The sequence below is a fragment of the Colias croceus genome, chromosome 23, assembly GCF_905220415.1.
Source record: "Colias croceus chromosome 23, ilColCroc2.1".
Classification (NCBI taxonomy): Eukaryota; Metazoa; Arthropoda; class Insecta; order Lepidoptera; family Pieridae; genus Colias; species Colias croceus.
Window position 1 is genome coordinate 2034529 of NC_059559.1, and position 236401 is coordinate 2270929.

Sequence of the window (236401 nt, forward strand, 5' to 3'; positions counted from 1 at the left end):
TAGAAATGCATGCTAGCCCATGCTAGAAATGCATTCATGCTAGAAATGCATGCATGCTAGCCCATGCTAGAAATGCATTCATGCTAGAAATGCATGCTAGCCCATGCTAGAAATGCATTCATGCTAGAAATAACCCATGCTAGAAATGCATTCATGCTAGAAATGCATTCATGCTAGAAATGCATTCATGCTAGAAATGCATTCATGCTAGAAATGCATTCATGCTAGAAATGCATTCATGCTAGAAATGCATTCATGCTAGAAATGCATTCATGCTAGAAATGCATGCTAGCCCATGCTAGAAATGCATTCATGCTAGAAATGCATGCATGCTAGCCCATGCTAGAAATGCATTCATGCTAGAAATGCATGCATGCTAGCCCATGCTAGAAATGCATTCATGCTAGAAATGCATGCTAGCCCATGCTAGAAATGCATTCATGCTAGAAATGCCCCATGCTAGAAATGCATGCATGCTAGCCCATGCTAGAAATGCATTTATTCTAGAAATGCAGTCATGCTAGAAATGCATTCATGCTAGAAATGCAGTCATGCTAGAAATGCATTCATGCTAGAAATGCATGCTAGCCCATGCTAGAAATGCATTCATGCTAGAAATGCATGCTAGCTCATGCTAGAAATGCATTCATGCTAGAAATGCCCCATGCTAGAAATGCATTCATGCTAGAAATGCATGCATGCTAGCCCATGCTAGAAATGAATTTATTCTATAAATGCAGTCATGCTAGAAATGCATTCATGCTAGAAATGCAGTCATGCTAGAAATGCATTCATGCTAGAAATGCAGTCATGCTAGAAATGTATTCATGCTAGAAATGCATGCAAGCCCATGCTAGAAATGCATGCTAGCTCATGCTAGAAATGCATTCATACTTGAAATGCCCCGTGCTAGAAATACATTAATGCTAAAAATGCATGCATGCTAGCCCATGCTAGAAATGCATTTACTCTAGAAATGCAGTCATGCTAGAAATGCAGTCATGCTAGAAATGCCTTCATGCTAGAAATGCATTCATGCTAGAATTGCATGCATGCTAGCCCATGCTAGAAATGCATTCATGCTAGAAATGCATGCTAGCCCATGCTAGAAATGCATTCATACTAGAAATGCATGCATGCTAGCCCATGCTAGAAATGCATGCATGCTAGCCCATGCTAGAAATGCATTTATTCTAGAAATGCAGTCATGCTAGAAATGCATGCTAGCCCATGCTAGAAATGCATTCATGCTAGAAATGCATGCTAGCCCATGCTAGAAATGCATGCTAGCCCATGCTAGAAATGCATTTATTCTAGAAATGCAGTCATGCTAGAAATGCAGTCATGCTAGAAATGCATTCATGCTAGAAATGCATGCATGCTAGCCCATGCTAGAAATGCATTCATGCTAGAAATGCATTCATGCTAGAAATGCATTCATGCTAGAAATGCATGCATGCTAGCCCATGCTAGAAATGCATTCATGCTAGAAATGCAGTCATGCTAGAAATGCATTCATGCTAGAAATGCATGCTAGCCCATGCTAGAAATGCATGCTAGCTCATGCTAGAAATGCATTCATGCTAGAAATGCCCCATGCTAGAAATGCATTCATGCTAGAAATGCATGCATGCTAGCCCATGCTAGAAATGCATTTATTCTAGAAATGCAGTCATGCTAGAAATGTATTCATGCTAGAAATGCAGTCATGCTAGAAATGCATTCATGCTAGAAATGCATGCATGCTAGCCCATGCTAGAAATGCATTTATTCTAGAAATGCAATCATGCTAGAAATGCATTCATGCTAGAAATGCAGTCATGCTAGAAATGCATGCTAGCCCATGCTAGAAATGCATTCATGCTAGAAATGCATGCTAGTAGCATTACTGAGATATTACCACAGATAATGCTACTAATAATATTATAAATGCCAAAGTTTGTGAGGATGTGTGTATAGTGTACAAACACACACGTGTTTGTTACTCTTTCACGCAAATTCTACTGAACCGATTACAATGAAATTTAGTACACATAGCATGGGCTAGCATGCATGCATTTCTAGCATGACTGCATTTCTAGAATAAATGCATTTCTAGCATGGACTAGCATGCATGCATTTCTAGCATGAATGCATTTCTAGCATGGGGCATTTCTAGCATGAATGCATTTCTAGCATGGGCTAGCATGCATTTCTAGCATGAATGCATTTCTAGCATGAATGCATTTCTAGAATAAATGCATTTCTAGCATGACTGCATTTCTAGCATGACTGCATTTCTAGAATAAATGCATTTCTAGCATGGGCTAGCATGCATTTCTAGCATGAATGCATTTCTAGCATGGGCTAGCATGCATTTCTAGCATGACTGCATTTCTAGAATAAATGCATTTCTAGCATGGGCTAGCATGCATGCATTTCTAGCATGAATGCATTTCTAGCATGGGCTAGCATGCATGCATTTCTAGCATGAATGTATTTCTAGCATGGGCTAGCATGCATTTCTAGCATGAATGCATTTCTAGCATGGGCTAGCATGCATGCATTTCTAGCATGAATGCATTTCTAGCATGACTGCATTTCTAGCATGCATACATTTCTAGAATAAATGCATTTCTAGCATGACTGCATTTCTAGAATAAATGCATTTCTAGCATGGGCTAGCATGCATGCATTTCTAGCATGGGGCATTTCTAGCATGAATGCATTTCTAGCATGGGCTAGCATGCATTTCTAGCATGAATGCATTTCTAGCATGAATGCATTTCTAGCATGGGCTAGCATGCTTGAATTTCTAGCATGAATGCATTTCTAGCATGGAGCATTCATGCTAGAAATGCATTCATGCTAGAAATGCAGTCATGCTAGAAATGCATTCATGCTAGAAATGCATGCATGCTAGCCCATGCTAGAAATGCATTTATTCTAGAAATGCATTCATGCTAGAAATGCATTCATGCTAGAAATGCATGCATGCTAGCCCATGCTAGAAATGCATTTATTCTAGAAATGCAGTCATGCTAGAAATGCATGCATGCTAGCCCATGCTAGAAATGCATTTATTCTAGAAATGCAGTCATGCTAGAAATGCATTCATGCTAGCCCATGCTAGAAATGCATTTATTCTAGAAATGCAGTCATGCTAGAAATGCATTCATGCTAGAAATGCATGCTAGCCCATGCTAGAAATGCATTCATGCTAGAAATGCATGCATGCTAGAAATCCATTCATGCTAGAAATGCATGCATGCTAGCCCATGCTAGAAATGCATTCATGCTAGAAATGCATGCATGCTAGCCCATGCTAGAAATGCGTTCATGCTAGAAATGCATGCTAGCCCATGCTAGAAATGCATTCATGCTAAAAATGCATGCATGCATGCTAGCCCATTCTAGAAATGCATGCTAGCCCATGCTAGAAATGCATTTATTCTAGAAATGCATTCATGCTAGAAATGCAGTCATAATAGAAATGCATTCATGCTAGAAATGCATTCATGCTAGAAATGCAGTCATAATAGAAATGCATGCATGCTAGCCTATGCTAGAAATGCATTCATGCTAGAAATGCATGCATGCTAGAAATGCAGTCATGCTAGAAATGCATTCATGCTAGAAATGCATGCATGCTAGCCCATGCTAGAAATGCATTCATGCTAGAAATGCATGCATGCTAGCCCATGCTAGAAATGCATTCATGCTAGAAATGCATGCATGCTAGCCCATGCTAGAAATGCATTCATGCTAGAAATGCCCCATGCTAGAAATGCCCCATGCTAGAAATGCATTCATGCTAGAAATGCCCCATGCTAGAAATGCATTCATGCTAGAAATTCATGCATGCTAGCCCATGCTAGAAATGCATTCATGCTAGAAATGCATGCTAGCCCATGCTAGAAATGCATTCATGCTAGAAATGCCCCATGCTAGAAATGCATGCATGCTAGCCCATGCTAGAAATGAATTTATTCTAGAAATGCAGTCATGCTAGAAATGCATTCATGCTAGAAATGCAGTCATGCTAGAAATGCATGCTAGCCCATGCTAGAAATGCATTCATGCTAGAAATGCATGCTAGCTCATGCTAGAAATGCATTCATGCTAGAAATGCATTCATGCTAGAATTGCAGTCATGCTAGAAATGCATTCATGCTAGAAATGCATGCATGCTAGCCCATGCTAGAAATGCATTCATGCTAGAAATGCATGCTAGCCCATGCTAGAAATGCATTCATGCTAGAAATGCATGCATGCTAGTCCATGCTAGAAATGCATTCATGCTAGAAATGCATTCATGCTAGAAATGCATTCATGCTAGAAATGCAGTCATAATAGAAATGTATTCATGCTAGAAATGCATGCATGCTAGAAATGCATTCATGCTAGAAATGCATGCATGCTAGCCCATGCTAGAAATGCATTCATGCTAGAAATGCATGCTAGCCCATGCTAGAAATGCATTCATGCTAGAAATGCATGCATGCTAGAAATGCATTCATGCTATAAATGCATTCATGCTATAAATGCATTCATGCTAGAAATGCATGCTAGCCCATGCTAGAAATGCATTCATGCTAGAAATGCATGCATGTTAGCCCATGCTAGAAATGCATTCATGCTAGAAATACATTCATGCTAGAAATGCAGTCATGCTAGAAATGCATGCTAGCTCATGCCAGAAATGCATTCATGCTAGAAATGCATTCATGCTAGAAATGCCCCATGCTAGAAATGCATTCATGCTAGAAATTCATGCATGCTAGCCCATGCTAGAAATGCATTCATGCTAGAAATGCATTCATGCTAGAAATGCATGCTAGCCCATGCTAGAAATGCATTCATGCTAGAAATGCCCCATGCTAGAAATGCATGCATGCTAGCCCATGCTAGAAATGCAGTCATGCTAGAAATGCATTCATGCTAGAAATGCATGCATGCTAGCCCATGCTAGAAATGCATTCATGCTAGAAATGCATGCATGCTAGCCCATGCTAGAAATGCATTCATGCTAGAAATGCATGCATGCTAGCCCATGCTAGAAATGCATTCATGCTAGAAATGCCCCATGCTAGAAATGCATTCATGCTAGAAATGCCCCATGCTAGAAATGCATTCATGCTAGAAATTCATGCATGCTAGCCCATGCTAGAAATGCATTCATGCTAGAAATGCATTCATGCTAGAAATGCATGCTAGCCCATGCTAGAAATGCATTCATGCTAGAAATGCCCCATGCTAGAAATGCATGCATGCTAGAAATGCAGTCATGCTAGAAATGCATGCTAGCCCATGCTAGAAATGCATTCATGCTAGAAATGCATGCTAGCTCATGCTAGAAATGCATTCATGCTAGAAATGCATTCATGCTAGAAATGCATTCATGCTAGAAATGCAGTCATGCTAGAAATGCATTCATGCTAGAAATGCATGCTAGCCCATGCTAGAAATGCATTCATGCTAGAAATGCATGCATGCTAGCCCATGCTAGAAATGCATTCATGCTAGAAATGCACTCATGCTAGAAATGCATTCATGCTAGAAATGCAGTCATAATAGAAATGCATTCATGCTAGAAATGCATGCATGCTAGAAATGCATTCATGCTAGAAATGCATGCATGCTAGCCCATGCTAGAAATGCATTCATGCTAGAAATGCATGCTAGCCCATGCTAGAAATGCATTCATGCTAGAAATGCATGCATGCTAGAAATGCATTCATGCTATAAATGCATTCATGCTATAAATGCATTCATGCTATAAATGCATTCATGCTAGAAATGCATGCTAGCCCATGCTAGAAATGCATTCATGCTAGAAATGCATGCATGCTAGCCCATGCTAGAAATGCATTCATGCTAGAAATGCATTCATGCTAGAAATGCAGTCATGCTAGAAATGCATGCTAGCTCATGCCAGAAATGCATTCATGCTAGAAATGCATGCATGCTAGCCCATGCTAGAAATGCATTCATGCTAGAAATGCATGCTAGCTCATGCCAGAAATGCATTCATGCTAGAAATGCATGCATGCTAGCCCATGCTAGAAATGCATTCATGCTAGAAATGCATTCATGCTAGAAATGCATGCATGCTAGCCCATGCTAGAAATGCATTTATTCTAGAAATGCAGTCATGCTAGAAATGCATTCATGCTAGAAATGCATTCATGCTAGAAATGCATGCTAGCCCATGCTAGAAATGCATGCTAGCTCATGCTAGAAATGCATTCATGCTAGAAATGCCCCATGCTAGAAATGCATTCATGCTAGAAATGCATGCATGCTAGCCCATGCTAGAAATGCATTTATTCTAGAAATGCAGTCATGCTAGAAATGTATTCATGCTAGAAATGCAGTCATGCTAGAAATGCATTCATGCTAGAAATGCATGCATGCTAGCCCATGCTAGAAATGCATTTATTCTAGAAATGCAGTCATGCTAGAAATGCATTCATGCTAGAAATGCAGTCATGCTAGAAATGCATGCTAGCCCATGCTAGAAATGCATTCATGCTAGAAATGCATGCTAGTAGCATTACTGAGATATTACCACAGATAATGCTACTAATAATATTATAAATGCCAAAGTTTGTGAGGATGTGTGTATAGTGTACAAACACACACGTGTTTGTTACTCTTTCACGCAAATTCTACTGAACCGATTACAATGAAATTTAGTACACATATAGAGGGTGACTTGAATAAACACATAGAATAGGTTATATCCCGAAAATCCCACGGGAACAGGAACTTTGCGGGTTTTCCTTTGAAAACGCGGGCGAAGCCGCTGGCGGATATCTAGTAAAAACATATTTTATTATTATTCTAGAGATTATTTTGATACGAATAAAGAAAAAAATTAGACAATTATATATTTATACTACTTATGCCATAGATATATAATAAATAATATAATAAATAATAATATATTTAACACACAAACAAACAAACTAGCTTAGTATACAAAAACACGATCGGAATTTAACCTTACCTTATTTCTAGAACTGCAGCGATACCAATAATAAACAATTAAATATATAGATACTAGCTTTCCACCCGCGGCATCGACCGCGCAGTCAAAGAAAAACCCGCATAGTTCCCGTTCCCGTGGGATTTCCGGGATAAAACCTATCCTATGTCCATTCTCGGGTATCAAAATATCTCTACATATACCAAATTTCATGCAAATTGGTTCAGTAGTTAAGGCGTGATTGAGTAACAGACAGACAGACAGACAGAGTTACTTTCGCATTTATAATATTAGTATGGATATATAACTACCTAGCTGGTCCCTGCAGTTTCACCCGCATTGCTCCGCTCCTGTTGGTCTTAGCGTGATGATATATAACCTATAGCCTTCCTCGATAAATGGGCTATTTAACACCGAAAGAATTTTTCAAATCGGACCAGTAGTTCCTGAGATTAGCGCGTCCAAACAAACTCTTCAGCTTTATAATATTTGTATAGATTTTCTTGCCGGTTCTTCTCAATAGTTGTTATGATGATTCAAAAGTGCTTCTAGAAGAAGTCTAATTGAATAAATAAATGTTTGAGTTTTAGTTTACCCATATTTCTGTCCGAGAGTGAAACCGCGCGGCAGAGCTACTTCAAAAATTATTATCTATTGGAATATGGAAGCTATAGTAGTATATATTGAGTTGATATTACCTTTTCAGTTGGTTTCTAGAAAGCTTTACAAATTATGTACATTGTACTAAAACCTTCCTCAAGAACAACTCTATCTATTAAAAAAAACTATATCAAAATCTGTTGTGTAGTTTTAAAGATTTAAGCATACAAACAGCGACAGCGACTTTGTCTTATACTATGTAGTCAAAAAATATCATAATGACGTCATATCGCATTCATATCACTATCACTACTATAAAACAAAGTCGCTTTCTTTGTCCCTATGTCCCTTTGTATCTCTTTGTATGCTTAAATCTTTAAAACTACGCAACGGATATTGATGCGGTTTTTTTTAATAGATAGAGTGATTCAAGAGGAAGGTCTTAGTATATAATTTATTAGGTTTTAGACAAAGCGGGCGAAGCCGCGGGTGGAAAGCTAGTCAATATTATGTACATAAAATAGATACTTTTAGCAAACTACAAGTAAATCAACATTAATTAAAGTCGGTTAAATCACGAACAACAATTAAAGTAAGACTCTCTTATTTATTTCAAAACTACGAAATTGGCTCGAGCTTCAACCCATGTTTAGAATCATAGATTATTTAATAGATACGCCATTTTGTTTTTTAAACAAATTAATAAATAATATAGTCTATGGTGCTCAGGAATAATGCTGCTTTTTAGTTATGAAATATAAAAAAACGTTCAAGCAGTTCTTGAGATTATTAGGTACAAACTACAAATAAACTTAAAACAAAAATTACACCTCAATATTTTTTTTTGCCTTATACAGTTAAAATTGTAATACTATTGTGCCAACGATTATCATGTGGATGTTTGTTAGTTTGTCACTCAAAATTAGTTGCAAATTGATCGTAATGATATATTTTAGAACAATGATAGTGACTACAATATTAGGATATTAGAAATTGTTCGTTCGGGTGAAACCGCGCGGCACAGCTAGTACTTACAAAATAATTTATTTTCTGTACATTTACCCTTAAAATCAATATGTTATTGTTGTTATTGATAATCTTTTCTACTAATTAATATATCTATTATGTTATCTGTATTATTCTTTGATAAGGCCTTGAATACACTTGGGTCTTAGGATAAGCGTACACATAACTTAACAATTTTTTATGAATTCATTTAAAGAAATGAAATAAATTCATTAAAATAACTTGATATCGAAAGACTGTTATAGAAATGTTCGTTTTACTTTATTTTTCTTTAGGAACTGTGATTTAAAGTAATCTTGTGCGATAACATGAATAATATAAGTACTTTGAAATTACTTCTTTTCCTATTGGTGCATTTTTCTGTTCCGTAATCTGCATAAGTTATAGTCACAAAATATTGACGGTTAAATAGTTTGATCTCATTAAGTTTTTAATGAATACCTAATAATTTGATTCTATAACAAAACTGCATAAAAAATAATTGTGAACTGACTTCGAAAAAGGAGGTTTTACACTGTTTAGGTAGGTAATATTGTTTTTATTAGTGTAAAAAATTGTCAAAGCATTTATGAAACTGGTTTGCCATTGTTGACGTTTTTTATGAGATAGTAGTGAAGATTTATCCAAAATGATTCAATTGTTTAAAATATATAACCATGTTTTATAAGGATACTTTATACATTCATAATTCATATATCTTTCATTTCGATGTTGATTTATTATAGAGATAATAAAATGGAATCTAAATAATTATTTAGGTAAGACTTACAAATATTAATATTAAATGAATGTTATTAACAAAACATAATTCAATGTACGCTCACCCTTACGTCTGCTAATAATAATGCGAACATACCTTGCTCCCTAACCACTAGGGGTGGGTGTGTGTCGATAAAAAATATCGATTTATCGATAAACTACATTGTAACACAAAGTCAGCTTTATAAATGCCTTAGGGAAATTGAAAGTAATTTTTGAACTTGGTGGTTATATTAAGTACTTACATTGTAGATTTTTCGTTACTTTCAACAGTGAATAAGTATTTTCTTGCTATTATTACACTTTTATCGAGCGTAAATAAACGTTAAAACAACAATCTACATAATGCTATACTCATGTTGCATTTCTTTAATAGCTGAGGTAGAGCAACTTTCGTTTCTTACCAAATATTTTAATTCGTAAATATAACAGGGAAGTTTTTGTCCTAAATTCAAAGTCTATTTATAAAAGTTACACTTTTATTTTCATAAGTAAACTAAATAATCATAAAATAGCGCATAATATACCGTGTTATTTTTAACTATCTACAACAGACTAATAATATCACGATTGTTAAAAAAGACATCGATAAATAATATTCCACATCCCACAACCCTATTGACCGTATCCATTTAGTTTGACAAGCATTCGGTTTCATATATCCGTTGTTTGTGTGTGCGCGTGTGTGTGTACGCGTGCAACTGTGTGCGTTCAGGGCTGCTAAACAATAATTAATGTTAATTTGCTTAACCGACTTCGTAGAAATGGTGGTAATGGTTTTTGAAAATATATGATCGAATTTAAAATTTTAGAATAGGTTGTGATAGCGCGTTATGTATTACATATATATATGTTTTTACTTTGTAATAAAAACTTTATTAATTACTAGCATCCGCCCGCGACTCCGTCCGCGCGGATGTCGGTCTTCGCGTGGATGGTTTATTTCTCCATTTTGAGTAACTCTAACAATGATATCTTATAAATATCTATTGGACCCAAATACGGCTAGGCCTATAATAATATGCAACGTGTGTTCGCAGTTCTACAGAACAACGTCTATGGATAAAACTGAAAAATTAAGATTAATTTTTTTCTACGTATTTTTCCAGGATAAAAAATATCCTATTTTACGCCCAGGATAATAAGGTATAATTATACCAAGTTTCATCGAAATCGAACCGTTAGTTTTCACGTGATGCCTTCACATACAGACAGACAGACAGACAAAATTTTTTTTAATCACATATTTGGGTTTGGTATCGATCCAGTAACACTCCCTGGTATTTATTTTTTCTATATTTTCAATGTACAGAATTGACCCTTCTACAGATTTATTATATGTATAGATTTGTACTTATTTCATGTGTGAAGTCTTTATTTGAACATATTTTCATTAATATTAAAGCAGCTTTTGAAACTAGATAACTAATAGATACAAATAACACAATCATTTCAATCTATACTAATATTATAAAGCTGAAGAGTTTGTTTGTTTGTTTGTTTGAACGCGCAAATCTCGGGAACTACTAGTCCGATTTGAAAAATTCTTTCGGTGTTAGATAGCCCATTTATCGAGGAAGGTTATAGGCTATATATCATCGCGCTACGACCAACAGGGGTGGAGCCACGGGGGTGAAACCGCGCGGAGCAGCTAGTAATTAATAAAATAAGAAAATTATTTATTGAGTTCTACATTACTACGAACGTCCAGATTATTTTCATCAAATAATAAATTATCTTAAGATAGGTACACAAAGATAGTAGTTTTTTGATAATAATATTATTAAGATGCTTATTATTTATTATATATCCGATGTAATTATATTACTAAAATCAAAAGAATACAATGTTATTCTTAGCTTTAAACTATCTACCTACAAAGTTTCATCAAAATTGGTTTAGCAATTTTTGCTTGAACGTACGTTGTTTATATTATACTGATTTTTACATATAATTTACTGAAATGATTGTATTTAAAAATAGAAAACCACGTAATGTTAATAACAGTATAGATGAACATCTAACCTTGAGGTCAGTTAGATCTTATGTCAATTAAAACTCATGTCAAAGAAAATCTTCAATTATTTATACTTCTTCTTATGAAACATTTTTTATGAACTATCAAGTTTTTTTAGACAATAATTTTATATGTTTTGTTTAATAATTTGAAAGGTCTTTTTTATTTTATACTTTAAAGTTAATTCGAAAATTTTAAGCAAAAACAGCATTTAGAAATTACAGATTTTAACGGATATTAAACGCAATTTATTCATTATATTATTATTATACAGTCAGAATTATTTTTTATCTGTGTTCAAACACAAATAGTCACATAATCTGTAGGTACTTCCTTTGGACTATCTCAAGACTATCTTAATTACAATGACGTATTATTTTACTCACTAGCAATCTGTTTATTTATTAATCGCAATCAAATTTATACTATTTATCTTTAAAAACCATATTATGTATGTATGTGTAGGTATTAATACATAATATATCTATTTGATGAATAGTAGATATTTTTACGTATGTATGCAGTATGATGCAATTCTAGCTTTACGCAACATCAACATCTTCGTAAATCTTATTACTTATAATCATCCTAAATTGCCTGGTAGAGATCGCTGTTAGCGATAAGGCCGTTTTTTTATTTTGGCCAAATTTAAATTTGGAACGTGGCGTTCCATTCCGATTTCAAAATTCGAAATTTTCCAAACGCCAACCCTGTTCTCGTAAACGGCGCCTATGTGTGTGTGAATGATAATAATATAGGCAAATAAATTTTTTCTCTAAACCAACTGCGTCGAGGGAAAGAGGTGTAATGATTTAATACAAATTTGTTATTTTTAGGGAAATATTTATTATTATTTGATTTACTTCATAACGTTTATATGCGTATATCGCAAGTTTTTACTTGGTAGGTGAGAAAAATAGGGTAGGTAAATTTCGTATAAAAGCAGAAAACTTTGGAAAACTTTTTTTATCATGCAAAATGGTATAACTTTTGAATATTGTTATGGTATAACAAGTTTCTCACACGGCTTTACACGCTTCAAGTCCAATATTAGTACCTAGTACCTACTTACCTAGATACTGATTTTATTAAGAAGATAGCTGCGCTCCGCGGTTTTACCCGCGTGACTCCGCTTCTGTTAATCTTAGCGTGATATACCTATAAGTTATAACTTTATAGCCTTCTTCGATAAATGGGCTATCTAACACCGAAATAATTTTTCAAATCGGACCAGTAGTTCCCGAGATTAGCGAGTTCAAACAAACAAACAAACTCTTCAGCTTTATAATATTAGTATAGATGTGTATATTTTATACACAAAAGTGTATTATGTCTTTAAAAGTTTACTTAGACGGGGTTTGTTTTGTTTCTTCTTCCTATTGTATTTGTAAAATTAAATTTTGTTACTGTCAGTTTTAGATAATACACAGACAGTAAAATGAAGAATTAGATTAACACCTTTATTAACACATAATTTGTGTATCCAATTGACGACTCGTAATTAATAACGTATACTATGTAATGTAATAAGTGATTACCTATGAAAGTTTTTTTTAAATATTTTTTTAAATATTTGTATTTTGTAATATACTTAGATAAGAAACCTGTTTAAATATCGGATATGTACCTAGTACCTACCTCTACCTATATTTTTACTGCTCTATCGATACATTTTATCATTTAAAAACTGCAATTGAAACAAAAAGGATCTAATCTTGAAGTAAAATATGGATATTTTCGGCTTCCGAAGGCAGACAGACAACCTTTTATGGATAAAAGTTTGTCTGTCTGCCTTCGGAAGCCTGATCCTCATATTATTTTACTTATAAGTCTGTTATAACCATTGAACCGATTTTGATAATATTTGCCACAAATAGCAACAATCAACCAATAAGAAGAAACAATAGCACATCTAGAAATTCGTAAGACCTACTTACATTGTCAAAACATTCTACATTCAAATTAATAAAACGCAAGCAAAACCACACACGCAAAGCTAACTCACAATCTGTGACGTCACTGCATTGTTTATTTTTTGTCAAATTTCGTTTAAAATGACAAAAAAGCGGGAAAATTTGATTTATTCAATTCCTCTAGCGCCCAAATAGATCCGACCCTAATTCCCGCGCGCGTGTGTGTGTATTTATAGATAACGTGTGTGTGTTGATTTTGTTAGGGCTGGCACTATGTTTAGAATTTAATATGTTGAAATGTATTTATTTATATTTCATACTAGGTTTCCGCCCGCGGCTTCGCCCGCGCAGTCAAAGAAAAACCCGCATAGTTCCCGCTCCCGTGGGATTTCCGGAATTGCGTCAGTTTCCCGGGATAAAAAGTAGCCTATGTCCTTTATCGGGTATCAAAATATCTCCATACCAAATTTCATGAAAATTGGTTCAGTAGTTTAGGCGTGATTGAGTTGCAGACAGACAGACAGAGTTACTTTGTAACATCGTTTATAATCGCATTTATAATATTAGTATGGATTATAAGCATTGTTTTTATTGTACCTATTATACGTTATGAATGCAGAGCATGAAAATGTTTAAATAATCAAATATTCGTATGCAGAAGAATTCTACATACGTTTTATATCAATGTTTAGAATAATGACTATTTTCTTGAACAAATTGAACGAAATCTACATACTGCTTGATGTACAGGATGGAAATTTTCTATGAGCCCTGGAGGGGAATTACTTGATATACATAATATTGTAAATAAGTAGCAAATTTTGCCTTAAGGAAAGACTGCCTTATTTTTAAAAAGAAATAGAACTGCATTTTTTTAATATTTATGAAAATCCTTCCCCATTTAACTCCCATGAAACTAAAAGTTGTTCTTCAAATATTTAAATAATGTTTAATTTATTCATTTCATATTAAAAACGTTAATAATAAAACACAATATAGTGCCAACCCTAGCAGCAGTTTGCTTTCCGTCCGACACGCATGCCACATTGAGTACAATATAGACAGAATATTATGGACATACCTTGTGTAAGTAAAATAGTAAGTACTCATTTATTTATTAAAAAACATTTTTTTTAATAAATTTTTTTTTCGTTTGTTTTCTTTGAATAAAAGCAATTGCATAAAACGATACGTACTTAATTTTATTGCTTGTAAGTTTTAACTATTTGTTTCAGGCAATAAAGGGCTGTTAGACTATAGTCTATGTATGTTCAATTTTATTTTTAAATATTTACTTACTCTTTAAAATAATATTTTATAACGTAGTCTATTATATCTTTCTCTATTTTAAGAAAGGCGATCAATCTAATCAAATTAAGCGAATTCAATCAATTTCTATGAAATGAGTATAATTAAAAAGAAAATTGAACATAATATCATAATGAATTAAAGCAATAAAAATAAAACACGCCGTATTATTATTTATCCTAAACTATGTAAATATTGCAAAATCCACCCATCTATACTAATATTATAAAGCTGAAGAGTTTGTTTGTTTGTTTGAACGCGCTAATCTCGGGAACTACTGGTCCGATTTGAAAAATTCTTTCGGTGTTAGATAGCTCATTTATCGAGGAAGGCTATAGGCTATATCACGCTACGACCAACAGGAGAGGAGCCACGGGGGTGAAACCGCGCGGAGCGGCTAGTTAAATAATAAAATCTTATCCACAACAGTCTATCTTACATATAGTTATACAAAAACACAACACATGCATTATGTAAGTACACACATTGACACACACACATACAAATATGTTTTTAAGTTGTACAAATCTCCGTAGTCATTTGATTTCTTTAAATTTTTATTAAAATGTTATTATTGCTTTTCCTATTGCGTTTCATGTTTTATTTAAATCTATACTAATATAATAAAGTTGAAGAGTTTGTTTGTTTGTTTGTACGTTCTAATATCATTTTTAATTCGATTTGAAAAATTATTTCACTGTTAGTCTATATGGTCCGTTTATCGAGGAAGGGCCTTCCTCGATAAACGGACCTTCCTGGAAGGCTATAACATACAATATGATAACGCTAAGACTAATAGGAGAGGAACAATGCGGGTAAAACCGCGAAACACAGCTAGTTACACGATACCATTAGGGCATGCAGAACCGAGTCCGGTTCCAAGTTTCTGAAACCCGGTTCCAAATTGAGCTCAGAACCGGGTAGAACCGGGTTACCCGGTTCTTTTATATACCTCGGAAAAAAAACGAAATTAAACAAAAGTTACTGTAAAAGTACCTGATGGGCCTTTTATTTTACGCGGCTTGTGTCGGGATCATACGCACTATGCGGGTAGCCGCGTTGCGGGTAGCCGTCCGGCTGACCGCAAGCACAATTATGTACGTAATATTCATTTCTATGCGCACTGCGATGCGGCTACCCGCAGACCGCTCCGGTTGCTCGGAGAGCTGCGGCCCGAGTGACGGCCAGCCGGACGGTTGCTATACGCACTGTGCGGTTCAGTCTGCGGCTGCCCGCCATTGAGTGAGTGTGTGCACGTGGTTGCAAAATGCTTGCTCTCATCTCGTGTTTGCAAATAAGGATGCACCCAGTACTTCTTTCTTTGCTTTTCTTCTATACGTAACGTGTGTAAATGTAGTAAATAGCTGCAACTTCTTCCATTTCCATCTTTGAAATGGATCGACATGACCGCAAATCGCAACGGTTCTTCAACCGCACTATGCGGGTAGCCGCATTGCGGGTAGCCGTCCGGCTGGCCGCATTCGCAACAGCATCCTGCGGTCAGCCGGACGGCTACCCGCAATGCGGCTACCCGCATAGTGCGTATGAACCCTTATTTTATTAAATTAATAAAGAAACAAAATTTCAATACTTCTCTTTATTTATCAGTCTTATAAAAGTACCTTGTTATCATAATATCACCTATAAACTTAAACCTTATTCATTAACTGTAAACATGGGCGTAGCCACGGTGGGGCAGGGTGGGGCGCTTGCCCCACCCAGGCTTTGACCTGGAAGGTACCTAACTAAATCTAAAAATTGAATTATCCAGGTACTAACTACTAAGCTTAATATCCGTAAGAAAATTCACACTCGATTCTCGAAAGTCGACAGTCGACACAGAAAATGAGATCAAAACATTAGTATTATTTACCTCTACAATGACTGATTAACAAATAATTGTCATACGCCCAGCGACCAAACGGCTGAAGATAGGGACACATTTTGGATCTATTTCGTGATGTGGTAGGTGAACAATAAGGTGTTTTGAATAAGAATAATTCGAATAACGAATTACACACGAAAAAAGAAAATAGCTGAGGCTTCTATGTTAAATAAGCTGTAAGAAAAATGAGTGTAGTACAGTTAGTTACCCCACTATTTTATCCAATTTCAATTTTGTTTTAAGTTTCACGTTCTAAAGAACGTGTCACGTGAGTTACAACTCAAAAAAATATGGGCCTTAGAAAAAAAAACTTTCAGAAAATATTACACAGAATAAAGAGAGTGTTATAAAAAAGTTTTCAAGGTAAAGAAGATGCCATCGCAAATGCTATCGCAAATGCGTTCGCAAGCGCGTTCGCAAGCGCGTTCGCAAGCGCGTTCGCAAGAGCGTTCGCATGCGCGTTCGCAGGCGCGTTCGCAAGCGCGTTCGCAAGCGCGTTCGCAAGCGCGTTCGCAAGCGCGTTCGCAGGCGCGTTCGCAGGCGCGTTCGCAGGCGCGTTCGCAGGCGCGTTCGCAGGCGCGTTCGCAGGCGCGTTCGCAGGCGCGTTCGCAGGCGCGTTCGCAGGCGCGTTCGCAGGCGCGTTCGCAGGCGCGTTCGCAAGCACGTTCGCAAGCGCGTTCGCGCAGGCGCGTTCGCAGGCGCGTTCGCAGGCGCGTTCGCAGGCGCGTTCGCAGGCGCGTTCGCAGGCGCGTTCGCAGGCGCGTTCGCAGGCGCGTTCGCAGGCGCGTTCGCAGGCGCGTTCGCAGGCGCGTTCGCAGGCGCGTTCGCAGGCGCGTTCGCAGGCGCGTTCGCAGGCGCGTTCGCAGGCGCGTTCGCAGGCGCGTTCGCAGGCGCGTTCGCAGGCGCGTTCGCAAGCGCGTTCGCAAGCGCGTTCGCAGGCGCGTTCGCAAGCGCGTTCGCAAGCGCGTTCGCGCAGGCGCGTTCGCAGGCGCGTTCGCAAGCGCGTTCGCAAGCGCGTTCGCGCAGGCGCGTTCGCAGGCGCGTTCGCAGGCGCGTTCGCAGGCGCGTTCGCAGGCGCGTTCGCAGGCGCGTTCGCAGGCGCGTTCGCAGGCGCGTTCGCAGGCGCGTTCGCAGGCGCGTTCGCAGGCGCGTTCACAGGCGCGTTCGCAGGCGCGTTCGCAGGCGCGTTCGCAGGCGCGTTCGCAGGCGCGTTCGCAGGCGCGTTCGCAGGCGCGTTCGCAGGCGCGTTCGCAGGCGCGTTCGCAAGCGCGTTCGCAAGCGCGTTCGCAGGCGCGTTCGCAAGCGCGTTCGCAAGCGCGTTCGCGCAGGCGCGTTCGCAGGCGCGTTCGCAGGCGCGTTCGCAGGCGCGTTCGCAGGCGCGTTCGCAGGCGCGTTCGCAGGCGCGTTCGCAGGCGCGTTCGCAGGCGCGTTCGCAGGCGCGTTCGCAGGCGCGTTCGCAGGCGCGTTCGCAGGCGCGTTCGCAGGCGCGTTCGCAGGCGCGTTCGCAGGCGCGTTCGCAGGCGCGTTCGCAGGCGCGTTCGCAGGCGCGTTCGCAGGCGCGTTCGCAAGCGCGTTCGCAAGCGCGTTCGCGCAGGCGCGTTCGCAGGCGCGTTCGCAGGCGCGTTCGCAGGCGCGTTCGCAGGCGCGTTCGCAGGCGCGTTCGCAGGCGCGTTCGCAGGCGCGTTCGCAGGCGCGTTCGCAGGCGCGTTCGCAGGCGCGTTCGCAGGCGCGTTCGCAGGCGCGTTCGCAGGCGCGTTCGCAGGCGCGTTCGCAGGCGCGTTCGCAGGCGCGTTCGCAGGCGCGTTCGCAGGCGCGTTCGCAGGCGCGTTCGCAGGCGCGTTCGCAGGCGCGTTCGCAGGCGCGTTCGCAGGCGCGTTCGCAGGCGCGTTCGCAGGCGCGTTCGCAGGCGCGTTCGCAGGCGCGTTCGCAGGCGCGTTCGCAGGCGCGTTCGCAGGCGCGTTCGCAGGCGCGTTCGCAGGCGCGTTCGCAGGCGCGTTCGCAGGCGCGTTCGCAGGCGCGTTCGCAGGCGCGTTCGCAGGCGCGTTCGCAGGCGCGTTCGCAGGCGCGTTCGCAGGCGCGTTCGCAGGCGCGTTCGCAGGCGCGTTCGCAGGCGCGTTCGCAGGCGCGTTCGCAGGCGCGTTCGCAGGCGCGTTCGCAGGCGCGTTCGCAGGCGCGTTCGCAGGCGCGTTCGCAGGCGCGTTCGCAGGCGCGTTCGCAAGCGCGTTCGCAAGCGCGTACGCAAGCGCGTTCGCAAGCGCGTTCGCAAATGCCTTCGCAAATGCCTTCGCAAATGCCTTCGCAAATGCCTTCGCAAATGCCTTCGCAAATGCCTTCGCAAATGCCTTCGCAAATGCCTTCGCAAATGCCTTCGCAAATGCCTTCGCAAATGCCTTCGCAAATGCCTTCGCAAATGCCGGCGGCGCAGCCGCCGGCCGTGCCACCGGCATTTGAGGTTCGAAGACCTGGATGTGACTTTGGGTACATACAGTTGCTAGTTACATATTATTTTTTTATTGTTGCCCCACCTTGAGCCCATGGCTAGCTACGCCCATGACTGTAAACTGTAAAGCAAAAAACCGGCCAAGTGCGAGTCGGACTCGCGCTATTTTTTATATTGTTGTAACTTTGAAAATATATGTTTCTAGCAATTTTTTATTTATCTGTGTTATAAGACGTTACTTTTACCAAATTTAGAGGCTCTGTGTTCATGAGAAGTACCCTGTAGGTTTAGAGTCCCATGCGAATGTCGAAATTTTCGAAAATTTACAGCATTTACGTCTGTATCTTTTGATGCGTTGGCTTGTGAGTTTGACTTTTTTACAGCATCAAGGGACCGAAGACTTGAGTATTCGATATAAATTTCAGCTTGATACCAAAAACAAAAACATGACAGGATCAATATATTATGAAACCTTAGATCATTAAGTAATGAAATAGCATTTCAAATTCACGACAAATCGAATGAAAATATTTCAGTAGCCTATTTTTTGTCATTTTTGAAGCCTAATTTTTTTTGGTAATACATCCGTAGGAAACTTATAGCATCTAAGGTTAGACAACCAATCAGAGCCACGCTTGAGGCGTGGCACGAAAATTCGCGATGCACGTGAGTCTGACGTTGCAGCAAAATATAAATAATACTTTATATTTTAATATTTTGGTCGGAACCGGGAGAACCGGGTTTCAAGCTATTCAGACCCGGTTCTCAAGATCTTCAAAAAACCCGGGTTTATCCGGGTTTTTCGGAACCGGGTAAACCCGGGTGCATGCCCTAGATACCATAGATACCTAATATAAAACTAGATGATACTAGTTATGACATTTATATATAAATTATGTACTTTATAATAATAATTATCATCATGACCTTGGTAATACAATAAGTATTAAACCTGTTAAATTGCAACATAGGTACATACCTAAGTATAGGTATTGTTTTTACGCTGAAACAAAACGACTGTAGAAATAAATATGAGATTTTTAAAAGTAGGGAAACGAATTATTCTTTGTGACAATTTTGTTTGTTTGACTCTTAATACCTCTTGAAATACTAAACCATATAAAAAAAATATCTTGTAGCACATGATTTGGTTTAAATTATGGTTAAATTCTGATAGGGTACGTATATGATGTATATTCATTTAAAAATTTACTTAGGTAGGTACTTGTTTTGTACTTAAATCTATTATTCTGTCAAGTTTTATTAATTTCATATTTCGTAATAATATGTACTACGTAAGTATATGCAATAATTTCTTAACATAAGTCTAAAGTCATACAAACAAAGAAATATTTAGGCTTCTAAACTGCCATAAATATTTAGTAAAATACATAATTACCGTTTCATTCTGTACAAAAAAACCTAATATGTAAATTTAAAAAAAAGCGTCGAAATTGCCACATACAAAAAATTACATGTACATTTTCACTACAAAAAACTATTAAAAAAAAGTTTCAAAACTCCATTGCATAAATTGAACAGTATTCTAAAAAAAGTATATATTCCTTCATATTAGCACACACACATACAACGCTTATCTGTCGTCGAGTGTGACATGTTTTGTGTGTGTGAGAATTACTCACGTTACGGCTAGTAATTGGGGGCATAATGAAAACTGTCTGGGTGTATTTATTAAAACAAATCATTTTAACTTTATGTAAGTATCGTATTGGAATAACTTTTGTATCAAATATTTATATTTTATATAATCACTTTATCGCTACATGCTCTTATACTAATATTATACAGGAAAGTTTTCTTTTGTTTTTTTTGTTACTATTCAACTTAAAAACTGCTCGACCCATTTTGAAGTATATTTTGCCATAATAAGACAGCTGACTTTTTTATAATATTTCACAAGAACTAACAAAAATATTATATTTCGTATATTTAACGTCTCAATAAGAGTATAATATTGTAATTTGTAATTAATATTAATAGATACATAATAGACCCCATTATAAATTTAAAAATTACTTTATTTATTATGCAAGCGGAAAAATAGGTAACCGACTAAGTAGATAAATGTAATTGAGACACTTTAGGGCTATTCAAAATAAAATCTGTCTCATATTACGCTTAATGTTTCAATTTATTTTCTACACATGGTTTTTTATTATTCTGTCATATATTCAATGTTTACCTACAACTAAAGCAATATATACAACAATGATATAGTACTTGACGCTATTTCTGTTTATGTATTCGGCTTTGGTTTAACGTGGGCTTACATGGAAATTATACTACACTAGGAGAATACCATGTCTTTGGTTTGACTGTTATTCACTCAAAAATATTAATAGATGAAAATAAAAAGAATGAATTTAAAGATAATGTTAATACTCAGTCATTGTGTTTTAAATTTTTTTTCTGTATTTTTTAACTTGAAATCTGACTTATAGTAATTGAATAATGATATAGAGATCATGCCTGTTCAGCCTGGGATATCATTTTATAAATTTACAAATATTTATCAGTATTTTTTTAAACCCGTATACAACTACCGTAATGTATCCAATTTGGTGCATTCGCGTCGTTTGAAAGTTACTCGCGTACTTGAAACATATTTAAGCAAAATTAGATAAAAACTTTCTGCTGCTAACACAAATTTAAAAGCTTCATAATGAAAGATTAGAAATGTTTCGGTTGGGCAGCCAATGTTTTACCTAAAATGTTGAACATTCTAATATATTTTATTAATTTATGTGGAACATGTATATGAAATGCTCTATCAATGCCCAAATCTGTCGTTGCCCAAACCTAATGAAAAGTGTGTACCAGTGCAGTGTGCAGTGTAGGTACTGTAAGCTAAGTATAGTGGCTCGCTTCACTCGCCCTGTTTAATATTTATTGATGTACACTAATAGTTTATATTTTAGCGCCATGTAAGGGCATCCTAAAGAAGCAATACCTTGATAAACTCGACGTTGGACGATAGCGTGTAGCGATTCAAATGGAATCAATAAGTGTAATAATATTTATGGATGCGATTTAAATACGACGCAAATAACTATTTTATATGCTATTTATTCAGAATTTAAGCTTACACAGATAAAAGAAAAGATGTACTTGTATGTTCCATTGTATAATGTGCCGAATAATGTTTGAATAAATAAATTACCTATATACACCTTTGTTTTTAGTACCTATGTAATGGCTCCTATTAATTAATTCATACATAGTCATAAGACTTATCATATTATATTATATTGTTCTATAGTTTGTATATAGGTATTTACTGTGTATATTATATCTAAGAATATAATATCAATAAATATGTGGCTATTAGCGCTATCTATAACTAATAACAGTAAATGACAACTTTAAAACTACTTCAATACCATAAAGATGGCGCGAATCTGAATTTACTGTTAAATTATTAAATGAAAAGTATCCACATAATTATGTAATTACGGTTGTTAATCGATAATATATATTATCATTAACCAACTTCCTACTATAACAATAATAGTACTCAACTTAAATTTTCCAAGTCTGTAACTTTCTGAAAGAAAATCACCTAAAATGGAACGTCGCCATTTGACATGAAAATTGAAAATTGACAGATGAATGCAGAAATGAGAAATTTCTGTAAAATGACGCATTTAATCGTTTCGTATGTTTTTGCATAATTCGGCAAAGCGTTAAATATATTTATTCAAATAATACGCATATTTAGTTGTTCGTTAGTGTCCAATTATTTCTAAATCGTGTAAATATTAGTTATAACCGTGGATCCCAACATCAGTGGTATGTTTGTTTGTTATTTGCAAAATTGTGTCGTATTGCCGGTTTTTGTTTACCTAGTTAATATTTTATTTAGAAGCCTTGTACTTTGCGCAAATTCATACTTTTATTAACATATAAATAAGGCATAACGTTCTTTACTCCCATGTTGATCGTCACTATCTTATTTTCTGAGAAAATGAATTATTTTTTATTGTTCATATCTACCTATACATAAATTGGATCGAACGATCTAAAGTATCTTCCTCGTGATAATCTTATTGTGTATATGGCTTTTTATTTTATCAAATTTAGCATAAAAGTTATATAAATTATATAGGTAGGTATTATGTAATTTTACCTGATGCAAATGCAGTACCTATTTTTATTGAGTTCAAAAGTGTATTTTTTTTTAAACAAATTAACTTATTATTTAATTATAATATGATAAGTACAACATATTGCTTTAATGATGCTAAAATCTTTCTTTGATTTATGTAAATAATTAATTTAAGATAATGACTAGTTGTGCCCTGCAGTTTTATCTGAATTGCAAATTTTGTAGTAAATCCATGCATTTGTCTTTCCTCTAATTTTCTTATATGTATAGATTATTTTTCTTGATGTAATAAAAAAATGCATGTGTTTTAAATTTGAAATGGTGGAGGTAGGATGAACATATAAAAATAAAATATAAATTAATTTTTAATATGTTTATTACATATATATATAAAATAAAGTCATTTTACACTACTTATACAAGAACAGCTAAATGGATTTAATCGCACATAGCTGAGAATCAGTGGAAACAATTACATAGTTTCCTACCATAGCCATTCAATTTTCGTAGTATAGCTGCATATAGGCCGGGAGATACTGACAGATAATATTGGGTCAGTTGTACCAGTATGGCGGACAAAAAGAAAAATGGTCAGAGAAAAATTACACAACACTCATTAGTGATCAACGAGTTCGACTAACGACCATGTGACTGGGCCGCCAGTACCAGTGCGGTACCATCATTTTTCTTCATATATTCATTTTTCAAAAGTACCCTAAAATGTAAATTTCGTTTTCAGTGGAGCTATGCACGGGCGAGGGGTGGCGTGGCGTGGGCGTAGCCCGCTCCCCCTCGCACGAGTCGGTCACAACCGACCTGTCGTTATTCAGCGTGTCTTCCGCTGCGTCTGACGCGAGAGTGTTGAAGTTATTGGCTTCTAGGGTAAGCTCTCTCCCAGTAGACCTTTTTTTTTGTTAACGGGGAGGATATCCTCCAAAGATACTCGTCTTTCGAGGGGAAAGCAGAGTGTGTGGGATTCTTACCCACTGAAACCTCCTCGGAGGCTAGACCGACATAGTAACAGGGTCTCTAACAGGGATTTATAATAGAACACAACAGAGCCCCAAGTGATGTGTGTTGTTTGTTAGATTGTCTCTCCCAGTGGAGCTGTGCCGACATGATGCTGGTCAGCGTGTCTGACGCGAGAGTGTTGAAGCTGCTGGCTTCCAGGGTGTGTTATAATATTATATTTTTCTTAGTTATTTTGTAACTTCCAGCTTTAACAGCGCCTTCACATTAGAGCGACTTAGCAGCGCGACTATACCATGGCTGTAGTGCTGTCAAAATTTCTTAGTATAATCAGAAGCGCAGATTAATCTAATCAGAAGTGTGGCCTCTGCATACTGTCAATCCCGCGATGAACCAGTGTTGCAAGCACGCGCAAATATAATTGTTCTCCAAAATAAGCGAATTCTATATGGAGCTATTTATTTTGAAAATTCATGAGCGTAGTTGAGGGTCTCAAGATAAGACAACTACAACAACAGAACCCTAAAAAGACTGGAAAGAATTATATGCATTGCTTATTCCTGCTTTGTTGTTGAAGTATTTTCCCGTTGAAACCAATTTTTGAAATTAAGTGCGTCACACTTCAAAACTGCACCGTGGCTGTTCTTATAATGTGAAGGGATATGCTTCTGACACGTATAGTAATAAACAAAACAACTATTCCTTTAATTGTTTAAACAGCAAATATTAAATATTTCAGGCCGGCCAGGGTCCAGATCCTTCTCTGAGGGTGGCCAGTCCAAATCCTGAAGGGAAATCTATAAGGTATGGCATATGGTAGTTTCTTTATCTCCTTGCAACATGTTTTTAACTGTCTGTTCTCTAATTTAAGAAAGAATAACTAAAAATAGATAATAGGAAATCTATGTAATTTTGAACCCAATTGTTACAATGATAGTAAAAATAAGTTCATTTTTTTAGTACTAATATTAAGAAACAATCTCTCTGCGAGCGTTTAATGTAACATTTTTGGATATTTCTCCTTTTATTTTAAAAAATGTATTCTGGCCGCTTTACTCATTAGGTTAAGTACTTTCGATATCAGTTTAAAGTTTTTTGATATCTGCAATAGTTACGGAATAATCGCCTGTGCACACTTAACGATTACACCCTGTATATAGTTTGACCCACTATTACTTGATAAGACATTGACCACACTTTATTTAACAACCTATATAGATGTTATCCAAAAATCTTCTACCCCTACTTCCTACCATCTCTCCCATGGCAATTTTTTATCGAAAAAGACGGATTTTTTCAAATTTACCAACCTACAAAGCTTCCACCACGGTATTCCCGCACTCCTGTACCTATTATTCTTATATATTTGTTAATTTGGGAACCAATATAGATACTTTTCTTCAAAATGTTTTTTTTTGGTGATTTTTTGTTATTTTTGTCATATTCATCTTTCATTTTTTTTCATCCTTCAGCCTCCGTAGGGGCTCCCCCGCGCTTCCCCTACAAGGAGACGCGTGTCGAGACCTGCTCGCAGGGTGCGCCGCCCTCTGCGCTCAGCTCGGGCTCCGCAGGTCGTTCAGCGCGGGGGACGTGTCGGCCTCCGCCCCCGCTGCGCCTGTTAGATGGTAAGTAATATATTTAATATTGTCATATTGTAGTAAAAAGGTGGTTTGGAGCTTGGTTTGGAGCACAGAACATATAAAAGAGGTTAGAATGGCAATAATTCGCCGTTCCTATAAGAACCGGTGTCGCCTGTGGGTGTGGCCAAGTCCGCGCAAGTCCGCTTACGCCCATATTTGCAATTTCAAATCTAGCCAATCATAGCGCCGCGCGATCACGTGATTTAAAATGGAACGAATCATACGCATGATGATGATGTGAGCAGTGCTCATATCCTTGGCGCGTCTACCCCGCCTACAATGCCTTTCCAACCTGTTTTATATGTTCTGTGGTTTGGAGTGATAATTTTCTTGTAGTGATTATTTTAAATTGAGATTTTACTAATTTGATAATCAGATTAATTATATCAAATAAAAATTCATTCATTGACTTGTTATTGTGTGTGTTTTTATATTATGGTACTAACAGTCTCAAAAATACAAAAATCCTACTTATATTATAAATGCGAAATTTTGTGAGGATGGATGTTTGTTCGTCTTTCACGCAAATACTACTGAACCGATTACAATGAAATTTGGTATGTAGGTAGCTGAAGACCCAGAATAAGACGTAGGCTACTTTTTATCCCGGAAATCCCACTGGAACGGGAACTATGCGGGTTTTTCTTTGAAAATGCGGGCGAAGCCGCTGGTAGCTAGTACTACTGGTAAATACTTGTACATTTATCTCAAGAATAATTCTTGATTCGTCACCAATTATTGGTGACATACATCAGACAGACATACAATAATTTATTGAGTTTATTTTATTCAAGCACTAGCTGTGCCCGCGACTTCGTCCGCGTGGAATAGCGACTGCATAGTAGTTACTACTTTACATACAATTATTTAGTAAACACGTACTACCATAGACAATTCATAGATTTTCCGGGGATATCCGGAAAATGTCTGTAAAATATCTGGAAAATCCCCCGGAAAATGTGTGAAAATGTCCGGGAAATACCCGGAAAATATCCGGAAAATGCGTGAAAATGTTCGGAAAAAGCGTGGAAAATGCCTGGAAAATCTCCGGAAAATGCCAGGGAAATGTCTGGAAAATATCCGGGAAAAGCGTGGAAAATGCCTGGAAAATCCCCGGAAAATGTCTGAGAGATGCCCAGAAAATGCCCGGAAAATATTCAAAAAATGCGTGAAAATGTCCGGAAAAGGCGTGGAAAATGCCTGGAAAATCCCGGGAAAATGCGTGAAAATGTCCGGAAAAAGCGTGGAAAATGCCTGGAAATCCCCGGAAAAATGTCAGGGAATGTCCGGAAAATGCTTGGGAAATGCCTGGAAAATGCCTGGGAAATATCTGGAAAATATCCGGAAAAATCGTGGAAAATGGCACTTCAAATTTGCGAAGTAATTAAAGCAGACAATCAAAAAAAGAAAAAGAAAGCTAAAACCTTTCATATTAAATGTATATGGGATATTCATATTTCATATTATGTACTTAATGTATGGGAGGGTTTAAAGATGTTTTTTTTTTATATTTCTCGATTTATTTAAAAAAAATGATTACGGCCATTATTAGGTTAAGTACTTTCGATATCAGTTTAAAGTTTTTTGTTATCTGTAATACTTACAAAAAAAAAAATCGCCTGTGCACACTGAACGATTACACCTTGTACATGAATGAGCAAATGTTCGCCGTGATTATTTAAATGATCATAATTTTTTTTATTAATGAACCAATTGACATGAATTAAACACTAAATGACAAAAAAAAATTAACTAAGTACAGTTTTGAGTTCGGGATCAATTTAATAATTACACCTGCTAATATTTTTTTACATATTTTCATTGTATAAAATCGTAACATAATTTCCTTTATGTATTGTTCTAATAACACATAGAGATCTTCCCAAGGTACTAAATTTTAATAAAAAAGTTGTTTTTGTTATTTATATCTAAAAAAGAGTATTTATATTAGACAGAAATAAACATAAAATTTTTATAAGTTTTATGAAAGCTGAATGTAATGCAAATGGGCAAATATAAAAGTAAAATTAGGTATTTAAAATAAATAAATGAAACAACAGCTACCAATTACAGAAAAACTTCTTTTTCGGTTGAAAATTGCTGGATCATGAGTATAATTCTTTATCTCTTACCTTGGGCAGTCTGGAAGAGATCGCTAGTAAGCGATAAGACCGCCTTATGTACATACCGTGTTAATCCATTTGGTATGATTGTAAATATTTTACTTGGTGTGGTACGTATATTACCACACCAATTGATAAATAATAATATGTACTCTGATCCCAGTACGATCTGTACCGCGATAGCCATAATGATAATAAAACAATCAGATGACAGTAAAGCACGATTAAAAATCATACTTGTACAGTAGTTGTGAGTGCAATATTTACGTTTCAAAATAACATTTTTTTTGGTACTAAAACGTAGGTAGATTCTCACGCACGCACGCTGATACGTGGTTGGCTGCCCCTTTTCTCATTCCCGAAAAATATCCTTTTAAAATTACCCAAGATTCTTCCAATGATTGTACCATACGTTGGAAATTAACTTTAGTCAACAATTGACCACGCGCCAGGATACTTATTTCTACTACATCCTCATGCAAATCGTTAATTTTTATGAACATTGAATCTGTAAATAAAAAAAATGAAAAGATTACTTTACCTAATTTTATTAAAAAGCTACTAACAAATAAAATTCTATCAAGAACTAAAGTGACCTTCTTTGGGCGTTTAATATAGTCTTGTAAAAGTTATACATAAAAATAAAATTTCATCATTTTCTTATTTTGTCGTAACTTCAATTCTAATTAAAAACTCTAACTAAATAATTAATTAATAATTATTTAGTTAGAGTTTTTAATTAGAATTGAATGTCTAACTATATTAGAATTAGAATTGAATGTCTAACTATATAATTAATTAATAAAGAATAAATATAAAAGCTACAACTTACCTTTTGTGGGAACGCAAGAAGGATTTTTTTAAATGTCACAATTAACTGTTAATAGTGTCTTGTTTGACATCAAATAATAAACATCTACCCTCACTTGTAAAATTTTATTTAGTATATTTACATAAAATATAAGCACCTGAAGTGGACTCTGGGAAGACATGGGTTAAAAAGTTAAATAAATAAGTACAATTAAAAACCCCACCAACATCATATTATTTAATTTTTAATTATAAATTTGCAAGAAGCGTTAAACATATAAATTGATTTGATTTTAATGAAGTCTCATAGATGGCGCTGTTTCAAATTTGTCTTTATACTACTAAGATTCATTAAACTGTTTCTCTGCCAAAATTACGTAAATGACGTAGTTTTTATAGTGTAAAGCTAGATAATAGCGTGGCTTACCCAAAAACAACATTTAAACATGAGTCTTTAGATTGTAAGCTGTGTAATACACGGAATACGTTAGAAAAATAAAGGTTCACAGGGGCCTTAGACAAACGTACGTAACGCCATGGAATAGAAACTGCTAACGCTAATTATTGACATAAGCTCATGACATTTTGGTAATGGTTCGATCACACTACCAACGACGCAGACGACCACGACCAAAGTTCCAATCTTGCCGAAATTTGTTCAAAATCAATATTAAAATCTCCCGTCATTCTGGTACTCAGGAATAAAAAAATTCGAGGTCAATTAATAAAAAGAAATAGGGTTTTTTGCGATTTTCGCCGAGACGGTAAGTTTATCATACAATCACCTGAACCAAAATTGTATATAATCTAATTATCTATAAAAAAGGTTCAATACATTTTTTTCTAGGAGCCACCGTTTCTATGAAAAAGCTGTTTGTTTATCCATTGATCTCAAAATTTTTTTTTTCCAAACACCAATACGACAGGATATTCTTAAATTTCATTTTTAATTGTGTTTTGCGCAATTTTATTTAATTGCGACTGGATGAAAATTTTGTTCGTAGTCGTCGTTGTCGTTGGTAGGGTGACCGAATCCTTATGCAAAACATCATACGCTTATGTCAATTTCTATCGATAGCGTATTCTATTCCTTGGCGTTTTGCCGTTTGGCTAAGGCCCCAGCTCCTCCCCCGGAGGTGATAGCATGATAATGTGTATATAAAAGCCTCACCCGACCTGTTAGTAATATTCATGCAAAATTTGAAGTCAATCTATGCGGTACTTTTCGAGATTAGCTCGGACAAATATACAGACAAACAGACAAACAGACAAACCGACAAACAGACAAACAGACAAACAGACAAAAATTCTAAAAACTATGTTTTTGGCTTCTATATCGATTATAGATCATGGATTATGTATTCTTTTAAAAAAATATTCAATGTACAGTTTTGACTTTCCTACGATTTTATTATATGTATAGATGATTTGTATTTTCATGTGTTTGATATTATGCGAGTACATATTATACATTAATTAGAAATTAGAAATGAAAGGTCTTTAAAAGATTTAAATTTTAAAATGAAATATTTAAAAAGCGTTAAAAACTCTAATTTCTATACATATTTATTACTAGCTTCCGCCCGCGATTCCGTCCGCGCGGTTGTCGGTCTTGGCGTGGATGGTTTATTTCTCCATTTTGAGTAACTCTGACAATCATCATCATCATCATCATCATCAGCCCATATACGTTCCCACTGCTGGGACACGGGCCTCCTATGAGGGTACAGGCCATAATCCACCACGCTGGCCAAGTGCGGGTTGGCGGATGACACATGTCGTCGAACTTTTTAATTCTTCGACATGTCGGTTTCCTCACGATGTTTTCCTTCACCGTTCGAGCAGTGGTGATGTTACAACATGCGCAGATAAATTGAAAAATCAATTTATTTCCTGCGCGCTCGCCTGGTCTCGAACCACGGACTTATCGATTCGAAGTCCGAGGTCTCACCACTGAGCCACCACTGCTCTTATTCATCTTATAATTAATATCTATTGGACCCAAATACGGCTAGGCCTATAATATTATACGCAACGTGTGTTCGCGGTACCTACTACAGAACAACGTCTATGGATAAAACTGAAAAATTAAGATTTTTTTTTTCTACGTATTTTTCCAGGATAAAAAGTATCCTATTTTACGCCTAGGATAATAAGGTATAATTATACCAAGTTTCATTGAAATCGAACAGTTAGTTTTCACGTGATGCCTTCACATACAGACAGACAGACAGACAAAAATTTTTTAAATCACATATTTGGGTTTGGTATCGATCCAGTAACACCCCCTGGTATTTATTTTTTCAATATTTTCAATGTACAGAATTGACCCTTCTACAGATTTATTATATTATATGTATATTTATTATTAATTAATTTTTTATTTAATAATTTCAGTGCGACTTCAGAAGTCGGTTTGTGCGCGGCGCTGGAAGCTCTCACTTTGAACGCAGCGTCACGATCCTGTAGCACATGGGTGGCCGGTGAGATTTAGCTACCTTTTTGAACGAAATCCTATCAGTTTGGGAGTAGGAATAAAAAATCCCGTTTTTGTGATGGAAAATAGGATTAAATTTTTTTTTGTAATAATTATTATTATCTATACTACTATTATAAACCTGAAGAGTTTGTTTGTTTGTTTCAACGCGCTAATCTCGGGAACTACTGGTCCGATTTAAAAATTCTTTCGGCGTTAGATAGCCCATTTATCAAGGAAGGCTATAGGCTATATATCATCACGCTAAGACCAACAAGAGCGGAGCAATGCGGGTGAAACCGCGGGGAACAGCTAGTTACTTATAGTTATCAAACTTTATCATTTTTTTTGTTCTTTCTGTCTTAAATATATAAGCCGAATCGGTCGAGCCGTTTTTGAGTTTTGCACATTAAGTGATGAAATAATAAAGTTTGTGATTTTTTATTTATCCATACTTACTTTATAAATGCGAAAGTAACTCTGTCTGTCTGTCTGTTACTCAATCACGCCTAAACTACGGAACCAATTTGCATGAAATTTGGTATGGAGATATTTTGATATCCGAGAAAGGACATAGGCTACCTTTTATTGCGAAATATGTACCACGGGCGAAGCCGGGGCGGACCGCTAGTATTTTATAAAGATTTTTTTTTTTTTATAAAAAACATAGAAACTAACCATAAGACGTCGGCCATTAGAAATAGAAAGATTTAATAATAATATAATAAACTAGTTTTAAAGGATATAAACTATTGACTTTAGTAGGTGGGTCTCAACTGCCGTCGCCGCAACGCGCTCATCCAATAACTTCGGTGCAAAAAACATTACCGACGGACAATAAAAAGGTAAACGTATAATATTTTTATTTATTTTTATTTTTATTTTATTACACTTTATTGTACATACATAATATAAGAAAAGAAACAAAACGATACAATAATTGTGATACAGTTATTATTAAGCTATGGCATAGCTTCTATCGCGGGCCTTGAGCGCGGGGACCGAATCGAGAAATTCCGTAACGAAAAAACCTCACGCTCCCCACTCCGACGGGCGGAGGTGTGGCTTGAAGGCATAGCATGCAATAGCTTTACCGCGGCAGTCCCCGAGTGACACACGTCTTTTTATTTTTTTAATTGAATTTACTCGTACCTTAATTATGTATACAATAATGTTAAAAAAATGTCCGAAACAAAACTCTGCCTATGAATGTATTGGGCAGAGTTTTATAATGAACGGCAATTGACTTTTAACGTTATTGCCACTAAATAAAGTGTTTATTCCAATTAAGGTTTTTTTATGACGATCTTTTAATAAGCGAGTTTATGTCTATTTGATTATACTCCCTTTTTATGAATTCAGAAATAAGTATTTTAGCAAATATTTTTTTATTCGTTCACTAGCTGAGCCCCGCGGTTTCACCCGCGTGGCTCAGCTCCTGTTGGTCTTAGCGTGATGATATATAGCCTATAGCCTTCCTCGATAAATGAACTTTCTAACACCGAAAGAATTTTTCAAATCGGACCAGTAGTTCCCGTGATTAGCGCGTTCAAACAAACAAACAAACTCTTCAGCTTTATAATATTAGTGTAGATTTAAAATCTGACGTCTAATATTTCTTCACGTAATCAATTAATATCACCAAATTCCGACAAGACTCGGGTTTATATCCGAAATCGATTTATTTTCAATTATTTTAATATTTTTTTTAGATATTCATCAACTATATGAAACTAGCTTACCGCCCGTGGCTTCGCCCCCTTTGTCTAAAACCTAATAAACTGTATACTGAGACTTTCCTCTTGAATCACTCTATCTATTAAAAAAAACGGCATCAAAATCCGCTGCGTAGTTTTAAAGATTTAAGCATACAAAGGGACATAGGGACAGAGAAAGCGACTTTGTTTTATACTATGTAGTGATGCTTAAAATAATTATTTTTTCTTCAGGTTCGTCAAAGTTACATAAAACGTCGTTTGCTGACCACATACCGAGCACTGGAGAGAGTTTCTCAGTCGGAATTCAATTTGGACAAACTTGAGGTATGTTTGTATGTATGTCTGTTTCGAACTCTTAACTCAATTTTTTTTTCATAGTCGCAATAGAAAAAAAAACAAAAAAGAAGCCTTGTACACGTGTCAGAAGTGAAACTTCTTCGACAAGATTCAACGATACCAAAATCGTCGTACTGCATGACGTGACGGTATCGCCATGACGCGATCTTGAAATTTTACTCTCAACGCGCCTAAAGAAGTTTCACTTCAAAATAGCAGTCGTAATCATTAAAGTTCAAACGATTTTCTGTTAAATTTACTAACGCCATAACAAAAATTTTCAGTAATGTGGGTATACATTTTTTACAAGTACCCGCATTTCACTTTTGCTCTTGTATTTTACCTTTTTTTTTAACCTACAAGGTAAATAGCGATTTTTTATTATTTTAGTGTGTGTGAAGCTTTTACTTTTAGCCTCTAAAAAAACCAATTATCAATATAATTTTTTATTTTTACCACTAAAAAGTAACACAAAATGAAAAATACGGGTATACATTTTTTACAAGTACCCTCATTTCACAATTTCTTCTTTTTCATACTAATAAATATTAATTATTATTCTTCCAGGCGGCTGCCGTAAGCGCAGTGAGCGCTGTGTCCGGCCCGGGACCTACCACACTGACCGTGCCGAACAAACACACGAACTACGTGCATCCCGGTATGTTTAATATGTACACTAGCTACGCTCCGCGGTTTCACCCGCGTGGCTCCGCTCCTGTTGGTCTTAGCGTGATGATATAATAGCCTATAGCCTTCCTCGATAAATGGCCTATCTAACACCGAAAGAATTTTTCAAATCGGACCAGTAGTTCCTGAGATAAGCGCGTTCAAACAAACAAACAAATTTATTTATAGCAAACTATATATACAAACATGTAAGTTCCCGTGGGATTTTCTGGGATAAAATCTATACTATGTCTTTTATTAGGTCTCAAGCTATTGCTGGTTAAAATTTCATCGAAACGGTTCAGTAGTTGAGGCGTTAAGAAGAGACATACAGACGGACGATTGAGTCACTTTCGCATTGACAATATTATACTAGCTTTCCGCTCGAGGCTTCGCCCACTTTGTCTAAAACTTTAATTATATACTTTCCCTTCCCCTTAAATCGCTCTCTATAAAAAATCCCACCAAAATCTGTTGCGTTATTCTAAAGATCTAAGCGTACAGACACACAGGCGGCGGGAAGCGACTATTTTTTATACTATGTAGTGAAATAAGGATTTATAGATAACAAGATTCAGCTTCGACCGCGTTTTCAAAGAAAAACCCGCATAGTTCCCCTTCCTGTAGGATTGACGAGAATATAAAAATTAGTCTATCTCTTATTCTGGATCTTCAGCTACATACCAAATTTCATTGTAATCGGTTCAGTAGTATTTGCGTGAAATAGTAACAAACATCCATCCATCCTCACAAACTTTCGCATTAATAAAAAAACTTCGAGATAAATAAAAAACACATTTATATAATATAAACAATATAATTTTCAGAAGCAGCACACTTGGCTCTCACCGCCGCTGATCTAGAGAGAGAAAGGGGGCGTCCATTGTCCAAATACGAGCGGAACATGATGATATTCAATTGGTTGCACACTCTTGACGAAGCGGCGCCGTTTTAATTCTGATTCTGAATGGTATATTTCATTCTGGAATGTATTCTGGACTGTATACTTGATTCTGGAATTTATTCTGGTCCGTATACTTCATTCTAGAATGTATTCTAGTGAGTATACTAGATGCTGGAATGTATCCTAGCGGGTTAATTCATAATCATCCGAAATATATTCCACATGGTTTACTCGATGCAAGAGTTTATTCTGGAGTGTATTCTACGCGTAGTTTACACCATATAGAAAGTTATTTTGAGTGTTTTGAAGGAATACATGCCGGTATTCTGATTTAAGTTATTATTTTATTTTTATATTGTGTTTAAGCAGTATTCTGGTTGTAATATTTGATTTTATAATACAGTATTCTAGATTATGAATATCGTGTTCTGTAAAAAAGCGTCTAGTTTTATAATAGTCTTCTTATGTTCGTTTATAAAATAGTATCTCAAATGTATTTTTAGTTATAAATTTATAAATATTATATAAAAGCACATAACTCTACTGTATTGGATTGTGTTCAATGATTGATTAACACATAGAAAGTTCTTTTGAGTGTTTTGAAGGAATACATGCTTTTATATTGTGTTTAAGCAGTATTCTGGTTGTAATATTTGATTTTATAATACATAACAGTATTCTAGATTATGAATATCGTGTTCTGTAAAAAAGCGCCTAGTTTTATTTATTTATTTATTTATTTATTTATTTATTATTATAGAATTTCCAACAAAGGACACAGTTCACGTTTATTACATCTTATTAAAATACATAATCTACTGTACCTTTAATTACAGGAAATTACAGCGTTCAATGTTCATTACAATTCAACTACAATTTGTCATTTTATTAAAAAATATAATAGTCTTCTTATGTTCGTTTATAAAATAGTATCTCAAATGTATTTTTAATTATAAATTTATAAATATTGTATAAAAGCACATAACTCTACTGTGTTGGATTGTGTCCAATGTTTGATTATAGTATGCATTTGATTCTAGAATGTATTATGACAGATTCTCGACAGTATTCTTAATTCTGAATATTGTTTTTAATTTATTAAGTATGTTGAATGTTTTTTTTTTTTGAACTAAACATAAAATATTTGATAGTACGATTTGATTCTGACAAGATATTATTTTCTATATTTTAAGTTTAATTTAACTTTTTATTTATATTTCATAGATTTTGTAATTTGACTTTGTTGTGAATTTGCTTTGCGCACATATTTTTCCTATTTATCTGTGATTATTTAATAATTATTTTAATGTTAGACTTAAAATGATACGTCTCGCTTCGAAAGATAGGTTGTGTGAAATTGCTTAGTTTTATTTCTATATATTTATTATGTGAAAGCTATTTAAGATTAATTTAACGAAATGTCGTTTTTACGTTAAAAAAATATCCGAATTGGTTGAGCCGTTCTAGAGTTATGGCAACACATTTAGCGATTCACTTTATTAATTTAGCTAAGCTGAAAGTAAGCCTATAATAATTTTATCTACTAGTGGTCCACCCCGGCTTCGCCCGTGGTACATATTTACGTTTTCTCTCCATAAGATCCATCCTCGTTCTTCAAGGAATATTATAAAAAATATTAACGAAATCGGTTCAGCCGTTCTCGAGTTATGCGATCAAAAACACATTTAGCGATTCATTTTTATTATAAAGATAATATTTATTGATTATAACTAGCCTTTGATCAGACTCATGTATGTATTATATATGGTAGGTTTGATCCATCTCTGCGTGTCCGTTTGCCAGTTGGCAAAGGCCTCCTCCAATCTCTTCCATTCGGGCCTTTCTATGGCCACTCTACCCCAAGTTGTACATGAGTCTGATCAAAGGCTAATAATAAATATATAACTAGCTGTCCGCCTGCGGCCTCGCCCGCGTTTTCAAAGAAAAATCCGCATAGTTCCCGTTCCCATGGGATTTCCGGGATAAAACCTATCCTATGTCCTTTCTCGGGTATCAAAATATCTCTATACCAAATTTCATGCAAATTGGTTCAGTAGTTAAGGCGTGATTGAGTAACAGACAGAGTTACTTTCGCATTTATAATACATATTAATATAGATTATTATAAACAGAAAAAACTGAACTTTTTAAAATATTAATAGCTTTTTATACGCATTTTTAGCTTTTGTAAAACATTTTTTTTTACAATTATCATATTAAGTATAGTGTTGAACGTCCGCCATTTTTAACGAAATCCCAAATAATAGGTATATATTATACACTAGCGGTCCGCCCCGGCTTCGCCCGCCCTATCTATTTATTATGTGAAAGCTATTTAAGATTAATTTAAGTGAAATATCGTTTTTACGTTAATATCCGAATTGGTTGAGCCGTTCTTGAGTTATAGCAACACATTTGGCGATTCAATTTATTAATTTATCCAAGTTTAAGTTTAGTTTTTAAAATTATATACTAGCGGTCCGCCCCGGCTTCGCCCGTGGTACATGTTTACGTTTTCTCTACATAAGATCCATCCTCGTACTTCAAGAAATGTAATAAAAAAAGAATTATCGAAATCGGTTCAGCCGTTCTCGGGTTATGCGCTTACCAACACATTTTGCGATTCATTTTTATATATAAAGATATGTATAACTCGTAGATTATATTTTTATTCATTCAATAAACAATTTTAATTCTACAAAATACCACTTTTCATATGTTTAAATTCCTTATATGCATGTTCACATGCTTTATAGGTGGAAAATATGTTAAAAAACCAAAGATTATTGGAATCGGTCCAGCCGTTCTTTAGTTAAAAAAGCATCCTTTTTTTATGTTAAAATTTTTCCCTAAAATTTTATATGTTTATTTATTCGTAATTGTATGCTTTTTTATTTCCTTTTATTGTATTTAACGATACATATTGTAGTTCCTATTAATTTATTTCAATGCATTTTCTTTTCAAATTAAATTATAAATATAAATAATTATTAAGTAATTACCATTATTTCTATTCCAATCGCGTATTTGGTGCAAAATGCATATATTTATTTGAAGAAAAAAATAGACAATTTTTTTTATTGACTACAAAAATGTGATGATAATAATGACATACACATACAAATTATATTTTATGTCTGTGTGTGTATTTATTATTTTTTTCTTGTTTTCAACATTTTTTTGCAAATATATTTGCTCCGTTCTTATACGTCCCGCGCTAATTGTTCTAACATATCTAGATATTCTATAGAAAAATATATAAAATTAGATTTATTGTGTGATACAGAAAGGAACATAATATGCGTAGTTTCAAAACACGAGTTTTTCCTGAAAAAAGGCCTTTATTGTAGTTTAACAAAATACCATATTCAATAAATCTACATTGACTGTATTGATCTCATAAGATGAATTCGAATTGTCCAATGAACAATATTATACCTCTAGTTAAATAATAAGTAATTGCTTAAAAATGATGGATTTAATAATATGTATGTTTTTAAAGAAATATTCGATGGCTATGGTTGGATTGGGTAATGAAAAATAATATGTATTATTAAAACAATAAAATTATCAAGAAAATATGCCAATTTACTGTTTACTGTCAAACTGCTTATATTAAAGGTCCATTGAAAAACAGTTATTTCTTTTTTAGTATAAGTGAAGTAAAATTGCTTTTTACGCCGTTACGCCGTTAGTACACCGACGCATTCGTGAGCGGCAGCGAAACAACGAAAAATCTGTCAGTAGTATGGCAGGTTTTCGCATATGATATGTCTCACTCTAGCACATAGATAGATGAAATAGTTGCGTCCTTGTCAGTATTGTTTCGCAAGGAACTGCGAAATGGCCATTACACAGACGCATTGCGAAAAAGTTGCGAAAACATTGCTGTTTACTAACGTTCCGCAGATATTTCGCTACGCTGTAGTTTCGCAGCGATTCGCTGCCGCATGCGAATGCGTCGGTGTACTAACGGCGTTAGTACATAAACGTAACCCTCAAATTATTTGAATAGTTGTAACTTGGACACTAACTTTTTCGTGTTAAGTGACCAATTATATTTGAACATATTACATATATTGTAAATCGCGCCAATAAAGTATCTAATCAAAATATCGTTGTATATTCTTATTATTTATCCTCATAAAACATTTTTAATTCAGGGACATCTTTTTACTAATTTCTAGAGGCAAATTATTTATATTATAAATGAAAATGGTAGAAATTTAGCGTATCAAACCTTAGACACATTTTAATAATAAGGAAACCAAATAATTTGATTAAATAATTTATTGGCGCGTTGGATTTATCATATTAATAAATTATTATCAATTAATAATGAAACGTAGTCAAATATACCCTATCCATGTGTGTATAAGAATGAAGGTATATTATCTATGTGTAGTAACGTAAGGACGTTACAAAGTAGCTATTTAAAAAACGAGCGTGTGTGCCGTGAGTTGTGACACGTGTCAGAAGTGAAACTTTGGCAAAATTCAAAGATTCAAATATCGTAAGTACGATTTTGGTCCTTATTAATTACGATTAAGGACCTTACTCCATGACGTAACGGTATTGCCATTTGCCATGACACGACTTTGAAATTTTACTCTCAACGTGCCTAAAGAAGTTTCACTTCAAAAATTATTTGTCTGCATTGCATTTATTATCTTATTTATTTGTTAAATACTTATAGATGGTTTTCTTAATAAAATACAATGAATTTAGTTTAATGCATGAATACATTTTTATTTTATTTTGAAGACAAAAAAGCCAATGCCTTCATTCCAAAGCACAAATAATGTGTTGTGATTCTCGGTTGATGTGTTTTGTATGTAAAAATGTTATAATAAATTATTTTATGTCAATTGTGTTTTATTTTTACATCTTATATAATAAAACTAAGAATAAAACTATTGATATACCAGGAGAATTGAATAAATTTCCTATTTTAATTAATGGGAGACAGGGTTGTTAAATTTTTCCCTCTACTCACCAACAGATGGCGTAATAATAAATTTAAGAGACCATTTCTGAAAATCACCTGAAAATGTGCCTGAAAATAAAATCTATAGTATAACCACAGACTAATAATTATATATGTTATTTATGTTGCCAGAATTATAACTAAAATTTCGAAAACCTTTTAACTGTCGGATAATATAAAAAATGGATAGCCAAATGCAGATGTTACTAGAAAAAATTCAGGAGCAAATGAAACAACAAACCATAAGTATAACAGAAGCAGTCACACAGAATATAGTAAAACAAATCGATGAACGTTTTAAAAAATTGGACGAGGAAAATAAGCTACTGAAAAAGGAAGTTGAGGAGTTGAAACAGAAAACGAGGGGATTAGAAATGGCTAAAAAGAAAAACAACATAATCCTTTTTGGGATTAAAGAAGATAAACAAGATGAGTCAAAACTAGTACAAACGATAATTAATAAAATAAACAGTTTCCTGGGCTTAAGTATAAAAGAACACGAAATTACGAACGCCTACAGAATAGGAAAACCAAGGAGTACCCCGCGACCTATTCTGATCTCGTTAGTGTCATTCTGGAGAAAAATGGAAATCATGAAATCTAAAAAGAATTTCCCCCATGGCATATATGTGAAGGAAGACTACACAAAGGAAATATTAGAGACGCGCAAGGCACTACAACCAAAGCTAGAGGAAGAGCGAAAGAAAGGACATATAGCTTACCTCAAAGTGGATAAACTTATAGTCAAGAACAAAACAGACCCTAATCGAGAAAAAAGAAAACGAGACCCATCCACCTCGCCCAACCTCAGCGCCCCTCAATCAGAAAAACCAATACAAATTGCCTCAAAAAAAGCAAATACCACCAATGCATATGAATACATGGCACGGGCGCGTTCCAACTCATTGAGAGAAAAGTCCAATTCGTAGCAACTAACGGACACCCGAAACCAGAAGAACAACCAAAATATAACAAACATACAACCAACCAACACTAAAGAGACTCCCCCAAGCCGGCTGGTCCCCGTGGGGGAATACGACCAAAACCCTCCAACGCTCATTAAAAAATGTCAAAATTCTTTACAAATTGGAACACTAAACGTAAGATCTTTAGCATCCACAAGTAGGTATTTAGAACTTATCCATTCATTAGAAAAAATAAAAATAGATATATTAGGCTTATCCGAAGTAAGGCGTATGGGCTGCGCGATAGAAGAACATAATGATTTTATTTTTTGCTTCAAAGGAGAAACACCTGGCCTATACGGGGTTGGATTTTTAATAAAAAGAGCTCATAAAAATAATATTTTAAACTTTTCGGGCCTATCCGAACGAGTAGCACTGCTTCAACTGACACTAAATAAAAAAGTTATATCAATAATACAAGTGTATGCTCCAACTGAAAAAGCTGCTGCAGAAGATATTGATAAATTTTATGAAACACTACAAGAAGCTAAAACGCAGGCAGGAGACAATGTGCTGATTATCGGCGATTTCAATGCCAAAGTAGGCCAAGCTAAAGCAAATGAAGAGATGATTCTAGGAAAATACGGATACGGAATAAGAAACGAACGTGGAGAAAAACTTGTAGAATTTGCTTTCGAGCACAAACTATCGATAATGAATTCGTATTTCAAAAAGAGAAATGATCGGAAATGGACATGGATCTCACCAAATGAAAAAACAAAAAACGAAATAGACTATATCCTATCAAATCGACCTAGAAGTATACAAAATATTGAAGTACTGCACGGTTTAAATTTTAGTTCTGATCACAGACTGGTCAGAGCTACTTATTCACTACAACAAATAAAGAAATGTAGGAAGGCATTCAAAACATTTCCAAACAATTTAAAAACAGAAGAAGAAATAAAGAGATACAATCAAGCATTAGAAATAAATATGAAGAAATTGGAGATCACAGACTATGATGAAGATGTACAGACCCTGTATAACAAAATAGAAAATATAATTAAAACAAGCACGTCAACAAACTCGATCAGAGAAGACACAAAAACAAACAAAATCTTTTCTAAATCTACAGTAGAGCTGATGACTAGACGCTCAGAACTATTGAAAACAAAACATAAAACGAAAGAAATGAAGGAAGAGTTACGCACACTTTTCAAAAAAACAAATAAGGCTATCAGACATGACTACGGTGATTATAGAAAGCGCGTTATAGAAGCGAATGTTAAAAACTACAGGAGCGCAAAAAGAGCTTACAAACAATTGAGTACACATAAAACATGGATTCAAAACTTAAACACAAAAAAAACAAAAACGAATACGAGGAAAGAAATTTTAGAGACCGCTACAGAATTTTACAAAAACCTTTATAGTGAAAACAAAAGAAAACCTGATAATTCTGAAGATTGCAATAAGAACTATAGCGACCTACAGGACGAGCCAGAAGAAGTAGATGAAAAAGAAGTAAAAAGGCATATTAATAAACTAAAACCCGAAAAAAGTCCAGGACCAGATGGTATACTAAACGAAGCATTAAAAATTGGGATCGCTTCACTATCACGGCCACTATCGCGCCTATTTAACAAAATTCTAAGCACAGGACAAATACCTGAACAATGGAAAAAATCAGATATAACACTGATATACAAGAAAGGTGATCCTCAGGATATTGGCAACTATCGTCCAATAAGCCTGCTCCCTAGTACCTATAAACTTTTTGCGTCAATTGTGCTAAATAGAATAAATTCCAAGATCGAAAACCAACAAACAATAGAACAAGCAGGATTCCGCTCAGGGTTTTCAACCATAGACCACATTCATGTTATGCAACAAATTATAGAGAAATACAAGGAGTTTAATAGACCATTATATATAGCCTTCATCGACTACGCAAAAGCATTCGATACGATATCACACGACGCAATATGGGAAACACTGAACAAATGTGGAATCCATCAAAAATACCAGGACATTCTTAAAAATATTTATAATGGTAGTAGTAGCTGTGTGAAATTAGAAAAACGAGGACTAGACATACCAATCCTAAGAGGAGTGAAGCAGGGCGACCCTATGTCTCCTAAGATCTTTATAGCAGTTCTACAAAACATCTTTGACGATTTAAAATGGGAAAACGAAGGAGTTAAAATCGGTAACCGGTTTCTGAGTCACCTAAGATTTGCGGACGATATTGTCCTATTTGCTGAAAGTAGTAGTAAAATAAATAAAATGCTTAAACAACTAGGAGAAAGGAGCGAAAAAGTAGGGCTGCAAATGAATAAAGAAAAAACAAAATTAATGACAAATAGCTACAAACATACAATTATACTAGAAGGAAAAACAATTGAGTACGTAGATAAGTATATATACCTAGGAAGAGTAGTATCATTCGAGGATAGAAGCGAAGAAGAAGAGGTAGAACGTCGAATAAATACAAGCTGGAAAAAATACTGGGCAATGAAAGAGATTATGAAATGTAACTATCCACTCAACTTAAAGAAAACAGTAATAGATACATGCATCTTACCAACTCTCACCTATGGATGTCAACTCTGGACCTATAATACTAAAATAAAAACAAAAATTACTAACTGCCAAAAAGCTATGGAAAGGAGCATCCTAAAAATTAGAAAACTAGATAAAGTAAGGAGCGGGTATATAAGAAAAAAGACAAAGCTAATTGATGCTCTACACTTCAGTCTAAGACTTAAATGGAAATGGGCGGGTCATGTGGCAAGGTACAAAGACAAACGATGGACAGCAGAAGTAACAAGGTGGCAAGGACCACAAGGAAAACGACGGAAAGGACGACCCACGAAACGATGGACTGATGACATCATAAACATAGCAGGAAATGAGTGGATCCAATACGCTAGGGATAGGAACGAATGGTGCAGGTTGGAGGAGGCCTTTACCCAGACAGGGGTTCCTGTTCAGGAGGAATGAGTAGTTCTCCAGACTTAGTTTTATAATCATAATGTTGTAATTTTTTATGGGAAATAAAAGGCTTTATTTATTTATTTATTTAATAATTATATACTTACTACGTATATGCAACACAGACAGGTATTATACAAGTACATAACTAAAGATAGTATAACACTACTGTCGAATCTAAGAATTCCCAAATTATGATTAAAAATAGGTCTGTGTTAAAATCATAGAACACTACCAAAGTACAAACAAATATTAGCAGCTATACCTTGCAAGTTTACACATTTGATTTTCGATGCCGATTTAAACTGACTATTGACATTGAATTGAGCTATTTTTTAAGGATTTTGTTTGTATAATAAGTATGATTCCACGATTCATTTTTTATCAAATGTTATAAAGCTCTTCAGCTACTGATAAAGTTAACCGTTAATCCGTAAACACATTTAATTTGCTATCCTGTCGTCATGAAAATTATAAGAACTGTTGGTCTGTTGGTGTAAGATCTAAGTAGTAGTTCACAGGCTAATAACAAAAACAAGGTGTATAATTGAAATGTGTAATTTAACATCTAGCATAATATCAGTATTTATTTTCATAAACATTAGTTTAAAGTTGTCGTCTTAAAGCGAGGCTTTTCGGGGTTAAAATATATTTTCCCGTGAACAACAGACTTTCAACTGCAGCGTTTGAGGGAATAGCACAGAGCACTATTATATTTTTAGTAATTACAGTTTTTAAAAATCTGTCTCCAAGAAAAGCTGCATAACGATGCAACTGAGAGAGTGCTCTCAACGGAGAGAGTCGATTGATCTCATGCAAAGACATATTTTGACGAGATTTTGAGCTTTCCTTTTTAAAGATCTGTGTTTTTCTTTAGACTGAGAGATAGACAGACAGACAAAAAAAGTCTTCTTCCTCATCATCGCCGTTGTTAGGTACTCGCGTTGCTGTTTCCACCACCTAAATTGTCTCTGTCGTACTGGATTAACGATTATCGGACTAAGGAGTTAGGGTAAATTAACGGAAGTTAAGCAGTCCGTTAACATTTTTTGAAATTAACTTAAAAGTTAATCGGATAATCTAAGGCTAAGCGCGCACCACGATTTTAATTTTTACGACACGATTTCAAAATCGCGCTGTAGAAAATCGCAGAGAGTACGGTGCGCGCACAGCGATAATTTAATAGTGATCCTTACTCACTTTCATCATGGATTTCGTACAAGTTGCTTGTCTTTATACTCTACTTCGGAGGATAAGAAAAAAAAAAAAAGAAAATTCGTCTATATTGGACTCATTCTTTTACAGCAGATATAATTGTCAAAAGTTTCTTTTATCCATACTAATATTATAAATGCGAAAGTAACTCTGTCTGTCTGTAAATTTGGTATGGAGATATTTTGATACCCGAGAAAGGACATAGGATCGGTTTTATCCCGGAAATCGGGAACTATGCGGGTTTTTCTTTGACTGCGCGGGTGATGCCGCGGGTGGAAAGCTAGTCAGAAATACAATAAACTTCGGATGTATCCCAAAAAATTCTTTAGCTATTATAGAATGAAAATTCCGCCAAAAGGCCGCCCTTTGTGCTTTTTTATTTTTTTTATTATTGTAACCTTTATGTATATTTTGTTTCTTGTACAATAAAGTGTTAAATAAATAAATAAATTCAAACCTTTGACAGATTACTGAATTTATGTTTACCAAACAGTACCTACCTATACCACTACGATGTTTACTGTTGGACAGACGAAACACAAGTGAAGTGCCGGCCGGGCCCGAGTGTGCGATTTTATTATCGCAGTGCGCGCGGTACCATACAATTTCATATTCTGCATTTCATTTTCGCGACAATCGCGTCGCGAGCAGTCGCAGCAAAATGTGACAAATCACAATTTTAAAATCGCTGCGATTATTTAATCGCATGTGCGCGCATTGTCATAGTAACTCATACGTTGTATTTCTGCGATAAAATAATCACGCTGCATAAAATCGTGGTGCGCGCTTAGCCTAAATGTTAACTTCGTTAAGGTACTATGATTATTGATTTTTCTCTGTATCATCGATATACAAAATTGCTTATAAAATATTTTTTTGAATAATAGGGATGCTTTGTTTTTGAAATCCTGACGCCTTTTTTTTTTTTTTTTTTTTTTTTTTGAGTGGGGAAATCTTGCATAGATACCCACGGCCTCCGGGGGAAAGGGCCGCGGGTTATGTCGGATTCTTACCGACCAAAACCCCACTGTGTTCCGTCAAGCCACATAAACGACGGGGCCACGGGTATAGGTAGAATTCGTCCGTGACCCCATCAGCAGCTGCCCGTCTCCAGGCCAACACAAACTATGAGCCCGCCAGCTCTAACCTCATGGGGCGGCGTGAGCGGAACACGTCTCACGCTGCCTCATCTCACCGGACGATGGACTCAATCCCCGCTCCATCGCCCGGCGCCCTTCGTTAGGGAGGCTGGTTGCGGCCGCGTAAATCAGCCGCAACGCGACGACGACGCCCAATAGGACGTCGGCGCCGGATCGGGTCTGCGTGAGGATCCCTCTCGCGAACCCGCTCCGCCTCCTCTTTCCGCGAGATCACGTCCTCGGAGAACGTGATCACCGCGCGCCAGGATCTGTCGCTACCCACCATTGCGCGAACAATGGAGGGCAGAGGAAATCCTGACGCCTAATAGTGAGCTATCGAGAGGTATGGAGGTCTAACAATGGCACAACGCCATCTAGTGTCAAATAGACATAAGTTTTCTATATTTTTATCTTTTTGTGAAGTCAGTTTCTTTTTTTAATTTACCCGAATGAATGTATTTGTCCACTATTTGTCGAAGGCAAATTGTATTATTTAAACGCTCGGAATTTTGTAATATGTCGAAAATTCGTTATGTGATTTTTTTTAATTAGGGGGTGGTTTAGGTGATACTCGTCGTATTTTTAACTAACATGTTTCCCCCGGGGCTACTAGTTATTATTCTGTGCCTGGGAGCAAAATCAAGCATATTTATAGGTGTGTCATTCTAAAATCTAATGTAAAACCTATATTACTGTAGTTTCATCGAAATCCGTCCAGTAGTTTTTTTTTTTGAGAGTAATAAACATCCATACATTCTAATATATTTTCACGATTTTAAAATTGTGAGAATTTTAAAACAGTTTTATTATCACTAGCTGGCATAAAATACAGAAGGGTTCAAATAAAACACAAACATAGGAAATCAGATTTTTATTAAAGTTTTACATTTTTTATATTTGATCACACACATTATTCTAATCAAACCTTCAGAAAAACGTATTTCTTTCTTAAATTAAAAGTGTGATCAAATAGAACACAAATTTAACAAAACTTAAACCAAAAGTTACAGAAACATTTATTTTTATTACAGAGTAAAAATGGTTGACACATTAAAAACATGGTATTGCATAAAAAAAAAACGTTTTTTCAAAGATTCTGAATAATCTATCAGTACAATTTGTTGATCATGGATCTCCAAATACAATACAATAAATGTGTTTCTGTTATTATTACGAACAATTTTCAAGTTATACAAATCAGAGCATTTTGTGTCAACTTTTGATGTACATATTTTGATAATGTTTACAATACGAGACAAACAACTTAAATATCAATTTATCTTAAAAACATACATAAGTAAAGAAACTCAAAAGTTTGCATTTTTTTAAATAATAAATTTATAAGGGCTTACAGAAAAAAATATCGCATACATTCATAGCCAAAATAAACATTTTTTAGCCCTAACAAAAAATTTTACAATTACAAATGCACTCTATTGTGGAAACATTGTTGAAAAAAAAATGATTTTTTTTTTCAAAAAACAAACAGATTACTCAATAATAAAAATAAATGTGTTTAAATTACAATTTGATCTACAGTTACAGACATTTAACTGTAGAAAGAGTAAGCAATCAGAAAAACATATTTTACGAGAGAAAAATTCGTAAAACTTAAATATTTTGAATTCAATTTACACTTACAACCAAAAAATGTACAATTTTGAATTACAAGTTAAATAAATTCGTGGTATGTACACGTGGGAATGAATCTTGTGTATTTTTTATGATACTTAAAAAATTTTGTAACAAATAAAAAATGTTTTTGGGAGTTTCTTTAAAAAAACATAGAACAAAAAAGTCGCGATATACTGTAAATGCGACAGCAAATGGTTTAAAAAACTCCCTTCATAAAAAAGAAAACAAAAAAAATCTACTGTAATCGATTTTTGATACAATTGTGTACCCTGACAATCGTTTAGGAATAAAAAAAGTTTGAGGCATTCTTTTTGGACGAATGCCGTAGAAAAAGGGGGGATAATTTTGCAATTTTTCTGTGTTAGTTGTTTTAAAACAACTTTAGTGATTCATTCATTGGGTGCGGATGTTGTGACAAACGGATTGAAGTCGATTTTGCGTTGACATAAATGCTACGCGTGCCCCCCGCGCGCCGTGTGTGCTTATTCATATAAAATATCACAAAAATTGTAATAAATAACATTTGTATATGGGCTATTGAGACTGCCGCAGTAGAATGCTCTGTTTTTACAGACATTTCAACGTTCAAGCTACCAAAAAACTGAAGTAAGGTAACATTTTTTGTAAAAAAATTGAAAAACATCACTTTTTATTACAGATCGCTAAAAATACCGATTCGTAACTTGAACAACATTGAAATATATGAAAAACACAACACTCTAGTCCGGCAGGCTTGAACTATTGTAACTGTGGAGGATAAAGGGGGGTAGGGGGTGTATATGTGTATAAATATATCATCTATTGCTGTGTGGCACGTCGCGCGGGAAACTTGTAACCAAGGCACCGGCCGCTTCAGTCTTATAAACGGTCGTGTGAAGCTATTCCACTGTGAATGTGGGTAGTTTGATCGTAGTACTACAACCAATAGGAGTTGAGTAAAAATATCCTATTGCTTGCAAACACTTAACACTTTTTGGATGAGCATTTGGACAGATATTGTACAGAGTTGTTTCGTTGTCGATAGTCCGTTGCCAATCTCTAATAAATAACTGTATTTACCATTAAAGACACGGTAAAATTGTCAATTTGCATTATTTAAAGCTGACAGACGGTAAATTTATCAAAAAACCACAGCCAAAATACAAAAAAATGACCAATCAAACACACCACACAGTGCGGCGAACCAATAGGTACCACCGTATAGCTTCACAGACCACAAGGTCGCAACATAATCGACTCCACCCCGTTTCTTGGTGCGCAGAGCGCGGTACCGGACACCGTGCGGGCGTTAGCAACGCACGGCCACTGTAAGACGGGCTTATATACTAGTTGACGTTACAAAACTACAGAAACAGCTTTTTTTTATTAATTGTGTGAGTATAAATATCTGTGTGTATAGTATAAATGGTGAAGGGTTTCCTGTGTGTAGAATGGTATTGAATTAATAAATATATATGAATGTTAGTATGTCTTATATAAAACCGTAAACTATGCATTTGATCATAATGATCACCAGGAAAGTGTTTGGAGTCAAATCCTAAGTTGGTACAACCAATCTTCAAAAATGTACAACACGCAAAGCTGGGATGTACAGATGGTATATATTGTATACATCAATTGCTGTTCTTTTGTTTCACTGAAACTCAAGAATGGCTAAGCTGATTTATGGGCTTAGCTTATTTTGGTGATGTTTGTTGTAGTGCAGGGATGGTTTAAATGGTGAGAAATGTATGTATAAAAAAAATAATTATGGAATATTAAGTCTCTGGATCATATAATTATGAATAAATCATATTGAACCTGTTACATTGCCTAATTGAGCAGATAATGATATGATAAATATATTGGTATCTTCACTTTGTGAGGTTAATTTTAATATCTGGTTAATTTTTAACATTTTGTTATAATATGTGTGGTACAGAAGGGAATGACAGATATTTTTCATCTGACAGACTTTTCTGTAAATATACAGCACACATCAAAACAGCATTTTCGTGATTTGAAAGAAAATTACCCAATTTTTAAAGTTTGGTATAAACACCTAAGATATTGAGATTTCATGTATATTTAAAATCTTTTTCATGTCTAAAACATTATCAATACTATAGAATAAGGTATTATGTTAAAAGTATAACCTTGTTCTTATTTAAAAGCTCTTTTAGGGGAAGAACTTTTCATAAAAGTTTTTAAACTGTTTCATGTAGTTTTGCAACCAATTTACAATTTTTAATTACAGCTATGACATTTTATTTTTTATTATTTTTCATTTGTTTTGTGATATCATTAGATTAGATATCCAAAATATATTGTAGGTATGGGATATCTAAAATAAGGTTTCACACAAACTTAAATAATTTTGTAAGATATGAATATATAATAGTGTATGAAAATAATATTTAAAATTAACTTTTGTCCAAAATAAATTGTCAAATTGTATAATAGAAATATTCGAAACAAAAAATATATTAAGAAATTGCATTCTTTTAATAAAAGAAAATATTAAATTATTTATTTTTTCTTCTTATAAGAAATTGTACTTTCTGAATAGATGCTTAGTTATTATATTAATTGTAAATTATAGTTTTGTAAATATACCACAGCTGTAACTAAAAATATGTTTGAATACAAAATGGAAAACATGTATAACACTTAATACTAACACTTTAAAGCTTGTCCCTTTCTAGAACCTGATTTATTGGACAAAAGACTGTTACATTGCAAATTGCAATTTTAATATCAAACTGCTTTGTAATATTCAAGTTCAAGTTCAAATGGGGGTTTAATCCAATTGTATTCCATCAAAATAAGAACAGGTTTAACCAGCTATCGGGACAAGCTTTAAAACTATCACATAGCATGTAAAAACGACCCTGGAGGTCAGAGGTTGTGCGATACCGTTACGCCACAAAATCCAAGGGCCTGTTGAAGCCACCTTTCCTATTCATATACTGCCTGTACTTACGTTTTAAGACGACGTGCACCTCACCTTCAACGTTACCATCTACTTTTTTGCCTTTCGTAGTGTCGAAGCCGCAGAAACCCATTACCTTTAGCATTTCCTGTTCTTCCGGCGTTTTTCCCTCCAAATCCGCCGGCGTGACTATGGGCCGTTCGACGTAACTTTTCTTTCCTTTAGGTACGAAGGAAGTCGTTGGTGTAGGAGATATTGAGCGGGATCGACGCCGCCGTGGCGATGGTGACCGCCGTCTTTCCCGTTCTGGTGACCGTCTGCGGCGTTCTAGTGACCGCGATCGTGACCGTGTGCGCGGTCTGCGCCTGTCGCGATCACGACGGTCCCGTCTTTCGTCACGGTCACGCCGACGGGGACTAGGCGACCGGCCCATTATAACTGAAACACACAATTCCTAATAAATAACAAATTCGAATGTAAAAATTGATTAATAATTAAGCAATACTCACCTAGTTTTAGTCAACAGTGTGTAAACTTTGTAAAATAAAAACTAAAAATTAAAACAACAGTAACACACAACCTACGCGTACGCCATTTTTGGAATGAATGACGTTTTGAATGACTGAGAAATTTGAATGTCCAAATGATGCGTTCCATTACACATCTTGGTTGTTGCTTCTGATCTGATTTTATATAATATAATATATATATAAGAAATAAATGCAATTGGGCTAAAAATTAATCAAAGAAAAAATTATCTTGGAGATTTTATTTTTAATAATAATATGTTTTATTCTACAGCAAGAACATTTTATTTTTATTTATATTTAAAAACCTGCGTAAAATGATTTTCGAATATTTCAGTGTTGCTATGCTAAAAATATTTATCTTTTATTTTTTAAGATAATGAACACCGGAAAACTTACATAATTTAACTTTAATTTAAAATTAAAATAAGTTTTATAATAAACTCGTAATAATAATAAGGTCTCCTTCAAATTACGGGTCTTGATAAATATATTCGCCCTATGTGATAAATTTTATAACATGATGAAATTATAAATTTATATATTATAATTATGTAAATTTAATTGATAATAATTATTTGTAATTTGTTTTGATGAATCCAAGAAGGATGGCAACATTTGTTAGTGACATCTAGTGGCCAATATTATCAACTTTTTAATCACTGCGACACCAGCGCCGCACTGCCGTCCTCGGTGAAAAAAAGAAACAGATGCCGACATCGATCTTTGGAAGCGGCACGGGCAGGCCTCTTTTTTATGTATGAAAAAGAAATAACGCGCTCACGCGTAATGTCGGTGGTGCTAGTGCATTAAAACATACAAGAAAACGATCTGTGCGTGTATCGTTTGCAATATTATGTCGTTTGTGTGCTTAGTGTAAGTTACTCAGCTACTCAATAAGTGAAGTGATTTTGTGCTGTGACAATAATTTATCGACTTATCGCTTCTTGGACTAAGCTGCCGGTGAGTATCGGCATAATATTCGTTTAATTATTCAAATTATAACAGAATCTTATAGGATGTGATGATGAAGATTGTTTAAAACACGAAATCATGGGTGTGGTTTCATGAACCGTAAATTAAAATGGGTCGTTTTTTTTAGCCTCGACCGCTGCATAATGACTAAGACGCTATATTTCGGGATGTTTGTCGCTTGCTGCGGTAATCGACGTATTTCCTTTTTCTTTCCGACATATTTACCTGTAGTGTGTATTGTAAGTCTATAAACGGTCAACGGTACCGTAACTACGTGTTCTATTCACGGTTTATGTTATTCATTACGTTTTTTATACCTATATACTGGGTGTGACACTTGAATTGCTTGTTATCTACTTCAATAGAGGTGATGTCATACCTAGGGCGCGGGCTGGTGATGCAACCCGACTGATTTGCAGTGACCACTCTTTGTACATTCCTTTGTCCATAGCAACGCGCATTCAATTTGGTCGGTTAATCCGTAATCGACCTAGTAACTTGGTCGATCTTATAAATTATTGTACTTACAATCTAGAAATAAGATTGGAACAGGGTTAATAGTAAAATTGCTTGATCACTGCAGAGGTTTCTAATTTGCTGAGCATTTAAATCTAGTATTGTACAATCAATGTATTTATTTCGGTCTTGTTATCTCAATATCTTGGTGCAAAACAATTTATACAGATAAGATAGACTATATTTTTCTTTTTTGTGTAGATAAACTTAAAATTTATTTAATATTCAAATTTGGTTTGGATTTAACATAGATATTTTTATTTAAAATTTTTCAAAACAGAATAGGTGTACCTGCATATCGTCATTAAAGAAAAGGAACCATGTTATTTTGTATGTACCAGTATGAATGAACATGACGTAATCTAGGTTTATAGGAATAAAATGCAAATAACATAATATAACAAACTATGAATTATGAATATTCACCAATAATAACTATAAATTAATAATATAAATGCTTGGTTGTGAATAGATTGAGGAAGGAAAAGTTCATTGAATTTGGTAAATTAATTAATTTTGCATATTATCATATACCTATATGGAATAATTTACTTTAAGTTGGCAAATCTATACTAATATTATAAAGCTGATGAGTTTGTTTGTTTGAACGCGCTAATCTCGGGAACTACTTGTCCGATTCGAAAAATTCTTTAGTGTTAGATAGCTCATTTATCGATGAAGGCTATAGAATATATATCATCACGCTAACACCAACAGGAGTGGAGCCGCGGGGGTGAAACCGCGCGGAGCAGCTAGTATAGAATATATTATATGTGAAGTCCCATATCCCCTTGTGGGGTATGGGGCATTGCAATGGATTTAATGCAGTTTTTTAGTGAATTAATATGTATTTTTACACAAATATCATTTTAATTTATAGGTATAACAAAAGAGGATGAAGCATCTTTTTTCTAGACCCTTTTCACCTTAGCTTTTCACCCTAGAAATAGAAATTTCTATTTTAATTCCTGTACCATAAACTGACCTTTTTAATCTTTATAAAATTTTATTATTAACTTACCTAGGGATGATAATGTCTATAAATATAGTGTTATTACAAATTTACAGTGTATAAATTACGACGCAGTAATTTTTAAGTGAGCCATATTGACATATTTTATTATTGTAAGATAGAGGTACAATATAATTTTTAACTTCTTCTTATATCTAAACTAGGTGCGCCCCGCGGTTTTACCCACATGGCTCTGCAGCTATTTTTGCAGTTCAGTTTGAGAGTGATGATAAAGTTTATAGCCTTCCTTAATAAATAGGCTTTCTAATAATTTTTCTAATCGGACCAGTAGTTCTTGAGAATAGCGCATTCAAGCAAACAAACAAAATGTTTAGCTATAACATTCACCTATTATCACTGTATTAAGTTATAAAAATAAAGATGTACTCTCATAATATGTATGTAAAATTATTGTTTTATAAAACAATTAGTGCAAATTGCATGACTAACATTGTAATAAACTATTTATGTAGACTAGTTAATTAATTTTATTATCACATGTGACCATATCAAAAACATATGTGCATCTGTTATCTCTTAGTGTGGTTTGATAGCCTACATCAAATGCAAATATAATATATATATATATATGTATTTGTGACTATGCAAATATGCGTGTTATCTATAATTAAACATCCTATATCTATATTATATCTTCTCTAATATATAAAAATCAATGCCACTTTTCGTTGTAATTCCATAACTCGAGAACGGCTGAACCGATTTCGATAATTCTTTTTTTATTATATTCCTTGAAGTACGAGGATGGTTCTTATGTAGAGAAAACGTTAATATGTACCACGGGCGAAGCCGGGGCGGACCGCTAGTATTAATATAAAAATGAATCACAAAGTGTGTTGGTAAGCACATAACTCAAGAACAATTTCATTCATTCTCATTTTATAATATTACTTGGAGTATGAGGATGGTTATGGAAAGAAGACGTAAACATGTACCAGGGGTGAAGCCAGGGCGGACAGCTAGTTTATAAATATAAATTTATAAAGAACTAGTGTTGAAATCCCACGGGAACGGGAAATATGCGGGTTTTCCTTTGCAAACGCGGGCGAAGCCGCGGGCGGAAATCTAGTAAAAAATATAAGTACATTTCCTCAAGCAAAATTTTCGCAAGCTCTCCCAACCTTCAACTATCAAATACAATGAGGTCAACAGAGGTTTTTATTACCATTAATGTGGACAAAATCACGCATTTTAACATTTATATACATATACTAATGCATGTATACAGTACATTAAAACTAGACACACCTAAGTTTGTAACATGCTCATGTTGTAGCCACATATGGAGTTTTGACATAGTTGCTCATACATTTAGTTTATTAAATCGTTAATATTGAATTGGGTTTGGATTTTCAAACTGAAGCATGAGATTTTGTAATGAGCATGTAACTTTTACATGAGTTTAATAATAATCTTTTTCTAATTAATACCAAGAGAACTACACACACAACAACTTATTAGTTATTAGTTGCTATTTACTTATTTTTATTTATTCTAGTTTGATTAATATTGAAGAAATTTACATGTATAGTAAGAGCACCATTTGATTTAATAACGCAGTTTTGATGATACTCTACGCAAAGCCTTAAAACCAAGGATAGAATATTAAATGAAGAACATTTATATTATAAAGCTAAAGAGGTTGTTGTTTGAACACACTAATCATACCAGCAGTTCCTGAGCTACTGGTACGATTTGAAAAATTCTTTCAGTGTTAGATAGCTCATTTATGTAGGTATCCTAAATCAATTTTATTGCTTTTTGTATGATGCTTTATTGTTGTATGCCAAAAAACGTCATTCCAATTTCATAACATCATTATTGAATAACGGACTGAAAATTTTAAATTTATTGCTAATCTAAGTGAATCATGAATAAAAAGTACAGTCTCAACAAATTGTAACAACGTATATAATAGAAGTTTAAGTAAATAAAAACGAAATAAAGAGAATTGATATTAAACAAGCTGATTGCCTGAAATTTTTTACAATTTTACAAAAAGGTTCAGTAGTTCGAGAAATCAAACATATAAACTCACACTTGCATTTGAACCATTACTTAGACAGTTTATATTAATACTATGTATTATGTTTTGTTGTGTGTATTGTACAGTAACTAGGCAATTGAAATACATACTACTTGTATTTTTATACTTAAACTAGCTGGTGCGTTGTGCGCGGGCTGCAAGCAGCCCGCGAGCCCCTTTTGCCCCTGGGTTGAAGCAATAGGGCAGTCATTAGAAAATGTGTTAGAATTCCCAGTCCATTTGTAATTTTCTGCTAACAGCGATTCCACAGTCAGTCGGTAATGCTTATAAATTCCCCATTCAAGTATTTTCCACTCCGGGAGGCTGTCCACCTTCGAGGGAGCGTAGTGCGCGGGCTGCAAGCAGCCCGCGAAGCATCCCAGGACAGAAATCTTCAGTCATTTGAAAATGCATTAAAATTCCCCGTCAATTTGCTATTATCTGCAAACAGCGATTCCACAGTCAATCGGAAGTGCTTATAAATTTCAAATTCAAATATTTTCTATTCCGGGGGGTGGTTCTCCTTCGAGGGTGCATGGTGCGCGAGCTGCAAGCAGCTCGCGGCTCATCCCAGGGCAGAAATCTTCAGTCATTTGAAAATGCATTCAAATTTCCTATCCATTTGTTACATCTCCTAACAGCGATTCTACAGTCAGTCGGTAATGCTTATAAATTCCCCATTCAAAATTTTCTATTTCGGGGGGCTATCCACCTTCGAGGGTGCGTGGTGCGCGAGCTGCAAGCAGCTCGCGGCTCATCCCAGGGCAGAAATCTTCAGTCATTTGAAAATGCATTCGAATTTCCTTTTCATTTGTAACATCTGCGAACAGCGATTCTACAGTCAGTCGAAACTGCTTATAAATTACTTATTCAAATATTGTTAAATTTTTGAAACGTCTTATCGATAGCGGGCAGTGACTTTTCATAATAAACTGTTCAAGAGTTAACCTAACACGCTCGTCGCTTCGCTCCTCGCTTCCTATTTGAATATTTAGGCCGGCCGCTGCCGCGACTCGCTCGCTTCGCTCGCTTGGCTCGTGCGATAGGTAGTTCAAAAGTTAACCTAACACGCTCGTCGCTTCGCTCCTCGCTACCTATTTGAATATTTAGGCCGGCCGCTGCCGTGACTCGCTCGCTTCGCTCGCATGGCTCGTGTGGTAGTTCAAAAGTTAACCTTACACGCTCGTCGCTTCGCTCCTCGCTACCTAAACTGCTTATAAATTACTTATTCAAATATTGGTAAATTTTTTAAACGTCTTATCGATAGCGGGCAGTGACTTTTCATAATAAACTGTTCAAGAGTTAACCTAACACGCTCGTCGCTTCGCTCCTCGCTACCTATTTGAATATTTAGGCCGGCCGCTGCCGCAACTCGCTCGCTTCGCTCGCTTGGCTCGTGCGGTAGGTAGTTCATAAGTTAACCTAACACGCTCGTCGCTTCGCTCCTCGCTACCCATTTGAATATATTTTAGGCCGGCCGTTGACGCGACTCGCTCGCTTCGCTCGCTTGGCTCGTTCGGTAAGTAGTTCAAAAGTTAACCTAACACGCTCGTCGCTTCGCTCCTCGCTACCTATTTCAATATTTACGCCGGCCGTTGACGCGACTCGCTCGCTTCGCTCGCTTGGCTCGTGTGGTAAGTAGTTCAAAAGTTAACCTAACACGCTCGTCGCTTCGCTCCTCGCTACCTATTTGGATATTTACGCTGGCCGCTGCCGTGACTCGCTCGCTTCGCTCGCTTGGCTCGTGCGGTAGTTCAAAAGTTAATAAATATTTTCTACTCCGGGAGGCTGTCAACCCTCGAAGTTGCGCGGTGCGCGGGCAGCAAGCAGCCCGCGGCGCCGTCTTTTGCCGTTGCTATTCAATTACCCTTCCTACTATGGAAATTTCCATACAAAATTTTCGAAAAAAAAATTTCGCTTTTTAGCAAAAATTTTTATGTGCCTGGAAGCGGACCAAGTTTTTGAACATTTTTTACTTCGGCAACCCCGACCTAAGTGCCACCAGTTCAGAGAGCCGTTGAATTTCGTGATGTATGGAAAATGGAAACCGGGGGTCGGAGAGATATTCTGAGTATGCAGTTTTGTAAATCTGGCCGATTAGAGCACAGAAGTCAATTTTCAGACCGATCGTGAAGAAACCGGCGCCACCATCTTGCTTTGAAAAATCGGCCATTTTTGAAAAAAAAATGGCGTCCAATTATAAATTTCTCGATTGCCCTGGGAGCGCCCCATCTTCCTGATCAATTTTTAGTTCTACACCCCCTGGCTATCTAGTGCCGTTTCGGAGAGCCGTCGAATTTCGCGTTGTATGAAACTCGGAAACCAGCGGTGGAAACTCGATTGTGAGTATGCCATCTCAATGTGCGGCTCGATTTAAGCCCCTGTGCCAAGTTTCAGCGCAATCGGACCAGCGATGGCCGTTTTAGAATTTGTATGGCGGCGGCCATTTTTTCCGCCATTTTGAATTTTTTTCACTATCTGTGGTAATTGCTCGAGGTCTACTCCAAGTTTAGTTCGAGCACCCCAGATTTAGCTGCTACCGTTTGCGCGGGCCGTTGACCGTCTTCGAGAGATGAGGGAAAGTTTAAGATTTCGGATTTTTCTGGATATCCTGGGAGCTGGGCGAGTACGAACATGGTGTGAGTGTATTTCCGCGATGCGCCACCTTGTCTAAATTTACGTTTTTATGTTTGCGCCAAAAATGGAAAAAATCCAAAACCGAGCGACCCACTATGGCTCCCTGGTAGCGTCCCAGGGTGGTGATCATTTTTAGTTCCGGCACCCCCCACCCTACTCGCACCGTTTCCGCGGGCCGTTGGAGTTTACGTTGTATGGAAGTTGGAAACGGGGGCCCGGAGCCACTCGAACGGGGCACCGATCGATTCGCCGGCTCGAACAGAGCACGTGTGCCAAATTTGAGACGTAAGGATTCATAAACGGCGATTTTGGCAAAGTACGGCGGCCATCTTGTTTTCGCGAAAATCCCCATTTTTCCACCACCCCTGGTAATCGCCACCAGTTCCGAGCATTTTTTGTTCAGACACCCCCCCCTCCAGGTATCACCGTTTTTGCGCACCTCCAGGGGTCCACTTGGTTTTCGAAGATGATCGAGATCGCTATATTTTTCCTCTGGTCTCTCGGCACACCTCTACACGATCACGTCATAATCCCCCCCACTTTCCACTTAGTTTCCGAGAAAACCGATGTCAGTCAGTCAGTGAATCAGTGGTAGTGTAGCTTTATATATTATAATAATAAATTCACACAGTATGATCTGTAAACCATATTTTTTTATAATTATAGGGAGCTGTACCTACACACTATTCGCCCAATATAAAATAAGTATTGTAGTATTCAAATAACTGCCATAATAGATTTTGTAAACTAAAACTTTATAAATACATATAATCTAAACATAATTGCCATCGCAAAAAATACATGGTAACAGGTTTAAAAAGATGACGGTTTGTACAAAAAATTAATAGCTCTCTTGAATTGTTATTTAAATTGCTTTTTATGGTACTTACCTTATTTCGATTTTATTACACCGCTGTCAAAGCAGTTAATTTTAATACTTATCATGCGATTTGAAAATTTATTATTGTTATCTTTATTTAATTTTAGCGAATCAAGATTGTGTAGGTATATTTTATAATTGAAATGTACAAGATCTCGTCATGACAATACCGTCACGTCATGGAGTTGGGTGACGATTTTGGCATTTTTGAATCTTGCCAAAGAAGTTAAATTCAAGTTTTCACAAATGTATAAGTTTATTAAAATTACATGTAATGAATATAATTTCTGTCTGTTTTTATCAATGTTGGTATAAGTATAATGTAATAACTAATAGGTACATACTATAATATCCAATGTCTGAAATCCTATAACAAATAAGTTAACTATATCCTAATGTGTATGTTCACTATGTACATATTTCAGATAAACTGTGCATTTTTTCCAGTTTTTATGTAGCCTCTTTTTATGGTGGTCCTTTTGGGCAAGAAAAATAATCACATGGATATAAAACAAATGATTTGAATTTCTTTAAAATACCTATTTGTCCTTTTGGAAGTGAAATTTCTTTAGGCGCGTTGAGAGTAACATTACAAGATCTCGTCATGACAATACCGTCACGTCATGGAGTTGGATGACGATTTTGGCATCTTTGAATCTTGCCAAAGAAGTTAAATTCAAGTTTTCACAAATGTATAAGTTTATCAAAATTACACAATTGTCGTGATAAACGTGTCAGTGTAATGCTCTCTTTTAAATAATAACCTTCCTGTTTACGTCACTTTATTACCCCGGCTTGGCGCACCGCCAAAACGCCCGTGGGATTTTTGATAAGGAACCCAATTTGTACGAATATTTTTGATGATGTGGTTGTACGTATGTGCTCTTGGTTTTAACATTTCAAATTCAATTTCATATACAAATGATTTATTGTGATTAAAGAGATTATAAGGGTTATTAGTTATTACATTGTATGAAGTGATCCGCTGTGATCTGCCATGTGGCGTACAATTTTTAAAGAAGTTTTACATAGATAATTAATTATTACACCGATATATACCATTATTACCAAGCACAAAAACAAATAGGGAAAAATATTATTGAATGGTCCATATTTAAAACATTTGACTTGTAATTGTGTTATTCAGCAGTTAGTTAGCTTTCCGCCTGCTACTTCACCCGGTTGGTTCAAAGGGAATTCCCTTGGGAATATGATTTTTCATGGCGCTATAAAAATACGCTATATCACATCATAACATAACAGCCCCCCCCTAGACAAGTGGCTTTCCGTTAGCGTAAAGTTTAATAGAATAGATTAATAATGTATGAGATTGACGTAAGCTGGAGATACGTTTGTCTACAGCTTACGTCAATCTCATACATTCTTAATCTATTCTATTAAACTTTACGCTAATAGAAAGCCACTTGTCTAAAGGCTCAGCTCCTTTGCGACGTAAAACAAAAAAAAAACGAACACACTTTCAAATTTATAATATCGGTACATGTGCCTATAAGGTTTTTCTAATACTTGCTGGGTTTGCTTGCTGTTTTGTCGCTTGGGGGTTCATTAGAAGAAGAGAACCAGAATTTCTTTGTGGATGTTCCTGTAATATTTTCATTTCTCCATGCAATCTTACATTTCGAGCAGTGAATTAGCGACGAGTGTTTGCCAAAAGACAAAAAAAAGTAATAATTTGGTGTCGCTTTTTAGAAAAATCCTTTGTCACAGTCGATAAAAGTTTTAACTAGTTAAATTTCAAATCGAACTGGTGACCCTAACAAAGCATATAAAATAGACCATCGCGAAACTAAATAGTTCACGCAAGACTGCTGATTCGTTATGGATGAAATTTTGCGCACAGATAGTTTTATTATCAGGATTAACCGATTATGCACATTTTTGCTCCGATTCCAAGTGGGCGAAACGGTCAACATGAATTAACGTAATGGCACCGAATACCGACCACTGATTGATACGGCTAAATGAATCCTTTAAAAGATAAATTAAATACTCTAGAGGTCATAAGAAAAAATGATATTATGAAAGATTACGAACTTATATTTTAAAATATGCACATAATTGTATTTCATAATGGCTTTTTATTACCTAAATTTGGATTTTAACTGTCACGACTGGAAATTAACTGAAAGCACCATTTTCCGACCGACTGAGTACAAATACACGTGTTTCCGACCACTGAGTAGCTAGATTCCGACCAGTCAAATATTTTCTACTAAAATCAACCTTATGATAATAGAAATACAATGGAAATTCGTAAAAACCCGTTTCGTCTTTTCACTGCATCACGCGTGGACCGATTTCGATAATTCTTTTTTTATTATATTACTTGAAGTACGAGGATGGTTCTTATGGAGAGATATTTTAAATATGTACCACGGGCGAAGCCGGGGCGGACCGCTAGTTTTAAATAATATTTGAGCATTTATTATAATAACAAAAACTAACTATGTTAGACTGTAGTAGTTTAAAATTACATTTACTCAAACTCAAACTCATAATATGCCTCACTGATCATCCACACTAAATTAGAATGTCCCATTGACTACTTTGCCCAATTCTAAAATCCATTTCACCAAAAGTATTATTTCAGCTAATGAGAATACTTCAGCCTCTTTTTTATTACTCATGATGATGACCTGAAATAAACGCATGCAATTTCACTCAAGCACAGCGCAAGCAAAAGCAACCCAGTTGGACGGAAACAGGGAAATATATCGCACCTAGATTCCGACCAAACCTAAATTTGCGTAATAAAGCCTCTAAACCGAAATTGATATTCATTTTTAGTTCATTTCTATTTCATATGTACACTTATAAAGATCTCACAATTTCGTAGTTATGCAATTATGTGTCATAAACGTAAAATATAGGGGTTTTAAACCAGACCGGTCTTTGTAAATGAATAACGAAAAAATCAAAAAAGAGTGTCAGTTAAAACGTATATTACAAATAATCCATTAAAGTTAGCATTGGTCGCATACAGGTGTAGTATGTAAGCATAGCGTTTAGAATAAATAACTTAATACGAAACCTCCACAAAACAACATGCTTAATAGATAATTACCTTCTTTTACAAAGTGCGAAATTCCGTTTACCGACCGATTCGGTCGGATTTCGGAATGTTGTTATTTTGAAAAGCTCCTCATTCCGTCCATAATTATTTGTCCAAAAAAACCTATAAAAACACGCTATCTTTGCATGTATATTTTAAAATTAATAATTTAAAACACCAATAAAACGTTCAAAGTAAATTAACCACAAACTTACCAGAGTATTTAGCGTAAAAATCCAAATGTTTATTTTCACCGTTTTATGTTTTTTTCGCATTCAATTCAATACAAACTACACCCTCGCCTAGCTTTTCTTGGATTGACGAAATGTCGGTTAAAATTTGAAACCCAATTTTGGACAGATGACGTACGATAAGTGATTGAATCGAAAGCCTTCAGTTTCACGAGTGTCGCGCGTATTTTAAACGTTTTATCAAATAAAAATCAAAATGGTCGGATAGAGGAGGCTAGTCGGAAACCGGTGCCGTTACGTTACTGTTTTTTATTTTGTAATATTAAATTATTTAATATGAGAAGAACTTGAATGTGTTTGTATTACAAATGCAGTGCTTTTCAACCTTTTTCATAACTATTGTCATATCCTCCTACTTATAATATACTAGCTTACCGCCCGCGGCTTCGCCCGCTTTGTCTAAAACCTAATAAATTATATACTAATACCTTCCTCTTGAATAGCGTATATATAGCCTATAGCCTTCCTCGATAAATGAGCTACCTAACACCGAAATAATTTTTCAAATCGGACCAGAAGTTCCTGAGATTAGCGTGTTCAAACAAACATACTCTTCAGGTTTATGATATTAGCTTAGATAGAAGGCGATTTAACAGTATACTTGGGAACCCATGAACCCTCGACATAAAAGCACACACGCCATGTCATGGCCACCCTGACTCAAACCCCTGGCCCCCCGCCAAATTGAGCCGATGCGAATTACTTTCGTGTTTAGTAAATAATATTATTCTTAGATTGCGTTTATAAATAACGACCAACATAATTTAGTTTCGATTGCTCCCATTGGAAACTAGATTTTCGTAATTTGGTGCTTTTTAAGTGGGTGGTGATCGTTCATTTAGAATTTAGGGTATGTAAATTATTTGGATTTGGTTCGTTGGTCATTTGAATTTATTGTATTGCATTGGAGTGATCGAACGAACTCAAACGCATACATCTAGTTTTTCAACATATTCTGTTTTTTTGAAGATTAATTTCGTAATCTTCAATACATAGTATTCGTTGTTGAAACTTGTTCTAACCAAAGCAAACTTAATGCCTCAGCCCCCGGAATCACAGACACAATAGAAAATCTATTGTGTCGTGGTCTCATTGGGCCGCTCGGTGGTGGTCAATGGGTTAAATAGAATGATTCATATATTTTTTTATATTAATAATCATATTCTTTATTTACATCTTTACATACAACAGAAACGTTTATGTAGGTAGGTACTTAAGCGTGTTTACGTAAAAGGAGAATATTATTTTTATTCAATTTAAATATTGAAAAGAACGTTTATAACTTTATAGCTACCTCGAATGTTGTACCGTTAAATTTTGCGATCGGATGTGCGCCCGCGCACAGATATGAAGCGAGTTGTGTTGGAGCCGGTTTTCTGCGGGGATCCAATGAGAGATTTGAGGTCTGATGCTGTGTGAAAAGATATATTATAATTACGTTAAGTAGGATGGCGTAATGGACTAGGAAATATGTAGTGTCATTTTGTAGGACAAAGTAGGGCAATAAAATCAATTCAGAGGAGGGATTACATTTGACTTGGACTAGGTACGTCGTTTTAAAAAGTTATAGCTAATACCCTAACATATTCTGTAGGTAGGCACATATGATTGGCTCCCCCTTCGATGATAATACTGTACATATCATTGTTTTTAAAATGAAACTTCTTTAGGCGCGTTGAGAGTAAAATTTTTCTCTCGTTTTATATACCTATTGCAGATTTTCGGGCATAATAATTTGGACACAATACTGTTGAAACACGCACACTAGTTAGTAGTTATTAAGGATAGTATATGATATCTGTATTTAAAAGTATATCTATCTGTATAGAGCGTGCCGTATCTGACCCGTTCCCAGTTAAATGGCAAAACGATAAAATCTCGGAGTTTTACGCAATGCGCTGATGCAATGAGTGTTTTATTCGCATCTCTTGTGTTAACATTGAAGTGTAAGTGAATGTAAGTGTAGTACAATTTATATTTACTAATATTACTTATCCATACTTAATTTAAGCCGCACTTGGCCAGCGTTTTGAATTTGAAGAGATTGTTTGTTTGGTTGAACGCGAAAATTTGATTAATTCTTTCAGTGTAAGATAGCCCACGAATAGAGGAAGGCTACAGGCTATATAACGTCACAATAAGACAAATATGAGCGGAGTAATGCGGGTAAAACCACAGGGCACGGCTAGTAGATGCTAAAGTGTTCCCGAAAAACTATGATATACAAGAATTTAAGAAAAGATCGTTCCTCAACAATATTAGTCCATATATCATGAAGTATGGTACCCGGATAAAAATAGACCATATGTCAATCCAGATTATATGCAGATGTTGTGCCAAATCTCATTCATTCATTCGATTCAGAATCGTTCAGAGGTTGGTTCAGGGTGAATACATCCTTCGATATATTATGAGAAAAAGTTTAGACTAATAATATAAAGGAACATATGTATTGTGGATGTATGTTTATTACTACTTCACACAAAAACCGGTGATCGTATCTGTATGATATTGGATGAAAATAAATTATAGTCTGCATTAGCACAATGTGTTCTATTTACCCGGGATCACGTGACTGTTGGCTCCACCAAGCAGTTAATACAATATACCTACTTAAATTTACAAAAAAAAAACATAGATATAATGTGTACAACATAAGAAAAACATTAATTAAACAACGCTATCTCGACACGAATTATTTGGTCAACAGATATCGTAGCGATAGTTGATTGGTGAACGCACCTTATCGGTCATACACACGTATATATATCAGCTCTAGATGTGTGTTATTTGTATATCAATGTATTGAACATTTATATCTTCTTTAATATATATAAATCTCGTGTCACAATGTTTGTCCTCAATGGACTCCTAAACCACCTAACCGATTATAATAAAATTCGCACACCATGTGCAGTTCGATCCAACTTGAGAGATAGGATAGGTTTTATCCCGGAAATCCCTCGGGAACGGGAACTATGCGGGTTTTTCTTTGAAACGCGGGCGGAAAGCTAGTAATATAATATGTAGGTACTAACTTTCCGCGAGCAGCTTCAAAGGAAATTCCCTTGGGAAATAGATGTTGTGCCTATCGTGGTAAAGAGTAGCCTAAGCCACTCTAGATCCTAATTTTATTAGTGTATCAAATGAATTAAAACGATATATTACGAGAATATTTTGTTTGCTTAAAAAATAGGTAATTTTTCAAAACAATTTTTATAAATCTGCTTCTAAAAACTGCAGTGTTTTAATTCGTTTATGTATGTACACTACACATTATCTTATATACTTAGGTATATTGTTCGCAGACAAATGATAGATTTAGCAAGTCATATGACCGGAATATATCAACGATGTTTATAGAGAAGGACAACGTGATATTAGCAAATGTGTCTGCGCGAAAAAGTGCAATGTTATCCAAGGATGAAAATGAAGAATGTTTTTATATAGTTCACATTATCAAGATATAAGTTCGTTTAAATTGTCATTCAATATTATTCGTATTCTAAAAAAGCACATGATATCGAGTATGTACATAAACAGTATGGTGCAAAATTTCAAGTTTCTCATAGTAGTTATACATAGTTGGGCGTTGAAATGTCAGACAGTCAATCATCATGCCATTCCCCTTTTTGTATATTTCGAAGAAACAACAAGTAACATAATCTTCAAAAATGTATCTTATTCCTTGCTAAATTAAAATATCATCTCGACGAAATTTCACATTTTCTATCTGCAGTTGTATTAATCTTAATATATATAAATCTCGTGTCACAATGTTTGTCCTCAATGGACTCCTAAACCACTTAACCGATTATAATAAAATTCGCACACCATGTGCAGTTCGATCCAACTTGAGAGATAGGATAGTTTAAACATGTAGGTACCACGGGCGAAGCCGGGGCGAACCACTAGTATAGGTATAGATGTTCAAGAATAGGTACCATTATACATCTTTATTATATATCTACTAACGCTATTCAAAACATCTCCAAGTGTCTACTTTAGTATAAAAGGCGCAGATCCGCAAATTGAATTCAAGAGCAGCGAGTGACATGATGTCATAATGATGATATCAGTGACCAAGTGAGCGCGGTTCGCGTAAGTGGTGGCAAGGTCGGGCGATGGGCGGAAAACGTCTGGGCCACGCGTGGACCACGTTTGCTGGATGCCTTTGCTTTCGAGTCAGTTTTATTTAGATCAAGAAGGTTTGGTTTATCTATACTAATATTATAAAGTTGAAGAGTTTGTTTGTTTGTTGATTTGGACGCGCTAATCTCAGGAACTACTGGTCTTTAAAAAATTCTTTCAGTGTTAGCCCATTTATCGAGGAAGGCTATAGGCTATCATTACGCTAAGACAAACAGGAGCAGAGTATAGAATTTGGGTATAAAGTCTATAGAGTGTGACACCATTGATTCACTATGATATAGATTTGAGATCTATCACCCAGCGGCTGACCCTCTGCGCCGACGTCAACCAGGCAGACGCAGACGTCTCTACGTCGAACGTCAGCCTTAAATTAATGCGAACAAACACAGGGGGAGGCTTACGTAGAGACGAGCATACTACAGTTATGCTCGCTGCAAGTAAACCGGCCCCCCCTGTGACAGAAGGCGGATAGCACCGTAATATGGTGGCGTTATCATTTTCGATAAAGTCACCTATTGCCAACTTATGGGCTTGGTCGGGTCCCCCCCCTCATACAGCAAAACTGTAGAGGGGGATGCGTAAAAGCATTTCCCAACGTTAAAAAAAAAAAAAAAAGATTTGAGATCTATCGCTTTAGGCTTTCTCATTTAGTTTTCTGTCCGTGTTATGTACTGGTCCGATGACTCGTAAGCCTTTGGGTAAATTTTTTGTAGATTGAAAAATCTTGTCATTGGGCCGATGTTAGTTGCTGGTTGTTGCTGGCTGTAGGTAGATTTAGAAGCATTTTATATAACAAACTGTAACCCGTATGATGTGATGCTTTGCGCATGTGTTTTATAGATTTATGTAGACCTATATGAATGGAAATGAAACATAAATTTTGCATTGTACAGGGGAAACAACGATGTAATATGTATCATCGCGATACGTGTAGGGAGCGCTATAAAATACATATGAGTAGTCGACCCACTTCGTATTAAATTTTAATATAGGTACCTATAGACATGACTGCCTACTTGATATAGTGGATGACGCATGTGCACTGCGTAGAACATAGGACCACCAGGAATCGAACCCAGGACGGATTCGATTCCTGGTGGAGACAAAGAAAAAAATGTTTCGGTCTGGCAGGACGCAGAAGGCTGATCACCTACTTGTCCCTAAAGAAAACCAATCAGTGAAACAGATGTATGAATAATGCATCTGCCCGTTACCCCACTACCCCACACGGGACTCCACTTTTTTTATGAATAACTATGTCGATGTTTTAGTATAATTTCTTAATACTCCATATAAAAAGACCATATTTATATTGTTACTAGCTTACCGCCCGCGGCTTCGCCCGCGGCTTCGCCCGCTTTCTCTGAAACGATTTGAGATTTAAACTATCCTATCTCTCAAGTTGGATCGAACTGCACATGGTGTGCGAATTTTATTATAATCGTTTAAGTGGTTTAGGAGTCCATTGAGGACAAACATTGTGACACGAGATTTATATATATTAAGATTTTTTAAATTGAGGATAAATAACAAAATCAGATACAAAATATAAAATACAAATTTTAAAATTGTTGATACAGATCGTACACATGACATCATATTCCGTGAATCTTTAATTTTTTATACATTGTTAGATATTTTCATGCAGTCATAATACGCTATTGTGTAGTTTTTTCTGTGATTTCTCAAGATAATATTTTATGCTCTCACATGACATTTGTTTCAAACAGGAGATCTATTACACGTAAAGTTTTTGCTAACTGCATGACGATTAAAATGCGCTTCTTATAGAAGTCTGTTTTAAAAGCAAGAGCGTGTGCCGAGCACACGTGTCAGAAGTGAAACATCTTTGGCAAAGATTCAAAGATACCAAAATCGTCGCCTTACTCCATAACGTGATGATATTGCTATGACGTGACCTTGAAATTTTACTCTCAATGCGTCTAAATAAGTTTCACTTCAAAAATATTTTTATTTCGAGTTGATTATGGAAAAGTTATAATACCATATCAAAACCATAAATATAATTGCTTATTATTTTGATAATTTAAATTAAATGCTCCCTACTACAAAGAATAAGGACAATACAATATAAAATAAACTGGGCATTTGCTCCTCTTATTGGTCTCAAAGTACATATTCATTTTTAATTTCAAAAAGCAACAAGTATGTTCACAAAATAAAATCATCCAGGACAGTTTCAAAACACAACAGTAGACTACATTTTCAATGTCTGTACTCGATTCAAAAAGTCAAAAATAAACACGGGACATCGAATGCTGTAAACGTTTAACGGCCATAGGATCTCCCTTTCACGCATATAGCTCTATCTCGCTCTAGCAAGGATTTGGGGAGACTGGAAATTCCGGTCGGTTTGGCAAAAAAGTCTATCGACTCCCATATAGTTGGGAGTCGGTGACTGGTTTTTTGATAGTTTTTTTTGTGGGTAGGTTTATTGTAATTTGTAACGTAGGTAGGTACAGGAAATTTATAGCTTTCGGTAGAAATGTTTGATGGATCTGTCGTTAGTTTCGACGCTTATACAATTTGAGATGTTGATGTGTTTGAGGTATTAAAATGTGCTGTGCTGATAAGAGTCGATTGTGGTATGTGTGAAATTTTTATAGGTATTTATATTTATTATTTACAACGCACATTACGGGTCCGCACCGGTTTTCCTGTGGTGCATAATATTATGTATACGGATAGGGTATATCACTCAGCGATCCCGTATATATCAAACAGTGAAATAATTATATATTTTTTTAATTATGAATTAGTTAATACTGGTATTATTACTTATTATTGACAGCAATTAGTAATTAAGTGCAATTGATTTGTAAGTCTGACTCATAAAAAATACTAGGTACTTTCTTTTATGTATCTACTTCAAATATAACATTGTGACATTTTATTTGAATGCACCGTTATCTCAACGAAGAAGTGTGGTTGATAAGGGTTTGGCTTATCTCAATGTTCAAGGGAACTTTATCTTGGCGTTTTTGAAGGTTAACCTTTTGTATTTTTTGATATGGAAATACGTACGTTTTGTCAAATGTTTTCTTTCATTATTTTCTGGGAAGTTTAGTTTCGATAAGAGAGAATAATTGTGCAGTGAATCAGAAATGTGTTTGGATTTATATTAATATATATATGCAACTATTTAATTATTAAAGAAAGGTACAGTTTTACTTCTAAGATAGACCTATTTACAATATTATAAGTAGGTAGGTACGTGTGAATGTATCGTATTGTTTTTTTAAATATTATATTTTACTAGCTTACCGCCCGCGGCTTCGCCATCTTTGACTAAAACCTAATAAATTATATACTAAAACCTTCCTCTTGAATCACTCTATCCGTATCCATATCTATCTATACTCTACAAAAAAACCGCATCAAAATCCGTTGCGTAGTTTTAAAGATTTAAGCATACAAAGGGACAGAGAAAGCGACTTTGTTTTATATACTATGCAGTGATGGTGTGTGACCAAGGGGTCATCGGGTTGTTAGAATTTGTTATATAATATTTCTGTGATAAAAATTGTCCCATAATAATAAATTATTATTTATTGATTGGGAGAAATACTTTTCTTTACAAGTAATACATTTATTTAATATCAAATGGTGCATTAAATTGCGAATAGGGAAATAGGGGCGCAGCTGCGAATGTTTATGTAATAGTGTTGATAAAGTACATTCGTCGAGAAAAGCGCTGGGAAGAGGTTTCAGTGACAGACTAACTTTTGGATACAAGCTGGAACACAACGCGACACTCTCGTGTCGTACTCGTACGTATTTAAAAATGACCCCTGCAGGTATCGCTTTTTTTCAAATTAATATAATACCGTATACCTACATGTTGTTGTTTTCTATATAAGTACAGATTTATTCACGAAATTCCGATGGGATAAGCGGCTAGTATAGCACAAGAGTACAACATAACGACTATTGATCATAATTGCATAATATTTTTTTTATAATATTTTTAAAATATATATAAAATATTATAATAGCACATTCCCACACGACTGTACCTCTTATCTCGCATTGATTCACAACGCGTTGCATAACGCCATTGTACTGCACCGTCGCGTCGCGTCGGTGTTGTTGTGTTAATTATTTTTATCTATGTGAATAAGGATTAGATGCGGTGACGTCACAGTGTGGTATTTTTAGATTTCAACTATGTAGGTACAGATTTGGTACATGTGAAGAGAAAATGTTTTTGTAACAACCCAATTGTTGGAGAAGTTGGAGTGAAGTAGGTTAGGCAATAGTTATACATACATATATGTATTATGTTAGTTTGATGAAAGCTCTATCAAAATTGCTGCAGCCGTTTTGGAAAAAATACTTTGCCAACATGTCGTTTTACTCCCATAATAATTATACATTTCTATAAAGTACCTTACACTAAAGACATTTAAATTATTGTTTTTATTGATTTATGAAACAAATATCGTTGTTTCCCGTATCACAATGCGGATTTGTCGAATGTATGATCGCGATACTTGCAGTGGAACACGGGTATGAGTTTTTATAGTGATGAGTACCTGCGTATAATTATGCGATCCTAGTACCTAGGCTATGTATAATTTCCTCAAATCTCAAAATTTGTCAAGTGATAATGTTGAATACATTATTTATCAGAGAAGTTAAATATGCGATGTAATGTATACTGTTTGAGTTGGCAGCTGTCGTGAGAGATAAATATATTTATTATCTGTGCTATATTTAACACACGAATATAGTGGCGCTAGCACGTGGTTTCGCTCGTGAATTTGTGATATTTGTATGAGGAGTAGTATAAGGATAAAATAAAGAGTTTATTTTCTCACATCAGTTATAAAAAATAGTATGTGTACCTTTGTAAATGCAGGTTATATTGAGGTTATAAATTTATAATCTATATTTAGAAGGAATTTTTAAAAAATCAGTTCTGTAGTTTTTGTGTTATTTAAACTTCTTAATATTCATGCAAACTTTATATTTAACAGATCGAATATCCTGGAAAACTTACTTTTTTGAGTAAATTTTGTTATTATTCGTTACAGCTATTTTCGATATCAACCTACTTATAACGTAGGTATGTACATACATACAAACACACGGTTTCATTACAAACACGTACTACCCAGTCACAGTTAATTATACATATTATTACTTAGACACTTAGATGGTCGTAACTTAACATTTAACATGCAAGTGTTGGCTAATAAGTGATTAGAGTGAGTGTAATTACGGCCAGCTGATTGTGGCGCCATCTGTGACGTCATTATTGCTGTCGAGTTTGTTTGTTTGAACGCGCTAATCTCAGGAACTAATTCAAGTTTTGTTTTTTACTGTGGCAACTACCTAATGACTGGTTTTCGTCTAAGGGGAAAATAACATCAAATCTGCGTTTAGCGAAACTTTCTTAAAATGATTGTATTGTCTGAAATGGTTCAGTAGTTCCGGAAATAAAAATGTTTTATTGGAGGAAATATAATTATGAATATCTTACTAAGATGAAAGCGTAAATTTGTAACTTTATGGCCATTATTTAAGCGAGTTACGCCGCGGGTTCCAGCTAGTTAACTTGTAATCGGTACATTGAATACCCGTTCATCATTCATCAACTAAAGAACGAATGAAAAAACAATAAACTCGACCATGATGGATCACTTTTGCCTGTCAAAAGTTACCGATTCATGCAGTACACACATACAAAAGGATTGTAAGCGGTAGATATCGCAAAAAATGTACTTGTGTATTTTTTTGTATGTAAATATTATATGTAGTTATGTACTCTACAGTCTACTTCATAGAGCACGCGCTCGGCTTGATACGCGTTAGGTATTGGAATAAAGATTTTCAACAGACTTCAAAAAAGGAGGAGGTTCTTAATATGACTTAAAAAAAGGATTTCAACCTCCCTACATCAAAAGAAGAGGAGGTTCTCATTTCGAATTTGCTTTTTATTTTTGATAGTATTGTTACCTTAGAACTTTCGACTTTGAGCTGTCATCAAGCAAGCAACACATAAGCTGTAGAAATACCAATAAGTTTATCACCCGAAAACCACCGAACAGATTTTTATGATACTTGGCAGTCTTGGCTCATGTACCAGAATTATAAGCTATAGAAAGACTTGCTTTTGTCTGTGGATTCGCCCGCGCGCGGTACAGCTAGTATCCCTTGCGCATGTCGCTGCCAGGGTGAACCTTCTGTTCACCCACGCGTCCGCGTTAAGATGTATAAGCCCTTCTGGCTGACATCGAGAGACATCACACAAACAAAAAAAAAACAGCTAGTTAGTACGTTATAACGCACAAGCTAATTTGATATATATATGTATTGTACAGATATCAATACATAAAAATGGAATCAATAATGAAGTCACATCGATGCTAATTCAACATGGCGTCGGACAATGGGCCGCTGTGACGTCACCGGGGTGAATGAACTTCGCCGATTTGGTGGGCCGGTTTTGAGTTCGGAGGTTCATGGTTTTTGTAGCCCTGTGCCTCTGTAGTGAGGGGAGGGTTATATGATATTATCATGGTTAGATATGCAAAAGTTATGCTTTTAACTAGTTGAACCGACCGTTGCGATGCTTTCTGATCCTTTTTCTAAAAACAACAAAAACGATTTATCAATTCAGCGGCCGAAAAGGTTTTACTCTTGATTATGGACAGGATTAAGCGATGATGTGGAACTCCCTACCGCCATCCGTGTTTCTCGATAGATACAATTTGGATCTATTCAAGGCCAAAGTGAATAGGCTTTACCTTACTGATCAGGCATGCTAACCTGAAAGACCGCATCTTCACTTACCATCAGGTGAGATGGTGGTCAAATGCCTGAGCAGTGTGTTAAAAAAAATGGCTCGATAGATGAGGCAGACTATCTATCAAGAACTCTTCTTTGTTCAAAGCACACAAAAATATCCCAAACGGCCCACAAGACAGTAAGTAACTACATAATATTATTCAATTAATCCGAACTTACGTCTGAAGTCGTAGACAGTAAACACATTACTATATCGATATACACATACATACCTTCCTACTCCACATCGAGCAAAAAAACAATAAACAATAAATGAGGGTAGTTACTAGTTAATTACATATGATGATTAATCACCGCACCGAACTTCCGTTAATCGTCGTGAATACAGTAGTATTCAAAACAGTGCCTAATAGCTGATCTGTCATGTGATTGACACAGTGACGTCACAGCGTTGCGTGCGCACTGGAGCGTGTGCCGCACAAACGATGTACAGGCGAACAATTGAACGCGGCTCATGCGCAGGCGCAGCGCGATGGTTATCGTTCTTGGAATCACTGTTGTATTGAACTATCACTATACCTCGTATGCATGGTAAACAAATGGCTATTGGATACTTATTACAATAAAATTAATTGATGACCATAATTTACGTTTCTTGGGCATTTTCAATTTTCAACGTTCTTCATTTACTCTGTAGGTAACAGGTAGTGTTACCAGGAACTCCCAAACATATTGATTCAAGTGTTTCTTAACAAAATATGTTTGCCGTGAATTAGGGCTTCAGTGTTCGTCACAAACAGGGGCCGTATTATGACCTCTTATTTCCAGACAGTTTACGCCTGACTGGTATTCATATTGCATTGTGATCACGATAACCAGTCAACTAGATTTGAGATGCGCTTTTGAATCGTCAAAACACTTTTAATCGCCGCTTCAGAAAGCAGGTTTTACATACCTAGAGAAGAGCCGACAAGAAATTCTGTAGTTACTCTCTTTGTCGTTTACTTATTTCATAAGTCTAGTGAAACTCCCAGGGAGTTGTAAAATTTTCTTTTAATAGCCAATCAGCCATTCACTCTTTGCAATGGCCTATGAAAATATTTTGCATCCGTGTAAAATTATATTGGTAATTGCGATATATTACGTAAATCAAACGGTATAATATTATGTTTAAAATTGCATTAAATAATTTCTCGTTTCTTTTTATTCCAGGTTGTGCATGCATCTAAGAGGCGTGTAGGTGTATCGGAGATTGCGTTTACGAATTTCTGAGTAAGTATCTTATAATATCTAGATTTTTAGTAGTGAACTCTATATACAATGATAAGAAATAATATAAATAAAACTTACCAAACTACATATTAAATGATAATGTAAGAAACAACCCTCAAATTTAAATTAGGAACCTAATAGATATTTATATTCCACAATCGACTTATTAGCTGTTATCAGTATGAACTTGATTCATACATTACAACAACAAAAAAGTATTTTAAAAAAATTAGACCTCGTTCTCATCTTATAAATATAAGAGAGCTTTACAACTACCCTCAAATAATGTCTTTATCAATTACAAGCGAGTATCAGTGTAAAACAACTGGTACGTAAAACGGTGTCACTTATGCGAAGCGTCACATGTCAAAACGCAAACAAACACGCGCCATTACACCGATTATTGAAATCTCGTTTATTTTCGCATTCTCGAGCGAAGCGGGGCGCATTAATTATGCTATCCGTCGTCCCGTATTAATTTCCATTTCAATACGTGCTGTGGAATTGCAAAATACTCTGCGTATACGGTAATGAGATGATTATACGGTGTGTGGGCACGTGCGCGCAACGGGGTGATACCGTTAACGATAGTGGTAAACTGGTAACGGTTTGGATATCGGTATGGTTGCGGTAACGATGTAGCAGCGGTGTATGTGTACCGGAATGAGATTGGAGCGATGTGTGTTTGAATAGCAAAATAGTGATTGAAGATTATGCTAAATATCGGATTTATATTAAATTGCTACTTGCTAGCTTTAAAAGTAGTAGCGTGCACACTGACTGTAGAGTGTAGGTATTAGTAAAAGTCCTGTTTTACGACTATTCCATTTTCATTTTTCACAGCATAGCTTCAAAGGTTATGAAATGTTAAAATTGTTGCAAAAGGAATCAAACGGTGACAATTAATATTGAAGATTTATGTTTTTGGGAAAAAAAATTGTTTCATAGAGTTAAGGCGATTATAATAACTGTTCAAAAATACGTTTGTAAGAAAAAACATTTATGCGTTGACGTTTTCAATACCGATATTAATAGTTATTCCACCACACTTAGGTATTTCTACGTGACAGACATCACTATTGATGTTGTACGATTATACACATTTACATGATTATGTATGAGTGCGGATTTGCAGTGGAAAATATGACCGTTATATATATTTTTTGTGATACTAAAGCAAGGAAATAGGTCAACGATATAGTGACTATCTATGCAAGTGTAATAACTCAGAATGTTGACGTTTATGCATTTATTATTCATTCATTGTTGGTGCTGTATTGAAAATTCATCTCGAGTATAAAAGTTGAAATGTTATACCGAGAAAAAATCAGGTCAATATTGTTGGAATATTGTGATACCGGATCTGTCACTTTTAAAAAACAAAAACTAGCTTGCCATTGCCTCTACAACCGCTCTCAATATTTTTTCTTATTTTAGCAACATTTTTTTCCCAACCTCCGCTGTTATTGGTATTAAAATTGACGTGATATTATTATATAGTTAACCCAGCTTTTTTTCAGTTAATGGATAAATCAAATCTAATACCTATAAAAAAAACTCAAAGGTGACTGATATAGTGATCTATCAACGCACAGCCCAAACCACTGGACGTATCGGGCTGAAATTTGGCATGCAGGTAGATGTCATAACGTAGGAACGGGGAAAAACGGGGATGCACGTACAAAGTCGTGGGCGGAAGCTAGTCTAATATAAAATAACTTTTCACTTTTCGTACCACAATTTCGAGAGATTAGCTTGCTCTTTTTACTAAACAGCTAAATGGCAATCAAACAAACTCTTCACCCTTGCAATATTACTGTAGATAAAAAAAACGACACGACAATTGACAGAAGTAACACTCAGGCAGCTTTAAAAAACAATAAAACGAATTCTTCAGCCTCACAACATTAGCCTTTTACATAAAAAAAAAATACTAGAATTGACACGTCATGTCACACTCGGCATCTTAAAAAAAAATCAAATAAATTCTTCAGCCTCACAATATCAGCGTAGATTAAAAAAAAAGATCTGGAGTATTGACATAATATGCCACACTCGGGCATCTTCCCGCCGCAACTTCCCGCGCTCCCAATTGGTCGCGTCCTGCGGAACGCGCCGGAAGTACGTACCGTAATGCCGTTCCGTCAGGTGATTCGAATGTAGGGTTGTCTCCTGTTTGTTAGTTTCACCATTATGTTTGTATAGAGGGGTCGTTTAGACTCGATTGTGAATTTTGACTCGATATAATCGGACAGGTTTAATTCAAACTATGTGTACTGATCAATTTCATGAGTTTAGGCGTGTATTTTTATTTTCTTTTAAGGTATATCGATTATTATTTATTTTTACATGTAATAATGTACAATAATGTACACCAAAATTTGACCGATTTTAATATATTTTATAATTTAAACGGACAGATTTCATTCAAACTTTTTACACGCATATTTAATGATTTATCAATGTCTATTCTGATATTCTCAATGTTGCGTTGCGGGTGCGTGCCATTCACAGTTAATTAGAAAACTTATAGACACAGTTACGGATGAATTATTTTAAATTATTCAAATAATATTAATTTTTTATAACGTACCTTTAGCTATATTACAATAATTATTGAGTGTAATATATCACGAATCTGTATTTGTGACAACCCTATTCGAACGCGCAGACCGTAGGCTCGCCCGGTTTCCGGTTTTGTCTCTGCGCTGCTCTATGATTATCTTTTCTGTTGTTTATGGTTCGGTACAGGGATTGCGTGAATGTTGTCTGTGGTGTTTCGGGTTTTCAATGTCAGGGTGAGATGCAGCAGGGTGTGTCGGTAAACTTTGCTCTGTCAGAAAATCCTGAGTGAAATCTATACTTATATTATAAAGCTGAAGAGTTTGTTTGTTTGTTTGTTTGATTGTTTGTTTGTTTGTTTGAACGCGCTAATCTCGGGAACTACTGGTCCGATTTAAAAAATTCTTTCAGTGTTAGAAAGCTCATTTATCGAGGAAGGTTCAAGGCTATATATCATCACGCTACGACCAACAGGAGCGGAGCCAAGGGGGTGAAACCGCGGGGAGCAGCTAGTGAAATATAAAATACAGGCTTTTTCCAGAGTTAAGTTTCATTTTAATAAAGAATCTAAGAAATGATCTAGTTTGGTTATTAGTTATGAACATTAATTAATTTTTAATGTTAATAATTTATTTGTTCTTAAATAATGACCCAAGAATGCAGATTACGAAATACAATCCATATATTAATCATATTATCGAAGTTTATCGGCGTCCAATTATAGGATTAAGAGTGAAAAGTAGGTAAAATAAACATAAACAACAATTTTACTGTTTTTCATGTAATTAATAATTATTTATAGTGCTGTTATGTTTTTAATCTTTCGCCTACAAATATTTCGTATAGGTTATTGTAAGTTTGTCAATTTTTAACACGCTTTTATTAGCTTCACCTGTTTTGGCATCGCCACATGGTTGACGTTCCATGTACCCGGACTAAGCGGTTCGGATCGACATTCTTTATTCGAACCGCTAGGGGACTGGAACATGCTTCCTGAATCTGTGTTCCCCGATGAGTACAATATGGGGGTCTTCAAGGGGAGAGTGAACAGGTACATTCTAGGGAAGCACGCTCCATCTTAGGCCACATCTCAGCTGTCGTCAGGTGCTGGCCAAGCGCTCCCCTATCGCAGCATAAAAAATAAAAAAATGTTTGTATGTTACCGACTGAAAGACTCGTATTGGACCCACCTTTACCGGACAGATTTAATTCAAACTTAGTACACTTATTTATCAAGGATCGATAATACATATTTTGTAATTATTTGCCAATAACTTACCAAATTAGACAGGTACAACTGATGCGCTTTTGAAATTTTATCAAGATTGTTCTAAAGAAATATGATAGGTAGCATATACCTAGTCCTACTAATCCTATAAATGCGAATGTTTGTGAGGATGTGTGTGTGTGTGTGTGTTTGTTACTCTTTCACGCAAATACTACTGAACCGATTATAATGAAATTTAGCACACATATAGAGGGTAACTTGGATCGACACATAGGATAGGTTTTATCCCGGAAATCCCACGGGAACGGAAACTATGCGAGTTTTTCTTTGATAATGCGGGCGGAAATCTAGTCAGTTAATATTTCTCTGCTTATGCATCGGATTTCTATTTGCGTTTAACATCATCTTGTGCAATCACAAGTGTAGATGTGTAAACAAAGAATATGAATGTTTGTCTGTACTGTAGTCACTTTCTATTGGTGGAGAGTTAAGGTCTGTACAATTCATTTTACCGTGTCGGTTGTAGTTGTTAATGCTAGTGGAACAGAAGGGACTGTGTTTCGATTCTGGGTGGAGATAAATGAAGTTTCGTATATGTTCAATAGCATGTACCTATTAGGCTGATGACATACTTTATTTTCAAGACATTTAAAGGGAATTTCAAGTTTCGGAAAATCTCGCTAGAAAATCCGCGACCTACAATGCAACGCGCCTAAAGAATCACTTCAAAAAAGCTTCTTAGATCATAAGATGTAGAAGGAAGCGCCAAGAAAGCACCCCCATATAACATCGATTAATCGCGAAATCGACCAACGCCTACACCGTCTAGCTAGGCCGCGGCGGTGAGTCACGCGGGTCGTTGACCCGGCGCACGCGCAGCCTTCTGTACTTACGTATATATAGCAATTAAGGTATAGGTATTAGGTATATAGTTATGGGTAGTTTAAAGAGTGGCGTTGTGACCTAGATTTTTCGTAGGTTACTTTTTGATTTTATTTATGCGGGAAAATGAAGGGCAGGGGGTTGTTGTAGAGACATTCTAATTAACCTGTACATATTTATATTTTAAGTTTTCTGTTATAAATATACGTAAAACCTGATACTTCGACTGATCAATCTCGATCATTCATCAGTTATCACCATCGATCTTCATTTCATTTTAATTACCTTAAATTTCAAACGTTGAAAGTTTTTTTTTTAATTGCCATGAATTTCCTATCTAGAAGTAATTATGGATGAAATAGTTGATCTTCAGACAGACCTGTATACCCCGACCCGTGACTAACCCATTTAACAACTGAGGCTCTCTGTCTCTTTAAATAATAAATTAATAATCATGATCAATAAATTAAATTTTGATAGAAGTAGATTTGTTTCTAGAGCATCTTTATAAAAGAAAGAGATATTTTTCGAGTATTATGCTCAATCTATGTGTGTATTTTTCACTGCTTTATGTGGATCTGTGAAGGACAGTAAGAAAATTGAACAAAATTGTTTCAAATATACATAACTATATAAGTACGGAAAAACAATGAAAAAGTTAAAAAAGCGGATAAAAAATTATAGGTACAGATTGATTCCTACAATTAATAATGTTGAGTTAGAAGTTGCAACTATAGTTGGAAACTATACAGTAACAAGTATAAAGTACTAATAGTTTATATACAGACCTCATCCATACACCCCTGACCCCGTGTGACTAACCCATCAAACATCCAACATCCAAACTGAGGGCCTCTGTTAGCTAATTAACGCGAGATATTTAATTTTTGGCCGCGTTCCAGCGTAATGAATGACCCATTATATCGGGGATTGGATTAGAGTGATGCGTCGGTTGTTTGACGGTTTTAAAGCCGGTTAATTTTTTATTTTCAGTCTTAGGAGAATTTAATCTATACTATTGTTATATTTGTTTGAACGCGCTAATATTAGGAAATACTGGTCCGATTTGAAAAATTCTTTCGGTTTTACATAGCCTATATTTTATCTAGGAAGGTTATAGGCTATATATCATCACGCTGATGGACAGAAGCGGAGCAATGCGGGTAAAACCGCGGGGCACAGCTAGTTTGTATATATATATATGTATTTGAATAATTAAAAATAGCAAAGCCCCTCGTTTTATATGTCTAGTATTTGGTTATTGTAGTAGGTATATTGGATAATTTTATATTGTGTTGTAATGATCGACTGACAATACATATAATATTTTTACAAATATTTATGTATGACTAGGTTTCCGCCCGCGGCTTCGTCCGCTTTGTCTAAAACCTAATAAATGATATACTAAAACCTTCCTCTTGAATGAACAACATGAAAATGAACTCTATCTATTAAAAAAACCGCATCAAAATCCGTTGCGTAGTTTTAAATATTTAAGCATACAAAGGGACATTGTTTACAAAATGTTACTTTAGGTCGTTCATCCAAGCTCCATTATTTAACTAAAATGCTTGAACTTTGAAGAGCTTTAGAAACTTCGTGTCTATGTATTCATGTACTAGATGCTTTTTTATACGAATTACCATGCGGTGCGGTATGAAAATTTTTTACATCTTTTACGTGAGCTTTCAACTGCCGTTCCAGTTAAAATATTTATGGTCATGCAATTTTTAATTTAAGTGCATTTTAATCAGAAAAATTACGTTTCCTATCGCTTGTGAATAAGCCTATTTTAATATGTATATATATAAATCTCGTGTCACAATGTTTGTCCTCAATGGACTCCTAAACCTCTTAACCGATTATAATAAAATTTGCACACCGTGCAGTTCGATCCAACTTGAGAGATAGGATAGTTTAAATCTCAAATCGTTTTAGAGAAAGCGGGCGAAGCCGCGGGCGGTAAGCTAGTATGTATATAAAAAGCAATTTCTATATAAGATTCATTTAATTTTCGCAACATTCATTCGTTCTACAGTTTCTAAAAGTCGAAGGGGATGTTTACTGCTACCCTCATAAAAATGAAATACACTACAATCTACATAATAATGCTCAAGGGTTGAAATATAGACGCCTTGACTTTCAAACCACCCCCGACGGTAGGAACAACCCCGTGTATTCTGAGTGTGCCTTAATTTAGGGGTTGTTATAATTTATGTTACGACCTTCTCGTAAAACCATCTCTTTGTTTCTATAAGCATTAGGGCCGGTTTTAATCTACAAAATGAAGAATGGTCAATTTCGTTTAAATACAGTTTTAAAGGCGAAGGTGTGTAAGAATGTATGGACTATGAATGAATGTATGTTAGCTTTTATGCTAGTTACAACTTTACGCTAAAAGGACTGATTAGATCTGTATGCAATTTTTAGCAAATATAGCCATTACTTAGTATATTACCTAGGAATAGCAATTAGGGCATTTTATTTTGGTATAGAATGGTATTGATAGTCTTAACTCTTAACTACTAATTAACTTATTAATTGTTCACTACGTAATATAATTAATCCTATTGCCTTTATATCAGAGAAGCCCGTGAAATCATCTACTTTGTAACACATAAATAGAAGTACAAAGAAAAACAAGTGATAACTGCGTTAAAAACAACCGACTTCAAACTTGCACTTGCAAAATTTACAAATACCTACAGACAAAAATGCTCATAAAATAAAAACTACTGGGCCTATCCGAATAAAATTTTTATGGGACCAATTCGACACCATCCCGCATCGAACAAAAAAAGAATCACGTAAATCGGTTCAGAAACCTCGGAGTAATCGGTGTACATACATAAAAAAAAAAAAAAAAATATACCGGCCGAATTGATAACCTCCTCCTTTTTTTTGAAGTCGGTTAATAAATAATTAAAACGTTGGCCTTTTTGTAAAAGTCTCGTACTATACATCTTCTGTTCCCGTCAGCATGCTCTATCTAGATTCTAGGTCTATAGCGCTCGTTGAGACGAGAACAAAGAGCTTAATGTTTTTATAAGATCTTCTCTGCTTTGTGATTGGCCGCTGTTGCTAATACATTGTCTTTCTGTGATGTAATAGGTAGTGGAGATTGGTTGAATTTCTAACATTAATTCCCTCGTAAAGGGAGGCTTTTTTATCGCAGTAAACTAAATATATATAATTTATTAGATAGTTCTTTGACAAGCGTGTTGGTTGGGTTGGTTGGTATCATTTATAAAAGTTACTCCAAGGGATGCATCTCTTCAGTAGATTTAAAGCACAAACAAAGTATTTTCAGAGGTACTTTTCATTATCTACTCTCCTAATTCGAGTATAATAGCTATCTCAATCATTATATGTACTGTATTAAATTACTAGCTGGCACGTGGCTCGCCCGTTTGGCCCGAGATAAAAGAATCCTATCCGATCCTCTTTAAAAATGAAGCTTTGTGATTGGCATTTTGTTTTAAATCGACAGAGTATTTATTCGTTTCAAAAAGTATCAATTTTTCCACTATATAATATGAGTACTAATTCATAAACTGTCATAGTAGTCGTGCAATACTACTACGAAAAAACCCCCATTCGAACAAAGAGAGCTCATAAAAGCCGTCTCCACTCGGCGCCCACATTTCCCCATAACAACAAGGGCACCGGTTCGTCGCCCTATCGATCGGGGGCGCGATAGCTTCACTGGAAAAGCGGTGACGTCATAGTTCATTAGTTTTTCACGCAATGCGCGTAATGTTGGTACTGGGCGGTTGTTTAGAGGGTTGGTGGATTATTTGGGAGGTGAAATGTTGTATTTATATAGTTCTAGTAGCTGTAGCTGGTTTAATTTATTTATTGCTAGTGTCAGAATGTTACTTTTAGGTATCTCAGTAGGTAGGAAATGAAGGACTAAGGTAACTTTCGATTGATGAAAGATTATTTAAACTGGCCAAGTTATTTTGCAATTTTTAGCGTAAAAATCTATGCTAATATTATAAAGCTGAATAGTTTCTTTGTTTGGCTGGTTGAACGCGCTAATCTCTGGAGCTATGGGTCCGATTTGAAAAATTCTTGGAGTGTTACATAGCACATTCATCGAGGAAGACTATAGGGAGGAAGACTATAGTATATAATATATATTATCATTACGCTGGTGGAGGACGAACGTAAGCAACTATTTGTGCCAGTCAGGTTCAACCGCGGGGCACAGTTAGTTACTTATAGTACGGGAGCTAGCAACGTTTAAAAAAAAGTCATTTTAGTATAGTTGGGTTTTTGATATACTGTTTCTCTTGCTATTTCGGTTAGAGTCCGGGCTGTCTGGCTGGCCGCAGTGGTTGCGTTTATTAGTGCGCATCTTATCTGCACAGGAAAATATCCTTTATTTAAAGTCATTTTTTAACGCGTAATTTTTAATCTTTTGCCTTTAGATAGATCCATCAGACATAATATTTTTATTGCAAGACGTTTTTTTCGTTGTAAAATAGGTGCCATACGCAATTTTTATTTCAAAATAACTAAAATGTCATCGAAATAAGTGAAATTACATCAACATGAGTCCGCTTAAAAGGTAAGTAATAACTTTATTATTTGTATTATATTATCCTTTTTTAATACTTATATTGAATAATTAGTAAACTAATATTTTTAATAGATGGTTTCATATTTATTACACTTTTGGGTATAAATATGAATTTGATGATATTTGTATTTTCTAGTGTTTCATTTTACGCGAGTATTATACATTTTGAAATTAAAGACTTGGGAAAATAATACAATGAATAAATCGCGTTTAAAATCCGTTAAAAAGTCTTTAATTTCTTGATGATATTTGGTTTTTATCAAGTTTACATTAACGTCCTATTTGAGGTTCGTTGGGAAAAAGGAGGCGATATGGTAGATTGTTGCAAAAAAACTGTAAATAGTAAAATGAATATTATATATAGTATAAGTAACACAGTGATTACTTATCCTTCACTGGGACTCATGTTAATGGAATTTCACGTATTTCGATGATATTTTAATTATTTTGAAATAAAAATTGCGTCTGGCACCTATTTAACAACGAAAAAAACGTCTTGCAATAAAAAATGTATGTCTAATGGATCTATCTAAAGGCAAACGATTAAAAATTACGCGTTAAAAAATGACTTTAAATTAAGGATATTTTCCTGTGCAGATAAGATGCGCACTAATAAACGCAACCACTGCGGCCAGCCAGACAGCCCGGACTGTAACCGAAATAGCAAGAGGAACAGCATATCAAAGAACCAACTATACTAAAATGCTCACTTGTCAACGTTGCTACCTCCTAGAATATTATAAATAGTAAAATCTCTTTCTTCATAGTATTAGTAGAGATTAAAGTATCTTCTTTGCGTTTCCGCTTTCATACAAAATAAACACAAATGGAAACAATATAAGCCTGTTACATTGTACATTAACGGGCGGCTAACCGTGGATTACGCTCTGTTGACAAGTTGACGTTTCTTTCCGTGATTGTAAGGCTTCGTTGAGAATAAATCAAAAAGATTTGTTCGCAATTAAAAACGAAGTACCTACCTGAGTGTGTATTGAAAGCCAACCCCTTAGGGAGGCTCTTGGGTAAGCAGCAGACTGTGATTGTAAGGAGTGTAATTGAAATGTGGAATGTAGATTCGCTACCACCCGCAGATTCGTCTGTGGTACGTGTATAGCCTGTGCCTTATAGCACTCAGGGTTCGCGTAAATATCCAACGGTGATGTAATATGAAATGGACCCACCATTAGTTTATGGGAATAGCGTGTTGGGAAAATACAAACAAACATCAAACGAAAGTATTTATGAAGTTGTTGGAGTTTATCTGAAAAAGCAACAAATTGGTAAACATATTCACTATATATTTCTTTATATTTAGAAGCATTTATCACATCATAAGCTTACAAATGAACTAGAAATATAACGGCTATGAGCCTATGACCTCATGGATTATCCACCCTCGCATTTAAAATCTGTCTGCATTAAAACGTTGCAAAACGAGAAAATAAACAGTATAACTCGACTCGTTCAAAGCGAAACTTCTGTCTCATTAAATGTTAAAAACTGCAGCGAATATGAAAAGAGTAGGCACTCGAAAAGAACTTGGGTAGTTCACAACAATTTCTGTATAGTCTATGGCAATAAAAATGGCGGACGGCACGTCGCCATCGCTCGTCGCCATCTTTGGAAATTGACTTGCCAAAATTACGCATGTCTAGTAAAATACAGTAATTTTTGGGCCGTTGGTAATCACTGTCAGACGGGCGCGGGCGGCGCGGTGGTGTAAAAAAAGGTTTAAGACGAAATACAATCGTGTTTGTGCACCTTTTGGGCTACGCCCCCTGGGTGGAGCATAAGAGCGCGCGGGACGCTTCACGAAAATCCCCTCGCCATGCCACACAACTGAATAGATGACGGAAACATACGGAACTAACGGAGGTTCAATGAACTTTACTTAAATTCTTATATTCGCGCGGTTAAAGCCGAGTAAAGCGATCCGGCAACGTCTTTTCGTTGCCGGACCCATCGGACTAGAAAAACGACCTTTGTTCCTTTGCACGAAGGTCGATTTTTAATTGGTACAAGACTGGTTACAAAAAGTGAGCTTGCGACTAATTTATTTTATGATGAAATGATTTGTTATTGTTAGAATTGTCGCTACCTATATAAGTTATTTGAACATCTTTGTAAACAAAATATTTTATAGTTTTTCGTCATGGGGACTTTACGTACAATATGATAATAAAAATACATAATAGACTTATGCTATTTACGTTTGGTTTTTTTTTACATAATATATATCATATTTATTGAAAAAATCAATAACAAAAAAATATTATTTACAATTTTGATTTTTTTTTAATAAATATATCCGACATTTTGATATATTTAATATCAGATATATGATATACTAGCTGTTCCCCGCGGTTTCACCCGCATTGCTCCGTTCCTGTTGGTCTTAGCGTGATGATATATAGCCTATAGCCTTCCTCGATAAATGGGCTATCTAACACCGAAAGAATTTTTCAAATCGGACCAGTAGTTCCCGAGATTAGCGCGTTCAAACAAACAAACAAACTCTTTAGATTTATAATATTAGTATAGATAATAAGATAGAATTTTGACATTTGATATTATATAATATAACATAACATAACAGATATTTTCGAATGCTGGTTTTGGTACTATTTTATTGTTCCAATGTTTATCTTCTTGATACGACTTTCATTTTTTCTTCTTCACCTTGTTCCGAAAATAAATATGTTTCTTGCTCGTCATTTTGAGCTGTCCTTGTACATTGTGCTGCTGAAACAACCACAATAAGTTATAATAGGAGAGAATGAATGAAACGAAAATTCTGTATAACAAAAAAAGATTTATAGAAAAATTCATTGATAAACCAATTATAATACCACGATTATTATAAAGATACTTTCATCACAAAACTAGAAAAAATTGCGCAGCTGTGTACGTTCCTTTGTCGCTTTATTATCCTAGCCCGTAATAAACTTGATTGTCGGCGTCATACACAGCAAACTTTCTGAGAAAATCGTTCTTTTGTTTGCAAAATTTTACGGTTGACCGCAATTAGTATAACAAGTGCTTTTATAAAAATTAGTAAAATTTCGCAGCTGTGTCCGTTCATTTATCGCTCTATTGTCCGAGCTCGTAAAAAAAGTCGACTGTCGGCATCGTCATACAAATTTTTCAAATATTTTTTTATATAAAATTTACAAGTAATTATGCTTATGCATAATATGCATAAAAACAAATTTTGGTAAGTGGTAACCAGTCAGTGATAACTTACACTAGTCTGAAATATTTTACTATCTTCAATCTTATGACTTATAAATAAATAACATAAGATAAACTTACACAAAAAAGTACTATATGAAACTGTCTGAAGATCCACATCAGTTTCTGGTAATCATGGTTTGTCTTTTATTGCGTCCTGGCTTGCAGGCTGCTCATCGGATTTTTCGTGGTCGCGCTTCGCTGTTAGAAATAAACATACATACACAAATCAGTAGTATATTTATTGGAAGATGAAATCTCAAAAAAAAACTAAAACATTACTTATCTATTCTATACCAATAATAAAATCCATACTTCCATACTAATATTATAAATGCGAAAGTAACTCTGTCTGTCTGTCTGTCTGTTACTCAATCACGCCTAAACTACTGAACCAATTTGCATGAAATTTGGTATGGAGATATTTTGATACCCTAGAAAGGACATAGGCTACCTTTTATTGCGAAATATGTACCACGGGCGAAGCCGGGGCGGACCTCTAGTTATAAATAAAAATAAAGACGGAGTGCATAAAATTATAAAATCTTGATTTGTGCGTTGCTCAATTCAGACTTAGTAAACATATAATACTCCAAAAAATTAAAATAATATTTATTACTAATCATTACAAGTAAAAATAACTTTCAAATTTTGATTTAAATGCGTTTCTCAAATTAGACTTGTAAATATACCTAGTAATCAATATATTGGAAGTTGAAATCTTTAGACTTGTAGCGGCCGAAAGACATAATAAATATAAATAAGCATGATAAACATCAAACTTACCTATTTGGGTTCAATAACTGTAGTTTTTTTATCTGCTTTCGCAACATTTTCTTCCTAATGTTCTCACCATCAATGTTTTGGCCACCAAAATTCACCATGTTTATGAAAAACTTTAGTATCACTAACACTAAATCACGTATGCGAGTAGACAACGGCACCGCGCGAAAAAGTTGTACAGGACTGCTCTCTAAGACGCGTTAGCGTCGACTAACAGGAGGCGGAACGGCGGAAGCGACCGGCCTACGCGCAATTTTGTGCTAATAATTTATAAATATATTTTTTTTAAATTACTGATGTATTAAATGTAAAATCTAATCCCGCACGTCTCTCAAGAATTGAATGGAAATGGATGTGGATAAAGTTTCATTTATATTACTTTACCATTGTCCAAATGAAATTGATTGACCGTTTAATTTTTAGGAAACTTCACAACGTTTTTCTATCGAGGCAAATTTTTTCAATCGTGTTTCGGTTCCCGCACGTCACTAGACAAACTCTTCAATTAAATAAATCCATAAATAAAAAAAATCAAATTGGTAGTTTTTGAAGAAAAAAATTAATTCTTCGTGAGCTCAAAACGTCTGTTTTGGGTCTCATTTCACCTTAACGACGCATCTCCATTGTTTCAAGGAATTAACAAAAAAACTGTTAAGCTTATCTTAAAATTTGATATTTAGTTTTATAGCATTCAAATGCTTTATACATGAGAAATTTGTAAAGATTAGAAAAAATTCGATCACACGGCGAAAACATTTCTGATATTTAAAATTTCAGAAAACTACTTAATTTTCTTCGGATATTGTAGTGCATATGCGATGAAGTTGTGATAGCAATAATAGTATTTTAAATTTATAGAGTAACTACTCTTAAACTTGAGAGATCGTACGATAAGTAAAATTATTGTAAATTGGGAAAAATTATAACCGCACCAAAAGATCAACGATCTGTCATCAAAAATGAGGTTTTACAAGATGTTATAGTTCCGAATTTCGTCAAAGGACAAATGTAGTAGGTACTGTACGTTGAACATTATGTTGTATTTATGGCAGATACGTAAGCTGGGATCACGATTGAATAATAAACATGTTTATGGCTTCATTAGGTAAGAGCTGAGGTTGATGATCCTGAGTATGATAATTTATGGGTCAGCGTTTTATGGTGGTGTTATTTGTTTATACCAAATGGCAAATACCAATGGAATGACTTAAGAAGTTTCATGGGCTACTAGATGTAGAAGAGGTATATGTATAATTTTTGAAAGCTTAAGCTATTAAATGTAACTGCAGATTCTACAGCTTCCAATCAGGGATTCCTAACGCTTTTATAATATTAATGGGATGAGATTCTTGTCAATATAAACAAGGTCCTAAATCTCAACTTGTCGTATTTGCTGTCATCTCGCGAGGCGACGGGCGCCGCGGTGGCGCGGCGACGCGGTCGATACTGTATCGAGGTGCGGGTAGGGCTACCAATTAGTAGAAAATGTGTTTGTAGGGTTGCGATATTTTGTTTAGTTTTTATGTGTTTGGTAGGTGGTTTTGGTATGATTGCAATTAATGTATGTAGCGGATTTAAGATAGGGTTCCTTGTAATATATGGTTTTAATGTAGGGGATTTAAAATGACGTTTCTTATAATATGTACATATGGTATTGTTTAACATACTTCTTAATGCGTAACACATACAATTTTATATCGCGCGTGATGTGTGCCTCCTACCTAATGATTATCATTCCTTCTTCATAGTGTTCTATATGCGTACACTATATTTTAAGAACGCGGCTACCTACATGATTTTGATGGTCCTTGACATTCAAAAAAGAAAAATATATTAAAAATGTCAGTTGACAACCCTGACCTACCCCTAGCGACAGGGTGTACAACCCCGCGAACCTCGGATTGCCGCGAGGTGTAATAGCTTAATGAGGGTTGACAAAAATTGTAGGGTAGATATAAGTTAAGTTGTATAAGAGAGAGCTTTGAGAGAAGTGGGCAGGTGCCAGGATTTGTTATAATAGGCTGGGAAGAAAGAATTTTTAGCAAAAACTTGCGTATAAAATGACATAAAAATATACGTAAAGTATTTGAATGTGTAGGATTGACAGAAGGATTATTTTGGAAAAAAAATAAAACAAAAAGAAAAAAAGATAATATTAATGAATATACATTTTGACGTGACAACGTCTTATAATTCGATAGAGCCGGCTGCACGCCCGAAAAAACATGACTCATGCGGCGTTACCTCGCTCTGAGGCGTTCCAGTGCAAGCGAGAGCGCGGAATGAGCGACAAAGAAGGACAATCGATGTCACGTTCAACTATTGTCAGTAAACCAACTTTACAGACAACCAATTTTTTTAGAATATACGGTAGTTATAGATTGTGTTTTGAACTTCGTCGGTTAGCTAAGAGGAAAGTGACGTTGCTATATGGGGATAATTTTATTCATTTTATAGCGTTAATAAATTTATTTGTTAGGTTCATTTTAGTTAATGTAAATAAAATGTAAATAATGTCAAGGACATGCTATGTACTGAATGAAATAATTTATTCCATAAAACAAATACATTTACGAGTAGTTACACATCAATAAAAATGGTTATATAAACGTTAAAAGGTGCTCTTATCATTCAATCAATCTCGGTCAGACAATCAGTTCATTGTTCAGTGTAGATAATAGTTGTGTATGAATGATTGAATTGATTGTTTTATAGACTAGCTTTCCGCCAGCGGCTTCGTCCGCGTTGTAAAAGGAAAACCCGCATAGTTCCCGCTCCTATGGGATTTCTGGAATAAAACCTTTCGCAGATCTTAAATTATCTTTGTGTCAAATTTCATCCAAATCGGTTCTGTGGTGGAGGCGTGGAGACAGTCAGACAAACAGAATATATTTACTTTTTTAGCATTCAAATGCTAATGACTCAATCTGATCAATTTTTTTTTCTATTCTTTAAAGAAATTTAAATTATCATTACTTAGTAGGAAATATAATACCGAATAGTTATTAAGTTAGAATAATTTTTACACATCTTAACATTTAAACAACATGTTTTATTGATAACCTTTGATAACTTTTGAACAGAGCGGTCATTAACTGTGACATAATAAAAGTAACTTGATGGTTATAACTTAAAACTCATTCATTTATTCGTCCAATAGGCAGAAGAAAACATCATGATGTAAACAGCATCTCCTTACGGTTCATTTACATCAAACGAACATAGTAGTTCAGGATACATCGCCCATTTTTGCAAGTGACTACTATCAAGCTAATTTTCCGTTTGTAGCTTTATTTTGATGAGACGCCCAATAATGTCGTGTACGAAAGTCTCGATTGTGGTAGCTAACAGAGATAACAAGGATACAAATTTTTGATTTGATGGTTCTCAAATATTTATTACTAACTGAATTTTTTTTTGTCCAATCTCAAGATAATTACCTAAATTATTCGAAAAAATATTTGTCCTAAAAAAAACAAGGTTGGTTCAAAGAGTCCCCCTTTCCAAAGTGTATCGATAACGAGGTCATCATAAATGATTACTAACAAGCTGATTTTTTTGTTTTCTCTTAGTTAATGTTTATATAATTCAACAGACATATTGTCCTACAAATTGCGTAATAAATATTTGAGAACCATCAAATCAAAAATTTTTATCCTTGTTATCTCTGTTAGCTACCACCATCGAGAGTTTCATACACGAAATTATTCGGTGTCTCATCAAAATAAAGCTACAAACGGAAAATCAGCTTGATAGTAGTCACTTGCAAAAATGGGCGATGTATCCTGAACTATAGAGCTAGAGCAAGAGCATTCTTTCGTGATCTTTTAGCGTAAACGAAAACTCGAATTCAGTGTTGTTCAGTATTAGAACATTGCATAGAATCTTTTCAATTTTCAAACGCATGAAGAACAACGAAAGAATGCTCTACGCATGTTTACACTGACATAGTGCTGTTATAATGAGTATTCGCTCGTTTGATGTTAATGCACCCTATTACCGATATAGGTAGGTACCAACTTCCAATGTGCTTTGGCCATCGTGGAGGATTACCCAATCCACCACGATTGCCAAAATGACTTGGCGATGGTTTTAATCCATACTTAATCCACATGAGGTCTATGTTTCCACGAGGGGGAACAAAATCGGCTTATGGTGATGATGAAGAACCTTTGATATAGCATTTAAAGACTTTAAAGTCGATTTTATCATTATATTGTGACGACGTTTAGGAAACTTTACAGAAGGCTTGGTCACGGGAATACTGAATCCATACTAATATTATAAATGCGAAAGTAACTCTGTCTGTCTGTTACTCAATCACGCCTAAACTACTGAACCAATTTGCATGAAATTTGGTATGGAGATATTTTGATACCCGAGAAAGGACATAGGCTACCTTTTATTGCGAAATATGTACCACGGGCGAAGCCGGGGCGGACCACTAGTATATATTATAAAGGCGAAAGTTTGTATGGATGTATGGATGTTTGTTACTCTTTCACGTAAAAACTACTGAACCGATTACAATGAAATTTAGCACACATATAGAGGGTAACTTGGATTAACACATAGGATAGTTTTTATCCCGGAAATCCCACGGGAACGGGAACTATGCGGGTTTTCCTTTGCAAACGCGGCCGAGGCCGCGGGCGGAAATCTAGTTATTAATAAATATATTTTAAAACTCAATTTTTTTTACTATATTTGTTGTTTTGTTGGTTCAGGATAGTTAGAACTCATGAAATTATTATATTTTCACCGATCCTTGATAAGACTTCAAAAATGTAATTAAATCTCTTTTTAAAGTGGCTCAAAATCAAGTCTAAAAGAGTAGGTTTTTATTTTTATTTTTATTTTTCTTTATTAGGGATAATAAACAGGTAGGTAGGTAGGTAGGTAGGTTACATCCAAGCATGCAGGATAAGTTAAAAATTGGTTAGGAACATGATGAAACATATATTTCGCAAATAACCGTACATTTTTACAATCTACAACAACATAATTAAGGACGCTATAACGTATTTTTACAAAAACACGCTGTTTTTCGGTACCATTTTAACTTAAAGCAATTACACGTGAGAACATAGTAATATCTTAATTTAAAGATAATATATTCAGCTCTACGTTCATCTTATAAAAATTGTACGACGTCATACAAAATTGTCGCTGAAATACGTTTTTTCCATCACAATAAACGCATAAAATGCAAAAAAATGGGGTCTAAACCGGTACCATTTTAGGAAAATTAAGAGCCTAATCTATCTTCTTAACTATATCTTATTGAGGGATATATAGTCCTTTATATATGGTGTAATTTTTATGAATCTAAATCAAAATTTTATTTCAATAATGAGCTAAATTAAAAATACTTGTCAATTTCTTCATACATTTTGTTCTCGCGGTTCGTCAGACCGCGCTCAGAAGCGCTCTTGGAAGGACGGGTGTATCGCTCCTCGTGCCAAAAATAAAAACGAAATAAAAAAGATTATTGTGCGTGCACTGTCTTTTTCGTGATTTGAAATATTTGGTACTTTATATGAGTAAAGTTCTGTATAAGTTTCATATTCCAATTATTTGTAATTTAAAATTATGTTTTTAAAATTACCTTGCCTGAGATCCTCTTTTTTATGGGTTGTTGAATAGATTGGTGGGGTAAAACAATTCAAGATGGCGTCGACGAAAATTTGGCTTTTTTTCGTGATGGGTGTCATTTTCATAGTTTTTGGGGTAGCTATTACCGAATATGAGGTCAAAACTGAAATCCAAGATGGCGCCGACGAAAATTTTACATCTTTTCGTCATAGGTGTCATTTTCATGGTTTTTGGGGTAGCTATTAACGAATATGAGGTCAAAACTATAATCCAAGATGGCGCCGACAAAAATTTTACATCTTTTCGTCATGGGTGTCATTTTCATGGTTTTTGGGGTAGCTATTAACCAATATGAGGTCAAAACTGAAATCCAAGATGGCGCCGACGAAAATTTTACATCTTTTCGTCATGGGTGTCATTTTCATGGTTTTTGGGGTAGCTATTAACGAATATGAGGTCAAAACTATAATCCAAGATGGCGCCGACGAAAATTTTACATCTTTTCGTCATAGGTGTCATTTTCATGGTTTTTGGGGTAGCTATTAACGAATATGAGGTCAAAACTATAATCCAAGATGGCGCCGACAAAAATTTTACATCTTTTCGTCATGGGTGTCATTTTCATGGTTTTTGGGGTAGCTATTAACCAATATGAGGTCAAAACTGAAATCCAAGATGGCGCCGACGAAAATTTTACATCTTTTCGTCATGGGTGTCATTTTCATGGTTTTTGGGGTAGCTATTAACGAATATGAGGTCAAAACTATAATCAAAGATGGCGCCGACAAAAATTTTACATCTTTTCGTCATGGGTGTCATTTTCATGGTTTTTGGGGTAGCTATTAACCAATTTGAAGTCAAAACTAAAATCCAAGATGGCGCCGACGAAAAATTTGACATCTTTTCATCATGGGTGTCATTTTCATGGTTTTTGGGATAGCTATTAACGAATATGAGGTCAAAACTATAATCCAAGATGGCGCTGATGAAAATTTGACATTTTTCGTGATGGGTGTCATATTCATGGTTTTTGGGGTAGCTATTAAAGAATATGAGGTCAAAACTAAAATCCAAGATGGTCGTCGAATTTCAAGATGGCGTCATGGTAATACTGTCGCGTTATGGAGCAAGGCGGCGATTTTGGTATCTATGAATCTCGCCCAAGAAGTTTCACTCCTGACACGTTTTCTCGGCACACACGTTCTTTTTTATTTTATTCTCTTTGTTTAAATGTTTTAGATAAACTTTTTTTTAAATAAAGTTTAGCGAATATATTTAAAGAATATATTTAAAGTTAATAATATCTGTCAGAATATTAACATTATTGCCACAGAGTTGCGTTTTATATTAAATTTCTAAATATGCATTTCAATGTTCTTTAAAATTGTTTTTTTTAAGACTTTCTACAAAACTGTGGTTGTTAACGTTTTTGTTATTTTATTTAAGTTTACTTTAAAGGAGTAAGAAAAATATACCTAATTATCGACGGTTACATTGGGGATTTGGTAATAGCTGTCTCAAAAACTTTAAAAATGACACCCATGCCGAAAAGATGTAAAGTTTCGTCGACACCATCTTCGATTTTAGTTTTGACCTCATGTTGGTTAATAGCTACCCCAAAAACCATGAAAATGACACCAGTGTCGAAAAGATGTAAAATTTTCGTTGGCGCCATCTTGGATTTTAGTTTTGACCTCATATTGGTTAATAGATACCCCAATAACCATGAAAATGACACCCATGACGAAAATATGTAAAATTTTCGTCGGCGCCATCTTGGATTTTAGTTTTGACCTCATATTGGTTAATAGCTACCCCAATAACCATGAAAATGACATCCATGAAGAAAATATATAAAATTTTTGTCGGCGCCATCTTGGATTTTAGTTTTGACCTCATATTCGTTAATAGTTACCCCAATAACCATAAAAATGACACCCATGAAGAAAATATATAAAATTTTTGTCGGCGCCATCTTGGATTTTAGTTTTGACCTCATATTGGTTAATAGCTACCCCAAAAACCATGAAAATGACACCCGTGACGAAATGATGTCAAATTGTCGTCGGCGCCATTTTGGATTTTAGATTTGACCTCATATTGATTAATAGCGACTCCAACTCCTTGAAAATGACACCCATGACGAAAAGATTTCAAATTTTCGTCGGCGCCATCTTGGATTTTAGTTTTGACCTCATATTGGTTAATAGCTACCCCAAAAACCACCCACATTTGCAAATGTGTTTGCTACTTAGGAAAAGTTCAGATTTAAAGATATAGGTAATGTGAATGTGTGGTAACGAATTTAATTTATTTCATTCCGACTCTTTCTCGAAATAACATACATTTACTAAGAATTGCATACAATGCCGGGTTTAATATATTGCCGGTAACATATTATTATGTATGATAATAATTCTTAAAAAAGTATTTTATACATTTCTTAAAAAGCTTCGATATTGTATACAATAATACAATTCATATTCAAATTGTTGTAAAATAGTCACACTTTTTTAAGTTGGTTGAATACACTAAAATACTTATAAGGATCGTACCTACTAATAATAGTAACAAAATGAATTTATAAAGTTCCCAGTAATCTTCTGGAATCAATTTCAATAAAAATATAAAAAAAAAAATAATATCAAGTATGAAGATGGTCTATAAAATGGAATGCGCTATGTTTACGTCTTTTACGTGAGCGTGATGTTCCCGCGAACCACGTGGCGACGTTAGATACCTAAATTTGAGTAACGCAGATTTGTGACAGCGTCCTTAAATACACCTATAAAGTAATATCAACAGTGATAAAGGTGAAGAACGGAAAAATACTACGATAAGCGAGTCCACAGACGTACACTTAAGTGTGTGTTCAAACATGAGTGTGTGTGTATGTGCTTAAATCATTTGCGAGGCGTATACAGCTAATTGGCTCGTTTCAAGCCATGCTTGGGGTGTGGTTTAAGGTATGAGAAATATTTTGGCAAAATAATTAAAGAGACCACTTCATTACATAGTATTTCATACTGTCTTGTAATGGCTTCACTTAAAAAGGATGAGATTATCATGTCCTATTTACCTAGGTAGCAGTGAATTAATCATGTGAATAATGTCACAACGATATTCCTCGTATTTTTGGTACTAAAATGCAGTTTTGTAAAATAAATCATTTTATCGCGATACGTGCAGTCAAGCGCACTGTGAGGTTGGTAGTTAACGAAATACTAATTGATCCCGACTGTAGACTGTATTCAACTGAACTTTAATCAAAAAGTTTAATGTGTTGATTTACCTAAGCCTACAGAAATTATTGCTTTAAAGCTAAAATTGGCAAAGAACGTATTTTGATCTGATCTTTTTTTGATATATTTTTATTCCACTATCGCCACATTTCCTCATTTCCTCATTTCGAATATTTTATTTTATTAAATAACAAACTTTGGGATGCTTGTGAGAGTCACTAGAGTGAATCGGTCGAAATTCTATCACCAACTTATTTCGGCACAAATAAAACGCTACCGCTCCCAACTTGACGCACTCAAGTAGTTATCAAATGCAATGATTCGCAGACAACGCGCTCATTTCGAGTGGCTGCACAATTGCTCGTTAAACTCTGTACGGGCTTGTGCTCTTTGACGGCCATGTATGTGCTGTGCACTGTACATGCGGGTGTATAATGTGTACTGGCCGATCAGCTGTTTGTTTGGTAATGCACTGGAACTAGACTAGACCCTTTTTAACACGCTTTTATTAGTTTCGCCTGTCAATAATAAGTCGATCTGTTTATGTAAAACGGTAAGGATTTTTAATATTGATATGATAATAATTAATATTGTACAGAATTACTTAAGACGCGTGGTCCCTTAAATAGAGACAAATAGGTAAACTTATTTGTCCCTGTTTAAGGGACCTTCTGTCTATCAACATGGATCTCACAACTTTTTCCGGTAGAAAAACTGAGCTGCGAGACTTGGCTTTTTTTTTGATGGCATAGTAATTTTCTTCTTGCTATAATATGGTTCTTTATATTATCAATTATTACATATTCGGATTTAATTTTATTTATTGGTTGTTGAATCAAGTATACGTATATTGTTATTCCCGTTATATTTACCACTGCATAGGTGTTTAAATCATGCAGCTATAATCATCAAAAGACCTGTTGTTAGTACAAAATTTCACTTTCCACTCTTTTGTGTGTGTCAAATAAAATAAACAAACGCTAACACTTTAAAAGAGACCAGACGAAAAGAATAATAAACAGCGAAAGAATGCTTATCAAAATATATCAACACATTGTACAAATGGAATCCAGCCCTACTTATTTATTTTTATCCAAATAAGAGATTTTGTGGAGCGCGCGAACACGACCGAAATAGACGACGCGCGAGCAAGGAATGCGCTTCCGCCCGTTCTAAATTTGAAATTATCACCATTTTTTTTTTTAATTTTACTCGAAAACGGCCAGTGTTCGACGTTCGGCCTAATTTCCATTTTCAAATAGTGCAGGTAGTATATTCACGCATAACGGCGTTTGAAAATTACAGTTATTGTTTTGTTTTTTTTTTAATTTTATTTTAATGGCTTCCAAGAAAGTGAACCGGTAAATGATAAGGGAAAGTCGGTACTTTAATTGTAATATTTTTCGTTGCAGCTTAATGTAGGTATTTGCTTATATTTAGTAGTTGTTTACTCTACGCTTATTTACAGTGACTTCAGATTAATATTTGTTTGCCATATTGACAGTTTACTGATGATTCTCACATGCGTTTGATTGCACATAATATTATAGTGGAAAATCGTCGTGAAATACGTACATAATATATGAATAAATAGACGACCATAATAATTGATACTTAATATAGATGTGTAATATGTAAACAATGAATGTTTATACTGAAAATGTGAAGTTTATTTATTTATTTATTTATTTATTTATCATTATATCAAATTACCATTACAGGCTTAACCTAATGCGGTATTGACTTACACTAAAAACTTTACACAGAAACTAAACTAATAATAAAACAACTTAAACTAACAAACTAGATAGTAATTAATCTAAGGAATAAATTAACACGATAATAATTATACAATTAATAGCTAATAATATACAGAAGAACCTTTGCTAATTCACCCAACGGGCACGTAAAAATGTCCACTTTGCCATGGAGGTCATTAAGGATGCGTAGTGCTCGCACGAGAGGAGACTTCGCGAGCAGCATGGTTCGCGCCTGAGGGACATAAAGTAGCGGCGGCCTGTGACGCTTCTCAGTGTACTTGTCCGGCACACATAATGAGAGAGATTGCAGCATTCCAGGGTTATGTGCAAATCCCCGCAATAATTTAATTAAATACAGCGCAATGGAAAATTCCCGTCGCACTCTAAGTTCATTGTACCCTACCATACCCAGTATGAATAAGGTAGGATACATTAATGGGTAAAAGGGGTATACCCCGTAAAGTTTAAAATAAAGGTGTCTTACGAATTTATTTTGAACCCGCTCTAACATCACATTATATTTTTCTTCATGTGAAGACCAAATATTGGAGTTGTGCTCCATGTGGCTGCGTATTAGCGCGTTGTATAGCACTTTTACAGTTGCTACATTTGTAAAGTCCCTTACGTGCCGCAGTAGAAACCCAAGATTTTTGTAAGCCTTTTTGCAAATATTTGTGATGTGCTCACGAAACATCAGGTCCGGTGTGAAGTATACTCCTAGATCACGCACCTTATTCACCCGTTGAATAGGTACGGATCCAAGCGAGTAGTTGTAGTGTATACTCTTATTCGCGCGAGTGAAACTGACTACGGAGCATTTAGCTATATTGAAATGTAGCTTGTTTTGCTGACTCCAGCTGAAGATGATTAGCAAGTCACTTTGTAGATGCTCACAGTCCGTCTCCTCGTTTATTCGGAGAAAAACTTTCAGGTCGTCGGCAAAAAGTAGGCACTGACTGTACTCCAGAACATCCGGTAAGTCGTTAATCATTAGAACGAACTCCAGAGGACCGAGATTGCTGCCTTGACTTACGCCAGACCTTGTAAAGAAGGGCTCGGACTGACTTCCATTGTAAGAAACATACTGCTGCCGGTCCTGCATATACGATGCCCAGAATTGCAAGAGCTTCGGTGTGCATCCTACTTCCGCCAACTTCTTCAATAAGACATCATTGTCGACGGTGTCAAATGCTTTTTGGAAGTCCAGGTATACTACGTCTACCTGCACTCCTGCATCCACCGCCGGAACTAAATTCGCCATAAGATTGAGTAAGTTAGTGGAAGTACTACGCGCCGGCCGAAACCCATGTTGTGCATCGCACAGCTGCCCCGATACCTGCTCGTACACCCTGTGATGTATAGCGGCCTCAAAAACCTTTGCAGGCGTTGATAGTACTGCAACAGGTCTGTAATCTTGTACGCTGGTACACAATTTAGCCTTGGGCACAGGTATCACTCGCGTAGTTTTCCATAGTGTTGGAAATGTATTTACATTCAAACACGTATTGAAAATATGCAGCAGTGGCTCAGCCAGCACTCGAGCACAATCTTTAAAAATAAAGGCTGGTATACCATCCGGGCCGGCTGAACGCTTTGGCTTCAACCGTGTTAGCGCCTTCCTCACGTCGGCAATGCTAAGAACATCTAGACTTATGCGCGCGCTGCTGGCTCCGCACTGACTCGCTACCTGGGTGTCAAGAACTGGTGGCTCTTTGTTATAAACCTTTTTAAAAAAGGCTGCGAATTCTTGAGCACACTCTTCATCCGTTAGAGGTATACCTTCTTTCATAATAACATTAGCCCTATTTGATGAACTACGTCTCGACTTTATATATTGCCAAAATTGCTTGGAGTCCTTAGAAAATTGATTTTGAATTTTATTTACATGTGCTTTATAAGCATCATCAACACTATTTTTTACTATTTTCCTATACAGTGAAAATTCTCTATAATCACAGTCTAACTTTGTTTTTTTATATTTTTTATGTAGTAGAGATTTTGTTTTAATATTTTTTATCAAGTCTGCAGTGTACCAATCTGGATAATGATATTTTAAGTTGGTGCTCTTTTCTGTTTTTTTGGGAACACATTCCTCTAGTATACTGTTAATTGTAAGATAAAAATAATTTAGAATATCCTCCATATCGTGCATTTTATACAGTGCGTCCCAATTTACCGACATTAGCTTTGAGTATAACGTGTTATAGTCAGCTTTATAAAAGTTCCACCTCGGCCGCAAATCATGAGCTCTCGAATCCGTCGGGTGGCGGACAGCGGGCGCAACGGGCGCGACGTGGGCGTTATTTTGAAAGTATGAACCTATGTATTTCTAATTGTCATTGACAAAATTTTGTATTAGCCACCACCAAAGGAGTTGCCGGGGCGTGTGGCTGTATATATGTAGTTATGCCGTATTTGATTGTAACATTTTTTGCACTCTTTCTTTTCAAGTTTCAACTGTCCAATTCAATTTCACATCCATTCAACTCGTTCCATTGTCCCCGTCATTAATATATATAAAAAAATTGTCACGTCGCGTCGCGTCGTCCGTGGGAGGACGTTTCCTTATAAGCGCTGTAGGTACGGGTACTAGGCGCCCATAGACAATAAGATGTAATTGACGTCTCACATGGCGGCGAGGTCGTTGAACCCGCAGCTGACCCCATGGTGTCAATGACGAGTGGTGATTGAATGCTCTTGTGGGTTGCTGTGGCACTAGTTGTGCGGCGCGGTATCACCCGCATTTTTTACACGCTTTTGTTTTACCTGTATGTTTGTATGCAAATCTTCACTTTAAACAGACAGATTTAATTCAAACTTTGTACACTTGTCAAGGATCAGTGGCAATACATTTTTTTTTCGGATTACCTAAATTGTGATTTAGTTTAATTTTTTAACGATATTTTTTATTCAATGCTGTTTCATAACTTACCTATCCAGCAGCTACCGCAGGAATAATGTTTCAATAGTGTTCAATTAGTACCTGAGATTAGCGCGTTCAAACAAACTCGTCAGCTTTATATTATTTGTATAGAGATAAGAATGTTGATGGGTTGTTGATTGGTGAGGTATTTTGATTGATTGATTGGTTGATTGATTGATTGTTTGATTGATTGCTAGTGAAAGCCGTGTCAAATGTCGATGATGTTTTGGAGAGAAGTATATGGAAAAGGAAAAGAAGCTTAGTTTAATGCAAGTTCATTGTGTGGTTTAATGTTCTTGTTACCTGTTGTTGATAAGAATTATCAATGATTGGTGTGCAATATTGTTTGGTGTACAAAAAAGCTTATTATTACGTCAGACGTCCCGTCTTCGCAAATTGTCAAACCCGTTAAGGTTTATACCTTTAAGCTTTAATTAAATTCAACTTCTATATCAAGAATTATCGAAATCGGTCTAGCCGTTCACGCGTGATGCCGTGACCAAGGGATATAGGGATTCATTTTTACATTTAGATATTGGCGTGCAAGGTGCGTTGTGCGTTTGTGCGTTATAATAAAGTGATTTATTAATTTATTAGTTCACCAAGTAGGTAGGTTAGCACGCGGTACGCGCTTGACCGTACGGCGCAGCGGCGGCGGGCGCGGTGACATGTGCCGAATCGATTTCACACACGATTGAATGTGGAGCGTTTGTGAATCGATATCGTTATTCGATTATATCGGATTAAGGTCGGGGCTTTCGTGGCCCCGCCGGCTGTACGTGTGTGTGTGTGGTGTGAGGAATGTATAAGCTGAGTAAAGTGTTAGAATTGTTATAATGTGTCTATCGAAGCAACTTACTGCCAACAATGATCTCAAAAAATATACTACATGCACGTAATCTACACGAAATTATGGCTTGCTATTGTAGAAGCTTGAACAATCTATCAATTATTTATGATTTAACACCCATGCATGTTGATCACCACGGCTTCAAGGTAGATTTTCGTGATATTGGTAGTGAAGTCTTGTACACTGATCGATTTGCTTTAAGGACGAGCTGTAGGTGATCAGCCTTCTGTGTCCTGCCACATCGAAAAATTATTTTTCTTCATCACCTCCGAGAATCGAACCCAGGGTAGGTTCGATTTCCGGTGGAGATCGGTTCCCTCGGTTCTACGCTTACGCGTCAACCACTGTAGATGACGGTCGTGATATTATAAGGTTCATATATAAATTTTCACATGCAAATGCATTATGCAAAATTTATATGAACCTTAAACTTACCTGAACTTACCTCTTGATTTCATATATATAGTATATCAAATAGATATTTATTTATTTTATATGTTGGATATGTATTTTCCTAATACACAGAAATAGGAGCCCCGCCAATTTTCGCCAATCAAAAACAAAATATCACCGATCCGGTTCACGAATATAAAAATTTAAAATCAATGATTATTTCCTACGTACCTACATGGTGTACCGTGTACCGTGTAACGTTACGCTCACCCCGCGGTTCGGAGGAAGCGGCGCCGCTGCGGGGCTTCGCGGGGACCTAATTATGTGTGCGGCGCGCGTGGCGTGTTGTGTTTCTTGTATGGGATTAGGGGGTGATTCACGAAATTATAACAATATACATCATACATAGTATAAGACAAATTTAATAGGTACTTATTGATTACTAGCTGTGCTTGTGCCCCGCGGTTTTCCCTGCATTGCTCCGCTGCTATTGGTCTTAGGGTGATGATATGATATATAGCCTATAGGCTATAACCTTGCTCGATAAATCAATCTACGTATCATTCAAACAAGAATACAAACAAACAAACTCTTCAGTGTAATAATCATCTTCTATGTAATATGTATAATGACTATCTATTCTTATGAAATTTTGTGTGCGAATCACGTAGGTCTGAGAATATCTTTTTTTCATCCCCCTCAATGACAGCGTTTGCCGGGGCAGCTAGTATTGATAAGATAAGTCAACATGATAATTGAAACGGATTATTTTCATTTTAATAACAAGTAATAAAAATTAAAAACCCATTTGAATTGTGTAATTTTGTTAACATTTAATTTTATTACCACAACCAAAATTGGATCACTCTGTACATTACAAAAAGATTAAACACATTTTACAACTTATCTATACATTGCTGCTTGTATAGCAAAACATACAATGAACGCTTACTTCGTAACGTAGTCACCGCGCAATGTACAACGTTCCGTTGCCATAGCGACGGCTGTAATATGTCGATACCGGAAGTTACTCGTATGGCTTATTGCCTCAAATTACCGGCTTGTATGCGGCTAATGCGATGTTACTTAAGATGTAAAAATAGCTGACCCGATTGCATACAATATAATATTATAGTATTGACCTTATTTAGGTGATTTAACTATCGATGGAATGTAGACTTTTATTAGATAGTCGCGTCTATAGACTAGCTTTCCGCCCGCGGTTTCTTGCCCGCTTTTTCTAGAACTTAATCACTACATAGGATAAAATAAAGTCGCTTTTTCTGTCCCTATATCCTTATAGATTGAGTGATTTTCAAGGAAACTTTTATCACTCTGTCTATTAAAAAAAAGCCGCATCAAAATCCGTTGCGTAGTTTTTAAGATTTAAGCAAATAAAGGGACGGACAGACAGCCTCAGCGACTTTGTTTTATACGATGTAGCGATACTTACATAAAGTATGACCTTATTTAGATGAAATAATGATAGATTTAATGTGTACTTTTATAACTTTTATTACTTTTAATAGTCGTTTTTATAAAGAGGCTATCCGCCCGCGGCTGTGACAAAGGAAATTCCCACGGGAATGGAGATGTTTCACCGCGGTAAAAAGCCTATGATGCTATGCCACTGTCTAGTCTCCTGAGTCCCGATTGAGTCCAGATGCAAAAAATATAGTACCGTATCGCGTATTGCGACGTGAAAGAAAGACAAAAAACAAATTAATTATTCACAGTGCAAATAATAAGGATTTGTGGTTTTTAGATAGTCGTATGTATAATAATTATTATGCTCCACATTTCATCCGCGGGCAAAACTACTAACCATATACAGTGTAAACTCTATATAACGACACTCCATTTAACGTCAAACTCCGTATAACGTCAAGATTTCTCGACTTTGGTTGGTTTATATTGTTGTCTATACAATAATACACTCCATATAGCATCACGCTCACTATAATTAAGGACCAAAATAAGACATTACCAATTACTAGGAAGTACTAAGTTGCCGAAATCAATGAAAATGTAGTTGTGTACATTCTTTTTTACTGACATACCGAAGATTCTAAGAAATGCAGTCGTTTGTTTGTTGTGTGAATGAACTTACACATGTTCACCTCAACTACTTGGCTTTCGTTAGTTACACGTTAAATAAAAAATTCTGCATGCCGAAGAAGATGGACGATCTGCCAAAAAATTGAAGAAACCTCAATATGAAGACCTTGATCAAGTGATGATAACATGGTTTCATAGGCAATGTCAAAATAATATTCCTGTCTCGGGACCAATCATGCAATTTTCCCTTTCTTTCCATTTAACGACCACTCTCTATAACGTCGAAAAATGCACGGTCCCTTAAGTGACGTTATATAGAGTTTACACTGTACTTGAATCAAAAGAAGCCTATATTTGACTACGGATCTTTATCTATCTTCCTTTTATCCAAATAGGTGATGTGGTTTAGCGATGAAAGTGTTCATAGTACAATCATTTACCAATTACTTTAACTTGCTTTCCGCCCGTGGCTTCAGCCCTGTATCAGTAGATACCTATAGTAAGCACCAATGTATGCATGCCAACGACCCCGCGACAGCAGTCAGTCAGCTGCGGTTCATACGAATGAAGGTATGAATGCGGTGGGGATTACGCGCCACTCGTGTTGTATTAAAGTGGGGGGTGGGGAATGCCTCCTCGACTTTTTTCATGTAGGTACCCTACCGATACAGGAGTTCAGATTTTAGGAAAATTTTGCAGCGAGCTAGCGGCCTCTTTGACAATGTACAATGTACATACCTATATACTACAATAAAAAGCAAATTGCGCAATGAATTTTGATGTAGTATTTTTAATATATAGAGTAATTCAAGAGGATGATTTATACATGTATAATACACGCAGAATATAACTTAGTATCAGCATTGCATCCGTGCGAAGACGGGGCGGGTCGCTAGTTATGTAAATGAGAAACATTAATCACACATATTACATAATATGCGATATTCACAATATTGTATTGATAATTGAGTAATGCGATAACTACAGTAAATCATACTCGATTGAAACGTTAATGTGTGCTATCATTTTATTAGTGGGAATGAATAATTAGCGACATTGAACGATTTGTCTCGTACTTATCTGCGTACATTATAATAAGATTTATGTGTATGTTCGTAATAATTTGTATGAAATTATATGTCTGTTTGTGGTGGTATTTATCAGGTCTTGATATTGTAAATATGTTAGTGAGAAATGCACTAAATGGTATGATATTTTCGACACAAATACAATGTTGTTGACTGACCGGTTGGCTTGGTTGGTAGAGGCCCTGCCTTCCAAGCCAGAGGTCGTTCGATTCCCACCCGTGGCAAATATTTGTCTGATGAACATAGATGATTGATCTGTGTCTGGGTGTTAATTATCTATATAAGTATTTATTTAAAAATTATATATGTATGTTTGTCAGCCATCTGGTTTCCATAACACAAGCGAAAGCTTAGTATGGGATCAGATTGTGCCGTGTGTGAAAATTGTCCTGAAATATTTATTTATTTAATGTAATAAGCGTTTTATCATTGCCGATTTCGAAACGGATAAATTCTATTCTTCCTACTATAATATAATATTATAAATGCGAAAATTTGTGAGGATGGATGTATGTGTGTGTTTGTTACTCTTTCACGCAAATACTACTGAACCGATTACAATAAAATTTAGCACACATATAGAGGGTTTACTTGGATTAACACATAGGATAGGTTTTGTTCCGTAAATCCCACGGGAACGGGAACCATGCGGGTTTTTCTTTGAAAACGCAGGCAAAGCCGCGAGCGGAAAGCCAGTAACAGATAAGTCGATAAATATTTACCAACTTCAATGTCATCAAGATCAGAAAAAGCGAGCGGATTCACGGGATTAAGTAATCTATTATGATCATGTCTGTGGGTAAAAAACAGATAACGTGATACGCCTAGTTACAATAATTAAGGCGGATGAATATAGGCTATCTACTGGACTATCAACAGGTGTGAATGTGTGAAATTATATGCTTGTGTGTGTGTGTAACTAGGCAGTAAGTACTAATGATGATGAGCGAACGATAAGTGTGAGAACTGGGGTGTGACATCAGTGTTTGTTGTTAAATATGCTAAAGAAAGTTATCATCGTTATTCAACTGGGTATGTTATGGCATATTATGGTAAAGGACCTTTATCAGTGGACGTTTAAACGTAATTTTTTTTATGTCAGAGCAAGCAAAGGAGCAGGTGGGCCACCTGATGTTAAGTGGTCACCACCGCCCATAAACACTTGTAGCACTGGAAGTGTTACAGGTGCTTTGCCGGCCTTTTATGGACAAATAAGCTCTTTTCTTGAAGGCCCCAATGTCGTAGTTGTTCGGGAACACAGCACGTAAATGTATCGAAATATCATTTAAATGATTTCTGGGCAACGAATAGCATTCTTTCCATAATCGAATCTATACTCTACCTAGTGGAAAGCACTATAGTATTATTTATTATGTTTTCTTTGGTAGGTACTCGTCTCGCGCCTGTGCTCGCACTTTACTGAATATTTGTCCTCATAATATTATTGTCCTTGTATTAATAATCCAATCTCCTTTATGGTCAAGGTAAACAGCCTTTTATGCTATACCAAATGGATACTTTTTTGGTATTTAACTCCGCTGTCTAACCTCTCAGTTACGCTGAGCCATGAATTGTAATTTATTACTACTCTCGCTGTAGCAACCCAAAAAGCGGTATTATTCCTAGGTAATTATTTCGTAATTACGCCTAGATTTGCTTAAACCCAAATCAGCCAGCCCTAATTAGCGCATAGATCTCACGGCGCTTGCGCAAGTCGCGAAATGCATTCGGGTCAGAAATGAAAGTCCGATGACTGCTCTATTGTGTGCGGTGTGATGGGAGCCGGTTTTGTGAGGAAACGTATGCTCGTTGTAGTGTTACGTCACGTGGATGGCTTTATTGAAAATTAAGTGGAGTTCGCACGAGGTGTTGAGCTTTTACACTATGTGGGTAGTTTGGCGAGCGTGTACGGACAGTTGAGTTGTCTTTAGTTTTATGAGGGTGTTATAAGAAGTTATAGAGCTGAGGATATTAAAAGGAATATAAACGGTATTTGTTCTTTATGTGTCAGATTACATTTCGGAATATCTTGGGTAAAATAAATAACGAACGTCTGTCTAGTGTATACTATTACGTCTGTAATAGTATACACTAGACAGGTATATCATAATATTAGGATTATATTTTAAATAGTTATCAAACACATGCATTTAAAAAGACCGTTGCTATAATATGACAAACACTTTTAAAAAGAAAAACAATATTTTCGAACTTTCCAAATATAAAATATTTCATCAACTAAGTAGGTAAATAAATGCTTTTTTATAATTTTAAATTTATATGCATAAAGTCGTTAGAGAAATACAACTATTAGTTCATACTAAAAACTGCCATATATCTTCTAAGATTACACTTGAGCGGTATTCTTACAAAAAACAAAAAACGTAAACTACTAAACGCTCTATCTGTCAGTTTTGAAACGTAAACTGCTATCTGTCAAAAGTGACGGATTGATGACAGACGCGGACGTATTTCAACAATGGCAATTTGGTTCGTAAAATCCCCCAAAAGCCCCGCGGTTTTCCACGCATTGCTCCACTCGTATTGGTCTTAGCGTGATATATTGTATATCTTATAGTTTTCGGTGTTTTCCTCGATCAACGGGCTATCTAATATTGGAAGAACTTTTCAAATCGGACCCGTAATTCTTGAGATAAGCGTGGTTAAACAAACAAACACTAAGCTTTATAATAATAGCATAGTTGCATAATGCATTAAATAATATTTAAAGTTAAGCTCTCAACGGACGACGAAATGTACGTCTTTGACGGTTTACGAGAATTTAGATTATTTTTGTGTTTCAGACAGCGCTAATGACGTCATAAACTGGTCTTCTACGGACACGAGATTATTTATAATTCATATGGATTTAGGTGTATTACTTGTAGCTTAGCTTTTTTTGTATGAAAGAACGTCTATCTAGTCAATTCTTCAATCTGTCTAAATAGAAATCACTTGCCGACTTCACGATGTTATTCTTCATCGATTTGAGCTGTTGTGATGTATAAAATATCTACGGATTTTTAAAAATTTAAATCGAAGTCCTTAATATTTCGGCCATCACTGCTCTTTACTATAACTGAAAATGAAGCACACCAATGTTTATTTATCTATTCGTTTGTTGACAGACGAGCGGACGAGTGCAAAAGATGGCCGACACCGACACAGAGACGACGCTGCCGAACGGCAACGCAACGCTGTCCGCGGAGGAGGAGGAGCGGCTAAAGCAGCGGCCGGCTGATATTGATGCTGTGAGTATATTTGTATATTGTTAAATCGGGTAATAAGAGTAGTGTTTAGACGCAGTTTCACCAAGAAGTATATAGTATCTGATATAGGGCTATATAACTCGTGTAGCCTCAACATGAAATGGAAGCTGAAATCGGCTAGGAAGGCATCAACATCATGCTGTAAAGAGAGATTTAACTCGAAAACTACTTGAGCGATTTCAAAAATTCTGATGTAATAGCCCTTCTGGTCAATATTGATTTTCGTCTCTTAAAAAAGAAGCACCTGTACGAGGCTATACTTACGATCTGTGCACGACTAATGTAGAAAAATGTCTGCTGTCATTTGGTTGGTGTGGAGACAACAGGAACAAACACACGAAGCAACTGAACCTGTCATCAATTCAAGTTCTACGTTATGCTTTCTCTGTTAAACAATTTATTTTTTTTGCTGGCTGATGGCTGATCGCTGATGGAATTAATGTAGACTGCACATTTCACCTATGATTAAATACTACTTACCAAGAAATTACAATCACTTCATACGATTAAATACCTAATGTTCTCCTATTCTTGTCTTCAGGATGTTCGCGAGATGGAGCGACGCAAGCGCGTCGAAGCGCTCATGTCGTCGAAACTGTTCCGCGAGGAGCTAGAGCGCGTGCTCGACCAGCAAATGCATGAGGGTGGTGACGCGCCGCTGCTGCAGAGGATCCGCGAGATGGTGGGAGGACGGCTGCACACGGGCAGCTTGCGGGTAAGTGATAGGAAAAAGTGGTCTCTGTTGCATGTGTATTTGGGTCTAGTTTGGGACAAACGGAAGTCGGCCGAGGCGAGGTGAAGTTGGACGAAGTAAGCCGAACTGCCTCTCTACATTATTCTATTCATCTAACCTCGTTCAATTTCGCGAGTGGTGTAGAGGAGACATTACAGTCAAGATCAATAGCGCTCGTTGACCGAAAAATTACCGACAATGCGTTGTAGTCACCGAAAGTTATACGACGCAAGATTTGTCATGTCACTGATAAAAATATTTACCAGAAGACAACTAAATTTGTGTCGTTCCGTAGATGATATTCGAACCTCAGACGTAGCGATCTGGCTTTGAAGAAAATTGGTCTTGTGTTTTTTTCAAAAGCTACATCGATTTATAGTATCCATATTTCCTTATATCCTTTAGCACACTACTAATATCTTGGTATATCACATTCCAGGGGCCAACTTGTGTGCTCCCCATCAACGACATCCGAGGTATCGAGGGAGTCGGTTACGAGAAGGGAGAGAAGATCCTCCGCTGCAAGCTCGCTGCGGTCTATCGTCTGGTTGATCTCTTTGGTTGGACGCAGAGTGAGTTAATCAATTGTGAATAATAATAGAAATAAAGAAAAAAAAATTTTACGTGTACTAGTGTACACACGTAAGAAGTGAAACTTTTTATAACCTTATTTTTCAAAAAATAATTTACTATATTATATTAATTTAAAATTAGTAAAGTTGCCTTTACAGAAATACGTCGAATCACACGTGGTAGGGATAAGAAAAAGAGGGCGCGTAACGGAAAAATGTCACGCGTAACGAAAAAATGTTACACTTAATTTTTTTCCAACCCCTTTAAAGAAGTTTCACTTCAAAAAATTATACCAATAACATATTTACACAAAGTTGGAATTATTGACGCACAATAAAAAATTAAACTCATATTCATGCTAGAAAAGTGTCCGAAGCTCTCTTATGCGTGTTTTAGAAAGAGTTTTCTAATGAGCTGTAATACAATAGATTTTAAAAGCTGCTACTAAATAAGGTGTGAATTTCAATGAATGATACATGATCGGTCGGATATTATTGAATAGACCATTTTAAGTGTTGCTCAATATTTTCAATATTTATAAAATTATTTCTGATGGAAGGTTCATATATAAAAACTTTGGCTTTATAAATCATTGACATTGTCATACCAACATTGTACCCATTCAAAACGAATACTAAAATAAAAATTTCCAGGCGGCTTCAGCGGTCAGATCACCGCTCGTCTGAACACCGCGGTGGAACAAGTGCTGACCACACCACGTGGTATCCTCCCCCACGAGGTCACCGCATCCTCGCTGGTGAAGGTCGACATGCAGGGGACTGTCGTCGACCAGGGGACGACCAACTTCCCTGTTAATGTTGAGGGTGAGTGTACGAAAGAGTAGATGTGGCAGGGCAATGAAGTTATAGGTGATGGGTTCCTCGCTCGTAAAGGTCGTCATGCAGGGGACTGTCGTCGACCAGGGGACGACCAACTTCCCTGTTAATGTTGAGGGTGAGTGTACGAAAGAGTAAATGTGGCCAGGCAATGAAGTTATAGGTGATGGGTTCCTCGCTGGTGAAGGTCGAAATGCAAGGGACTGTCGTCGACCAGAGGGACGATAAATTTCTTTGTTAATATTGAGGTTGAGTCTACAAAATGGTAAAGCCGCCTTAACATGGTAATTCTTCTTTTATTCATAATGTTCTCCACTGAAAACCTGCATTTGCAGTAATGTCTTCGACCATGCTTATTTAGGGTCCATTTATTTTATTTGGTACCAAATCCATACTAATATTATAAATGCGAAAGTAACTCTGTATGTCTGTCTGTTACTCAATCACGCCTTAATTACTGAACCAATTTGCTTGAAATTTGGTATAGAGATATTTTGATACCCGAGAAAGGACATAGGCTACTTTTTACCCCGGGACATAGGATAGGTTTTATCCCGAAAATCCCACGGTAACGGGAACTATGCGGGTTGTTCTTTGGCTGCGCGGACGATGCCGCGGGTGGAAAGCTAGTATAACTATATAATTAAAAATTTCATTTACTCGAAACACAATGTGTATAATTTTTTAAACAACTACAAACGCATAGTTTTCCCAATATTTCCCTCATTTTCCACAGGTTTCTCGCTCCACGCCAGCGTGCACGCCGCCCGACCGGACATACGCTGCGTGCTGCACTTGCGCTCGCCGTCCGCGCTCGCCATATCGTCCACTAAGCGTGGCTTGCTAGCGCTCTGCGCTGAGGCGGCCACGCTTGGCCAACTCGCGTACCATCGGGTACCGCTGGGTGAGTGTATGCACACGTACACACACACACACACACACACGCACATTTACACATAAACTTACACACAACGCGAAGCGTGTGGGTGTATTCTAGTGTCGAAAGACCGCGTTGTGTCAAGTCCACGACATACAATTGTTGAAATACTCGAATTTAGATAAGGAAGTCATTACAAAAGATTTTTTCTATTAGAGATCGGATAAGTAAAAGTACAAAGGAATTAAATTATTTTGATAATGTTAAAAGCATACATTAGGTAATAAATGTATGTAGGTAATAGGTAATTGTAATACTAACACTAGCATAAGATTTTACTAATACTATATGGGCGTGTCCATTTATCCTAAGGATGAGCCCTATTGCTTTGTGTTATAAAACTCCGAATGGTTTTAGATATTAATTAACATTTTATGACAGAATTTCAAGTTTTAATCGTTCCCCATTCTATATTTATTTTTCAATTTTTTCTTTACCGCTTTCTGATAATATAGTTAACTATATTTTCTGAAGCCGATATATATATTTTTTTATTTCCGCTAAATAATTTCTTCTACTTTTTTATCTTACGGTTTCCTGTTTGTAGTACATATAAAACGTGTGACCCGTGCACTTTTCATATTTGCCAAACTTTACAAATTACTCCAGCAGCCGCAATCTGTTGCTAATCTAGTGCTATTTCCCAATTGCAGGCGTCCTCGACAACGAGGAGTGCGAGAAGCTGGTCCGCGCGCTGGGCCCGCACTCGAAGGTGCTGATGCTGAGCGGCGGCGGCGCGCTGTGCTGCGGCGCGACGCTCGAGGAGGCGTTCTACCAGGCGAAGAACCTGAACACCGCGTGCGACGTGCAGCTGCGGCTGGCCGCCCTGCCGCCCGACGAGCTCAGCGTGCTGGACGACGAGACCCGCCGCCAGGTGCGTGCAACGCTGGCCCACGCTGGCCCAGCCTCTCTGCCACCAGCCTGCTGCAGGCGAAGAACCTGAACACCGCGTGCGACGTGCAGCTGCGGCTGGCCGCCCTGCCGCCCGACGAGCTCAGCGTGCTGGACGACGAGACCCGCCGCCAGGTGCGTGCAACGCTGGCCCACGCTGGCCCAATGTTGGCCATAGTTGGTGAGCTGTTACGTGCTGATGCGGGTCGTTGCGCTGCCACTGGCCGTTTTTAACCGACTTCAAAAAAAGGAGGAGGCTATAATGTTGTGAGGTTGATTATTGTTGGTCAATATTGTTCATAAGAATCGCCGTTTGTTAAAAGCTGGCCAAACGTCGTCAGCAGATGGTGGCGCTGGCACTAGTCACAGTTGTTTTGTTTCTGTAAATTTATAACCACATGTCACTTTAAACTGTTATTACTTCTATAAATAAAAGACAAACTGACAAAAATGTGAAATAAATTCGTTAAATTATCCCCTAAAATGTTTCAGATATACGAGTCGACCCACAAACCGCCCGCGGACGAGAAGAAGTGGCGCGTCGGTGGCGAAGAGTTCGAGGCGCTGATGCGCATGCTCGACAACGCCGGGTTCCGCACCGGGTATATATACAGACATCCGCTTATTAAGGTGAATACGAGCATATTATTGCTTATTTTTTATTAAAATTTTCAATAAATTCTATTTTTTCATTCTGTGCGGGTGGTAATAAATACTAGCGGTCCGCCCCGGCTTCGCCCGTGGTACATATTTCGCAATAAAAGGTAGCCTATGTTCTTTCTCAGGGTCTAAAGATTGTCTGTGCCAAATTTCATCAAAATCGGTCCAGTAGTTTATGAGTGAAAACCATACATACATACATAATTACAAACCTTTCCTCTTTATAATATTAGTACATACATTTTGAACTTGAACCGCGAATTGATATGAATGTTATTGTTACAATACTGAATGTAATCGATAATAGGCATGACGAAAGATTTTGAAATCCTCTTCCATAATGTGTGTATACGTTCACTATACAAGAAAAACCCTATATTTCGGTAATATGTGGGGTGCGTGTAAATGACTATGTAGGCACGGTACCTTTTGAGTTTTGGGTTATGCACTAATTATACACACACTCACAATTTATTTATCGTTTATTAACTCCACAGTCTACACAGAAGGAGAGAGGATTCTGTATTATAACTACTATACACGTGAAACAACACTTTGAACATTAAAGGACACCAAATTAAAGAAACTGACAATGAGCGTATTCAATAGCTAAGATCGAACTGTTAGTTTTAAATTGTTAAGAAACTTGAATGCAAAGTATTACGATCTACCCGCTGGATCCGTGATAATTTAGTCGCGGCACGCATACTACGCAAATACCGCGACTATGTCATGAAATAATAAATATTATAATTATTTTGTATAAGAGTAATGTATGTCTGTATTTCTTGTGTTTTTGTGTAATGAATGTTTGTGTTATACTTAAATACGAATATAAATATGAAATAAAATATTTAAATACTTGTTGTGTGTAATAAATACGTATGATAAAATACATACATTAAAATATTGTGTGTTAGCCACATCACTCCCCTCCAGAGACCGGGTTAAGGGCGATAAAAGTCTGGGAAGTGAACTCTCCTCCCAGAGCGAGTGGTATATGCCACAGGAGCACTGGGAAGAGGTAGGGGAGGACTGGGAGGTGGAAGAGCGGGAGAAGGAAGGTTTTCAGGAGAAGACGAAAGTAAGTAGGCTGGCTTAAGGCGGTCTATGCTTACCGTCGTTGACTTTCCTTTTAATTTAATTTTGAAGAATTTTTTATCTCTAGAAATGACCTCATATGGTCCTGTATATGCGGGTTGCAAGGAGCCACGCAGTGCGTCTTCCCTAAGGAATACGTGACTACATGTGGCTAAATCTTTGTAGATAAATATTTTTTTCCTGCCGTGATGCTGAGTTGGTACAGGACGAATATGCCTGGCGAAATTCGTCAACCGAGCTGATAAGTCGGTGATATCGGTAGTGTAAGACGAAGTGTCGTGGCCAAAAAATTCACCTGGTAGGCGAAGTGGTTCACCGAAAACCAGCTCAGCTGAGGAAGAGTGTAGATCCTCTTTCACAGCACTTCTTATGCCGAGGAGCACGAGAGGTAGTGTTTCTACCCAGTTTGCGTCAGCGTGACAGGTAATTGCAGCTTTCAATTGTCTGTGGAAGCGCTCCACCAAGCCGTTGCACTGCGGGTGATATGCCGTTGTCTTACGGTGATCGAAGCCGATAGACTTAGCGAGCTGCTGGAATAGGGCCGATTGAAATTGTGCACCGCGGTCAGTAACGACGTCGGTGGGACAACCATAACGGGCTACCCAGCAGGACACAAAAGCTTTCGCGACTGTTTCTGCGGTGATGTCGGTAAGTGGTACAGCTTCCGGCCATCGCGTGAAGCGATCGACGGCTGTTAGGCAATACCGATAATCACCGCAAGGTGGTAAAGGGCCGATTAGGTCTATATGGACATGTTTGAATCGCGCTGAAGGTAAAGCGAGCGTACCAATAGGTGACGCGACATGCCTGTTTACCTTCGAGCGCTGACAGGTCAAACATGCCTTAGACCATTCGCGGCAGTCCTTCCGCATTAAAGGCCAGACAAACCTTTGTGCAACGAGCTTGGCTGAAGAATTTGCACCTGGGTGGCTTAATGAGTGCAGACAATTGAAAACCTGCTGACGCAGTTGTGTAGGAACGAAAGGTCTGGGAGTCGTTGTACTGACGTCGCAGTACAGCGGAGTACGACTTCCAGGTACATTCATCCGTTTTAGGCGAAGAGATGATTCGCCTTTGAGAAGCGCAGTGAGTTCAGGATCTGAAGCTTGCAACCTTGCCATCTCTTCTAGATCGACCGGCCTCTGCAGTTCACATACGCGCGATAAAGTATCAGCGACGACATTATTTGCACCTGATATGTGCTGTATGTCGGTTGTGAACTGCGAGATGTAGTCGAGGTGTCTATACTGACGCGGCGTGCAGTTACTTTTCCTCTCGTGGAAAGCGTAACATAACGGCTTGTGGTCAGTATAGATCGTGAAGTGATTAGCCTCCAGCATGTGTCGGAAGTACCGTATACTCTCGTAGATGGCAAGGAGCTCTCGATCGTATGGTGAGTATTTTACCTGTGACGGGCTCAGCTTGCGCGAGAAGAATGCGAGCGGCTGCCAATCATCATCCTTAAGCTGTTGTAGGACCCCACCTATCGCTGTATCAGAAGCGTCAGTGACGAGTCCTAATTTAGCTTCACTGGCAGGATGAGCAAGGAGTGCAGCTTCGCAGAGGCTTTTCTTGCAGTCTTGGAATGACTGCAGCGAATTTCCTTCTATGACCACGGGATGAGAACCTTTAACAGAACCTACAAGCAAGGCGTTTAATGGTGCTTGAATTTGGGCAGCATTGGGCAAGAAACGTCGGTAGAAATTGACCATGCCCAAGAATCTTCGAAGCTCTCGAACAGTTCTTGGGACAGGAAAATCGGCGATGGCTTGCACCTTGCTGTCCAAAGGTTTGGTTCCCCTTTCAGAGATTTCGTAGCCTAGAAATGTTACCTTAGGAGCTCCGAAGACGCACTTGGCTGTGTTTATAAGAACACCATAATCTCTCATACGGGTAAAGAGTTGGCGCAGGTGGTCTTCGTGCTCTTGTGCTGATCTGCTGAATATCAGGAAGTCATCGAGATACGGATAACAGAAATCTAGGCCTCGTGTCAATTCATCGACAAATCTCTGAAAAGTTTGACCTGCGTTGCGAAGTCCGAAAGTCATAAAAGGAAATTCATACAAACCGAAGGGTGTGGTGATTGCCGTCTTCGGGATATCGCCTTCAGAAACAGGAATCTGATTGTACGCCTTAACTAAATCGATGACAGAAAATATAGTACAACCAGACAGACAGTGTGAAAAGTCCTGTATGTGCCTGATTGGATACTTATCTGGTATCGTTCTTGCGTTGAGAAGTCTGTAGTCACCGCATGGACGCCATCCATTGTCCTTCTTCGATGCGAGGTGAAGCGGAGACGACCACGGGCTGTCAGATGGACGGGCTGTTCCGTTGGCTATCATAGCCTCAAATTCCTGCTTTGCTATTTTGAGTTTGTCAGGAGCCAAGCGTCTAGGGGAACAGGAAACAGGAGGGCCAGGAGTTGTGCGAATGTGGTGTGTAGTGTTGTGTTTGACAATACCTGGAGTACCAGCGGGGCGTGTTAGTTCTGGGTATTGCGCTAAAATTTTATGATAATTACTATCACCACCAGTTACAACCTTAACACTGGAAATATTACAATTAATCATATTACAATTTATTGCTGAGCTGCTGACATTGGTTAAGCCATCGATCAATTGTTTCTTACTTACGTCAACTATAATTTGGTAATGTGAAAGAAAATCTACACCAATAATAGCTTTAGTGACGTCAGCTACAACAAAACGCCATGGAAATACGCGACGTAGGCCTAAGTTGAGATTTAACTGAATGTAACCGTAAGTATCGATGACGGAACCATTGGCAGCACACAGTTGGTAATTAGTTTTACATCTTTTTTCAGACACAGCAGTTATAGGGAAAACACAAATATCACTACCGGTATCTATTAGATATTCAACATTTAGAGTGGGGTCCGTAATGAAAAGACGACCAGGGGAAATGGGACAGGCGTTAGTCGCCATCACTGAGTGTGGTACGCGTTTCGTGTCGTGCGATGCCTTGAAGTCGCATGGCTTAATGCATCTGTTAGCCTTTGTGCCATGTTTATTATGATACCAGCAGATAGGATAACGCCGGTAATTAGAGTGGGACCGTCGAGAAGAAGACTGTTGACGACGATGGGGAGAGGGGTCTCTGCGCACACGGGGACCGGGTCGGGAACTGCTTACTTGGGCGGATAGCGCGCTCGCCTGGCGCGTCAGCTCCGCCACCTGGCGTGCCAACTCGTCCATAGGTGATGAAGATGAAGATGCTGAAGCTGCCGCAACATGAGTGGTAGGAGCCGCGATGTCATTTACACGATCAGCTAACTCGGCCAGAGCGTCCAGGGGTAGCGTAGGCTGTGACGCCACGATCGGCTGCAATCCGGCAGGTAACCGGCTGGTCCAGATTGTTTTCAAAAAATCTTCTGGGATTTCGGGACCCGCCAGGTGCTGCAAATGCCGCAGAAATTGGGACGGCTTACGTAGTCCTTGCTGCTCGTGCATCAACAGCTGTTTCACTTTATTTTCTCTGGATACGGACAATCTTTTAATTAATTCTGATTTTAATTTATTATAATCAGCAGGGCCGGTAAGGATGTCTTCGACCTCGACCGCATACTGTCGATCTAATGTTGCCAATATGTGATAAAATTTGGTAGCATTGTCAGTAATGTTCATAATAGCAAATTGTCCTTCGACTTGTGCAAACCATATTGCAGGCTTTTCAGGCCAAAAAGGTGGGATCCGTAAATTAACAGATGGTTGCTGGGCGGGCGACACGTGCAACGGTCGTTCCGCCATTTTGACGCACCTTCGCGCTTGAGTATTAACTCGATCAGCGTTTTCGGAATCACTTGCACTGGACATAGTTTTTATATGTATATAGTGTTCAGAGGGGTCACCAATTTGTGGGGTGCGTGTAAATGACTATGTAGGCACGGTACCTTTTGAGTTTTGGGTTATGCACTAATTATACACACACTCACAATTTATTTATCGTTTATTAACTCCACAGTCTACACAGAAGGAGAGAGGATTCTGTATTATAACTACTATACACGTGAAACAACACTTTGAACATTAAAGGACACCAAATTAAAGAAACTGACAATGAGCGTATTCAATAGCTAAGATCGAACTGTTAGTTTTAAATTGTTAAGAAACTTGAATGCAAAGTATTACGATCTACCCGCTGGATCCGTGATAATTTAGTCGCGGCACGCATACTACGCAAATACCGCGACTATGTCATGAAATAATAAATATTATAATTATTTTGTATAAGAGTAATGTATGTCTGTATTTCTTGTGTTTTTGTGTAATGAATGTTTGTGTTATACTTAAATACGAATATAAATATGAAATAAAATATTTAAATACTTGTTGTGTGTAATAAATACGTATGATAAAATACATACATTAAAATATTGTGTGTTAGCCACAAATATACTTAAATTGAACGAAGATAAAAGCCATTTTTCAAAAAATATTTATCAACTGTGCCAAAACAGCTCGCAGGTGTCATGGCGTAAGCGTGACGTCACTCTTTAGTAAATACGTAATTATTTGTATGCATTGCGAAGAAAATGAAAAAATATATATTTAATATGTGTTATAGAAACGAATTTCAAATTTTATAAGTGGTGTGCAGTATTGCAGTGTGAATCCACATTAAAATAATGCTCAAAAATGTGTTAGTAATTATTTCTAATTATTTCAAGCGAGAAAATAATAAGAAATGATTGTATAAAGTTGGCGCGGAGAACCCCGAAACCACGTATTCGTGAATTCGCAATTATATTTCTGTTCTGAGTCGATAAAGCATACATGAAACAATAGAAAATAAATAAAAATGCGTATTCTCAACATGTTCATATCAACAAAATACATCTGACGTGAGTTGTTTACTTAAGCGTGACGTCACGCGTGTTTTACTCAAAATGGCCAACTGCAGAATTTCAATGTTTTATTTTATTGATAATCTCATTAATCTTAGTGCTTTTAAGATTTTTAAGTCACTATATTGAATTTATTTATTATACATTTTCCCATAAAAACACTAATACGATCATTTATGGATACTGTCGTCATGCCTATTGTGCACGTGCGATTATTCCGTAACTATTGCAGATATCAAAAAACTTTAAACAAAATGAGTCAAATGGTAATAATAATTTTTTTATATCACGAGAAATATCTTAAAATTTAATACTCTCTCTTACATTAAGTCTGCGATATGAATGACTCATGTACATTTAATACGTCTAGCTTACCGCCCGCGGCTTCGCCCGCTTCGTCTAAAACCTAATAAATTATATACTAAAACCTTCCTCTTGAATCACTCCATCTATTAAAAAAAACCGCACCAAAATCCGTTGCGTAGTTTTAAAGATTTAAGCATACAAAGGGACATAGGGACAGAGAAAGCGACTTTGTTTTATACTATGTAGTGATTATTTTATTGTTTTTCAAATGATTTTTCAAATTTTCTTTCAGAACGATGTGCCACGACCCAAGAACGACGTGGAAGTGCCTCCGGCCGTCTCCTCGCTCGGTTACCTCTTGGAGGAGGAGGAGCTTTATAGGCAAGGGTATGTGTGTTATGAGTTTATTTATTTGTCATGAATAATAATAGTTTAAAAAAACTAAAAAAACACGCTTTTTATAGAAAACCGAACTAAAAAATAGAAAATTTTATCAAATTAGTGTATTGTCATCGGTCCTCAATAAATCTACAAAGTTTGAACGAAATCTGGCCGTTTAAAGTGGGTCAAAATCGCGCCCAAAGAAGTCGGTTACAAACATACAAACATACAGGTGAAGCTAATATAAAGCGTGTAAAAAGGGTCGAAATACTTTATGTATTACTAGCTTTCCACCCGCGGCATCGCCCGCGCAGTCAAAGAAAAACCCGCATAGTTTCCGTTCCCATGGGATTTCCGGAATAAAACCTATCCTTTGTCCTTTCTCGGGTATCAAATTATCTCTATACCAAAATTCATGCAAATTGTTTCAGTAGTTTAGGCGTAACGTTGAGTAACAGACAGACAGACAGAGTAACTTTTAGTAATGATTGCTATGTATGGTTTTTAGTTAATTTCATTTTGATTAAGGTCTTCAAGAAGTGTCAAAAATAATTTTAAACGTGTGTTTAATAGCAAAAATTGGTATATTTTTTCAAAGAGAATAAGTGAATTATCCCATGTTTGCAACAATTTGCCTTGTTGCTCCGCTACTATTGGTCGTAGCGTTACAAATCTACCTACAAAATATCTTAACTCAAGAATAGCTGTACGGATTTCATTTACTTTTTTGGGTTGTATTTGTCGAACAGTCTCTCTCTAATATTATATTATGACGGATTTTTTACGATAAGTTCGTTGCATTTGTCAAGCACTATACTATAAATAAGTTATTAAAATTAATATTTTGTCCACAGCATATGGAAGAAGGGCCACGGCAAGACTGGAGAGCGCACGCGTTGGCTGAACACGCCGAACGTCTATCAGAAGGTCGAGGTGCTCGAAACCGGTACAGCCGACCCGAAGCGGATCACCAAGGTAGAATACGTGCGGGTCGAGGCCGAGTAGGGGGGTTGAGAGGGGTTACGCGGGTCGTGGGGGTCAAATGGGGAAGTGGGGGTTGGGTGCCGTGGGCTGGCGGGGTTAGATTGGTATGTCTTTATAGATGTGCGTGTAAATTGAGGCTGAGTAGTGGAATCGACCGTGACAGGGGTTAGAGGGGTCGTGGATGGTAAGAGGGGTTGAATGTTAGCGTGCTATTGACTGGCGGGGTTAGATCGGTAGGTTAGGCTGAGCACGCTCTGGCTGAATACATACTTTGGTTACGCCTTACGTCACAATAAACAGAATACAAACAGTATTGAAACTATTTATAACAATACACACTCATACAAACAGACGAATCGGCTCGCTTGTATGTTTGTTCAAGCTTCGATACTGTTCGTATTCAATTTACTGAGATAGAAATCGTGCGGGGTCAAAGCTGAGTAGGATATCACGGGGGTTAGTAGGGTCAAACGGGGTTAGAAGGGTCACGTGGGTTAGCGGGGACATGTATCTTGGGCAAGCTTGTAGTGGGCAAAGGCTAAGGGGAGGTAGCAAATTTTAAATATCGAGTCCAGTGTAGGTTTGCAATATTTTAATCATATTAATACACCTGTAATACAAAAATAATAAATAATTATTTGAATTACTATACACAGAAATATATACATAGATAGACACAGTAGAGTTATATTTATAAAACATTGTCCCTCTAAATGCGTAGATATCTAGAAAATTCGATAAAAAAGTAGGCTATTAAAAAATAAATCATATTTAAAAATTATTTACGCACAATTGAGCGCTTTTTTTTTCGACGCCAGCCCACGGTTGTCATGGAAACCAAATTATTATTTTTTCTTTTTTCCTAGATTATAAGTGGCCTATTTAACCAATTTTGTATTTTTATTGGTTTTAAAAGAGGAATGTTATTTAAAATATCTTTTTTTTTTGCGCGGGAAGTAAAATGAATTAAAGGTGTTGTGTGCAACAGATAATTTATTTGTTTGAGAGTGTTTAGAATAATTATAACAAAAAAAAGCTCTGATAATAATCATTTAGCATTTAAAAAATAGAAATGAACTAGCTTACCGCCCGCATCTTCGCCCGCTTTGTCTAAAACCTAATAAATTATATACTAAAACCTTCCTCTTGAATTACTCTATCTATTAAAAAAAACCGCATCAAAATCCGTTGCGTAGTTTTAAAGATTTAAGCATACAAAGGGACATAAGGACAGAGAAAGCGACTTTGTTTTAAACTATGTAGTGATGTTCATATGGTGAAAATATTGAAATAAAAATAATTTTAATGAATTAATTTATTTAAAAATGTATTTTGCGTAAAAAATAGCATTCCTCTTTCATATATTAATCAATTATGTTAACAAAAATCCAGTGTTTTTTTTTTAAATCGTGTTTTTTATTTTTTATTTTTTCTAACCTAAAATTTAAGTCGAAATGTGTTTTATAATATATTGGAAAAGTCATAGTCGCATTTATTATCTATAAGTAATTTCTTGGTTGTATATTTTATCGGAAAAAAATATAAATGTTATTGTGTAATCTTATTTATGTCTATTTGAATTAAATTGGTCTATTTATTATTAATTATATATATGATAAGGTATTGGCAATCTCTATTCTTAATGTTTCTTATAAAATAGTATGTTGATATAGTTGTCTCTTTCTTTTGAAGCAATTGCTGTGTGTTAGAACGAGACCATGCTAGGGTGGTCCTGTTTCAAGATTATCTTACAATTATTGTTTAGTACGTTTTTTTTTATAAAATTGCTAGATTTCCGCACGCGGCTTCGCCCGCGTTTTCGAAGTAAAACCGGCATAGTTCCCGTTCCCGTGGGAATTCCGGGATAAAACCTATCCTATGTGTTAATCCAAATTACCCTCCATATGTGTGCTAAATTTCATTGTAATCGGTTCAGCAGTATTTGCGTGAAAGCACACACACACACACACATCCTCACAAACTTTCGTATTTTATAATAGGAGTAGGATGCTATTCACAAAAAACAGTTCATTAATACAGAATTTTAAACCTATATTTATCTAAGTTATCATACAAATATCTCAAATCTCTCAAACAGCAAATAGTTAAAGAGAGATTTTTAAATTTGAAAAGGAAATATATTGCCCTCTCACATGATTCGCAACAAAAGAAAGAGACAGAATGAATATCTCTATATTTTATAATAACGTTACTCTACTAATGAAAGAAGTTTACAGTTTCGCTTCACATAATATAATAAAAGCTAGGGCTGCCACTGCCCATAATAAAGAAAGAAAAAAAGCTAGGGTTGCCACTGCCAATCGTATTTATAAAATAGCGTAGGGCTGCTAACATTCCTTTTATTTATGTATAACATCCTAATAGTTCGCTCAAATATTACGAACTAGTAAATATTGTAATGTTAAGCGTATTCCAAATATATTATTTTTTAGTGTAACAACGCTCGTGTGTGCGTTTGGTTTATGCGTTCGGTAAATCTCTTACAAATCTCTTTAAAGTTTAATTTACTAGCTTACCGCCCGCGGCTTCGCCCGCTTTGTCTAAAACCTAATAAATTATATACTAAAATCTTCCTCTTGAATCACTCTATCTATTAAAAAAAAATTTAGTGAAACATTTTTTTTTTACGCGTGACATTTTTCCGTTACGCGCCATCTTTTTCTTATCCCTAGCACGCGTGATTCGACGTATTTCTGTAAAGTTGCATATAGTAAATTATTTTTTGAAAAATAAGATCATAAAGAAGTTTCACTTCTTACATGTATACACTAGTACACGAACACATTTTATTATTATATATGCTATTAATTTCAATTTTAATGAGCCAATAAGAGATTTGTAAGAGACCCAGAACATTATATTCGCTTTCAAAATATTGTGCTTATAGATTCTATGAATAAATAAATATGAATGGTATAAAAACAACTAGTTTTCTATTCTTTACGACGCACTCTGATGAAATGCTTTTGAAGTTAATTAATATATAAATAAACGTGTTTTTGTGTGTTTGTGTGACTAATATAATAATATTTTGCAGTGGGTCGACGCAAACAACGAAGAGGTACTGTTTAGAATAATTTGATATTTAAAAAAACTATTTCTTCACTTTATAGTTTAGGGGCTCGCTGTCGGATTGTTTGAGTCATGTGATTTTTGGATTGTTGTTGTTTATTATTTATTATTATTAATAATCTGAATTCGTGGTGTTATGAATTATTATTATTGTGGTATGGGACAGATTTTTAACATGTTTCAGTGCTTTTTTAAGCAAAATGTTGGACATACTTCTGTCAGAGTATATTTTCTGTTTTTAGGAACTGAACCGAAATCTGTCGGTTATTTGAATTAGTTCTTACTGTATTTTTGGCAATCTATACTTATATTATAAAGCTGAAGAGTTTGTTTGTTTGTTTGAACGCGCTAATCTCAAGAACTACTGGTCCGATTTGACAAATTCTTTCGGCGTTAATATAATAGTTAATTATAATAATTATAGCCCATTTATCGAGGAAGGATATAGGCTATATATCTTCACGCTAACAAGAGCGGAGTACTGCGGGTAAAACCGCGGGGCACAGCTAGTATATTGATAAAACTATTGTGAACTGAGGTTTTTTGTTATCATTGAGAATCGATCTTTTTAGGTAAGTCTATTATGACGTATTGATACTATAAAATGTCTTATATTGTATGCACATAAGTACTATGTTATTGCACTAAGTTTCTCAAATCGCATCATACACACGCATCGTTCATTTTTTTCATCGTAAATGTTTTTCATGTAATAATTTAAATAAGAAAATATATTATTAAGAAAATACATATGAATAAACGGTATTCATGATATTTGTGTTATTTAGCCGTTTTCACCACGAATTTAGGTAGATTGGTAATCAAATGTTGAAAAATTTTTTTTTATTCGAAAAGATTTAATCTGTATTAATAACTGACAGCAATTCTATCAATTGGCAAAGACTCATGCTAAGAAAATTGTCTTCTCTAAATAGTTGAAATAATACAATAATTATATACTATCATAAGATTTTTTAAGTTATTTGGGAGAAAGAGAGGAATATATGACGATAATGTTAACTTAAGTTTTTAAAATTAAATCCAAATATAATTGATCTTCATATATTTTCCTAACTTTCGTTACTAAACTAATGTATTTACGCTTTTGTAAAAATGTTATTGTCTTCTGTATTTATACAAAAAAATGTAAATGTTATTTTTTTTTAATGTGTTCAAAAATTACACTTGACACTTGTGATAAGATGACATAAACAATCCGACGGCGAGCTCTCTATCTATCTCTATTACGGTCCTAAGTTAATATAGTCTAGGGGCTGTATCTAACATTCGGGTCTCTCACGTTGCGTCAACTCCTTACATTATAACACGTGTCGTAAAAGTATCGAATTAAAACCTCTCGTGCCATCCCTAAGTACGAGCGAGACAGCATGAGTACTAAACCGCGAGTGCGAAAGGGACGGCGCGAGTGTGTCTCGATTCGATCATTTCATGGCGCGCATTAACATTCAAACGCATTTTATTAACACCCCTGGTTGCCATCGAGGTTGTACAGTGTAGGAAGGGTACGAATTGGTCGAATTGTTGCCGTCCTTTACTCCCCTGTTCTTTGAAGTGAAACTTCTTTAGGCGCGTTGAGAGCTAAATTTCAAGTTCGCATCTTGGCAATACCCTCACGGAGTAAGGCGACGATTTTTGTATCTTCGAATCTCGTTAAAGAAGTTTCACTTCTGACACGCTCTTTTTTGTTTTACCGTTTATCCAGTTTCGCTTGCATGCGGATCATTAAAATAATATACTGTACTGTACACGCTCGATGATGCCAGGGTGGCTTCGCTTTGATTTTTTCGCAATTTTCTCCAATTTTTTCACAATTCTCCCCACTTTTTTTTGCAAAACTCCCCACTTTTTTGGCAAATATCCCCATCCCAACGGCAACATTCAACTAATTTGACCCTTCCGTACGCACAGTGGGTGCAAGACGGCTCGCCCGCGCACTCCGGCACGCCCGTCAAGATAGACACGCTACAGTTTGTGCCGAAGAACACGAACCCGAAGGAGTTTAAGCAATTGCAACAGCAGGTTAGTTATTCTTGATTTTGTATGGTTTGTATAGTACGGTTCAAAATTAATGGCGGCTCGGAACATCGTACGATCCGATGCGCAGAAAACAATTTGTAGTATTAGCGGTACGTTAAGGGACCTGTGTGACCTGCACCTAACTTCCGAATCGCTATTAAGTTCGAATCGAACTGTACAATGCATTTGGGATACGAATGTATGTCATAATCGTGATCTGGTAAAGCTCGATAAATAAGCCAAAAACAAAAAAAGAATACGTCATATTTTTTTTTGTATTGAAAATTATATTTTGAAGTTATACTTCTTTTGGCGCGATGGAGAAAAATGAAGAGAGTGAATTTTTCGATGTGCGCGCACACCGACACCTAAATTTAACAGCATGAAGTTAGTTCTAGGTGGTATGAAAATTGATAACTATGTTCAAGTTGTATATTCTAGTATTTTTTTCCATACGCCAAAGAAGTACCTATAACTTCTAACGCGTGTACATAAGTACACACACTCTTTTTTTTATTCTTCCAAATCGGTGCTGTAGCTTTAATGTGAAAGCAAAACCGAGTGGCAATTTTAATATTGGTATTGATCTATAATCTATATGATAACTAACTAACGATAAAATGTTATGTTTTTACTGAAATCATATTTAAGAAAATCAATTTTGTGTAATGGTGGAATGGTGACTTATCAAATATCACATGTATTGCATTTTGCACTTAAAATTGCATGATCTGAGTGTATTATATTTGATTGTAAAGTGGCAAATATCAAGTTAATGCAAGAAACATCAAAATCGGTGAAGCACTTTTTTAATGTCTGATTACATGCGTATTATTTGTATGAATTGCTTTTTAAATTGTTTGTGCATGTCCTGTTGTCACTTGTTAGACGATCCTATAATTTTGAAGAGTTTAAACAAAATCGCTGAATTTACTATTTTGCATACACATCTTTGAAGTAGATATTGCATTTGATCACGCATGTGTACATTACGATTTAAATATATACGAACAGGGGAGTTTGCTTCTTGAATTATTGCTTCCTGTACAATAAAATAAATAAAAAATACACTAATATAACCTAAAACGCGTATAGATCAAAGATAATCGTCGCGCGGACAAGATAAGCGCCGGTCCGCAGTCGCACATACTCGAGGGTGTGACTTGGGATGAAGCTGCCAAGCTGGTTGGTGAAGATGCCGCCAACACGCACACTGGGGACCATGTGGTAAGTTTGAGTTAGGATTTGAGGTGGGTCAGTAAGAGTCAGGATATTTAGTGAGTCATGTGGTGAGTTTGAGTAAGAGTTATTAGTAGGAATAATCATTAGTAGAATTGGTGAAGTGCCTATGTAACACATTGGGAGTAATACTGCTATAATATATTTATTTATTTATTTATTTATACATCTTTGACTTTATTATGGTAACCCGCGTATCTTCACCCATCAAGAAGAGGTATATCTGTATGAATATACCAGAATGCCTTTTAACTCTCATAATATTTAGACATTCGTGGTATTAAGGCGATCAAGATCGAAGACTCTTCTGGTGTTATTAGTTCTCATCCTGGGTTCGAATCTTTGTGGAGACTAAAAAATACCGTCTCAAATTAAACTTCATGTACTTTTTGAGCTAACAAAAATCTTAGTCTGAAATTTATAGTCCTTTAACGGTGACACGGAATTTTACACTCTTAAAGGAAAAATAATTTTCAATTATTTGTTATTTTTGTCAATTTTTTAACATTACCACATATAGCGTTTCACACTCTCGTCCTCCCCAGGTGCTAATGGGCGCCGCGTCCAAGGGCATCATCCAACGCGGCTACCAGCACAACGCGACAGTGTACAGCGCGCCTTACGCGCGTAATCCGTTCGACCACGTGACCGATACCGAGATCGATGAGTACAGACGCACCGTGGAGAGGAAGCAGAGGAGCGAGTGTGAGTGCGCCTTTATAATAACTAAGATTTGATGTGAAGGTGTGAGAGGTGATGGATGTAGTGTGTGCGGGGGTTTATTATTTATCTAAAAGAAATTAAAGAATTGTGGTAATGAGGTATAAGTGATGATAGAGATATGGACGAGTACAGTTGCATCATGGAGAGGAAGCAGAGGAGTGAGTGTGAGTGCGCCTTTATAATAACTAAGATTGGATGTGGCAGGAGGGAGTGTGTGAGTGGGGCTTTAGAGAATTAGGTGTTGAGATAACGACCACGTGACCGATACCGAGATCGATGAGTACAGACGCACCGTCGAGAGGAAGCAGAGGAGCGAGTGTGAGTGCGCCTTTATTGTTAACGCTGTAATAAATATGAGTGTAGGTTTATAAGTGTGTGCGAATTGTGAGGTTGAATTGAAGGCAGTGGGTGACTGCGCCTTTATTGAATAATATTTGAATATGGGTTCAATTAATATATTATATTGAACGAGATTAAGGGTACCTTAATAATATACTTTTTAATGTAGGGTTGAACTGGTTATGAGAAAGAACGAATGACTGCATTTATTTTGTATTGTGGTTTATAAGAAAATATTATGATAAAAGTCCATAAAAATTGTAACTTCATTTTAGCACAAAATTTGCACTTTTAAATTTATATCACCATTGTAACATTAAAGACGACACCGACCTGTCCGAGTCGGAGGCGATCAGCGCGGCCCAGGTGACGTCGCCCGCCAGCCAACCCTCCGAGACCGAGGAGGAGTCGCGGGATGGTAATATACATACATACACAAACTGAAAAACACACATACATAAAAGATCGAGTACCGCATACACGCAAGCAAGCACTTAAACACACGAGCACACACACATATGTATAGTAAACGTATACAAAATTATATATGTGGGTCGATCAACTTTTATTGGTCCGACGTGTACGGATCATGTCCCTGAAGGATAATTAATAAACATGAAATCATAAAGAGTTAAATTCGTTTTAATTATATTCCTTTTAATATTTTCTAGCATTATTGCGAACAATATTTTACTTGTTTTATTAATTTGTGCGTTGTTTCATGGTTGTCGAGGGACTAAATGCAATTTTCCAGTACTATCACATTTGTCCCCATGCCACAATGCATTAACAAACTTCGCATCACGAACACATACTATCACGACCATAAATACCAAATACACTCCTTGTTTCAGTACATAATTATTGACATCCAAACATACAAACCATTTGTTTTTTATTGGATATAATACGATTTTCAGGCATTTTACTTTTGTCCCCATAAATCACCTACATGACACAGGTCTCACAGACAACCGTAATTTAGTTATGAAACCAAAACACATATGGCGCGGTAGATTCCTAAACAACAAGCTAAACACAATAATTAACTGTCGGGCTCAAACGCCACTTTGATTTGTATAAAATCACGGCAACAGTCGTCCGAGCGTTGTTGGTGAGTGTGGGGTGGCTTTTTTGTCAGTCCGTCAGACAACTGTGATTAAAACGTAAGTACTTGATGCATTGTTATCAATTATACTACACGAGATGCGCTTTCGTCTATATTTTAGTGTGAGCTGAGATTAATATATAAAATAACAATAGTATTTGCTTGGCGGCTCAAAATTTAAAAAATGTCCCGCGGACAACCAGTCACTTGGTCAACCAAAGTGGTTGTACCATGGACAATTTGGTTGTCCCTAGGACAATAATTATATAAAACTTATACTTTAACAGTTAAATAGTTCATGTTTTGTTTATTACTCGGCTGTTTCGGGAACACATTTTTATTACGCGATTTTATGTCTAGTTTAATTGTAATTTTAACATTTCAAAAATCAAGACGCTACTACTACAACTAAGATGTCCCCATATGAAAATCACATTATACTTCATTCATTCAGTTTTATCGAGAATCAGTTCATTTTAATTAAGTAAAATCAATAATACGATACGTAACAACCTCGCCTTAATAGTTTTTTTTGTAAAAAATATCACTATTTCCGCTTTTACTGAAACTTTTTTATATATGAAACATTATTTGGTTGTTCAAAAGACATCATTCGTTTCAATTTTAATAAAAATATTTCGTATTTTGGGTGTAAATAGATCAAATATCAAAATATTATTTATTATTTAATATTAGAAGAATTTGTTTTAATTCTTAAGGGAATTTAACATTTAAAAAAGTACTATTGTGTAAGTTGTCCAAAGGACATTATTTCCCGTGAATAGATCGGTTCGTGAAGTTAAATCCACAAATGTATTTAATCAACATCACTGCTGCTTATATAATCTTAATCTACGAAGAATTATCTTCTAAATGAAATAGTAAAATGTTGAAAATTAAGTAAAAAAAAAAATACGAGAAAATTATGATCGGGACCTTTAAAAATTGATTGACCCATGTGCATACAGATGCATAGATACACAATACACACACACAGTGACATAAACATGATAAGAACTTACCTTATCGCAAGTATAGACAGAAACACACAAGCATATAGAGGCTAGTCAGCGCGCACTCCGAGACCGAGAAGGAGTCGCGGTATGGTGAGTGACGGATATACAGACTGACAAACATGCAAACTCATAAACAAACGCACATACATGCACGCTAGAGTGACTGAAACGCCTATAATCGATTACATTTTATTATTTTTATTATTAACTAGCGGTCCGCCCCGGCTTCGTCCGTGGTACATGTTTATGTTTTCTTTCTATAAGAACCATCCTCGTACTTCAAGTTATATTATAAAAAAAGAATTATCGAAATCGGTCCACCCGTTCACGCGTGATGCCGCGGCCGTGACCAAGGAAAACGGGTTTCATTTTTATAGATATAGATTATCTATATACGTATTTATTTAAATTATATATGTATGTATGTTTATCAGCCATTTGGTTTCCGTTACACAAGCGAAAGCTCACACAAAGAGCAAATGCATAAATGAAAAAAAACATATATCTTTGAACTTCAAATCAATATAATATAGTCATACCGACTATAAAACACTAGCTTTCCACCCGCGGCATCGCCCGCGCAGTCAAAGAAAAACCCGCATAGTTCTCGCTCCCGTAGGATTTCCGTGATAAAACCTATCCTATGTCCTTTCTCGGGTATCAAAATATCTCTATACCAAATTTCATGCAAATTGGTTCAGTAGTTAAGGCGTGATTGAGTAACAGACAGATAGAGTTACTTTCGCGTTTATAATATTAAGTATGGATATGAAAAAGTTTCTAAAAGATAAAAAATCAATTTTCTTTTTTCAGAACATCGCGTCTTAAGAATAGAAACTAAGCAAGTGCCAGTTAGAAGCCAGCCAGAAGTGGTACTGAGCGATGGTATGTTTTGAGCATTTTTTTGTAAATTTTGACGGATTTTTTCAGGTTTTTTTATTATATTAATATGTATTGTTTGATATTTATGCATGTATTTTATTATGTAATATGTATTTAGCATGTATAGTGTTATTTTTTATGTATTATTTGTTCGTTCCTATTATTATTGTTTACAATAAAACCTTGCATTTATTTTTACTTTCAAGATGAAATGTATTCAATAATTTAGATGAAGAAAATTTTCTAAAATTGTTACATCTAAGAATTTTTCATTCAATGAGTTATTTGTATGATATTCCCTTTAGAAGGTTATTCTAAAATATTCTAAAGAATGCTTTAGAATAAAATACAATGTTCTATACTATTATGGAATGCTTAGGCTGGTTGCAGAGCTTGACCGACCATCAGTGCGTACGTCAGTCGCGCTTGTCATATGTATGGAAATTCATAAAACCGTTCATAGCTAGACCGACCATACGCACGCGTATTGTCATGCGCATTAGTGTCATAGTCATACAATTGTTGATGCGTATCGTCAGGACCGACGGTACGCACTGACGGTCGGTCAAGCTCTGCAACCAGCCTTATATATAGCATTTGCAATGTTATAGCTGGCTCAAACTTTTTAACGTAAAAAAAATAGCACTATTCTGGAATGTCTAATAGGTTATGGAAAGCCCTAGAACGTTATAGAATTCCCTAGAAAGTTATAGAATGCCCTAGAAAGTTATAGAATGCCCTAGTAGGTTATAGAAAGCTCTAGAATGTTATAGAATGTTTTACAATTTAGTGGAATGTTCCAGAATGTTAGTTTGCATGTTTTTGAACACGTATTTAATTTTCATTTGTAGCGGAAACGACCGATTTCTTGTCCGCCGAACGTGAGCACGCCGACAGGACTAGAGGTTAGTTTTTTATAATATAAATAAAAGGCGTGTGTGCCGAGCACACGTGTCAGAAGTGAAACTTCTTTGGCAAGATTCAAAGATACTAAAAAAAAATACCGGTCGAATTGATAACCTTTTTTTGAAGTCGATTAAAAATCGTCGCCTCACTCCATGAGGTGACGGTATTGTCATGACGCGACCTTGAAACTTTTACTCTCAACACGCCTAAAGAAGTTTCACTTCCAAAATGTATTTTTTTGTACTTGAAAAATATATTTTTGAAGTATATCGAAATACTCGGTGTTGTAATTTGTAAATATGGAATTGGAATTAATTTGCCTGATTGATTGACTCATTTATTTTAAAAATATGTACATATAAAATTGTACGAAAAACGTCTTAACAGTTACAGTTCTATAAAAAGGAAATAAAATAAAAAGAGTGTGTGTACTTATGTACACGCGTTAGAAATTATACTTCTTTAGCGTATGGAAAATACTAGAATATACAACTTGAACATAGTTATCAATTTTCATACCACCTAGAACTAACTTCATGCTGTTAAATTTAGGTGTCGGTGTGCGCGCGCATCGTAAAAATTCACTCTCATCAATTTTCTCCATCGCGCCAAAAGAAGTGTAACTTCAAAAAAACATCAAGGTTATCTGTAACATTTTCTTGAGTTAGAAGTATGACTAAATAAAAAGCAAATATGTTACTGTTTTGGAAAATAAATGGGTCAATTAATGATTAACTTTAATATTTGAAGGACACTAGCGTGGCATGTAGCATGATCACTATTGCTAGCATATTTTATTGGTGCATGCTATGCTAAAACTTTAATTTTATTTGCATTTATGAAACTAAGCATTGTGTGATATTTTTGGTAAACAAATATACCTACTTACATAAATAATTGTCTTGATGATGTTAACTTGAACAATATTGTTGATTTTAATTTAGTGAGGGTATTTTTATATCGTACGATACGTTATACGTACACCTAATAAACACTAGACTGATGGTGTAATAACTAGTTTTGTCTTCTTCGTTTATCCGACCGTCCATTATTTATATTACCATAATTTATTTGATGTATCTCTTTCCCCTACTTACTTATGCCTTGTAAGGCCTAACAATTTTAGAAAAAAAAATGTATTTGCATGGTTGTCACGATCCACCAACTCATTTGACCGCCGCCATAGTATAAAAAACAATACACAGCTCCCTGTTACCACGCTCGTTGCAAAGCGTGCGAAACGTCGGTATAATAATATAATGAATAAATCGAGTTTAAAATCCGTTAAAGTCTTTAATATCTAAAAAAATACCTCGCCAAAGATCGCGACCCCAACCTACTCTCCGATGACGAAGTCTTCCTCGATTCGTCCTCCATCCCCTCGGGCGTGACGTCACCGAGCCTTTCCGTGATGACGTCACCGAACTTGTCCGTGGTGACGTCACCTAGTGCGTCAGTCGTGTCGCCGCCACCGCAAGAGCAGCACGTGATCGTGCGAGCGCAGTACATGCCCGTACAGCACAGTGTGGGAGGTATGGAGGGTGTTTAGGGGAGGAGGGGGGGTCAAATGTGTTTGTTGCTTTGTTTGTTCAGCAGTCTGTTCGAGATATGGGTTTCAGGGAGGAAAAGATATATGTGTATGTTCAGCGATCTGTGATATAGATAATTTGTTTCTTTGTCAACTCCACTGGTTGTTCGAAGCTGGGGAGGGCGTAACGATTGTTGGATATTGTGTCGTCTTAAGCTGTCTGTTTCTCAAATGGTGAAGGTTTTCAATATTGTATTGACTAGCCATCGTTTAAAATTTGCTTGTTTCTTTAGGATCCATCATTTCATGCCCTAAAAAAATTGGTTGTCTGTAAGTTCGGTTTACTGACGATAATTGAACGTGACAACGTCAGATTGTGCTTCTTTGTCGCTCGTTCCGCGCTCTCGCTCGCACTTCAAGCCTTACATGGAACGCCTCAGATGAGTCAGAGCGAGGTAACGCCGCATGAGTCATGTTTTTTCGTGCGTGCAGCCGGCTTTATCGAATTATAAGACGTTGTCACGTCAAAAAGAAATAGTGGACTGTTTACGTTTTCTTTTCTGTTTAATATTTTATTTTCTACTAATGCCAATTGTATTTTTTAATGTTTTATTTGTACCTATTCTTGCTTATATTATTACCGATACACACTATAATATAAGGAATAAGAAGTATGCTTATATGCACCTGACTCGACAATGATAATATAGTATTAAGTAACAAGAACAATCTAGGAAATTAATTTTCCTCGATAACGAACGTTTAGAATTCTCATTTCACATCGTGTTTCTAATTGTTTCATCAGCCACTCGCTTATTTATATATTGCCATATGGATGTTACCTGGACTGAATCTAGTTACTTATACTATATCCTACTAAAGATGCTTGCCCACCGCTTGATCACTAACCTCTCCCTGCAGGTACACATACAGAAATTACTAGCGAAGTGCACAAACGCTCCTCGCATAGATTCTCACGAAGCCCCAACTTCAATAACGTAATGCGAATATACGAACCGCCAAAATGTAAAATGAACTTGAATCAAAGACTCATCGCGTCCAATGATAATGCTCTCGCTTTGTACAATCCCGACACTAGCAGCCGCACTAGCTCGATTTCGATACAATCGCTCGATTCAGATAGATCTAAATATCAATTGCGCACTCGGTCCTTGCCGCATAAGAGAAGCGTGGATGCCAATTGTCTATACAGAACTAGGTCGCACAGTAGTTTTATTAATTCGTATATAAAAGACCCGGAACCGTTGCATTTTCATGTGCCCAAGTGTAATAGTTGTGGAGCTCTTAGCAATTGCTATGCGTGGGAGATACCCAAAATTGATCCTAGATACAAACAATACGGTGCCACATATTGTTCTATAGATAATATACCGCAAAAGGTATCAGATAACGAGTCAAACGTTAAGTCAAAAACTGTAAAAGTAAAGAAAGATTTGATTTCAGTACTTAAGTTGAAAAACAATGAGGAATTCGTCGAAAGTCAAGAATTCACAGAAGATAACTATTTCGACGGAATAGACAATAGTTTTTCTGAATCTCAAACTGTGATAGGAAATAATGATCACAGTTATATTGAATGTGATATAAATACAGATGAAAAGAGCGATGAAAAAGATTCTCAGTGCGTTTATAGAGCAGAGTGTGTTAACGTAGAAACTGATACATTCACTGATGATCTTAATAACAATACTTTAGAGTCAATTGAAGGCGAATACCATAGTTTTACAGACGAAATGGATTTTGAAGAGGTTGCCTATGATAGTCCAGTTAGAGATTTAGTGGAAAAAGATATTAGAGATTATTCCGTACCGATTAATTTCTATTGCGACGACTATACCAGGAAGGACAGTCCAAGAACGTCGCCGTTGAAGAAAAAAGATATTCCCAAACAAATTGTTTTGGAGCCTATACTTGAAGAATCGAAAAGTTATGAAGACACAAGCAATGATAGTAAAAAGCTTGAATGTAAAGATACATCGCACAGTATAGAGGTTCATGCAGAATTAGTAGATAATAAAACGATGAATGATAATAACGAAGAAGTTCCTAATATACCAGCGTTTGAATTTAAACGCCCGTCAGATGTATTAAGAAATACATTTCAAGAGAACACAATAAATGAAAATGATGAAAGAGACATGAAATCAAGCTTTGAAATAACTTCCAGTTCTAGTATTGCTATCGCAAGTTTCGATTCAACAGCCGAGTTTGAGAAATATGAAATTATAAGTGACCTTATAGCTATTATATTAAATGGTATTGATTTTGAAATTTTAAACAAGAAAAACATTGATATTGATTCTAAAATAGAAATGCCTGATACAGCAACTGAATTAAAAGCACCTCCAAGCGAAACAGTAGTAGAAAATGTTTCCTTTTCTATCTTTGATATCGTCAAGAATATTGAACGTAATGTAAGTGAAGCTCCTTCAATCGATATAAGCAATTCGTACATGCATGATTCTGTCAAATTAGCAGAGTCCGTACTTTACTATATGTTTAATAGAGCCATTGGTATTAGCATAAGTCGAAATAAGACAAATAAGATCACTAAATCTGTTGTTACGATAGTTGATATAGAAGATATATTGTTTACAACATCCCGTGATTGGATTAATCTTTTCGATGCATTTATATGTGCAAGCAATGAAAATTTTAAAGAACATTACGTGGAAATAGTTGCTGATACAAAATTTAAACAAAAAGAGTGTGAATGTAAAACTAATATAAGTGAATTTCAAGAAGTAGATAGTTTAACGCATGGTATCCCGCTCTATCTAGATAATATCGGTTCAAATACATCAGAAAGTAATGAAGAATTGCATTTTGAGTATGAAAACGATGAACAAGAACAATATCGTAACAATAAAACCCCAGATGAAGATGACGTTGAAAGATCTGTCGATAACGACGCACACGACTTAAATTCAGGCTTCATTGATACTAATAATGACGTTGAAAATAACACTTTTGATGTTGCATCCGATGTAAACTGTACTTTACTCGAGAAGTCACTTTTAGAAACAAGTTTCGCATTAGAAAAGAGCACAGCACCAAATATATCGTTAAATGAAACGTTCGTTTTGGATGAGAAGGAAAAAATGAACGAGGCCTTCCTCGATTCAGAGTATAGTAGGTCGTCTACGCCTTGTAACGATAGTGCCTTCGAAGTGTGCACAGAGTCGCCAATTAAATACATTGACAGTATGTATGAAAGAGATGATTCGATACTGGGGTCTCCTTTTATCAAGAAAACTCAAGTGCTACCTATGTCGCAGACTGTACACAGGGGCGGTATCAAATATTGGGTGTCCTTCACAGATGATAAAATCGAAACAGAACATCGAAAATCGTTTAAGAAATTCGATGACGATACACTACCTAGTTATTTAGTTGTTAACTTCGATTCTGATAATATAGATGAATTAGATAAATCGAATCGTCGAAGTGTTTTATTAGAAGATAGTGCTGTTAATGAATTTTCAAGTGAAACCTATTCGAAGTATGACAGTTGTGAATCGGAAGCGATAGTTGATAATTTACCTTCTAATAAGGAGAAATTATTATACGATACTAAATGTTGTAGTAGACGATTGGCTTCCAGCTGGCCGCCATTACATGACACTTTATTTTACCGCATTATAAGCAATTTTAGAATGACCGAGAGCTTTGATTCGAGCGATTTGAGCTATACTAGATTTGAGAATAGTCTGTGATTGGCTGGAATGACGTTGGATCGACCAATAGCGTGTTTTAATTGAAATGGTGCAATTCTATTGGTCGATAGAATGATGCAATACTATTGGTCGATACCAATGATATTATAAGTAAAAGAGGTATAGATGGGTAACCAACACAACATTCGATTTTCAAAAACGGCACTCTTTTAGACGATTAGACGTGAGATAGCATGATTCATTTATTGTGAGCGAAAGAGACAATTGCAGTAAATAGTAGCTGATAGCCACATTTCAACTACATTAGCTTTTAGCCTATCTTAACCTTTCTACTTATAATATTGGTCGATACTGTGAGGTGTCAGTTTTATGAATCTCATAAAGTATGAAATAATTTTAATATCTACTTTTTAATTTGTTTTGAATTTTAAATGTTGCTACTAATTGTATAATTTTAGTGTTTTAACGGATTTTAAATCATATAGATATTAAAATTTATCCTGTTTCTTGCGTTATTATGAACATTACATGAACAAATATTATTGGAGATGATTTTCGACCAAAAACAATTAATTTTCCTTTTATATATTTAAAAAAAATTGTTGAATATATGATTTAAAGTCCGTTTGATTTTTGTCTATGTGTGTATGTTTGCTTGCATTTTATTTCTGTGTTGTTACCTACTTTATGTTCTAATAAACTTATGCACGCTTTGTCCTATTTATTTTTTGCTAACAACTGTTTATTTGTTGCTGTTTCATTCCGTTGTATGCACTTGTTTGTTTGTGGAAAAGAGAAAGCTATATCCTTTTCTTTTATGTTCTAACTGTAAGACAGTAAAAGCATTTTTTAAATATATTTTTTTTATAATATTCGAAGTCTTTGCCTCTTTAGTGGAGTGGTTTATAGTCTATTGTTGAAAGGCTGTGGCCCGTCCGATTAGGGCCCTTCTGGCCTCCTCCACTCAAGCGACAGCCCAAGCCGAGGTTCGAGATCCCCGTGGCGGGGGGACGCCCTTGTGCATGTCGCTACCAGGGTGAACCTTCAGTTCACCCACGCGTCCGCGTTAAAATGTAGAAGCCCTTCTGGCTAACATTGAGAAACACCTTACAAAAAAAAAAAAAAAGGCTGTGGGTTCGATTCCCAATGCTTTTAAAAATGGCGTTTTGTGAAATATCAAATCGCATATAAATCACTAGGCTTCCGCCCGCGGCTTCACCCGCGCAGTCAAAGAAAAACCCGCATAGTTCCCGTTCCCGTGGGATTTCCGGGATTGCGTTATTTTCCCGGGATAATAATATATACCAAATTTCATGAAAATTGATTAGGCTTGATTGAGTAACATGCAGACAGAGTTACTTTCGCATTTATAATATTAAATTAATTAATTAATTAATAGTATGGATGTTAAAAAGTTTGTACAATAACAAATGATAACAAACTGCTTTTACTAAATGTTTAATGCTCGATGTTCCTGAATTCTTAATTATCTTATATTATTTATAATTTTGTTGCTAAATAAACATTTTGACGCACGTAACTATGACATAATATAAGATTGGTGAAAGTTTGCACGACAATATCGCATGTTTTACTAACACAATAAAGGGTAAGTTAAGATATATTTAACATAATATAATATTAATGTAAATTCTTCATTTTATGACAAATCAATTTGAATATTCTTCTTATTTTTCTCATTTTAAATAATTAAATTCAGTAAACAATTAATTACCCAATTGTGATAGATTTCTGAAACAGGAGAAACCATTTAATTTTGATTATCATAATGATTTGTAAGTAATTTCTTAAAAAAATCTCACTAACATCAAATGTAACTAAAGTAAAAATTCATAATTATTATAGATGTTGCCAGTATATAAGAAAATTAATGTAATCTTTAAATAATTTCAGGTGAGCACACCCTCAACGGCGACCACTCTGACGCGCATCAGAGCACCTTCTCGCATAGCAGTAAAGAGGTGAGGTTCATCATCATTATTATTATCATCAGCCCATACTCATCACTCCGTCAGGGAAATACTTCTACACTCTTTATACAGTGTGTCCCAGCAACGGTATACTAAGCTCCAAGGAGGTTATAGTTATAAAATACTTATAAAATTCCAGACTATTTTTTTTTTTGACAAATAGATGAATTCTTAAAACTCTGTGTGTACACCCATAACAAGCAACCCGCCCAACTTTGCCACCCGCACGTGAGCTATCGTTTAAGCTTCAAGCCGGCTGCGCGAAGCTAGAGACGAAAACATGGATTTTAAGGAAAAATTAAGCAAAAAAATTTTGGTGTAATTTTGTTGTTTAAGTATTTTTTACGTGATCAGTGTATGTTAAACTACAAGTCCCTTCGCGCTTAGTATACGAATAGTGGGACACCCTGTATAAGGATAGAAGCCTCGAAATTAATACATTTTGAACGACCTGATGATCAGCTGGTCAGACGTTGTGAAATTGAGAATAACTGAAGATTAAAATTTACATGAACAGGGTCTGATAAATAATATAATAATATTTTTTAATCTGTTTGTCGACGAATCTCTATATATCACACTCCAACTTCTAAATAGCGGAGCATTAAGGAAAATTTTACAATTATTTAGTAGATTGTCAGGTAGTTTATAAATTTAAGTGGAATAGGAAAACATTTTTAAAGATAAATTAGTTACTTTATAAGTTGTGTGGCATTCCAGGGGTCACCTTCAAAGGAGGTCTCGACGGAAGACTCCCCCAAGAAGGACAAGAAGAAGAAGAAGGGCCTCCGGACGCCCTCCTTCTTGAAGAAGAAGAAGGAGAAGAAGAAGGACAAGTCTAGCACGCCGCAGCCAGCTTAGAGGTGATTAGAAATAGCAGATGACGGAATTTAAAGGCTTTTTAACGCGGTTTATTCACGGTTTTAAATCCGTTGGCGTATTTGTAATAGTAATATTCAGTTGAGAGTTCGGGGCTCAAACTCTTGACTGGACCTTACAAGTGTCAGAATCGCCAAGGAATAGAAACTGCTATCGCTAATTATTGACATTAAAGCTCATGACATTTTGGTAATGGTTCAACCCAAGAAGCTTATATCTAATACACTGGAGATTTCAGTATGAACATTAACTTGTAACAAGAAAATATGACATTGAATGACGCCTGTATGTTTTTTTATCTCTTTCTGTGGGGGTGACCAAGTTAGGTGTGAAAGGGATAAAAAAACATACAGGCGTCATTCAAGGTCATATTTTCTTGTTACAAGTTAATGTTCATACTGAAATCTCCAGTGTATTAGATACCTATAAGCTTCTTGGTTCAACCTTAGGCAAAACATCACACGCTTATGTCGATTAGTATCGATAGAAGATTTTATACCTTTTCGTTTTGCCATTTGTCTCGTCCCTCTGGGGTATACAACTAAGTGAAATTAGACAACAAAGATCTTATTGAGTTTTGATATAGACAATAGAAAATAAATCTTTACCTTTAAACCTTTTTGGTCATACCTTATAACTTGGTTACAATTTTTTACGTGATTTAAATTTTGGGAGATTTCATTAATCCGAGCCTCTAGTGCAGATACGCCCTTGTGACTCTCTGTTTATGTTGCTTTGTTTCGGCGAAAACATTATCAAAATCGGTTCGGTTATTTATGAGACACATACTAATATAAATTCAAAAATTTTCGTACTTGTTTACATTGATTAATTAATATTTTTGTTTACAGATAAAATTGACAAACTACACTGCCATCTCGCTTTCAAAATACTTGTAATGTTAAGGTTGGATCCACAACACAGCCGATAAAATGAGTTTTGCTTGAATATTCCCATTTTTTACGTGTACCCACCTATTTGGCGGCAAAAAGGCTGCGCCTAGGGCATCGCTTGCGCGCCTTGGAACTGTAGCGATTTTTGTATTTTAGCATGGCAACACTACGTCTATAGTCTGTGGTGGCAATGACAGATGTCAGTTTGACAGGTGACAGTTTGTGCTGTCATTTAATGATGTGTCAGATTGCAAAAAATTAAATTTTTATGAACGTAATGAACTACGATAATACTACAATAAAAACTCTGATGCCAATTTAGGTCTTTTTTGACCAAATCAAAATATCTATAAATAAAAAGGTCACAAAATCGATAAAAAAAATGCAAAAACGTGTTCAGTTCCAAGTAGAGTTAGTAACTAAGAGCTATTTAACGCAGAATTTTGTATTTATTTGAAATGAAATGAAATCAGCGAATCAAAATTAATTCTTATGACTTGCCAAGCGTCTTATGATGTTGATATTTTAAAATTTTCGTTAAAATAATTATAATTTGAAGTTGTCCGTACATTTTGAGCGTAAAATTAAATACTCAATGGAATTCCTATATTTAAGAAATCATTGTTTTTTTTTTTAAATAATTTGATGGATTTTATTTTAACTTTAATATATTGTTGTTACATATGAAATCGTTACTCGATTCGAATCAATCAAAATAATCGGACACTTCTTTTGGTGCATTCTGTACGATAATTGTATTTTTTTATACTAGCATGTAATGCTTTTAATGTCGGGGTTGCCCCCCTTCGCCATTCGTGCTTTTAAAAATGGCCACCCAATATATTCCCGCAAAAATTTGCGGTCGTGTACTGAGTCGCCATTACAAAAATTAAATATAATATATTATAGCACTATCGATGTATTTATATTTAAGATTTTATCGGCTAGCCTACTTTGGTAGATTTTTTAAATTATTATTTTTTGTTTAACGACGTGATTGATTCAACATGGCGGGAACTAACCACAGAGTAACGAAACATTTTTAATTACGCGCCATGATTTGACAGTCCGCCTGTATTTTACGTACACGACAAAATAAAATAAATAAATAGTAAAAACAAATGTCAAACCGCCATGTTGTAAAAATCATTATATTACAGTACACAGTAATTAATTTGTTGTTACTTCGATAGTTTTTAAACGAGAAATTATATTTTTTTTTTCATATTTTTTACTTTTTTTTTCGTCTGGGTTTTATCAATTTGACATTACCTAGAGTTAAGTCTAGCGTTGTTAAAATGACAAGTTGATTTTTATTAAACCGTTGTAGTAAGACATTGTTGGACCATAGATAAGATATGGTACTTTTAACACCGGTATTGCCAGGTTTATGATTTTTTCCCCATTTTTTTGATATTTTTACACTTTATTTGCTACTTTATTTTATAGGATTTTGTGGTGTTAGCACATTATACAGTGTTTATTTGACTGCTTGCCGGTGTTAAAGGTGCACCTAGTACGGTTCAGCGTTATGTATTTACGATATAATATTAAGGGGCTACTTTAACGTTGAAAGTGGAAAAAATCGTTTTAATTCCATATTTAACAAAAAAAAAATTCATCGATAAAAAAGTGTTAATTTTCAAGACTCAGTAATATAAGTGTTTACTAAATAATTTAGTATATTGCTCATTCAGTATAAAGGCGTGTGTGCATGTAACGCGCAATGTAAACGATGTTTTTCCATTTTTAATGTTTAGGTGTATTCTGTAATCTTTGAAATTATGACACTGGCATTCTGTGCAACTTGTGTATTTGTATTGAGATAAATTATTAGTTTTATGGTGTGTTTTATTTATTAAATATCATCCTCAATAATAATTCTTATCATGGAATTTAAGAGATATTATAATATGATGAGTATTCATTTCGTAAGGGCTAAAGATCAGTGCCACCATTCATTAATTGTTTTTAAGTAACTTGTAAAATTTCAAGGTCGCATCATGATACAGTATTACTGGAAAAGGCGACTATTTTAGCATATTTAAATTTTGCCAAAGAAGTTTCACTTCTGAGAAAAGCGTGTGTGCTCGAGTGTTTATACGTGTTTTCAAAGCACTTATGTACCTATATAGTTTCAACGGACGTAGTGGCATTTACTTAACGCTTAGACTACCTGTGTTCCAAATTTCATCAATATCAGTTCACTTCATTTAGGTATGAAACTATGAAACCCTACAAGTAAAAACATTCATACTTAGTTCTATTACATAAAATCAATCATCCTAGTTTATCAAAATCTATACATATTATAAAGCTGAAGAGTTTGTTTGTTAGTTTTGAAAAATTCGGTGTTAGTGTTAGATAGCCGATTCATCGAGGAAGGCTATAGGCTATATATCATCACGCTAAGACCAAAAGGAGCGGAGCCACGGGGGTGAAACCGCGGAGCGCACCTAGTACAATATAGATTCAAATACAAAAAATCATAATAAGTACTATACACTAGGAACTAGACTCTTCTGATACTCTTGTTCTCTTCTCTATGCTATTATTATGCTTTTAAGACACATTCTGTCAAAACAGAACTGCCATTTTAATAGAGAAATCAAAAGTATATGGTAAAATTTGAATAAAAATTGCACCCTAAAATGGTTGATAAAATGCAATTCAGATAACGTTTACTGAAAATGAACTTCATAGCGGAAACATGGAGAATAAAGGTTTGTTTTAAATGTGATAAAATGTACGCAAAATCTACTTAAATTTTATAAAACACAATTTTATAAATAATCTCTGTCCTACTAATATTATGCGAAAGTTTGTATAAAAACTACCTACTGAACCGATTACAATGAAATTTGGTATGTAGGTAGCTGAAGACCCAGAATAAGACATGGGAAGGACATAAGCTAATTTCTATCCCGGAAATCCCACAGGAAAGGGAACTATGCGACTTTTTCTTTTAATCTTTCGGGCATTCCTTCACGATAATTACAATAAAACGACGCTCTAAAATGATATTCACAATATTTCGAAATTACCCCAATGCATATAATGTAAATAATGTAACAATAAATTCCAGTTATCCCCCAGAAAAAAAGTAAAACGCTCTTCACCATGTCGAAAATCGTCGCAAAAGATTCGAAAACCACGCTTCGGTTTCCACACTTCAGCTGTTCACTGTCGCATGTGTGGAGACACTATGTTGGAACTGTGTAAAGAGGGTTATAGAAAACTCACTTGTGACCCAAATTCAAGATTTTTTGATGTTTTATGCAAATTTTGTGATATTCTCCTTGCTCTGGCGCATGACTGTGTTTGGATGTTGCGTCGATTGTGCTGTTGTCTTTTGTTTAGTTTGCGTTGAATAAAGTTCTATTTATTTACATTTGTTCTTTTATTTAAAAGTATTTCCCCAATATCATCAGTTTATACCAAGTTTATACAAACCCAATGGGATATTATGAAATAATGAAATCTGTTTTCAAAATTCAAATCCAAATTTTTTATTAAACTAATAATTTGTAATTGGAACACTCCTAGTAAGCAAATAAAATGTTGTGATATATTTTTTCGCTCAATTAGTGTTTTCAAACAACACCATCTTCTGTATATACAACTTTCAACCAAATTGGTTCACTATTTTCGTATTGCTAAAACTGAAAATTTTTATGGATAGAAAATATATAATATCTCTACTTCTCTATACAAATGATAAGGGTCAACTCACACCAAAAGAGCGGCGAAGCGCAGCGCAGCGCGGCGAAGCGCGGAGTAGCGGATGCCCGCGACTTCTCGAGCATTCCAGCGACTTCTCGAGCAGTCGCGGGAATCCGCGCGCCTTCCCGCGATTTATTCACGGGTCGCTCTTTGCGCAGTTCGAATGCTCGCGCGCACAGACGCGTGCGGGGAGCGGGCGCGAGGGGCGGGATATTGCCAGCGGCCGCTCGCGAATGCTCGAGCATTCTCTGGAATTCCCGCGACTTCTCGCGCAGTCGCACGGTCCGTCCGCTGGAATTCCACGGAATTCCAGCGGCGCCGCGGGCATCCGCGCGACTCGTTCGAGCTTCTCATGCGATAATGAGTATTATAGTAATGAAAATAAAGTTAAAATTCATATGACACGGAAACTGCGCTCCGCTTCGCCGCGCTTCGACGCTCTTTTGGTGTGAGTTGACCCTAAAGCTGCAAAGCTGAAGAGTATATTGTTTATTTTGTTAGTTTGAACGTTCTAATCTCAGGAACTACATACTGAACATATTTCATAAATTCTTTCACCTATACATTTGTACGGTTGTACGTGATGCCTGAGTACTATATGGTATATATTATGTACCACGGGCGAACCCGGGGCGGACAGCTAGCTGTTAGCAGAATAAGGCTAAAATAAAACAGTGTATAAAAAACTTAATAATTTTATTATGTCCATTCTTTTTACAAATAACAACAACCTTACACTATTTAAAAATAATTATTGCTACCTTGTGATAGATCGTAGGCAAGTTAGTGCTTGAAACATAAAAAATACAGGTAAAGACATTTTGAAACATTTAAGAAAAAATCTTAAAATTAGAGACATTTTATTCAATTTTCTCTGTTCAGAAATTTTTTTAATAAACCTATTCTTTAACCAATAAATTGGCTTTTTATTATTTTTCATATTTCCTTACTAAAATTCGGTTCACCACCACCTTACATCTAGTACCCGCAAAAACAAAAACCTTTTAAGAACGACGACATATTATCGACAAAATAGCGTCTATCTTTTGTTCAAAATTTATCAAAAACTGCTCAGCAGTTTAGGTATAGCAAACATATTAGTTGACCGGCTACTCACGTGCCTACAGCAGAGGCAATATTGGAATTGTACCCTTAATAATAATTATTGTGATGTGTATAGGCAAGCAGGGGCAATTTAGAGAACAACTGAAATTGTTCCGACCGTCCAACCGAGATTGTTCCAATATTGCCTCTGCTGTAGGACTTCAGACTTTACTATCGCTTTCAGTGGTACTTGTACTAATCGTAATCTAAAAGAAAGATCTTTCTTTTAGAGCCAGCGCGCAAGAGCAACTTGTCTCCGCAACTATTTTGTCTCTCCCATCAACTCTATCGCCGTTAGTACACCGACGCATTCGCATGCGGCAGCGAATCGCTGCGAAACTACTGCGTAGCGAAATATCTGCGGAACGTTAGTAAACAGCAATGTTTTCGCAACTTTTTCGCAATGCGTCTGTGTAATGGCCATTTCGCAGTTCCTTGCGAAACAACACTGACAAGGACGCAACTATTTCATCTATCTATGTGCTAGAGTGAGACATATCATATGCGAAAACCTGCCATACTACTGACAGATTTTTCGTTGTTTCGCTGCCGCTCACGAATGCGTCGGTGTACTAACGGCGTATGGGCTAGTAAGAAAGTGCGCGCACGTAGCGACGCAACTCCCCATACAGTTGATGGGAGAGACAAAATAGTTGCCGAGACAAAAGTTGCTCTTGCGCGCTAGCTCTTAGTCTAAAAATCGACTTTCACCATTTTATCAATGTCATATGAAACATATATTTGTCTCTTTCTTTAGCTGACATGACAAAAAATAAAAAGTTGCATGTGTCATTTTTTTTGTATATTATTATAATAATACAAAATGTATTAAAACTCCGATATGTATTAATTATGTGTTTTTCTGTTATAAAAATATAGAATACAATACTTTTTAGTTTTTACAATAAACAACACATTTTCTGGGGCATATCTGCGCTCAACACAATTTTGTATACAAATCTAAGCAACTCATTTTTTTTTATTGCTCATATTAATATTGCTGATTTTATATAATTTATTAATTATTGCCATACGGGCCGATTTTTCAATCCTTGGTTAAAATTTATCCGTCCAATTAAGTATTACACGAACATATTAAAATGTCACCTTTAAACTGTCATTTACGGACAATTAGAATACATTTTTGAAATGGTAGTTTAATACGTTATTCGATGAATAAGTTTTAACCAAGGATTGAAAAATGAGCCTTAGATATAGTAATTTTTTAAAACAATTTATTTTTTTCATATACCAGCATCGTAAGTTCTTAAAACAAATCCAGACATAACTGTCAACCATTTCATTGTAATATTATTTTTACAGTAATTCTGTACCTATGAAAAAAGTAAAATACCATAAAAACAAAAAATAACATAACCAAAAACTATATTGTGATGGTGGATATAAAATAGTGCATATTAATTTTCAAATAAATATAATACGTAACCAGTTGCCATTATATAAAAAAGTCGACAAATAAAAACTAAATTTAAAAATCCATTATGCCTCAAAAAATAAAAAAACAAAAAAAAAACTCATGACGTTACCGCATGAATAACACATGCATGTAATTACGCATTCATGCTTAAATAAGCATGAATGCATAACTATGCATGCACAAGTACGCATGAATGTATATCCACGCATACATGCATAAATATACATTTTTGACCACGCATGAATGTCCCTCCCTTTTTAATTCATTTCCCATGAATTCATAACTATGCATAATATGAATGCATGCATGACCACGCATGCACCTCTTCATGCATTCATAATATCTCTGATGATACAAATTCCCATTAAATTAATCATGCATGCATGCCTACTTCCAGCATAACTCCGCATGAATTCAAAAGCACGCATGAATGCAAAACTATACACATCCTACGCATGCATATGCGACTCCAAACCGAACGAGTCGAGTCTAACCAACTGCGTCCCGTGTATCGTCCGCACGTGAATTCTCAAATAACTCGGCCTCGTAAAGAATTTGTAACAAATATGACATTGATATTTCTTCAAGCCCGTGTGAGTTTCTAAATGCCTTTTCAACTTTCCCCTAGTGATAAAGCCCTTTCCACACTGCTGACAGATAAACGGTTTTTCCTTCGTGTGTGTGAAACTGTGTAGTTTTAAATAATAGTGCAGTTTAAAGCCCTTATTGCACACATTGCAAATATATTTTTTTTCCTCTTCCTGATCGATGTTTTCTATCGCTATTTTTGACCCGTGACTTTTGAGATGTTCCTCTAAATAGTAGAAATGTTGGAAAACTTCGCCGCATATGTTGCACACGCGGCTTCGTTCGTCTGAGGGTATGACGTCAGAGAGGTTGTGCGTTTCCCCCTTTTTGGGTATTTTTCGCGCGTTTTGCAACACCATCGCTAGGATTTCGTTGCGGTTCTCTTCTTGGATGCTGTGAAATATAATTTTTTAAATGTTAGTTACTTTAATATTTGATTTAGTTAATATTAAAAAAAAAATGCATTGAATAGTAACTTTGAATAAAAGATCGCATTTTGTCATTTATTTACTACTTTAGCTGATTGCTTGATAAAAAAAAATAAACGAAATCCAGAAATCAATACACAAAAAATTTTACATTCTTAACCATCCTTAAATATTTAAAAATCCTCAACAAATATTTTATCATTATTTTAATACAAACAAAAAATTAACCAATATTTTCAACTATTTCGTCATTCTTTACGCAAAACAACATCACAAATCTATAAAATAACAAAAAATCACAAAAAATCACAAAAAAAACTTACACGCCCTCCCTCTGATGCGTAGCTAGATGCATTTGAACATGATACTTAGTATTGAACATGTGCGCACAGACAGGACACTCGTATTTCAATATATATTTATCCACGCTATGACTTATTATATGCCGTTGCAGTTTACATCGAGCGCTGAACGATTTGGTGCATATATCGCATATATACTCTCGTTCCGGCTTGTGGTTCTTCCTGTGGTATATCTGGAAAGGATGGACGGAATGTGATGTTATTTTCATGTTTGTACAGGTGTTTGTTGAAAAAAATATATAATGCAAGCTATTTTACATAGTAGATATGTCGCAGTCAAATTGTATTATTTCGCCGTTTACAAATGCTCGGCATTTTGTAAAATGCTGAGGATTTACTTTTTCCAAAATTCTACAAAAAAGACGGTCGCATGGCGCTTCGTGGGGCTCTTATTTCTGTGTAGTTTTAACCTTTTAACCGCCTACGTCGGATTAATCCGACAAATATTTTCGGGCCCAGACGATTTACGACCAAAATATCAGTGCTCGTTTAATCAGCTTTTTTATTTAATTACGCTGCATTCTATCAAAAATATGTTTATATTAGGCAAATAGTTAACTAAGTAATCATTTACAGTTTAATACACTTTAGAAGTCCTAAAAATAATGTCCAAAGTTAGATGAATTACTAACATTATTTTTAGAAAATTGTATTGATGTGCAACGCCCATGACGACAAAATCCGACATGAGGGACGGGACATATGCCAAGATTTTTCGATACAAAAATAAACATAAATCAAAATATTTCTCGTTATAATGACTAATTAACTTTAAAACAAATACAGCAATTGTTAATAAAACATTTGTTTACAAATATTTGTGAGTATTTCATCGAATTCCTTTAAAAAACGTCAGCGATTCAATTGATGGTTCCCATCCCTAGCCTACATGTTCCGAAACTTACTTTGTTAGTACGCCCTGCGCTACTGTCGGATAAAGACGACCGCTTCTTACGTCATATACCGTATACGAGTGCCGACTTCTGGAATTTTCCATTAGTGTTGTGCTTGTGCATGAAGTTTTACGTTCGTATGTCGATAAATGTACATGATAGAAATGTATCATGACCACTACTGAAGAGTTAATACAATTCTAGAAGGCGATTAAAATAATTAATAAATCGTTCAAATTTTTAAACACTTTTTGTTTTACTGACTTGCGAAAAATGTCGAATAATTTCGTAAGGTACCTAAGTAGTATTCAAGTAGGTAGGTACCTATATCTCAATTCTCCACCAAGCTAAGTTTACACCTCGCTGGAATGCGGCATGTACCCGTATAATATAATGTTAAAAACAACAAATGCAAAGTAAAATCTAACAAACATTTGTTTACTTTTTTAAAGTCATATCGAATCATTTTTTACAGCCCGTACCTACCTAAGCCTCAGTGTTACGTTAAACGACGCGAGGTGCAAACTGAGCTTGGTGAGATGTAGTTGTTAGTTAACCACGCTCGCAAATGCAAATGTCGTTATTAAAACGAAATATCGACATCACAAAGTTAAGTATAGCACATCCCTTTCTCTTTTAGGTATTTAATTTTCGATTCACTGTGCCGGGCGCTAGGGCCACGCCAACTGTTCTGAAGTCGGGCGGTTAAAAGGTTAAAAACACGAACCTAACCTAACCCACCCCCTTATCCAAAAGAAAAATTTCTAATTACGAATTATCGACTTGAAACTTGATAAGTGAACAAAGATTCAATTGAATTAATAACACTTAGGGGCGCGCTTGGCCCGACTGGATCAACTTTCGTAGCACTCATAGCACATTCACCACGCTCTCCCACCTATAGTAGCACTCGTAGCACACACATCACACTCTGTAGCCTCTCGTAGGACACCCACCATGCTCTCCCGCTTCTTGTGGAAGTTCCCGCACACGCTACACACTCTGGCACCTCTTTTAGCGCTCGTAGCGCACTCACCACACTTTGTAGCCTCTCGTAGCGCTCGTAGCACGCTCTACATCCTCTCGTAGCGCTCGTAGCACACTCACCATGCTCTCCCGCTTCTTGTAGCACTTCCCGCACACGCTACACACGTAGGGGCGCGCTTGGCCCGCGTGCGTGGCTTCGTGCGCGTGTAGGCTCGTTGCACACTGCACCTCGAGCAGGCAGAAGTGGCAGCGGTATTGGATCTGCTCGCCCTCGTGGGATTTTTTGTGTATCTATGGGGAGAGAAATAAATATAATTTTTTGTATGTTAGTTGCTAATATATATTTTGGTGCAGGTGGTCGTACTCAGTAGTATGATATCCGTATAATAAATAATAATTCTTCTGCCATCTGATGACCAGATGAGGCGGGTTTTTTTATCAAATATAATTTATCAACAAAATACATATATATCAAGTTATCATGGGGATAACGAACCTATCAAATAGTGGTCGAATGAGCCTATTAAAAAGAGGTTGACCCTAATTCAGCCTTCAATGACAATAACAGGAAAAGAGTAAAGATTTTTAACGTTATTTATTCGGTTCAATTATCATAATATTAAAAACTAGCGGTCCGCCCCGGCTTCGCCCGTGGTACATATTTCGCGATAAAAGGTAGCCTGTTCTTTCTCAGGGTCTAGATGATCAGTGCCAAATTTCATCAAAATCGGTCCAGTACTTTATGCGTGAAAACCATACATACATATATACAAAGCTTTCCTCTTTATAATATTAGTATAGATTACAAACAAACAAACTTTGTCTTTACAAACTTTGTCCACAGCGATTTACGTATGCCGAGCGTCGTTGCTGTTCCGTTAAAACTAAAATTTGGTACAAAGACGAGATTTGAAAAAGGACAAATATCAGTTTTTATTCTGGAAATCCCGCGGGAACGGGAGCTATGCGGGTTTTTCTTTAACCACGCTAGTAAGCTATAGTCGAGCCAATTTAATAGGCAACATTTGACGTCTATCAATTTTATCTTCGAAGAGAGGTAACCTGCTTAAAAACATCGATTAAAGTGAATTAATCGATACGGATTTCAAACATTTGTCAATCGAATTTATTAATTTATGATGATTTTTATTCACAAATAATCAATGCATTCGATTCTAGATGTCAGATTTCGATTTTTAGAGTAACGTCTCTGGTATTTAAAAAGAAAAAAGGTTTATTGACACAAAATTGTAGCGACGTCAGTTCTTCAATTCAGAAATTATTTATTATGTTTAGTATGGTTTATCAGTAAAATGAAATCTTAAAATTACTTGTATCGGTCATTATTATTATAAATATGTAGTCGTAATTGAAAAAAGTTAAGCAAACGTGCAGTTCTAACAAAACGAAATATCATGTTATTCTATGTCGTCGTTACTAGGTTACGTTGTTGAATTTTGTTGAACTGTCAAATGTTGCCTATTAAAATGGCTCTACTATAGTTGGTAATAAATTCTTTTAGAGCTAGCGCGCAAGAGCAACTTTTGTCTCCGTAACTATTTTGTCTCTCCCATCAACTCTTACAATTCTCGATACAATTAAAATTTTTATGTGTACCTGCAAAGTGTCCAAATGCAGGAACCGCTTGTGACAGTACTCGCAGGCGTGCGGCCTCTTTCTGTACTTTTTCGTCTTTTTCTCGGTTAGCTTTTTGGAAAGCTTCTTCACAGCCTTTTTCACTTCCTGTCTGAAATAAATAAAAAAAATATGTTAAACTTTTGGAAAATAATTAAAACGGCTGCATCGTTTTTATAATAATTAAGAAATTCATTATGGTTTTAATGCGCAGCATTTATACACCTTTATTGTGTACCAAAATCAATTATTATAATTATTTGAATTTTGATCAATTTACTGTCACTCTGTTTGCACATATTTTAGAAACGGCTTAACCGAATTCGGTGCGATTTTCAGTGTCCAGCTAGTTTTCACTAAAATTGATTGTTTATTTTATTACAAGCACAACGCCTTGTGACATACAAACATACATTTTTTATTGTTACCACAAAATAAATAAAATCACACTCACTTACTATCCTCCTCGCCTTCGCATTTTATTTCTGCATCTACATTTTCTTTTTTTACATTGTCATCTGAAAATAAAAAAGGAATTAGTAGACTAGATACAGGGAGAGAACCTAAATACAGGGTGTTTTTAGAGATGTCTTACGAATGTACAGGCAAAACACATTTTGTCATATTATGCCGGTAACAGCAAAATTACCTTTGTGAGTGCCCATGGGCGGTGGTTGCACTTCATTAGGTGATTTACCTGCTCAGTTACCTGCTCTTATATAAAAAAATAAAAAAAAATCTAGTTCGAGATAAATGTGATATGATCCTACGATCTATGATCCTACGGTATGTTAAAAATTCTCCATTTGTTTTAAATTTGTTAATTTTCCAACTACCCTCCCAAAAAAACTTACCGTTAATAGCTTCTGTATGGGTCAGCACATGTAATGCACTTGCTAGCGGTGATAAAAAAAAATTTGCGACATTTTTTTTTTATTTTTTCCAACTACCCTCCCAAAAATCTTACCGTTAATAGCTTCTGGATGTGTCAGCACATGTCTATGCATCTTGCTAGCGGTGATAAAGCCGACCCCACACACGTAACACTTGTACGGCCGCTCGCCCGTGTGCGTGCGCATGTGTACACGCATGTACGACGCGGTGCTCAGTCGCTTGTCGCACACGGGACACTTTGTGCCGGTCGTGGGCGGTGGGGAGGGGGGAGGGGAGTCGATTTTGGACGTCCAAGTGTTTGAGGGGAAGTAGTCCGAGTCGGAGTCGCTGGAAAAATGTAATTTAGAAAATTAATGACTATAGCACTGGCTGAAAATACTACATGTATCAGATATAAGAGAAAGGAAAAATTTATAAGCGTTTTTGCGCTGTCTCCACTTAGGCATAAGATCTCATAATAGCATTTGGTACGACCTAGCTCTTTGATCAATAAAAAACTGCGTTAAAAACAACCGACTTCAAACTTGCACTTGCAACATTTACAAATACAGACAAAAATACTCATAAAATAATAAAAAATAATAGTTTAAAAAAACTAAAAAACACGCTTTTTATAGAAAACCGAACTAAAAAATAGAAAATTTTATCAAATTAGTGTATTGTCATCGGTCCTCAATAAATCTACAAAGTTTGAACGAAATCTGGCCGTTTAAAGTGGGTCAAAATCGCGCCCAAAGAAGTCGGTTACAAACAAACATACAGGTGAAGCTAATATAAAGCGTGTAAAAACTACTGGGCCTATCCGAATAAAATTTTTATGGGACCAATTCGACACCATCCCGCATCGAACAAAAAAAGAATCATGTAAATCGGTTCAGAAACCTCGGAGTAATCGGTGTACATACATAAAAAAAACATACCGGCCGAATAGATAACCTCCTCCTTTTTTTGAAGTCGGTTAAAAAGTTGGATCAGTACTTGCTTAGTTACTAGTTACTACACATTTAGACATAAATAAGAACAATTTGAGACTCGGTAAAAAATATAGCCTACTAGGTTTCCGCCCGCGGCTCCGCCCGCGCAGTCAAAAAACCCGCATAGTTCCCGTTCCCGTTTCCGTTCGGATTTCCGGGATTTCGTCATTTTCCCGGGATAAAAAGTAGCCTAGTCCTTTTTCGGGTGTCAAAATATCTCCATACCAAATTTCATGACAATTGGTTCGGTAGTTTAGGCGCGATTGAGTAACAGACAGACAGACAGAGTTACTTTCGCATTTATAATATTACTAGCGGTCCGCCCCGGCTTCGCCCGTGGTACATATTTCGCAATAAAAGGTAGCCTATGTTCTTTCTCAGGGTCTAAAGATTGACTGTGCCATTTTTCATCAAAATCGGTTGAGAGTTTTAAGCGGGAAAGCGTAACAGACAGACAGACAGACAGAGTAATTTAATTGACATGAAAAGATTACGAACAATTTGTGTTGCCTTCGTTTATGTTTAAGAAAACAAAACTTTCGTAAACAATTAGACACAACCCAAGTTTTCAAGAAAACCAAAATCACTACATAGGATAAAACAAAGTCGTTTTCTCTATGTCCCTTTGTATGCTTAAATCTTTAAAACTACGCAACAGATTTTGATACGGTTTTTTTAATAGATAGTGATTCAAGAGGAAGGTTTTAGTATATAATTTATTAGGTTTTAGACAAATCGGGCGAAGCCGCGGGCGGTAAGCTAGTATCATATAAGACATAAGAACTATTCTTTATAAATTTATATTTATACACATACTAGCTTTCTGCCCGCGGCTTCGCCCGCGTTTTCAGAGAAAACCCCGCATAGTTCCCTTTCCCGTGGGATATCCGGAATAAAACCTATCCTATCTCTCAAGTTGGATCGAACTGCACATGGTGTGCGAATTTTATTATAATCGGTTAAGTGGTTTAAGAGTCCATTGAGGACAAACATTGTGACACGAGATTTATATATATTAAGATAAGAACTTCTTAAAAATACTCACTTATCCTTAACACTCAGATCGTCTCTTACATCATCGTCAACAATCCCATCATTATCGACACAGTCGTTCTGATCCTCACTCTCCTGTTTAATCTCCACCCCGTCCATAGAAACTTTGACTTCCTCTATCTCTATCTCCAATTTGCACGCTTTAACTTCCGCACATTCCTGGTCTTGGCCCGGTCCTTGGTCCTTTGAGTGGTCCTTCACTTGGTCCTTCGAGGGCATGTTCGGCCACTCGTTGGTCCATAAATCCTCCGTTTTCGGCTTAGCCTTTTCCGCTTCTTGTTTCTCGCGTAGTTGCTCTTCTAATTCCTTTAGGTACGGTAGTATTGCGTTGAAATCTGTAAAAAAAAACACATCCATACTACCTATTAATATACTATTTTAATATTATAAATGCTAAAGTAACTTTGTCTGTCTGTCTGTTACTCAATCACGCCTTAACTACTGAACCAATTTGCATGAAACTTGGTATAGAGATATTTTGATACCCGAGAAAGGACATGGCAACAGGCTTCTTTTTACCCAAGGAAATAGGATAGGTTTCATCCCGGAAATCCCACAGGAACGGGAACTATGCGGGTTTTTCTTTGACTGCGCGGGCGAAGCTGCGGTTGGAAAGCTAGTTATCTATAAATTAGGCTTTTTATCATAAGTTTTAATAAAGAATAGGCTTGTCAGTTTTGATTCATTGGACTTGTTTAGTCATAATGACAATTAAAATACAAGAAAAACTTGACGAAAACACTTGGCGCAGCGCATGTAATCTATACTAATATCTAATACTATCTATACTAATATTATAAAGAGGAATGGTTTATATGCATGTTTGTATGGTTTTCACGCATAAACTACTGAACCGATTATAATGAAATTTAGCACACATATAGAGGGTAACTTGGACGCGGGCGAAAAGCTAGTCTATACTAATACTAGCTGTTCCGCGCGGTTTCACCCCCGTGGCTCCACTCCTGTTGGTCGTAGCGTGATGATATATAGCCTATAACCTTCCTCGATAAATGGGCTATCTAACACCGAAAGAATTTTTCAAATCGGACCAGTAGTTCCCCAGATTAGCTCATTCAAACAAACAAACAAACAAACTCTTCAGCTTTATAATATTAGTATAGATTATAACGCTGAAGTGTTTGTTTGTTTGTTAGAATGCAAAATTAGATAGCCCATTTATCGAGGAAGGCTATATGCTATATATAGCCTTCCTCGATAAATGGGCTAAGAACAACAGGAGCGGAGCCACGCGGGTGAAACCGTGAAGCGCAACTAATCTATATCTATACTAATATTTTAAAGAGGAAAGGTTTGTAATTATGTATGTATGGTTTTCACGCATAAACCTCTCAACCAATTTTGATAAAATTCGGCACAGACAATCTTTAGACCCTGAGAAAGAACAAGGCTACCTTTTATTGCGAAATATGTACCACGGGCGAAGCCGGGTCGGACCGCTAGTAGATTCATAAAGTTTTACTAAGTTTGCCAGCAGTTAAACAAAATATGTTCCAAGATTGTCTTTACTAGTAAAGAATATGGATATTATGATAAAATATGGAAAATAAAAATGTATTTCTTTACATACCATAAGGCTCTCCTTCCAATTTGTCTTCTGCGTGTTTTTTATCAAAATGCCGTGTTAAAAGTTCGAACCTGGAAAGAAAGAAATATGCTTAAAATAGTAAACATAAATATGATGTTTCCATTCAATTCTAAAAACTAAAACTATAGATATTCGTACAACAATTCATAATGTCTTAGGGGGCGTCCATAAATCATGTGAGATGTTTTAGGGGGGAAGAGGATCGAGACAAATCTCATTTAACTTTGATTTAGGGAGACAGTCTCGACAAATATCACGCAAAAAATTGAAAAATCACCTCACATAATTTATGGACGCCCCCTTACATTAATTTGGAAATTTTGCTCTGTATACGGCCACTCTAGTATTGTCCAACATAAAAGGAAATATGAAACTCACCTATAAAACTGTCTGTAACATATCCTACACTGATACTGAACGGAGAGGTGAAACCTCTTGTTGTGCCTCCCCAGTTTGCTTGCCGTGATGAAGGATTGGCCACACTGTTCACAAGTGTAGGGTTTCTCATCTGAAATTCATGTTTTTATTGTTACTTTAATGGTCATATTTATGAATGAATGAGTGAAATAATGGAATGAAATGAATGAAAAATTCTTTATTGTACACCATATAGGACAATTTAAAACACATAATACTTATTTAACAATGTACAGAGGGCGGCCTTATTGCTGACAGCAATCTCTGCCAGGCAACCCAGATATTTATGTATAAATTTTGAATATTTTATTTGAACTAAAAAGTTGTAATCTATGTATAGGCCATCATCACGCTAAGACCAATACGAGAGAAGCAATGGAGGTAAAACCGTGGGTAACTTACCTATTTTGTATTTAGATATAGTTAGTTGGGAATCTTATTACTCTGATCTATTTAAAGAAAACTGTAAACATGTACGAAACATTTCTTATGTCTATACCATGAGACAACGAAAATCACTACATAGCACAAAACAAAGTCGCTTTCTCTGTCCCTATGTCCCTTTGTATGCTTAAATCTTTAAATCTATGCAACTGATTTTGATGCGGTTTTTTTTAATAGATAGAGTGATTCAAGAGGAAGGTTTTAGTAAGTAATTTATTAGGTTTTAGACAAAGCGGGCGAAGCCGCGGGCGGTAAGCTAGTAAATTTATATATTTTTGTTCATAGCTTATGTTAAGCTAAGCTAACCATACTTTAACATTACAAATGTGACATCACACATAATTTATTACATAAATATAATTATTTATCCCCACAGAAAGAGATAATTAATATTCATTTTTTTTTTGTGTGGCGTCTCTCAATGTTAGCCAGAAGGGCTTCTACATTTTATCGTGGATGAGTGGGTGAACTGAAGGTTCACCCTGGTAGCGACATGCGTAAGGGCGTCCCCCCTTGACGGGGATCTCGAACCTCGGCTTGGGCTGTTGCTTGAGTGGAGGAGGCCGGAAGGACCCTAGTCGGACGGGCTTATATTCATAATGGGATACACTTACCTGTATGTGATCTTACATGTAGCTTCAAATAATAACTCAACGAAAACTGCTTTTGACACGCAAAACATTTGTAAATTTTCTGTAAATTCATTAGCTCTTGTTTTTTCTCACCATCCAACGATTCATTGCTCACATTCTTGTCATTAGGATCGAACTTACATTCCTTTTCCGTTTCGTTATTATTCGTAAATTCTGATGCCTTTTCGTTACCTATATACCCATCTTCTGGCTTGATTTCCGGATCTAAATTCTTCTCTTTTTTCAGCTTCTTCAATTTCTTTTGTTCCTTTTTTAGTTTTTTCTTCTTCAACTGGTTTTTTATCCTCAAATCGTAGCTTGTTATTCTATCTTTGTGTGTAGTGACGTGCGAATCTAATTCTCTTAGTGTAGAATAACGTATATTACACACAGCACAGCCGTAAAACGGAAAACCGTCTTCCGTTATCTTTTCCGAGACGAAACCGTTCTTCTTCTCCTTTTTCACTTTTACTTTACCTATCTCTGGCTTGATATCAACGCTTGTATCTGTGTTTTGATCTGGCCATTTTGTCACATTATTTGATTGGTTAGTTTCATTACTATTTGGTATATTTGAACTTTCTTTACTATGAAGATAAGTTAACTGTTCTGCTTTTATTTGATGTGGATATTGACCATTTCCAGATGTATATTGATTATAATTATAATGTGTATATGAATAAGAACCCAGTGGATCTAAATCTGATATTACTGGTTCAACCATGTTACCTAAAATGGTAAAATATAGTTTAGCCAACTTGTTCAACTAATTAGAAGTCATACATGCACAATCGTAAATGTTGTTGTTAAAATGTAATCAAAATATTTATTTACCGTTTGTACTTTTGCAATGTTTACAAAACTTTTGTATAAATCGAAAACAATAAAGTTTATAACATATATAGAATAGGTATCCGCCATACGGTGCGTATCATGAAAAATAATCGATACGTTGTACAACAAGGAAAAAACGCGACAAAAACTCGTCAGACGTCAAAAAAAAACTTTGAAACTTAATTGTTCAAACGTAAAAAACACTCGACATTCTTACACTTGTACACTTAAAACAATTACTACACACTTGAGAATACATTTTAAAAAACTACAAATGTATTTAATTTAAATAAAGTTATTTGAACAAGCATTTTAAATATCGAATTATGATAATAATTCACATTTTTTTACTTCGCGTGATTGAACTTTGACGAACGTCAAATCACAAATGTCAAACTGACATACATAAAAATTGTCTGTAATGTTGCTAGTACAAAGAAGCGTAAATAATATTTTAAACTGAAACCACCTTGGAAACCACAGTTCAATCTCAAACTCAAATATTTTATTCATTCAATTTGTTATGAGACACTATGATATTTCTTTTAGAAGCACGTTTAGCAGGCAGTTTATAAAATTACTCGATAAATACGAGTAATATTTACAATTTCTAAGGGTATAATTTTATCCAGCATCCGAATTTTTCCATTTTGCAAATGATAGAACAACTGTATCGTGCAGCTCTTAATTTACCTACCACAGGTCATAAATAAAACAAAATTTACAAAAATGCGTAATTTTGAAATTATTTTCATACAGTTACCGTTTACTAATATTTCGTCACTATTTCTGTAATTCGTGTATTATTTTCATTGTAACTTACACTATAATGAATTATTATCATTTACATATATCATTATACATGCAAATTTTCTCAGGTGTAGAAAATATTGTGTAAAATAATCATAACACACTTCCTAGTTGCTGTAGTTATAATAAGTGAATAATACTTAAAAGTATTTTGCTAAGGCGCAGACAACCAACTCCTCTTGGAGATATTGACACAAAATTTCGAGTCATTTGTAACAGGATGGCGGTTCTACAGGGGTCTTAGTACGCAATGGCAAAAAGAAAAATGATGGTGTGAATGCTGGTACTGGCGTGGGCGGCTTAGTCGCGTGGGCGTTAGTCGAACTCATCGGAAAAATAGCGAAAGTCAAACGATTTGTAACACAAAAATTTTAGAATTTACCGATAGCCCATAAAAAAGAAGTAGGCGGTAGTGTCATGCCATACTTTTCCGGCGTGACTAAACAGCCCTCCATGCCATACCGATGCGAATGTGTTGATTTAAAAAAAACAATTCAACTATTTGTACCAGGCTAACTTTTGCACAGGTACCTAACCATCGTCGTGCAGCCATTTACGAAAATCGCCATGCCATACTTTTCGGATGATTCCAAATGGTCGCCATACCGCCGAAAATCTGCAAAAATTTTTTTTTCGCCAAACTTTTAGTACTTACCAGTATTGCATTTGGATATTTTTATTTGCAGATGAGTTCGACTAACGCCCACGCGACTAAGCCGCCGGTACCAGCGTTCACACCATCATTTTTCTTTTTGCCATTGCGTACTAAGACCCCTGTAGAACCGCCATCCTGTTACAAATGACTCGAAATTTTGTGTCAATATCTCCCGGTCTAATATGTTAGCGAAGAAATATGGAGGTCGTGAGTTTGATTTCCAGTGAGAGCACAAACTGATACAGTCATGTCGGTAAGTTGTAGCTACTGTGTAGTGTGTACCTACCCCATGTACTTTTCAACCGACTTGAAAAAAAAGGGAAGATTCTCAATTCGAATGTTTTTATTTGTGTTTGTTACCTTACAACTTTCAACCGGCTGGACCGATTCTGATGATTATTTTTTTATTTGAAATCTAGTGTCTCTCGGTTGGACCTATTTAAATTTTATCCAGTTCGAAGCATTAAAAGGCGTTTTCGTTTTTGTTAAAAAAGTAATAGTTATTGATATCTTCTCTGAATTCGTTTTTTGTTATTTTATAAACGAAACTTTAGCAAAAAGAATAATTTGTATGTCGTGACTTGTGATTAACATAAATTACTTAAATTCTATCATTTCAAAAGAGTTAGGACCATTGTAAAAATATATAAAAATAGTTCTTATCTATAATAACAACAAAGTTTATTGTCCATTGCATAAATTGCTTTACGACGTTTTGCCATTGTACGCACGAAGATTATAAACACAGGACGTATATAGGAAATAAATATTTACTGCTTTGAAATAAGGTCTTATTTTGCACTACCGTCGTTACAGTTACATCATTTTGTATCTATGTGTAAAACACATATTTGACAGCCAGTAACGCGGGAAAGCGTACTGTATTCAGTTGCGCGGCGCGTTCTACATTCAAATTCAAAATTCCTTTGTCTGATGTACCTACATGTAGTTTAAAAAAAAGTTTGTTTTATAGTATAAAAAAAGTGCCAGTGAATTATTACGTGAAATGAGAAGTTTAAATATCTAAAAAGAAAAATAATAATTCAGTATTGTTCGTTTGGTTTTTTAATATTCAAGGAATGGATGAATGGAAACTGCGCAGAGGTATGTACAGCCACAGTTGACAGATAGGTATATACATTGTGGTACAGCTCTTCAACAGCAGCCTGCAGCTATATAATATACGTACTAATATTAGGGCAACTGATAAGATTTGATACTTTTTTGGAATAAATTTTTCTTTTATTATTTTTTCCGAATATGATCATTGATTATTAAAATAATAAGAAAAATCACAGTCTTTCGTTGATTGTAATATATGAAGTATCGTATTTTAACAGGTACCTAGGTATATTATTTATGTTAAGAAATTATAAACTCATTATTTTAAACTTTTAAATGTTCGCGATTTTTATTTGTTATATACTAGCTTTCCGCTATAAACTTAAAACGTATAAACTTTCCTCTTCAATCATTATCTATTTAAAAAATCCGCATCAAAATCCTTTGCGTAGTTTTCAAGATTTATGAATACATAGGGACAAAGTGACGGAGAAAACAACTTTGTAAACTAGGTAAGTATATAGGTATTAGGTATCTTATTAATTAAAAATTAATTGGTATTCAAGTACTTATTGAGCGTCGTTAAGGGTTAATAGAATAATAAATACTAATTATAAGTAGGTAGGTACATCTGTAATCTTTATTATCAATTATCATATTGCATATTATAATTTTCAAAAGCAACAAAATAAATCATAAATGTAAAATAATAAAATAAAAAAAATAACATCCAAAATAATACACTTGTTAAATACAAACTATAAATAACAAATAAACCATATAAAAGTAATTAAAGTAGTCGGAAATATTATAAACTAGCTGCGCTCCGCGGTTTCACCGGCTGGTCTGTTGGTCGTAGCGTGATGATATAATATAACCTGTAGCCTTCCTCGATAAACGAGCTATCTAACACCGAAAGAATTTTTCAAATCGGAGCAGTAGTTCCTGAGATTAGCGCGTTAAAACAAACAAACAAACTCTTCAGATTTCGTGTTTAGTTTATTAGAATAGGTAGATGAATACAATTATATAGGTATAAATAATATGTGAAGTCCCATGTCCCCAAGTGGGGTAAGGGGCAGATGCATTATACATCTGTTTCACTGATCGATTTTCTTTAGGGACAAGTAGGTGATCAGCCTTCTGTGTCCTACCAGACCGAGACATTTTTTTTTCTTCGTCTCCACCGGGAATCGAACCCAGGACCCCTCAGTTCTACGCTAACGCGTCAACCACTGTACCAAGGAGGCGGTATAATATGTACATGTTACTACAAATTATAATTAAAATAGTGTAATTTGTAGGTAATATTATATCACTGACAGCCTGACAGCTCGCCCGATTATCATTGAATTAATTAAATTGAATTTTTACAAAAATAATATTCACAGTGCGATATTTACTACTACATAATAATTATATTCTAACTAGATTTCCGCCCGCGGCTTCGCCCGCGTTTGCAAAGGAAAACCCGCATAGTTCCCGTTCCCGTGGGATTTCCGGGATAAAAACTATCCTATGTGTTAATCCAAGTTACCCTCTATATGTGTGCTAAATTTCATTGTAATCGGTTCAGTAGTTTTTACGTGAAAGAGTAACAAACATCCATACATCCATACAAACTTTCGCATTTATAATATTAGTAGGACGTATAATCTATAGTCTATAGGTACCTACTACACTATCTATATTATAAAGCTGAAGAGTTTATTTGTTTGTTGTTTGTTTGAACGCGCTAATCTCGGCATCTACTGGTCCGATTTGAAAAATTCTTTCGGTGTTAGATAGCCCATTTATCGAGGAAGGAGGCTTTATGTATATCATTTCGCTAAGACCAACAGGAGCGGAGCACTGCAGGTTAAGCCGCAGAGCAGAGTATACATATATCGTCAAACCACGTGATTTTTCGATTAGATACCTAGTTAACTAACAAATCATTAATTTTCGACACCAATTATATTCTGTTCAAGGATAATTCGATTTCCTACTGAGCAAATTAAAAATAACCTGTGTTAAAACCTTGTTAAAATGTACCTATATACATCTAGTTATAAACTAATTTAAAGACAATCAAACCCAAGACATTTGACATTTTGTTACTTCGTGTTGAAACAATTAACAATAGATTATAATGCGCATTTAAATAAAAGGAATAATAGTTACTAGCTTTCCGCCCGCGGCTTCGCCCGCGTTTTCAAAGAAAAAGCCGCATAGTTCCGGTTCCCGTGGGATTTCCAGGATAAAACTTATTCTATGTGTTAATCCAAGTTACCCACTATATGTGTGCCAAGTTACATTGTAATCGGTTCAGTAGTATTTGCGTGAAAGAGTAACAAACATACATACACATACATCCATCCTCACAAACTTTCGCATTTATAATATTAGTCAGAAGGAAGAATACGTATCTGAGTATACTCAACCACGTATTACCACAGTATAACTGTTCAATTCAAAGATTTACATAAGTATGAATGCTTCTCTTTTCTAGTCTAAGTTGTAAACTTAAGGCGACCTTGGCGACGATTTACTAGGCGGAATCGGGGGACCGGCCGCGGCGCGAATCTATCGTAGTAAAAGTACGTATAAAATATATTTAAAAGATATTTGGATATTGAATCAAAATTTAAAACAACCATGCCCTGTGTTTCAATTTCATAAACACACTGTAAAAACACTACAATAATTGACATTATTTAGCGTTTTGGTTTAAAGTACAAAAATCGACCTCAGTTCATGATTTTTTCCCAAAAAACCTGATTGTAAAATAAACAAATTAAAACAACCTTTATCATATTCGAAACTATAATATACATTTTTTTTAGAAATGTACATAAAGAATCTAAGAAGAAAAACGGTTATAAGTAGAGTTAATTTTCGGTATCAAAAGGGGATTCTACCCGATTCAGGCCTTAAACAGGTTTTGAATAAGAAGTAATTGTCACAGGAAATAACATATTATGCTAAAGTACAGATAAGTCTCTGGTTTTTTTAATACTTATATCTTTTTAAAACACGTAATTACTGTATTTTCCGAATATTTTATATATATTTTAGATTTACATACAATTACACGTATAAACTGACATTCTTACTGGAATAAATATTTAATATTTTGTATGTTTCTTGCGATTTAACTTAAAACTTACTTGAATGATTTTAATTTCTAATGAGAAAACTAGTAACTAGTACGTCTCTACAGTAAAATCATTTTTATACCGGTTGTTCCGGGCAAAGTCGATGTACTAGACTAGTCTACTTATCACAAATACATTCATACATTCTGCAATGGTATGATATTAATCATTGTCGCTGTCATCCATCCATCCAGTGTATGATATAGATGCTGTAAATGGAGACTATTAATGCATATAGAATGCAGAACATATATTTATATAAGACGTACCAAGTCTCAACATAATATTACGTTGCTGTAAAAAAACTACTTATTGGTAGTAGGAGTGTATTATCTCGAAATCATGATATGAATATGAAGTACTAGCTTTCCACCCGCGGCTTTGCCCGCTTTGTCTAAAACATAATAAATTATATACTAAACCCTTCCTGTTGAATCACTCTATTTATTAAAAAAACCGCATCTAAATGCGTTGCGTAGTTTAAAGATTTATACATAAATAGGGACATAGGGACGGGATTCAGAAAGCGACTTTGTTTTATACTATGTAGTGATGTAATGTTCTTCCTTTGAGCATATTGAGGTGAATTTAAAGTTTCAAAGTGATGAGTATTGTTATTTGGGAAGAGCTATAAAACTTAAAGGAAACTGAAAGATGAGTATTGTTATTTGGGAAGAGCTATAAAACTTAAAGGAAACTGAAACTCTCTTTCCATTTCGAAGTAATTTTTAAGTCCTAATCGACTTGTGAAATACGATACGATCCTTGGAAGTTCGTAATCAATAAGAAAACTTCGTCGTTTTGAAAGCGTTTTACCAAAAGTTAATTTAGAAAATCAACTTTAAAGTCCAGATATTGCTTTGAAACTCAATCTTAACATCTAGAACGCCGTAAACTGATGAATGCTGAACTGAAAAGATTTAGTTACACAAAACCCAATGATGTATAGAGTTGGTCTCTTTCGGATAGATAGGTAGGAAGAAGTTCACATTTAGAAGCACAATGCTTCAGAACGCAGGACCAGAGGGGCACCCATGATACCTTATAGCAGTAATACTTCCATCGGGCATCGTGGGATAGTGATGTCGCTAGACGACATAATGTTATATCTAGCTTTTTTTATGTCAGAGCAAGCAAAGGGGCAGGTGGGCCACCTGATGTTAAGTGGTCACCACCGCCCGGCGCCCATAAACACTTGTAACACTAGAAGTGTTGCAAGTGTTTTGCCGGCCTTTAATGGACAAATGAGCTCTTTTCTTGAAGGCCTGAATATCGTAGTTGTTCGGGAACACCGCATAGTTGTCATTTTTCCATTATGGAAATAAAACTGCTTTAAGACATCATGTTACACTCCAAGTCTTTAATCCCAGGCCAGGCGGTTGGTCTTGTTTCTGCCATTAGGTCATCGACGTTTGACATTTCACCCTATTGATAATCATCCATTACTCCTGCTATGAACTATTGCGTGCACTATATACATTCAGTTACAAATTAATTACATTTTTGCGTGCTTTCTTGAACTTGTAACGGACTAATCTAATCAGTAAAAGTTAAGTACTTAACAATAAGTGGACGTTATACACTATCCTACAGTTTATGCGTATTTATTTATGGTACTTACCATTTTTAGGAACCATTATACAGCTTACAGGGTTTATCATAGTATTTTTTATGAATAAAATATGCTATGATAACGATATGAATGTCTTGACGATGATGATGGATAAAAACATAAAAATATAATACTATCCACAAAAAGAAGTTTTAGCTTGCCTTACTCTTTACTCCTTCCGTAAATACCATCTTTTGATCATATTTGTGCAATACATATTGACATTGTTTAAATTAATGAAATATTTTCGTCTCTGTGCACGTTAGTATACAAACAAATTATCCAATTGCATGTTTACAGGTTCTGAAGAGCGATAACGGTCGACAAAATGGCCGCTTCCGGTAACGTCACATTAGCGCAAGATGGCACCCGACTGCATCCGTATTTAGTGGCGTTGGTGTGAGTATTTATATTTTTACTTACAAATCGTTTTTTAAACACTTAGGTACATACTTTCCTCTTAAAATTAGTATAGATTGGCTTTTTTTGTGGTGTCACTCAATGTTAGCCAGAAGGGCTTCTAAATTTTAAAAGGTGTCTTTGGTGGCGAAACGGAGTTCGCCCGGTTTTTTTTGTGTGGTGATTCTCAATGTTAGCCAGAAGGGCTTCTAAATTTTAACGCGGACACGTGGGTGAACTGAAGGTTCACCCTGATAGCGACATGCGCAAGGGCGTCCCCCCGCCACGGGGATCTCGAACCTCGGCTTGGGCTGTCGCTTGAGTGGAGGAGGCCGGAAGGGCCCTAGTCGGACGGGGAGACAGGCTTCGACCGCTTTGTCTAAAACTTAAAAGATTATACACTAAAGAAGGGAGCTGGCCCTTTTTGTTACCCTTCCCAGTCCTGTCCTTAATTCCCTACGTCAATCCTTTCTCTATCCCAAACTTTTAAAGGTGGCAATACATTTGTAGAGACTGTAAGATCTGCTAACGTCCTTACATCTATGCAATTTTTTATGAGAGTTGGTGACCCAATAGAAAACCTTCCTCGAAAACCACTCTAGATCTATTAAAAAAATGAGTGAGTGTGCAAAGCACACGTGTCAGAAGTGAAACTTCTTTGGCAAGATTCAAAGATACCAAAATCGGCGCCTTACTCCATGACGTGACGGTATTGCCAGGACGCGACATTGAAATTTTATTCTCAACGTTTTCTCTTCAAAAACGCTCCAAAACCGATCGCAGTTATAAAGATCTACATACATAGTACATACATAGGGACAGAGCGCGGGAAGCGACTTTGTTTATAATATGTCACTAGATAGGATTATGTAAGAATATTGGTAATGGGCTTTGGCAATACGTATATGATGGAAACCCATACATCTTCAGTATGCGCACATAACTTAGGCACATAATATACTTAATTGCATAACATAACGTCGATTTACTCCGCAACCTTAGACCAATACTTTTTTATTGGTCTATGCCTCAATTTAACTCAGAGTAGTAGCAGTATACATGAACGCGTTAGGCTGGTTGCAGAGCTTGACCGACCGTCAGTGCGTACGTCAGTCGCGCTTGTCATATGTATTGAAATTCATAAAACCGTTCATAGCTAGACCGACCATACGCACGCGTATTGTCATGCGCATTAGTGTCATAGTCATACAATTGTTGATGCGTATCGTCAGGACCGAGCGACGGCACGCACTGACGGTCGGTCAAGCTCTGTAACCAGCCTTAATATCAGGAACTACTGGTTCGATTTGCAAAAATTGTTTCGGTGGTGCCCATTTATCGAGGAGGGCTACAGGCTATATAATATTATAATCACGCTAAGACCAACAGGAGCCGTGCAATGGGGGGGGGGGGGGCGGGGCACAGCATTGGGGCACAGCTAGTTTTTAATATGAGTAGGATAGGGTAGGAAGAACAAGAACGTCATTTTAACCTCTTTGTCTCTTATTTGTACTTATAAATATTTTGATTTTTAATGCTGGTACAATAAATAATTTAATAAACATAAAATCTAAATAGAATATGTGTCGGTAATGTGAAATACGAATTAAGTTTTAAAATCAATTTTTCAACATTTTATTTACATATTTGAAAGTTTTTGCGTTTCCTCCTCTTAAGAAATTAATACTTACATTCGTTAAATTATTAGATTATGCTTCTTCGAAAATCAAAATGAGATTTTACGATAAAAATTAATATAATATGTATTTCTAAAATAATAGTACACACTACACACACACACACACACACACACCCCGGACACTCCATACAAAATTATCGTTTTGACAGTCACACTGTAGATACTGCAAATGAGTGAGTTAACGCTTTATGGTTGGCACATAATTTGTGACTAGCGTAAAAAAAAAATTCGCGTTTTTCTGATGAAATACATCCGTAAACAGCATAATATCTAACCATTTTTTACGAAAAACGATAATCACAAATCCAAAATAATTAAGTCAATTTGATTAATGTTGTCAATCTTCGTTGCGTACCACAGTTGCGTACCTACCTATCGTCCTTGCAGAAAAATGCGGACCATTTTTAGGCTGATCGTGCGGGGTGAGGTAAGTGTTTAATTTTGGCGGGAGGCGGAGAGTGTCCGTTCTGTTGCGTTTAGCTACTACATATTTATGTATTCTGTGACTAAAGTATAGGTATATAACGCCAATTACTATGCACCGATTACTGTCCAGCCTTGAAGCCACTTAATTGACTAGTTAAGGACAGTCCGATTTTACCTTTTATAGTGAGTAAAAACGTGTTTAATTGGATGTACTACATTTGACATTAGTTTTATACCTTGTTTATATGTATTATAAAAAATTAATAGTTTATAGTTACGAAATAATATTATAATTTACTTAAATATTTTAATAATTCCCTGTTTATTCAAAAAAAATCAGAATTAACTAGGTACCATAACTAGCCTTAACTATAGTCCTTTTCTCCTATGATGGTTCCTGTGACACTTCATCGTGTTCCGAATTACGTATTTTATGTTTAAAAAGCCAAAATAATTTTTGTGCATAATATTTTTATTTTATGGCGGCATTATTACCAAAAATATAAAAATGAAACATCATAAGCTTATAAAACAAAAACAGTATTGTTTATTTTAATATATAGAAAAATAAAATAAAATAACACAAAAATATAATACCAACACAATTCGTGTACCTACATGAAATGGATCGTTGAAAAATCATAGATTTGGAAAATCATAATAGGTACATATAATCGGCGCCCATCTTGTGATCGTTTGTCAATCGCGTCAATCGTCTGTACGAGTCTTGGTACGAGTGTGTCAGCCGTGTATACAAATTGCATTTTTGTATTGATAGGTACTTTACGTGGTATTCTGTTATTGTTGACTTTTTGTTGCTGTTGTTTGTTAAGTTTCCTTAGTTAATTGTTGGCGAAATGCCGAAAAAACTAATTTTGGTACTTTATTCAAATCGATTTCATTTCCATATAAAATATTATCGATTATCGGAAACAATTGATACGATTTCAGTAAAGAACATCTCTACACGTGTCAAAAATCGTCACAGAAATCATCTTAGGTGGAAAGGACTATAAAAATGTAAATAATATACCCATAAAAACACACAATAAACCATAATAAACTGGTAATAATTAAAAAAAATCGAAATTATTTTCAAAGAAAATAACGAAACGAAAAGAATCAAAAACTTAAATCCGCCTGTGTTCTAATCGAAAAATTCGAAAATTGAAATTACGAAACGTTCCATGTTATCTTTTTAAATAGATGACAGACTCACGTGCTGATTTTAGTTTTTACTTTCGCACACTTGGGTTCCCGCCAATTCGAATGTCGCCGGGTCAACGACCGCGTTCAAGGTCGCACATGTTTGATGATTTGTCTATGACCGAGTTGTCATGGCGATGGCGTAATAAATTATCACATACCTACTAGGTTTCCGCCCGCGGCTTCGCCCGCGCAGTCAAAGAAAAACCTGCATAGTTCCCGTTCCCGTGGGATTTCCGGGATTGCGTCATTTTCCCGGGATAAAAAGTAGCCTATGTCCTTTCTCGGGTATAATCAAAATATCTCCATACCAAATTTCATGAAAATTGGTTCAGTAGTTTAGGCGTGATTGAGTAACAGACAGACCGAGTTACTTTCGCATTTATAATATTAAAGTATGGGTTATGTACCTACTGGCTACTGTGTGTATGTTGTGTGTCGTTTAGTTCAAAAACGTAGTGGCAACTGGCAGTTAGTGGCACTTATGGAGCTCGACTCGCTATACAAGCAACAACCAGTATTGAATAGAATTTTTTTTCGTACCTAAGCACAGAATACATAATAGTAGCTAAACGCTACAGAACGGACACTCTCCGCCTCCCGCCAAAATTAAACACTTACCTCACCCCGCACGATCAGCCATAAAATGGTCCGTATTTTTCGGCAAGGACGATACGCAACGAAGATTGACAACATTAATCAAATTGACTTATAGTAATTTTATTATTTTGGATTTGTGATTATCGTTTTTCGTAGAAAATGGTTAGATATTGTGCTGTTTACGGATGTATTTCATCAGAAAAACGCGAATTTTTTTTTTACGCTAGTCAAAAATGTGTCAACCATAAAGCGTTAACACACACATTTGCAGTCTCTACAGTGTGACTGTCAAAACGATAATTTTGTATGGAGTGTCCGGGGTGTGACCTAAGTATGAGCCGTGGGTATGAGAGGTATACGCCAGTATACGCATAGAGTATAGACCATAGTATGATTCATTTCTAAGTTGGTTAACTCTCTACGAGATTAATAATTTACCCAAGAAGAAATATTCCATTGTGTATTTAATTGATATTCCACATTCGACATAGTATTCAGTACCTAATGCTATAATTGTTATAAAGGGCATTGAAACTTTCTGGCATATCAAACCCGCCGCCATTTTGATTTTTTTTCGAAATCGCGGCGCACGATTAAAGTGGTATGTATGGATAGAGGATACATAGACAAACAAAAAATGTCTAATAACATAGTACACTAAAGCGTCACATTACCGAGATATTTGGAGGTAAATAACAGTTTATTGGAAGAAAGTAGGTAGATTCATTACATAAAAACATACATACATTACATAAAATGTAAGTAATGTAATGAATACCTACTTTCTTCCTGTAATTATAATAATCTACCTGGGAGTGATTATTTGGAGATAATATTATGCATATAGACACGTAATAAGTCTATTTTTAGTGTTTGTCGTACTCATAAGTGAATATTTACCTCCAAATATCTCGGTAATGTGACGCTTTAGGGTACTATGTTATGAGACATTTTTTTTTTCGTCTATGTGTCCTCTATCCATACATACCACTTTAATCGTGCGCCGCGATTTTGAAAAAAAATAAAAATGGCGGCGGGTCGATATGTCAGCGTCCATACAAAAAGTTTCAAACCCCTTACCTGTGCGAAAATATTCGCAAATTATACAACATAGGGGTCTGGTCATATAGTATAAACTAGCTGAGCTCTAAGGTTTCACCAACGTGGTTCCTCTCCTATTGGTCGTAGCGTGATGATAATATATATGTACTTCCTCAGTAAATTGGCTATCTAACACCGAAATAATTTTTCATATCGGACCAGTAGTTCCCGAGTTATAAACAAACTCTTCAGCTTTATAATATTAGTAAAGATTAGTGATGCAACGAATACGAATATTCGTATTCGCCGAATAGTAGACATTTCCGAATATTCGTATTCGGCGAATATACGATTATTTAAAAACGAATATTTTTGTACGCAACTCTATTTACTACAGATTTAAAAATCGCTCGTAAAAATATGACGTGTGCAGAGGCTGCTGATCCAATGGCCTTTTGGCGAGAAGATGTCCATTTTCCAAGTCATAAAAAACTCGCAAAAAAATATTTTTCACTGAAGCCAGTAGCCAGTACAGTCGCTTCGGAAAGACTTTTTTCAACGGCTGGAAATATCCAGACTGAAAAAAAAAAATCGCCTAAAACCAGAAAATCTACGAATTTTATGTTTTTAAATAAAAATTTGCCTATTGTAAATTTTAATTATTAGAAGAGTAAACATTCATTAAATAAATAAGTCTTTTAATAACAAGGCGAGATATTCGTATTCGTATTCGTATTCGCCGAATAGTAGGTTTGATATTCGTATTCGTATTCGTATTCGCCGAATAGTAGGTTTGATATTCGTATTCGTATTCGTATTCGTAATAGTAGTATTCGTTGCATCACTAGTAAAGATGTATGGATGGATGGATGTTTGTTACTCTCACCCAAATACTACTGAACTGATTACAACGAAATAAGCTATGTTAGGAGCTGAAGACCCAGAATAAGACATGGGCTAGGCTTTTTATCCCGGAAATCCCACAGGAACGGGATTTGTATATGGAATGTAGTGTTATATTGCCTGTTATGTGTTGATTTAAAGACGTTTTTTAGTTTTAGTAAAAATATTAATTTATAACTATATAATCTATATTATCTTAGAGCATTAGTTAATGGCGTTTCAGTATTCGGCCGTATAATATAGATAATATATTAATATTACCACGTGTAAGTAGATAAAATAATCACTACTATAAATAAAGATAAGTACATAGCAATAATGTAAATCTAAATGAATCATGCATAATACAAGTTATCACATAAGTCATAATAGTCCCGTGGGATTTCCGGGATAAAACCTTAATCCTATGTCCCGGGGTAAAAAGTAGCCTAAGTCCTTTCTCGGGTATCAAAATATCTCTATACCAAATTTCATGCAAATTGGTTCAGTAGTTAAGGCGTGATCACAGAACATATTAAAAACCTCTCTTTATATTAATATGTGATGTAGTAACAGTGTAGACTATAATTTATTACTAGATGTCGTTGAACATTTTTTAGATCGCGCTATCGAAGTGTTTTTCTCGATACGTATATAGTGGTCGCGCCAATATAAAAAAATATAAGTAAGTATATTCTCGATATAAAGTGGACTGTATTTAGATCAACGTGGTGTTAGCAAAGAGGGGAAAGACGGGAACACACGGCACATACCTCGTCGGAGGGAGTAGCGTCCAGAACACACGTCGCTGCCACGCGGTCAGGGTCCTCCAGCTCGCGGCGGGCAAGAACGGGTCCAGTCCAACACTCCACACAAACACACACGCGGCGGTGAGCGCGACCAAGGGCCGGGGCACGGGATGCCCCGGGGGTGTTACAAAAGCACAATGCCTGATGATCTAGAGAGCCTCGTGGAAGCTCTCCGGCGGTGAGTCCCGATCCTCGCGAAAGATCGGAGAGAACTACTGGCTGTCGTTCGTGACATAGGTAGGTCACGTGACGAGCGCTAAATAGCGCGCGATGATTGGTTGTGCTCGTATGTAGGGAAGGATGAAGGAATACACCACAAATAATAAACATTTAATTTCTACATTTACTATTTTAATTATATTGGCGTTACCATATCCACCCGCCCTAAATGGGTCACCATTTAAAACCAATCATAAGATACAGCGAAAAACTATGACTCTAGGATCGCATAATGCGCGCGGGTTAATAAAGTCCTAAGAGCCACGGCGGTAATATAAGTAACAAATTCTATGGCTCCAGGAGCGCATAATGCGAGCGGGATAATAAAAAATCCTAAAAGTCACGGCGGAAAATAATATAACTAACAAATTTTATGACTGTAGGATCGCGTAAAGCGAGCGGGGTAGGTATAAAAGATTCCTAAAGTCACGGCGGAAAATATAACTAACAAATTCTATGACTCTAGGATCGCGTAATGCGAGCGGGGTATAAAAAATTCCTAAAGTCACGGCGGTATTTATAACTAAGAAATTATATCGAAAGCGGTGCAAAAACTTAAAATTAAACTTAACTAACTGCGGTAATATATTAATGCGATATAACTATTGTCTTGGAAGCGGACATAAACGAACGACCGGGCGAAGGTAAGCTCCCTTGGCGGTTCTAACTGTACAAACGCGCGCGACGTCGTCCTTTGAAGGATGTACTTTCTCTACGACGGCTAAAGGCCAGGTTAGGGGCGGTGCATTATCATTTATCACAACCACGACCGTTCCTGGAGTAATAGGTGTGGAAGGCGTATTCCATTTCTGCCTAACCTGCAGACCGTGTAAGTATTCCATTCTCCAACGTTTCCAAAACGACTGAACTAACTTGTCCAGTAGCGAATGCCTATCAAGCAAACTGACGTGATCAGATTTGACTTGCGGCGCGGGTAATGCTAATAAGAGCGCGGTAATTAAAATAACACGAAACAAATTCGTTATAATACTATACATATATTTAATATGATAATAATCAATGATCATGATAATTATGTGATCATTGTGCGGTAATATCGCTGGATGCTTATGTGCATATTCCAGGGCGGTATCGCTTAGACGTCCAATGAGGATAAGTCTGTTGCGAGTAAAAGGCTTCAAGTGATTGAAAGCCTGCAAATAAAATTTATAATAGAGTATATTAGAATACTCCTCTGCAAAATATTTATTTTGCAGGGCGGGAATAATTTTATTTACAGCGAAATTAGGTTCCTCTGCGGTCATCATAACACCGCGGCGGGGTAATAATATAAGGAACCTATAAATATAAAATACACGACGCGACGAGACGCGAAGGGCGGTATCGTATAAAGCGCAATGCTTTATAGGCGGGCACACAGTGTGCGCTAATAATTTTCGTTCGGGAATGTCTGCAATAGACTCACCATTGAGACTCTTATGAGGCCAATCAGATGGATCCGAACGAGCCCACTGGGGTCCATGGAACCACAGAGGGTGCGAGACGAGATTTTGTGGCGTAATGCCACGCGAAAGAACGTCAGCGGGATTTTCAATACCAGAAACATGGTAGTAGTTATCTGATGGGATGTTATACGCGACTGTGGGAGCAACGAAGCCCATCATGTCCCACAGACGGGCGGTAATTGACAAGATGGAGCGCTTAATGCACGTCACATCGGCGGGTGCAGTAATTTTAAAATAAAAACAATCATCAACAGTAGACCAATGCAGACCAAGTAATTTATGTTGCACGGTCTTATCAAACTCCACCGCGGAGGGTAAAAGTTTGTGCGAAGCGGGAAGATTATCTATCACATTTTTACTATTACTATTCCATTTAACTAGATCCCACTGAGCTCCCTTAAACAAATCGATGAGCTGCTGCGACGCGAAAACTGCTTCACACTCCGTGGGAATAGAGAAGGCGATATCATCCATATACAACGAGGAAAACGCAATGCTACTCGCGAGCGGATATTTCGCGCCGTCATCTTCTACGAGCTGTCTTACCGTGCGCAGTGCATGATAAGGACTAGACTTGATGCCGAAGCAAACTCGACTAAATTGATAAAGAAGTAGCGGATCCTGCGGGCTGAAACGATATAAAAAACATTGAAAACGACGATCAAACTCACGCACGAATATCTGCAGAAATTGTTGGCGGCAATCGGCGGTCATGGCAATCGCGTGGAGACGAAAACCTAAAATTATTGTAAACAAATTGCCTTGTAAATTCGGCCCAACATGCAGAAGGTCATTCAATGAACGCTGGCTTCCAGAAGTTGGCATGCTAGCATCTAAAACCATGCGCAGCTTAGTCGACGATTTATCCTCGCGCAGAACAGCGTGATGCGGTATAATATAAATAGGTGTAGGGTCACGCGGATCATACGGAGGCGCGGGTGAAATATAATTCTTCGTTAGATAATCTTTTATGACGTCATCATATGCCAACCTTAATTTAGGTGAAGCCTGTAGCTTTCTTTCAAGGCACATGAAACGTTTGCGGGCAATATTAAATGAGTCACCGAGAGTGTAGAAATCATCCTTAAATGGGAGCGAAACGATATATCTGCCACTCACGGGGTCGCGGGTTGTAGTTGATTTATAATATTCTTCACATTCAACATCATCGGGATGTTGAACGGGCGGTGCGGTAGGAAGCTCCTCGAGCTCCCAGAAACGCCTGACTAATGAGTCAATAGCGGCGGTCTCTTGAACGTGACAACACGTCAAGGGCGGTTTATGTATGTTAGGTATGGTGGGTACTGAACCCATTATTACATAGCCTAACACCGTGCGCAATGCAGCGGGCGCCGACGAGTCACGAGCTGCATGAACTACGTCGGGGAGAAGCAGATGAGGGAACAGAGAAGCACCGATTAATAAATCGATTTTATTTGGCGTACCAAAACTCTCATCTGCGAGCGGTAAATGCGAAATATGCGATAAGACAGTAGTGTCTACAACAGCGGTCGGTAATAAATCCGTAACATGATCAACAACTAGCGGTGAAATATTAAAAGATATGTTGTTGTCAAGACGCGAATAAAATTTTATATTTACGGAATTACTATCTATAATTTTTTCTGAACCACCGAACCCCTTAATAATAGTACGTTCGGTTTTCTGCGGTTTAATACCTAAGCGTTCACAACATTCATTCGTAATGAAGTGACTTTGCGAAGCGGAATCTAAAAGCGCGCGAATAATAAGCCGTTCACCTTTACAATTATAAGCTACGACTTCAGCGGTTGATAACAAAATAGTATGTTGTTTATTCGCGGGCGGGTTGCATAGAAATGCGTTATCTGTATCAGCTGTATAGCTAGCGGTGCATAGCGCAATATCATAGCGGCACTCGCCCGACGGCGCGGGCGGCGTCGGCGCAGGCAACGGCGGGGAGCTGCGCGGCGGGGGGTGAGACGCAGGCGCGGGTATGGAAGATTCGCGTTTCAAATGTAACATTGTATGATGTTTTAATTTACAAACGCGACAATTAGAATAAGACGAGCAACTAGAAACTCGATGTTTTATACTGAGGCAATTTATACACGCGTTTCTATCCTTTACGTATTTCAAACGTTCCTGCGGACTCATTTTATGAAAACTCGAACATTTATATAAATGTTGATGCGTAATATTTTTACAAAGACAACTATAAGCGGAATCAGCTGTTGTTACGTAAGACTGATACGTCTTAGGCGGAGCGGAAGAAGTATTATTTGAACTGCGGTTATAATTATTATTCTTTCGAGGCGGTTTATTTATTCCCGAATTTGTGGAAGGATGAATGCGTTCTAATACCTTCGCACGAGTTTGAATAAATTGAACTAAGTTATCAAAAGTAGGCATTTCACTACCAAACTCAGTCTCGAAAGCGCGAACAGTATCTGAGTCTAACTTCTTCAGCGCGATATGAACAATCATTAAATCTGTAATATTATCTAACTTTATATTTTGTAAGGCGCGCACTGCGCTAATAAAGTTATCTGTAAATAAATCAAAGTTTGTTGCGGACGCACAATGCAAAGGTTTAAAATCAAACATTTGATTTAAATACGCGGAAACTAACATACGTTTATCATCATATTTATCTTTTAAAGTTTGTAATATTAAATTATAATTTTCAGCGGAGGGGGTTATACCAGCTATAACAGTTGTGGCCTTCCCCGTTAATTTACCTAGTAAATAATATAAGCGCTCGGCATCTGTAAGGCCGGGATTGTTATGAACAATTGATTCAAAATTCGAAAGAAACAGCGGAAATGAGCGAATATCACCCGAAAATGGTACTAATTCGATAGGCGGTAATTTAGGCCTATTTTTATGCAAATTATCAATATCTCCGTGTGACGGACTTGGTTGCGAATATTGCGATTTAATTCTTTTAATCCTGCTATATAAAGACTCGAATGCAACGAGGCTTTTATAATCAGGTTTCGCGGCGGGAATTAATGATAACAAACGAATATTATATTCATCTAAACATTGCTTATAATCATCGCGTAATGATTCTATCTGCGCGGACTCGTCAAGGAAACTTTCCATAAGCGCAGCGTTGTTATGAACGTTCAAAGACAAATCATAAATTCTTTGCACCATTTCGAATATAACTTCGCGTTTAGCTAACAACATGGATAACTGCGAATCGTTTATATCTTCCGAATCATTAACATCCGAAGCGTCACTATCAGCTAACTTAGTCATTTTCTTAGGCGGCATTTTTAATAACAAAAGTAAATATTCAAACAGAGAATGTTACAATAAAAGTTACAATAACAAGTAATACGACCAAATAAAGTAGGTCAGTGACGCAAGCGTAATAAGAACCGAGTATGCACTATGCAATTACAATATGGTCGGATTATAACAGCGGATCGCGGAATGTAGGTACTCGATAAATTTCGAGTGCGGGTAGACCGTAGATAAATATGATGAAATATGTTCGATTTATAATGATTTTAGCGTTATAACTGCGGATAAACGATATGAATATAGTTTTAATTAACTATTTTAATAATAATATACGCGTAACTTAATGTCACGGGCGGAATAAAATATATTTTAAGCGGAAAATAATAGATGACGCAATGTCGATCTATGCGGTTATAGTTATTTCACAATGAATGTACTATTAAATCACTTATTAGGGCCTACAATGAGTATCCTAATAAGGGCGGGTTTAAAATATATTTTATATGAATAGTAGAAGACGCATTGTCGTTCTACGCGGTAAATTAAATAGTATTTCGCATTGAAGATACTACTAATACGCTTATTAGGGCCTACACAATGAGTATCCTAATAAGGGCGGTGGAATCATCAGGTAATGTACGATTCGTAAGGACTAACAATGGTTATTATCCGGATCGAAGGTACCACTCTATGGTCCTTATCCGGGTCGAAGGTACCAATCAAATGGTCGCGCCAATATAAAAAATATACGTAAATATATTCTCGATATAAAGTGGACTGTATTTAGATCAACGTGGTGTTAGCAAAGAGGGGAAAGACGGGAACACACGGCACATACCTCGTCAGAGGGAGTAGCGTCCAGAACACACGCCGCCGCCACGCGGTCAGGGTCCTCCAGCTCGCGGCGGGCAAGAACGGGTCCAGTCCAACACTCCACACAAACACACACGCGGCGGTGAGCGCGACCAAGGGCCGGGGCACGGGATACCCCGGTGGTGTTACAAAAGCACAATGCCTGATGATCTAGAGAGCCTCGTGGAAGCTCTCCGGCGGTGAGTCCCGATCCTCGCGAAAGATCGGAGAGAACTACTGGCTGTCGTTCGTGACATAGGTAGGTCACGTGACGAGCGCTAAATAGCGCGCGATGATTGGTTGTGCTCGTATGTAGGGAAGGATGAAGGAATACACCACAAATAATAAACATTTAATTTCTACATTTACTATTTTAATTATATTGGCGTTACCATATAGAATTTTGTGTTTGTATGCGGCATTTATGTTTTATTAAAGAAAGAAAGAAAGAATGAATTTTTGAATGCACTATCCTAGTTCTTTTGAGATAGTGTAATATTTATATGTGAGATAATAGTATGGATAAACTATATAAAAATAATTCCTTTGCAGAGACTCTCCGAGGAAAAAAGAAATAGATTCGTGTTACAAATTTTAAAATCATACATAGTACATTTCCATAGACAAGGTTCATGTTATTTATAATCTACCGCCTGACAACCTCCCTTTCAGTCGGTTAGTTGTCAGTCGATCGCTTACATTTTTTGAAGAGACGATCAGCGAGCCAATTGATCTCAAACAGCCCACCAGTGTGACGAAGGCGTTTTTATTCTACAACCCAACATTCGCGAAAACCATAAATTTAAAGTTACAACATCATAAAAAATATATTTTTCCTGTTGCTAGGTATAATATGGTGGTACTAATCTCCACACGCCACATGCATTTTTTTCCAAAGCCACAACAAAATAAATTATCCAAGTTTTCGCCCATATAAAACGGTCATCTAAAGCGTCAGTGCCCAATTTCTTCCTTGCCCGCGCGCGCCAACACATATATTATGCAGTGGCGGATTTATAGATTTGCCGCCCGTAGGCTATTCAATTTTTGCCGCCCGTAGGCTATTCAATTTTTGCCGCCCGTAGGCTATTCAATTTTTGCCGCCTCTAAATTTTGATATCCTAGTCCACAATCATATCAATTTTCTATCAATAAAATTTCTACTTTATAATTTGTGCTCCATCATCCTCGTTACGTCAACTTTTACCATATACCTAGTTATTATTATTGAGAACTATGGTACCGTGTTAGATCCTTGATTATTTTTACAGCAAAGAATTATCAAAAAACATTATTTTAAGGAAAAAATATCTCAATCGTATACCACTTTTAAAGTAAGGTAAGGTATGTCTTAAAACTACACTTGTGTCGTTTGTTCTGGCGTTACAATACGTGCGAAGCGCGTAGTAGGTATGCTCTACTCTTGCCTATAAAAATCGAAATCCGATGTTAGTACCTAACAATTAATATGATGTACATGAATATTATTTAAAAAGCAACTTATCGGAAAAAAAAATGGTCGCTGAGCTTATAAAAATTATTTTTTCGAATTTTTATTTAAAAGGAAATAATTTTAATGCCATATCGTATGGATTTTGGATGATCGTCTTCACTGTGAACATGATAACTTTCGAAAAAATATTTTTTTCATTTCAATTTTTTTTTAATATACTTGTTTAACTGGAGAGAAGCTGTTGAATAAAAAATTGCAGCTGAGTATTGTTTTATCTTATTATAATTAATTCATTCCGATTGGCATTTTCTGAAAAAGTTGGCTTTGCGAAAAGTTATCAAATCTACTGATTGACATTTAATTTAAATAATTCGTGTACGACATGAGCGCTTGAGGCCTGCTCATTTGGATTTTCCAAACTTTTTCTTACTGCAAATAAAATAATTAACTATTAAAATGTAAATTCAAATTCAAATTCAAATTAATTTATTTGCCAAAGAACATGGTATACATAGATGTATCAATTTTCTAATAAACAAATTGTCTCACTTCATATTTTGTGGAGGGAATTTTTTTATTGTCAAGTCACAGTCGTTCAACTATCAGTTATTTGATTAATAGGATCTCTATAAGATACTAGCTTACCGCCCGCGGCTTCGCCCGCTTTCTCTAAAACGATTTGAAATTTAAACTATCCTATCTCTCAAGTTGGATCGAACTGCACATGGTGTGCAAATTTTATTATAATCGGTTAAGTGGTTTAGGAGTCCATTGAGGACAAACATTGTGACACGAGATTTATATACATATATTAAGATTGAACTAGTTTTTTATTTAATAAAAATTTGTCAATTTTGGTCAGTAATTTTATTAGACCATCGATATTATATCGATTGAATTGGGTAAGCAGATCTCATAATTATTATTAGGTACACGGAGAAAAAATTGTAGCAGTTATCAGTGAAGAATATAATATGTAAAAATTACTAAATTTCGATTATAATATCGAATCGCGATATTCTAAAAGTTCATAATCATTAATGTATAATTAGTAAAGCGTTTAGGAATTGTTCATGCACAGATGTTGAAATATTTGTTAATTAGCACTGTATATGAGAATATTTCGATATTTGTTAAATATTATATTTATTTATCATTATATTATATTTATTATTATATATTTCTCTCCAATTTTCGAAATTCGTATTATGTGTGTGTATAATATTTTTTTTTTAATTTGTAAAAAGAAATAATAATTTATGAACTAAATTTGCCGCCCTAGGCTCCAGCCTACTCAGCCTGCCGCCACTGCATATATGACTGTTTAACTATACCGTTGAACATTGTAATTTACCATAGATACCGACACACCTACACTGTATTTGAAGGAAGGTATGACCCATATCAGTCATTGCTTAAAACACGTTACAATATTTTTGATTTGAAGCTGCTATAGTCGATAAATAGGTACCAAACTCTTAAATGGGTATATTATTTTAATGTTTAAAAGTCGCAACACAATTTTTTTTTCTCCTCATCATTTCAAAGATGTAAGAAATTTAAAAAATCAACCACTTACTAACTACAAAATACATAACAAGTCAAAAAAATATGATTTCTTGTCCGTTCCCCTAATTTATTCGGTATGTGTAGGTTGCATGCATATATTCCTACTAGGTATGTATGCACATGATATACAGAGAACGCTAACGGCTAAATACATTGCCCTGATAGAGGCCGTTTTATAGAATTACGTCAAATAATGTACATACTCCATCTTTTATACTTTTTAGACTAGTACCTAATTTATGGACGCCCCCTGACACAGGACAGTATTTCTTTAATTTATAGTTATAAAGCTAGGATGGTCCTAGAGCCGAAATTTGACCTTCCAATTCTTGCGATACTGACTTCTAACTATACTCATGTGCGTTACACTGCACGTATCGTGATGAAATATACATTCGACAAGTTAAAATTGTCTTCTACATAATAAAAATATGTAACATAAATGAATCGTCAAATGTGTTGCAATGCAAGCGTAAAACTCGAGAACGGTTTGACCAATTAAAGGCAAGTAAAAAGCTTAGGCGCCGTCCTAATTGGCCATTGCACGTGCGATCAGTTCGCGCGTCCAAATTGTCTGTTTTCAATCGTACGATCATCATCGCATCGCTCGATCGCACGGCCATGCGATCAAACACACTGCTCACTTCTGAATGTCCTAATACCTTTTCTCGCGCATCGGCCATTGTACGATCAACTCGTCGTAGACGTCGTAGACTAGTTTCATCGCACGATGAAATCGCATCACCATGATCGTGCGACCTGAATTAGGACATAATATTATGTTTTCTAATCATACGAGCAGTTACATCGCACGATGAAATCGCATCGTTAGATCGCGCGTGCGTTGGCCAATTAGGACGGCGCCTCTTGGTCTTCAGCTACCTATATACCATTGTCATTGGTTCAGTAGTATTTGCGTAAAAGAGAAACAAACATCCATACATGATAAATCCATCCATCCTCACAAACTTTCGCATTTATAATATTAGTATTATTAAATCTATATATATATAAATCAATGCCACTTTTCGTTGTAATTCCATAACTCGAGAACGGCTGAACCGATTTCGATAATTCTTTTTTTATTATATTCCTTGAAGTACGAGGATGGTTCTTATGTAGAGAAAACGTTAATATGTACCACGGGCGAAGCCGGGGCGGACCGCTAGTATATTATAAATGCGAAAGTTTGTTGTAAATTTTAACCGATTTAAATCACGTCATATCTCTCCATCTCCAATCGTGGCTTGTATAGCAACTCGATAGTTGGTCGCAAATTGGAACTGATTGCAGCTATAATTTGTAGAGGGAAGAAGCAATTTGTGATTATATTGTAAATCCAAATATAACTATTTATAATATGTATGCTATATAAACGATAGGTATTAGGTAATCGTTGTATAAAGTTCTTTTTTTATTTTTGTTTGTTTGTGATTACCAGCTAAGTAAAAAAATGCGATTTAGTAAAATAGAAACCGTTCAAAAAGTGCACACAGAATATTTTTTTATTTTTTTATACCCGGTCGGGATGTTTTGATGTGAAACTTATTTTGGCGCGTTTAGAGTAAATTTACAAGGTCGCGTCATGGCAATACCGTCACGTCATGGACGACGACGATTAAGGCGACGACTTTGGTATCTTTGAATCTTGCCATCATCAATGGTCAAACGTAAGGGTTTAATAATAGTAATTATCGCCATCTATTCCATACTTACTGAATCCAGTCACCAGATGTCGCCATAATAATCTTATTTAGAAAAATGAATCGCAAAATGTGTTGGTAAGCGCATAACTCGAGAACAGCTGAACTGATTTCGATAATTCTTTTTTTATTATATTTCTTGAAGTACGAGGATGGATCTTATGTAGAGAAAACGTAAACATGTACCACGGGCGAAGCCGTGGCGGACCGCTAGTATGTAATAGGATGGTTTTTATCAAGTTTGTTATAACAGATATTTGTGACTGTTAATTGTGATTGTGAAATAAAAGAATAATAATTTGCAATAAAATAAGTTTGCGAGATGTAATATTTCAAGATACAAGATCAAACTACACACGGATGACGGGGTGCAAATAAGATTTATAATTGGTTCAGTAGTTTTGGAGTCAATCGCGGACAAACAAAGTGACACGTACTTTTTATATAACTATTAAGAAGATGTATATCTATTATTATCTTTTTTAGACGCTGGTGCATATCTTCTTTCTGGAGTACAGCTTCGATTCTCATCCACAGACTTTTGACCACTCCGTTGCCGCCAATAGCAGGTAATAAGAAATATATTTATTTTAGATTTTTAGGACATAGATATTTTTAAGAAGGTCCCAAAGTTATTTTGTTACAGTATTCGTAAGTCACCAAATGTACTGAAATGTATGATTTATCATTGAAATGATCCTTCTAATATTATAAACGCGAAAGTTTGTGAGGATGTGTGTGTGTGTTTGTTACTCTTTCACGCAAATACTACTGAACCGATTACAATGAAATTTAGCACACATATATAGGGTAACTTGGATTAACACATAGGATAAGTTTCATCCCGGAAATCCCACGGGAACGGGAACTATGCGGGTTTTTCTTTCAAAACGCGGGCGAAGCCGCGGGCGGATAGCTAGGTTATATTATAAGTAAAAATGTGTAGCACTCTGAATGTGACACATCATACAAATGTGGCTAATTAGCTTAATTTTACATCAGTTTCTTTTTCGCTCACGATACTGAAATCATGCCATCTCACTTTGACGTCTAATCGTGCGTTTGTGTACTGATAATAATCAAGATCGAATGTTGTGTTTGTAACCTCACTAAACCTTTTAGTTACTATATAAAAATAAGTCAGGTTTTCCTTCCTGATGCTATAACTCCAGAATGCACGAACCGATTTCCACGGTTTTGCATTCGTTGGAAAGGTCTCGGAATCCGAGACTCGGATTCCGTGAGTTTTATAGCAAAGAAAAGGTGTCTTTGGTTGCGAAACGGAGTTCGCCCGGTTTTTTTTTGTGTGGTGATTCTCAATGTTAGCCAGAAGGGCTACTACATTTTAACGCGGACGCGGGGGTGAACTGAAGGTTCACCCTGGTAGCGACATGCGCAAGGGCGTCCCCCCGCCACGGGGATCTCGAACCTTGGCTTGGGCTGTCGCTTGAGTGGAGGAGGCCGGAAGGGCCCTAGTCGGACGGGCTCGCCCGGTTTGCTAGTTTGTAATATTATTAAATAAAACATAACAACGGGTCACCATGAAATTTGACTTTGATTGCAAAGCATTAAATTTCGGTATTTAGGTCGTAATTAGACGAAAAAAAAATATATGGCATGAAAAACTTTGCTTTTGTGCTTAGAAGACTGATTGAACGAAATTTTTAAAAATCTCGGATTTTAATTTTTGACTGAAAATAAAACTATTGAAATAAAAATGTTTATTATTTTTATTAAGTTTTACTAGCAAATTAGCTTACAGAAAAGTGGAAAATAACATAAAAGAAAAAGTAAAAGTGTGCACTTTTATGTTCATAGCTACTTTCTCTCAATAAGCCCCAAATATAGTCGCCCATCATGTTTTCATTGTATTGGCCTTGATAGCATTGTTCAAAATTCATGATGTCCTGATGGAATCGTTCTCCTTGCTCTTCGGAATAGGCTCCCATTTTGTTTTTAAATTTATCCAAATGAGCATGCAGCATAATATGTACCTACTTTTAATGACATCCTGCAGCCCATGGCCTTAAAATTTGTAAGCATATCCTCAACCAACTTTTCGTAGTTTTCAGCTTTATTATTTCCTAAAAATTCAGAAACTACTGCTATAAAACTGTTCCAACTTGCTTTTTGAATACGATTCAGCAACGTTGGAAATTTTTCATCGGCGAAAATCTGTCTTATTTGCGGACCAACAAAAACCCCAGCTTTAACCTTTGCCTCCGATAACTTCGGAAAAATTTTTTTTAAGTATCACAAAAGCAAACTTTATACCGAAAAAAAGTATTTTCTTTTCGTTTTTGTGCATAACTAACTGGAAAATAATAGTATAAACTTTAGGACAAAGAACGAAATTTTTTTTGTCGAGTCGTGTATTAGTAAAAAATTAGAATATATTTTTTAACCCACTTTGAAAAAAGGAGGAGGTTATCAATTCGGCCAGTATGTCTTTTTTTATTTTTTTTTTATGTACGTACACCAATTACTCCGAGGTTTCTGAACCGATTTACGTGATTCTTTTTTTGTTTGATGCGAAATGGTGTCGAATTATTGGTCCCATAAAAATTTTAACGTCGTTGATATGCAAAAATATAGTCGTATAGTGGGAAAATAACTACCTAATTTCCTATTTATAAAATAATTTATAAAAACAGTCACGTAGTTTTTTTCAAACAACAACAATGCCATTATAAAATTATTAAAGTACTCAGAACTTTCGACCAAAACATATCAGTCATGATAATGGTAAATTTTTTATCAAATGGACTATTTTTTGTGTAAACAAAGTTGATAATAATTTAATATAATTGATAAAAAAGTATTATATCATTTAAAGAAAGTGTGTCAAAGATATCATTACACAATATTCGTGTAAATGTCATTAATGACGTCACCATTACACCAATCGTTTTATCATTAATCAAATATGCTTATGTACGGTCTACTTTTTAGTCAATTAAAAACGCAAAAATGTAAAAAAAGAAATAGATAGTTAACTACTTATTGCAAATCATAAAATTATTCGTTTATACTAATTGGTCCCGAACATGGTATTAGTAAGTACCTATTAGTATAAATTACTGCGTTTTTAATTTAGGTACTTAAACATCTATAATTTATTATGATGAAAACCGTTTAAAAACCTAATTGAACAGTTCTTCTTGTTATGAAAAGGCTGAACACACATCTTTATCATGGCCTGAGCCCTGAACACTCATGGCCTTGCAGTGGGAATGAATATAGACTGATGATGATGATGATGGTTGCCTGGCAGAGGTCGCTTCGAGCCATAAGGCCGCTATTATAATAAACACTTTATACACTTTGCATGCTTTTGTTTTACTTTTATTTTATACTTGCTTTCCGCCCGCGGCTTCGTCCGCGTTTTCAAAGAAAAAGCCGCAAAGTTCCCGATCCTGTGGGATTTCCGGGATAAAACCTATCCCATGTGTTAATCCAATTTATTATTAAGTGCTTAATTTCATTGTAATCGGTTCACTAGTTTTTGCGTGAAAGAGTAACAAACACACACATACACATCCTCACAAACTTTCGCATTTATAATATCAGTAGGATTAAGTAGTAGGATAGAATTATAGTAGGACTTGACTATTGTACGATAAAGTGTAAATAAATAAATAATGATGATACAAGCATAGTAGTTCAGGATACATCGCCCATTTTTGCAAGTGACTACTATCAAGCTAATTTTCCGTTTGTAGCTTTATTTTGATGAGACGCCCAATAATTTCGTGTACGAAAGTCTCGATTGTGGTAGCTAACAGAGATAACAAGGATAAAAATTTTTGATTTGATGGTTCTCAAATATTTATTACTAACTGAATTATTTTTTTTGTTCAATCTCAAGATAATTACCTAAATTATTCGAAAAAATATTTGTCCTACAAAATCTATGGTTGGTTCAAAGAGTCCCCCTTTCCAAAGTGTATCGATAACGAGGTCATCATAAATGATTACTAACAAGCTGATTTTTTTGTTTTCACTTAGTTAATGTTTACATAATTCAACAGACATATTGTCCTACAAATCGCGTAATAAATATTTGAGAACCATCAAATCAAAAATTTTTATCCTTGTTATCTCTGTTAGCTACCACAATCGAGAGTTTCGTACACGAAATTATTCGGTGTCTCATCAAAATAAAGCTACAAACGGAAAATCAGCTTGATAGTAGTCACTTGCAAAAATGGGCGATGTATCCTGAACTATAGATTTGATAATGATAATAACGTCAAAAAAACGTTGAACATAAAATATAAAAACAGTAAACATTATGTTTTCAGCCACAAAACCCCCCAAAAGGCCAGCAAGTTCCGAACATTTGCACCCGGAGCCGCGGGTCGACTGCGTTGTTTTGCACCAGCCGGCCAACCATGAGATTGACGTGATCTTCGTCCATGGGTTATATGGTAAGGTGTAATTATAATTTTCGAAGTGAAACTTCTTTAGACACGTTTAGAATAAAATTTCAAGGTCGGGGCATGGTAAAAACCATTCACGTCATGTAGTAAGGCGACGATTTTGTTTTTTTTATTTGTTTCTTGACTAGCCGGACGCCCCGATATCGGTTTAGCCTGTAAAAAACAATAATTTATGGTTTATCTCGTCAAATTATTATATTTTCACCGACCCTTGCTTGGACACTTCCAAAGTGAGAATGAAATCTGTCCGTATGAAGTGGGTTCCGTTTAAAAACGAGTATCAAGGAGTCGGTTACATATAAAGCATACAAACATACCTTGTTAGTTTACACATTAATACCAGGATAACAACAAAATAAAATATGACATTCAGGAAAAATTAGGTTTCTGCTGTTGAAATAATTTTTCAAATCGGTCCAGTAGTTCTCGAGCATCTACACAGCCTATCCAATAATTAATATGTACTAACAATCAAAAAATAATTACCTACTCTTTATAAAATTAGCGAAAATTACTATATTGTAGAAACTCGCTCCAGGCTGCAGCTACAACGAGCAGAAAAAATATTTTTGAGCTTATTTGGTACAATCCCTACGAAATTATAAATGCGAAAGTAACTCTGTCTGTCTATCTTACACTTTCCCGCTTAAACCTCTCAACCGATTTTGACGAAATTTGGCACAGATCTTATTGCGAACCTTTTTTATTGAATACCTTTTATTGCGAAATATGTACCACGGGCGAAGCCGGAGCGGACCGCTAGTGAACAATAAATTGTCGGTATGCTGAATCTATACTAATATTATAAAGCGAAGAACGCGATAATCTCAGAAACTACTGGTCCGATTTGAAAAATTCTTTTTTTAGATAGGCCACTTATCGAGGAAGGCTATAGAGGTTATATATCATCCCGCTAAGACCAACAGGAGTGGAGCACTGCGGGTAAAACCGCAGAGCACAGCTAGTAAAACATAAATATTTAAAGCCAACTAGCAAACCCGGCGAACGCCATTTCGCCACCAGAGACACCTTTTCTTTGCTATAAACCTCACGGAGCCCGAGACCTTTCTAACGAATGCAAAACCGTGGAAATCGGTTCGTGCGTTCTGGAGTTATAGCGTCAGGAAGGAAAACCCGACTTATTTTTATTTAAAGCCAATATTTATGTCAGCTATATTCCTACTTTTCTCAAAATCAACAAAAATTAGTTTTCCTTACAACAAGTTAGCCAAGTCCCTTATCTAAACTAAATATAATTGTTTTCGAAACACGACGTCATGTTTGATAACATCCATTGTTCTGTAATCTTACACTTTGTCCCGTCTGTTCTTTATTGTGAAATAACGATACATACTTTCAAATAAATCTAATACTATAAAGCGGAGTTTTGTTTGTTTGAACGCGCAAATCTCGTGAACTATTCGTCCAATTTGAAAATTCTTATATCACTACATAGTATAAAACAAAGTCACTTTCTCTGTCCCTATGTCCCTTTGTATGCTTAAATCTTTAAAACTACGCAACGGATTTTGATGCGGTTTTTTTTAATAGATAGAGTGATTCAAGAGGAAGGTGTTAGTATATAATTTATTAAGTTTTAGTCAAAGCGGGCGAAGCCGCGGACGTTAAGCTAGTGTACTATAAGACTAAGTAGTATCATATGCGATGTGGGACGAAATCGCAGGACAAAGCTAGTTTAATGTAAAATTTGTTCTAAATCTGAACTTCGTAATCTTAACAATATACTTAACTGATAGACTGTATGACGAAATTAAAAAAAGTATAAATATATTTTCAGTACATATTATCCACTAATGCAAGCTACATTATTTCCGAGTAATATAATTAACTAGCTTACCGCCCGCGGCTTCGCCCGCTTTGTCTAAAACCTAGTAAATTATATACTAAAACCTTCCTCTTGAATCACTCTATCTATTAAAAAAAACCGGATCAAAATCCGTTGCGTAGTTTTAAAGATTTAAGCATACAAAGGGACATAGGGACAGAGAAAGCGACTTTGTTTTATACTATGTACTATGTAGTGACTAGCTGTGCCCCGCAGTTTCACTCGCATTGCTTCGGTCTTGTTGGTCCTAACGTTATCGTATTAGTTTAGCAGAGGTGTATAGCCAGACAAAAAAAAACTATCAATTGTAATCAAAATAAAACTTAACCAATTTTACAGGATCTCTCGGTAACACATGGAAGCAAGGCGAGTGGAGATCAAAATACAAAGATGCACCACAAAAACAACCGCTCAGACGACACTCTGACAATGACGAGAAACCAAATCTTGCAGACACAAAAAAACAAGACAAAGAAAACAAAAAAAGACAATACACAAAACTGGACGAAGCAAAACTAAAGAACGAACTGAAAAACATGCTAAAAGACATCGACGTTGATAACGTGAACGAATTCTATGAAGACATGAAGCGGATACTGCCAAATGAAAACATGTTTATAACAGAGAAATTTTATAATAATACGCTTCTCGACCAAGTTGAAATAGTCGGGAACTATGAATCTCAAGCGGATTTCGTAAGAGATCTCTTCAAGAGCAGCAATGAAGAAGTTATAGGAAGTGATACAAGTGACTGTCAATGTGTTAGTGTGTGTGAAGTGGGGTGTGGGTGTGTGTGTGACAAGTGTTATTCGACCTGTTGGCCCCGGGATTGGATAAAATTGGACTATCCGGGAGCTAGGATAATATCTATAAATTATACAAGTGACCCGTATTTGTGGAGGCCACTGTGGATTAAGGAAATAAAGAGGTGAGGCTTAATTTTGTACCAAATACAACTTGACTCATATTTAATTTTTTTTTAAATATTTCAGGACAATTTTCACACACGGCACGATCTGATCCCATACACTGCTTTCGCTTGTGTTATGGAAACCAGATGGCTGATAAACATATAAACATATATAATTTTAAATAAATACTTATATATAGATAATCAACACCCAGACACAGAGCAAACATAAATTATATTCATCACACAAATATTTGCCCCAGGTGGGAATCGAACCCACGACCTCCGGCTTGGAAGGCAGGGTCACTACCAACAAAGCCAACCGGCCAGTCGATATTGTCTGACGCCAAACTCTGCTTACGTGTGGCAGAGTTTTGTACTGAGCGAAGATTAGTGTCACGAAATACGTTGTTAATGTTGTAATTTTCCGCTCCTGAGACATGTTTTGTTAAACTTTTTTAAATGAAAATGCACAAAATTATAATGCTGGAACGATCAATTGTCCAAATTTGAACTTCTAAATCTATAGACCGCTTTCGCGTCGCGATGAAACTTACATGTAAGCTTTGTAAACGACGTAATGATAAAAAAATTAATAGTAGACTATTTATGGTCTTACTAATAAAATGTTAACCATTCGCTTTGCAATGGATTAGTTATTGCAATAGCCTGTCTTGTATTTATGATTGACGTTTCATGTGAGCAAGAGCAGGACACAGCTATGGTAGGAAATGGTAGAAATTTATCCATTGTTTAACTTTTTATTAGTAAGGCACGTAGTATATTATTATTAGTCTGTGGTAAGGCCGTTAATGTTTAACTTGCTATAACAACCCTATAATTTTTTTGCATCTTTAAAATAAGTCTCTAAGCACACAAAAATACTCCTAGATACCCCATAATTATTTGAAAAGTTTCAAAAAAAGATGAATTTAGATCATGAGGCCAGAGGCGGGATTCGAACCCGCGTCCTTCGTACTAAAAACACTTGAATTCAAGAATGTATTCGCTTTTGTTTGGCAAATAATATTGCCAAATAAATGTTATTTTATTTTATTACTAGCTGGCCCGGCGAACTTTGTACCGACCAGTCAATGAATGTCGTGTTACCTTTGGGCTTGGAACTAATTTAGGCTATGATGAACGGAATACAATGATACAAAATAAATATAGATATAGGTATAATGGCTTTTTATTTCGATGAATAACACATATAGAAATAGAATAAAAAATAATTACTTAAATACTTCATACCTACACGTGTCAGAGAAAAAATACCTATTGAATTAAACTACGTTTTGCAGCCTGGGATGCACTCGAATTAACTCTTTTCGTTCTTTAACTGGTGTCGACCACAAATCGTTTCCTTTCACTTTAATTATGATAGTGCTACTTCTACCACTATCATCGGGCGACCGACGATGATACAGTGGGTAACCATCGTTGCCTGTGATGGTCTTTGCCGTCAATTTTCGTGGATACCTTTTGGAACACTCGCTGTACAAGCATTATGCACTCTCTGAAAGAGACGTTGTGTTTTTTGAAGCAAACAAGGACCATATACTGCCAGAGCATAGTTTAATTTGGACAAGACTAGAGACTCACATAGACGAATGCGCATATCTACACTTAAAAAATTACGAATCCATACTTTATTAATATTATAAATGCGAAAGTAACTCGGTCTGTCTGTCTGTTACTCAATCACGCCTTAACTACTGAACCAATTTGCATGAAATTTGGTATAGAGATATTTTGATTCCCGAGAAAGGACATAGGCTACTTTTGAACGGGAACTATGCGGGTTTTTCTTTGACTGCGCGGGCGAAGCTGCGGGTGGAAAGCTAGTTTTGTATAAAACTTTAATACGATAAAAGCAAATTGACACATTCCAGAGGTAAGTTATCTATACAAACTTTAGGTTTTAACTGTGATAAACAATTGACCTGTTTTTTGGAACCAACGATCATGAATTTACATTTTCTAAAGAGTTATTGTTAGACCAACATTAAATATTATTTAAATCCGAATTAAGTTTCGTGATAGTCTGATCAAAATTGTGCTGATAGGAATAAGAAGTTGTAGGTCATCGGCACATAAGTGAAATTGACAATGTTTAATTGAGTGTGTAATGTCTGCTGTATACAATATAAATAGGATAGGTCCTAAAATACTACCTTGAGGTACTCCTCTGGTGGCTTTCGTAGATTTTGAAAGTATGTGGTTGCCATTACGTAAAAGAACTTGTTGAGTACGATTTTCCAAATAGCTTTTAAACCAGTCAATAGTATTCGAGTCAAATCCGTAATAAGATAAAGTGTAGCGTTTGAAATTTTTTTTGATTTAAAACGGAGAACTGTATTTGTTTCTTCTCTGTTATCTCCTGGAATATTGAGAAAATGAGTATTTATTTTATCGTAATAATTGGTCGAGCGGTATTGTGGCGAAAGAGTAACGGACATCTAGAGTCTCTCTCGGCTCTCCCATTTGATAGCACTGAACTAATTAATAGCAGCTGTGCCCTGCAGTTTTACCCGCAGTGCTCCGCTCCTCGCTTTCCTCGATAAATAAGTTATCCTAACACCGAAATAATTTTTCAAATCGGACCAATAGTTCCTGAGATTAGCGCGTTTAAATATACAAACAAACTCTCAGCTTTATAATATTAATATAGACAGACAAGTCGGCGTCTAGTTTAAGAAGGTTGCGCAATTTCTTACCTATTCCCACCAAAATTATGCTTGCTCAGACCCTGATGCTACCAACACTAGATTATGCCGACGTTTGCTTCTCAAACCTCTCAGGAGCAACTTGATAAACTCGTACGCTTACAGAACCTTGCTGTGCGCTTCGTTTTTACGCCTTCGTCGTAACGCTCATGTCCTCTCTCTCCTTTACTCCATCCTATTTGATCCCCGTATCCCGTGCTACTTAAAAGATTTTTGAATTTTTATTTGCCAGGAGTTTGAACCTACGATCTAATGATAACCTAATGCTAAGTATTCCAGTGCACCATACTAATTTCTACAACGCCTCTTTCACCGTAAAAGCCGTTCAACTCTGGAATGACTTACCTACTAGCATTAGGAAAGCACAAACGCTTCACTCTTTTAAAAATATGGTTAAGTGTCACTATTTGCAAACCTGTTAATTATTTTTATTATTAATTATTGTCATCTCTTTTTTCTTGCTTGTTTTTTTTACTGCTTATTTTCATTTGTTTTTGCCCTTTTGATTTATTTCTTTTGTTTTTTTAGAAGTTTTTTAGTTATAATTTTGTTGTTGTCTTTTATTTTATAATGTGATGTCTTTTTTTTATTTCTATTGTGTACATAATCTGCCTTAATTTTCTCTTTTTTTTTTCAATACATTGGTTGCTCGGGTTGCTTGGAAGAAATTGCTTGAAGCAATAAAGCCGCCCTTTGCATCAAATGTCCTGTCTGTGTGTGTGAATTGTGAAATTTGTATTTATGTTTTGTATGCAATAAAGTAAAGATTATAAATATAAATAAATAAAACAATAGATAAATAACATAAGTGACGTTATCTGATTTAATTCCGGTCCGAGGCAAAGGCCTAGGACCTCCAAAAATTTGTTATCCAAGTTTATCACTCCACAAGCAAGTAAGAATCATCGGGTCTTCCACGCAGGCCTTCACAGGCCTCGGGGTAACTGTTCGGGGCGACGGCCCCTTTCAGTGGTGGCAACGCCGCCTGCAACTACAGGCGGGGCACTGGGTGGGACCTATAGTGGTCCGAGGTGTCGTGTCCGGGAGGTGTCCTGCTGCAGTGCGATCGAGCCCGCGTGTATCGCGGGCGATCTGCTAGCTGCTGCAGGGAGGAATGTCCGTGGGTGAAGCCACTCGCCGCTTAGCGAGGTCGAGCCCGCCGGCGAGGTGCCGGGGGGCGCCCATCAGCCAGCGGCGAGGAAGCGGTCGTGTCCTAGGAGACTAGGTCACGTGGTAGGCCTCTTATGTCCGGCGGTCTCCGATGGTATGGCGCGATGCCCTGCAAATGCTGGGATCGCGCTCCGTCGGCGCGCGCGAACATAGAGGAACTCAGGCGACGAACGAAGTCGTCCAGGCTCTCCATGCGCAGGTCCCTGGAGATGACCTGATTCCGTACGAAGCGTGGTGCTCCGGAGATGGTGCGGAGCGCTAGCGACTGCTGCGCTCGCAGCGACTTGCGGTCTGTCTCTTTGGTTAACGCGAACCACGCTGGGGCCGCATAGGTGAGTCGCGTGCGAACGTACGCCTTGTAGATGCACAGCTTCGTACGGAGAGGCAGGTGAGATGCTAGCATGGGGCGGAGTATGTTCCGCACGGCACGCGTCTGGGCAACTACGTTCTTCACATGGGGCCGCATCGAGAGCGTCTTGTCAATGGTCACACCAAGGTACTTGGCCGTCGGTGACCATTCGACGTTCTCGCCCATGAGAGACACCGGGGGCGGCAGAAGGCGCGCCCGCCCGATGGAAATCGCCTGAGTTTTACCCACGTTGACCTTGAGTCTCCAGTCCTCCAGCCATGAGGGAAGCGCATCCAGTGCTCGCTGCATCTTTACCGATGCGTGCTTGGCGTTCAGCGAGGTGGTGATAAACGCAGCGTCGTCGGCATACAACGCTAAAATAGCTCCGCCAGCGACTGGAATGTCGTCCGTGTACCTGCTATAGCAGACGGGCGACAGGCAGCTTCCCTGGGGCACACCGGCTCGGATGGGGCGCTCTGTGGACAAAGCGTCTTCAACCGCCACTTGAAAACGCCTGTCTTGCAGGAAGGTGGCCACAGTCTTAACTACTCGACGCGGAGTAGTAGACGTGGACAGCTTGTAGATGAGTCCGGTGTGCCAGACGCGATCGAACGCCTTCTCCATATCAAGAAATACTGCGACTGATTGTTCTCGCTTGTTGTAGGCGGTAGCGAGGTGGTGCAGTACTCTCGTCACTTGTAAAGTGGTGGAGTGTTCGGCGCGGAACCCGAACTGTTCGTCGCGTGGCTGAAGGTGGGGCGTAATGTGCAGCAACAGTAGTTTCTCGAAGACTTTCGAGGTCGAGGACAGAAGAGTGATGGGGCGATAGCTCTCAGGCAGCATGATGTTCTTGCCTTGCTCTCTCTCTTGATTCCCAAATCAGGATGACTCGGCCGAGCTTCCACGGGGATGGAAAGTGCCCGGTACGGAGGATTCCATTGAAGAGCCGCGTCAGCGTCGCGATGGCTCGCGGGGGTAGGTGACGCAGCGCTTCGTTGGTGACTCGGTCGGGACCGGGGGCTTTGCGCAGTTTAGTTCGGCGAATCATCCTTTGGACTCGACCAGGGGAGAACACGACGGGATCTTCTGTCGGCGGTATCGGCAATTCTAAGTAGTCCATCACATGTCGCTTGATGGTCTCTACGTGCTGCACATTCGCAGTCGGATTAGGCGTAAACTGCTTCTCCAGGAAGTCTGCGAAAATCTCCGCTCGATCCTCGGCGCGGTAACGTGGGGTTCCGTCACCGGCCATGAGGGGTCTAATCGGAGAGGGCTTCCTGGAGAGCTGGCGGCAAAGGCGGTGCATGCCGGACCAGTCAGCAAGTAAGACGAGTATATGATACATATTATGAAAATACAAATAAATTTCGATAGCGGGATGTAAAGTGAAGCTAACGGCATCTATTGATCTGTCTTTACAACCATTTTTCCATTTTTTTTATATTACCACGACATCTATCGAAATAAGGATGGTACTTATAGCCGTGCCGCTTTTATGCTCGACTTTTTTGTAGCTCTTAAACGAAATGATAAAGCCACATTCAATCTGACCCTAGTATTAGGGTGCTTTTCCACCAAGAGGTTGTGTAGCAAGGAATGAGTTTGTATAGAACCAATCATATCGCTTCATTTAGTTTGAAGCAGGGTCGTTTCACTCAGTACATTAACTTCAGTACAAAATCGTGAACACGGAATAGTTCGAACATTCGCTATAAGATGGCACCACGTGTAATGCATTTTGAACAAAATGATAAATATACATATAATAGTAAGAAATTAATTTTTAATAATGAACTCAAAAAATATAAATAATATTTTAAAAGCAAACTATTGCATACAAAAGTTGGAAATATCTAATTAGTATTTAACCGAAAATTGCAATTTTATAACGCCTCGTTCTACTTTATGTCTCAATGTCATGTTCAAAAATCAAAAAGTTTGTAATCTTAGATTACAAAATAAAGTACAGATGGAGCATGACAACCGCCCGTCGCCCTTGTCAAAGAAAATACGAAATCAAAAACAAATACGTCGCTGCACCAGTGCTATAGCGCTTATAGTGTCATGCAATACGTCAAAAAGGGTTTGCAATTTTAGTAAAAAAATGCCGTCTTGTGATAATAAAACGCTGTAAAATTTGTTCCCGAAAACAAAAAAAAAAGATAAAACATCGTTTCACAGGTTTTCTGTAGATTATTTGGCTGATTTATTTCTTTAATACGAATAATAATTTTACAGATATGAAGGAATACAAAACTTCAACGTATGTTGCCAGTATTTTGAAAATGAATTTGCCATTTTTATTGGTAAAACGGTAAAATGGTTAAAAGATCTTCAGGGTAATGCTGTTGGATTTTTCGATCGTGAATGTGATTATTTGTATAGTGCACTAAAGGTTCATGACAATTATTAGATTATTTTAATAAGCATAATACATTATTTTGTTACTTTTATATAGCTTAAAAACGTCATAGTCGTTTTCGCTAGCGATTTAATTTATGTGAACTCCATGATGGATATGATGAAAATAAAATGTCCCGTATTCTCGACTAAAAACTACCGCTATTCGTATTCATATATTATAAAAAATAAAAAATAATATAATAATTAATTATTATAGTTAATATTGAAACTTTTTTTATGTAATTTATTTAATAAAAAATTGAATACAATTATTTTGTCCATATATAACTTTAATAGGCAGGTACTTTATGTAATAAAATAATTTAAATAAAAATTAAAACTTGACTTCTCATTTATGTAGGTATATATAGCCTACGTCACTACCGCCACTAACATAATAATTCAGATCATTGCAATGAAACCTCACAACTCAAAATCGGTCCAACGGTTTATACTGCAGGGCGTGTCAAAGAAATATTTTACATACATACATAAACTCGAAAAACATAACCCTCTTTTTTCCGTAGTCGGGGAAAAATTTGGGAAATTTTTCAATATCTGGCAACATTACACGTACACAGAAGCACCGTGTACGTACAGTGCAGCGGCGAAATGACAGCACACATAGCTTTATTGAAAATGACGATAAATTATTCGGTTTAGTTCGGCAACGCTCCATCTGTCTTTTATTTTGTAATCTAATATTCTTTTTATGGTGGTTTTCGCGTTATTTTGGTTTTTCTCACGACGATTTGGCTTTGTTTTATGGACTTTGGTGCCTCTGTTACATTTATTTGACCTGTGCTCTGTTTTGGACTCCGACAACTCTGTTTTATAACCGAACCCGGCTACATTTCATGGACTCCGATTTGCTACAATCAACAATGGCGGCAGATAAAAAGTGTTGTGTGCCAAAATGCGTGAAGAAGTGAAAAATATTACGTGCAGATTTTTTACATTCAGTTGGTGTAAGACCACAAATAAACTAGCTATTAAGCGGTATCAATAAACACTTCGATTCTGAAGGCTCCATTCAAGTAGAAGCTTTTAATTATTGCAATAAAAGAAGAGGAAATAACTAAATGATATTTATCTCATTTGAGTGTTTTAATTGGATTAAACCCAGAAATCGAATAAAATTTTAAAACTAGAAATTGAAAAGAAAAGCCTGGGGTGGGGAGCGCTCTAGGTAACACAGAACATATATACTCTGGGGAGAAGAATGACAACTTCATACTAAATTTGTGAGGACTTTTTTCCTTACCGTCTTGCGCCACCTATTGTCAGCCCTCAAACACTATAGTATCTATTAGCGCGGGAAATTCGCTATACCTATATAATATATTAAGTAGGTAGATATTATATTTGCTTGTTAAAAAGGTTCAAAATAGGAAACACTTATTTTTCGAAGAGTTCCTTGAAGTTTATGTATGCTGATTGGATTTGTTATGCAATAGAAATCTGGTATCTAACAAAATCAGCGGTCCACAACTTAAAGAAAATCTCCATCGAAAAACACAGGGTTCAATAAAAAATATAAAATTATTATTAAAGGTTTATTTCCAAAACCGTATCAAAGCCATAAGCATACATTTTTATACTATGTAGTGACGTGACTAACAGGAAAAGTTGTTCTAGACTGATTTTAGTATGGAAAAACTAGTACCCGTCCCTGTGGGATTTCCGGGATAAAAAGTAGCCTTTCGTATTCGGGGTCTTCAGCTACCTATATATCAAATATTATTGAAATCGGTTCCGTAGCTTTTACGTGATAGAATAACAAACATCCATCCATCCTCACAAACATTCGCATTTATATTACTAGCTTTCCGCCCGCGGTTTCAAAGAAAAACCCGCATAGTTTCCGTTCCCATGTAATTTCCGCGATAAAACCTATCCTATGTGTTAATCCAAGTTACCCTCTATATGTGTGCTAAATTCCATTGTAATCGGTTAAGTAGTATTTGCGTGAAAGAGTAACAATCATACACACCTACACATAAACATACATCCATCACATCACATCAAACTTTGGCACTTTTAATATTATTAGTAGGATTGGGATTTGTAGGATTAGAGCACTATCTTCTGTAAATGTGTGCGAAATAAAAAAAAAGAATAATTCTGCTGGAGTACCGCTGTTCCAGCGGGAAGATTTTTAAACGAGCAATCGGAGGAGTATGTAATGTATATCAGAATATTAGAGTATGTAATGTATATCAGCTTTTTTTGTACAGAAAAGTGCACGAAAATATTATGTCACAAATTCAGAGCTACTTATCTATGTTTAAGCCAAGATAGCATAATCAACTGTTTCAGCAAATTACCCCAGCGGGAAACTTCATAACTCTAAAACTGTAAGCCGCCCAAATTTCATTTTTCTCGCACTTTTTTGTACATACAAAAAAGCTATTTTCTAATATACATTACGCTCATTTAAAAATCTTCCTGTGGAACAGCGTCACTCCAGCAGAATTGGCAGTTAAATTTATTTCCGAAATGGTTACATACAAGCATCATTTTTTAATTTCGCGCATATTTACAGGAGATAGTGCTCTAATTTTTTACTATATTCAAATCAATCTACAACAATTTTTCCTGCTAGAGTCAGGCACACTGATTTTATCTATGTAAAATAATATTCATTTTTCTTTTAAGACTGGACGCAGCAGCCTCTTTGGCAAAAGATCTGTTTCTAACTACACAATATCTTTTGACACATATATAAAAAACACTGTTTATTAAATACTCTATGTTTTCATTTATGTGCAATGAGCAGCTTTGGAGGAAGTCACAATTTACAGTACTTTTTAATATACTTATAATTTTTTTCTTAATGTCCTCTTTATATGCCTGTCTCAAGGAAATTATTCATTATTGTTGCACTTTTCTCAACAAAATCTATTAAGTCCTTCGAGGCATATATGAGTGACTTTTTAATTGTTTCATAGTTTTTGAACTCAATAAAATTGTGCACTTCCTCTTGTGTATTAGAAACAAATATTTTTTTGCATTAATGACAATTATTGTTCTTATGATTTTTTACAATAAAGCCACAGACATATGCACAAGCTTGCATTTCGCCATTGGCTTCTTCAGTTTTTCCCTCAATGGAAGAATAAATGTCATGATCATTTAATAAATTAAAAAATATGTTTGAGTTTGAGTTTGTAGCTGATAATATGTCTGTGGCTGGTTTTAGCAAATCCTTGAAGTTGCCTAATATTGCTTCATTGTCGTCAATTTCACAATTCCCACTTCCCATATTTCCCGTATTGCTGAGTACAGCAGTTTTTAATCCCGCAACAAATTGGCTTGCTGTGGGATTAATATTTGATCCACAGTTTGCTCTTATGCAGCCAAATAAATTTTCTAATGGATCCTGCTGAATTCGCCTTGTCGAGAGGCTTTTAATAGCTTTATGTTTCGTTGACATGTAATGCCAGACTAATTCTAACCCATTAAGGGTCCATATCCAGCCTTCTTTAGAAGGTGGTTGATTTCTACATTGTAGGAAAACTAAATTTTTAAAAATTTCTTTCATCTCTCGGAATAACGCTATGTGTTCTGTATTTTCTTTTATGTTTGTTGAAAACTTTTTGCCTCTTCTTAGATCTGGCGTATTTGCGTTTACACTATCAAATAGCATGTCCATTTTTGCTATTAAGTTAGCTGTCTGAGTAGCGTCACTCGGCATGTCTCCTGAAAATTCACATATCCAAATTTAGAAAAAAATAGAAGTATGTATGTATAACTAACACAATAATATGTCATACTAGCTTCCGCCCACGACTTTGTACGTGCATCCCCGTATTTCCCCGTTCCTGCAAGAATTTCGGGAAATCCTTTCTTAGCGGATGCCTACGTCCTAACATCTACCTGCATGCCAAATTTCAGCCCGATACGTCCAGTGGTTTGGGCTGTGCAATGATAGATCACTATATCAGTCACCTTTGAGTTTTATATATATATATATATAGATTTTCCATTATGTTCCTTTTTAAAACAATTCCTACTCCAATCACATATTCATTCCAATTATGTTGTCATCATTTAAATATGAAACTATTTGTCATTGGTATGTTAGTAAAGGCTTGTACAGTAACTGGTCATAGCTATTCTATACAAATAGATAGAAGTAACAAGTAATTATGCGTCATCAGGCATGATCAGAGAAAAATATCATTTCATACCTCTATAAGCCAAATAAGTAGTATATACAAACTAAGCAAAAAATTTTGTAAAATGTATTTTCTTACCCGTGGCTATTTTTGAATACATTCCAGCTGCTACAGAGTGGCTTAAAACTTGTGCAGCAAGTTTCACCTTCATTTATTGTTTGGAGTTTGGGTTAAGGTGTTCTTCTCTCAAAGAAGGTGCAAACACAAAATTTGGATTACTGTTATCCAATTGATAAAACAGTTTGATGTGGCTCCATTTGGCGATTCCTGAAAAAATACATTATTATTCATATTGTTTATTTCGTTTATTTACTTGCAGTTTTTGCTAAACAAGTAAGTAGGAAATGTTAGTTAACATTATCTAGTCCTTTGCTTTTAGATATAGGTAAGCAAAAGACCATCGACTTTCCTACATAATGTATGTAATGTGGTAGAATGTTTGATATGTATTTATCATGTCAAACAAGGTTATTCTAGCTGTAGGTTCTATTATTATCTGCTAACAAATAAATAACTTACCAATTCCTTGTCTGTTTTCAGATGTTATATCAGTCATGAATTTTATATTGTATTTTAAAAACCAATTTCTAAAACACTTAAGCAAGTGCGGTGTGTCAAATATACTGACAATCTCATGTTCACCCACTTTAATTATAGGATGCTCTGCAGTTGTTCCCAAGAGACAGAGAGCTCTCTTGTTCACTCCATCCATGTCACAAACAGAGACACAAATGTTCAACCCGGCATCAAAACAAGAGCTTAAAACCTGAAACAATTTAAACACTTTAATCTATTATGTAAATTTGCATGAAAGATAAATATTGAGTGGTGAGCCTATTGCCATTAACCGGGGACATATCCAGAATCCTTTCTGTTACTAATAATTTTCGAATAGGAAAACAAAATAACACCACTCAACCTGGGAATCACACCCGGGACCAATAAACTAACTTTTATAACATGTTATTTATTAATATTACTTATGTTATAGCTTTAAATGAATGCTTACCTCTTTTATCAATACAGACAATCTATCTGCTGTCACAGAGCCACATGATAAATAATATGCCACTGGCTGTTTAACTTTTTTTCGGATGCCCACCACCATAAAAACAAGGGCGTGAGAAGCCACTTGTGAAAATCTCCCTTGCGTTCCATGATTTTGGAAGCCTTCAATTACATCTTCCTTTGGGTTGTACCACAAATGTTTCCTGATGGACATCTCATCCCATAAAAGAGTGAATTCCCTCTCAGATGGCAGCAAGGATTTGGAATACTTTTTCAAAATTTGCAAAATTTGTTTATTTGGTCCAGCATTCATTTGAAATTTATTTAACAATGACTTGAGTGAACTAGGAGCAGGCAGGCAAATCATTCTTCTTAATAATTTGTAACAAGTTGGGGACTTTTTGTACAGCCCCAGTGCAATTATTTTCTCGTCCAAATTCCAACGACGACCCCTAGATTTTCTTTTAAAATTCTGCAGTTCTCCTTGGAGTAATAAGGCAAAAGTGGGAGTTACTTTTGTTTGCAGAATTTCTGTGACTGTCTCATTTTTCCTCAAAACATTTAAAAATGTCTCATTTTTTAAATGCTTTATGCTTTTCTCAAGTCTATAAATTTTGTTAATTTTTCTCTTCATTTTTAATAGTCGTTCTTTCATTTTGGAAGTTCCTTGACATACTTCAAGCTTATTTTGTGCACAAGGAGGATTTGGGATATCCAAGTGAGATTCCAAAACAGGAAGACCCATTTTAGATGTGCCAGCAATATGCAGAAAAATATCATTTGTATCAGAGATATTTGTAGAAGTCTGAAATTAAGAGAAAAAAATATAATTAAACTGCTCATGTTCTAATTACTTGAAGTCTGCATGACACATACACTAAAAGTTTTGGCTGTTGTGTTTTTTTGTTTTGAGAGAAACCTTAAACACTTCTGCCAACTAAGGTATCAAACCCAGAATCTAATGGTAATAAAAAAAAAATTAAAATTATTTACATCTTTTTTATCAGAACAAGAATTATTTCTTATTTAACGCTTTATCTACATACTGTTTTTCATATTAAATTACACAAATATCAAGAAAATATTAACCCATTGAGCCCCAAGCGGCCCGATTGGTCCACGACACAATAGATTTTCTATTGTGTCTGTGATTCCGGGGCCTGAGTTATAAGTAGGTACATGATATGGATTACAAAAGGAATATAACATAATTATATGACAAGTTAAGGCAGGTACTAATTCTTTTTTATACATACTTTAATTTACTGGAAATCACAGCTAAGGCTATAACATGATTTTCTACTTATCCAGACTGAAAGTGTTGTTTAAATGTTTGACATATTTGACGAACAAATGATTACATTCTATTATAATCTATAGTTACAAGTATAATGGATTAAATTACTATAAAAACAACCTACCTCTTCAGTTTCTACATCAGGTACTGCAGTTTTAAATAACTTTTTGTTATAAAAACATGTTGCTCTGAAATGTTTACTGCACAACATTTTGTGTTTGGAATGTAGTTCCCTTTGGAAGTTTGGAGAAGCCCAGGCTTCATTGGGAAAACAATACTTGGACCATAATTCACAACTGAAAAATCATTAACAGCACATTAGTAGAGTATAGTAAGAGTTCAATAAGCATGGTTAGTTTAATATGTGTTGTTAGTATTTTATTTATTTATTTATAAAGCCCAGCCTGAAATATTCATTACAGTGGGAAGGTACTTACCGTAAGCTATTTCTAGGGCCAGGGTTAGGAAAGCGATATAATGTAATATTGGGATCTTTGGCACTTGAAGATCCACACTTGCAACACGTCCTCGTGTTTTCTTTGTTGGAACCCATTTTAGAACAACAAAAACAAGAGTCACTTTCTCAGAACTAGAGTCTATATCTCACAAATTAATACTTGACTTCGTCAAAACACTACAACGGAGGAACAGGATGCTCGACTCAACGTTTTAATGCAGGAGAAATCAAAACTAATATGTATAGTTTCAATTAAAGTTTTAAACATTCAAGAACATTCAAAACATAACTGAAAATATACTGGCGGGCAGACATTTTTAATTTAGTGTTACCTCTTCATGACACGAAATATAATTTATATTTTAAATTGTTCTTTAGAAGGTGAATAACTTATTCCGTTATTTATCTATAAAAAAAATATAATTTATAATAATTATTTCCAAGATTTTAACCAAGTATTTGTAATAAAATAAATAAATTGTTTTTTTAAACGGAAGTGTATTTTTTAATTGACAGAAAATATATTGCTATCCCTGTTTTCACTATCGTTATCTCTATCACGTATAAGACCCCTCCTAGCAACATTTTGTAGAACAGAGTTGACAGGGCCTGCTAGGTAATGAGTAGTAGTTCGAACATTGCGTAATAGATGTCGCTGAAGACTCTATACTTGCTCTATACTCAGTTATAATAATGTAGGTACTCTGTGGTTTGAAGTTTGAACAGAAATTAAATTGAAATGCCATTTTACCGGTTAGCTAAAGTTAAAAATTCATTTATGGGTAAAGGTATACGCTTTACAACAGAATTCCTCATTGTATTAAAGAGTTCAGTAGTGCTAAAATTTAATTTAAAAATTAAGTAAAAAATATATTCCTATTACAGCTTTAGGCATGGACGAATATAATTAGGTAAGGAATACATGGATGAAAATCCATGAAGGGTTGTCGCCACGTTGTCGCGTAAGAACCACAGGACAGTTCTTTGGCATATTACGATATATTATGTAGTAAGATATTATAAGTTACATATTATTATGTAAAATTAAATTGTAATATCGACATGATTTTAAAAGAGCAACTATGGAGTTTCTTGCCGGTTCTTCTCTATATAGTAGGGGAGCCCAGGATGCTAAATGTGGATTTACTCGAGCGTCACGGGAACCTATTAGAATTGGTAGATTAGACCATAGCGAGAAAAAAAGGTCCTATAATGTTTTCACTTTTAGCGGTGGGGAAGGGTTTTTTGATTTTTTTTTAATTTAAAAAAGAAAAAAATTGGCTTGGAAATACTCAAGCGCGTTAGATATTGATATTTTGCATGCTCCAGGACGTCACTGAAAAATAGTATACGTTAATCTGACGATTTAAGTGGCGATTTAATCGCTATGAAGAAAGGGTAAAAAATTAAAGTAATATTATTCGAGCGCGTCAGATTAATATATGGGGGGGTTAATTACAATATAAGAAGTCCCCATTTCGCTAATCTGACGATTCGAGCTCAACCTTAGGGAATTATGGATTATTCAAATTTTCCAGCGGGGCCCCTGAGCGCACCCACCAACCATAACTGCTCATATTGACTAGAGGTACTAATGAATAGCTAAGGTACCGTCCCTTATAGTAATCTGACGCGCTCGAGTAAATCCCAAAATCCCCTCTTGGGCTCCCCTACTAATAGATACTGCTTTCCGAATCGGTGGTAAATATGTTAAAAATATGTAATGACGATTCGAAAGTGCTTCTAAAAGTAGCCTAATTGTATAAATAAATGTTTGAGTTTGAGTTCGAAGCGTGTAGTGTTTGAAGCACAGAACATTAAAAACAAATAGAAGTGCTATAATGTCATAATTAGTATGAAAACCAGTGTCGCCAAACCCACACATTTAAACCGATAGTTATACAGTACACTACAAGTAAACTATGCCTTTGATTGGACAGCTTAATTTGAGTAAAAACTGACTTAAGTTATAAATTCAGCATTTCAATATGTACCCTAACGCACCACTTTATGGTTTATTTTAGTATAACATCCCTAGGTATATTAGCTGTTTTGTTTCTCTTTGCTCAGAAATTCCAAATTCGAAAACATTCAGCTACTCCACAACAGAGGGCGTTAGTTTTCGATAGATATAACTTTGAACCTCAACACATAGATATAAGGTTGGAATTTGTGTCACTCTACATTAATGACATTAACTTGATATTAACCTGATGCTATGCTCTAAGGGATGTCATCCTTGTTATCGATAATTCACAAATAAATATTTTTTTGTGCATTTTTTTTTCTTTCTATATGAGTATAGTATAATGTGTCACATTTTGGAGTATGTTTATTACTACTAAGTACGTCTTTTCATATTATTATTATTAAATAAAAAACGGAATAGAATAGTATTAATCTATATTTACAAAATACAAACAGAAAATATGCATTATTTTAAGTCTTGGAACTGCCGTAGGTTTGATGTATCGGCGGCCTTTGTTAGACTTCTTAGTGCTGTTCGGCATCCAGTTAACTCGTCACGTTGCATTTATCCATTTCTCTTTTAAATTAGCCTCTTTGGGAAATCTATAAATAAATTGGATAAATGAAAGCTAAGGAAAAATAAAATAAAATTTAATATTTATAATGTTTGTCTTTTCTAAAGTATCGATACTGTCGATATGCCCTACAACCATCACTAAACCGACATTCGTTTGTTTATAATTGCAATAATATTCCAGAAAGTCTTGTTTGCTTTTGACTTAGATTACAAAATAAAAGACAGATGGAGCGTTGCCGAACTAAACCGAATAATTTATCGTCATTTTCAATAAAGCTATGTGTGCTGTCATTTCGCCGCTGCACTGTACGTACACGGTGCTTCTGTATGCGTGTAATGTTGCCAGATATTGAAAAATTTCCCAAATTTTTCCCCGACTACGGAAAAAAGAGGGTTATGTTTTTCGAGTTTATGGATGAATATTTCTTTGACACGCCCTGCAGTATAAACCGTTGGACCGATTTTGAGTTGTGAGGTTTCATTGCAATGATCTGAATTATTATGTTAGTGGCGGTAGTGACGTAGGCTATATACATAAATGAGAAGTCAAGTTTTAATTTTTATTTAAATTCTTTTATTACATAAAGACGTACCTGCCTACTAAAGTTATATATGGACAAAATAATTGTATTCAATTTTTTATTAAATAAATTACATAAAAAAAGTTTCAATATTAACTATAATAATTATATTATTTTTTATTTTTCATAATATATGAATACGAATAGCGGTAGTTTTTAGTCGAGAATACGGGACATTTTATTTTCATCATATCCATCATGGAGTTCACATAAATTAAATCGCTAACGAAAACGACTATGACGTTTTTAAGCTTTATAAAAGTAACAAAATATTGTATTATGCTTATTAAAATAATCTAATAATTATCATGAACCTTTAGTGCACTATACAAATAATCACATTCACGATCGAAAAATCCAACAGCATTATACCCTGAAGATCTTTTAACCATTTTACCGTTTTACCAATAAAAATGGCAAATTCATTTTCAAAATACTGGCAACATACGTTGAAGTTTTGTATTCCTTCATATCTGTAAAATTATTATTCGTATTAAAGAAATAAATTAGCCAAATTATCTACAGAAAACCTGTGAAACGATGTTTTATCTTTTTTTTTGTTTTCGGGAACAAATTTTACAGCGTTTTAGTATCACAACTCACAAGACGGCATTTTTTTACTAAAATTGCAAACCCTTTTTGACGTATTGCATGACACTATATGCGCTATAGCACTGGTGCAGCGACGTATTTGTTTTTGATTTCGTATTTTCTTTGACAAGGGCGACGGGCGGTTGTCATGCTCCATCTGTACTTTATTTTGTAATCTAAGGCTTTTGACTTAATATTTTTATAAATTTTTGACAAATTACGACAAGCGAAGTTATAACATAAAATATATTTAAAATAAATTAAAATAAGACTTACCGATGGTATGAAATGCCTCCATTGCTGATATTATTTTGTCTGCTATCATTTTTCCACCCTAATACCGAACAACACGCCCTAATTAATGAATAAATATGGAAAAAAGGTTTGACAGCTGACAACCGACTCGAATATTTTTCTGCGCACAACTTAACTGAGACCAAGTAAGGTGATCTTATCTTACTAGTTACTAGTGACACGTGGGCCACGCCCACATCACACTTCTACTTGTTTTTACTGTTCTGTGGTTTGAAGCGATATTATTGGCTATTATAAGGGTTACTATAGGTCTACCAAGACTCTGATGGCATATATTTTATATTTAAGAAATAAAAGATTTTCATGTGGCAACTTTATTTGACAACTATCAAATAACAAATTATTTGTCTACTTCGCAGTTGATGAATAATTTTTAGGATTTTGCCTAAAAAAATCTTCGAAAATGTCGAAAAAGCCGCTGCTATCACACGCAAGAGGTGTTGTTTATAATGTGTATAGAAAAACATTCGATGAAGAAGGGTCAAACCATAGAAATCTAAATAACAAGACACATAGAAGTGCTATAATGTCATAATTAGTATGAAAACCACTGTCGCCAAAACCCACACATTAAACCGATAACTAGACAGTTCACACGAGTAAACAATGCCTTTTATTGGACAGCTTCATTTTAATGAAAACTAACTTAAATAATAAATTTCGCATTTTAATATGTACCCTAACTCAAGACTTTACGGTTTATTTTAGTATAACATCCCTAGGTACGTGAGATGTTTTGTTTCCTTTTGCTTAGAAACTTCAAATACGAAAAAATTCGGCTACTCGACAACAGAGGGCGTTAATTTTTGATAGATATAACCAATGACATATTATACTAGTAGACGCGGCATACGCCAACATCATTGCACTAAAAAACAGCGTAATTAATACATACCTACTTACTAACGCATTATCACCAATACAGTTGTTCTCTCTTTCACTCTCACGCACGAGACATAATACATGTCTCACTCATGTACTTCGTAATAACAACTGCCGATTAAAATATAAAAAGAACGTCCAGCCACGACGCTGAATGGTGCGTGACTAAGTGAAACTCGGGCACTTAGCTGAGTTTTTTCTTGCCAAAATAGAGAGCGGGTAACGTATCTAGCTTTTTTATATATCATAGGATATAACTTTGAACCTCAACGCATAGAAATAAGGTTGAAATTTCATTAACGTCATTCAATGTTCATTCAACGCTTTAGTGATGTAAGAAATCATCAGCCTTGTTATCAAAATCAAATCAAATCAAATCATTTATTTATTTCTTCTCACAATTCCCAATCACATAAAATCATGCACACAAAATTATAAAAAAAAGACGGGTTGCACTCCGGGAGTGCCGGCAGAAGTGAAAACTTGATTATTAACGTTGAGTTCTCTCCATCCGTCTTACGCTTTTTCGATCAGGTCACGTGTCCTGACGCGAGTTTAAGATTTTGAAGTATATACAACAATAATAGACATACATAACCCCATCAAATAGATAAGTAGCACGGTACACAAATTAATACAAAAAATAGCTTTATGATAGTTGACTGGAACAATTATACTACTAGTCACCAGAATGAAAAGGCATACGAAGCAAATCGCTGTTAGACTGGATTTTGATTGCAGGACACCCAGTACGTTTACGAATATAAATGGAGCCATTTCTAGTCCAGCAGTATTTAAAGTTTGCATCGGTAGCTGCTCTTCTGGTGTCTCGAAATAATTGCCTTTTTTCACGCGTGAGACGCTCGTTTATAGATAGGGAGGCGAAGAGGGGAATTTTCTGCAATACTCGAGCGTGGCAGTTTAAGATATGAGAGATACCTTAGACCTAATAGAACAACCTTGTTAACTATTTAGGTAGCTCTTTAAGTAGTGACGCGCGCCCAGGATAGACGATCAGATTAGTAAAAAAAAATCGATAGTCTGAAATACTCGAGCGCGTCAGATTAAGATATTGGGGGTTGATTTTAGTGTTTTAAGACTAAATTTAACTAATCTGACGATAAGTCCTTGACGCCGCCAAGTTATAGGGTCGCGAACTTGTAAAAAAAAAACGTTAATCCGGCATTCTCGAGCGCGATTGTTTTTATTTTTATTTTGAAGAATATAATCTAAAACTTACTAAAATTACAAAATCTGCCGGTTTCCGCGTGACCGGAAGTCTGGAGGAGCCATTTCGTCTTCCGAAAAACGCGTTGCAGTATATAAGTCGCGAACGATACATTTTACAAAAAAAAAAGTTTGAATAAACAAAAAAGGTAATTTTATTTTACACAAAAAAGGTCTCTTGACATTTTTGTCCAAAGTTAAAACTTTTTGACTTGAAGCATCATAAAAACTCAAACTCCCGGTTTTTTGAGTATATCTCGAAAACTGAGGGTGTTAAGAAAAATTGATATGAAATAACGATGATTAAAAAAAAGAAACTCTCAAACCTTTTTCGGTCAGATTAAGAGAACCCACCAACATTTTTGTCAGATTAAGAAAATATGCTTTCAGGAGACCGAGATAAACCTCCAGTATGAAAATCTGACGCGCTCGAGTATTTCAAAAGGACTTTTTTTTCTGCATTTTCAAAAATTCATCGTAACTTATCGTCACGCCGAAATCGTCAGTTTTTTTAAGGGGAGCTTCCTTGGGGCCTACTTAACACCCCTTCCGAAAATCTGACGCGCTCGAGTAAATTTTTTTTTTGTGCATTTTTGACGAATTAATATGCCTAGCCCCACCACGCAAACCGGCAGATTAGTATACCGTTGTTATCAGAGGCACTTGGGGCATACGTAGTATGAATATCTGACGCGCTCGAGAATGCCCAAGTAACTATTTTTTTTTACATTTTTGAAAATCCGTACACGCCAAACCCACCGCTAAAATGGTTTTTACCATAGAAGCTTTTCTTTTCGAAATTATTTTATCTATCGATTTTGATAAGTCTCGACGGCGCCGTTTAATTACGCCATTTAGCTACCTCGCCTCCCTATCTATTACGTAGACTTTTCGCTCCGGTCCATGTCCTACAATGTCCTTACTATGCAATGTTCGACGTGATCTTCCAGCTTTTAGGAACAAATCGCAAACGATTTTGCGAGTGAAGCGGATTATTAATGGACGAGGCTGAGCCACATTACTGGAATCACAATTCGAGTCTTTAACGTGTAGGCGTGGACCTGCTCTAGTAACGTTGTCAAGATCGGTTTCCGTGATATTTAATCCTATTTTGTTGGCCGTCGTCATAGCTAAGTGAATGGGGTTTTCAGATGATTCCTCCTCTATGCCTATTACTTCCACTTCATTTATTAAGAATGCTTGTGAACGAAAATCAAGCTCTTGGCGTAAAGAAATAATTGTAGATTTAAGTTCAGCATTTTCACGTTGTCTTTCTTCAAGCTCTTGTATTTTTGTGGCATGAACAGCTTTTATTTCTTCCAGATTCCTTTCACAAAGAGCAAGAGAGGACACAAAACTTGCCAAGTCGCTCTTAAAATTCAACACAATCTCACGAAGAAGGCGAATTTCTTCTGTTAGAACTTGCACGTCGGATGAGGAATTGGAAATTTCATTGGATGCCTGGGTAATCGGGCTGTTAAGATGTTCCACTTTTTTTCGTTTACGACTATTTTCTACAAGCGTGTTGGCCCGTGCCGGGGTAGTAGAATTATCTCCACCTTTCTTACTAAGAGCCTGGCATTCTGGACAGATCCAATGAATAAAATTATCATCTCCGACAGGACAATTTCCAATGCAAGGGATGTGGAATATTTTCTTACAATTTTTGTTTGAGCATGTTAAGCGATTGTCATCGGTCACTGGAGTCATGCAAGCAGCACAGGTAGGATTGGGCGACATATATAATTTGAATAAAGGACGAAAATTAGTTATTTCGGCATTTCGCCAACAAATAACTAAGGAATCTTAGTAAAAAGTGAACAATAACAATTAGTAATATAATAACAGAATACCACGTAAAGTATCAGTATCAATATAAAAATGAAACTTGTATACAAGGCTGACGGACTCGTACCTAGACGATTGACGCGATTGACAAACGATCACAAGATGGGCGTCGATTATATGATTTCCCAACTCTATAATTTTTCAACGTCCCATTTCAAGTATACACGAATTGCGTAGGTATTATTTTTTTGTGTTATTTTATTTTATTTTAAGCTATTGCATAGCTTCTATCGCGGGCCTTGAGCGCGGGGACCGAATCCAGAAATTCCGTAACGAAAATACCTCACGCTCCCCACTCCGACGGGCTCGGAGGTGTGGCTTGAAGGCATGCTATGCAATAGCTTTACCGCGGCAGTCCTCGAATGCCGCCTTAAAATAAAAGTATTATGCACTAAAATTATTTTTGCTTTTTAAACATAAAATACGTAATTCGGAACACAATGAAGTGTCACAGGAATCATCATAGGTGAAAAGGACTATAAGTACTTATGATATTGTTTGTTGATTACAATATAATTTTATGAAATCTTATTACAGGAGTTTCCAATACGGCTATTCGTCAAGTCCAAGCTGTCCAAGTCAATTTTTAACCGACGTCAAAAAAAAGGAGGAGGTTATCAATTCGGCCGGTATAATTTTTTTTTTGTATGTATGTACACCGATTACTCCGAGGTTTCTGAACCGATTTACGTGATTCTTTTTTTGTTCGATGCGGGATGGTTTCGAATTGGTCCCATAAAAATTATTTGGATAGGCCCGGTAGTTTTTATTTTATGAGCATTTTTGTCTGTACTCGATGACTTAATTGAAATGTAGCAAGTAACTTTGATTCACTTCCCGGTAACCGATTGAGCTGAAATTTTGTATACGTATGTAAATTGGATAGCGATGAAACATTATCATGTCATAGAGCTGATTTGATGATGGAATCGGAAGGTGGCCATAGGAACTCAGTAATATATTGACTCAACTTTATCGAGTTTGGGCTCATTTGATTCGTGTTGAAAAGTACCTACACTAAAAAGTATTAAATAAAAATAACTACTTACGTTAAAAACAACCGACTTCAAAAATGCAAAAGTAAAAAATAAAAAAATTGATATTATTAATTACTACATATTATTTAGATGTGCTATTTATTAAATAGGTTTGAAGTCGGTGCCAAACACTAAGCACTTAGTATTAAGCCCGTGCACCGACATCAAACCTTTTTAGTAAATAGCACATCTAAATAATATGTAGTAATTAATAATATCAAATCTTTTTTATTTTTTACTTTTGCGTTTTTGAAGTCGGTTGTTTTTAACGTAGTTATTTTTATATAATGTGTGTACCTGTTAATACTTACGAAAATAAATTTAGTTTTATTTTATTTTATAAAAAATTATAAGCAATCTAGTTTTGATCTGCATTATCATTACATCTATATTTTCACATGGCATAATGATAATGAATATACACGTCATATAGGTATGTGTAAATAATAATATATGAAAGTAATATGTGTAAGTATGTACCTACATAATATTGAGTGGATATCTCATTATTAAGTACAGTATTGTCTACTTATGTAATGTGACTAATGATATCGAGGACAAAATAAAAAATAAGCAGTATCAAGATCGTTCAGTCCATTTTCCCTAGGGTTGCACACTCAAAATTTTGATTTCCCTAATTGCCATCAGATTCTGGTTTACCTATAGCTGTGTTCCGCGGTTTTACCCGCAGTGCTCCGCTCCTGTTGGTCTAAGCGAGATGATATATTATAGCCTATATCCTTCCTCTATGAATGGGCTATCTAACACCGAAAGAGTGTAAAAATTTGTCTTCAAATCGGACCAGTAGTTCCTGAGCTCTTCAGCTTTATAATATTAATATAGACAATAAATAAATAACATAAGTGACGTATATCTGATTAAATTCCGGTCCGAGGCAAAGGCCTAGGACCTCCAAAAATTGTCCTTTATTTTTCGTAATGTTTGCTAGTACTAGTCATATCGCCGGGTCTTCCACGCAGGCCTTCAGAGGCCTCGGGGTAACTGTTCGGGGCGACGGCCCCTTTCAGTGGTGTCAACGCCGCCTGCAACTACAGGCGGGGCACTGGGTGGGACCTAAATCGGTACACAGGCGTTCACGCACACATGCGTACGTTTTTGGTTTGGGAATAAGAATTTGCGATTTACACGGAATCTATTGATTGGACTAAAAAAATAACACAGTATTATCTTCGTATGTTGCTTGTAGAATTATTTGCCGAAAAAACAGAATGATTGCATGTAGTTTAGTATGTTTTTTAAGCATCAAAAGATTTTTTTAGAGGTACCTTTGTGTTTTTTTTCTATCGAGTAAAATAAGTTGTATTGTGTTTTCAACACACTATCTAGCTAGTATATATCCTGAAGAATATCATATATTTATCTGAGATTTTTTACTGCAGTTAATCATATACTTTAAAGCATTATAATTTAGCAGCAAACTCGCGTTTAGCTCTACTAGTCACCTTAAGTTCAAATAAAAAAATAGAGTCAAAATAATCAATATTTATTGTTTAAAATAATTAAGTGCCACAGAACAATCAGCGCTGGTTTAAAATAGCTGGCTTATGAGTTATGGCTAGCATAATTGTAGATAAAACACTTAATTAAAATTAAAATAATCAATATTTATTGTTAAAAAACAATAATCGTGAACGTGAAATCGCGAATGAAGTAAACTTGCATCTCTCTCAATCAATCTTTAAAGTCAATTTTTAATGCGCGCCAATTTGTCTCCGCCCCTTTGATCATTTTTTCATTTAAATTATAAATTGATGTATTAAATTGGTAACGAATACTATTAATTTAATATCTGAACGAAATAAAATGTTACTACTGTATTGGTTACAAAATATCAAATAAAAAGGAGTCGCAGTCAGGGATCGATAATCTATTTATTTGGTGACAGATCTACCATTCTGAGCACAGAGCTATTATTTAAGTAACTAAACTGTTATTATACGAACGAAGTTTATATTCATGTAATGCAATATAATTTTATTGGTTATCGATCTCTTATTTTACACGAATATTAACATTAATTTGATAATTCATACCTGGGAACAATTTTTGTTTATCTGAGAACGAAAATATTTCGTGGTGATAGATCTACACCACTATTTTTAAATCAGTACAAAAACTTTAAGGACATATTAGCGAATACTTTATTATCGTGATCATGATGTTAGAATTACATAATATCGATAGATAGCAAAGATATAATCATTTGTTTATTTAAGAAAGTCTCACTAAAATCATAGACACATTGCAGAGTTCATTCACTTATTCATTGATAGTATTACCTAACCTTGGGCAATAAAATGAAACAAGAGATGTAGTTACTAACTTTATTTATTTTAATTTCCTAAATTCAAATCTCCCCTTCATACTTCATCCGGGCTTAGGACCGGAATAATTACTTTTTTACAATAAATTAAATAGGTACGTAGGTATGCAATTACAAAACAAACAATATCAAAATCGAATTTTGACGTATAAATTAAGAAGTTAGAATCAGCTGTTTTTTACAATACCTAATCTGTATTGAACGAAAAAACGATTTTGGCGTGTTTAAGAAGTTAGAACCAGCTGTTTTTTACAATACCTACTCTGTATTGAAAGAAAAAACGATTTTGGCGTGTTTAAGAAATTAGAATCAGCTGTTTTAACAATACCTAATCTGTATTGAAAGAAAAAACGATTTTGGCGTGTGAAGTTAGAATCAGCTGGTATTTACCTAACTTATCTTAACTAACCTTACAAGTATTTCAATAATAAAATTGTCCTTCAAAATGTCCACCACCGTTATCAATACACAGACGTGCACGTTTTATTAAATTGTTTTTTAACGAGAGAAGTAAGTAGGTAGGTATGTTTTTTTGTCTTTTCACTTCATCCAATATGCGCTGTTTTAATTATTGTTCGACACTAACCGGCTCACTTTTGTTTACTTAATTTCACTCCACAAAAAGAGGTCCAAGGGTGTGAGATCAGGTGAGCGAGGAGGCCAAGCAGCAGGCCCGCCTCGACCGATCCACTGACTTCCAAACTCCGCTGTGAGAAATTCATGAACCGCAACACGTTAGCATTTTGTGACAACGCCTGCTGGTAAGCATTTACCACGACGGTTCGTACATTTGGCGATCGAGCGTTCGGGACTCGGGTACTATTATCTGTACATACGTACTGCTGCACTCGCATTTTCTCCACTCAAAAAGAACGCACGAAGCATAAGTACATAATCCCGTGATATGAATTGATATGATATTGTACCAGGAAAAACGTAAACAAACGCGACGAAAAAAAGCAAGTTTTCACTTCCGCTAACAATTAGGCACTGTTTGTCCGTTGTCGCAACGCGTTCGGCGTTGGGGTGCGAACTGCGAACTGCGAACTGCGACGCGGGCGCAGGCCACAGAGGGAAAGGGGGTGGCGGGGTGAAGGATGGCGAGCTTCGACGCGAGTTTGCCGGAATTTATCAATGGAGCTGTCCAGCGGACCTATTCGAAATCGTACGCTAGAAAATTACAACACAATACCTAGTGTGGGTCATTGACTAAGAATAGGTTTAACAATTTTTACATATTTATGTGGACAATTTTGGGACATTTCTGTTTGTTAGTGTTTTTAATTATTTCTTACACAAATATGATTGGTTAAAGGTACTTAACACCCTGTAAAATTTTATGTACTGATTAAAAAATAGTGGTGTATTTATTAGGTGATACAACTTGATGACAAATATAAATTTTGGTGATAGAAAATATAGTTCCCATTGACAACTAATGATTGACATGTAGGTACGAAAATCAAAATTTTGGGAAAATATTTATTCGTCTAGTTTTTGTTGTTTTTATGATTTATTCTGCTATTCTGGGCGGTGACAAATCCAACAAATCCAAAACCATGAAAATTGGTACAGCAGATCTCGAGTTATAAGTGTTGGAACGTACAGACTTTCTTTTATATAATATATAGATTATTTGTTTAATTTCAGGTTACGACTACACGAAAGGGCTGAACAAATGACGTCACAACTTTTAGATCTCGGAGTAGGTGAGAAACCCATTATTTGGGTCGGACATTCCAAAGGAGGTTTATTTATTAAACAAATATACTGTGAAGGTAAAAAAATGTTAAAAATGTGTGCGTGTAGTAGTGTACACACGTAAGAAGTGAAACTTCTTTATGACCTTTTTTTTCAAAAAATAATTTACTATATGCAACTTTACAGAAATACGTCGAATCACGCGTGGTAGGGATAAGAAAAAGATGGCGCGTAACGGAAAAATGTCACGCGTAACGAAAAAATGTTACACTAAATTTTTTTCCAACCCCGATAAAGAAGTTTCACTTCAAAAATGTTTTATTTAAAAAAGTAAAAATTTTGCCATGAATTCATGAAAATACGACTTGTATTTACTTTTTAGATTTTGGCAAATGCATTTCATCAAAATCGGTTCAGTCATTTTAAGGTAATTGACAGGAAACAAACAGATGCAGAGATAAACTTTAAAGGTTATCTTTTTTGGTAAATATTTTCAAATCTGTTTGGTCGCTGTTACATTCTTCTTCCAACTTTCAAACATAAAATATAATTATTCAATGTTTTTGAAGTGAAACAAATAAAACAAGGTGAAACTTCTTTATCGGGGTTGGAAAAAATTTGTTGTCTGTAAAGTCGGTTTACTGACGATAGTTGAACGTGACAACGTCCGATTGTGCTTCTTTGTCGCTCGATCCGCGCTCTCGCTCGCACTTCAAGCCTTACATGGAACGCCTCAGATGAGTCAGAGCGAGGTAACGCCGCATGAGTCATGTTTTTTCGTGCGTGCAGCCGGCTTTATCGAATTATAAGACGTTGTCACGTCAAAAATTTAGTGTAACATTTTTTTGTTACGCGTGACAGTATCCCTACCACGCGTGATTCGACGTATTTCTGTAAAGTTGCATATAGTAAATTATTTTTTGAAAAATTAGGTCATAAAGAAGTTTCACTTCTTACGTGTGTACACAAGTACACGCACACATTTTTTTTCGTATTTATCTTATTATAACTCCTAAAGGGCATTGAAACTTTCTGGCATATCGACCCGCCGCCATTTTGATTTTTTTTCAAAATCGCGGCGCACGATTAAAGTTGTATGTATGGATAGAGGACACATAGACAAACAAAAAATGTCTAAGAACATAGTACCCTAAAGCGTCACATTACCGAGATATTTGGAGGTAAATATTCACTTATGAGTACAACGACAAACACTAAAAATTGACTTATTACGTGTCTATATGGATAATATTATCTCCAAATAATCACTCCCAGGTAGATTATTATTATAAACAGTTTATTGGAAGAAAGTAGGTACATTCATTACTTAAAAACATACATACATTACATAAAAATGTAAGTACCTAAGTTTTTGTTCGTCTATGTGTCCTCTATCCATACATACCACTTTAATCGTGCGCCGCGATTTTGAAAAAAAATCAAAATGGCGGCGGGTCGATATGCCAGCGTCCATACAAAAAGTTTCAAACCCGTTTGTGTTTTATTGAAGTGAAACTTCTTTAGGTGCGTTGAGAGTAAAAAATCGCGTCATGGCAATACCATCACGTCATGGAGTACGACGATTTTGATATATCTTTAAATAAATAAATAAATAAATAAAATAAATAAATATTTCGGGACAATTTTCACACACGGCACGATCTGATCCCATACTAAGCTTTTCGCTTGTGTTATGGAAACCAGATGGCTGATAAACATACATATATAATTTTAAATAAATACTTATATAGATAATTAACACCCAGACACGGAGCAAACATCTTTGTTCGTCACACAAATATTTGCCCCGGGTGGGAATCGAACCCACGACCTCTGGCTTGGAAGGCAGGGCCACTACCAACCAAGCCAACCGGTCAGTCAAGAATCTTGCCTTGCAAATCTTGCCAAAGAAGTTTCACTTCTGACACGTGTGCTCGGCACACACGCTCTTTTTTTGTTCCTACTCTAAAATTAATATTTTGGTTCTTTTTCATTTCAGCATATGATGCATATATGAAAATAACCAAAGAAAATGAAATAAATGAAGATAATGATAGAACAGAAAATGAAATGAATGAAAATTTAAATAATGAAATGATAAATATTAATTGTGATAATGATAAATGTATGAAGAATGAAAGACTTGTTAAAAATAATGATGAAATGGATTTTAATGAAGGTAAAGTATGTTTTTTTATACGTATAATTAAATTAATAATTATTAGAGAGAATCCCTGATATTTAATTGGTAATTATTTTCTTATGGAAGTAAAATTACTTATTAAAAACTAGCTTTCCACCCGCGGCTTCGCCCGTGCAGTCAAAGAAAAACCCGCATAGTTCCCGTTCCCGTGGGATTTCCGGTATAAAACCTATCCTATGTCCCGGGCTAAAAAGTAGCCTATGTCCTTTCTCGGGTATCAAAATATCTCTATACCAAATTTCATGCAAATTGGTTCAGTAGTTAGGGGCCATCCATAAAGTACGTCACACTAATTTCATGAGTTTTTGAGCACCCCCCCGTCCTTGTCACAGGTGGTCACATTTCTAAGACCCCCCCCTCCCTAGTGTGACGTCACATGTTTTGCAATTTAACATCGAAAAATTATTAAATTAAAACAGCAGTTTCAAAATAGTTTTATTTCCATTTAAATTAAGTAACTTTTTTATGAAATCAACATAATATGAAATATTTGAAACAATAACAAAAAATAAACTAATGAATAAATATAAAATTGTCAACAAAACAATTTAAACCGTATTGCCCTAAAGATAGAGTTGGACATATTTTTTAGTTTAATTTATATTTCAAATTAAGCGATTAGTACCTCTAGATTTTTTAAATGTGATGTCACGAAACTTGGACCCCTCCCACCCCTTGTCACACCATGTCACACTTTGTCGACCCCCTCCCCCCCTCTTTACATGTGACGTACTTTATGGATGGCCCCTTAAGGCGTGATTGAGTAACAGACAGACAAACAGAGTTACTTTCGCATTTATAATATTAGTATGGATATAAATTAAAAAGGATCAAAAGTTCTAATCCAGCTAATAATCTATCATTATGTCAAATATCATCCAAATACAGTCATTCGCTGTTTCACTGTTCTAGAAGTAATTACATAGAAATATCTACTTAAGAATTTTTTTGAAAATATTTTTTTTATTTGATTTTTTATGAAAAATAATTCAATTTATGCTATAATCTAAAGAAGTCATTCAGTTTTTTTAACGTATCTGAAATTAAGTTGATCAATTTTTATTTATTTCATTCTGAATAACACTTTTTTACCTTTTTACATATCTGATTTAACGACAAAACCCTGTACTGTCACACAGTACTTACAAATATGTTATCCTACTTAATACATATTATAAATGCGAAAGTTTGTGAGGTTGTGTGTGTGTTTGTTACTCTTTCACGCAAATACTACTGAACAGATTACAATGAAATTTAGCACACATACAGAGGGTAACTTGGATTAACACATAATATTATGACATAGGATAAGTTTTATCCCAGAAATCCCACGGGTACGGGAACTATGCTGGTTTTCCTTTGAAAACGCGGGCGAAGCCGCGGGCGGAAATCTAGTTTATTTATATTTTATTTTATGTTCCAGAACACATAGAACCATCTAGAAGGTCATCTCTCTACCAGAACAGCCTCGGCTTCATGTTCTATTCAGTACCACATCGCGGATCACCCTTGGCCGATATCAAAACGCCCATCACGGCACGGAGTATAGAATTATTGGAGATATGTAATAGTGAGTATTACACTTATATATTACAAACTGTCCGCCCGCGGATTCACCCACTAATACGATATAAGTGATATATTAATTTAAAACTCATTACTCATTAAAAACTCATTACTCATAAAACTCATTTAATAGATCATTAAAAAAAATTAGGACCAAAAAAAAAATTTCTATTCTCTTTTATTATTTTAAACTCAAACTCAAACATTTATTTATTCAATTAGACTTCTTCGAGAATCAATTTTGAAACGTTATTACATATTTTTAACATTTACCACCGATTCGGAAAGCAGTATCTATGGAGAAGAACCGGCAAGAAACTCCTTACTCCATAGTTGCTCTTTTTAATCATGTCAGTTTTACAATTTAATTTTATAAACAACTAGCTGTACCGCGCGGTTTCACCCGCGTGGCTCCGCTCCTGTTGGTCTTAGCGTGATAATATATAGCCTATATTACTCGTGGATAATGTAGCTTTCGAATGGTGGAAGAATTTTTAAAATCGCTCCAGTAGTTTATATGAACCTATTCATTACAATCAAACAAACAAACAAAGTTTTCCTCTTTATAATATTAGTGTAGATCATAGAGATCTAGAGAGATGCCAATCGCTTGCGCTGAGTACGAAACCGTGTCTCATAAAAAATTTACGCACACAACTGCAGTAAACAAAATCAAAACAATACTTCGCGTTGTGTGCGTGTCATCACACAATTCGTTCGCACACTAGATTGTAAGTGACGTACGTATACAGCACCGCTACAGTTTGTTCTCTTTTTGTACATATTGCTGCAACACCGGCCCCGCCCCCTAACCATATCTCCCTTTCGTTTCTGTGATCTGTGGTGTCGATGTATATAACTCCTATATTACAAATAACTGTCCTGTTTAATGTATTTTCTATTCATCGATTCAATACAACACTCATTAATGAATATATCACCCACAGACTGCACTGTCCTTTTTTTAACACACTTTTATTAGCTTCCCCTGTATGTTTGACGTTTGTATCTTATCCACTCCATTGAAATCGAATTTGACCCATTTTAAACAGACATTAAATCAAACTTTACAATTTCATGATTTTATGCGTGTTTTTTTTAACTATTGCGCGCCTCATAAGCGGAGCGGAAGACTGATGTAGTGATCTACTCTCACCTTTAGAAATCAAGTGATATTTTGACCTTGAAGTGTCTACGTTCAATTTCCATCGCATTCGTAGAATAGCTTTCCGCCTGCGGCTTCGCCCGCGTTTTCAAAGAAAAACCCGCATAGTTCCCGTTCCCGTGGGATTTCCTGGATAAAACCTAGCCTATATTACTCGTGGATAATCGTCGTTTCAGCCGTGGGACGTCCACTGCTGGACAAAGGCCTCCCTCAAGGATTTCCAGTACGACCGGTCACCGGCGGCCTGCATCCAGCGGCTCCCTGCCACTCGGACCAGGTCGTCCGTCCATCTTGTGGGAGGTCGTCCCACGCTTCGTCGTCCAGTTCGTGGCCTCCATTCCAGAACCTTTCTGCCCCAACGGCCATCGGTTCTACGGGCTATGTGCCCCGCCCATTGCCACTTCAACGTACTAATCCGGCGAGCTATGTCGGTGACTCCGGTTCTCCTACGGATTTCCTCATTTCTGATTCGATCTCGTAGGGAAACTCCGAGCATAGCCCTTTCCATAGCACGTTGGGCGACGCTGAGCTTGTGCACAAGGCCCAGGGTTAGAGGCCACGTCTCTGTTCCGTAGGTCATCACTGGTAACACACACTGCTCGAAGACTTTAGTCTTCAGGCACTGAGGGATTTTGGACGAAAAGATGTTCTTTAACTTCCCGAACGCTGCCCATCCGAGTCGGATTCGACGATTGACCTCCTTCCCGAAGTTGGACCTGCCTAATTGGACGGTTTGTCCTAGGTAGACATATTCGTCAACAACTTCGAGAGTAGAGTTTCCAACAGAGACTGGAGTGGGCACAACATGGACATTCGACATGATTTTCGTCTTGTCCATGTTCATGCTAAGGCCCACTTGTTGTGAAACTCTGTAGAGGTCATCGAGCATTGCATTAAGGTCTTCCATGGATTCTGCCATGACTACGATATCATCGGCAAATCGAAGATGAGAGATGTACTCGCCATTAATATTGATGCCAAGTCCTTTCCATTCCAACAGTTTGAAGGCATCTTCCAAAGCAGCGGTAAAAAGTTTGGGCGAGATCACATCGCCTTGTCTTACACCGCGCTGCAATGGGATTGCCTTTGTACACTGATCTTGTACTCGGACTGACATGGTGGCGTGTTCGTACAAGCTTCTCAATACTTCGATGTACCGATAGTCAATACGGCACCGCTGGAGAGACCTTAACACGGCCCAGGTCTCGATCGAATCGAAGGCTTTTTCATAGTCCACAAACGCTAAGCATAGTGGCAAATTATACTCCTCGGTTTTCTGTATAATTTGCCGCAGCGTGTGGATGTGGTCTATGGTGCTAAAGCCTTTACGGAAACCGGCTTGTTCGGGAGGCTGGAAGTCATCTAACCTGCGTTCGAGACGATTCGTGATAACCCTTGAGAACAGCTTATAAACATGGCTCAAGAGTGATATCGGTCTGTAGTTCTTCAATAGGGTCTTGTCTCCCTTTTTGAAGAACAGAACAACCACACTCCTGCTCCATGCTTCAGGCGTTGTGCCCTCGAGTAAGGCGGAATTAAATAGTCTCTGTAGCATTCTGAGGATTGGTTTTCCACCCGCTCTCAGAAGCTCAGAGGTGATTCCGTCCTCACCCGGCGCCTTGTTGTTCTTAAGCTGTTTCAGAGCCATCCTAATCTCGTACAGGCTGATGTCCGGGATATCTTCGGTGAAATGTCGGGTTAGTCGGGCTCTTGGGTCTTTCGCCGGACTAGAAACAGGCTTGGCAACTGAGGTGTAAAGTTGCCGGTAGAACCTCTCGACCTCTCCTAATACCTCTGGCTTGGCCGACACTACTACGCCACGATCTGTCTTCAGCTTCGTCAGCTGGCTCTGCCCAATAGACATATCTCTTGCAAACACTTTCGAGCCTTGGTTTCGCTTAATCGCTTCCTCAATGCTTGAAGCATTAAAGGAGCGAATGTCGTGCCGCAGAGATTTAGATATCCGTCTATTGAGCTGCCTATATGACTTAGCATCTTCAGATGTGCGCAGTGGCATAGAGCGCCGGTCTGCCATTAGTTTCAGAGTTTGGTCCGAGAGTTTTTGCGGATGACTGACTCGTGGATAATGTAGCTTTCGAATGGTGAAAGAATTTTTAAAATCGGTCCAGTAGTTTATGAGCCTATTCATTACAATCAAACAAACAAAGTTTTCCTCTTTATTAGTGTAGACAAATTTGAGATTAAAATTAACTAAATATTTCAGACTGTTCTCTTCTCCTGACCCTCCAAGAGCGCTGGTTAACCGCGACACAACCAACACAGCCCGCGGTACGAAGCCTTGTGGAGACTTGCCGTACGCTTATGTCTGTGCTGTGGCTGAGAATTGTTAGCGTGGATTCTGCTGGTAAGGAAAAAAACCAAATAAAAACGACGTGTGTCACTCGGGGACTGCCGCGGTAAAGCTATTGCATGCTATGCCTTCAAACCACACCTCCGCCCGTCGGAGTGGGGAGCGTGAGGTGTTTTCGTTACGGAATTTCTCGACTCGGTCCCCGCGCTCAAGGCCCGCGATAGAAGCTATGCAATAGCTTAAAAGAGTGTGTGTACTTATGTACACGCGTTAGAAGTTATACTTCTTTGGCGTATGGAAAAAAAATACTAGAATATACAACTTGAACATAGTTATCAATTTTCATACCACCTAGAGCTAACTTCATGCTGTTAAATTTAGGTGTCGGTGTGCGCGCGCATCGTAAAAATTCACTCTCATCATATTTCTCCATCGCGCGCAAAAGAAGTATTACTTCAAAAAACGATAAAAAATTATTTATTAATAGGAAAATATTTTAAATGTACCTAGTTAACTTTTATAATCTATATTATCTACATACTTATAATAAATCTGTAGAGTAGAAGAATCTGTGTAGTAGAAGGGTCAATTCTGTACATTGAAAATATTGAAAAAATAAATAGCAGGGGGTGTTACTGGATCGATACCAAACCCAAATATGTGATTAAAAAAATTTTTGTCTGTCTGTCTGTATGTGAAGACATCACGTGAAAACTAACGGTTCGATTTCGATGAAACTTTGTATAATTATACCTTATTATCCTGGGCGTAAAATAGGGTACTTTTTATCCTGGAAAAATACGTAGAAAAAAATTAAATGAATTTTAAGTTTTATCCATAGACGTTGTTTTGTAGAACCGCGAACACACGTTGCGTATTATTATAGGCCTAGCCGTATTTGGGTCCAATAGATATTTATAAGATGTCATTGTAAGAGTTACTCAAAATGGAGAAATAAACCATCCACGCGAAGACCGCGCGGACGGAGTCGCGGGCGGAAGCTAGTCATGAAATAAATCTATACTAATATTATAAAGCTGAAGAGTTTGTTTGAACGCGCTAATCTCAGGAACTACTGGTCCGTTTTGAAAAATTATTTCGGTGTTAGATAGCCATGTAGATAGCCCATTTATTGAGGGAGGCTATATACCTATCATCACGCTCGTTCCTAAGATTAGCGCGTTCAAACAAACAAACTCTTCAGCTTTATAATATTAGTATATAGTATATTCGGGCCATACTATATTATACTAATATTATATGTAAAATAACAGTTAATATTCAAATAAATGTCAATGTTAATTTATAAATTTTAATAATATTTCCTATTTTCTTTATTCTAGATCCAGGCAGAGGAGCGCTCTATGGCGTGTCAGTAGACCACAGAGAAATATGCAAACCGACCAGTCGGAATTGTCTATTGTACACAGAACTTATGCATCTTATGAGTACAGCGTTGTGTAAAAAATGATTGTTTTTAGATTATTAAACGTTTTAAAACATCAAATGAATGTGTAATAATTTGTGAAAAATGCAAATTTTTATAATGTGATGCAACTGGAAACGTCAATTAACTTAATTGTGTTCTGTTTTAAATTAATTGAAAAAAAAACTAAAACAACTTATAATAGTCAGACCTAGACCAAATTAATGGTACAGGACGGGCATCAGCTTTAAAATAAAAAATAATTCTCAAAATCGGTTAACGTAATTTAAAGTTACGAGATATCGAACCAAAATATTCAAAGCTTTTTGTGAAATCAGTTTCAGAAAGTGTCTTGAAAAATACGTACTCAGAAATGCTTTTTGCATTTCAATAACAAATTTATTTTATTTTACAGCTCTTATATCAAATAATAAAATAATAATTAACTTGGATACGTCGTCGCAAGATGGCGCTGAATCGATGCTTTTCTTAGTTGTATCGTGTTAGAAAAAAGTGTGATTCTCTTAGCTGTTAAAATGATTGTTATAATTTTCTTTTGTTAATAAATAACTATGAACTTAGTATAGGTGGGTACGTTAAACATTTCTCTATATAAATTTACGAAAATAAATGTGCATTTTAATAATTTACGAATTATCACAATTAATTTTATTTTCACGTTCAATCAAATAATAATATTCTAGAATAGCTTTATCACATTTAATTAAATTGTTATTAATTTTGACACAATATAATCATAAAATCACGATGTTATTTTTAAACTAAGTCAAAAACTTAAATGTTTACACACTCATTAGTTATTACATTTAATAAAATTACTATTTTTGGCACCTTTTACTTTTTTACATTAATAATTAAATATTATAGTCACTAGAAAGGAAGGTCCAATTATTATAATTATAGATTTTTTATGAATTAAGATTTTAAATGACAGTATGTACATAAAGAAAAAATGATACGTATAAATAATTAATATTATGTTAATAAAAACAATATTGTGGTAAATGAAAAATATTTATTTTTAGAACATCGTTCAAAATTTGTAAATATATTGTATGAACTGTCAAAGTGACGTTTAACCCATATTTTTGCAATGTTCTTTTTTAATTAGCGTTTTGCTAGGATACTGCATCAAATGCATAAAATTTTGGATAGAATATATTATGTGAATATAAAGTTAGTAATTATTATTAAGGAAAATGGTGATTAAGAAAACACATATTTAAATTGTTGGACTTATTAATAAACAAAGTAAATCGTATATTTACCTTAGAATAATGTGCAATTATAATATTATGTAATTTAAAAATTGATCAACGTAAAATAAATCATTTGTTTTATAAACCATGTTTTATTTAAATGCAACCTCTTTTATGTAAAACAGTTGTAGAAACACACGGCTTTGCCGGTCATTTTTATTCAAAAAAATATGTTGGTCTGGTTGGTCTACCTAAAATAAAACCGGCCAAGTGCGACTTGCGCACCGAGAGCTCCGAACAAACCTACTTTTTAATATGTTGTAACTCTAAAAGTAATTTAGCAATTTTTAACGATTCGAACCTCAAAAGAAAAAAACGTAACCCTTATAGGATCACTTTGTTGTCCGTCTGTCTGTGTCAATACCCTTTTTTTCAGGAACGTTAATAAACGAATTTTGCTATAATTTGCAGCATAAAACGGCTGTATCTTTTGTTTGCGTTGGCTTATAGGTTTGATTTTTTCACAGCTTGAAGGGACCGTATAGTAAAAAAAATGAGTAGTAGACAGGAGTACATGTTCGACTTACGTTCGATATTAATTTCAGCTTAATACGTCCTCAAAAAATGACGTTGAGACAGACAGACAGATGGACCACTAAGTGATCCTGTAAGGGTTCCGTTTTTTCCTTTTTAAGTTGGGAACCCTAAAAAGAGCGCGTGTGTCAAGCACACGTGTCAGAAGTGAAACTTCTTTGGCAAGATTCCAAATACCTAAATCGTCGACTATCTTTACGAACTTGATATTTTATTCTCAACGCGCTTAAAGAAGTTTCACTTCAAATAATAGTATATTTTTCTTAAAAACGGGTAAGTACTTAGTATAATATATTGGGAAGATCATTAAATGTACTGTACTTTTGACTTAAAAATAACAATTTAAGTCAATAGTACACAAGTGGGCAAATTAGTGGTAAATTATTAAAATAAAACCAGTGTTGCTATTTAAAGTTACTTTATTTGCAGTAGTGTTGCACACATCAAGTATCAAACACATTCGCACCACAACGAAAGATTTTTACATTTAAAAAGCATTATTGCATGTTCGTTGGACTCGATTATTTTCTTAATTTATATTCTTGCTTTTCAAGATGTCAAGCGCAGATACATATAGATCTTTCGGTCTAGACGTATTTTATTTTAATCTGACAAGGTTACCAGCTATAAAATTGCATCGTGCTATTTCGTTTCATACTCAATTTGAATATTGTTTTTTCTTGTTGAAATTTACAGAAGCAATTCAGGTAAGTTACGCCGTAAGTTTGAACTATTACATTTTTCACTATTACTTGCCCTAATGTATCTCGTCATTTTTCTGCTGGCAACCCTGTCGAACTCTATTTTAGTATTGAAAACATTTATTATGATCTATTGACTCGCTTTCCAACCTTACAAATCCACTGAAACATTACTTTTACGGCTATCCAGTCATAGCCTAAAGAAGCACAATTCATTTTAATTGACAGTTTTAATAACAGCTTGAGTTGGAATACCTTTGGTCAACGTACATGGCACCAATTGTGTTTGGGCGGTAAAATTTGTGTTTTATTCTTAATACAGATTAAAAATAAATATTTATTTAATCGAATTGATCATGTAGCTACAAGCTATAATGTTTTCTATTTGCCCTTAATTGATACTGGTTTTAAATTCACTTTAAATGATACATATTTTTTCGGCTGTGACAAAACTTGTATAAAAGGCTGTGCAGCTGAGCATTTTGGCGCCATTTTAAGCTATAATAACAAAGAGCAGCAACAATATATTTTCAATGTGCGTCAAAAATCGAGTTATATAATTGTTTTTTTCAAGCTATATAAAATTGATAAAAATTTTATTTTAAATTCAATTTTTGGTGTTATGCTTACCGAGGAGGTAGATTATTAAAACTATTGTCTATGTTATTTCAAAAGCATGAGCGGTAGTTATGGCTGGTTTAAATCGCGAATTACAATTCGAAAGCATCCTCTAACCCTAACGTATTGCAAAAGTGTAATCTTTAAGAAATTATGTGAAGAAAAATGCTGATAAAACTGAAACTTCGATTTTAATAAGACAATTGATATTGCTTACGGTTTTGATAAACGAACCATAAACCGCCCATGTTTTGGCTACTAATCTAGGAAACTATTTCTGAACTTAAAATCCAAGAATAAAGACTAAAACTATTAAGCCTAGACTCGCATGCTTGATTTTTAATGTTATATTGAAATTCATTATAATATCACTTTACATATAAAATAAAGTACTAAAATGAGTTATCACTGTAGACAAAGTATTTTTTTAATATAAAACGTAGATAATAATATTACTATATAATATTGATTGAATAGGAAGTGTAGAGGTAAAGAGAATAAACTTTGTGTGAGTGTCCGCAAATTCCAATGTGGCGCCACTGTCACCGCTAGATTAGATTTTAATAGTTTTATTGGCTATGTGCGAAGTGGGTGGTGGGGAACGGCAAATCGACCGTAGCGCATGACGTGGCAGAAATGTGAATTAATTCTGGGCTGTCACGAGTCAAATTGCTTTATTTTCATAACTTCCTTTATAATTTTAAGTAAAAACGTAAAAATTAGCGATATGGGTCATAGTACATGCTGTGTCGTAAATTGTAAAAACAATGGGAAAAACAGTTCCTGCAAGTTTAATTCGTTTCCAACATCAAAGTGGACATTACAGCAAAGACAAAAATGGATAGCTGCTGTGAAGAGAAAAAAATATTTTTCACGAGGAAGAAATTCGCTAGGTATAATATACACACTCACTTTTTACACAATTTTTTTCAATTTCGTTGAAAAACTAGTCGAAAATCAATATCACAAAAATATCGTCATCTAGTTGACATAATTTGACAGATGAAAGTCCTGAATAGTTGCGGCCACTAGGGGCGCTGTCATCGCGCACACAACGAATAGAAACGGAACGGTAGGTACTCTCCCCAGCCTCGCCACGCACATACCGGCACAGCCCCCACTGCGGTCAAGATTTAGTAGGAAAGGATACAAGTATTACATAAATATATTAGAAAAGGAGAAACCTGTACGAAGGATTTTTTTATTTTACGTATAGAGGGTTATTTGTAAAACCGGCAACCTCGCAGGACAAGATAGCTAACATCATAAGTAACAACATATTTTGATCTACGACTTTTGGCATAACGCAATAAATTATTTTTAAATGATTTTTTTAAGCTTTTATTATACTCTCCTAACATTTGTAAGTCTATGTTCTATTCATCATCGAAAGGACGACGCGACGCCCCCTTTCCCCTCCCGTTCGCTTTTTGTTTACGTAATTTTTGGAAAGCGCGTAGAGTTTATAATATTCAAACGGAAAATTAAGTGAATATTTATTTTTGTATGAAAATAAAATCTAACAAATTATCAAAAGTCGTAGAACAAATGTTGTTACTTATGATGTTAGCTATCTTGTCCTGCGAGGTTGCTGGTGTTTTACAAGTAACCCTGTATATTTAGTTGGAGACTTTCTACTTATAGATTGATTCTTTAAACCTCTACACTCCAGGCACAAAATCTAAACGGAAAAAACTAGACAAATTTTTTGAATCTTAGTCTTTATTTTTAGATAAAAATAGAAAACTTTAGAATACAAGTGAATTACATCGCGTATAACTAACACTCCAATTATTTTAAAGCTATGGCTCATAAAACTAAAACGGGATTAACCATTGAGGTATTATTACTACGTATAGAGGACACCACGAACAAAATCTGTGCGACAAGCGCGGCGGCCACGGTGCGGGGCGGCTAGTGAGTCATACACTTTGTAGATATTCTGCCTCTTATCTTTAATATATATAAATCTCGTGTCACAATGTTTGTCCTCAATGGACTCCTAAACCACTTAACCGATTATAATAAAATTCGCACACCATGTTCAGTTCAATCCAACTTGAGAGATAGGATAGTTTAAATCTCAAATCGTTTTAGGGAAAGCGGGCGAAGCCGCGGGCGGTAAGCTAGTTACTTATATATAAATTAAAACCAATCAATGTAACAAAAAAAATTAGGTTTGAGATAATTGTCTCTAACTCGTTTTACAAATAGTAGCGATGTCCTCTCTAGTACGTAGTACATAATAACTCAATGGGTTTAACCTACTTCACAAACGTTTGTATGTCTAGGAAACTGGAAAAAATTCATACAGCACTTCATAAAGCGTAGCTAATTTTAATCACATTACAACCGTCTGACCAAATAATTTTGAAACTATCACTATTCCATTCCTTTCTTTTAGCAATAATTGTTTATCTTTTACTGTATTTTACCTTTGTAGTACAATAGTTGCATGAGAATTTAGCTTGACAATTACAAACCGGTGTTGCCAGTTTCTTTTAAATGAGCTACAAATATGAATGCTCAGAAATTTATCAAATCGTGACCCATCCGCACGCTTTATAAGTATTGAGAAATAATTTATAAATAGAAATTCACAGTTAAAAGCGTAATATCCAGATTTGGGGAAAGCCGACTGGCCTGTAGCTTAGGAATTCTTATGACACGCTGCATGAAACTCACGATCACGGTAACTGCGTATTTATGTATCTTCGTTTTTTTTAATTAAAAATAAAAAATAAATTACAATTTGGCAATGCTACCTCGTAGATACACTCAAGCTTAATTTCGACCCACGCACTACCGACACTACGCAAACATTTTAAAAATACTATTAATTCGTATAGAAAAATTATTGCAATGTTATAGACGACGCCTAAAATTAGGCAATGTGTTTTACTTACCTAATTTAAGTTCATTACTTTAATCACATTATATTATGATCTGTTCACGCTTCTATAGTGGTCGATGTATAATTATACATAAAATAAACATTCAAATATATAAATTTGTATAAATGTTTTCATTGAGCCTGTTTATTCTTTAAATATATCTATATTTTATATTTAAAAAGAACATTGAAAGTAGTTAATTTAATAAGAAGGCTTATTGAGCCCTAATAAGTTTCAAGCCGGGAAATTGGAAATTTCGGGTTGCGAAGTATAGCAACACTGAGCAAAACTATTACAAGTTTCAACGTGGCATAGGAGTTAATCAAGCAGATTAATTTATAGGGTAAAAAGTGTAAGTAAATCACATAGCTTCTCTACACAAACGAACATTATTATTAAAGTCATGCAAAAATACTTCTTATATATATAACTGTAATTTATATATTGCTATGTACATTGCTAATCTACATAGGTACGGACTGTGGTGTATAGTATATCATAAAGCTGTGTTCGCACGTTACAACACACACACGTTTTAAAAACATCAAACAACATCATTGGCAGCTGTCAATTTATTATAATTTGGCAACACTATTAAGCACACGATCACTTAACTAACAATGTGTTATAATACAGTAGAAAAACTCTATACGCAGTGACGATATTGCTAAAATCTAAAATAATTACATTCTAAATTTAACATTGACAGCTGTCAATTTATTTATACACAATTTTGTGAGCTGGCAACTCTAAAGGACGAAAAGGACGTGTACAAGGCTTACTTTACATTTAAATAATAATGGGATTTCTCATTTTATAAAAGGATTACGTCCCGTACTGTTTTAAATAGGCTATTAAGGTATCCGAATTTTTTTTTGACAATTCAAACGCATAGGAGTATTTAAAACCAACGATATTAAAATCTATATCTCTAGCTAGAAGAACATATAAATAAAAACGTTTTATACATTTTGTACAAAATAATAAAGAAATAAGGAAAAAACGATATCAAAAAGGCACTTTTCACATCGTTAATTCCGAGATTATGAACCTAAATAGGCTTTCCAGAATCTAGGATTGAAATAAAAATGGCGGTCGATAGCATTCTCTCTTCCTTATAATTTTCATACTTTACATAGTTTATTAGATAAAAACTCACAAAGCCATAGATAATAGAGCTATAAAGCGACCTTCCGCCATCTTTAAATAGTTTTGAGTCATGGCTTATTCAATCTTTAGTGTATTTTACGAGTTCTGTATATATTCGTTTCTTTTATTTGGTCACATTTTGTATCTAGCTTTAGTACATTCGTAATAGGAATAGTAGAGATGTGACAAGACATATCATAAAATTGTTAGGTAACGATGTTATATTATATATTTCTACTTGTAGTTGTAACTAGCTTAAACTAACAATGAACACTAATCGAGTCATCAACGAAGAAAAAATTCTAAAATAAAATAAAAAGAAATGAGGGTCGAAAATAAAAAACCAAAAATAAAATAGCAGTGCATTTAATAAAATAAAAACGACTGAGCACATGAGGCGGACGTAGCACATACAAAATTGACAGCAAGTATCAACCCTGTTTGAGCGTACTGTACAAATTACAATGCTTTGGTAATGGGCTGGCGGGTGACAGCTTTCAAACAAAACTCTGACAGCCGCCACAGACAATAGCAGAATCACAGATTAAAAACGGCTAGCCAGATAGCATTAGGAATAACATAATTTTTCTAAATAATAATACACAAAAAAAAACAGTAAAATAAACAAGAATAATAATAGTGATACAATTAATTTTGTTCGCAAGAAGGCACATACGAAACCTTAATCTAACGAATACAATATAAACTTAAAACAAACGACGTGTGGATACAAAAAAAAAAAAAAAAAAACATTAGGAAGACGAGTTTGAACAATATTAGTGGTTAGTTCATCTTTTAGTTTAAACGTTTTATTACCTATGTTCTAGCATTAAAAATTTCTTATATAAATTTTCCGAGCGAACCCTATACACGTTAGTAGGCATGCTTAACACGTTTTAAAACCATTTCCTATAAGACATAACCTTTGCATGTTTGCAGTTTCATATACATGTACATACTTCATTGAAATCCGTGCCAATAATGGATTTAATCAAAATACACACACACAATCTCTTACTTCATTACCATTAAGAGGAGAAGAGGTGAATATTGTACGAGATGGTACGATGTTATTTTTTGATTCGATTCATTTACGGCACAGATTATACAATTTATAAATGCAGTTTTTTTAAATTTTAACTACTTTTTACGCGTGACGTCTAAGTAGAAATAGATTGCTCTTACGTTATTACTGTACAAATTCGCCTCGCGTACAAATGAGTTAAAAATGTTGACGTCTTTTTGAATTTCTTAATTGTGATTTTTTATAATTTTTATTGCAATTGTCGAAACAGCGTATTGATATTCTTCTTAATAATTTTCTGATCCGATTTTTAAGCGCGAAATTAACTCATATTTATTATTTTAGATTGAATTCCTTGATTAAGACCAGTGTTACGACTTGCTGATGGTCACCGAACACTTTTTGACGTATATTTTGCCAGCGAAGCTAAACATAACTGAAGAATTGATTATTTTTGTTAGTATTTTAAAAGTGATACGTTGATTTTGATTTTTATTCTAACTCCGGTGTTTTCTGGCATATTTAACGTCAATATAATGTATATTAATTATGATTTGCAATACAAATATTTAGCTACAGTGCTATAAAAAAGCAATGTTAAACAGAGAACATCTCACAGCATGGCACAGAGAAATGGGTTGAGACGAGCCACGGATATGTCTTTTTCACGAAATAAAAAATACGAATAATATTTTTTTAAGGATCAGTTTATTAAATTGCTTTTTAGAGACCAATATATTATTCTTAATAATATAATATATATTTCTTAATAATATATTGGTCTCCAAAATTGGGATAATAATGAAAACCATAAAATCATGAAAACCATAATAAATTATTAAAACCGCCAAAATCCAAACTTGTAGTATTTTTAGTATAATTTTCCCAAACGTTTTCTTGATATTAAACATTTTTTAACTGGAATTTACGATTAAAAACATCTTAAGTTCATCTGTCCTGCTCACACGAGCAATTTGTATACGTTAGAGCGAGAAAGCAATAGATTGAAATCCGTGACGTCATCACACCCGACATATAAAACATTAAAATCAAACCCTATACATTTAATAACATAAAACTAAGTTTAATTTAAAATGGAAGCCGTACTTAAAGTTTACTACACGCTTGTATTACGATTTTATAATGTAACTGTTTATTTTTAATTTATATCTATACT

General features: G+C 35.9%; 6 protein-coding genes and 2 long non-coding RNA genes across 14 annotated transcripts; 4 read left to right on the forward strand and 4 right to left on the reverse strand.

The window, feature by feature from the left end:
- Positions 1–18888: 18888 nt before the first annotated feature.
- On the forward strand, positions 18889–35291 carry LOC123702551. The gene is made up of 10 exons (XM_045650328.1): positions 18889–18946; positions 22702–22728; positions 23784–23926; positions 24753–24817; positions 25486–25638; positions 30984–31069; positions 31825–31907; positions 33012–33104; positions 33684–33774; positions 34610–35291. Exons 1-10 carry the CDS (start codon positions 18889–18891, stop codon positions 34735–34737), a joined length of 927 nt encoding a protein of 308 aa, XP_045506284.1. The 3' UTR covers positions 34738–35291.
- Positions 35292–50461: 15170 nt separating this feature from the next.
- On the reverse strand, positions 50462–50908 carry LOC123702552 (U4/U6.U5 small nuclear ribonucleoprotein 27 kDa protein). Its single transcript, XM_045650329.1, has one exon. It carries the CDS (start codon positions 50906–50908, stop codon positions 50462–50464), a length of 447 nt encoding a protein of 148 aa, XP_045506285.1.
- An 813-nt stretch (positions 50909–51721) lies between these two features.
- Positions 51722–143483, forward strand: LOC123702464 (protein hu-li tai shao). Of its 6 annotated transcripts, XM_045650222.1 has the most exons (23): positions 51722–51965; positions 74532–74591; positions 108900–109022; positions 109582–109755; positions 110213–110345; positions 111000–111170; positions 111919–112086; positions 112773–112897; positions 113050–113145; positions 113503–113640; positions 120237–120331; positions 121180–121300; positions 124368–124391; positions 126332–126442; positions 127535–127666; positions 128224–128383; positions 129063–129158; positions 131678–131749; positions 132598–132651; positions 133975–134184; positions 139793–139860; positions 140590–140732; positions 141600–143483. In XM_045650222.1, the coding sequence occupies exons 3-22, from the start codon at positions 108921–108923 to the stop codon at positions 140728–140730; spliced, it is 2391 nt and encodes a 796-aa protein (XP_045506178.1). In that variant the 5' UTR covers positions 51722–51965; positions 74532–74591; positions 108900–108920; the 3' UTR covers positions 140731–140732; positions 141600–143483. The 6 variants fall into 6 exon arrangements, with proteins under 6 accessions (XP_045506178.1, XP_045506177.1, XP_045506180.1 ...); XM_045650221.1 differs by lacking the exon at positions 113050–113145 and having other exon boundaries at positions 112773–112993; XM_045650224.1 differs by lacking the exon at positions 133975–134184.
- LOC123702465 lies at positions 86430–88138 on the reverse strand. Its single transcript, XR_006752879.1, has 3 exons — positions 87866–88138; positions 87161–87280; positions 86430–86587 (listed from the first exon to the last, which is right to left on the reverse strand). It is a non-coding gene; the product is annotated as an uncharacterized LOC123702465 (long non-coding RNA).
- Positions 143484–144229: 746 nt separating the features above from the next.
- LOC123702450 lies at positions 144230–145032 on the forward strand. The gene is made up of 2 exons (XR_006752877.1): positions 144230–144364; positions 144727–145032. It is a non-coding gene; the product is annotated as an uncharacterized LOC123702450 (long non-coding RNA).
- A 3172-nt stretch (positions 145033–148204) lies between these two features.
- Positions 148205–160022, reverse strand: LOC123702343 (zinc finger protein 709-like). The gene is made up of 12 exons (XM_045650062.1): positions 159657–160022; positions 158805–159551; positions 157708–157837; positions 157312–157379; positions 155713–156055; positions 153767–154020; positions 153254–153317; positions 152782–152911; positions 151285–151455; positions 149246–149457; positions 148338–148887; positions 148205–148227 (listed from the first exon to the last, which is right to left on the reverse strand). The coding sequence occupies exons 2-11, from the start codon at positions 159544–159546 to the stop codon at positions 148356–148358; spliced, it is 2646 nt and encodes an 881-aa protein (XP_045506018.1). The 5' UTR covers positions 159547–159551; positions 159657–160022; the 3' UTR covers positions 148205–148227; positions 148338–148355.
- Positions 160023–161992: 1970 nt separating this feature from the next.
- On the forward strand, positions 161993–228389 carry LOC123702510. Of its 2 annotated transcripts, none has more exons than XM_045650287.1 (10): positions 161993–162225; positions 167233–167331; positions 184977–185059; positions 188777–188920; positions 191118–191706; positions 218303–218430; positions 220353–220532; positions 221980–222126; positions 225512–225652; positions 226942–228389. In XM_045650287.1, the coding sequence occupies exons 2-10, from the start codon at positions 167261–167263 to the stop codon at positions 227067–227069; spliced, it is 1611 nt and encodes a 536-aa protein (XP_045506243.1). In that variant the 5' UTR covers positions 161993–162225; positions 167233–167260; the 3' UTR covers positions 227070–228389. The 2 variants fall into 2 exon arrangements, with proteins under 2 accessions (XP_045506243.1, XP_045506244.1); XM_045650288.1 differs by having other exon boundaries at positions 188795–188920.
- On the reverse strand, positions 200212–205493 carry LOC123702511. The gene is made up of 6 exons (XM_045650289.1): positions 205263–205493; positions 204950–205121; positions 203530–204333; positions 203040–203286; positions 202599–202787; positions 200212–202041 (listed from the first exon to the last, which is right to left on the reverse strand). Exons 1-5 carry the CDS (start codon positions 205376–205378, stop codon positions 202672–202674), a joined length of 1455 nt encoding a protein of 484 aa, XP_045506245.1. The 5' UTR covers positions 205379–205493; the 3' UTR covers positions 200212–202041; positions 202599–202671.
- Positions 228390–236401: the final 8012 nt, after the last annotated feature.

What these genes read in the sequence shown, in the direction of transcription:
- LOC123702511 (XM_045650289.1), bottom strand. Translation starts at nt 205,378, where the DNA reads ATGGGTTCCAACAAAGAAAACACGAGGACGTGTTGCAAGTGTGGATCT. An exon ending in GGCCCTAGAAATAGCTTACG is followed by an intron (nt 205,122 to 205,262) that starts GTAAGTACCTTC and finishes ATGATTTTTCAG; the next exon opens with TTGTGAATTATGGTCCAAGT. An exon ending in TGTCTGTATTGATAAAAGAG is followed by an intron (nt 203,287 to 203,529) that starts GTAAGCATTCAT and finishes AAATTGTTTCAG; the next exon opens with GTTTTAAGCTCTTGTTTTGA.
- LOC123702464 (XM_045650221.1), top strand. Translation starts at nt 108,921, where the DNA reads ATGGCCGACACCGACACAGAGACGACGCTGCCGAACGGCAACGCAACG. An exon ending in GGCCGGCTGATATTGATGCT is followed by an intron (nt 109,023 to 109,581) that starts GTGAGTATATTT and finishes TCTTGTCTTCAG; the next exon opens with GATGTTCGCGAGATGGAGCG. An exon ending in CGTACAGCACAGTGTGGGAG is followed by an intron (nt 134,185 to 139,792) that starts GTATGGAGGGTG and finishes AAATAATTTCAG; the next exon opens with GTGAGCACACCCTCAACGGC.
- LOC123702551 (XM_045650328.1), top strand. Translation starts at nt 18,889, where the DNA reads ATGCCGGCGGCGCAGCCGCCGGCCGTGCCACCGGCATTTGAGGTTCGA. An exon ending in TGAAGTTATTGGCTTCTAGG is followed by an intron (nt 23,927 to 24,752) that starts GTAAGCTCTCTC and finishes TAAATATTTCAG; the next exon opens with GCCGGCCAGGGTCCAGATCC. An exon ending in TACCGACGGACAATAAAAAG is followed by an intron (nt 31,908 to 33,011) that starts GTAAACGTATAA and finishes TTTTTTCTTCAG; the next exon opens with GTTCGTCAAAGTTACATAAA.
- LOC123702552 (XM_045650329.1), bottom strand. Translation starts at nt 50,908, where the DNA reads ATGGGCCGGTCGCCTAGTCCCCGTCGGCGTGACCGTGACGAAAGACGG.
- LOC123702343 (XM_045650062.1), bottom strand. Translation starts at nt 159,546, where the DNA reads ATGGTTGAACCAGTAATATCAGATTTAGATCCACTGGGTTCTTATTCA. An exon ending in TGTTACAGACAGTTTTATAG is followed by an intron (nt 157,380 to 157,707) that starts GTGAGTTTCATA and finishes CTTTCTTTCCAG; the next exon opens with GTTCGAACTTTTAACACGGC. An exon ending in TGCATTTGGACACTTTGCAG is followed by an intron (nt 151,456 to 152,781) that starts GTACACATAAAA and finishes CTCTCCCCATAG; the next exon opens with ATACACAAAAAATCCCACGA.
- LOC123702510 (XM_045650287.1), top strand. Translation starts at nt 167,261, where the DNA reads ATGGCCGCTTCCGGTAACGTCACATTAGCGCAAGATGGCACCCGACTG. An exon ending in TGAAATGGATTTTAATGAAG is followed by an intron (nt 220,533 to 221,979) that starts GTAAAGTATGTT and finishes TTTATGTTCCAG; the next exon opens with AACACATAGAACCATCTAGA. An exon ending in TGTTAGCGTGGATTCTGCTG is followed by an intron (nt 225,653 to 226,941) that starts GTAAGGAAAAAA and finishes TCTTTATTCTAG; the next exon opens with ATCCAGGCAGAGGAGCGCTC.